General features: G+C 47.9%; 14 protein-coding genes across 23 annotated transcripts; 9 read left to right on the forward strand and 5 right to left on the reverse strand.

Moving 5' to 3' along the window:
• Window positions 1–21,562: 21,562 nt before the first annotated feature.
• On the forward strand, window positions 21,563–33,885 carry ADRA1B (adrenoceptor alpha 1B). The gene is made up of 2 exons (XM_033073618.1): window positions 21,563–22,624; window positions 33,074–33,885. Exons 1-2 carry the CDS (start codon window positions 21,658–21,660, stop codon window positions 33,565–33,567), a joined length of 1,461 nt encoding a protein of 486 aa, XP_032929509.1. The 5' UTR covers window positions 21,563–21,657; the 3' UTR covers window positions 33,568–33,885.
• A 5,323-nt stretch (window positions 33,886–39,208) lies between these two features.
• Window positions 39,209–58,551, forward strand: TTC1 (tetratricopeptide repeat domain 1). 2 transcript variants are annotated; one of them, XM_033072827.2, is made up of 8 exons: window positions 39,209–39,285; window positions 40,035–40,355; window positions 48,266–48,326; window positions 49,420–49,532; window positions 49,711–49,747; window positions 51,722–51,870; window positions 53,619–53,673; window positions 57,979–58,551. In XM_033072827.2, exons 2-8 carry the CDS (start codon window positions 40,044–40,046, stop codon window positions 58,110–58,112), a joined length of 861 nt encoding a protein of 286 aa, XP_032928718.1. In that variant the 5' UTR covers window positions 39,209–39,285; window positions 40,035–40,043; the 3' UTR covers window positions 58,113–58,551. The 2 variants fall into 2 exon arrangements, with proteins under 2 accessions (XP_032928718.1, XP_032928719.1); XM_033072828.2 differs by lacking the exon at window positions 39,209–39,285 and adding an exon at window positions 39,481–39,505.
• Window positions 48,335–88,593, reverse strand: PWWP2A (PWWP domain containing 2A). Of its 7 annotated transcripts, XR_004419476.2 has the most exons (7): window positions 87,914–88,015; window positions 76,776–77,743; window positions 60,403–60,483; window positions 59,616–59,772; window positions 57,879–58,022; window positions 52,867–53,088; window positions 48,335–49,140 (listed from the first exon to the last, which is right to left on the reverse strand). XR_004419476.2 is itself a non-coding variant. In XM_033072823.1 (3 exons), exons 1-2 carry the CDS (start codon window positions 88,564–88,566, stop codon window positions 76,048–76,050), a joined length of 2,349 nt encoding a protein of 782 aa, XP_032928714.1. In that variant the 5' UTR covers window positions 88,567–88,593; the 3' UTR covers window positions 60,430–60,483; window positions 76,034–76,047. The 7 variants fall into 7 exon arrangements, 5 of the variants coding, with proteins under 5 accessions (XP_032928714.1, XP_032928713.1, XP_032928717.1 ...); XR_004419477.2 differs by lacking the exons at window positions 48,335–49,140; window positions 52,867–53,088 and having other exon boundaries at window positions 57,801–58,022; XM_033072823.1 differs by lacking the exons at window positions 48,335–49,140; window positions 52,867–53,088; window positions 57,879–58,022; window positions 59,616–59,772 and having other exon boundaries at window positions 60,430–60,483; window positions 76,034–77,743; window positions 87,914–88,593.
• Window positions 88,594–94,247: 5,654 nt separating this feature from the next.
• FABP6 (fatty acid binding protein 6) lies at window positions 94,248–106,031 on the forward strand. The gene is made up of 5 exons (XM_033073268.1): window positions 94,248–94,252; window positions 104,181–104,265; window positions 105,073–105,248; window positions 105,653–105,742; window positions 105,921–106,031. The coding sequence occupies exons 2-5, from the start codon at window positions 104,199–104,201 to the stop codon at window positions 105,972–105,974; spliced, it is 387 nt and encodes a 128-aa protein (XP_032929159.1). The 5' UTR covers window positions 94,248–94,252; window positions 104,181–104,198; the 3' UTR covers window positions 105,975–106,031.
• Window positions 106,032–106,156: 125 nt separating this feature from the next.
• On the reverse strand, window positions 106,157–112,256 carry C1QTNF2 (C1q and TNF related 2). Its single transcript, XM_033073267.2, has 3 exons — window positions 111,616–112,256; window positions 108,585–108,888; window positions 106,157–107,381 (listed from the first exon to the last, which is right to left on the reverse strand). The coding sequence occupies exons 2-3, from the start codon at window positions 108,823–108,825 to the stop codon at window positions 106,768–106,770; spliced, it is 855 nt and encodes a 284-aa protein (XP_032929158.1). The 5' UTR covers window positions 108,826–108,888; window positions 111,616–112,256; the 3' UTR covers window positions 106,157–106,767.
• Window positions 112,257–116,091: 3,835 nt separating this feature from the next.
• On the forward strand, window positions 116,092–118,373 carry GDF9 (growth differentiation factor 9). The gene is made up of 2 exons (XM_033073622.1): window positions 116,092–116,469; window positions 117,466–118,373. The coding sequence occupies exons 1-2, from the start codon at window positions 116,109–116,111 to the stop codon at window positions 118,371–118,373; spliced, it is 1,269 nt and encodes a 422-aa protein (XP_032929513.1). The 5' UTR covers window positions 116,092–116,108.
• A 2,893-nt stretch (window positions 118,374–121,266) lies between these two features.
• Window positions 121,267–122,723, forward strand: LOC117003613 (cytochrome b-c1 complex subunit 8). The gene is made up of 2 exons (XM_033073623.2): window positions 121,267–121,497; window positions 122,491–122,723. The coding sequence occupies exons 1-2, from the start codon at window positions 121,344–121,346 to the stop codon at window positions 122,583–122,585; spliced, it is 249 nt and encodes an 82-aa protein (XP_032929514.1). The 5' UTR covers window positions 121,267–121,343; the 3' UTR covers window positions 122,586–122,723.
• A 2,226-nt stretch (window positions 122,724–124,949) lies between these two features.
• LEAP2 (liver enriched antimicrobial peptide 2) lies at window positions 124,950–128,904 on the forward strand. Its single transcript, XM_033072948.1, has 3 exons — window positions 124,950–127,197; window positions 127,619–127,758; window positions 128,707–128,904. The coding sequence occupies exons 1-3, from the start codon at window positions 127,141–127,143 to the stop codon at window positions 128,741–128,743; spliced, it is 234 nt and encodes a 77-aa protein (XP_032928839.1). The 5' UTR covers window positions 124,950–127,140; the 3' UTR covers window positions 128,744–128,904.
• Window positions 128,905–131,958: 3,054 nt separating this feature from the next.
• On the reverse strand, window positions 131,959–175,295 carry AFF4 (AF4/FMR2 family member 4). The gene is made up of 22 exons (XM_033072947.2): window positions 175,182–175,295; window positions 159,144–159,270; window positions 156,641–157,426; window positions 155,308–155,352; window positions 154,373–154,459; window positions 149,813–149,849; window positions 148,333–148,381; window positions 147,251–147,271; window positions 146,662–146,716; window positions 145,732–145,769; window positions 145,217–145,379; window positions 143,856–144,773; window positions 141,812–141,900; window positions 140,087–140,324; window positions 139,050–139,147; window positions 138,470–138,533; window positions 138,211–138,347; window positions 137,746–137,817; window positions 136,932–137,025; window positions 136,200–136,243; window positions 135,184–135,404; window positions 131,959–134,645 (listed from the first exon to the last, which is right to left on the reverse strand). The coding sequence occupies exons 2-22, from the start codon at window positions 159,264–159,266 to the stop codon at window positions 134,527–134,529; spliced, it is 3,498 nt and encodes a 1,165-aa protein (XP_032928838.1). The 5' UTR covers window positions 159,267–159,270; window positions 175,182–175,295; the 3' UTR covers window positions 131,959–134,526.
• Window positions 175,296–176,969: 1,674 nt separating this feature from the next.
• Window positions 176,970–187,291, reverse strand: ZCCHC10 (zinc finger CCHC-type containing 10). The gene is made up of 4 exons (XM_033073466.2): window positions 187,189–187,291; window positions 184,673–184,834; window positions 181,925–181,966; window positions 176,970–178,647 (listed from the first exon to the last, which is right to left on the reverse strand). The coding sequence occupies exons 1-4, from the start codon at window positions 187,227–187,229 to the stop codon at window positions 178,377–178,379; spliced, it is 516 nt and encodes a 171-aa protein (XP_032929357.1). The 5' UTR covers window positions 187,230–187,291; the 3' UTR covers window positions 176,970–178,376.
• Window positions 187,292–190,368: 3,077 nt separating this feature from the next.
• HSPA4 (heat shock protein family A (Hsp70) member 4) lies at window positions 190,369–206,049 on the forward strand. Its single transcript, XM_033072830.2, has 19 exons — window positions 190,369–190,554; window positions 194,478–194,535; window positions 196,132–196,272; window positions 196,473–196,595; window positions 197,041–197,140; window positions 197,515–197,648; window positions 198,924–199,168; window positions 199,550–199,626; window positions 199,896–200,047; window positions 200,168–200,274; window positions 200,609–200,742; window positions 201,162–201,343; window positions 201,699–201,785; window positions 202,262–202,414; window positions 202,836–202,961; window positions 203,665–203,772; window positions 204,059–204,178; window positions 204,528–204,689; window positions 204,871–206,049. Exons 1-19 carry the CDS (start codon window positions 190,448–190,450, stop codon window positions 205,066–205,068), a joined length of 2,514 nt encoding a protein of 837 aa, XP_032928721.1. The 5' UTR covers window positions 190,369–190,447; the 3' UTR covers window positions 205,069–206,049.
• An 863-nt stretch (window positions 206,050–206,912) lies between these two features.
• On the forward strand, window positions 206,913–213,745 carry RNF14 (ring finger protein 14). Of its 3 annotated transcripts, XM_033072832.2 has the most exons (9): window positions 206,913–207,030; window positions 207,449–207,629; window positions 208,124–208,275; window positions 208,567–209,094; window positions 209,739–209,967; window positions 210,536–210,708; window positions 211,195–211,325; window positions 211,917–211,999; window positions 212,696–213,745. In XM_033072832.2, the coding sequence occupies exons 2-8, from the start codon at window positions 207,476–207,478 to the stop codon at window positions 211,978–211,980; spliced, it is 1,431 nt and encodes a 476-aa protein (XP_032928723.1). In that variant the 5' UTR covers window positions 206,913–207,030; window positions 207,449–207,475; the 3' UTR covers window positions 211,981–211,999; window positions 212,696–213,745. The 3 variants fall into 3 exon arrangements, with proteins under 3 accessions (XP_032928723.1, XP_032928722.1, XP_032928725.1); XM_033072831.2 differs by lacking the exon at window positions 212,696–213,745 and having other exon boundaries at window positions 211,917–212,211; XM_033072834.2 differs by lacking the exons at window positions 206,913–207,030; window positions 212,696–213,745 and having other exon boundaries at window positions 207,553–207,629; window positions 208,128–208,275; window positions 211,917–212,211.
• Window positions 213,648–218,044, reverse strand: GNPDA1 (glucosamine-6-phosphate deaminase 1). Its single transcript, XM_033072835.1, has 5 exons — window positions 217,724–218,044; window positions 216,563–216,745; window positions 215,851–216,035; window positions 215,110–215,284; window positions 213,648–214,849 (listed from the first exon to the last, which is right to left on the reverse strand). Exons 1-5 carry the CDS (start codon window positions 217,947–217,949, stop codon window positions 214,752–214,754), a joined length of 867 nt encoding a protein of 288 aa, XP_032928726.1. The 5' UTR covers window positions 217,950–218,044; the 3' UTR covers window positions 213,648–214,751.
• A 5,899-nt stretch (window positions 218,045–223,943) lies between these two features.
• NDFIP1 (Nedd4 family interacting protein 1) lies at window positions 223,944–239,032 on the forward strand. Its single transcript, XM_033073340.1, has 8 exons — window positions 223,944–224,079; window positions 232,664–232,751; window positions 233,461–233,591; window positions 234,399–234,486; window positions 234,656–234,780; window positions 236,267–236,333; window positions 236,855–236,960; window positions 238,885–239,032. The coding sequence occupies exons 1-7, from the start codon at window positions 224,035–224,037 to the stop codon at window positions 236,956–236,958; spliced, it is 648 nt and encodes a 215-aa protein (XP_032929231.1). The 5' UTR covers window positions 223,944–224,034; the 3' UTR covers window positions 236,959–236,960; window positions 238,885–239,032.
• Window positions 239,033–261,014: the final 21,982 nt, after the last annotated feature.

Genomic DNA, 261,014 nt, shown 5'->3' on the forward strand with positions numbered 1-261,014 from the left:
GGAAGCAAAAAAAAACAAAAATAAAAAAACAGAATTGCGCTCTGGTGTTACTGACACAGCCAGTCCTGGGATTAATGGGGGGTCAGGGATCATAATTAATGGGGAATCATTAATAGGGGATCACAGAACTGGGATTAATGAATCATAATTAATGGGGGATCACAGAACCATAATTAATGGGGGATCATAGAATTGGGATTAATGAATCATAATTAATGGGAGGTTATGGGATCATAATTAATGAGAGATCACAGAACCATAATTAATGGGAGATCTGGGATCATAATTAATGGGGGATCACGGAATTGGGATTAATTAATCATAATTAATGGGGGATCACAGAATCATAATTAATGGGGGACCACAGAATTGGGATTAATGAACCACAATTAATGGGGGATCACAGAATTGGGATTAATGAGGGATCACAAGATCATAATTAATGGGAGGTCATGGGATCATAATTAATGGGAGTCACAGAATTGGGATTAATGAATCATAATTAGTGAGGGATCAGAAAATCATAATTAATGGGGTGTCACAGAATCATAATTAATGGGGGATCACAATTGGGATTATTGAGGGCACACAGAATTGTAATTAATGGGGGATCACAGAATCAGAATTATTGAGGGGTCACAGAATCATAATTAATTTGGGATTATGGGATCATAATTAATGGAAGATCACAGAATTGGGATTAATGAGGGATCACAGGGTCATAATTACTGAGGGATCACAAAATCATAATTAATGGGGGATCACAGGATCATAATTAATGGAGGATCACAGAATTGGGATAAATTAGGGATCACAACATCCCAATAATGGGGGATCACAGAATTTGGATTAATGGGGGATCACTGAATCATAATTAATGAGGGATTATGGGATCACAATTAATGAGGGATACAGAACTGGGATTACAGAGGGACATTCCCATCCCAGTCACTCCTCACAAATCCCAGAGTTCCTGAAACCCCCCTTGGGTGAGGCCACCCAAAAAACATCCCCCACTGGTTTTTGGGTTTTTTGTTTCATGCCTTAATTTCATTTTGTGAATTTTCTGGGTTCTGAACTCATTTCTCAGTGTGTTTGGTGTTGATGTAAATACTCAGTAATTAGCACAAAGTATCCCTAGATTTTGGGAGCCACTCAGTTCTGAGAGGATTTTCCCCCTGTGCAAACCTTCTGTGTTATCCCTAAATTCTGCATCAGTGCTCTCAAACAAGATCAATCTCACCAATTTCCATTCAAGGCAGGATATTAAAATAATGAAATAAAGCCAGATAATGTTTAAAGATCCATCATGCCAAGAGTTGTTTCAAACCCCTAGGAACTACTGCCTCGTCCCTGGCCAGATTTTGTTGTTATATTGCATTAATAAGGAGAGAAATTGCAGTTCACGTTGCCATGTAATTGTAATTCTGAGATGGGAACTGCTTTTCCTTGCAGACTGAGCTGAAATAATTGAGCTGATTCCACCTAGGCTGGGCTTTTGAAAGCTAGAATAGGGTTTAGGTTTTTAACTTTAGTGAAAACTGCTACTCAGTGGTAGCAAACAAGAGAAACCTCTCCATTTACACCCCACTTTATCTGCATTATCCCTTCTGGATTTCATCTGGAAAATGAGAAATCAACATTTCCAAGAGTACATAATTCTGTGGATTTGAGGAAAAAAAACCAAAACAAACCCTCTGTGCATCTCTGGGTCTGGAAGTTTCCATCTGGGGGCACTGGGAATGCAGCAGCTCCCAAATGTGGCTCAGTTTTGTTCCTGGTGCCCCTCCAGGGTCTCTGAGCTCCATGGAAAATTCCAGTTCTGAGCTGAGTCAAGCCCAGAGCTTCACCCAGCTGCTGGGACACCCAGGGAGCACGAGGCGCTGATAAATTCATTTTATTCATTTTTATTGTTGTGAATGAATTTATATTTACAAATTCACTCACACAGCACCCAGGACAAAAATCCCCCAGCTAAACAGATGTTCACCTCCATTTTAAATTTACACAAATGTCCTTGCTGGGTGCTCCCTAAAAAAGCTGAGCCTCTGCCAGCCCCAGGGAATTCCAGGGCAGGAATTGCTGGGATGGAAAAGAAGAGGCTGCTGCTGGTTTTTGGGGGTTTTTTGCACAGTGTGAGGTGACAGCAGCTTCCAAAGCAATTTGCATCACTTAAAAAAAAACAATTTGTGCTGTAAACAGAGCCTGGCAGGAGGGGCTGGGGCTCAGGGGCTCAGGCAGCTCCTCTGCAGTTGTTCACTCAAAGAAATCTTGTCTCTGTGACACCAAAATATTCCCAAAATATTCCCTCCCTCCTTCCCCATGTCCAGCTGTCACTCACTCCCAATTACTGTTACTGAACTTGTCAAGGATTTACAAGGGCAAGACCAAAAAAGGGATTTGGGCTGGAAAAATATGTGATGTGTTCTTGGAACTGCATGTGGGTGCTGACCTCATGGCTTCAAACACAAACTGAATGCTCAGGGTTTAGTGCAGAAATCAGGAGATTTCACTCACTTTTGGGTAATCCTGCTCATCCTGAGGGGCTTGAGGACATTGCTGGGTTTGTTGCTGGTTTTAGGGTTTGTTTGTCTGGAGGCAGCAGCCAAGGGGCAGAGGGGGCTCTGCCCCAGCTCTGGGCAACTCTGTGACCCCAAATCCCTGTCCTGACCCCAAACCCCTGCCCTGATCCCAAACCTCTGCCCCTGCCCTGACCCCAAACCTCTGCCCTGACCCCAAACCCCTGCCCTGATCCCAAACCTCTGCCCTGATCCCAAACCTCTGCCCTGATCCCAAACCTCTGCCCTGATCCCAAACCTCTTCCCTCACCCCAAACCTCTGCCCTGATCCCAAACCTCTCCCCCTGACCCCAAATCCCTGCCCTGACCCCAAACCTCTGCTCCTGACCCCAACCCTTCCCCCTGCCCCTGGGATGTGTCCAGGGCCCCAGAGCAGCCCTGCACAGGGGATTTTTCCCCAGCCCTGCACAGGGGATTTTTCCCCAGGGCCTGGCCATAATGAGTGAGATGAGAGCATCTCCCAGCAGCAGCCTGTGGCTCGTGCTGGGAAGGGGAATGTCAGGAGCAGGGAGAGGAAAACTCTTCCCAGCCCCAGGAGCGCTGTCAGCACAGCTGTAGTTCCTGCACAGCTCCACAGTTCCTTATTGCCACAAATTCTCAGTGCAAATCAGACCACAAGCAAATAGGGAGAGGGCACCTGTTAAAAAAATCCAAATAATCCCCTCAAACAATCAAAAAAAATCCCAAAGACTAGAAAAAAAGAATTGCAAAGTGTCCCTGGAGAAGCTGGGGGAGAGGAGCAGGGAGAGATCCGCTGGCTCTGAATGACTGAGCTGGGGAGGTTTTCTTGTCTCACCAGGCTGAAATGAATCCCTGCAGCTCCCACCCCAAACCCAAACCCAAACCCAACCCCAAACCCAGACCCAGACCCAAACCCAAACCCAAACCCAGACCCAAACCCAGACCCAAACCTAAACCCAAAACCAGACCCAAACCCAAACCCAACCCCAACCCCAACCCCAAGCCCAACCCCAACCCCAAACCCAAACCCAAACTCAGACCCAACCCCAAACCCAAACCCAAACCCAGACCCAAACCCAAACCCAAACCCAGACCCAAACCCAAACCCAAACCCAGACCCAGACCCAAACCCAAACCCAGACCCAGACCCAAACCCAAACCCAAATCCAGACCCAAACCCAAACCCAAACCCAAACCCAGACCCAGACCCAGACCCAAACCCAAACCCAAACCCAGACCCCAACCCAAACCCAAACCCAGACCCAAACCCAAACCCAGACCCAAACCCAAACCCAAACCCAAACCCATCCCTCAGGCTCCTGCTGCTGCCTCTGTGTGCTTTACCTGGCAGAGTTTCACAGCTCCCTGTGGTCCCTGACTGCAATATTCTCTTTTTTCAGTCTGCATTGCTCAGGAAGTGTGAAATGCTCCTCTAAAACTCTGGCTGCTCACAGACAATCTGTACTCAGACACCTTTTTTTACAATTGATTCTTTTGGTCTTGTTGTTTGTTTATTTGTTTGTTTGTTTGTTTGTTTGAACTCATAATTTCATTTCCTGCCTCTTGTTGCTTAGGGCTGAGTCCCTGAGCTGTGCTTTTGCCTTTTGATGAAAATTCCCTCTGGAAAAACCAGGGGGACACCAGGCCAGGAGCCACTGTCCCCTGATTCCAGACAGATTCCTGCATTGGAAGCAGAGCCACTCTTTGACTGTAATTAACTTTTGTGGTTTAAAGAATATACCACTGAGTGATCCACAGTGTGCAGCTGGTGATTAAATCCCAAAAAATTCTTTTCACTGAGACATTTTGTTCTGTTTGGTTCTCCTGGGATGGTCACATGGCCATTCAAAAATTGTTGCTTTGCACCATTCTGTCACTGAAAGGAGCAGAGAAAGCTCCTGGTGCAGAGACCCAGAGAGTTTCTTTTGAAGCAGGCATTGTGAAAATAGCTGGGGAGAAAACAGCAGTGTCTGACCAGCCAAAAAAAAGTCAGATAAACCCAACTGAGGAGCAAAAACAACACATGCCAAAAAAGAATCCAAGCCATTGCCTCAAACAATCCAAAAAACCAATCAAAGAGTGGAAAAAAGAATTGCAAAGTGTCACTGGAGACACTTGGGAGGGCTGGGGAAGGCAGGAGAGCACAACAACATGAGCAGAACAGAGGAATTCAGTTCAGTGCAAATCTTTGTTTTGTCTCTGTGCCTCTGAGATTGTCACTTCTTTCACAGGAAAAAAAATTAAAATCTCCCTGAGCTAAAGAACCCTCTGAGTCTCCTTCATCCACGCTAGATTTGTGTGTGTTGGAGATAGAGATTTACAAAAATACTGAGTTATTCTAAATCCTCATTCCAGCTGGGGGCGTATTCCCTGTTTCAGCTCATCATCAATTCATTACCTGGCTCACTGCAATTAAATCCTGCAGGATTTTGGAAGCCCCAACCTATAGCCAAAGGTGTGGGGAAGCTTTGTGGAATGCTTGTTTGGTTGGGGGAAAGAGCAGAGAAGCCAACAGAAAAATTCTACCCGTTGGTAAGAGGGAAAATAAAAGACCTGGTTGCCTTAAAACAAGCAAATAAATTCCCTGCTACCCCAAACCCTGCCTAAACCTCCAAAATATTCATTTCCTCCACGTCAGGAGGGTTATTTATGAAACTGCATCCTTGTCAGCACTGCAGGACATTCCATCCCTTTGCTCAAACACTGTAAATTCATGAATGATGAGAAAAATCTCAATTTGGCCAAAATATCTATATTTATCTGAAAAAGCAAATGATCAGCTTGCTTCAGTGCTGAGATGGCCTTTGAGTGACTGCAGGGTGCAATTCCAGCACTGCCCTGTGCCAGGCTCCAGTCTGGAGCTCAGAACAGGATTTCAGTGTGCCTGGAACTGATTTTCTTCTTCAACAGCTTGGAATTTCTGTTCTGCTGTTACATCTTGTGCTGGTGATTGTGTTGTGGAGAGCTGCTGCTGGAAGCCCTGGCTCCCTCTGAGATGGAGGAAATGTGCTGCTCTGGGGATTTGCAGTGTACCAGGAGGGTTTGTGCCAAATTTCTGTCTGTGCCTGAGCCACAGGAGCCTGGGAGGAGGCAGAGGTGTGAACAGGCTGCACAAACCCTTCCCTCAAATAAAACATCCCACAGAGGCTTTCACCAGCCCAGAGTGTGCTCTGCTTCCTCCTCAGGGCTGGGAATCAGGGATTTACTGCTCAGAGCTGGGAATCAGGGATTTCAATCAGGGATTTCATTGTTCAGAGCAGCAAATCAGGGATTTTATTGTTCAGAGCAGCAAATCAGGGATTTTATTGTTCAGAGCTGTAAATCAGGGATTTTATTGTTCAGAGCTGGGAATCAGGGATTTACTGCTCAGAACTGGAAATCAGGGATTTCAATCAGGGATTTCATTGTTCAGAGCTGGGAATCAGGGATTTTATTGTTCAGATCTCTCAATCAGGGATTTGATTGTTCAGAGCTGGAAATTAGGGATTTCAATCAGAGATTTCACTGCTCAGATCTGTAAATCAGGGATTTCAATCAGGGATTTCACTGCTCAGAGCTGGAAATCAGGGATTTCACTTTCAGAGCTGTAATCCAGGGATTTCAATCAGGGATTTACTGATCAGAGCTGTCAATCAGGGATTTCAATCAGGGATTTCAAGCAGGGATTTCACTGTTCAGATCTGTCAGTCAGAGATTTCACTGTTCAGAGCTGTCAATCAGGGATTTCACTGCTCAGATCTGTCAGTCAGGGGTTTCACTGTTCAGAGCCATCAATCAGGGATTTCAATCAGGGATTTCACTGCTCAGAGCTGTCAATCAGGGATTTCAATGTTCAGAGCTGTCAATCAGGGATTTCAATCAGGGATTTCACTGCTCAGAGCTGCAGCAGGAGGAGCTCCTGTGGCCAGTGCTGGGCTGGAGGTCACATTCCAGGATCCAGTTGTGCATCTGCCCAGTGGAGCTGCAAATGTCTGAGCACGAGATGTTTACAGAGAGAGAGGGAACAGCATCTCCCCAGGGGCAGGACAGCACCCAGGGGAGGGCTGGGGCTGGGCTTGGGGTGCATTTTTGGGAAAGGTTCTTCCCCCAGGCTCCCCAGGGAATGCCCAGGGTGGGATTTTGGGGCTGAGCAGGGCCAGGACTGCACTGGATGTTCCTGTGGGTCCCTCCCAGCTCAGGAGATTTTGGGATTCTCTGGAGCAGCCTCTGCTGCTGTGGGATCTCAGATCGAACAGGGGGGACAAGAGGAACCTCCTGGAATGCAGGAACCTTGGATGCTGCATCCCAGACACTCCTGAGGGGAGAACCCAGAGCCACCCCTCCCACTGCAGACACCCCAGAGCTGGAATCTCCTTTTCTCCATTTCTGCTTTAACCCAGAGCGTTCATAACATTGAACTGTTTTCACAAAATTGGGATTTGCTGCTCCCAAAACTGGAATTGCAGCAAGCTCCAGCATGTCACCCTGAAGGGCAGAGGATCAGAACCATCCCAGCAGGGATGCAGCTCCAGCTCTGCCTGTCCCAGAAAGTGGAATCCAGGCAGGGATGGGCAGCTCCTCCCTGAAAACTCTCATCACCAAGCACTTGAGAATGGAATGGGAAAAGCTGCTGTCACTGGGTTTCCACGAGTGGAATGTTCACCTCCCTGCTCATCACATGGATCATGGCTGTATAAATGCATATCTGTAATTCTAATCAGCATGTTTTGTAAGGGACAACAATCCTGGCTGGAAATTTCCACGTCAACCTGAAACCCATTGAGTGCAGAATGTGACCCAACAGATGTTGAATCAATACTTGCATGCAGGAAATCAGATATAAATTTGGGTAATGCTTTCAAGTAGTCATTTACCAGCAATTAAAAAAATATTTTAAAAACTAGAGGGAATAAAAGAGCATTTCCTGGGACTGACCACAATTCCAGCTCATTAAATTCTTCCCTTTTTTTTTTGTTTTTATGCAATGTTTGTCCTCATTATTTATCTCCTCTTCATAACAGAACACTTGTTCTCATGAAAACATAACCTTGTTCTCACACCCTTTCACTGCATGTGCCAAACTCGGTTTCAGACAGATTTTATTGGTATTCCACTAAAACTTGGAAAAACTGGAGAGTGCCTGACAAGAGGGAGCCATAAACTCCAGCACAGGATGCCAACAAGTTCTCTGTGGGATCTGGAGCACTCAGCTGAGCTCCTGAGTGGCTGAAAAACATCTGGGGGAACTCTGCAGGGTGAATATTTATTGTTGTTAGAAAGTCTTCACTGTAGACAAGGAAATAAATTCAGATTTATAAAACATTGTCTTGTAGCACGGATTTTACCTTTTTACAAAGCCGGGTCTAACTTAGGCCAGGTCTATTTGCAGCCACAGTTTGCATTAATCAGAGCAACTCTTTGTTCATGGAACCATTAAACACTAAAGTGCTTTGGGAGAGGGGGATCAAACCTCCCTCTCAATTTCCCAAAAGAAAAACCTGCAGCTCTGATAACCCACCCTGCTTCTGCAGGCAGGATTAGAGCACCTTCTTCACCATTCCCACATCAAATCCTGGGCAGGGATCTCTGAGAAGCTCAGTTTTCACTGCCCTTCCCAGCTTTGCTCTTTCTCTTTTTGCAGTTTGACAAATTTTGCCTCTTTTCTCCTTTTTTTCTGTCTTTTCAGCAACCCAAGCTTCACCCAGGAGACAGAACTGAGCCTGGGGACTGAATAAGCAAATCCACCCAATGGATTCCATTAAAACAGAACAAATAAAACCCCCACACACCAGAACAAATTCCAGGGGCTGCCACAGCCTCACTTGGCCATTCCAGAGCTCTTTGTAAATACATTTTTAGGTCACCTCAAAGCACCAAGAGCAAAGCAGCAAAAGGCACCTCAAGAATTATCCTAAGTGGATTTAATGCACCTGTGAGCACCAAAACCTTTGCTGTGCTGCCCTGATTTTATAGCAGAGGTGCAGAGCAGTTGTGCAGCTGGAGAAACATCAATTATTGCTTCTATTCACAAATAAACACCGGGGGCCTGAGCCAAGCTCCTCCTGCCAATGCTGCTCCAGCTCCAGCTCCTCCCTGCCCTGCTCCTCCCCCTCTTTATCTGAACCCAGAAGATGAATTGGAACTCCTCGTTCCCTCCAATTTAATATGTTTAAAATTCAAGGCTCATTCTTGTGTCTCAGCCCATTTCTAATTAATTTCTGGGTTCCTGTTTTCATGTTTTCCATTTCACTGAGCAAAACAGACTCCTGAGCTGTCCATCTCCCGCTGCAGCAGAGATGGAGCTGGAGAACAACATGAACTTCTCATTTCTTCAATCACCTGAAAAATGATGGCTCTGCAACCCAGCTTTAAGCTATCACTGGAACATTTGAATAATAAGAGGTATTGAGATTCTTATAACCAGTGAATATTCATTAATGCAAAACCACATAGCAATCCTGTGTAATTATATGAAGTGTCCAAAGCATTGACCATTGCAGAGAATTATAATTAAAGTTATTGAAATTAATTAGAAAAGGAGATAGTAATTAAATTCCTGTTGCTGGGCTGTAAAACTGCTCTGAAATTAAATACAATGGATGGCTCCTCCAAAAGGGGGATGTTGTTGGCATTTCTTTCCTCATGCCAGACAAAATTCAAGGTAATTTTTATGGTGAGATTTCTTTAGTAAAAATACTCAAATAAAATTCTTTGCACAGTGAAGTTCTGCTGAGATGATTTTCCTGCTCAAATCAAAAGAAATAAAGAGCACAATGAGGTTCTCACTCCACACCCATGTCAGGGATGCTGTGGCTGTGAAAATCCTGATATCCACAAAACTGGAGCAGGGAGAAATGTGGGGATTTCCATCACAGCTGCAAACAACTTCACTGGGCTCCAGGTTTGCTCCCAGGGCTGACTCCAAGTCCCAATTAGTAACCTGGTTTTCCTCAGTTTAACATGGAATACTTGGAAATTGAAGGAGAAAAAGGTTTGTGCTAAAAGGAAATATAATTATGACAGAGTGCAAAGTGCCACCGTGGCTGCTGGAGCTGCAGATGAGACACAGACCCCTCACAGGGAAAGCTCATCCCACCTGGAAAATGAACCCCCACTTCTGGCTGTGTCTGTCACCCTGCCAATATTCTCCTGTTCATTTTCAGTGAAATTGGAGGGAATTTGTGAGGTTTTACTGATAATGACAGACCAGAACTGCCTGGGAGGTGGAAAGGTGCAAGGGTTTTTCATCCTGTTCATGTCAAATCAGGGAGGTGGGAGAAAACCTTTTTAAAATACATCCATTTGCAGGAAAGCTTCTCTAATCCAGGCTGGAGACATTTGGATGCCAAGCCCATGCTCAGAAAGATAAATATCCCCCTCCCCAAAGTGCAGTCCTGCATCCCCAGTAAATGGGATGTGGGGTTTTATTTGTGGAATTTGCTGAAAGCTTGGGAACTTTTCCACTTGTCTCAGACACTGTCTTGGCACCAGCACAGGATTTCATCGTGCTGAAATTCCACTGATCAACAGCAGAAACCAAATGTTTTTCCTCACAATCATGCACTCATTCTCACTTGTAGAAAAGCATTTAGCAGCACATGTGTCCCTCTGGCCTCATGGTGCTGAGAAGGAAGATCCTGCTCTAGGAACAGGAAATTTGCCACGAGCCTGAAGCTTTCCTGACCACAGATTTGTAGGCAGTTACTGCTCCACACAGCCACAAAACACTAACTAAGTTTATTTTAATAAAATACTCATTAAATTGCTATCAGATGTAACCCAGAGCATCCATCCCTCTGTCAAAATGTGTGCTGGAAGTCTGCTGAGAGCTCCTCTCAGGAAAAACCCAGCGTGCCCATTACTCAACCCATAAATGTCGGAATAAGAAGTGAGGAGGGCGATGAATCAGAAGCAGAAATCTGCAGGAATAGCAGTGCTCAAGCTGAGAGCTGCAACCTCAGTGTCCTCATCAAACATAAATCACAGCAGGGTTAAAGCAGCCAGGGCCTGACTGAAGTCATAGAAAGAAACCAGGAGTCACCCAAGCACAGAGTGGGGAAAAAACACCCAGTGAAACAATGTCTGGAGAACTCCAACCTCAGGAGGGTCAGAAACCTGCACTGAGTTCATTAAGCTGAGTTGGAAAGGAAAGGAAGATCCAGTTATCCATCCATCATCCATCCATTATCCTTCCATCCATCATCCATCCATCCATCATCCATCATCCATCCATCATCCATCCATCATCCATCATCCATCCATCATCCATCATCCATCATCCATCCATCCATCATCCATCCATCCATCATCCATCATCCATCCATCATCCATCATCCATCCATCCATCATCCATCATCCATCATCCATCATCCATCCATCATCCATCCATCCATCCATCATCCATCCATCCATCCATCCATCCATCATCCATCCATCCATCCATCATCCATCCATCATCCATCCATCCATCATCCATCCATCCATCCATCCATCCATCCATCCATCCATCCATCCATCATCCATCCATCATCCATCCATCCATCCATCATCCATCCATCCATCCTTCATCCATCCATCAACCATCCATCAACCATCATCCATCCATCCATCCATCCGTCATCCATCCATCCATCATCCATCCATCCATCCATCATCCATCCATCCATTATCCATCCATCATCCATCCATCCATCCTTCATCCATCATCCATCTATCCATCATCCATCATCCATCCATCCATCCATCCATCCATCCATCCATCATCCATCCATCCATCATCCATCCATCCATCCTTCATCCATCATCCATCCATCCATCCATCCTCCATCCATCCATCCATCCATCCATCCATCCATCCATCCATCCATCCATCCATCATCCATCCATCCATCATCCATCCATCCATCATCCATCCATCATCCATCCATCCATCATCCATCATCAATCCATCATCCATCCATCCATCCATTGCAATTGGGAACACTTTGTGTCCCTGAATATATTCCATATATAAATATATTTCCTTTATGGCAATACCACACCCTTAATCCTGACACAAGGATGAGATGCAGACCATGGTCATTCCCAGATCTGCAGTTGTTTCTATTCTAGACATCTACTAGAGGTGGCCACGAAATGAAACCTTTACTCTGACGTGTATTCCAAAAAGTCTTTCAGGGCTCCACAGAGGTAAAACTGTCTGAGCTCTTTTGCAGATTTACTACCATGATGTGCTCACTTAATTTGTGATGGAAAGAGCCTGATGGATTTATCATTCCTCATTACTTCAGCCTCTCCTACACTTCCATTTGTCCTCCTGCAGCTCTGTGGAGTTTGCCCAGGCTATAAATAAAGGTCTCAGGGGATGCTGGATATTGCACTCTGAACAAAAATTTCAGTGACTCATTCTCATACATATTTACTCCCATTATCTTCATCACGGGCAAATGTTCCTGCTCATTCCAGAGGGTCGTGAGTGGAGCTGGGACTGGACTCCTGGCAGATGTAGGTCAGGAAAATCTTGCCTCAGATGCCCTGAAAGGTGAAATCTTTTTTTACCCAACTACTGCAGCAATTTCTGGTTACAACCAAACATCCTCAATGCCCAGAGCTGCTGGGTGGTTCCTACCCAAAAAGGGCAAATTTCTGGTCAGGAGAGTGGTGCCAGAGTGACTGACAAGTGCAATGACTTCATCTGGCATCAGTGCCTTGGGAGCAGCCCCTGCTGCTGCTCCTGATGGAAATGTGTGCTGCTGGAGCCACCAGTGCCACTCTTAATTACAGCAACTATCAACCTAATGGGCTTGGAATGGACAAATCCTGCCTGCTGGGGACACAAATCATCCAAACAGAGCTCAGCTCATCCACAGATTATTCCTAAAGGACAATCTCCTGTTTGCTTGAAAATGTGTTTTGTATAATAAAAAAACACAGGGACAGAAATCATTGGCAGTATCTCAAACCATGAGGGGCTGCTGAGTGTCCCCTCCCTGACAGACTGCAGTGACCACATCCATTGGTGCCCCCAGCTGTTCCAAAAAGGGAAAAGGACACCATGGATTGTTGGATTGTCCCTCAATTCCCCTGACAGATCCGTGCACGGCTGCACTCAGAGCTCTCAGGTTTTTCTCTGCCATTCTCCTGGGCACAGTTCTCATCATTCAGCTCTTTGCACCCCAGATGAGGAAGATGATGTGATTTCATCCAGGACAGGTGCCCTGGGCTGGCCAGGAACAGCTCCTGGAATGATCCTGCAAACACTCCCTGAAAATGAAACAATTCCTGGCAGATCAGAGCTGCTGCCTTCAGCTCACTTGGATTTCTGACTCACGGTGACTTCTGACACTTTCAAGAATATCTCTTGTAGAGTAAAAAAAACTAAATTCCAACAAAATTCATTGTCTGAGTGAGGAAAAGGCCTGGGGCAGCTGCAGCAGCGCTGGGCTCTGTTCTTGGAAAACACTTCCAGGGTGGACACTGGGGAGGTTCCAGGAAACCTTTTCAGAAAAAGGTTCAGTGATGTGCCTGGATGCCAGCCCTGGGGGAAATGCCAAATCCAGAGCTGGGCTGGATGGACCCAGCCCTGGAGCACTGGAGGTGCTGCTGACCCCCAAGCTCAGGGGCCAGCTCAGCCCAGACCCCTCTGAACTCCTCAATTCCAAACCTGAATTCCAAACCCAGAGCAGTCAAACCATCCCAGCCAGACCTCTCTGCATTTTCTTCTCCTCTCCTTTGCCACTTTCCTGGCTCAGGTGATTTCCCTGGATGATTCCATCCCAGCCAGACCTCTCTGCATTTTCTTCCTCCCCTTCTTTGCCACATTCCTGGCTCAGGTGATTTCCCTGGATGATTCCTGCACTCCCCCATGGAAAAGCAGCAGCCAAATCTCCCCATCCCCTTTGGAAAGCTCAGGAATGTGGGGAGCAGTGGGATCAGTTCAGTTCCACCAAATAAAAATTCCCATTGTTCCCCTACACTGCCCTCCACCATCACAAAGCACTTGGCTTTCCTGCCTAATGCACATTTAATCAGAATTAAATAGAATTAGGTCTTTCCCAGTTGCTTGAATAGTTGATATAATTATTGCAAATCTTGACAGGAAAAAGAGAGAAACAGATGTTTTCTCTCACCTAATTTTCCTCTGGAGAAATAAAGGCTGCTTATAGATTTTTATGGCTTCTCACAAGAACAAAATATGGGAAAAATAACAGGCTCATGAATATTTAACATCAATTCAAAGAAGTTCATTTAACAGAAAATACAAGCCAAACTCTTAATTCTTTCCTTCAAAGCTCTCACAGTTCCACCTGTAGTTTGTGTTCTGGCTACTGAGAGTTCAAATGATGCACTGGATAACACTGAAAAATTCATTTAAATTTTGAATTTAAAAGGAAAAAAATCCTTAATTTCTCTTTCACTCATCTTTAAAAAGATGGAGTAGCATGTGCTTCTTTAATTTGCTCTGGGGAGTGTGAAACCACTAATGCATAATTTAAAGTGTGAGGTGTTTGTGCATTCAAACTCTGCTGTGAAGGAGAAGCAGCAGCACTCCAACCCCTGCCTCACAAGCTGAGTGCTAAAAACAAGAAAAGGAAATTTTTTGGTTCACTCCTTAACAGGAGAAGAGACAGACACGAAAGAGGCATTTTCTCCCAACAAATTCCAGATTTTGGGGCTGTGCAAAATCCCCTCTCCAGCTGGATTTACAGCTTTAAGGACTGGCACATCTGAAGATGTGACAGAAGTCACTGTCCTGGTTCTTTCTGCTTTATTCTCCCAAAAGTTCTTCCTTTCATTCCCTTCCTGTAGAGCAAAGAGCTCCTCTTTGTCCTTCACTTCCTTATTACCCTGATGTTTTCAGCCCTGCACCAAAAGCAGCTTTCTGGCCATTTGCAATCCTTCTCCAAGGAATTCTGCCCTTTAGCATTATTATTTTTACTGCAATGAGTTCAGCAAAGGAATGACTGGGTAATTATTGAGCTAGGGAGGAGGAATACAAATTTCCAGCTTCTCTGGGAGCAGGGAAACAGCAAGACAGGGAGTTCAGACTTCTCCTCCTCAGAAATAGCCAGATTTGAACAAAACTAATGTCAAAAATGCTTTGAGGTTAGAAAAACTGCTTAATTCCAATAAAGATACCCTGCAGTACATCTAAATCCAGATTTGTTGAAAGGAACAGATAAATTATTTATTATTTATTTATTTATTTATTTATTTATTAGTATAGATTGACCCCAATCTCACTGAACTAAGATCTTGGCCCAGATTTGAAGGTCTGTATAAATGCAAATATAAAAGTCCCTGCCTGTCCCAGGCATTTTCATCAAGGCAGAATGTCAGACTGGGGCTGAGCATCCCCCCTGGAAGATGAATTTCAAATTTCAGTGCTCACCAGCAGTGAGGCTCAGCCACTCACTGCCAGGAAGATATTTGTGCTGCAATTGTGAGTTCTAAATGGCATAAATCTGAAATTAAGAACTGTGCACACCATGATCAGAGCTTAGTGATGTGGAGAGAGGTGGAAAATGTTGGGTTTTGTTTGGGGTTTTTTGGATTTTTTTTTTTTTTTTTTTTTTTTTTTTTTTGGTGATCTTTCACACAAATGTCCAACCTGGAAAATGAAAGTTGAAATTTAAAAGTCCCAGCACCCTGAGCACCAAATTGCAGTGACCTCTTACAAGCAGAATAAACTCTCTGGGTATTTAAAAACACAGAGAGGGCTGTCATTGGTACAGAAAATATCCTGGAGCACAACCAGGAGGAGTTTCCAGAAGTTTCTAAGGACTTGTGGTGTTTAAGGATGAAGTGAAAACTCTCAGTGCAGTGAAACTCCTGCTCAGCCCAGATATCTGTGAAAAAATCTCTTTCCCAGCCACTCCTGTTGTGTCACAAATATTCCTCTGGGCTGGGCACTCATTCTCACGGTGAGGAAATCACTGGGAAGGAGGCAGAGGAGTGAGATGAATTTCTGGTGACAGCATGAGAAGCTTTATCCAGCCTGAATTCCCCTCCAGGCTCAATTCCTGAGCTCTGGACATTTCTGGCACTGTGGTCACCAGGGCTGGAGCCACAAAAACTTCTGAGCTGCTCCTGATCCTGCTCAGCCCTGTGAGTAACAGGAGCTTTGTGCTGTGGTTTGAAATTGTTTTATTTTTTTTCAGCATTTAATCCCTGCCCTTTTAATCTCTGGTTAAATATTTTCAATGAAGTTTAATTTATTTAATGTAAATAAATATATTCAGCCTAAAAAATAAAAAAAAGACTGGGCAATCTGTGTAAATTTGAATTTCTCAGATCTAGAACAGAGAGATTAAAACCTCAGGTTTATTCCATCATAATTCTATCCCAAAAGGTAAGTTCTGAAACAGCTAAAATGTGAAGCAAAGGAAAGGATCCTTCCAGGAGACTCTGGTGTCCTCTCCACCATAATTCCATTGTTTTCCCTCTCTGGTTCCTCTCAATGCCCTAAAATTTTCTCCAAACACTGATTTTCCTACCCCTAAATTACTGATCATTTTTGGAGTTTCCAGCACAGTTCTGACAGAAATGTACAGTGAGAAAAAGCCATGGTTTAGTGTGGGCAGTGGGGCTGCAAAACCTGAGTCTGGCAGGGGATTTAAGAGCCAGTGACAGCATGAGAATAATTGTATTTTAGTTAATTTTACCAGAAAATGCTCTTGAATCCTATTTACATAAAAATGACAAGCACTGAATAACTACAGAAAAAAAAGATTATTTCACATTGCAGGTGTGTGCAATCCTCTTTTGGCAAGTTCCAGCTCATAACCTTGGCTGTTAATACAAACCTCAGAGATATTTCCCTTACTCTGAAAATAAACCCACAAGGCTTTAAATATCACCATTGGACACCTGCAAATTAGCAATTTAAATGTATTTTTTTGCTCTTCTCATCATGGAAATTCCCTTTCCTGGGGTTCAGGGTTTGTGTGATCCAAGGAAATGTGTTCCTAGTTAATCACAAAATGCAAGGACACCATAATCCAGTGTATTGCCAGTCTGAGGGAAGGTTTTCTAATTCTGGCTGTGCCAAAGAGGTTTTCCATGAAGGACCAAATTCTGCCCATCAGAAAGAATGGAAATTAAGGAAAAAACATTTTGTGGGTGATTCTGGCTGTGATTTTGAGTGATTTCCAGAAGAAACACTTCAGGAAGGAGCCTTGCACCAACATTATCCATTGTAATTAATAAAACAAGAATAATTCAGTGCAGTTCTGTAGCTAACACTGAAGTTTCTATCAGAAGCAGACAAATTTCATCTTTTTTATCAGGGGAGTTTTAAGGATCTCCCTACAGAGAAGCTGATTTGAACATCACCTAAAGCCCAACTCTCACACAATTCTGCATCACAGGAACCCAAACACCCACCCACAACCCCACCAACACCTCCCCCAGCCCAGCTCCTCACTCCACCTCCTGGGAATGCTTTAACACCACAGGAAACAGCAGAGAAGGGAGATGCAGATGCTCAAGAGGGAGAATATAAAATTCTGTGGAGATATTCTCATTTAAATCCTGGATCAGCTCGTCCCCCCATGCCCAATTCAGAGCAGGGCTGCACAAGTGCTCTGGGAGTGTCTCAGAACCGGTTCCAAATGCCAGCACATATTGTAATTTCCTTTTGAAAGGAGGAGAAGGAGCACAGCCCCTCACAGAGCTGAGCCATCCTAAATAAAGGCTCCTCTTTCAATGCAGGAGTCATTGAAAAACGACTCTGGGAGCATTACTGAAGTATTGACTGGAATCATTAGGCTATTAAATTCGCTTTTTCATTGAAAACTGTGATTCATCTGAGTGAAAGGAGCCTTGCCATGATTCCTATCTGCACTTGTCTGAGCAGGTGTCTTTGGCTGGCTCCAAACCCCACCCTAAACCTGGCAGAAAAAGCAAAGTTCCCCTTTTCTCCCAGTGCTGCTCCATCCCTCACCCCCAGGCAGGCACAGAGCTAATGCTCATCTCTGAGTTTCAGCACATTTGGTTCTCTTACAGCACCTGCTGCTGAAGATCTCAGAGCAATTTGTGAACATTCATCAGCTCTGGCTCGTGATTCTGCAGCCAGTTTGTTTGTGCACAGCCTGGTGAGCAGGGCTGTGAGAACACACCCAGCTCCTCTGGTCTTCCCTTTGTCCCTGGAATGGGATTTTTCTGACTTTCCTTGTTCTTTCCTTCAGAGGGCACAGAAACAGCACCAGAAGGGAAGCAGAGGGATCCCCAAACAAATGTTTTAGCCCAAGCATGAGCAGTCAGGGTCTGCTCCCCTTCCCCTGCTCTGGGCACCGTGTCCTGGAAGCTGCTGGAGGTGCCATCTCAGAGATCTGGTTCCTTGGGACTGCAAAGCCTGGTTGGAGTGTGCCCAGGGCCAGGCAGCAGTTTCAGGGCACTCTGTCCCCCTTGGCAGGCTGGGCATGTCCCACACGGTGCCAGCTGAAAAGCAGAGCAGTTCACATCCTCACAGGGCTTTTCTTCTCCAGCCTCTCAGCATTCTGAGGGAGCAAACACTCCTACGTGCCAAGGGCTGTCACAGGGTTATGTCTGCACCTGGTGGTCTGATCAAACTGTTTTTAATCAGTGTGGCTCAGCCCCCAGGAGAGGGAATGGTACAACAGACCTGGTTAGGGGTAGAGATGAGCCAGGACACAAACTCTCATTCAACAACAAGAAAAGGCTCCTGGTTAATTCTCCTTCACAGCTCAGCCACCCTGACTGACAACAGCAAACTCCTGCTGCAGGATCAGCTGCAGCTCTGACTGGGACTGCAAGGTTTGGTTTGCAGGCTCTGAATGCAGCTCTCACCCAGCCCAGCTCTGACTGCAGCTGAGTCCAGCAGACCCAGACTGACCTCACAGCACATCTTCACTGCAGCAACTCCTTTCTGTGTTTTCTTCTTCTCTGGATCTTTCCTTATTCCTCAGAGCTTCTCCAGGTCAAGCTCCTCCAAGCCCTCTTCCCCCAAAATCCCCCTGAGCAGCCACCCCTTTTATCACACTCAATTTATCAGAACTGTGACCCATTAAGGGCATGGCTGTTCCTCTTCTGTGGTGATTTGTACAGCTGGGACTTATCAGGGTCGAGGTCACCTGTGATTTCTTGTACACCTGCCAAGGAGGATGCAGTGACTCCTTTGTGCCACCACAGACAGGATGCAGTGACTCTGTGCCCCCTGTGCCATCACAGGCAGGATGCAGTGACTCTTCTGTGCCCCCAGTGCCACCACAGCGAGGATTCAGTGACTCTGTGCCCTCTGTGTCACCACAAGGAGGATGAAGTGACTCCTTTGTGTCCCCTGTGCCACCCTGACTGCACTGAGGGTGGCACCAGGGCAGAGCTGTGGCCCCAGGACAGAGGCTGAGGAATTCACAGACCAGGCAGAGAAACAGGGTCAGAAATGACAAACAGAACCCAGAGTGGAGCCCAGCAGGAGCTGGAAGTGTGAAGGATGAATGCCCCAGGTCCCAGCTGCCTTCAGCACACTCAAAACTCTGCTGTGGAAAGCTGAGGTGAAGCTCATAAATCCCGAGTTTGTTCCTCTTCCCTTCAGTGACTCCATGACATAATCCTGTCATTCTTGTCAACGTTTCAAAGGGAAGTTCTGAACAACAAAACTCTGCCACAGCCCTGCTGCTGGGAAGGGCCACACCAACATCTGCCATGCACAGACCAAAATTCAACTTTTGTTTACACTGTTTGTCCTCCAAACCAGCACTCAGCTGCAACTCAGCCATAGCTGCCTTATTAAAGATGAAGTTTTTATTTCAAACAGTACATTTTGTATCAGGAAAATCAATACAGAGTAAGGCAGAGCACAGCAGACAACAGCTGGGGGACGTAATCTGATGACAGCGAGTTGAGAACAGGATTTTGGCAGTTCTATGTTCTCAAATCTCTCACTTGTTGTTTTTCATGGCACTGAGTTCTAAAGATCTGAAATTTCTCCCCAAAGCTTCACAAGATGAAGAAACCGAGAAACCACTGCTTTCGACAGTAAAGGCTGTGAGCTACAAAATAAATCAGATGTTACTTATATTTTGCTTTATAGGCTACTGTAAGAGGATGACTCTTCCCAGAGCTACAAGGAGTTATCAACATCAGTGGCCTCAGAGCCCTGAGCAAAGACTCAGGAAGATATTTCAGCATCAGGAGCACTAAAGGTGAAGTATTTCCTAAAGTAAATCCTTGTCTCTGCTCAGGGCTGGGGTTCCCAATAAACTCTGCCTGGAAAAGTTACAGAGGTGGAAAAGAGGAGGTGAAGGCACAAATGTGCCCAGTATAGGAGCACAGAACAGCATCGAGATTTTGCTGATCTGTTACAATTTTATTTTATCATCAGATTCTTAATTAGAAACAAACTCCGTGCCATAATTGAATATTGAACAGTAATACTGAATAATGAATAGTGCAAATAAATCAGGGATTTTTGGAACCAAGCTATTCGTCCTTAGGAGATGATTAGCTCTCTAAAATGAAATGTGACTCACAAAATAAACTCCAATAAATTTCCTTAACAGGCAAAAGGGTAACAGATCACTTTGTCCCAAAACTGCTTTTCTCACCACGTCGCACCAAGGATATTTTCTCTCAGATAATGCCACTGGATTTTCACAGGTCGGCACTGCAGGTCCTGTGGCAAACGCCGAGTTAAGATCGTGATGTCCCCCCGGTGTCACCTGGCCGGCATTGCCCTCTAGTGCTGTCCCCAGTGCTGTCCCCACCTCACTGCTGTCCCCACTGCTGTCCCCTCTCTCACCGCTGTCCCCACTGCTGTCCCCACTGCTGTCCCCACTGCTGTCCCCTCTCTCACCGCTGTCCCCGCACCGCCACCGCAGGGTCCCCGCACTGTCACAGCCGGTCCCTGCATCGCCACCGCACAGTCACCAAGAGCCACTGACAGTCCCCGCGCTGTCCCCGCACTGTCACAGCACTGTCACAGCACTGTCACAGCACAGCCCCTGACAGTCCCCGCACAGACAACTCGCAGTCCCCGCACAGCCACCGCACTGCCCCTCTGTCCCTCTGTCCCCCTGTCCCCGTGTCCCTCTGTCCCCGTGTCCCCCTGTTCCTCTGTCCCCCTGTCCCCCTGTCCCCCTGTCCCTGCTGTCCCTCTGTCCCTCTGTCTCCGTGTCCCTCTGTCCTTGCTGTCCCTGTCCCCCTGTGTCCCCCTGTCCCCCTGTCCCCCTGTCCCCGTGTCCCCCTGTCCCCCGTCCCTGTGTCCCCGTGTCCCTGCTGTCCCTCTGTCCCTGCTGTCCCTCTGTCCCTGCTGTCCCCGTGTCCCCCTGTCCCCCTGTTCCCCTATCCCCCTGTCCCCGTGTCCCTCTGCCCCTGTGTCCCCCTGTCCCTGTGTCCCCCTGGTCCCTGTATCCCTCTGTCCCTCTGTCCCCCTGTCCCTCTGTCCCTGTGTCCCCGTGTCCCTGCTGTCCCCGTGTCCCTGCTGTCCCCCTGTCCCCTTGTCCCCCTGTCCCCGTGTCCCCCTGTCCCTGTCCCCCTGTCCCTCTGTCCCCCTGTCTCTGTGTCCCCCTGTCCCTGTGTCCCCCTGGTCCCTGTATCCCTCTGTCCCCGTGTCCCCCTGTCCCCCGTCCCTGTGTCCCCCTGTCCCTGCTGTCCCTCTGTCCCTGCTGTCCCCGTGTCCCCCTGTCCCCGTGTCCCCCTGTCCCCCTGTCCCTGTGTCCCTGTGTCCCCCTGTCTCTCTGTCCCTGTGTCCCCCTGTCCCCCTGTCCCCCTGTCCCCGTGTCCCTCTGTCCCTCCGCCTCCAGCGCGGCCGCTCCGGGGCTGTCTCTGATCCCGCCCCGTGTCAGGCACGGCAGCAGCGCAGCTCCCCGGGCTCCGGGCAGGATTCACGACTGAGGATTGAGCATTGAGCATTGAGGATCGTGCCGCTGCCGCTCCCAGCGCTCCGCATGGCCGATGCCGGGGCCCGGAGCCCTGCTCGGTGCCTGGGGCTACCCCGGGACCGGGGCTCGCCGTGCCGGGGCTGCGGCTCCGCGGGGCCGTGAGCGCTCCTGCCCCGCTGCCCCCGGCCCCGCTGCCCCGGCCCGGCTGCTCCTGCCCCGCTGCCCCTGCCCCGCCGCCTCCGGACATGGCTCTGAGCTGACTCGCCGAGGGACACAACCCCAGCTTGCTATGGAGGATGAATTTTAAGATGAATACCTACCTTAGTGATTTATCCAATACATCGATACCGGGATATTTCAAAGGCTCTGCACTAAATTATGGCAATTTTTCTGCAAACAGCTCCAACGAGACGGAAAGCAACCTGGATTCACCTGCCTTGGCCACCAGCAGGGCCATCATTGTGGGGCTGGTCCTCGGTGCCTTTATCCTCTTTGCTATCATAGGTAATATCCTGGTAATTCTCTCAGTGGCTTGCAACAGACATTTAAGAATCCCTACGAACTATTTCATCATTAACCTGGCCATAGCAGACCTGCTGCTGAGTTTCACTGTGCTGCCGTTCTCTGCCACGCTGGAAGTGTTGGGTTACTGGGCTCTGGGCAGGATATTCTGTGACATCTGGGCAGCGGTGGATGTGCTGTGCTGCACAGCGTCCATCCTGAGCCTGTGTGCCATCTCCATAGACAGGTACATCGGGGTGCGCTACTCGCTGCAGTACCCCACGCTGGTCACCAGGAGAAGGGCGATCCTGGCTCTGCTGGGGGTTTGGGTCCTGTCCATGGTGATTTCCATCGGGCCCCTGCTGGGCTGGAAGGAGCCGGCGCCGCCGGACGACCGCGAGTGCCGCATCACCGAGGAGCCTTTCTACGCCCTCTTCTCCTCGCTGGGCTCCTTTTACATCCCCCTGATCGTCATCCTCGTCATGTACTGCCGCGTCTACATCGTGGCCAAAAGGACTACCAGGAACCTGGAGGCGGGGGTGATGAAGGAAATGTCCAACTCCAAGGAGCTGACCTTGCGGATCCATTACAAGCACGAGGACACCTTGAACAACACCAGATCCAAGGGTCACAATCCCAGGAACTCCTTGGCTTTCAAACTTTTAAAGTTCTCCAGAGAAAAGAAGGCGGCCAAGACGTTGGGGATTGTGGTGGGCATGTTCATCCTGTGCTGGCTGCCCTTCTTCATCGTCCTGCCCCTGGGTGAGTTGGGAGCAGGGGCTGCCAGGGCAGGCTCGGGTGGGATTGTTGGATCCTGCAGAAATCCCAAGGAGAGGAATCAGCTGGATGAGAAGGAGATACTGAGGGGAGAGCTGCATGAAAGGAAGGGAATGAAAGGAAGGGAGCTCCTGATGTGCAGAGTCCCAGTGGAACTTTGGGAAGTGTGCAGCTGCTCACCTGGAGCCCTGTGTCACCCCACAGGACAATATCCAGGGTTCATGCCTTAAATCCCCTTTGTGTTGTTCATTTGAATTGAATTAAGTGTCAGAAACGTGACCAAAATGCTGTACCCCAAATCCTAGACAGGAGCAGAGCTGCAGCACTGCCATGCTGGGGGTTCAGGGTTTGGGATATAACACAGCAGCATTTTGGCATTTTAATGAACTGGAAATGAACTTAATTAATTGTGAGGGGCAGAACTCTGAGCTTTGGGAAGCTGAAAAGTTTTAGATGTGAATTCAAACATTGCTGTTCAAATCCCCAAACCAAAGGAGACCCCACAGGTCCCCAAGGAAAGTGCTCATTCATGTCAGTAGTTCTTCGTTCAGGTGTTTTGGACACCACCATGGGAGCTTTTGGCAGCCCCTTGGTTCACTTCCAACTTTAAAATATTGTCCAAGCACTGACACAGCCTTAACACCCTGCTCAGTGTCCCCAGAGCTGTGTGTGCTTGAATTGTTTTTAATGTTAGCCCTACCTCTGAAAGGGAGGATCTCAAGATACTCAATTACTGAGCCCTCAGAAATATCTGTCCAAAATTCATCTCTCTGAGACAATTTGGCAGGCTAATTATGGAAAGAGGTGGGTGAAGAAAAGGGAGAAAAGCCTTTATTAATGTTCTGTGTTTGTGTTTACTTAGTTACCCAACCAAAACATTTCTGATTGAGTGGTAAGCGAATATTTTTAGCGCTAGTTGTAGAAAACTAAACTGAGTTCAGCAGCCTGGTCCTGGTGAAGTGTTGTAAAACTGAAATTTCTGTGCAATAAAATTTAGGATTTTTACTGCTTCAGCTACTGCAGGGCAACTTCATCATCTCTAGCTTATTATAGTGAATTTTAAAATCTGACTCAAGACTTTCTTAAAGGTCACGTTAAGGATGTGAAAAAATGCAAAGAGAAGGAAAACTGTGTAAAGTTCTCTTTGGCTGCTGAAGTTGAAGTCCTTGTGCTGGCTCTTAAAGGAAGTTTATAACATAAAACAAGCAAAACCACCCAGCTGTGGCCAGAAATGGATTCCACCATGTGTGGCAGTACTAGATGTGCAGCCAGTAGGTCACAATCCCCTGATAGAGCAGATTCCCTCCTTGATTTTGAATCACTGGAGGGAGAAAGGCAGCTGTGAACAGCAGCTCGTGTGTGAGAGGCAGGACTGACACCCTCACCCAGCTGAGATGTGCAGCAGCCCAGAAAAACACGGACAGGGCAGGAGCAGAGGGACACACCAGGTTCCATTACAGTGTCACTTTTCCCGTGGAGTTTTCTCACATCTCCTGGGCTCTCCTGGGAGGTTTAGTGAGTGCTGTTAAACCACCTGAGGGAGAATTTATTGCATGCCAGGATATGATTTTAGCTCCTGTATTAGCTGTGCCAAGGGAGCAGTGGGTGACAGGCTGGAGCAGGGGCTGGCACAGGGGATGGGGACAAACCAGGGCTGGGGACAGACCAGGGCTGGGGACAAACCAGGGCTGGGGATAAATCAGTGCTGGGGACAGACCAGGGCTGGGGACAAACCTGTGCTGGGGACAAACCAGTGCTGGGGACCAAACCTGTGCTGGGGACAAATCCTGTGCTGGGGACAGACCCAGGACTAGGGGAAAAACCAGTGCTGGGGACAAATCCAGTGCTGGAGACAAATCCAGGGCTGGGTGACAAACCTGTGCTGGGGACAGAGCCATAAAACTGCTGGAATCCCCTTTCTGTCACAATCCCTCTGGCTAAAAAGGGAACCAGAGGTTTTCCATGGCAGCCCACACAGGATCCATTTTCAGAGGGTATTTTCCCTTTATTTTGCTGTCTGGAACAGGCTGGGTTTATTCCCTGTCCCTGTTTTTTCAGTGTGTGATCCAGCGCTGTCCAAGCCCCTGTATTTTTGTCTCTCTGTATCAGTGTAGAGTCAATTAAGGATGTCAGGCATGACTCGAGCATTGCTCACTAGGACAGGTGGGAAAAGTTCTTTTCCTGACAGTGCAGCTGCTCTCAACTGCAGCAGAGGGGAAAGAATTCCTAAGGAGCTGCAATTCCATAGCAGGAATCTTTGGCTTTGTGTCTTCAAGACACAAAATTCAGTGAAATGTTAATAAAAACCCCTTAAAGAGCACCCAGTGGTACGAAATCAGTCCCTGGGATGGGCAGGCTGTAGAATCCACAAGGTGCTGATGTTTTCCAAGCTCTCCATTGGCTCCTGGGCTGTCCAGCTCAGACACCTCCCCTCCCTGCCAGGACTGGTCCTTCCTCAGCCTCTCCTTCTCCCACCTTCTGTCTGCCCCAGTGACCCAAATCACACCCTCACAGCTCCATGCCTGCTATTTCTACTCCTCTGCTCCCTGTCTCCCTCAGTAATTCCATGGCTCTGCAGGAGGTGTTGGCAAAGCAGCTCTGGATTTCTGTGGATCCAGCACATCCAAGCAGAAATGTGATTTCTGCAGCACTGCAGCCCCGCTCTGAACAAATCTCCTTGGATGTAGCAGAATTTCCTTGGTATTCTCAGCAGTTCTGTGAATTTCCCAGGCAAAATTCTTCTTCTTCCAGTCTGGCATTTCAATTTATTCCACAGCTCCCCAGTTGCTATTCCAGCCCAGAGTTATTCCATCAGGTGGCAGCTGTGCTGCTGAAAGCAGGCAGATTGCTTGGAAAAATGAAAAGAAATTATATCAACACTTCCAGAGAGTTTTCCAAGCAAAAATCCCGAGGACAGCTCTGTATCAGATTGGAATTCCAGCCTTGACAGCTCAGCATTAAATCCTCAGCACTGAATTATCCCAGTGAGTTCTGGAGCACTGAGCTGTGCTGTCCTCAGCACCTGGGGATGCAGAACTGGCACCAGGGAGAATCATGTGAGAAATTGGGGTTATTCCTGTGCTGGATATTCCTTCCAGACTGCAGTGGAGCTCCAGAACATCCTGGCTGCACATTTATAAAAGCCTGTGCAGTCACCCTGCCACTCAAAATTATTTGTGATTCAAGATGAAAAATAAACTAAAGACATTTGTGTCTTTGAGACAACTTCTTGGACCATAAATTCAGTGACTCAGCTTTGAGGAGTAAATATCTTGTTTTTCTAATATAAATGTTCCTTTTCATCCCTTTCCTACAAATTCCTCCTTAGGCAGCAGGACTACATTAAATATTCATTGCTGATAAATGATGAGTAAAAGAGATTCTTTTTATTTAAAGGCCAGAGCCCTGCAGAACTAAGGTAACACTCATTAAAGCTCCTTCCTTTAAACAATGGTGTGTCCAATTTTATGGCAATACCTTTGTTTAAAAAATGAATACAAAATGAAAGATTGGGTCAGGAGAGGTTTAGTGTCACTCCTGGAAATTGAGATATCAGAGAAGACTTCCCAGTCTTCTCCCAGACATTCCCAGAAGGAAAAGTCCCCAGGCACTCAGCCAGGGCACTCCCCCAGCCTGCTGCAGAATCCCAGAGCAGAGCAGAGCAGGATCCAGAGCCCCAAACCCAGAGCCTAAATCCCCCTGCTCCCACAAATCCTGGCCTCCACCCACTGAATTAAAATAAAACTTTGAACCAGCAGTGGGAGAGGGTCCCAGGAGCCCCAGGGTGAAGATGCCTGGTGGGTCTATCACTATGGATCAGGCTGTTGTAATCGCTCTATAAGTAATTTAAAAATAATATTAAATATTCTGCACATTGTAGGTGTGAAGATACCTGCTGGGTCTATCACTATGGATCAGGCTTTTGTAATCTCTGCATAAATAATAAAAAATAATATTAAATATTCTGCACATTGTAGGTGTGAAGATACCTGCTGGGTCTATCACTATGGATCAGGCTTTTGTAATCTCTGCATAAATAATAAAAAATAATATTAAATATTCTGTACGTTGCAGGTCAGCCAACACAAAATTATTCTTAAAATAAAATGTAATTTAAGCACAGAATGTAGATTTATGTTACATCAGGCCCAACCTCTGAGAATACCAAAGAATTCCATGGAAAACCCCTCCAGGCTTTAGGTCTGGTGCTGTCAGTGCCTGCTCTCTGCAGGGCTTTAGGCCTGGCTTATCTTCACCTCATTTGCTCCTTTCCCCTCCCTGACCAGTCCAGCTCTCTCCAATTGATGACCTCGAGTTAATAGTTACAGAACTCAAATAAATTAATGGATGTGGCAATCTGGCAGGTCAATCCTTGTGCAAAGTTCAGTTGACAGGGGACAGCAGGAACGGGACAATTAAACACCCTGAGGGCATTCACTGAGCAGCAGCAGTGTTCTGGCACGTGGGGAGCCCCAGATTATTTGGGGATGATTCATTTTCCTGCTGAAATAGCCTCCCTTAAGCCTGGTTTAAGCCTCTGCTTTGCACAGGGTATCAATTACCAGCCACTTAGAGATGTCTGGGGTTTAGGACAGAGCTGTTATCAAAGCAGAGGAAACTCCACAAATTCCTGGGTAATTCCTCTGTGGGCTTTGGATTTGTTTGTGAAGGGAAATCCTACAGTGGTCATGGCACAGAAATAAATACACAAAGCAATGCAGGAAAAAATCACAAAAAATCAACCAGTGTTGATTCTTCAGCCCCAGGGATGGCAGCAGCTCCTGGGTCAGCTCAGAGAGATCCCAGGGAAAAAATCCAGGGCTGAGCCCCTGGGCAGTGAGAGGAAATCTCACAACTCCTGAAATCCAAGAAGGAGGGAAGGGAGAGTCAGAGAGGAAATGTTTTTGGCAGGGTGGTTGGACAGGAGGGGTTTCAAACCCCAGGGAAGGAGCACACTGAGTGAGCACAGGGACAGCACAGAGAGGTGACAAAACCCAGGTGTTCCTCAGAGAGCTCAGGGCCTCAGGTGAAACACTGCCAGCACCAAGGAGCCAGGAGGATTTTCACACCTTCACTAAAACAAACCCACTGCAGGATTTGGAGCTGTTCGATTCCAGGTGAGCCCTAGGGCTGGGAAGCAAGAACCATCCATCTCTGGGGGATGAGAGAGAAAAGCTGCCCTGGAAATTGCTGCAGCACCTCTGGAACAGTGCTCAGGTCCCTGCTGGAGCCATTTCCTACCTGCCAGATTGGCTCAGCTGTCAGGCAAGGGGCAGAGAAAACACCAGGGCATGTTCAGTAACTGCAGATATAAAAGTGCAATAAATGAAATGTCAGCAGACTCAGATTAGCTTTCCTAGACTCCCCTAATCAGCTAAGCCTTTGCACAACAAGGATAATCCTGGCTCCTGTGCTGTCTAGTCAGGAGCTGCTGGAGTCTGTAACTCTTGTGGACTCAATAATGACAACAATAATTCTGTGTTTGTGTCCCTGGGCACTGTCACTTCAGAGACCCAAAACTGATCTTGGTTTTATCATATTTGTCTGAGGGCAGCACAGTTTAAACACAGGTGAGTTCTCTCCGTGGTGTAAGCCCCAAAGCTGGGCTGGGCTGAGAGGTGGTGCCCAGGGCAGAAATTGTGTGTTTAAACACAAGGCACTGTCCCTTCAGAAATCAAATGTAGCTGCTGTGCCTTGCAAGTGCTTGTAATGCAGGAGGTGTAGCAGCTCTGGGGTTAGGAAAAGATCTCATGCCTATCTCTACTCCTTGAAGTCCTGCTTTTATTTTGGCCACTCCAGATAAGCTTCTATTTTCAGAGCCTTTCAAAAGCCTCTCAAATTGGAGTCACTGTGAGTGAAGCTCATGCTGTTCTCATTGCAGTGATTTGTTCAGCTGAAATATGAGGTGTCTGCTGCAGGTTTGCAGTGCTAGGACATAAACTGCTCACAGCCAGGACAGTTTGGAGCTCTGAGCAACCTGGGATGCTGGAAGGGGTCCCTGCCCATGGACTGGATGAGCTTCAGGGTCCCTTTAAACAAAACATTCCAGGAATTTCCTGAAGTACCTGTCACTCCACTGGAGAATGGCAATTGCCAGACTTGGAACCCCATCAGATTTCTGTGTTACCCAGTGCTGCTTGTAATTTATCCAGTTTTCCTTTCATTTTCCTTGTTGAATTTGATTCTGTTTATTTTGGGTGCTCTCCCTGTTTCTCAAGATCACTTTTCACTGTTTTCCAGCTGTTTTCTCTGTTATCCAGCAGTGCCTCCCAGCTTGACCAACCTTTGGTTTTATAACCATCCACTCCATCATCTACTGTTTGTAAACATCTACTGTTCAGGGTTTTTTTCCTATGTTAAATAAATCCAGGGGAATGTACACAAACACTGGATGCTGGAAGGGAAGAATTCAGGAGCTTTAGAAATCCAATTAGCTCCAAAACCTTGGCACGCTGGCTTGGCTGAGCCCCTGGTGAGAAGGGCTGCAGAAAGCTCAAACAAAAAGCAACCACATCCTTTCAGCACATCCTAAACTCACAGCAGCTCTGCTCAGGGGCAGATGATTGCTCCTGCAGGGAGGATTTTCCTGGCTGTGCACACAGGGGATGTAACTCAGGCACCAGCAGCTTCCAGGAGCTGTGGCTCCTGCAGGAATCCCAGCAGGACAGCCTGGTCACACACAGATCTGATCAATCCCTTTTCCCAGGGTGAAGTTCCATCAGAAATCAGATTTCAGGCTCATTTCTGCACAGGCTGGCTCCTGGGGGACAGATGGAGATGGGGGTTGGTGCTGGTGAAGTTTCCTGTTTTCCCTGTCTCAGAACTCAGCTGTTATCATTTGGTGTTTTGCAGCCCTTTCCCTCACCAGAGCAGATTTTAAAACCTTGGAATTTTCTCTTGAAAAGCTCAGATTGAACTCCAGTCAGAATGGCTCCAATCTGCACCAAAATGGAATCTCTGAAAGGAGATTGGCCCTGGGATTTCCTTCCCAGGGTACCTTCACCTGCCTCCAAACTTCCAATCACTAATTACCAATTCTGTATTTTATAGTGTGTTTTAAAACACCTCATTTTCAGCCTGTTATCCATAGAGAGAAGCAGTTTCCTGTTTTGTGGCTCTCAAATCTTCCAGCAATGCCCAAGGCATGCAGTGAGCTCCAATTTCCCAGCTGGAACACCCATGGCACACAGCAGAGCCTTGCAGGATCTGTTGTATTGTATTGCAATAAATCCAGGTGTTGGATGTGTTCCAGGGGAAGGAACTCAGCACACTCCTCCCTAGGTGTGTTTTCATCTCAGCAAAACTGGATTTAGAAGATTTTGAACTGCAGTTCCTTTGTAAGGCACAGAAAACAGCACTTGACAGCCCCAAATTCATCCCTAGTGACTTGTCCTTAAATCCAGGGAATTCACAGTACTCCTCCCCAATTATTATCTAATCTAAATATCAAACCCTGAGCAGAGCTGATCATTTTATGAGTAATTTATTTCACTTAATTGATATCAAACCCACAATGCATTAAAAATGAATGTTTAATTAAAACCTCTCTCAGTGAAGAGCTTTCCTTAATTAAGATACAACAATTAAACCACCCCAGAAGATTTTTCTGCTGCCCACCCTGATATTTTAAGGACTCTTCCCAGGTCCATGAAGTCCTCATGAGCCTTTTCAAAGGGTTTCAAGGACTTCCCTGACTCCAGTGGACTCTGAATTTCAATGTCTCAGTGATGCTCTGCCTCCATGTTCTGCAGAATATGTGAGGAGAATTAATATTGCAAATTGTTTCCCACAGTGTTCCCTAATTTCATTGAGGAGACTTGACTGACTTTCTCTGCAATAAAGTGTTCATTATAAAGAACCAGTCAGAGCCTAAATGAAATTAGTTCTTCCTAAATAAAATACTTCTTAATTCCTTTTTATGATGCTTGTTCTTGCTCAGTTTATCTCCAAGCTCGACAGCTCCATCAAGCCTGAGGACTGTGGGCAAAAAACTGATCCCTGCCAACTGATCCAGCTGATTTTCTGAAGATTTTCTGAATAGTTCCTCTTCTCCACTTGTGCTTTGCAAAAATCTTGTTGGTGTCTGTGGTGCAGTGAGAGGGAAATTGTGGTGCTGTGATTAATAAATCACAGGGTTAGTGCTGAGAAATAAAAGTGAGCAGCAAATACACATCCCTTGGAGTGAGGCTGTTAAACAGGGAACAGGAGAGCAATCACTTGGAGTAGGGAAATCCCTCTGGCCCCCCACCAGGAATAAATCACTGAGGACAGAACCACATGCAAATTCTGCAGGCACTTTAAAGAGCAATTTAAATCAGCACAGGGCAATATTTAATCTCTTTATCAGGCTGCAGTGGGGAAGTGATTGGAGATTAGAGCAAGAAATATCAGTCTGGTGCTCCAGTGTGTCCAGCAGGCTTTGCTTCAGCATTTTATCAAAGCTTCTAAACAGCCCACACTTGTTTGCTCCTGATAGGTTAATGCAGCTGAGTAAAAGGTATTGTAGTTAATTAAAAATAAATAAATAAAATTAAAGATGAGCTTTTAGATATAATAACAGAAAGGTTTTGAAACTGAGAAAATCAGGAGTAAGTTCTTGTGTATATAGATTAAAGCACAGCTCATTTATCTGCATTGGCTCCCAGGTTTCATCTCTAGACTTTCATTTTATCTGCCCTGTAAGTTTTATCCTCTCCTGTCCATCAGGAGCTGCAGGACCTGCAGCAGCTGCACAGAAAAGGCTCTGCCCAAACCCCACTGACCACTGCCAGCAGCACAGCCCTGGGGACAGGGCTCACCCTACAGAGTCCTGCAGAGCCCTGGAGTCAGGAAATCCCTTCAAACTCTCCCCTGAACCCTGAGCTCCTCAGCTCCAGGGCAGAGCCAGAGCTGGCACCATTCCCAAACTGTGCCAGGAGCAAATCTGGGGTCAGGAGCCACAGGCAGGGAGTGCAGCCCAGCCCTGGCACCATTCCCAAACTGCCAGGATAAAAATCTGGGGTCTGGAGCCACAGGCAGGGAGTGCAGCCCAGCCTTGGCACCATTCCCAAACCTGTACCAGGAGAAAATCTGGGATTTGGAGCCACAGGCAGGGAGTGCAGCCCAGCCCTGGCACCGTTCCCAAACTGTGCCAGGAGAAAAATCTGGGGTCTGGAGCTACAGGCAGGGAGTGCAGCCCAGCCCTGGCACCATTCCCAAACTGTGCCAGGATAAAAATCTGGGGTGAGGAGTCACAGGCAGGGAGTGCAGCCCTGCCCTGGCACTGTTCCCAAACCTGTACCAGGATAAAAATCTGGGATTCTGGCTCTAGAGGACCCCTCCTGCAGGGAGTGCAGCCCAGCCTGGCCCCACACATGCTGTGCTGCCTGTGCTGGCTGTGCTGGCTGTGCTGGCACCCCAGAGCTGTTGCCCAGGAGCAGAGGAAATGCTCTTGCATAGTTTGGAGGCCCCAGGCACGACCTCAGTGTTGCAGTGAGATGGGAACAGTGCCCAGAATCACATCCCGCCCCTCCCCTGGCATCCTGACAGCCACCACTGACTCAGCTGCTCTCACAGCCCAGCAAATCCAAAACCACTCCAGAGGAAAAGGTTCTTTCCCAGCCAGGCTGGGGTGTCACCTTCCATTTGAAACGCTCTGCAAATCCAACTCCAGTTCTTGACAGAGGAATTCTGTCCTTGGTCACTAGAGCCAAACACAGAGGTGTTTTCCCAGATGGATATCAGCTCTGTTTGCCATAAAAAGCTCATGCATTCCTTTCTCCAGCCCCATGTGCTAAATTTAGCTGATCAATTACCACTGGAAGCAGAGGAAGTGGATTCCCCAGGGCTTTTCATTCGGGCAGCCTCGTTAGGGAAATGGTTTGGTTGTGAAGTGAAGGGGAAGTATTCACAGAATAACTCCTTGGTTTGGGTGACACCATTTTTATGAATGCCTGAGATACGGGAAGTTCCCCAATTAACTTCGGGTTTTGGGAGGTTTGTACTCTCACAGTGATCTGGAGAAATGGAGGGGCAATCAGGAGCTGCCAGAGGATGTGTTAGAAGTTTAAGGTTTATCTGGAAATGCTCTTTTTGAGGGGCCTGGGAACACCTTTCTTTAAAAATGACCTTTGAAAGGTCTTTGAAGAAGGCACAGCCTGGACAAGAAAGGTTTGATCTCTGCCTGGGATCAGATGTTCCTGCAGCAGATGTGGACCTATAAACACAAGGACTGCTGCTTATTTTTTAATCCTTCATCAGTGATGTGCTCCTTTAGCTTTCAGATGGGAAACATTTCCATATTAGCTTTAAAAATAACATGTTAGTACCAGAACACCAACATGCATGAAAGAGTTTCAAAACCCAGATCCCACCAGTGATCTGATGAACGTGTTCCCTTCCTGAAGACACACAAACCCCTCATCTCAGGTATTCTCTGCTTGTTTCTCCTGGCAGGATCCCTGTTCTCGGCTCTGAAGCCCCCTGAAACGATCTTCAAGGTGATTTTTTGGCTTGGCTACTTCAACAGCTGCTTGAATCCCATCATCTACCCCTGCTCCAGCAAGGAGTTCAAGAGGGCTTTTATCCAGATCCTGAGGTGCCAGTGCCACCGGCGCAAGCAGCTGGGCTGGTGGCACTACAGCTACAGAAACTGGAACCGCTGCTCCCTGGAGCACGGCAGGAGAGATTCCCTGGAAGACAGCGGCAGCTTCCTGAGCGGCAGCCAGAGGACTCTGTCCTCAGCCTCCCCCAGCCCCGGCTACGTGAGCAGGATCAGCCGGCCGCAGCTGGAGCTGTGCGCGCTGCAGGACTGCAGCAACTGCGGCTCCCTGCTCAGCCCGGCGCGCCAGCCCGGCGGGCAGCAGGGCCACTGCCAGTTCTTCACCTTCCTGCCCGAGCACAACGGGCACAGCCAGGGCTCTGGGGGGGACCCCACGGGCACGGCCTGAAGGCAGCAGTGCCTGCAGGGCAGCTCAGGATGGAACAGCCATCCCCAGCGCTCTGTGCCTGCTGGACACCACCCTGCTGGCTGGGCCAGGCCCCAGGGAAGGCATGGAGCCGTGCTCGGGTCCTCAGGAGGGAGCAGGGAGGGACAGCAGGGGTCATGTCACAGCAGGGACTGCCCACATTCCCAAATAATTCCCAGAGAAACTACTGAGGCGTGAGCAGAGGGCAGGGAGGGTGGCAGGGAAGGGTACAGGGAATTCCTCAGGTGTCCTGGCAGAGCTGGACAGCAACACACCTGTGTGGGGTGGGCAGGGGGTGCCCAGCTGTGCCAGGGTGGGGAGGGAGGGATGATGGATGATGGATGGATGATGGATGGATGGATGGATGGATGATGGATGGATGATGGATGGATGGATGGATGGATGGATGATGGATGATGGATGGATGGATGGATGATGGATGGATGATGGATGGATGGATGATGGATGGATGGATGGATGGATGGATGGATGGATGGATGATGGATGGATGGATGGATGATGGATGGATGATGGATGGATGGATGGATGGATGGATGATGGATGATGGATTGATGGATGATGGATGGATGGATGGATGGATGATGGATGATGGATTGATGGATGGATGGATGATGGATGATGGATGGATGATGGATGGATGATGGATGATGGATGATGGATGGATGGATGGATGGATGATGGATGGATGGATGGATGGATGGATGGATGATGGATGGATGATGGATGGATGATGGATGGATGGATGATGGATGGATGATGGATGGATGGATGATGGATGGATGGATGGATGGATGATGGATGGATGATGGATGGATGGATGATGGATGGATGATGGATGGATGGATGATGGATGGATGGATGATGGATGGATGGATGGATGGATGGATGGATGGATGATGGATGGATGGATGGATGATGGATGGATGGATGGATGGATGATGGATGGGTGGATGGATGGGTGGATGGATGATGGATGGATGGATGGATGATGGATGGGTGGATGGATGGGTGGATGGATGATGGATGGATGATGGATGGGTGGATGGATGATGGATGGATGGATGGATGATGGATGGATGATAGATGAATGATGGATGGATGATGGATGATGGATGATGGATGATGGATGATGGATGATGGATGATGGATGGATGGATGATGGATGGATGATGGATGATGGATGGATGATGGATGGATGGATGATGGATGGATGGATGATGGATGATGGATGATGGATGGATGATGGATGGATGGATGGATGATGGATGGATGATGGATGATGGATGATGGATGGATGATGGATGGATGGATGGATGGATGGATGGATGATGGATGGATGATGGATGGATGATGGATGATGGAGCAATGAGGAATGCACTGAAGTTGTTCCTCTCCAGGTTGTTGCTGGCTCTGCCCATAATTCCGGATTGTTCCGTACATCGCTGTACACTCGCACTTTAGAGATGGCAAACAATGATTAAAGTCATTTCTCAACAATTGAAACACTGGCTCCTGTTACTGTAGGGCTGGAATTCAGACAAGATCCCTCATCAGGATTCTCACTACAAAATAAAACTGCAAAATAAAACAATCCTGGCCACTGCATTTGCCATTGTGGCCCCTGGATGCCGTTTCTTCCCTCATCACCAACACACGTAATTCCTCCATCAGGAAGTAGTTAAAGGAGTTCCTTCACCAGCATCTCTTTGAAACTTTGAAAATGCCAGCAGTGGTGAGAGCTCAGAATCTCCATTTCAGCTCTGCAGTGAGTGTCCTGCACACATCCAGGCCACCAGAGAATCTGATTTCCAAAAGCACCACTCCTATATCACTCCAAATACCTCCCAAAACAGCAGTGACCACTGGAGAGCCAAACCCCAGCCCTGCTTCCCTGAGCCCTCTTTGGAGTGCTCTGCATGTTTGGAGGCTTTTCCTTTGCCTCTTGGATAAGGAGTCAAACAACACCAGCTTCACCTCCAGTCACAGCCTCAACACAGGCAGAGGCTATAAAAATTCCATAGAATGGGAACAAACACACTTGGATCTGAAGGAGGGACTACAGAGATTAGAGAGGAGAAAGTCTGATATGCCACCTTAAATTATAAAACTTTTGCAAGGCCACCTGACTTGTCCACATGAGATCTATTCCAAATATCTTCATTTTTCCCACTGGACTCTTTTACAACCTCCACCAGGCAAAGCCAGCCCAAAGAGGGGTTGTACAAACCACCCTCTTCCTTTTGCTAGTCCTCCATTTGATGCAATGTTTTCCTTTAAAGGAAAAACTATTTGGGCCAGGGCACAATCATAAAGCCTTGTGGGACAAGCCCATTTTTTAGTGCAGCCAGAATGAATTTGCCAAGCAGAACATGCAGTGGCAGTGGCACTGGTGGGGTCTTTTTTGTGCTCAGTCACAGACTTCCTGATGAACCCACTCTGTGGGCAAACAGATTGTCCTCTCCAAATGAATTGCTGCCATTTAGCACCGAAGCTGTTCACAAAACACTGAATTTCTCCAGGTGTGTGGAGCTCCATCCCTGAGGAGGGGCTGCTCCAGAGCCCTGAGTGGAGAGGCACAGCTGGAATGGCTCAGGGAGCTTTGTCACAGCCCAGCTGTACAGAAATTAAACCCAGTAGGCTTCAGTGCACTCAGCTGTCACAAAAAGTGCTGCTTATTTGTGAGAAGAGTTATGGGGAAATCAATCCAGCTGAATGAGGCTGGAGAGCATCCTGCATCCTTTGCTCTTTGGAAATGCAGCTTCCCATTATCTTTACAAATGTGATGGGGAGAGGAGAGGACATTGGGATTACAAAGTACAGTTCCAGGCTGCAAAATGTCAAAATAGAAACTTTCCATTCAGCATCTGAGCTCAGTGCTCTCAGCTTGTGTGCTTGACTTTCACCTCAGACAAGTGAGCAGAAAATTGCCCTTCACAGGAAATAATCCCAGCAGTTATGGGATGGAATGATGGCTGTGCTCACAGGAAATAATCCCACTATTTATGGGATGGAATTATGAGTGTGCTCACAGGAAATAATCCCAGCAGTTATGGGATGGAATGATGGCTGTGCTCACAGGAGATAATCCCAGCAGTTATGGGATGGAATGATGGGTGAGCTCACAGGAGATAATCCCAGCAGTTATGGGATGGAATGGTGGGTGTGCTCACAGAAAATAATCCCAGCAGTTATGGGATGGAATGATGGGTAAACTCACAGAAAATTATCCCAGCAGTTATGGGATGGAATGGTGGGTGTGCTCACAGAAAATAATCCCAGCAGTTATGGGATGGAATGATGGGTAAACTCACAGAAAATAATCCCAGTAGTTATGGGATGGAATGATGGGTAAGCTCACAGAAAATAATCCCAGCAGTTACAGGATGGAATTATAAATGTGCTCACACCCAGTGTTCCTTATCCCACACACAAACCAGCTCATCCCCATGGGAATACACTGAATTCTGCTGGAATTGCCTGCACAAGAGTTGCTCCCCTTCCTCCCAGCTCCTCTCTGGTCACACATTCTGGAGGGCAGGACATGGAGCACGGGGCTGGTGCCTCACACAAACACCTGGGGAGGTCACAGAGAAACACTGCAGAACATGGAACACATCACACTGGCTTTATGTCAATGAACCCAAAAATGTTTCCACCCACTGAGATTTTTTGGGGACTGAAAGGTTGCAATTCCATCATTAGATTTAAGGATCCCAGGAAAACCTGTTTGTCTGTTTGGGCTGGAGCTGAACCAAGGGGATAAACCAAGTGTCCCTGGGGAGAAAAGCAGGGTTATGATGTCAGTTTATGTCAGGATGACAGGGACAGGAACCCCTGCACCCCTCTGCTCTCCTGCCTGGGTGAAAGCAGAAAATTACATTACATTTTTACTCAGTTGTAATCCATGGCCTGGCTTTTTCCCAGAATAGCCAAAATTCCACTTCCACATAAGTGGAAGGAGGCAGGGAAAGGAAATCTGGGAATTTCTGATGACAAAATACAAATTTCTTATGACAAAATACAAAGTGACAAAATACATGAAGACCATGCTCCCTGTCTAACAATTCCCATAATCTTCATAGCACTCCAGCCAAAACATAGAGAAAAAGAGAATGGAAATTCAAAATTAATAAGAATCAGTCACCGTTTCTCTAATAAGTCAGTCTAAAACGCAGATGTAGTAGAACTTTAATTTACAGCAGTGATTAAAAAGCCTTTAATTGCCTATTTCACAATTTCCTTTCAAAATGTACTTTGGGAAGCACAATCATTTGATTCCACTGAGACTTGTGTGCAAACGTTTCATTCTGGTGAAGAAGCTGAACTTTCTTTGACCTCCAGAAAACAGTAATTATTTTTCCTTTGCTTGTTGAGCTTTAGTTTCTTCACTGTGAAGATCAAAACGCTGTCCCGAGAAGTAAATTTGACATATGGCCTGGAGCCTGAGGTGTTGTGCAACACTTGTCCCTCTCCTGAGAGTCCAATCCTGCTCTGCTGGAACACGGGGCAGCTCCAGCCCCGATTTCACTAAAACCAGTTTCACACAAAAAGACCGGGACCTGCCTTGGAAAATCCAACATCGCCACCTATGGGATTTCTGTGGTGGGGAGTCACAAATCCTCCAAGCCGCTGCAGTCCCTGGGTTTTACATAAATCAGCCTTTTATGTCCCTTAGGGCAGCGGGAGAACTGGGATATCCTGCCTTCAATAATTGGAATAAACAGTGAGAAGGTGTTTTCCAGATTTCAGATTGTCCCCTGCCTTGTGGGCATCGTGTTGAATCTGTAAGCAGCAGTGTTTAGGAATTTCTAAAGAACAGCTCAAGTGTAAAACCTCCCAAGTCTCTGGCTTTGAATCCAAGGGTGCTGTTCCATCCTCTGCATAATTCAAACTTCCTTTTGGGCTCGGATTGGAAATACCTTAACACCTTTAATGTTGTAGGAAAGCAGAACGGGCTGTGAGGCTGGACAAGAGGAGGATCATCCCAAAGTCCCAGGGAAAACCCACATATTTCTGAGCTGTGTAAACATGAAATGCTCATCGGGGAGAAGCAAGTCCCGGGAATCTCATGGGGTTTGCCGCAGCCAAGAGCTGCTTCTGCACCTGGATCGGGGCAAATTCCTGGGGTCAGCCCGGGCTGGGGATGCACAGATGGAGAGTGGTGGTGGGGAGAGCTGGGCATGGAAAAATGAACCCCAGGGCCTGGGCTGATCCCAGAGTGGGCAGCAGGAACTGGGACTGTGCCCCTCAGGTGAGAGACACGGAACAGAGGGACCTGGGGCAGCACAGCAAGGCCCTGGAGCTGCTGGAGCCAGGCCGGGATGGGCAGGAGATGGAGCAGCTCTGCTGGAGAGAAGCTTTGGGGTCACCTCAGTGTGGCTTTGCAGGGCCTGAAGGATCCAACATGGACAGAAATGATTTACACCACTGAGAGAAAGTGACCACGGGCAGGACGAGGCATCTGCCCTCACCTGTCCTCCCCTCGTCTCGCCTGTTCTCACCTGCTTCCCTCCGCCCTCCCTCACCTGCCCCCACGTGCACTCCCTGATGTCACAGGACAGAACTACAGTTCCCAGCATGCCCCACGCGCGCCCCTCGCCCATTGGCTGGCGGTACCGGAAGCGGTGCCCGTGCAGGGGGCGTGGCGGAAGCCGGAAGCCGGAAGTGCGGCTGGTGCAGGTGAGTGCGGGCTCGGGGGGTGCGGGCCGGGCCCGGCGGGACAGGGGGCGATGGCCCCGCTCTGCACCATCCCCTCAGCTGCGGGCCCTGCGAGCCGGGCACGGCGGCTCGGGGATCGCGGGAGGGCTGCAGGGTCCGCGCCGGGCGAGCTGTGCCGGGGGCGGTGTTTGGGGTCGGTCCCTCCGGGCTGTGCCGGGCGGGTCCCGGGGATCTGAGCTCGGTAATTCCCGTTCTCACGGGCGCACTGGCCCGGCCCCGTGTCCCTGCACCGGGCGTGGAATGAGGGGAAGCTGCCCCAGCCCCGAGAGATGCGAGTTTCCCTTAGGGATGTCAGGAGTACTTTGGAGCACTTTAAAGATTTGTGAACGTGGATGCGCGGAATGAAATACTGGATACATTTAGATGTGTGTAAATATGCAAGGGGAAGGCAGAGCAGGGCAGCACTGCCCCGGGACCCAGCAGTGGCACCAGAGGAACGGGCAGGGGTTGAGCCCAGCGATTCCCCTGCACAGGAGGCAGAGCTGCCCTGGGCAGTGCCCAGCCCTGAGCAGAGGGGCTGGAGTCTCTCCCTGGGGTGTTCGGAGCTGTCTGGACACAGCCCTGGGCCCTGTGTTTGGGAATGCAGGAGGTGGCACCTCCTGAGGTCACTTCCAGCCTCACCCACCCTGAGATGCTGGGATTTGTTTGCTGGCAAGTGTTTGAAATGATGATTACTGAGTGTCACTCTCCTTTCCACATCCCCCTCCCAGGAGCCCAGCATGGAAGAATTTAAAGATGCAAGTGCACCTGAGGAGCTGCTGAATCACCTGAAGCTGTCAGATGAGAAGTCTGCAGAGCCTGGCCCCAGAGATGCCCAGCACCCCCAGAGCTGTGGCAGTGGCAGTGCCCCATGCCAGGATCCCACAGAGGAATGTTTCCATGACTGTCAGGACTCCTTTGAGGCCAAAGGAGCTGTGCTGGATGATGAAGGGAATGTTCAGGATGACGGGAGTAGCTCAAAGAAGCAGACAGAACTAGATGAAGAGTACTTGCTAGAACTAGAGAAAGATATGCCAGAGGAGGAGAAGCAGGTAATGCAAAGCACCAGTGGTGGGTGTGGAATGATCTGTGTGCCCTCAGTGTTTGCAGTGGGCTGGGGCTGACACAAAGGCACCTCTAGAACCCTCGTGTGGCTGGTTTTACTGTGTTAAATCCCTTCTTTTAGGTAACAAATGTTTGTGGCTTTCCTTGCTGCTCTTAATCCTGACATTCCAGGGCAGATTTTGTGTGCCTTGAGCAGTGAGGTGGCTGTGACTTAGAGATTACAGGCAGCAGAACTCTCCCTGTTCCCTTCTGTTTGCTGTCTGTGCATGCATTGGTTTCCCCTGAGTGCCTGCAAGGTGCTTCTCCAAAACTCAGCAGATTTCAGGATCTCTTTCCTGAAAGGTTGGTTTAGGGAATCCAGAGAGTTAGGATTCAATCTGAATAGATCCCTGTGGATTGTTTGGGTTTTAATCAAACAAAAACAGATTAAGTGTGTAGGAGAGTTTGCTTTCAGTGCTTTCACATTGGGCATTGTGTCACACCTTGCAGCAGGGAAGAGAAAAATGCAGTTTTTCATCTGTAGAACGGATCTTTGTGTTAATACAGAAGCTCCTTGAGGTGGAAAAGCAATAGTGGGGAAGGACAACATGGGAGAGAGTCTGCTTGAAGTAGGAGTGAGACTGAAAGTAATCCTGGACTGGTGGGAGTCCCTTTGGCTCTCTGTCTCACTTTGGGCTCTGCATGGGCAGAAGATGCTGCCAGCTGTAATTTAATAATGCAGAGTAGAGGGGTGGGAATGCCAGGAGCTGCTCTGGTGCATCCTTTGGAGGATTTTACTCCAAGCACTTACCCAGAGCCAGGGAAATCTCTGGCACAGCCCCTCTGGTTCCCTGTGCTGCTGTTTAACTGTCCTGCTGTTAAACCTTTGTCCTATATTTAATTAATATTTCCTTTATTGCAGAGCCCTGAGCATCCTGGGGGCCTCCCCTGGACTCCCTCTGGGAACTCAGTGTTTTGTTGCTGTTGTAGGAGGGAGTTTGTTTGATTTGGGGGTTTTGCCATTTGGCATTCTCCAATTGCATCTCCCAGGTGTTGAGCAGAGGGCAGAAATCACCTTCCTTGACCTCCTCACACACAAAAATCATTTCATTGCCCTTGGGTTTTTTCCAGTCTGAGTGAACAGTCCCTTTTTTCTCCTTGTGTTTATTCCTGTGCAATAAGGAGCACTGTCATCATGAGTCACACTGGGGCTGCAGCACCAGCCTGGGACTTGAGAGCCTCAGAGAAAAACTGCTACAAACTGAGGGGAAATTGTTCCAGAACTCTAAAAAGAGCAGCAGGGCTGGCAATTGGCTGTGTTAAATTTCGTGCTGTTCTTGGTTTGGGTGTATTTTTAGATAATCATCTCATTTTGCACATGGATCTTTGCCTGCTGTCAAATGACCAAAATAATTGGGAAAGTTGAATCTTGGCACTCAGCTTTGTGGAACTCCACTGAAAGGGGCTATGGGAGTGCAGAACAACAACTGCTTCAAACTGGGAAGGTTTCCTCAGAGGAAGGCTGGAGGCAGCTGCAGCTCTCATCTTCCTGCAGGTTTATTCCCAGGGGTGTTGAGCAATTCTGCCCTTCAGAGTGGTTTGTGATTTCAGCTACCCAAACTGAGGGGTTCTGTCTCTCACCAGCACCACAAGAACTGATCAGCAGCTTTTTATGTTCCATGGAGAGATTTCTGAATGTTGCAGGTTTTCAAGTGTAGGTTTGGGGTTTTTTTCTCATACAAGCAGAGCTGCAGAACTCTGAATGCAGAGCAGAATGAGGAGCTCAGACACTTGTTCCAACCATCTCCCCCTGGCCAGGTCACTCCTCAATTGCTGCTCCAGCTCTCCTCTTTATACTTGCTACTGATGGCCATTAATTTATTTTTTAAAATGAAACATTCTGTATATTCTGATTGGAAAAGATTCTGTTAAATGCTGCAGCTTTTAAGAAAAAGTCTTGCAGTCCCAATCTGAAAACAATGCTGTACATTCATTACTCAGAGCTTTTTAAACCTTCCAATGTGTCAAAAGGGTTTGTTTTGTTTTGGTTTTTTTCTTTGAGAAGGGCAACGTGATTTTTAAATGTATTTTTATTGCAGCTGCAGGAAATGAGACAGAAATACTCAGAAGTGTTTTTTGGCTGCTGGGGTGGGGAGCAGCCTCTCAGCAGTCCTTGCTGGGTTGTTGTGAGCCTGTGCTGGCACACCTCAGGGTGAGTGATTCACAGGGAAATCAAGCTGTGCTTTCAGATCCAGGGCAGCTCAAAGCAGACATCACACAGCAGCCTGGGGAGATGGATTTGATTTGTCTAAATAACAAAACTCCCCAGGAACTGGTGCTGCAGCACCAACCATAAACTGTGGGCTCAGGGCACGAGGAGAGCTGGATGTGAGCCCTGCTCCAGTCAAATTTGTGGAGCTTCACCTTCCCAGGTTGGGTTTTTGTAAGCAGAGCCCATTGTTGTGTTCAGCTCTGTGCTGTGATTTCTCCAGTAATGGGCTGGAGGAAAAGGCTCTCATTTATTCTGGAGATGCAAAGGCAGATTCTGCTCCTGGCTCTGGGCATTTCTGTGCAGGCTGCAGCAGCTCAGAGTGGAAACTCTCACCTGTGCAGAGGCTGCTGCAGAGCTCAGAGTGATTGTGTGTTTTCTCTAATTACATTTCAAGAGCCCCATACAGTGAGATTTCTAATGTTAAACAGCAGGAATTCTTCCAGGGAGACAGCAGGGATGCCCTAAGAAATCTTCTCTGCACAGAGAAGCAAAATGAGAACTTGCAGGGATATTAAGACACAAACCTGTGAGAATTGTTCTTAAAACTGAGCCTGGCTCCTTGGCTGGGCTTTCACTCTGAGCTTTGGAGGGACTGAAATTCACCTTTACAGGGTCTGGGTGTTGTTCCACAAGGCTGCTGCTGCTGCCTCAGCAGAGGCACTGAGCAGCAAATTGCTTTTGATGCATTCCAAGCAGATTTTTCTGGCTGGCTGTCAGTGGCAGTGATGGCTTTGACGTGGGGCTGCTCTGCAGAATGAATCCAAGGACACCCAGCAGCTGTTGCAGGGTCATTGTTCAGTCCTGCTGAGGGACAGCCTTTAATGAGGAGCTGATCCAGGGCAGGACTCCCAGTCCCTCAGCTCCTCCATCGTGTCCTGTTCTGTAGCAGGGACCTCAGCACCTGGCCTGGGAAGCTCTGGTTTTGAAACCCTGTGTTGTGTAGCCAATACTCCAATAAATACCTATCAATTCCAATAAATACCCAGTATTCCTCCTGAGCAGTTCATTCTCTGGCCTGTCCATGTGCCCTCCAGCTGGCTGGAATCACAATTCCTGTCCTGGCTGCAGGAGTTGTGTCAGCAAGGCACGAGGAGATTCTTGAGGAGTGTCCTGTGAGCAGCTCTGTACAAATGTGGTAGAACTGAAATAGGATTTTTGAGTGATACCTGAGATTCTTGCTGGGCTAAACAGTAAAATTTCCTTTTTAACCCCCCTGTTCTCTGCAGGCTCTAGGATATGTTAGAGAACATTTCCTTAGTGAAGACATTTCCTTTAAGCTGCACCTTCCTCACCCTTCCTTTCTTCCCCGTGCCTTTGGGTTGATCCCATTGTTTTCCATAAAGGGAAGCTTCTGTGTAGAATAAAACATCCTGTTCCATTTTCTGAGTTAAAGCCTGGAGAAGAACATTTGAGCAGTAAATCTGTATCTGCTGGAGTCATTAATTGAAGAGCTGGTGAGAAGAATTTGAATAAAAGCTGGAATTATAATCTCCCTGCGTGATTTATAATTCTTTGAGTTTTAAACAAACAAAACTCTGTTGCTGAGTGGCAGTTTAATAGGAAGGGGGAAAAAAATCTCCCTTCATGTCCCTTTGAGTGCTGCTGTCTGGTTTGAGTCTTGTGTTCAGTTGTGCATTTCTGTGGCAGAGGCTGCTCCTGTCACATGGAGGCCTGATGTGCTGCTGCATTTCTGGGCAGCTCCCTGTCCCTGTTCCTCAGGAGCAGGCAGGGTGGTGGCACTGCTGTCCCTCAGGAGTAGGCAGGGTGGTGGCACTGCTGTCCCTCAGGAACTGGCACACTTAGGCTGGGCTTCACTGGCCAGGCAGAGCTGTCACCTCCTTCCCTGTCTGCCAGTGCTGCTTCCAGGTTGGTGGGATTTGGTGATTTGGTAGGAGAAAGAGTGGAGTTTTTTTTCCATGGGATCCCAGGGAGCAGGGACAGGCCAGGTCTATCCCTGCCCTTGCCCTGGAACCTCCCAAGTGCAGCTTTGGGTGTTTTCAAGATTTAAAAAAGAGGATTTTGGGGTGACTCCAACCTTAAACTGAAATCCAAACCCTTGGATTGAGGATAGAGCAGTAGCTTCCCAAAACTGCAGGGGGAAGCAGACAGCTGCTAATGAGTGAGAAGTGGCACTGGGAGGTGAGAAATCCATTCCTGAGCTGGTTAAAATTCCTGTTTCCCCTCTGGCTGCAGGAGTTTGGATTTCCCTGGTTTTGGTGACCTTCCCAAGGGCCTGTGAGGGGCAGGGTCACTGTGGATGTCTCCAGAACTGGAGCCAGGAGCAGCTCCCAGCAGAAGGAAATCAAGGGCTCAGTCCAAGGCCAGGCAGTGCCAGAGGAAAGGCTGAGGCAGGGTCACAAAGTGAGGCTGTTGTTCCCTCAGCTCCCACTGGCTGCTCCAGGATTTCACTGCCAGCCCTTCCATTGCATTGCTCCCTTCCCAAGGGAGCAGGGAATGTTTAGGTTGCTGTTTTCTCTAACAGCACACTAATGCTTTATATTATAAAAATTACATTTAATATCCAAATAAGATTTATTTCTAATTCTATAGTTATAAATAAATTCTATCAAATTCTATTTTATATCATGCTTTTCTTGTTAACCCTGAGGTGCAGGAGCTGTCTGTGATTTAGGTTTGTTCTTTATTGTCATGAGGCCAGGCTGTCCCTTGTCATGACTTGAGATCATCTCCAGCAGCCCTGGCTTTGCCAGGCAGGTTTGGGTTAAATTCTGATTTTTTTCTGAGGATGGGATTGGAATTCAGTAACCAGATCCTGTAAGAATCAGCACCAGTTACTTAAAAAAAATATTTAAAAAATACTTAAACCACATCACAATCAGTGCTTGCCATGGAATTTGTCATCTTTGCATTATTAAAATTCACAAAAAAACCCCAAACATTTCAGATTTTGCTGCCATTGAAGAGCAGCAAGCCCTGAGCTGGGGAGCTGTGCTGTGTGTGACAGCCCCAGGGCAGGATGGCTCCTCCTGGGCACAGTATCCCAGGATCCAGGCTGACCTAATTCCCTGGGAGGGAGGGAGGAAAGGAACTCCCTGGCTGTTCTGGACCAAATCTGTGCAAATCCCTTCAGGTGTCACTTGGGATTTTTCCCTGGGGTCCCTGAGAGCTGCTGGGAATTCTCCATCCTCAAGGCAGAGCTGTCTCTTGTCAGTGCTCTGGATTTTCCCTGGGTTTGAGCAGCTTCTCCCAGCCCCCCTGGAGCAGGCCAGCTGAAATGGAAATTCTGAGAGTTGCCTTTCCCCTGTTGTGTGAAAGGAATGTCTGGATGGAGGGATAAATAATGGATTTATTTCACAGCCAGCCTGCTTTGCAGGGCAGTGCCTTTAGCATGAGAGGGGCTCATCCATTTTTCATGCTTTTACATTTGGTGGAAAAGTCAGAGGAATTGGCTTTTAGATGTTGCTTCTTGGCCAGTCATACCTGAAATACAAACCCATTGATGTAGGAGGTACCCTGCAGACTGCACCTTTTAAAAAATACTTTGGACACTCAGTGTGGAAGTGAGACCAGGGATGTGCTGAAAATGTTGGTCAGGCTCTCACAGCAGTGCAAGTTCTGAAGCAGTGCTGCTTTGCAGGGAGCTGAATAAATTACAAAATCATACACAGAGCTCTTCAAAGTGCTGCTTTGTTGCTTTGTTGTTTTTCCTTTTACTCTTTTTTTTAATATAAAGCTTATTCTTCTGAAGCTGTCTTGCTGCAAACCATTTTTATATTAGCATTTAATGCATGACATAATATTTTTTTAATGATTTGGATTAAATGAAACAAAATATTGATAATGCAGGTGAAACTTTTCATCCAGCATCCCTTGATTCCAGGGCTCTGCCTCAGCACTGGTGTGAGCATGCTGTAGTTGTGTTCATGACAGAAATCCTTTCATTCTTGTGGGGCTGTAACTGAACCCTGTGCAGCACAGAGTGCTCGTGGCACTGAAAGGCCACTTTAAATAGGTCATGAGCAATGAAGTCAGTGGGGTTTGTGTTTCAGGCAGCCCTGCCCTCACTGAGGGCTGTGTGTGGAGATCTCCCCTGCAGGATCCTCCTCTCAGGCCTGCCCTGTGCTGAGATGGGGCTGCTTTGTTCAGGGCCACAAAATGCTGGGATCATTTTCACCCTTTTTTCACCTTTCAGAATATTTAAAAATTCCTTTTTGTGGGGTCCAGGCAGGAATTTCTGTCTGCTCCCTTGAAAATTGAGGTGCAGCAGTTCCACAGTCCCTGTGCTGAACAGCAGAGTTCTGCATTTCACAGAGGATTTGGGATTTCTGAAGGGTGGAATTTCTGTGTTCATGTGAGAAAGCACCAAGTGTGTCCCTTGGGGTGTTGTGGGAGGACTTGGGGGGTTTGTCAGCCCTGCCTGAGCAAAGACACTTCCTGAATAATTGGGCATGGTTTGTCTGCCCTGTGTTCTGTGGGGTTTCTTTGAAATGTGAGCAGTAAGGGTCTGGGAGAAGCTGTTGGATAGGCAGCAGGAACATTGGTAGGGCTGGGCATGTATCAGAGGGGTCAGATGAGATTTTGCTGTGGAATTTTGTGTCCTGGCTCAGTGTCCTCCCCCTGAGGCTGAGCTGTTCCCGAGGTGGTGCCAGTGGTCAGGTGAATCAATTCCCAAAGCCAATAAAGGCAGGAGGAAGAGCCTGGGATTTGGAGCTGTTTGTCAGCTCCTTGGCAGAGCTGGGAGCTGCTGCAGTGCTCCACACTCTGTACTATATTTAGCTGTTTCCAAGGAGATGTTCTGTGTGATATTGATAATTGCATTAATCCTTGATTCACACAATCTGCAGGAAAGGAAACTGCTCCTTTTCCTACTGTTGGCTTTTTAATTGCTCAGTGATCTGTCATTTCCAGACACCTCCACTGAAGTCCTTTGTGTGCTGGGAGAACAATCAGTGCTCCAGGATGGTTTCTGGAGCACAGAATGACTCCTGAGCTCGGGGATGTTGCTGCCTTGCCCTGCTTTGTTTCAGGGCTGTCTGCACTGCCAGGTTGAAGGGATGGCTCGGTGACATCCTGAGTTTTGTGTGTCACAGGCTGAGAGCCTGAGCCTGGCCTCCCCTTGTGCCAAGATGTTCATGGTTGAACACACAGCTCTGCTCACATGTTCAGTTCTCACTGGACAAAGAACCTGCTCCTGGGGGTTCACTTACTTCTCCTAAGAAATCTTTCAGGGTTGAAATCTTTCTCAGCCTGGACCTTTTCCTTGTGCATCTCTGAAAATAACTGGAATTGCTGAGGTGGAATTATTTCAAGCAAAACTTTGGAGACTTTACATTTCAAATATATTCTGCACAGTTGACCTGCAGTGAGTGAATTAAATGGAGTTGGAAAGGAGAAGCAAACAGGCAGCTAAAAGCTCCTGTGTTGGTTTAAAGCATGGAATTCTCCATGGATGCTCTCCCTGCTTCCTGGTGGCTGTGAAGTGGAGCTTTTTAATTGCCTTGCTGTTCCACTCCAGTGTTTCATGGATATCTAAAGGATTTCATGTCACAGGGTCTACAAGCAGATCTTGGCAGAGTTAAAACTCTTCAGGTTATGTTTTGTTCTTCCACACTTTATTTGGAAGTGCAGCTGACCTAGTTGTTCATTTCAGTGAAATGCTCTGAGACATTGTCTTCTCTTTTGTAGAAAAGAAGAAAGGAGAGCACGGGGCTGAAGGAGAAAGGAAATGAGCACTTCAAGAAAGGAGGTGGGTTAATCATCTCTGAGCACCCTGGGCATGTTAGAGAATCTCACATCAGTGCTGAGCCACCGTGGTGCTGCAGAAAACCCTGGGGGAGATCTCACACTGTCCTTGTTGGGTTTTATCACCTCTTCCATTTTTCATCCAGCTCTAGAGAAGAGACAGAGATACCAGACCTCCTTTAGAGTTTAAATCCCAAAGATTTGGATACTAAAGCAGGGTTTCCATGAAAGCTGAGTGTTTACATACAAACCCATGGATTTTGGACTGCCCTCCAAGAGCCAGGGTTTCCTTTTACTGATCAAAAAAAGCTTCCCTGGGGCTCAGAGTTGGACTGATGGTTGTGCTCAGAATTGATGAAAGAATTGAAGCTCTGTAGCTGTCTTGTACCTTTACACATTGATTTTAATGAACAAACAGAAGGGGGGGAGTAGTTTGTGTCAAACCTTTGATTTAATCTGCTGGTGGGTGCAGGATTCCCAGAGAAAGCAGGAAATGCAGGTTCCTGCTTCCCTCAGTCAGCAGGACACAGGCAAGGAATCTGTGCCCTGAGGAGCCTCCTTGTGTCCCAAGGGAACAATCCTGGAATGATCTGCAGCTCTGGAAGGATCAGAGAGGGCAGGAGAGACCTGCTGGGCCCAGGAGAGCCCCAGGGCTGGAGTGTGGCTGGAGTTTCACCCCTGGCCTCTCCTTGGTAACCCCTCTGATGGTTAAGACAAGTGAAGATGATGTGGCCACGGAAGCTCCCTGCAGCTGTGTCAGTGCTCAGTGCAGTGACAGCTTCCAGCACTTCTTCACTTCATCCAAAGGGATTCCACCCCTGCTCAAAGAGGAAACAATTTCAGGGATGGGAATTGCATCCACATCCTGCTGCACTGGTTGCATTCATCTCAGGAGTGTAGTCCTGCTTTTATAGGCAGAATTAAGTCAATTTTAAAATAATTGATTGTATTTATGTGATTAGTGGTGTTCTTTGAGAGCAGCTGATTCTGGTATCATACCAGCTGATACTGAGAATTGTTTCCAAAGGAATCTCAGCCATAGAGTTCAGTGGTTGGAAATAAATGGTTTGGTTTGGTTTTTTCCTGTTGCTCTGCAGACTATGGAGAGGCAGAAGAGTCCTACACCAAGGCTCTGCAGATCTGCCCAGCCTGCTTCCAGAAGGACAGGGCTGTTCTGTTCTCAAACAGAGCTGCAGCCAAAATGAAACAGGTGAGTGTTGCTTTTATTCTGTGGCACAAATGCAGTTATGAAATGATCAGAGTCCCCCAGGACCATGCAGCCCAAGCTGTGCCCCCATCCCCACCCTGCCCAGAGCCCTGAGTGCCACCAGGGCTGGGGACATGAACAAATATGACTTCAGTCTAACTAAAACTGGTTTGTGTTCTAGGACAAGACAGAGGCTGCCCTGAGTGACTGCACCAAAGGTACTTTTTTCTCTCTGTGCTGCTCTTGTGGCAGATTTTTATACATAAATTGTGTCAATCAGTGCCTTCACTGCAGAGCTGTAATTTTGAGCATGAGTCTTTAAAGAATGGAACAGAAAACACCTGATTTGTATTACTTATTTTGTAAAATGTCTGTCAAACCTTTCCTGTCTGCAGTAATTTGCTTTCTGTTCTCTTGTACCATAAGGCTGCAGTCTGTGCTTGTTTTTAATAGGAAAGCCTTTCCTGTGGAAACTGTTTCCCACACCTGTGATTTCAACCCCACTTCCAGCTGCCATCCTCCCCAAATCCTGGTTTAATCCCAGACTCCAACCAACTCTGAGCCTTTACAGAGTTAAAAGCACGCTCAAGTCCCTTTCCTGCACAGCTTTTGCTTTGTCACCAGGGCTTATGTTCCCCTGTTCCTGCCCTGCAGAGTTCTCTCTCTGCACCTTCTGGTGGAATCAGTTCAGCTGTGCTTTGCTTTATTGCTTCCACCCACTCACCCACCCTCGAGTGTTTGTTAAACTCCCTGTGACAGCTGGGGAAAAAAATCCAAATTACCAATCAGAGAACTAATCCAGTGGCTGTGTGCCAGCAGTGCCTGCTCAGAAATGGGAGCTGTGCTTGCTCCAAGGGCTCCTGCAGGTACCAGATCCCCCCTGGCCTCTCTCTCTGGGGTTTGCCTGATCTGGAGCTGCTGCTTTCTGAAAAACACCTTGAATTTTGCAGTGGCTCACAGGGAATCAATGTGCTTTGAGCAGGGAGATTTCAGCTGCCAGGGCCTGCCACTCCCCAGGGACTGAGCACAGCAGAGCAATTCAGGCACCTGCAGCTGCTGGCTGTGCCACTGCCTTTGTCCAACAGAGGAAATCAACGGCAATATTTACCTGGATAATCTGAGATTTAATTGTCCCCAGAACCATTTTAATGGTTTTAATGGGCTGGGGATTGTAAAATGGACAGACCTCTTTCTGTGATGAAAAATCCCTCATAGTCCCTATTTCTGAGGTGAAATCTTTCACATTTCCTCTTTCTGTGATGAAAAATCCTTCATATTCCCTGTTTCTGAGGTGAAATCTTTGACATTCCCTGTTTCTGAGGTGAAATCTTTCATATTCCCTGCTTCTGAGGTGAAATTTTTCATATTCCAAGTTTCTGTGATGAAATTTTTCCTTGTTTCTGTGATGAAATCTTTCCCAGTTTCTGAGGTGAAATCTTTCACATTCCCTGTTTCTGAGGTGAAATTTTTCATATTCCCAGTTTCTGTGATGAAATTTTTCCTTGTTTCTGTGATGAAATCTTTCCCATTCCCAGTTTCTGAGGTGAAAAATGGCTGAAGGAATTCTTGAGGAATTACCATGTGGAGGTTATGCTGGGTTTAACATTCAGTCTGAGCTGCCAAGGGGGTGAGGGGAGGAAAAGCTGAGCTTCTCTCAGGATACTCCTGTGCAGCTCACAGAGCTGAAATCACTGTTTGTGCATTCCCAGCACAGCCTGCACTGTTTAATATTAAATTCAGAGGAGCTCCAGAAATTCTCCTGGAGTTTGTCTCCACTTGAACCGAGATAAGCGTGGCAAGGCTGATTTTCCCTGCTGTGTGTCTGGAGGGATATTTAACTTTAGCTGCAATCTAATAATAGCCACTTGCCAAACACACAAAACCTGCAATATCTTGCAGGTCCTGAACGTTTCTGTGGCATCACTTAGGATCCCTGCATGGATAGGATTGCACATTTTAAAGCTTTGTGATCATAAATCACTTCCATCTGTGAGAGATTGTGGACATTAAATGAAATATGAGCATGAGACTGTCCCAAGCAGCTGTTTCTGAATTCTGACTTAGCTTTAAGTTGGGCCTCTGCTGATCCTGACTTACATTCTGAGGACACCTTACAAATGTAATACACACTTCAGAATTCATTTCAGGGGTGGAGAAATGTTTCAGTCCTGAGCTTTGCTTTTGTTTTCCAGCTGTGGAATTAGACCCTCACTATATCAGAGCTTTGCTGAGGAGAGCAGAACTCTATGAAAAAACAGAAAAATTAGATGAAGCTCTGGAAGATTATAAGGCAGTCCTAGAAAAAGACCCATCAGTTCATCAAGCCAGAGAAGCTTGCATGGTAAGCTTAAGCCTTGCAGTGAACTTTGGCCTGACTTATTTATCATTATTTTAGTTCAGCTTCACACCAGTGAACCTGCAATGGATTCTGCCTCAGAAGGGAAAAAACCTCATGAGCATCACCTGAAAATCTGTCTCCAAACCTTGAATATGTTGTTACAAAAATCTTTTTGAAAGGCTTAATTGTTTTAAGTCTCCATTTGGGAAAATAAATCATTAGCAGTGATTGTGCCCCCCTTTTCCCCACACTGTGGTGTTGTAAGTGACAGATTAGGAACAGCTTTTATGGCATATTAGGCAAGAAACCTTGCCTGGAATGATTTCCTGGGGGACTGGATCAGTTGCACTGATGGCAGAAAATATTCTGCTTAACTGTGTGAGTGCTGCTGGTGGTGAGGGGTGATCCCATCAGGCAGCTGAGCTCCCATAAAGGACCTGCTGCCTCTGGAGCTGGGCTGGGAGCAGCTCCCCAGGGAATGGGCACAGCCCAAAGCTGCCAGGGGGGTTGGATCTGCTCCCAGGGATGCTCTGGGGTCTGTGCAGGGCCAGGAGCTGCACTGCATCCTCCTGGTGGTGATTTCCCACTCAGGATAATCCAGGATTCTGAGTCAGCCCTTCAGGGGTGGCTGGTTCTGTCCAGTTCAGAGTGATCAGTGTTTATTGCTGATTTCTGGGCCTGGGCAGTGCAGAGGGTGGGGGTTCCACCCCTGCTGCTCCCTGACCTCCCTTGGGCAGGCACAGCCTTTGGCTGCAGAGCCCTTTGGAGAAAATGCCCTCAAATGACCCTGCCCTGGCATTTGCTCTGTTCTGCCTTGAGCTGGTCCTTGTCAGATTTGAGGGGAGAAGCCAATTATTGAGACTGAAGCTTAAAACTCCCTTCTTGAAAACCTGGTAAGGAAATCCTGACAGCTATAATTCTACACTTTTCAAATATTCATCATAAATCTCTAAATTTCACAATAAACCCCCCCAAGTTTCAGCTGTTGACTCCACATACCTGGTTACATCTCTGACCTGGAGGAGGCTGAGAAGCTTTGCTCTGTTTAAGGTGAAAGTGTCTCTGCTTTGCAGGAATATCACAGGATCCTTCCCCCCTCACTGGCAATGAAAATGATGCCTCAAGAAAATCTGCAAATTGGCTTCATTCACAGTTAGAGCAAATCTTCCTCCTCCCTGCCCACAGGAATGATCTCACACTGCTCCAGGGAATGTCATGACCCTGTTAAATGACAGATTAAAATACAAAATGCACAATAGTTCTTTGATTCCTGATTTGGTTTGTATTTCAGGAGTGCAGAGCTGGGCTTCTGATCTCAATCCTCAGTTATTTTTGACTTTTTCAGTGCCAGACTAAACAGTTTGGAATTATCATGGTTTGTGGTCAGATCATCCCATTGCTGCTTTCCCAGAAAGTTTCATTATATGGAGGCAATATTAGCTTTGGGTTTTCACAGGTGTGTAACTGTGAAATTCAGGAATTCAGCTTCCACACAGGTTTTGAAGGATTTTAGGGCAGATGAAGTGATTTCCCAGCAGCAGCTGTACTTTGGGATGAGTATCACAGACTCCAGATAAAAATGGGTGTCCATGAGGACCTTGCTGGAGTGGGAAATGCTGAGTCCCTGGGTTAGCAATGTCCTGGAGCAGGAACTGCACCTCAGGATTTGTGTCTCTGTCACTGCTCATGTCCAAAATGGAGCATTACTCAAAGCAGGGATCTCATTCCAGTTTTTCTCTCTCTCTCCACAGAGATTACCACAGCAAATTGAGGAGAGGAATGAAAAATTAAAGAAAGAAATGTTGGGTGAGTAGTATGTGCTTCCATAAAAACCTTCATGATCTACTAGAAAAAAATGCATGAATAGAATCTCTTGTATAAAATTTAAAGGAGGTAAATCTGAAAGGAAATATTTGTTCAGTGTTAAAACTCCTGATTTCTTTGTAGTTCTCAGTTGCTTGGTTTCACCTACAGCAAATTGAAGACAAGGAATTCTCCCATGCAGAAAAAGCCATGAGTTCCATTTAGAAAAAGAAAATTAAAAACCTTCTAAAACAATTTTATATTGATATATGTAAGACCCAACCCAACTGCAAATAAACCCTCAGAACAAACATTCCCCTGAAAGGGCTAAACCAGGGCTCTCACTAAACCTGCACCTAAAGGAACTCTCCCAGCTGGAATAACTGGGGATGTTTGATCTGGGGGCTGAAGAAATAAATGTGATTCTTTCTGTAGCACCTCCAGCCCAGAGAGCTCCAAGTGTTCATGTTTGCTTTGATTTATTCAGCATTTCATTGCTGTTTGGTTGGAGGCTGAACTGGACCTAGCCAGGGTTAGCACCAGGAGTGGAATTCCAATTCCTAGGGCAGTGCTTGGCAGTTCTGCAGAAAATCAGGTTAAACAAACTCAGCCTGTCTTTCACACTGATTCCTGATAAATTTGGGAAGAAGAGACTCTCAGGTTATGCTGATGTTTTCCTGTAATTTCTTTTCTGCAGCCTCTGATCTGCTGTGGCTTTGTTCTGCTCTGACCTAGCAGTGTCAGGGAGGCTTTGCAGAGCTTTACAGGATCAGAGTCTGCTTCCCCCATTGTGCTGAGAGCAAGCCCCAAATAAAGCAGGTTAAGGGTGATGGGGCTATAAATAAATGACAAATGCAGAAAATCTCCAGAAGGATCAGGCCCATGGGTAGGACATGGGATGGGTTTCAGCACAAAGTAATATGAAAATAATTCTGATCTTTGCTGAACTCTGAAGGGCCTCACTAATCACAAGGGATTTGACTGGAATAGTAAATCCAACCCCAGTTCTGCACTGTTGGTTTTTTCCTGGATGTCAGACTAGGTGGGATCTCTTTTAACAGTGGTAATACTTTCAAAGTGGCTGTTGAGATTTCAAAACTGAACTGGGCTTTTGGGAACCACTTCAGACTTTCTGTTGGGATTCTGGAGCAAGAAATGCCTTCTCAGTGATGTCACACAGGGAGTTCAGACAGCTGGAGGGGCAGCCTGAGAGCAGGGTGGGACAGCACAGGACCTGTGCTATCCCCAGCTTCATGTGGGACAGGATTGTCACAGCTCAGGTTAAATCACAGGGGGTCGAGCTCAGCTCTGCCTGAGCTCTCTGCTGCCACACAAACTGAGGGGTTTCCATAAAACATTCTCTTGAAATGAGGTCAGGAATGTGGGCAGCTCCTCCTGAGAGTGCCAGGATTCCCTGTGTGCTGTTGAGGGAGGCAGTGGTGATGCCATGGAGGAAGGAAACACTTCCCAAGGTTTGCAAACTGCTGCAGCTCTGTCTGGGGTCAGGGGAAAGCCCTGGAGGGGGCTTAGATGGGAGTTCTGGAAGGAGTGGGAGAAGAGAAATGTGGTTGTTCAGAGATTCCTTTGTAATGTTCTCTTGTACAGTGAATTTACTTGAAGCTCTTCCCACCTTCCCACCCTTTCTGATGGCATTTCCCAGTGCCAGCATGGAGCTGGCTGGTGGCACTGGCCTGGAGCTGGGGGACAGGGCTTAGGCAGAGCCAGGGGGACATTTCTGCCTTCCCACGGGGCAGCTCAGGTGCCTGGCTTGGATTCCAGACCTGAGACATCCTGATAGTTCCAGGAGCACTGACACCGAGCTGAAATTAGGAACAATGTCCCAGTTTGTGCTCTGCCTCCCTGGGACATGGAGCTGCTCCTCAGGCAGGGAATTGGCCTGTCCTGGTTTTGCTGAGCTTTTATTCTTTCTACTCAAACAAGCCCTGGGTTGCCCAACCACCTCCCAGTGCCGTGGAGCTGGAGCTGTGTACAAACAAACCCAGATAAATGGAGTGCATCCTCCTCCTTCCCAAGTGTGCTTCCTGTTTCCCAGGGCTGCAGCTCATTTCTGTCACAGGCTGAGCCCCTTGTGCAGTGTGGTGTGTAAATAACCCAGAGCACATTCCTGGCTGGATTTGCCTTGTGGCCCATGTGACTGCTGAGGTTGATGTCACCAGAAAAATCCTGTTGTGTGGCCAAGCTGAGCCCACTGGTGCTGTGTGTCCCTTTCCCAAGGCTGGCATTTATATTTCAGTTATTTCCATGTTTTGATCAGCTCTGCTGCCACTGAAGTTTGCTCAGGATGAAGTGACCCCTGGGTTCTCATCAAAGAGAGCTGGGCTTGGAGCAGCCTTGGGAAGGAGCTTTCAAATCCCAGTGACTTTTCCCTCTGTGCTTCCATGAGCATTCCCTGCCTCTGTGAGAGGATGTGAACATTTTCTGGGGAGTTTTGTATTTCTCTCCTTAAAGCCAATGATTTCCAGTCTTGTTTAGAGACTTTTATAATCACTGTGATATCTGGGACCACTCCTTTGGGGAGAGGGTGTGAGGAGAGGGGAGCTTTGGAATGGTTTCAGCAGTTTGGGGCCCAGAGCATCTCACCTGGGCCTTCCTGCCAAAAAGAGATTTTTCCACCTACTTGAGATCAGCAAAGGTATTTATTAGGCTCTGTGCCTAAAGAATCATGGGGTTTCTTTGGGTTTTTTTCTATTGACAGTTGTGTTGTGTTTGCACCTGAACCCCAACCCTGCACAAGGTGATTTTAAGTTAAACCAGAACCAAATTACAGCTACAGTTCAGTCCTCATTTACCATTTAGGGAAGGGAGAAGGAATTGCCCTTGCTCTTTTAATTGCTTAAAAATGTTGGTAATACAAGAAGTTACACAAAGAGGAGACCTCATCAGGAAATTTGTCTTTTCTCCAAAAGAATTCTTTACACAAGCAAGATGGAGCTTTTCAACTTCCAAACCCCACATTAACACCAGCAACTAAGCCAGAATTATTGCCAGAGAGACTGAATAGCAATTAATTTTGGCTGTTACATCTTAATGTAAATTGTGAGTAATCTTTTCCTGCATCTGCCTCTTTCAATAGGGTGTTGAATTGCAGTTTAGGTGAGTAATGAATCACAGACTTCTGAGCCCTAAATTGATTTTTTACAGTTCTGTTTTCTTGTTAACCTCCATAATATTTGCTTTGGTGAAGAACCTGAACGTGCTGGAGTTGCAGGTGGAAAATAAACGGGGTGTGTTAGAAAGAAAAAAGAGCAAAATGTGTGAGAAAAAGGGCAGAGGGAGGAGAGGGTGACCCTGCTTGGGGACAGGGAATGTTGGAGGCTGGGCAGCCTCTGCAGCTGAGCCCCAGCTCCACGTGGTGCCTTTTCCTTCCTCCCAGCACAGGCTCTGAGGGAGCTTTTCTTTAGGAGGGGGTTGCAGTTCACTCCAGCCCTTAATTTAGGGCTGAAAGGAGCTGTGGGAGGAGGAGACAGAGCTTCCCCACAATGCTGGCTCTGTGTGTGCCAGGACAGCAGCAGCAGCTCCGGGCTGCAGTGCCCGGAAAAGCCGAGGCTTTCTTCTGCCTCATTAACAATTAATTCAGTGTGGCTGCCCCAGAGGCTGCAGGGGAGGGGGAGAGCAGGAAGGTGAGCTGGGATGTGCTGCTGGAATTGTCATAAAGCCCCAAATCTGTGCTGGGCTGGGCAGCAGGGGGTGTTCATGGAAAAACCATCCAGCTCCCTGCAACTGGAAAAGGCTTTCCCAGTTCCTGCCAGGCAGACAGGGCAGGTGGGAGCTCTGGGGAAGGTGGGGGTGCAGCCTGGGGAGGCAAACCTTGAGAAGGCTTCAGCTTGTCCAAACTTCTGCTTTTCCTTTGGGAAATCTACAGTTCTGCATTGGAAGCAGGAGGGAAAGAATGGTTTTCTTTGAAAACTGGCCCTGTCCTTCCTTTGTGGTTGTTTCAGCCAGCAGTGGAGGTGTTACCTCTGCTTCCTGTTTCACTTCATCTATTCTGTGATTTCTATACAGGATTTTGTTAAAAGATGTGCTTTAGTTGTGTGACAAGATCCATTTCCCAGAGTCAGCAATCAGTGTGATCCTTATACTGACAGGACTTTATTAACTCTCATACTCTGTGCATATTTAACAGTGATTTTTAATTCCTGCTAAGAGCCTAAGTATGAACAAAATGCAGAGATTTCCTCAGCATTTACCTGTGGTGGATAAATCAGCAGGGCTGGCTGCAGCTGGGTGTCATTCCATGGAGTTTTCCCTCTGCTCAGCTCTCAGTGTTCCCTTGGAATGTCATTGCAGGCAAACTGAAGGATCTGGGCAATCTGGTGCTGCGGCCCTTTGGCCTGTCAACAGAGAACTTCCAGATCAAACAGGATTCATCAACTGGCTCCTACTCCATCAATTTTGTTCAAAACCCCAACAACAACAGATAACATGGATTCAGTGTGGCTCTGCTCATCCCATGCCAGGATCCAGCCAACCAACACCCTCCACTCCCAGGGGAAGAGGAGACTCAGCAAACTCATTTCCCAGCTTGTGAAATTATTTGCAATGTGGATGTAAAGCAACTCATTCAACTTCTCATAGTGCTAACTGTGTCCACTGTGTGATTTATTCTTTTTTTTTAATATATTTTTTCCCTTCCCTTGTGGTGTTTGGCTTTTCCAAGAGGCAGTTCCTTGGTTTGGCCCACTCAGTGCTGGCAGCAGCAGTTCAGGGAATTGCAGAGGCTGGAACAGGGGCTGGTGGTGTCCTGGGAATGGGGAAATGTAGCACCAGCACTGCCCCTCCTCAGCTGGGTGGGTCTGGCAGCCCTGGACACAGCTCTGCCCTGGAATCATGGATCTTGTAATAAAGGCTTGGTACTTCTGCTCTTTGGGTTGTGAGCTCCTTGCCTGGGTGGGTTTGTGGTTAAAGGTCCCACCAATAACCCCTTGCAGGACATTCATGGATTTTTTGGCCCTGCTTGCAGCAGTCATTTAACTTCCTGCCACCCTTCCAGCAGTTTATTTACTGGGTATTAATTTTTCTGAAGGTAACAGTGACATTTTGTGCCTTCCTCTCTACCTGCACACCCTGTAAAGTTAACTTCAAATTAATTGTGCTTGTCTGAGATCCATTCATGTTGCAGGGATCCACAGGAGTTGATTACAGAAGGTCTCCACAGCAACTGGACCTTGAGGACTTGGAATTGTTTCTAGAATGAGATGATCTCTGAGATCCCTTCTAGCCCAAACCAGGCCTTTATATAAATATAAATATATGGATATATATATTTATATGTTCTGTTGTGCTGGTTCATTCAGGTTTTGGAGAGGTGCCTTTTGTAATTCCTGCTGTCCTGGGTTTTATCAGTGCTGAAGTGTTTAATTGGAGGCACAGTCTGCAGTGGTCTCCATGCAGATTTCAGTACATGATTTAATTAAATAATTAGCAGTGGCTGCCTTGGCTATTGGGTGTCATCTCCAATTCATTTCAGGAAGTCTCTGTGTGTCTGAAATTCAGGAGTTCCAGCCTTTCACTGAAAGGAAAAGCCTTTCCAGGCACAGCAGGTTTGGTGTTTTAATGTCATTTTTGTCCCTGCAGCTGTGCAGGTTTTTTTTTATTGCTGCATTTTTAGTTTAGTTTTAGTTTAGAGCTGGGCCTGAGGTTGGATGAGCTGTGAAACCTGTGCTGCCAGAGCTGAGCTCTGCAGGGAAGGCTTGGGATTAGCAGAAATGTTAATGATCTTCCCCAAAACCTGAGCACTGCAGAGCAGAGGTGGCCCTGGTTCCACTCACCTGCAGCATCCCAGCACAGCCCTGGCATGGACAAAACTGGAACCACTTTGGAACCACCCTGGATGCTTTAATATTTAAATTTTCCAAATGATTTAAAATGTCCTTGCTCTGTCCAGTGGGTGCCTGTCCCTGGCCACACTGTGCAGTGTCACTCACCCATGGGTGCCTCTTGTGCCCAGTTACACCAGTGACCTGTTCCTGCTTCAGGGCTTCAAGGACAGCAGTTCTGCTCCTTCCACTCTGCTCCTGCTTCACCCCTTTGAAGGCCTGGGGAGCTGCAAATATTCCTTCTCAGCTGGAGACTGGGGAATTTCTGAGAAATAGAAGCAAAACAAAGCTTTTGAATTTCCTACCTGCTGTGCAAACACATCATCAAATCATTGTGCAAGTCCCCTGCAGGATGCCTGATGTGCACCTGGAGTTTTCCAATGAAGGGAAGGGCAGAGGAAGCAGGACTGCAGCTGATCAGTGTTTGTCATTTAATTGGATTGTGTGAAAGTCACTGGGAGCTGGGCATGCTGGTACTGAGGACTCAACCCCCCAGGTCATCCCTCCCTCCTCAGTGCCACTCTCCAGCTGGAGCAGAAACCTCTGGCAGGTGTTGTCTGCCACCACAGCAGTTCCCCTCTAGGCAAAACTCCAGTTAATTGCCTGAAAGTCCTTTTGAATTGTCCAAATCCTGAACAAGTGCATGGATCTTGCTTTTGATTTTTAAGTGGTTTTTTATGTCTAAACTAGTCCTCACAGCTGCCACCAGTAAAATAACTGGTGCCTCCTCCTGGTGCCATGGCCACAACTCAGGGAGTGCCAGGGAGTTTTGAGTCACACTTCTTGGATTTACAACCTCTAATGGGAAAAATCTGTTTTATGAAACACAATCTTTTAAATATAAGTGCTCTTAAACCCAACAGCTCCTTGCTCAAGTGTTCCAGCAGTTACTCACCCTCCTGGTAAGCAGCATGTGCCTCTTTTCCAGCTGGAGTGATCCATCCTCAGCTCTCCCCTTTGTTCCTCCTTCCTTTGCCTGCCAAACACAAAACCTTTCAGTACCTGACCTTTCCCCTGAGGTGTTTGCACAGAAATAAAGGGAATGTTGGTCTTGTCCATGAGCTGGGCTAAGCCTCTCCCTACAAAGAACTTCCTCCAGGATCTCCAGAACACTTGTGGCTCACACCTTCCATTTTTTGACACCAGAACTGACTCTGGGATTTGTCTCTGTTTTATGCAGAGGTTCTCACTTCTCTGTTTGTCCCCTCAGACACTTTAATCCTTTTGGCTGCAGATGGATGGAGGTTTAGAATCATGGATTGCCAGGATGGTTTGGGCTGAAAGGGATGTTAAAGCTCATCCAGTCCCACTCCCTGAAATGGGCAGAGACACATTCCATAGACCAGAGACACCTTCTATAGACCAGGAACACCTTCCACAGACCAGGGACACTTTCCATAGACCAGGGACACCTTCTATAGACCAGAAACACCTTCCACAGATGAGTTTGCTCCATCCAACCTGGCCTCATTCCAGAGCCTGCTCATGAGTCCCAAGGCCTGGCCCTCAGAGGAGCTGAACACCTGCAGTTCCCTCCATCCCATCAAAGATTTGGAGCATTTAACTTCTCTTAAAAGATAAAAAAGCAGCTCCCTATTCACATTTTCAGTTCTTTCTCCCAAAACCCCAGCCCCAAGGGAGGCAGCCAGAGGCCACACTCCAGGGCAGGGTCAGTGGGACTGACACAGGCCCAGCACAGCCCAGCAGGATCCAAAATCCCCCCCAGCTCATCCCTTGGGATATTCAGGATTTGACAAAGCACCAAGCTTTGAAGCCCAATCCTTCCCTCCCTGATTAGCACAAAACTTCCTGGGATCTCCCTGCCCCTGATTAGCACAGCCCCAGCCAGGGAGAGAGGAGAAGCTGCTGGTCACCAGTTCCTAGGCTTTAATTAGCTGTGCTATTCCCAAGGGATTACTGCAGCAGCCAAGAACCAATTATATCCCAGTGCCTCCTCTCCAACACGGGCAAAGATGCGCTGGGGCACATTTAATGTGCAGCATTCATACATTGCTCATTCACAAGCTTCCCCTGTTTGGATGGATCCCAACATTTTCTTGCTCAGCAACTTCATTTTTCCCACCCTGGGCAGGGCTGGGACTGCTGGGGGGGCTCTGGGCAGCCTTTGGCACAGGAATTGTGGCACTAAGCCAGAGGCATCACTGCCTATCCTGACAAAGATTAAAGGCTCTAAATCAACTGAAAATTAAAATAAACCCCCTTTTTCCTGATTCTGCACATTCAGTGGGAATTTCCCAATTGGAAACCATCTGCAGCTGCAGCCTGGAGTCCCCAGAACTGCACGTTTCTCTTCCATTGTTTCTCAAGGAGACAATTTACAAACCTTGCACTCCCTAAATGGATGCAGCAGGATTAGGTTTGCCTGTCCTGGCCTGGCTGGGCCCAGTGCTCTCTCCTGGCTCCCAGGACTCCCTGTCTGGTGCTCATGGGCTCTGGGAGCAGCTGCTGACCAGGACTGACCCCCTGGGAAGGATCTGGGAGGGAGCTGTGCCTGCTCTAGGACAGGCACACCCTGCCCAGTGGGTTTTTGTTCTGCCTCTGGTGAGTGAGCTGCAGCACCCCCCTCCCTGCAGACTCCAGGGAGCAGGGATGGCAGGAACAGGGATGGCAGGAAGAAGGGGAAATGCTGTTATCTCGTCTGGGCGGTGGCTGCTGGAAGAGCTTCCTAAGTGTATTCCTGAGTGGTGCTGGCGAGTGCCCAGCAGGTCCCTGGAGAGGCAGCAGGGCCAGGGCTTTTCTAATTGCATTTGTCCTATTTCCCTGAGCTCCTTTGGCTGTGACCCTCCATCCTGGGGCATTTCTCTGTCTGAGGGAGGAAGAATTGCAGTATTTGGAACTTAGGGAAAGGAGGAGGCTGCGAGCTCACCGATTTCCTGCCCACGGCTCCAGCCCTGAGCTGCCCTTGGAGAGACAGCTCTCGCTGTGCCCCAGCACATTTGTGTCCCTGCTCCCAGCTGGAATGCAGCTGAGGCCCTGGATCCTGGAGCCAGCAGCTTTTCCAAGGCAAGATGCAGCTGCTGGCTCCTGACAGGATCCTGCAGTGTTAATGCAGACGGGTGTGAAGTCCAACCCCCCCAGTTCTGCTCTCACAGCTCATGCCCAATGCTGCCTTTTTAAAGGCAGCCACAGCTGAGTGACAGAATCACAGAAGCATCATCCACATCCATCTGAGCAGTGTCAGTGTTCCTGAGCATGGTCCAGTATCCATCCCTGAACACTCTGCAGCCCCCAGCCCCTTCCCCTGACAGCTCAGAGCCTTCGTTCAGTGTTTGGATGAACCCTCCAGCAGGAACAACCTCACTTAATATTTAATGACCAAGATAACCACAGGCAGAAATTCCAGTCCCCAAGCTCTTAAGATGTGGAGCTCAGCTGAAAATCTGGATTTCGAAATTAGAACTACCCCTCCTGGGCTTGGAATATTTACCCCAAATACAGAACGTGACAAAAAACCTCTGCAGGGGTGTCCAGTCTGGCAAGCGTGGAGCACCCATGGTTTGTGCTGCAAAGCCAGCAAGGAAGGCAAAACAAAGAGCACAGAGACACTCAAGGGAAAAGCAGGAGCAGAACCATAAAAGCCGGATATGGAATGTGAATAAACCCCTGTATGACCCAGCAAACAACAGGAGCCTTTTCCTGGCTCCCTGCTCTGCCTGTGGAACACAACAGGGAGAACAAATCCCAAAACAACAGGAGCAAGGACAGGGGAGGAGGACACGAGGCCAGGGCAGCGAGGGGGAGTTTTTGCCAAGGGTTTGGTTTTGTCTGAGGGGCTCAGCTCGGGCACTGCTGCTCTTGGAGCAGAGATGGGCCCTGCCCAAAGTGCCAAAGGCTCTGAGGGCCAAAAACACTCCTCAGTTCCACAAATCCTCCCAGCCCAGCTTTCCACAAACCCTCCAGCACACAAGGGCCCCTCCGTGCAAAGCTGACACTGTCCATGAGGCACAGGAGCCCTCAGGCCCAGCCAGGCCTCAGGCAGGGCCTCACCCAAAACGCTCCCAAATACCCAGAGAGTGACACTGTGAGTTCAGCCACTGTCACCGAGCCACCATTCCCTTCAGCAATGCCCCTGTTGGTCTCACCCTGCAAGATCTAAACTCTGGTCCCTCACACTTTGGATGGAATCTCTCCAAAGCCCTCGTGCCAGAGCTGCACTTTTGCCCGCATTAAGCGTCGCCCTTTTGATGCTGGGGGCAGCAGCAAACGCCATTCGAGGGGCTTTGTGTGGGCCTTGGGTCACCTTTGTCCCTTTGCCAAGCACTGGAGTGAGGATTAATCCATGGAGTAATTGCAGAGCTCTGAAATCTGCCCGGCCAACCTCTCCCATGGCTGCGTCCCCACAGCGCCTGCCAAGGCGTGGCACAAAGGAAAAGCCATTAGCGGGCAATTACATTTCAGCAGGATTTCCCAGCCTAATGAGCATCGCCAATTCAAGAGGAGCTGCTGCAAGGCTGAAGGAATAATGAGAGAAAGGGGATGGGAGTTTCTGTAATCCCGACAGAATGAGAAACAACCATGAAGGAAAAGAAAACCATCTGCTGGAGCTGTGCTGGGGCCACAGCCACATGTGGGTGTTTGTCACAGCGATCCCAGGCTGGGCCAACAGCAGCACTCCACACTTAGCTCCATGTGGGGGAAAAACTCCTTTTTATCTAAAACAGGTCACTGCAACAAGCCCTTCCCAGCAGGGTTAGTACCCTTGGGTGAGCCACCAGCTCCTGGCATCTCTGTGCTGTAAAAACACCCCGTGCCACAAAACCACCAATGCTTCCTGGAAATCAAAACTTTCTAGAGGTCAAGTTTACTCAGGCAGCTTATTTTTAGTTTACAATTCAATTTAGGGAATGTTTCTTTACAGTACCAAAAATGCAAGTGGAAAAAACATGTATAAATGCTGCCTTCCATTTATTTGATGGCAAAGCCATTCCATAGAATCATGGAACCACCAAGACTAAAAATGAACCTTTCAAATCATCAAGTCCAAGCACCAACCCAACACCAGATATTTTGGAAAAATACCTGCTGGCATGGCCCTCCTTTGAGCACAGTGGGATGGAGCTCTGGAACAGAAATTTCCTCTCCAGCACCACCTGATTCCTGCTCCAGGGAAGGAAACCCAGCTCAGGACAAGGCAATTCCTCCCTGGATGGAGAAATTCCCTGTACACTTACCTGTGAAACTGTGAGAACTCCATGAAAACCAGCCCCAGGACTGTGTGTGCCCTTCCATGGACTGTGGCACAGCCACCAGGGCTTCCTTGGATCTGTCTCTACCACACCATCTTTTCTCACTAATTCCATTTTTTTCTACTGCTTTTCTCCAGCTGGCTGAGCATGGCTTGGGATCTTTCAGCCACTGTGGTGAAAGGTGAGGTTAGGTAGAGACTTGTCCACATGATGGAATTGCAGCAGTGGACCAGCAACCTCAGTTTAATCTTTGTTTAATCCAGAAAAACCACTTCTGACATAAATCAAAGGCTTTGGGGTCAAGGACTAATAAAGCAAGAAAGTTAAAGACATCAAAACATTATTTCCCTTTAAAAGAGCACTGAAAAAAATCAAGGCTTTATTTGAATAAATGTTACACAACATTCTTTATCATTTTTACTTCTCAGCAAACCTTAAAGGGTGAATCAGATTTTCCTCATTCAAGTCTACAAAATGAAAGAGGCATAGTGACCATTCAATATACAGACAAGAAGGTAGCACGGAGCAAAGCTTAAATATTAAGCAACTAAAGCAAAAAAGTGAAAAGCAATACATTACTGTCACTCTCTCTCATTAGAATATCCCTGACAAATTCATTTCCAAATGAAAATGTGGTTTCCAACGCAATGCTGGGAAAAGCAAGGCAGACATGAGCTCCCTTGGATGCTATTTGCTCTATACCCATATTCTCCAGTGCACACCTGCATCCCTTGGGTTAATCCCTCCTGCTTCAGCTGCTGTGCTCAGGGAGGGAGGGGAGGAGAGCCCTGGGGGATCCGGGGGCACAGCCAGGCACTACCGGCTTCCAAAACAACAGCAGGCACTCCTCAGTGCCATGTGCAACAACCCTGCCACCACAGCCCCGGGCCTTTTCCTGAGCAGAAACATTTGTGCCATGTGGTTTGGTGGCTTTTCTGTTTGGTTTTTAGGGGGAGTGGGGGGGAATGTACCTGATCAGGCCAAGCCCCCATCCACTGTCAATCCAAGCGGAGGTGAAAGGCTGGCACGGACCCGGCACCAAGTCACCCCTTGCCTCATTCACAGGTCTCAAGCTTTCAGTTCTAGTCACATCCCAGGCCTTGAGCAGGACCAGACTGCTGGGCCTCTGCCACTGGTGAAAAGGAAAAGCACTGTAGAACAAATATTCATCCAAATTTTTAAAGAAGTTTGTAGTTTATGATGAAATCCTTATGGCCAACGGTACAATTTGAATGCACTGCACAGCACTGTACAGCCTGCTCTTAAAAAGTAGGTAGTGAATATTCAATTTCTGCCATTTACAACTCAAGAATTTAGCTTTGAAAAGCAGACACTGAACCAGCACAAAGCACGAGCTGCCACACACTCGGTGTGTGAATCCCTGATGGGCCTGGCTGGGGTTTGGGGGCCTGTCCCAGCCTGTCACTTCCCCCTCTCCAATTGTTTAACAAGTATAAACCTGTTGCCAATAACAGAGTTGTCCTAACTTCAGATTTTATGTGGTTCATTCAGGCTCCAGACACGAAGAAATTGTCTCTGTGCTGACCCAGAGGCCCCTTGGAAAAGTCCCTCTGGTTTTAAACGATCCAGACAAAGACATTCTATTTTCTCCAATTGAATCAGGATATCAGTAAGGAGGAAAAGAGTTTCCTACAAGTCCTTTAATCTCTATAGAAACAGAAATTTGACTTTTAGTAGATTATGTGCACATTTTCATCTCTTCAAAACAAATATTTATTTTCCCGGGTTACACAATAAATCCCCTGCTAAGAACTTTAAAGAAATGGTTCTGCCGAGACAGTGTGCACACAATGGAAATAATTAGTGACAAATAAATTAATATTTAATAACTCAAGATTTCAGCAGCGTGTCCAGCATTCCCAAGCTCCACTGAAGTCAGTCTTACCCAAGACCTTTGTGGGAGGGGAATAAAATGGATAAAACCCAGTGGGTTTCTTTTTTTACTTTTTTGATTTACAGCTTTTCAAAGAAGTCAACTCAGATCAACAACCATCAGAAACTCTAATAAAACCTTTGCTCTCTACTAGTTACCTATCTGAAAAATATTTATGTCAAAAGGAAAAAATAACCCATGATTTGAAATAGAAATGCCATCCCATTGAATCACTCTCCACTCATGATTCCCATCCTGTTATAGGATTAGAAGCACAACGCTGCTCTCTGCCTTGTAGCCCCTCTCAAGCTTATTTCACAACCCTCAATTCCCTAAGTGTTACAATAGCATAAATAAAATGCAACCATATTCACACAGAAGGAGCTTTCCCATAAAACAGAGATCCATGGAGTTTGTGGTCACTGTCCTTTCCATCACCTCTATGGGAAATGTTGGTCTCAATAGCAGGACTGTTCATATTTCACAATACAACTGGGTTTGGACATGCTTTGATCACAGATCACAGCTCTGCTAACACCTGCACTAAATACTAACTAAGCCTCAGAGAATGGAAAATTGCAATGCTAAAGTCAAGAATTAAAAGAAAAGTTCAAAAGTTACAGTCAACTTCCCAGGCAAATTGGCTCCATCACTGGCACCTCTCAAAACATACAAAGTGACTGTCACATTACAAAAACCCCAGTTTTATCTGCAGTGAGTCTTCATCCTAAGAATTCAAGTGGTTCCTTGCATGTAAGTGTCATAGAGTCTTTCGTCATTTCATGCGTCATTTATTGCAAAAAAGTTTTATAAAATATTTCCTAACATCTTTTGAAATTTTAAGGAAAATGTACATTAGGTACAGGCGCCCTAATGGTGCGAGGGGGAGCTTTAACATCTTTTACCCCCTTTCCCCTTCAAAAAAAATGTTTACTACTTGGTGAAGATTTCAGAGGAAAAATAGGACAAGTCAGTCTCAGATTTCTCTCAGTCCTGATGAGCTGGTGCTCTTCGTGGCAGTGTAGTGAGGTTCCATAAAAACAGCGGGTCATTAGTGTCTCTGAGCTGAAAAGGGGAGAGAAAGGGAACATGGTTAAATGTCTTCCAGTACATATTGCAAAAGTAGGTAAAGCAAAAGCTGAGGTGGCCAGGAAAGTTACTGGCTCGCCTGCTTTGTGCATCGTGTGCAGAAGACAAAAAATAGATTGACATTATCACAAGACAGACACAAGTGAGCAAACTCCTCCGGGGCTGGGCTTTGAGGAGGAGCCACAGAACCAATCTGTTACATCTCACCCCATTTCAGCATCCAGAGAGAATTCCAATTGTAAAGACAATAAAAGACAGCTCAGGAAGCAGGGAGATTAATTCACAAAATCTATACATTGATGGCAGTTCACAACACAAAGCTGAATCTGACCCTGCAGTGCCCTCCCACACGAGAGCCTGAGGGAGCACAGAACTCTAAACCTGCTAATGGGGCTCCTTCCCCATGGCTGCCTCTGTTTTCCCATTTACTCCACAGAATGGGAATAAATTATGATAAAGCAGACAGGAACAGCCCAAGTACTGAGCCCTGCAGGAACCATCACCAGTCAGCCACCAGTTCTTACTGGGAGGAGGGAGAGGCCCTGGCACAGATTGTCCAGAGAAGCTGTGGCTGCCCCAGGGTCAGGCTGGACAGGACCTGAGGCAACCTGGGCTAGTGGAAGGTGTCCCACCCATGGCAGGGGTGACACTGGATGAGCTTTAAAGTCCCTCCCAGCCCAAACCTGTCTGGGATTCTATGGAGAGAGTGACTGAAAAGCTGAGTGACAGCTCAATGTCTGTGCCACTGAACCCCCTGAGCTTCCTGAGTGCCATTGTCTGTTTGTCACCATCCCATGGGGTCACTCACTCCATGTGGGATCTGTGGGTCACTCACTCCATGTGGGATCTGTGCTCTGTGGGATCTCCAGTGAGCTCACAGGTTCCAGTGAGCTCCATCCAACTGCTGCAGGCAGAATCCCACACAATCCCAGGATCACACAGACCCCAGACCCTTCCAGATCACTGAGTCCCACCTGTGCCTGACCCCACCCTGTCCCCAGCCCAGAGCACTCAGTGTCACCTCCAGCCCTTTCTTGGACACTCCAGGGATGGGGATCCAAACCTCCCTGGGCAGTTCCAATCCCTGAGCCCCCTTTCCATGGAGAAATTCCTGCTGTGTCCACCCTGAGCCTGCCCTGGCCCAGCCTGAGGCCGTTCCCTCTCATCCTGGATGCCTCCCTGGCTGTCCCCTCCTGTCAGGGAGTTGTGCAGAGCCACAAGGTCCCCCTGAGCCTCCTTTTCTCCTTCTGAGCCCCTTCCCAGCTCCCTCAGCCCCTTCCCTGTGAGCCATCCCAAGGGACTGCCCCAGGAACAAGGTACAAATGTGTGTCAGGACAGGCCCTGACACGAGCCAGGCCTTTCCTGCCTGCCCCACTGAACTCAGCTCACACAGCCTTTTCCTGGCAGCCTGCACTGCCTTGGGGATTCTGATTTTTCAATGTGAACATTTTCTCAATCCCTTTATTCACTGCTGTCCAAAGAGAAGCTCTGCCTTTGAAAGTCCTGGCTTTTATCTCCAAAGGAAAAGCAGAAGGACACCAGGCAGCCATGGAGGGGGAGAAAAGGCACCCCAGAAGGACAAGGGAAACAAAAATAGCAGCACATCCCATCAGGGATTAAACCTCAAGGCCAGGAGCCCAAATTTAAATAGCTACAGTAACATTTATGCACCTTCCTGGGGGATAAAACTGTGGAACAGGAGACACAAAACTCTATTTCCCTGCTACAGATTCCATTTGTAACCAGTGGAGAAGAGGGAAAGGAGGCTGCTCTTCCAGATGATGAACTAAAAGCAAGAACTGTTTCTTTTACAGCCTTCAGCAGCCACCAGGAAAACAAAGAGCAGCAACACATTCTTCCCTTTAAGTGCCTAATTGCCTGAAATACATGACACAGTATCAAGAATTCCTAAAATGTGGTCAAACCCAGATTTTTCCAAATAAATGTATCAGAAGAGATTATTCCTAAATCCCTCAACACTTGAAATACCTCAAAGAAAGACTTTTCTTTTTCATTAACTAAACTCCTAACTAAACTGACTACAATTCTTTCAAAAATAGTTTTTGTGGCTTTAGTTCCTTTTCACCAGAGCTGTTAAATACCCAAACTGGCACCATGTGCTTTAAAATCCTGAAGCACTGCAGAGGTGCAATTAAACCCCAACATTTCCTAAAGCCAAACAAAAATCCTACATATTACTAAATAAAAAATGATGCTAAATTAGCATTTAAGCAAATATTTGGTTGGAATTGTATCTGCTTATTTTACTGACAAAGCAAGATCCCTTTGTGCACCTGTTAAAGGAGGACAAGGACAATTCTGGCACCTGAATTTGCTGTGATTCTGTTACAGAACCTCAGCGCAAGCACTTGCCTCCCAAAGCACATTCCCAGCACATGCCTGGAGTGTAGGAGAATATTCCTTACTCATCCTGCATATTTGGCATCCAAAACATCTGTAAACAAACATGAAAACTGACCTAGATGTGTTTTTTTCTAAAGAACAACCTGATTTCAAGTTGCACAAATGACATCAGCCAAGCAGGAGGCTGCACACAGAGGGGGCAGTGCAGATTTCCTCAGATCAAACTTGGATTATTCCAAGTGTGATTCCTGCAGGTGTGAGCAGGACACAGAGGGCACAATCCTCTGTTACAGACATATTTTTGCAAAGATTCTGTTTTTCCAGAATCAGCCTTGCTAATGACAAAGTGACAGGACAGATCCATCATCCATTGCTTTTCAAACCCTGCCATGACACAAACAGCACCCAGGGTTTCACTGTCACAAATGCAATCAATATTGCAGTGCTTGATTTCAGCTCCCTGCCTCGGTTTCTGTATCATTTCCTGTCCCAGCTGCAACAGAGCTGAGCCTCCCCTGTGCCTCTGCCCCATCCCACAGGGAGTCACACACCTGGAATTTCCTCAGCTCACAGTCTTCTCTTCCTCCTCTGCACTCAGGGATGGAATCACTGGCATGGAAACAGAATTCCAGCTGTTCAAAATGTGCCTGGTCCTGATTTGGGAATAACTTATCCAAAGAGCTCAAATAAACCCCACAGATCCATTTCTTCTCACACTGAAGGAGCAAAGCCTGGATTTAAACTTGCTCCAGGGGATCCTGATTTGCTCCCTGAGCAATTGCTGCCTGCAGGCTGCTGCTGAGCTCTCCCCTCAGGCCATGGGCAGGCAGCAAGAGGAGATCAAAGGTGCCACATCCCAGGCACGAGCACAGGGAGTCACCTTTCCCAGGTTATTCCTCCTTTTTTTTTAATTTCCTTTGGCTCCCACGTGTCTCCCTGCTGGAGGTGCAAGGTGGCTCAGGTTTTCTGAAGCCTGCAAGCCCTGCTCTGTCAGCTCCTGCTCTGTCAGCTCCTGCTGCTCCCACCTCCTGCCAGGAACACCAGTGGTTTTTTCCTGTGGAAAACACGGAGCCCTGGATGTGAGCACTAAGGTGCTGCTCCAGGGGCTTATCCCAAACTGGAAAAAGCAGGATGGCAAACCAGTCACCAACTCCCTGGCACCACAGCCCTGCCTGGGAACTGCTGCTCTGCCTTGTGCTCACACAAGGGCACTTGTGTCACTGTTAAATTTATGAAAAAAAATCATAAATTAACTTAAATGACAGTCTGGAATGTATCCACATCCCAGGTAACACAGAAGATTGAAATGTATGAGTAAATCATAGAGAATCACAAGCTGCTATTAGGATCCAACAATTAAACCCCAATAATTAGAGATATTTCTGGAAGGAATTGCTGCTGTTTGGTAAAACCCATCCAAGTGTCCACAAACAGTTCTCACCACAGAGACAGATAGGTCAGACTAGACCAGGGGCCTAAAAATGCCAGGAGGGTGAGCAGAGGAGAGAAGGGAAAAGCCACCATGCAAGGAGATGTTATTTACCTAAACAGCCACCCTATGAACACCCTGCCAGGTTTGTAACTAAAATCCAAAGGTGTCCCAGAGCAGCAGCTGGGGGGGCTCAGTGCTGGCTGGGAGCTGCCAGGGATCACAACAGGATCCTTCCATCAGGGATTCAGGGGAATTTGGGGCTGGATTTTCTCATCCCCATCTCTCCAACCTGATCTCATGGATCTCATGTCAGCTACACAAGTTTTCAGTGTTGTATGTGGGTGATCACTCCATGGTCAGAAGCTTTGTTAGTTATGGAAAATTCCCTTTTTAAACAATCCTGGTCATTTTACCCACTGGATTAAGCCACCACACACTGCCATCCATCCCTTTAGGCTCCAGCTCAGCCTTCAGCTGCAGATCAGTGAGGGACCCCCTGCACTGCCTGAATTTGCTGTTCCTGCAGGAATTCACTGGAACACAATTATAAAGCAAAGATGGACTGAAATAGCCTTTCCCTGCTGATCAGTCTGCTCCTTCCCACAGCTCCTCAGCCAAGAAAGCTGCTCTGTGCTCTCACTGGCTTCACAGAACAGGCAGGACAGATGATGATGCTGAGAATGAGCTGGTGACATTTATTTTCCAAAATTCACTTTCCTATTCTACTGTGACAGTTTTAGCAGACATGAAAGAAAATCAATTCCAGGACTTAAGAGAGTTAAACAGAACCAGAGCTAAGGGCCAGCAATGCAAAATCAACTCTTGCACTTCCTCACCTGTGCTACTCTGAGCCTAACCACAGTTAGAAATTATGTTTGAAAAACGCAAAACAAAATCTTTTCAGCCTTGCACACACCTAAATCACCCCACAAACCCCACCCCAGGGTAGTTCTGTAGCTCCAAACCAAACACAGCAGTGTCTGAAAGAGAAACCAACTCATCAGAGATGATTATCTCACTGAGGTGTTGACACAAAGTTACAACTCTAATTAGAGCACTAACGAGTACCAGCCCCATTTCCTGCACTCCACACACACACACAAACACATCTCCCACTGCTTCCAGCTTTGCTCCTGCAGCCTCACACTTCAATCACCTCTGGGGAAAGAGCTCCAAGTTGTGGAATCACTGCTCTCTCTGCCAGGGAATTTTAATGGAAGCTGAAGATGTCCAGAGGAACAGAACCCTGTACCAGGAGCTCATCATGCCCTGCCCCATCCTCCCCTAAAGTGAGGTCATAAATACCCAACAACCACACCGAGGCATTGCATTAACTACAAAAGGCACATTTGCAATTTATCCCATTAAATGATGGGAAAATGAACAATCAGCCTCTCTGCTGCTGCTCTGAAGGCAGCCACAGAAGGATTGAGGTTGGAAAACACCTCCAAGTCCATTCTGTGCCTGATCCCCACCCTGTCCCCAGCCCAGAGCTCTCAGTGCCACCTCCAGGAATTCCCTGGGCACCTCCAGGGATGGGGATCCAACCTCCCTGGGCAGTTCCAATGCCCAACCACCCTTTCCAAGAAGAAATCCTTCCTGGTTCCCCCAGCACAGCTGAGGCTGTGGCACCCAGCCCTGGCACAGGGTGCTCCTGGGGGCAGCAGGGATAAATCAGGGATTTAGCAGTGATGGGAAGTGCCATGGGAGCTGTGGCACAGCAATCTGGGGTTTTAGTTTAACTAAACCAGCCCCAAGCCTCATCCCAGCCCTCAAGGCTCTGTGCCTGCCTGAAGCCCCTGGAGCTGCAGAACCCACACCAGCAGCTCCTTTGGAGTTAAAGGAGAATCAGGGATGGGAACGAAGAGATTTTCAACTCACTGTAACATGGTGCTGTACAAGGTCAATTTACCAGAATAAATCACTTGTTTGGAGCCCTGTCCAGCCTGCAGAACACAGCACAGTCACTAGGAAACTGAGGAAAGACTCAAAACTCATCAGCTACAACTCCAAACTGGCTTTAAACGCCTTCCACAAACAGTTCTTTTGAACATAAAACCACCCAAAAAACACCTCCCATACCTGCTGCTCCCCAGCAAACATCTGAGCAGACTCTGCCTGTGCCAACTGCAGTGCTATTCTAATTTTGTATGAATTAAGAGAACAAAGCTTCCAGGTCTTCTAAAGAAAAAACAACAATGTTAATACTGATTTTGCCACTGCTTGGCTTCGAGCAACTAACTCAGAACCAGTTCACTTGAGCTCTAAACCTCAAGGAAGTGGTGCAGGCACCTGACCCACCTCCCATGGGCTCCTGACTCCAAGAGCAGCTGGTTTTAGTAACAAAATACAGCTTATCTACTTAAAGAAACTGTTTCTGTTTGCAGGAGAGAATACAGAGAAGTGAAACAGATTTTTTTTCCAAATTTTTTCTTTTTTTTTTTTTTTTTTTACAAAATTTATTGTGTGTTTATCACATTCAAAAAGCATTGACCAGTGGGGCTTTTTGGGAACTGTTAAGCTGGTATATTTGGAAGCTTAATTAGCAATTAATGACTGTCAGCTTGAGGAAAATTTGAACTGCCATGGGTTTGACACTTGAGATTTCAAATACTTCTGTGGGCACAACAGAATCATTTTAAAAGGTAAAAAGAAACTGAATCCTTTGGCAAGACCAGACAGTATCATGAATATACGAAATTCAATCTTAAAACAAAAATATTTTCAGGGTTTGATGATTAAATCCTTGCCCTCATTTTCATGTCTGTTTAAATTCAGTCTGAGCTTAAATTTTGACATCTGTCACGATTGCCTATGTGGGCAATTCTGGAAAAACCAGGATGAAAACTGCTTTGGGATGAGCAGCAGGAGACTCTTCACAAGGCATTGCAAGGCTGAAGCAGGAATGGGCTGGAGGACACAGGAATTCACATGGTCAGGTAAGGACCAAAAGGCACAGCAAAAAAAAAAAAGTCAAGTGCATTGCATGAAAATGCCCCAATAGTGAGCAAAAACCATGCAAGGAAAGCTGGAATGGCAGTGGAGAGCAGCCCTGAGTGGCTCTGAGATGGAAACTGAAAACTTTCCCCACTGCTCCAGTGACATTATCCATACTCAAATATATGGCCCAAAAGGTAATTTAGGGAGAAATTTAATCAACTTTCCAGAAAGCCCTCTACAGAGCTGGTTCTGAAACAAAAGGGACAGATAAATAATCATCTCCAAATTAAGAAGTATACCAGTAGTATTTACATCAAGCACTTCATCTTTAAGAATGCATGGAAAAGGACAATTTACTTTTTAAGGGTGTCCTCTAAATCCGGCATACAGATAAAATACTCTGACATCCTGGATTTGTTTCAAAGCTTTTTGAGAAACACACACAAATAATTCAGATTTAGTCAATTTTATTTACAGTTTGTTTTTTTACATTTCAGAGCATTACACAATTACATATCTCATTTTTCTGACCTGCAAACAGATACCTTAAACGGAAATATTAAAAAAAAAAAAAGAAAAAAAAAAAGAAAAAAAAAGTTAGATACATCCAAAATGCAACAATTACACATCTGACAATTCACAAAGTGTAATTTTACTAGGACGTATCCTAAGAATTTAGGAACAACCAGTCAGGAGAAAATCTGACCAATTTCAGCAATTGATTATTTACACATTCAAAACAAAGCCTCTCTTAAGCTAAACCTCCAGGCAAATGGCCTGAAAGATTTCTTCAGGAAGAAAGACCAGAAAGATTCACACCTATGCAGCATTAACAGCCCTTGATCCCAAACACTGAGGCCTCCTCAGCTTTGTCTTAGAGCTACAGGCATCCCTCAACTTCTCCGACCCTGAAGTGATTTACTTGTGCCCCCATGTGCATAGAAAGGTTGAGTGTTTAAGTGGTCACTACGATAAAACCCCATTTAATCTGGTCTTTAAGTCACTCAAATTCTTCTTCCTTTCACAACTCCAATGCCATGGAACCCGGCCTGCCCAGAGAGCAGAGCTGAACCCACCGGGGCTGGCCACACTAAATCCATTAGAGACTGGGTTAAAAATTATCTTTTAAAGACCATTTAGACAAGGCTTACATTTCTACACTTCCCTGATGGGCCACCTAATAAAACAAAAAAAGTCACAGCTACTACTTTCATCCCTCGTGTCAACCCTTGGCCACACAGAACTAGTTATATACTGGGTAGAAACTACTAAAAAATTCCCTGCAAATCAGCTGCCTTCCAGCTGAGGCTATGGCTCCTATGCATCGGGTGGTTGAGGAGGTTTGGTTTGTATTTTTTTTTTCATTTTTTTTTTATCTTTCTCTTTAAAAAAAAAAAAAAATTCTCACTTGAAAAATCCCGCAGTCCTCACTTTTAGGCTAATTTTGCTTGGTTTGGAACCGTCACGAAGCGCTAGGCACGGCACGAGCCCCGTGGGAAAAGAGCAGTCAACCGAGTGCAACTTGTGCCCCTGCCTGGTCCTGGGGCAGGTCTCTCTAACCTGGCTGGGGTTTGGTGGAGCCTCCAGGTTTCTTGCCTACCTTACTCGCCACGTTCACGTCTCAAACTGCGTCAGCAGGGCCCGCACCTCGGGCGTGAGCTGCTTGGCAGCCTTGGCTGCCTCAGTGACGGCCTTGCGGTACAGACCCTTTCTCTTCTTATTAAAGCGCACCTGGAAGCTTTCTAAAAAGGGGGAGAGCTGTGCAAGAGCAAGGAAAGACGTGGTGGTGGAGCCAAACCATGAGATACGAGCCTCCTGGCGCACCAGCAGCCCGCTATCCTTGCGGCTCACAGTTATGGTAAGGATACGGGCCGGCCACCAAGGGAAGCCATAAATCTTGGCCCAGACAATGTCCCCTACACATACGGTCCTGCCATCTGGTGTGACACATTTAGAGACGTTTTTGGAAAAGACTTCTGTTTTCAAGGAATTACTGAGCTTTTTCTCTTCCTTCGAAGAGGAGGAGGAGGAGGAGGAGGAGGAGGAGGAAGGTGCATGCATGCTGCCTGGAGGAAAATCAAAGCTTTCAGTAGAGCTACACTCAGAGTTGGTGGATTTCAAATCATCTGTGCTATCACTACTACAAACTGACGCACTGGAAGAGTCAGATTTCTTTTGATTAAGGGTCATGTAAACCGTTATATTGCTTTTGCTGCCTCTCTTGCCCAGTGTCTGCTGTTCATCCTGATCAACAGTTACATGCACTTCACTCGTGTCCTGAACCTCACTGCTGGCCTCTTCGGGGCCTTCTGAGGGGCTCTGGCTTTCTGAAGGGGCCTCACCTGCTGAGCGGGTGGAGGAGCAGCGAGACTGGGGCTTAGTTGCCATCTTGCCGCTCCGAATTTTCTCAAGTCCTGTCTTGAGGGAAGAGTCATTCTCTTCGTTGCGGTACCGCTGGGGCTTGAGGCGCAATCGGGGCGGGAGGGACCCTGAGCTGGTGTTCTGCAGCCGCCGCGTGAAGTGGACCTTCGAATGTGCATTTTTGGAAGAGGAGGTTGCACTCTGCTTCTTTTGTGCCTTTTCTTTGGCCATTTTCAAGACTTCCCGAGCTTTCGCATGATCCATGTTTTTGCTCTGGAGAACTTTTTTTGTGTTTAACTGCGCTTTCGAAGTGTTCGCTTGTGCGGAAACTTTAACCACTCTGCTTCTGCTGTGGGCAATATTTGAAACCTTGACCACAGCGTTCCTTTTCTGGCTTTCGTTTTGGCTTTTTCCATCCACCTTATGGTCAGTCTTAAGTTTTTTATTCACAGTAGTCACGCTCTCGTTTCTTCTCTTTTTACTATCCTCATATTTGGAAGAGTCACTTGCATTGCCACCTTTCTTGATCTCCTTTTTCTCTGCCACCACGCTGTTTTTGCACTTGTCACACAGGACCTGCCGGGGCCGTAGTTTGATGGCGTTCATGATGGAAGTGGGTTCCTCCCTGTACATTTTCCGCTTGGGCCGCTTGATTTTCCGGGGTGGAGGCTGAGGTATTGACTGGTTATAGGTGTCCCTGATAAACAAAGGAGGAGGGTATGGTGCTCCCTCGTGAAAGAGAGGAGGTGGTTTAGAAGTCCAAAGGCTTTTAGCTATGCTGGGCTCTGATGGCTGCGTGAGGGAGGAGTCGTCAGGGACGGCAGCGTCGGCCTCGCACTTCACCTGCGCCTCCTCTTGGAATGGTTTGCTTTGGAGCTGCATGGCTTCAGGTTTGTCCTTGTACTCCCTTTTAGGAAATATGGTCACAGGGATTCCATGGGGGCCAAACCTTAAAGAGAGAGGGGAAAAAAAAAAAAAAAAATTTCAGTGTTTTGAGGGAATTATTGCAGCGTTTGAAAAGTTGTCTGCATTGGGCAGCCAGCATTTGAAAACCATGAATCCCAGAGAAATTAAAGCTTCATATCTGGCCTTATGGGAAGCTTTGAAAATGCAAGACACCAAAATGAAGTCAATAGAGAACAAAAAACACACAACTTCACTTATTATCAGTTTCTCTTGTATCAAACAAAAATATCCCCGAGACAGCAGCAAAAGAATTAACTTCACGCTTCTGGAAAATGTTTATAAACATCCAAACTCACCCCAGCAACTCCCAAACCACCCAAGCTCATTTTCCACACTAAGCCAACTTCCTGCAAAGGCATCCTCAGGAACTTTTCATCCATTTTTAGCACAGCAGAAAAGGATGAATGGTCCAGATTGAACAGAGACAAATCTGGGCTGCCTAAATCCTTCAGTGAACAGGGAGTGCCTCCATCCACACAAGCTCAGCACCTGATCCTTTATAGCCCAAAAACTCCCCAGCCCAGACTGAATCTCTCCCAGCAAAACTCCCCTCATTTCAAACTCAGTACAAACTATTCCTCCCTGTTCCACAAGGAAACTGGATTTTAAACCTTTCACTCCTTTTCTCCAGACTGGAACTGCTCTGGATCAGGACAAGGGAGCAGCTCCCCAAGATCTGTCCTCAGGTTTGTGTTACATTGTGGCTGCTCAACAGCAACTTTCTCTCAGCTAATTAAAGTTTGTTAAAGTTTGTTTACTTTTTTTTTTTGTATAAGTGCCTACATGTTGCCTTTATTTCCTCAAAATTGGATTTGGAAAAAAGCCATCATAGTTGGTTCTTTACAGTGTCCCCAGTAAAAGCCATTGCTTGTTTGTCCTTTTGCTTATCACAAGCTTCTTTCTACATCTAAAGTTGTAATTGAAGCAAATAACCCACCCAAGGTTAAATTATCCACCCAGTTTGCATTTCAGCAGCTTGTACAGACATTTTTCCAGCCTATGGTCTGGCACTAAACCACAAGGGACTCGCTCATAACCAAGTTTTACATTCCCTAAAGGCCCACAGGCCCATCAAGGGTAAAGAAGTTGCTTTTCCACAAATGCTTTTCCCTCCACAAAGGATTGCAAGCCAGTCACTCAATTCCAAGCAGGGTTTAAAAGAAACTATCAGCTGACAGTAATTCAATTAGCAATATTTTCAGCACTTTTTGCATCAAGACCTTCAGCTTCTAAAAGAAAATAAGATCCAGATCCTATCATTCACCACCTGATAAAGATTAGAGGATTTGGTAAAAAGTTAATCTATGGTAAGAGCTGAAAACAAGACAGGGCAAGATCTCTGCTGTGCAAACTCCAATCCCAAAGAGCACAAGAGCAGAATTAGCCAGGAGTGGGATTTCAAACCCCACACAGACAAACACCCCTCACACCTGCTCTGTGCTCAGAACTGCATCTCCAGGCCATTCCCAGGGGGCATTTCTGGGACTCTGGGGTAGGAAATGAGGAATAATCAGCTGTCAGTAGGAAGAGGTGGATGAAGAGGACTGCAAGGGTTTCCAGAAGGATCCCATGCAAGTATTTCATCTCTTTTCTCAGCTTTTCACTCCATTGCCTCACCAGCAAAGTGTGCACCATTTGCACTCCAAAGGCACACAGCAACTGATGGAAAGCTCAGCACAGGAAATCAAAGATTCCTTCTGCACCTTCCACTCTCCTTCCCTTCAAGCACAAAACACAGGCCAGAACTGAAGAACAGGAAGCCACAAAAGGTAATTTTTATCCAAGATACAAATCTGCCTTAATAAGAAACAAAACCAACCCAGAGTGAAGCCCTGAAGTCAGAGAATCCCTCACAAAAGGAGGGAAAATAAAAAAAATTTTAAAATAAACCAGGCTCTCCCACCCCTGTCCACCTACAAATTAATGAACCTGGGGAATAAAGAACATTCATGGACATTGTGCCAGTTATGTACAGCACCATTCCTGTGAATGATGTGTTAATACCAAACACAGAATTAGTCAGGACAATCCACCTGCAGGACAAAGTGTCTCTGGTCAGCCAACAGACTGATGATTTCAGAGCTCAGGGTGTTGTGTCTTCTCCTGGCCTCACCCACAGCACACTGATCTATAAACAGTTTTTGATTATCTCTGTTTCCTCCCTGGCTAATCAAGTTCTCCAGCAGCTCTGAAGAATGACAAGAAAACAAGAGAAAACAGCTGCAGAAAAACTTGTAAATGAAACAGTAAAGGTTCAGGAAAGAATAAAGACAAAGAACAAGGTAAGAGAAAAGGGATTTATTTTTCCTAAGAGAAGCAGTAGAATGAAGATGTGAGCTTAAACCTCTTCAGGACAAGGCATGACACAGCATCTAATTAGTCCTGCAGCAAGCACCAAGGTTTATTGCATGGACCAGAATTTCAAACTCTATTTTCACACACCTGGCTGGTGGACCTTGAAGATAAATACTTCTCACACAACCTCAGTCATTTTTATCACTGCAAGGCTGAACTGGTTACTTGTGTTTGTAGTCAGACAGAAAAGCTGCAAAAGCATTTGGCTCATGAAGGATGATGAAGGAAGACTAAAAGGCATCTACAGAAAACAAAATTTAAAAACTCCAAGGCACACAGCTCAGTTGTAGCATGACATTTACTGGTCCCCCAGTCAGTCACTGGCTGGCACCAGATCAGCTCTGAAGAGAAACCATTTCAGTTTCCCCACAGGGAGACTCCCAACACCCTCCTTTTGTCACACATTAAATTCTACAAGGAATTGCCTTGTCTTTATTCCAACAACAATTTTTTCTTATAGATATATATATACTGAACCCAAATATCACCTTACCCCATAAGATCTCAAGAATAGGCTTTTCTGGATGAAAGTAAAGATATACTGCAATTACTGTTGGCTTAAAATAAGAATTTCCAGCTGCTCCCTGCCCTGCCACTCCTGACTGTAACACTGCAAGGAATGGCACCATTCACTGACAGGGATCTGAAAGTGAAGAGTTAACAAAATCCAAACTCAGAAATAAACATTTCACCCTCAATCCAAGGCAGTGCTGGGCAGCAGAGCCCTGCTGCTTCCCACCCATGGAAATCAGAATTTTCCATGGTGCTGCAAAGGTGTCCCAGCCCTTATTTGCCTTGAAAATGCACCTGTCAGAGAGGAGGGGTGCCATGCTGTACAAATTCATTTCTCAGAGGTTTTTCAAGTAACCAGGGCAATCAGCAGGAGCTGGCTGCACTTCTGCTGCAGATGCTGCAATGAACATTTTCACTGGAGACAGTAACAGGACATCAGGACCTGCCCTGCACTGAGAGCCTGAGCAGTTCTGGCCCTGCAATGATATTTACAGAGAGGAGCTTCCAATGGACCAGGGTGTGCAGAGACACAAAAAGGATAAAAACAAGGAGGCTTCATCTCCAGTTTGCCAGCTGCAAGTTAATTAATAGGCACCATGACATCCAAAAACCAGTTTGGTACCAAACCCAAAACTGTCATTTAAAGCCAGAGGGTTTTTTACATTACAGACATATAAAAGCAAGTACTTAAGGAAACTAAAGCCACTTTTTTCAAATCTAAATCCTGCAGCAGAATTACTACAATGAATGCATATTACTGTTCAATTTATATGCAAAACAGAACAGTTAAAGAGTATTTTTTTCAGAAATAACCATGAGAGATAAGGAACAAATCCCACTTTAACTCATGACTGTATGTACATAAACAAAGCACATAAACAACACGCCCTGGAGCAAAGTGTTCCACATTAGTACCTAAAGTTTTAAGTTCTCATCTTTAGCCTGCAATGTCTGACTTCTCTGCTAAAAGGGAGAGAAATGAAAAGCCCCTTGTTCTGCCAAAGGAGTGAGCAGAACTGGGCAGGTTCAGAAGTGTTTCCCATTTGTCTTTGAACACACTGAACTGACATCAACAAAGCAGAGGAACTTGTGCTCAAAGTGTTGAGCCTGTGGTAAGTTTTGATGACTGATCAAAAGCCATCTTCACCACCAAGGCAGGGCAGAAATCTCCTGTTCCCTTCTCTGCTCTGCAGCCAGGATCATCCTTGGTGCTCTGCAACAACTGAAGCCATTTTTATTGGAAGTTCCAGGAGTGTAATAACATGCTGAAAGAACTATGGATATGTATTTCATGCATAAACTGAGCATGCAAATGATAACTTTCTGTGTAATACACAGTTAGATCACAGCTATTTGAACACAAAGTTTTGCAGAACTCCTCAAAATAACTGGCATTGAAAACACAGATTATGCAACAACCTATTTTTAATGAAGGATTTACTTGGTGTGATAAAACACAGGATGGAAGATATTGCTTTAAGTGCAGGCACCTTCCTGAAAAAAGCATTCCCAGAAGCCAAACAATCAGCTCTGTGGTTTATTCAGCTCCTGAGCAATGGAACACCAGGCTGAACAGCCCAGAAAATGCACATTTCCCTGAGAGCTCTGAAGGCATGGCAAAGGACTGCAGTGTGAGTGACTCTTTGGAACAGCTTTGGAACATTAAGGTGCTTTGAGTTTAGGCTTTCCATTAACTACCATCACTTTACTGGCACATCTGTAAAGCTGAAGGTTGGTTTAAACTGAAATATCTTTTTAATTTTTACAGCTGTTGCCAGATTTCTGACTGAAAATTTCACCCTGCCCTGCCTCAACACCTTGAAAAAAGCCAAGCAGCCCTTGGAAAGGCAGGACAAGCCATGCTGCTGGAATAAGAGAATTCCGTAAGGGAGGACAGCTCAACCATCATCTGTCACATCCCAGACCAGCAGAGAACAGCTGAACCCCACAGATTCCTTCAGGAAAGGAGAGTGTGAGAACAAATCCACACCCCAGTTCTAACCCCACCCTCCAAGTGAGGCTACATCTGACACCTCCAATAAAACCTCTTGCAGTCACAAACAAGACACGAGTTACTCTCTTAACCACAACCTCACCACACCTGAGCTTCCCACCTTCTGGGGATAATAAAAACAAAATGTCAAAGAAGTGTTGAGGCTGCTCCTTAAACACCAGGACTTCACCAAGCTCCTCTTGAAACTCCCAAGAGGGTGCTGAGGTGTGGGGACACCTTGGGAACTGAGTGCCAGTTTTAAAGTAAAATAAAGTAAATTAACACACAGCCCTGAGCCACAGACACTTCTGTACCGTTGAGAATGTGCATCACAGAACATCAGGCCTCCTACAAAACCCAGACAAGGATGAGCACATGCTGTCCCTGCTTATTAAATGAGAGAGGCAGAAATGTAACACATTTTTTTTCCAAGTGAGGCTTCTGCTGTTTCCTTCTCACATCATCCTTTTGCAGTAGAAGCTGAATTAACAAACTGGGAAAAGCACAGGATTCAAGAGTCAGTGCTGTACCTGAAAACTGCTTCTGGGATTGTAGAATTGCAAATTGCCTATAAAAGTTCATTTTCATCACACAGCTCATGCACACCTTGGTGCAGGAAGTCCTTCCTTACCTTCCATAACAAAAGCCCAATAAAGATGTAATTTCAAACATATGGCTACTAGGAATACACTGGGCATCTTCTGGGTCTAACCAAGGCTCTTAGGTCACAAAACAACTTTTTACTCTCTCTCCCTCAAGAACTATTATGTACACACACAAGTCAGAAGGGAACTGGTTTAGAGAAGACAAGACACATCCTTCACAAATGCAGGATTAGAAGGAACATTTCAGTTAAATGATAAAGCAATAAAAAAGGCCGAGTCTTGACTGTTGGCAGCACATAAATTTAATCCTCACTCCTCCCCTAATCTTTGGGAAGGAAATAAAACCCACACACAGAAATAATTATCCTTTCCCCAGAAGAACAAACTAAAAAAACACAACTTCTTAATCCTGTACTTTGAGATTTACAAATGCCACATTTCTGAGGTATATTCTGCACCTCCAGGTGCAGAGTAGGATTTACCCTGAGCCAGCAGCTGGGATGGACAGATGGACACCTCCAGACCCCTGAGCAAAGTGGGAGTGAGCAATGCCAGGTACAGGCAGCTCACAGGGATTGAAACCCCACAGAACCAGCATGGGCTGGGCTGGAAGGGACCTTAAATCCCACCCAGTGCCACCCATCCATGGCAGGGACACTCCCACTGCCCCAGGCTGCTCCTGCCCCAGTGTCCAGCCTGGCCTTGGGCACTGCAGGGATCCAGGGGCAGCCCCAGCTGCTCTGGGCACCCAGGAGAATTCCTGCCCAAAATCCCATCCATTCCCTGTGTCCTGCCACTCCAGTTCCCTCCCTGCAGCCCCCTCAGATGCTGGGAGGTGCTGTGAGGTCTCCACACAACCTTCTCCTCTCCAAATGAGCATTCCCAGCTCTCCCAGCCCATCTCCACAGGGAGGCTGCTCCTTCCAGCCCCCTCAGCAGCCTGGAGCCCCTCTGGGCTCTCTCCAGCAGCTGCAGGTCCTGCTGTGCTGGCCCAGGGCTGCAGCAGCTCTGCAGGTGAGGTCTCACCTGAGCAGGGGAGAGAGAATATTCCCCTTTCCTGTGGATTTTGAGTTTTTCCCAACCACTTCTCCCCCCTGTGTGAGGCATTCCCTGTCTCTCTTTTTAGGACTCCAGCAGGCACATCCACCCCGAGGAACCCCACAGACCCTCACCCTGCAGCAGCAGAGCACTTAAAAGGGAATTTCAGTAGCACAAATGGAATTTAAGAGCAGGAGCACATCCTTAAATTGTGCAATGAAACCTCAGAGTAACCAAAGAGGGGACACGCTCCTCTCCAGATGAGGATTTGCTGCACAACAAATGGGTTTGGCAATCAGGACATGTGGGTTCCTATTTTCTGCTGATTTTCAAAACTTCCTGGGCAGCAGGTACAGGAGATTGCCACTGGTACAGGTAGGGAAGGGCTTCCTCACCCCAAATAAATGCAGGAATAAAGGAGCTTGTGCTACAAACTCCTAAAGGGACAGCCCACTTCCAGGGGGTGGGAGAGGGAATCAAGCCCTTCACACAAAAATCACTGACTTCATACCAAAGCCACCAAGAATAAAACACAAAGTCAGGGCATCAGCTCAACAATAGAAAAAGCAATAAGATAAAACAGCCAAAACCCCCTTTAAAATCACAAATAATGGGGATATTTTGGCTTTACTTTCATTGTGAAGTTCAAGCAATTCAGAACATGGCTTGAGAAGACAAAAAAGAACACAGTGAACAGGTTTTTAAGACAGTCACTTAAACTTAGTACTAACTTCTTAGTACTGTATGGAAGTAGCACCTTCACTGCTCTGGAGGATGCAGAAGGGAAAGAGAAATTTAGACCCAGAAAGAAATAGGAATTATTTCCCTCTGATCATACAATGAACACAGCATTAGCATGTGCAGTGAACACAGCCACTTCTGGAAGCTGCTGAATGAGTAAATTCTAATACAAATTGCCACTTTTACTTAGTAACAACTGCCAGTCTTAAAATATTGATCCCTCTGGCATTAGGGAAGTTTGTGAGATTATTCTCATGCATTTGAATGAGACAGATTTCAGCAACCACCCATCTCCCATGCTGGAAATCCCAGTGTTGTCATGTAAATGTATGGAATTTAGGTGGTTTTCATTTAACCCTGCCCTTCTTTTTTTCTTTTTGGTCCAGTGGAAAAACTTAAGACAAGAATTCCAGGGCCTGCCACAGATACAGAAGGAAGTTCATGAAAAATATTCATGTTCTGCAAGTCTAGGTGCTGCTACACCAAGCAAAAATAAACAGAAATAAGGAAAAGCTGTCACCTAGATAATACCACCTGTTAGTCACCAAAGAAGTGGTAAAATGGAATTGCTGGACATACAGGTAACGCTTTTTTAAATAATGTTTCCACTTCTTAGAGGTAGGAAGTTCTTGGACTATTTCTAGAGCTTGTTTTCTACTGCATTTCCTGCCCTGAGACATCTGATAAGAGACTCCTGTTATCTACCAACGTTTTGCTGTCACCAGCCAAATCTTACAGACCTTATGTCTCAAAACTCAGTTCTTGTACAGACCCTCTGCAGAGCTTGGCCTGGACAATTTAAATTTCCCCTCCTGGACTCCCACGTGAAAGCACCTCTGAAGGAATAAACGACTCCAGTGCCAAGAGAACCTGGGAGGGCCAGCCCCAGCCTCTCTCCCCGTTTGGCTTTTCCACAGTTCCCACTGCAAAGCTTTGTCCCAGGAGCTGGGCTCAGACCCAGGGAGGCTGGAGATGCTTCCACCAAGGCTCAGCAGCTGCAGCCAGCCTGCAAAGTGACTTTTGCTGCAAAGGGCTGCAGATCTGCTGCATGCCAGAGGCTCCCCAGTGCACAAGAACCTGGGAAAACACGGGATGTTTGTGGCCAGGGTGTGTTTGGGAGGACAGGATCCCTTTCAGGAGAAAAGGAGAAGTTGGTATTTCCCTGCACTCCTGGAAGCTGAGGTTTTGTCACCCTCCTGCTATGAGGAACTGTGGTATTCTGCAAACCTACAAAAGAATTGGTGTTACCCAGGATCACACCCGGGTTTGTGTCACCTCCTGCCCTGCTCTGGATGCTGTTTCACCCTACAAGTGGCTGGAGCTCTGCTCAGCATTTCACACCTCACCAAGTGACAGACTGAAAATGTCATTCCATGGCATTCCCCAAACCCTGGGTCCAGACAAGGCTTTTGTGTCAAACCCCAACCAGGCACTGAGTCCCAAGCCAGACTCCCCACAATTTTCGTTTTAGGAACCACTGGCAATATTAATATTGCAGGAAGTTGCTGAACAGCTGCTAACAGCATAAAAGGAGTGTAAAAGACATATATCCACATACAGCTTAAATCTGGGGGGTAAAAGTGCTGCATATTTTGCATACCGATTATTTTAAATAATAACCTTGCTTAAATTTCACTTTTCTCTGATGAACTTGCAGGGTCCTTACATGTCTAGAAAAAAACCACTAAAACGGAGAAGTATTTTCACCTGCTGATAGAACCTAGACTGTTTGTAAGATACCACGATTTCTGGTCTCCCAAGAGCTTCTCACTCCTGAAAGGCAGCGAAAAAAAGCAAACCCCAAACCCTGTTGTCTGATAAGTTATTCAGAGATACACAAAAATTCCCCAAACCACAAGGATCTTCAAGAACCACAAAACTTCACCCCATCATCGCACACAAGCAGCAATCAGTACTAATTAACAACTGCAACAGTCCAGCTGGACTCTGGAAAATAGCATGTACTGCAAAAGAAGGTTACCTAGGCAATGCAAGCCCGGAGGAACAGGGCAATGACATCTCTGGGCTGTTCTGTACAAAGAGGGAATGAACGCCAAGCTCTGCTCCGGTGCTGCCCCCGGCACACGGGGTTGCTGCTGCAGGCTGGGAACCCCGGCCAAGCCCAAAGGCTGTGCCCATGTGCTCGCCCCTCTCCCGGCTCTCCCGTTTTCCCATTTCCCACCCCGCCTGGAAGGATGGAGGAGGAGGAAGAGGAGCAAGAGGATGCCCGGGAGCTGCTGCTCCGCTCCCTGGGGAGGACGCGGGGGCAGGAGCGGCTTGGTCTGGGGCGGACTGGAGGGATGGGATGGGATGGGACGGGATCGGATCCATGGGATGTGATCCATAGGATGGGGATGAGATCCATGGGATGGGGATGGGATGGGATCCCTGGGATGGGGATGGGATCGGATCCATGGGATGTGATCCATAGGATGGGGATGAGATCCATGGGATGGGGATGGGATGGGATCCCTGGGATGGGGATGGGATCGGATCCATGGGATGGGATGGGGATGGGATCCATGGGATGGGATCCATGGGATGGGATCCATGGGATGGGATCCATGGGATGGGATCCATGGGATGGGATCCATGGGATGGGGATGGGATCGGATCCATGGGATGGGGTGGGGATGGGATCCATGGCATGGAATCCATGGGATGGGATCCATGGGATGGGATCCATGGGATGGGATCCCCGGGATGGGGATGGGATCCATGGGATGGGGATGGGATCCATGGGATGGGGATAGGATGGGATCCATGGCATGGAATCCATGGGATGGGAGCTGCAGATCCCACGAGGGTCCCGGCGGGGCCGCCCCCATCCCGCCCCCGGCGGCTCCGGGAGCGCTCCCGGGCTCGGCGCTGGGTGGGGGCTCGGGCTCGGCTCCCCCCCGAGCTCTCACCTTTTCGAGAGGTCCATGAGGACCCCGGAGAAAAGCTTCTCTCCCAGCCGGAACGAGACCACCAGCGCGTCCTCGATGATGTGGTCCAGGGTGACCCGCACCTCGGAGCCGGGCAGCAGCGCCGGCGCCTCCGCCTCCCCTCCGCCCGGGGCCGCGGGCACGGCCGGCTCGGGCTCCACCGCGGCGGCAGCATCCGGCTCCTCCTCCTCCGGCCGGGGCGGCTCCTCCCCGGGCCCCGCGGAGCCCCCGGCAGCCGGCGGGCAGGGCTGCGGCGGCTCCCGGGCCGGCTCGGGCGGCGGGCAGGGCTGCGGCGGCTCCGAGCACCCCGGGCTGGGCGCTGCGCGGGGCTCGGCCCGCGGCGATTCCACCCCCGGGCTGCGCGGTGGCGGCGGCTCCTCCGTCCTCCCCGCGTCCGGCTCGCGAGTCCCGCCGGGGCTCCGGGCGCGCTGCACCGGCGGCGGCTCCTCGGCCTTGCCGCCGTCGGCCTCCTCGCCATCCGGCACCGCTGACTCCACGGCCTCGCTGACGGCGGGTAGAGGGTCCGCGCCGGCCTCGCTGCCCGGGATCGGCTCCATCTCGGGCTCGGCCTCGCCGGCCCCGCCGTCCCCCGGCACCGCCGCAGTCGCCGCCGCCTCCGCAGCCATGGCCGCCATTTTCTCCGCCGCCTCCCTCCAGCAGCGGGAGCGACGGCCACGGCCCGCGGGGAGGGAGGGCCCGCCCCCCGCGCCCGGAGGCGGCGCCCTATTGGCGCGCACGCCGCAATGCTGCACTCCTATTGGGCAGCGCACCTGTCCATCCAGCCCCGCGGGAACTTCTCATTGGCCAACGAGCGCTTCATTCAGTCCAGAGCCGGGAAGGGGAAGAGGGGGCGTGGTTTGACGCTTTATAGGCCGCCGGGGACGAGAGGGGTGGGGCTGCTGGGGCTGCTCCGCCATCTGATTGGTGGAGAGAAGGTGTCGCTCCCGAACGAGGCCGCTGATTGGCGGAGCCAAGTGTCTGTCGCGGGGCGGGAAGCGGGGCCGGGAGCGCGCGGGGGAAGATGGCGAGGGCGGCCATGGAGGGGACGGGTCCCCTGTCTGAGGGAGCGCAGAGGGATCAGCGTGGTCGGGTCGCCCCTTGTGGGAGCGCCCTGGAGCGGCTCCCCCGCGGGGCACAGCTCGGCGCTGCCTCCTCCGTTGTACAGCGGGCTGGAGAGCTGCTGGTGCCCGTGCTGGGGGTGACACTGAGGGGAGGGAAGATCACAGAACACGCTGAGCTGGAATGGACCCACAGCATCATCCAGTGCAGCCTCTGGTCCTGCACAGACCTCCCAGGAATCCTACCCTGGGCATCCCTGCAGCAGTGTCCAAACTCTCCTGGAGCTCTGGCATTCCCTGGGCAGTGCCCAGCACCTCTGAGGGAAGAACCTTTCCCAAAATCCACCCTGACCCTCCCTGGCAGCTCCAGCCCTTCCCTGGCTGCTGTCCCTGCTCTCCACACATCCGTGCCCGACCCTCACCTGCTGTGGGGAAGGCAGAGGGACTGGTGCCTTTTATGAGCTAAGCCGGCATTTCGAAGTGTTACACACCATGAATTAGGCACATCTGGCAAAGGTGGAAAACGTCGAGTCGAAAGGGGAGAAAAGGAAATTATGAATTCCTTTTATGCAGCGGGTCTAGCCCGGCTTTGGACACCCCGGGCTGGGGCAGCCGCTCTGATTCTGCCCCTCAGGAGATCCACGGACACTCAGAAATTCGCCAAAGCCAAGTTCAGCCACCTCTCAGGCCAGAAGGCTTCTCTACAAAGCACAGAGGTTTTATCTTGTTCCTCGATATTTCCATACCGCTCTATGTGCTCGGGACACTCAGCCCCTGCTCCCTTCCCTGTGCTTGCTGAGCAGAGAACGGGCCCTGAACCCTGAGCCTACAAAAAATTCCCATCTGACACAGAAAGAAGCTGAAACTACTCATTCCTGGAGCTGATGGGATGCTCAGATCCAGCAGCTCAGCCCAGCAGGCTCTTTGTTATGTTAAGCTCGGATTTATGTAAAGGATGGGCACAGAATCGAAGATTTCCTCTTGCAAGTCTTCTGCTGGAACACCTTTTCAGCAGGTGTTGCTGGTGGAAGACATTCAAATGCAAATGGTTGTGTTTTCATCCCCTGGAGTCCCCAGCAGTTCCTGTGCTCTGTAGGGAACAGAGTGGGTGTGTGGCTTGTTCTCTGCTTCACTGCAGTAACTGCGGATTATGTGCCTGACCCTACTGAGGGATCGAAATAAAACATAAACGGCTCCTTTCAGTGTTGGAAGAGGTACATAAGGACATTTACATCCCATAGATACCACACCATAGTACTCTTACACTCAACCTCACCAACAGGCATGTGGATGCAGGATGGAGCTCATAAATTTAACAAAAAAGCCCTCACAATATAATTTTTTTTCCATCCCAAATACCTTTGATCACCATTTAATTTCTATTTATTTCAAATCTAACCTGTAATCTCCTTAAGACAGGATTTGCCTTACAGTGGCTGGTCTGCAGAGTGCTTGCATAGTTGGAGTCTTTTTTTTTTCTATCCTGGAACCTTTAGAAACTGCCAAAATAAAACTAATTAAGTTAATGAAACAGATTGCACTACCACACTCCCTGTAAATTAAAACAAGTCTCTCTGTGTTCAGCAAGTGGCAGGAAGGACAGAAGTGGGGAGAAGAAACTATAAATTACAGAGTGGAACAGAGAGAATTAGAGGGAATAAAACAATTAAAATGAAGGCAGGAAAAATGCTGAGCTCCATGAAGATGTGTTGCAGTAAATTGTTGGGATGGGCAGCTGAGGAAGCTGAGCTTGGGTGGGGAGTGGGGGGATGTGGGGAAGCAGCAGATCCCACTGGAGCTCCCACAGGGAAGGAATTGTTGGCCTGGGCAGGCTGGGACACGAGGCAGATCTGGGCAGAGGAATCTTTAAACTCAGCACTGGTGATATTGATTTGTGCTGTCATGAAACTCTGCAGAGGCGTGAGCAGTCCCAGCAGCTCTGAGTACTTCAGGTAATAACCCATGGGGTGATGGGGTGGAGTTTTGAGGTGCTGGACAATGGGAACATCACAGCCTGACCATCAAGTTCCCTGGAAATGCACTGCCATGGAGGAGCCAGCAGCCAGGGCAAGGCTTCAAGGAGCAACATTCACAAATTGGGAGTACCAGGGTTCCAGTGAAGGGATCCAAACCTGTGACTGCAGCTCCTCTCAGCTTCCTTGGAGTGAGGCTGCACAAGGAGCTGCCCCTGGGAACTGCCAGGCTGGGACTTGTGGTGCTGCAGGTACCCAGGGAGCTGCAGAGTGCCCTGAGCTGTCCTTGCAGGTACCCAGGGAGCTGCAGAGTGCCCTGAGCTGTCCTTGCAGGTACCCAGGGAGCTGCAGAGTGCCCTGAGCTGTCCTTGCAGGTACCCAGGGAGCTGCAGAGTGCCCTGAGCTGTCCTTGCAGGTACCCAGGGAGCTGCAGAGTGCCCTGAGCTGTCCTTGCAGGTACCCAGGGAGCTGCAGAGTGCCCTGAGCTGTCCTTGCAGGTACCCAGGGAGCTGCAGAGTGCCCTGAGCTGTCCTTGCTGACCTCAGCGTGGGCACACAGCTCTGGAGTGTGGATTTACAGGGACAGTGGCACAGCAGCTCTCCCAGTACCTGCACTGGGGTGGAGGAACTTTGGAGAGGATGTTCTGATCTGGAGCCAGCCCCACTGAGGCTCTGGGACTCCCCACATTCCCAGGTGGGGTTTGGATCCTCACTGCAGCCTCTGCAGCTCCCTGCTCAATCCCAGCTGCAGTGACAGTGGCTTCCTGTGCCTGCCACGGTGACAGTGGCTTCCTGTGACCCTGGGCAGGGCCACCAAAGCCTCCCCGAGGCAGGTTTAGTGTTCACAGCTTTACACAGAGCTAATAAATCCACCAGTCAGCGTTTTCAAGGCATGGTCTGCTGGTGGGGAATGTTCAAGGCTTTCAAAGTTAAAAAGTGTAACCAGTGGAAACCACTGTACATGAGCAGTGCAGAGGAAATAAACTGAAAGTAAATCTGCGTCTTGGTTGTGTGCTGCAAACTCACTGCTCCTCTAACAGATTGGAAAAGTAATGTTCTTACAACAGTTGTTAATTGTATTTAAGATGTGTTGAAATTTGTTGGTGAATTATTACAGAAAGTTAGTTTGGGGTGAGAAAATCATCCTGTAACATTGGTAACTGATTTCTGTGGCCCTATGGACACAGAGCTTGTTTTGTTGGATTTAGGAATGAGCATTAAAGGATTTGGGAAACCTCACTGCAGGCACAGTGCCCCAGAATTCTGCCCTGCAATCTGAAAAGTCAATTATGTGCTACACTTCTTGTGAACAAGACATGAAGTCAATGAGTGGGGCTTTACCTAACATCCACATGGAGAGCTGATGGAAATGGATTTCTATAGTTGGGGTTTTTAATTACCATTAAAAATGGTAATTGTGGGCCCTTGGGGTGAAGGACTGGCCCTGTCTCACTGCTGACATCTCACTTTGTAATGGTAAGGAAATGGAGTCTGAAGGTGCTTCCTGCCTTATCTGTAATCTGTCTGATTTCTGCTTCTTCTGAAGCCTGAGCAGCTGCAGGTGCTGCTGGCATCCACTCTGTGTCTCCATGGACTTCTCCATTCTGAGAAAATGGACACCAGCACTGGAGCCAAACTCAACTGCAGGTAAAGAAGCTTGGTAATCAATAGAGAATTCCTCATAAAAGTCTTGTGAGAAATTACAGAAGTCTCTTCAGCCATAAAGATGTCAGAGGAACTTTTTTGTTCCTTGTGGTGTTTCTGAGGTTTTTCTACATCTGCAGCCAAGCTCTGTTCACATCAAGAGTGTCCAGCTGCTGAGGTGTGGCTTTTCCTCACCTCTGCTGAGTCCTGTTTCAAGCAGGAGTAGCAGGGAGGGTAAAACACCAAATTAGAGGAGTGGGAATCCTCCCCAGGCTGTTCTCCTCGAGGTTTGGTGCTGACAGAGCTCAAGGAGACAGGACAATAGAGGAAATGGAATTGCCTGGTAATCATTTGGATCCTTTGTACTTGTGAGCTGAAGGAGCAGCTGCCAACTGCCTGTGACACTGTGTCCTTCTCTTTGGCACTCACGTGGAGCCTCAGCCCTGCTGGCTGTGAAAATGGACAATAACATTTCATTCACACAAGAGTGATGTGGTTTAATTATAGTGAAGGTTTAAAAACAACTTGAGGATGAAATGTTGTGTAAGTGCTGAATGTTATCCTTGACAATGACACGGGGACCAGAAAATTGGTCTTTCAGATGCATCAAGTTATTCCATAAATTACAAACTAATTTCTCTCCTTAAATGAAGAGTTACTGAGACATTCAGCTTTCTTGCTAATTGTTTGACTTCAAAAATTGAATGGATTTCAGCAAATTGACTGGTGGAGACAAATGTGTTTTCCAGCCTGACTTTGTCTGACATACAACAATTAGAAATGGACTGGTGCAGCCCAGAGCCAAGCACTGCAGGTGGTCCCCAAAAGAGAAGAGATTTGCAGTGGGATTTTCTAGGGAGGTTTCAGAAGGGCCTGAACAGGCTGTCCCTGCTGGAGCCAGCTTGCCCTCATGGCTTACCTGAGTAAAACCAAGGAACTCTTGTGTCACATCCTCCATGTCACTCAGCACTTGCAGCTTTTGTACCTGCACCTTCCTGGGAGCTCAGAGTCTGTGATGGTGACACTGCAGAGCCTGGGGTCCCACCCTCCCCTGGCTCCCTCTGCTCTCCTGGGATACTTTTGAAGCTGTTCCAAAGGCAGGGGCAGGACACAAATGACAATGCAGTCAAGTTTTTAAAGTCATGCTTAAAAAGCAAAAGTATTGAAAGCTCAACTTCGCCATGCAGTTTGTCTTTCAGTCAGAACTCAAACAAACCAACCCAAAAAATAAGTCCCAGCTCTTCCTGAGGTCTGCAGCTCTCCTGGGAGAGGTGGGAGCAAAGAAGTGCTGTAATCACTTTTCAAGTATTTTCAGCTTTCTGATTTTGAAAGTAGACCTTGGACTGTGTGTCCCTGAATGCTTTGTGTATTTTTGCTTTCTGGATAAAAATAATGAAGGGACCCTGGTGCTGAATAAAAATGACAAGTTTGTTATTACTTTAAAATATCACAGGGACTGAGGGGGAATAGGTGAGGAAATTATCTCCCAGATTGCTCTGAGTCAGTGTTTCACCTTGTGCTCTCTCACAGACCTTTGTTCTTGTCACTGTCTCATGTTCTGGTTTCTTGTGGCCTTTCAGTTGTGGAACCTCTTGACACAAGTGTATTTCAAGCAAGAGATGTATCCCTGTATTTTATGGATATCTGGTAAACATCTTCTCTTACCCTTTCCTAACTAATTCCAAGCAGGATCAATTTATGGAGTGCCCAGGCTCAGCCTGAATTCCTGTCAGAGCTCACCTGCAAATCCTTTGCAAGTCCCTTCCTTTGGTGAAGTCAGGTCAATTTTTAATTTCTCTTCCCAGGTAATCTAAGTTCTGACCCTGAGCAGCACCATTTGCAAGGGGCTTGCACATCAAGATAAAGAATTCTTCGCACCAAGAGCTTGCTCTGTTACCTTTCAGGGATTGTCAGTGGCTGGGAAATTGTGTTGCCCTCATTGAGAGACTCTCTTTAACTCAGGCCATGGAAAAAAACATCCCATCACCTCCATAACAAAACAGGCTGTGGCTCTGGAGCTGGAATCAATAAAGCCCTGGGATTTGTGATGGCAGGGGGAGTGATTGGCAGCTGCTCCACAAACCCAGGGCAGAGATGATTGACATGAGAGGTTTGATAAGGACGTGGTGATCTGTGCAAAAAAGACAGTAAATGTTGCTTGTCCAAGAGTTTTGGGGGGTGTAGAGTTGGAGTGATGCAATCACAATGGGAACTCTAAAAATCCTTTTCCTTGGTTGTGTCACAGACAAGTCCATAAAGTGCCAAAGGGCAGGAATGAGAACATCTCTGTCAGGGTCACTCAGCCTGACTCCTGCACATCTGTCTGTTAGCAGCTCCAAAGGCACAAGAGGAATGGAATTAGAGCCAATCCTGATGATTTGCAAAGCACTGTTTGTGCTTTTAACTGCACTCCCTGGGATCAGGGCTGGATCCTGCCTGTGACCCTCTTGCCAGAGCTGGCCCAGTGAAACTCTCCCCACTCACCCTTCAGCAAATAATAAAAGTGCAAACCTTCAACAACTGTGTCACCACCCTGGTGAGGAAATGTGCTGGTTGCATTTCTCTATGCTGCCCTAATCTAATCCAATCCCCCATGTGGGTTTATCACAGAGCAGGCCCAAGCTGCAGTGCCCAGGAGCTGCTGCTGGAGCTGGATAATAATTTCTTTTTAACTGTTCTTTCCCCACTGCTGCTGAAACCACCGTGCTGAGCAGCACAAACTCTGCTGGGGAAAGATACCTTGGCCTGCTTAAATTTATTTCTGTTCACTGGAACAACTGCTTGGGAGTGTGTGGCTGTTTCTCTTGGTAGTAGGCAAGGTTAGGCTTCCAAAACATGGAGAGGTGCTCTAAAAAATGCATTTCCCAGGCACAGTTCATACTGGTTTAGAAACACAGAAATGAAACCACAACAGAGGTACTTGATGCTGAGAAGGAAGCACCCAGTAATGCTCTGTGCAGGACTGTGGGCTTCCCTAGGCTCAGCCTAACTCCTGGAATAAAGAGATGGAAGACTGTAAGGGAAACAGATGAACTGTACCATGCCATGGTGTTTGTTCTGAGGAAAAAGCTGAGAATTACAGCTGCTGCTGGCAAGCAATCTGCCCTTCACACAGGGGTCACCCCTCGTGTTTTGGGACCTGCACTCTGGATAATTCCTGTCAGAGCTGCCCTGGCAGTGGCATGGCTGTGCTGGCAGTGCAGTTGGTGTTTGCTCCGTGTTCCTTCCCCACCTCGTGTGCCTCAGCCCAGGACATGGCTGAGGTGCTCTGTTTGTTCTGCTCTGGCATCCCTGGGAATGACAAAAAAATGTTCTGGAGTCTGGAATTTCATGCTGCAGCCCTCAAGGGACACATTTCTGTAGGAAACTCCCTCACAATGCAAGGTGAGGGACTGGGTCCCAAAAGAATTACCAGGATTAAATCAAGTTATTCCTTAATGAGAAAGGAGAAGTCTCAGTCAGGATTCTGGATAAAAGCAGCCAGACACCTCCCCAGTGCAGGAAGGAGAAAATCTCTTGTCCTCTCTGAGATGAAGAATGAAAGATGTAAAAATCAGCCCTGTTTAAAATTTGGTAAATGGAATATAATCAGTCCTCACAAAGCATCCTCTGTTCTCTGTGCTTGCAGGCACAGAGCAGACTTGGCAACTGTCTCCTGCATGAAATAGGAAAGGTTGAAATGCTTGTGCAAGCTCTTCAAAGGGAACAGCTCTGCAGTTCAGACGCTGTTCTCTGGGACACTGTGTCTGGGGAGTGTCAAACTGTTTCTGTGGGTGTTCACCGAGGGGGTCACAGCCGGGGCTGAGTGGGTTTGGAAATCTTTGTGCTACCGGGAATTTTTACCATTGCAAAGGGTTTTCCTCTAGGGGATAAATTTAATATAAAAGGGATTCCTGATATTCATGATTTTTTTCCCTCAGAATCAAATGAAATTGGCTGGTGGATGCAGGCTTGGACCACGACAGGCAGATAAATCCTCTGCCTGCAGACTGCAGGCAGGATTACTTTGTCACATCAGCAGTTACAATTTGACTTTAGTTTTGCTTTTTCTCCACCAATCTCAATTAGATTCGCATTTCTGAAGTCACCCAGGGTGAGTCAGATGTGGTCAGGCCAGAGGAAGCTCTTGAATCATTCCCAAAAGAGGGAAAACATGAGTCAGTTCCGAGGGGGAGATCCAGAGCAGCACAGACCCACAGATCTCTGCAGGTTCGGTGGGAGGGAAGGAGCCCAGGCTGGAGGTGTTGATTGCAGGGCTCTGGTGTGTGCAGGGCTGAGGCTGGGATGTGTTTTCCACAGGCAGGACACAATTGCTGCCATTCCTGAGCATTCCTGCTGCAGCTGCATCAGCCTGGGTGCAGGGATTGCAGTTAATGGCAGCGCTTCCCCCAGCCCTGGCAGATCTGTGCTCACAGGGCACACAGGGAGCACTCACAGGGAAAAGCTGTCCTGCAGAGAGCCCAGGAGCAGCAGGACTCCATCCACAGTGACACAGCAAAGTCCTGCTCAGTGGCTCTGCTTTTGGATGGTGCTTCCTGCCCATCAGCACAGCAGAACTCGGGACATTGCTGAGTCAAGAGGAGCTGCTGCAGTGCAGAGCAGCCTCTGCCACTGGGGCTGCAAAATCGGGTGAAAGTTCCTCACATAAAGGCAGGACCTCAGTGATAATTTGAATTTACAGCCAGGCAGGAATGTGCCAAGGCAGATCCCTTTTCTGAGCTCCTTTCTCCTGATTCGTAGCCCATTGCTGCTGCCTCATTACCCCCCTGGCCTCTGCTGGGGCAGTAAATCTGGATTCCTGATGGTGCTCAGGGCCCTGGGAGGACAGCCCTGCCTTTTCAAATATTCATTTCTATGCGGATCAGGGATGTCCCAGTCTGGCTGTAATCAGGGGAAGAGGGAAGGAGACAAATAATCACTGAACATGACTGTTTGGGGAGCAATTCCTGTCAAAAAAACAATCAGCAGCAGAGGTGGATGGGAGCTGGCCTTGCAGCCCCAAGCACAAGGAGTGATGGGGGCTTGTTTGATCCCTGTAAACTCTAATTTGCTTCTTCCTTCACCCCCAGCCAGCTGCTTCCCTTGTCTGGAGCAGGGAAGGGTGCCAGGCTGGGGGAGCTGCCCTCCTCTGTGCAGGGACAGGGACAGGACCCTGCAGGGCACCTCTGTCCCTGGGATTTTCCTGTTTCTCCAGCTGTGGCAGGGATTGCAGGGGCTGGGGCAGCAGCACAGCTCTCCTTCAGCTCAGAGCTTGGGTTATTCCAGGTGGAACAGCCCTTGGGGCTGTGAAATCAGTTTGCAGCCCCTGGGAGTTGAGCTGATCCCAGACTGATGTCACCCAGCTTAATGAGCAGGCAGCAGGAGTCATGGTCCCACTAATCCTGATTTAAACGTGACTTAGAGCAGGGCTTGGATTCCACATCTCCAGAGGAATTTATTGTGCCATCCAGACCTCATCAAAGTGTCCTGGGGGAAATGATTTTAACCCAGTTGTTGTGCTGTGTGCTGGCACAGGAGCCTGGGGATCAGGGTGGCTGAGGTGTCAGCTCCAGAATCTCACCCTGTGCTCAGTCCTGGCTTTTATTCACAGGCACAGCTCCAGGCTGGGTTTTTCTTTATATTATCAGGATAACAGCACAAGCAAGGGTGTGTCCTTCCCTTCACCCTCAGTGGGAAAACTCTACATTTTTCCTTGAAGAGGGATATTTAAACATTCATATGATAATGAAGAAAAGAACCCAACCATACAAAATTTGTATAAACTCCTATCTGACCCTGTGTGAAAAAATAATCCAGAGGCCACAGAACTGCAGGGCTGGCTCAGCCAGGCAGTGTCACAGAGAGCTCTTTCTCTTTAATTTTTTATTTGGATCCTCTCTGTATGTAGGTCACAATGACTTAAAAGAGCAGGCACTGACCAGACAAAACTGAACCTCTCAGAACAAAGCCATTGTTGCAGGAGGAGGATTTTTTTCCTCAAACAAGACCCTGAATTAGCACTGAAGGATTGCAGCATTCCCTGTGTCTTGCTCTGCTGGGATTCCCATTCCCTGGAGCCTGAGAGCTGTGCTGGCCCCAGGAGTCAATCCTGGCTGGGTCCTCCTTCCTCAGGACCAGAGGAGGGGTGGGAAGCCTCTCCCTGCAGCTCCCATCCCTGTGTGCTCCTTTTTCCTAGTCCCTGACAGACCTCAGGGCTGGACAAACCCCAGGACTGGACAAACCCCAGGGCTGGACAAACCCCAGGACTGGACAAACCCCTCCTGCTGCTGCCAGCCCTGGGAGCATCACTCCATGGCCAATAGTCCCTGCTGGGATTCATTCCCTGCTTCCCTGGGGGAATTCCTCCTTCCTGCAGGGACACAAAGCTCATTCACCTTCCCTGAGCTGCTTTCCAGCTTTGAGGAAGGGAGAGAAAACAGATCCTGGGTTTGGCCCTGGCTCAGCCTGGGGCCAGCAGAGAACAGTACCAACAACCTGCAAGGTTTTATTTTGGGAGAGGAGGGGGAGGCAGCCAAAGGTGAGGCTCAGGAGGTTCAAATGCCCTGGCCAAAGAGCCTTAGTGAGCCCTGGATGGCAAACAATGCAGATAAAAATCCCCCCCAAGCCAGGGTATAAACAGGCCCTGAGTGCAGATCACAGGTAGAAAAGCTCTGTAAAATGCAGATTAAGACCCAACAGAGTCCCCTTTGGCTTCAAAATCCACATTGTGCCCCCAAACTTTGCATCTGGGGGTTGGAAATGGAGGCTCTTCAGGGTCCTTCCAACCCAAATCAGTCTGTGATGCCCTGATCCTGTGATCCTGAATTTTGTGAAGGTAAAAAAACCCAGTTCTGATGCAGGGAGAGCTGAGGTGTTTTGGTTTCTTTACCTCTCCTGCAGCTTTTCCCCTGCAGTTCCCAGGAGAGGGTTGAGCAGCTGGGAGCTGACACTGGATGGTGCTGTGGCCCAGCACAGGTGAGCTCACCTGGCTGCCACACAAATCCCACAAACCCTGCTGCTCCTGGAGCCACCAGGGGAGCCAGAGGGGCAGCAGGGATCCTGCACTGCTCCTGCAGGCAAATTCTTTTATTCTGCAAGAGCATTTTGTGCCCGAGGAAGCCAAAGTTTGGGAAGTTGGCTCCTACCCAGTCACTGAGGTTTTGAACAACCTGAGAGTGACCTGTGCATGTGACCAGTCTGAGCCACTGGAAAAGACAAGTTTAGGTTAAAAATCAAATTTTAAAAAATAAATTTCCAGCTCACAGAATGTTCTGAGTTGGAAGGATCATCAAGTCCAACACTTAACAAAGCTGGTGTTGTCAGCAGCCTGCTCTGACCAGCTGAGCCAATCTGCCACTTTTTGGGGGCTTTTTGGCCCCTGATGCTTTCCCTCTGTTTAGGAGGGAAGCAGCTGTTGTTTGGTACTCTGGAGTAAAGCAACACTTAAGTACAAGTTCAGATTTTGAAGTGTTTTCCAGATTTTTCTTCTGATTCTGGAGGGAATCATTAAGAGAAATGTGACTTACTCCAGGGTTTGAGGAAATCACAGCTGTTACCAACCCAGTCTCATTTTCCCACTTTCCCATCAATGTTGTTTGATTAGTAAGAGCCAACTTAGTGCTGAGCAACTCAGGAATAAATCAAACTGCAGAAGAGGGACACCAGATGTAATAAAAGAGTTTCTGGAACAAGGAGATGCAAAGATGTGCTTGGTGTGGAGGTGGGGAAGGAATGGCACGTGAAATGTGTGTATTTGCTCTGCCACACAAGTATATTTTCTTCTCCTGATAAATGTATCCAAGGCAATATAAACAATTTCAAAGAGCTGAAAGTATGCACTGAGATGTTTTTGTGAATCACACACATCAAAGCAGAGCTGGGGCCCAGAAGAGGCTTCCTGTGCAAAGAAAACTGGCTTTTCTTGTATTCCAAGGAAAGAAATCCTCCTGTGCCTCTCAGATCTGGCTGTCCCTGCACACTTGACTGGGATCAGTATTTTCAGTGGGGCACTTACTCAACCATGCACTGGCAGAAGAAAAATGCACTGAAATGTTGGTTTCTCCTGCTCACCTTTGAGATGATTTCAGATGAAATCACTCCTTGGTTGGCTCCTGGGGTGGTTTGTCCCAGCTCCAGGCAGGTTCTGCTCCTCCTGAGCCTTGTCCCAGGTGAGCTGCAGGGGAAGGGAGAGCAGGAAAAGCTTCAGAGGGTGACAGAGAGGAGGGGGCTTGGGAACACCAAAAGGTCAGCTGCAAAGCAGATGTGCCCTCAGGGAAAGAGCAGAGCAGTGTTTGATTGGATGTTCCTTGGCCAGAGCTTTGGGAAGCAGAGCTCAGGGAATGTTCTGGAGCTGCAGAGCAGTGTTTGATTGAATATTCCTTGGCCAGAGCTTTGGGAAGCCCAGCTCAGGGAATGTTCTGGAGCTGCAGAGCAGTGTTTGATTGAATATTCCTTGGCCAGAGCTTTGGGAAGCCCAGCTCAGGGAATGTTCTGGAGCTGCAGAGCAGTGTTTGATTGAATATTCCTTGGTCAGAGCTTTGGGAAGCCCAGCTCAGGGAATGTTCTGGAGCTGCAGAGCAGTGTTTGATTGAATATTCCTTGGCCAGAGCTTTGGGAAGCTCAGCTCAGGGAATGTTCTGGAGCTGCAGAGCAGTGTTTGATTGAATATTCCTTGGCCAGAGCTTTGGGAAGCAGAGCTCAGGGAATGTTCTGCAGCAGCAGGAGCTCTCTGGAGCCACAGCCATGTGAGGAAATCCCAGTTAGATTCCCTGGAGGATAAGTTCCATTTGGAGCTCTGTTATCTGATGTGTAGCAAGGACAATCACACAGATATTATCAAGTAATAAAATCTTTACAACCCAGCCCATGAACTGTGCAGATAAAGGGGGTGGCTTTGGGGTTTGCTCAGAAAAGTCCAGAAGAGTTGCAATGATTCCTGTCTTTAGGGCTGTCAGTTATTAACTTAATTACAACTTCATATATTTCTATATAAGAAATCCACAGAGAGAGGAGCTTTAACTCTGATTTCTGACCAGAAGACCCTGCAGATCAAGTTGAATGATATCTTCCTTTTTAACAACCTTTGAAATAATGTCTATATTAGACTAAAACCACTGAAGTTCAAAATATTCCACAGTGGCTCTTAATCCAAGGATGATACTTCAAAGGAATCTGAGCAGTTTTGTGGAAGCCAAATTGAGAGCAGCCAAAATTAGTCTTCTGTGCCTTTTCAGGATACACAAATCCAAACTGACTTAACAAAATTCAAGCCTTCTCTTGTAGTTGGTAAAAATCAAGACAGCTTCCCATTTCTGGTGTGCATCCCCATCCCATTTCACTGGATATCACTGGTAACTCATTAAAGGGAAGAATCCTGGAGAAAGGAGGGAATTAAATTCCCAGCAAGTTGTGGTACCAGGTTTAGTTTAGATTTCAGGTTTTGTTCTCTGTCTCTGTAATTCCCAGCCCAGACCTCAGAGATCAGGAGCACCAGTGGGACCCAAGCCCTGCCCACAGAGGCTCTGCCAGCCTGGATGAATCCTTTGGTTGTCTTGTTTTTCTGGAAATTTCTTTTCTGGAGATCCAGACACACTGAAGGTTCTCCTGATGGAGTGTTGTCACATTAAATAATTGAATTTTCTCCTAGGGAGTCCCCAAAATTTGGGATTTTTGGAAGATCTGTGCCTTCCTCCCCTGCAGGTGTTTCTGTCCCCAGGTGTTTTTCCCGGTTTTGTTGGGCAGATCCACAGCTCTGTGTGTCACCTGTGCAGCCTGGCAGGAGCATTTCTGTGCAATCTTTGAGCTCTGTCCAATAACGGAGCCCCATTCTGGTAATGAATTCTCTGCTCTTTAGGGCCGGAGAGCCGCAGCACCTCGGACCAGACTAAACGGGCACTTAACAAGGCCGAGCTTCCAGGGCTCCCCTGGAATTACCCAGCACATTAACGCCAAATGAGCTCATCCTGAATTCATTAGCAATGATTACTCCGAGTACCAGAGGAATTAATAATCATTAGCATTTCCTAAGGAGGCTGCCACGGCCGGTTCAGGGCTCCCCAGCTCTCCCCAGCAAGTTCCATTCGGAGTCATTAACTGCAGCTCTGCGCTCACTGGAGAGCTCCCGCTGATGTTTTGGATCCGTACTCCCACTCCAGGTTCAATCCAGCTCTAACATCACTTCAAAGCCCGGCACTGCCTGGTTCAGTCACTGCTGGAATTGCCTTCCTCATCCTCGTTTTGTGTCCCAGTGATTCTCCCTGGCTCTCTGAAAGGTTAATAAACCTGGGGGGCTGCTGGGAGCACCCAAGGGCGAAGGGACTCCACAGACAAAAGGAATGCAAAAACGCTGTGTTATTATTTTGTGCAAGCAAATTCTCAAAGTAAAGATTTCCAAGGCTTTGATTTGGCTCCTTAAAGCTCCCTCTGTTCCCAGCAGCATTTGAAGACTCGGCTGTTTTGCATATCAGAGGCAGCTGACTCGGGAGGCAGAGGGAATTCACTGCTCACTTTGGATGACCTTTTCCTTTGGGGATGAGCTTCTACAAGACTTTTACTCCTCTGACAACTTATTCCTGTTCACTGTCTCCAAATGCCACACACTTGGAATTTACATCATCCTGGTACCCCCAAATGCAGCGCTGAGCTTTTCTGCATGCAGCAGAACCACACCATGGCATTGTGGAATATCCCATCCATGTCTGTATGGAGCTGTCAGCATTTCTGTATCTCACCACGGCACAGCTATCAATATATTCTGATCTTTATGGACAGGGAGCATAAAAGCTCAAGTACTGTTCATATAATCTGATTATCTCCTTCCATTCACACAGGACTGGGATTTCCTTATCCAGCCTGATCTCTCTCCCAAGGTCCTGCCAGTGCAATTGTCCCTGCAAATTTTATGTGAGCAGGAGAGTTTATGGCTTGAGTTCATGGACCTCCTTCCCAAGGCTGTGCAGATCCTTCTGGAACAGAGCAGGGATTGAGGCTTCCATGGCTGTGTCACCCCTGCCCAGCTCCCTGTGCTCTTTACAGGTGGGGCCTCAGCACTGGGGTCCAGCTGGGGAAGGAACTTTCCTTCCTTTGAGTTCAACCTTGAGATTAAGCTGAAGGAGCTGTAATTAACAAACTAAGTGTCAAATATGTTTTCAGGATTGTCAGAGTCATTTCACAGCCACTTTTAAATCAAAAGTGCAAAGCAAACCCTGGTGGTGACCCAAGTTTCCCCAGGCCTTTCTCTGCAGAGCTGAGAACTGGTGCACAGTCCATTTTTATTTTACTTTTATTCCATCCTGAAGGCAAAAACAGTGAAATCTTAAAAGTAAAAACACATCATTTTGTTGAAATCTGCACTAAAGGAAAAGGAGCCTTTGGCCTTGATTCCTGCTGATCTCCAGGTTATTGGCAAGGATGACAATTGCCTGATAACCTTGATTCCCAGCCGGGTCGATGGCATCGCTCTGACTCACGGCACCATAAAGTTCTGCTTCCAAGGGGTGTGGGCCAGGTGGGCTGACAGCTTGGGCTGCTTTATAAAGCCAGAGCTCAGCCCAACTGATCCATCCTGCTCTGATCCAGCTGCTGCTCCTCTTCCCAGGCTCATCCCAAGGGAACAATGGCATTCACAGGCAAATACGAGTTCGAGGCTGATGAGAACTACGATGCCTTTGTGCAGAAGATTGGTGAGTCTGGCTGGGGTCAGGCACAGGGCATGGGTTGGATAAAAATCCTGAGGAAAGGCTGGGAGAGCTGGGATTGTTCAGCCTGGAGAGGAGAAACTTGAGGATGACCCAAATGTGGCCTCCCAGTGCCTGAAGGGGCTACAGGGAAGATGGAGAGAGACTTTACAAGGAATGGAGTGACAGGACAGGGGGATGGATTCAGACTTGCAGGTGTAGGTTTAGATGGGATATTAGGAAGAAATCCTTCCCTGGGAGGGTGTGAGGCCCTGGCACAGCCCAGAGCAGCTGTGGCTGCCCCTGATCCCTGCAGTGCCCAAGGCCAGGCTGGATGGGCTTGGAGCCACCTGGGACAGAGGAAGCTGTCCCTGCCATGGCAGGGGTTGGATGATCTTTAATGTCCCTTCCAACCCAAACTGTCCAAAGATTCCATGACTCCATGTGCATCTAGTTAAAGAGGAAGAGCAAATACGAAAGCAGGTATGTGCAGCTAAATAGCAAAGGCCCCAGGTCCCACACATGAAATTCCAAGCATTGCGTGTGTAGGTTAAGGAGAAGGGAATATTTCATGTCCTTTGTAATTTTTTCCTGAGTATTGTTTAGGGAGAAGAATGCAAGATTTATTTTAGCAAATGCATTAATGTACCAATATATTTCTTTACATCAGTAATTTCAACTCAGAGCTTTGCTGTTGTAAAATTAAAAATGAGAAATGAACAAATCAGATGCTCTGGGAACAAACACACCACTTCCATCCTTCAGTTCAAATTCAGCTTAGATTTGATAAACTCTGTGTGTTTATTGTTTAAGGTCTCTCCAGTGAGAAGGTTGAAATGGGAAGGAACTGCAAGATTGTGACTGAGGTGGTGCAGAATGGGAATGACTTCACCTGGACACAGCACTTCCCTGGGGGCCGCACCACCACCAACAGCTTCACCGTGGGCAGCGAGGCAGACATGGAGACCTTCGGGGGCAAGAAGTTCAAGGTGAGCTCAGGGAGCTCTTCAGCTCCCCAGCCTCGGGTGGATTTGGATTTAGAGTGGGAAGCAAACCCAGTGAAGGTGTCCTTCATGGCAGGGGGTGGGACATGAGGGGCTCTAAGGCCCTTTCCAACCCAGACCATCCTGGGATTCCCTGGTTCCATCATCCCTGATCCTGGGCTGCTGCCAGGACCATTCTCAGAGTGTTAAGGAGTGATGTGGAGATCTGGGAGCTGCAGGAACTGGGAGATGAACAAGTGTCTGTTTAAATTGTGAACATTCCAGAACTAAAGCCCACGGGTTTAGCCCTGTGCCACACACACTCATCAGACCAGGTGTGCAGGTGCTTACAGAATCTGGTGACAGAAATCCCAGCAGCCCCAGCCACATGAACCCTTTCTCTCTTACAGGCAACTGTCAAAATGGAAGATGGGAAACTTGTAGCTGATTTCCCCAACTACCGCCACACTGCAGAGATCTCTGGGGGGAAGCTGGTAGAGGTGAGTGCTCAAACACCCAGGGCACTTCATAAAAAACAAAGAAAATGCTAAAATTTGAAGTTTATAAAAAAATCTTAAGTGAAGGACGGGCTCTGAGCCATCCCCAGGCTGTTGCCCTGGGACTCTGGAGCTCTGATTACGCTGCTCAACCTAAGTTTTGGTTTGTTCTTTGTTCCAGATTTCCACTTCTTCTGGTGTAGTCTACAAAAGGACCAGCAAAAAGATTGCCTAAGGCAGCAAGGCCAGTCTGTTCTAGTGCACTGAAAGCCAACAATAAAACAAATAAAATAAAGTTTTGTCTTTGTCTCTTTCTTGGTATTACAAACATCCTCATGTTAATGCTTACCTTGTTCCTAAATATCTGACAGGGGTGGAACAAGATGAGACTTAAACCCTTCTGTGACTCTGACTCTGCTCTGAGGGACTCCATGGTGCTCAGAGCACCACTTTGTGCCCTGAAACTTAAAAACAAGACCTTTTAATCACTTCTTGTGCAAACCAGAAGCCTTTGCTGTTAGAACTGCCTTGATGGGGCTGGGAGGGACTTTTCCAACTCCAGCTGACAAATCCCAGACTCTGAACTGGCTGGCAAAGCCCAATTCCATGAGCAAGGATTGTGCTGGGGTGTAGGGGAGGAGGCCCAGTGACACAACCTCCAGCATCAATGGCACTTCCCAGCTCAGCTTTAGGAAAGGACTGTTGGTTTCCATGCTTTATTATAACATTGCAATAGCCAAAGCATTCTGCACCAGTATTTGAGTCATATGTCCATGTCCATTGGAATAATCATGGAATATATAACAGTGGCTTTGGGATGGAGACATTCATGAGGCTGCTGAAAGCCTGGAAGGTACCCTGTGGGTTTGATGGCACCAAGGAAAAGTCTAGATAGCCCATACAGGGTGAAATCCACTGATAATCCCATAGGAAAATGTGGAATCATCTGATAATCCCAGACATGTCCCATGCAAGGCCACGCTGTTGGACTGAGGCCCATTTCCTATTTTCTCCCATAGTTTCTCATCCTACACTTCATTGAGATAATCTTGGTCAGGATAAATCAAGAATCCAGTAAACAAGCTGTCTGTCCAGTAGGGATCATAGAAGAGCCCGTTTTGCTCTGAGTAAAAGATTTGCAGCCACACCTCATCCTCCTGCTTCAGTGCCAGGATGGTGGAGCCGGAGGCCACGTCGTGGTTCCCAGTGTTGGCATCAAAAGTCTTGATCCTGTACTGGCCATTGTGCACCAGCCCAATGGCCAGGTGCTTGTTGGCCAAGGTGATGTCGTAGGTGAAGTAGTAAATCCCCGGGATGCTGCAGATGAACTTGCCGCTGGAAGCGTTGTAGTGGCCGCCCTCGTTCATCAGGATCCTGTCAAACTTGATGGGCAGCCTCTCCCTGGGGTAGCTCTTGGACACTGCCACAGAAAAGGCAGACTTGGCCCTGCTGCCGCTGCAGCTGCAGGGTCCTGGCAGCCCCGGCTCGCCCTGGCTCCCTTTGGGCCCTTTCTTGCCCGGGGCCCCGATTTTCCCAGGATTTCCCTTTAATCCCTTGGGCCCCCGGGGCCCTGCCTTGCCAAGGTCTCCTGTTTTCCCCTTCGGGCCTGGCTTGCCAGGGTTTCCTGTTTTGCCCTGGGGACCTGGAAGAAAAATGATCTTATCAGTTTTTCTTATCACTTTTGAGGGAAAGAGCTGCTCCAGCAGGGGGAAGGGGGTTAGAGCATTGCAGCAGGGATTTCATTTCAGAGGAAGCTGTTGTGGGGTGAGAATCCCAATGAAATCCCACCGGGGGCTGGACATCTGTCCAGTCTGACCAGCCAGGGCAGGCAGGGAGTGGTGTGGTAACAGTGGAACTCTGTCCTTTCTAAGGACCAAAAGACTGATTCCATTCTCTGGCTTTTCTTGAGAAACAAGAGGAATTAAAGACAAGCTGCAGATATTTGAGTTTTACAGAGTGGGGCAGGTTTGAGAAGTTTTCAGAGCCTCACTTTGAGCACCTTTGATCTCATCTCTTTTTTTTTTTTTCTTTCCTTTTTTTTTTTTACATTTAGCATGAAATTGATTAAAGACAAGGTAAAAGTAAATGTAGATGTGGTAAAAAGCCCAGCCCAGCTGGGAGATGAACCAGCAAACACAGGAGGCAGGGGCTGCCTTGAGATGGGGAGTTGGGCTGGCAGTGACTCTGGCTGATATGAGCAAAACCGAGAGGATTGATGCCGTGTCCCTTGACCTGCTGTAGCAAAAGCAGCTCGAAAAGCAGCTGCGGTTGGAAATGTGCTCTCCGGATTTGGGCAGGGAGGAGGGAGGCAGGCGCAGGTTGGGCTTGCTGGCGTTGCTGAGGCAGGAGTGCTCCCTAGTGTGGCAGAGAGAAATCACTGCTGAGCACAGGGCTGCTGCTCCTGCTGCTGCTCCTTCCCCTGCTGCTCCTGCTGTTCCTGCCCCTGATGCTCCTGCTCCTGCTCCTCCTTCTCCTGCTGCTCCTTCTCCTGCCCCTGTCCCTGCCCCTGCTCCTGCTGACCCCTCCTCAGCTCCATGGTTTGCTCTGGATGAGGTCAGCCTGGCCTGTCCCTGTCCCTTTACACTGCTCCAGCCCATCCTTCCCTTTCTCAGGTTTTCCTGGGAGCAGGAACCAGAGGCCAGCTCCTTGTGTCCTCTAGAGAGCCGTGATCAGCTCAGGGCAAACCTCACGGTGCCACCACACGGAGCTGCCAGGACACGATGCCAGCCCAGACCCCTCAGACGAGCAGGACCATTGGGAATTGCTGGCAGAGTTTCCCCTGAGGTGAAGGGGCTGTTGAGCACACTTCCACCTCCCCACTGTCACCCTGAGCTCCTTCTCTTACCTTCATCGCCGTGCTCGCCCTTGTCACCGTCCTGGCCGTCCTTGCCGTCCTTGCCAGGGAAGCCCATCCTGCCCACGGTGCCCGGGGGGCCCGGCACGCCGGGGGGCCCGGGGGGTCCGGGGGGCCCTGGGAGGCTGCAGGCCAGCTGGGCACCCTCCTGCAGCTCCCTCCTGCCAGAGCCACCCAGGATGTGGTTGGCCACGCAGGGCACCGTCCAGAGGAGCAGCGCGGCCGAGATCATGGCACGGCCTGTGGGACGGGATGGGAGCGGCTGTGGCACCGCTGGCGTGGCTGCTGTGCAAACCTGAATGGAAATGGGAGATGCTTTGGCCCTCTTGCTTTGGTGTGATGTGATCCCAAGGACTTGGCTCACAGAGTTTTCTAGGTCACACCAATATTGTTATCAAACTTACTCATCTCCAGGTCTGTATCTGTGGCCATCCCTGATTTTGCTTTGCTCTTTTCCTCCAAAACCCCAGGAGCAGAGGGGTGCAGAAAGCAGCTGCTTGGGATCAGGGCAGTGGAAGGAGGGGAAGGGGTTTGGTGTGAGCATCCCCATCACCTGCCCATGGTTGGGTTGCTGGGGTTTCTTCGAAGCACAAATCCCACCATGTGAAGACAGGCTGGGCAGGCTCTGGGCCAGGCCTAAGTGCCTTGTTCCTGTCAGTCTGAGCTCAGCCTCATCCCCTTCCCCACTGCAGCTCAGCTTTAGCAGTGTTACGTGCAACTCCTGCACTGGAAGTAAGATGCTCAAAGCACTGGCTGAATTCCACATTGGCCTTAACTCTCATCCTGCTCTCAGCTCCTGAGGGGTGGAAATGCATATTTAGATGCTCCAAATCCAGCCAGCTGATCCTACACATTTATGCTCAGTGGGAGCCCCCAGTTCTGTGATTTTATAATTAAGAACATGCAGAGGAGAGGGAAATGCAAACCAGATTCAGGGCTGGATTTGGCTGCTAAGGCCTTTGGGTCTTCAGCTCTGATTTGCTGCTGCTGAAAGGAGTTGGTTGGACTTGTGAGATGGAAAACATCACCCAGTGTTCATGTGGAAAGCTGAATGGAGGCTTCTGAGCTCATGGAAAGGGAAACAAAATGTGGGAGATCACAAGGAAAGCCACATCCCTGCTCCCCAGGAACCCTCCAGCAGGGCAGAGAAGGGACAGCACCTGGAGGTAGATGTGACTCAAGCTGTGGCAGGGAAAAATGTCATTGTGGAACTGTGCTGTATAACCTGGAGAAAATCTGGGAATGCCTCATGTGGAGAAGAAAGGTGCAAGGAGGAGCAGAGGGTGGGCGGGCAGCTCCTCCTCTGACATTTCTTACCATAATCACTTCTGTTACCTTGAGACCACCCAGCTCCTTGACCTGATGGGATAAAAAGTGGCAAACAAAATCCCCTGAGGCTGGGAGGTCTGTGGGACCAGTTCTTGGATAAATGGGCAGTACCTAAGTTAATTAATGGCTCCATGAGAAGCTTCATCCCATATCCCAGAACGTGTGTGGGATGCAAAGCACCACCACATCCACCAGAGCATCTATAAATAACTTCTTCAAGAAATCTTTTTGAAAGAGAACAAACCTCATGGTGTTCCACCTTAAAAGGAAAATTGCTCCTCGATGTAGAAGGTCTGATGAGCTCCAAAAAGCAAATTGGAAGCAGATCAGCATCTCCATGTCTGTGGTGTGGGCAGCCAGCCCGGCACAGGAGGCTGTGCAGCAGCAGGGCTGATTTTCCAATGACATTTTAACCAATGGCTTTGTCACCAGGGTTAGAGACCTTTGGGCCATGACCAATATCTGTTGTGCATTAAAGAAGTGTTTCTGTAAGAAAAGATCCTGCCTGGAACAGCCAGCATCAGCTGCACTTCCTGCTGCTTCCAGGGCAGCTGGGCTGAAATCCCAGAGGAAATCCCTGAGGGTTGCCAGATGCAGGGTTTGGTGGCATGTGCAGTGTTTGGATGGTGATTTTTTGGCCAGGGAAGCCACCCTGGGCCATGTGGAAATAGGAAACTGGGGGAATTGCTGGTTGGAGGGAGGCAGGAGCAGGATGAGGGGACCCAGCAGTGAGCAAACACCAGGACTTTCTTCTCTATTTCCTTTCAGTATTTGGGGCTTTCTCAAACAATACATCCATCTTTCTGCCTCACAATTTCCTGGTGTACCTCAAGGTGTCTTAATTAATCTTAAAGATAATCATTATCCCCATAAGCTTAATTCTCAGCTCTGGAGGTTGCCCTGCAGCATCCCCAGGGTGGAAGCAAAAGGAGCCCTTGGGTACAAGGCTGATTTAGGTAAAATCAGGTGTGACAGCAGTGACAGAACACCTGAAATGGGTAGATTTAACTGACAGGGACCAGGGAAGTACTTACACCAACAGGGGTTTGATCTGTTCCCTGCTGCTGCACAAAGCAAGGCAAAGGGGGGGAAAATAGAGGATGCACCTTCTGTCCTGAGCCTGCAGTGCTCCCTTGGCTTCAGGCACCGGGAATTGCTGAGCCAAAGCTTCCCTAGGCTGGGGCAGAACACCAGGGATTCCTGTGCCAAAGCTTCCCTAGGCTGGGGCAGAACACCAGGGATTCCTGTGCCAAAGCTTCCCTAGGCTGGGGCAGGAACACCAGGGATTCCTGTGCCAAAGCTTCCCCAGCCCGGGGCAGGAACACCAGGGATTCCTGTGCCAAAGCTTCCCTAGGCTGGGGCAGGAACACCAGGGATTCCTGAGCCAAAGCTTCCCTAGGCTGGGGCAGGAACACCAGGGATTCCTGAGCCAAAGCTTCCCTAGCCCCAGCTCAGAGCTGCCTCGGCAGCTGCCCAGAGCAGGGACAGGCTGAGGGAGGTGGGAGCTCCCAGCAAAGGCTCAGGAATGTTTCCCTCATGGTGTTATTTCTTTAACTGGCAACTGCTGCCTTTATGGATTCCTGTACAGGCTTTGGAAACCTGAGTGCTCAGTGACTTGAACCTTATTTGGGAAGTTTTCAAAGTTAAGGTTAAGAGGAGGGAGAGCAGAAAAAGGAAAAGTTGATCTACTCACCAGCCTGATCTCCCCAGTGAGATCCTGACGGGCGCTGGCAGCCCCCAGGGCTTCAGGCAGATGTTTTGCTGCAGATCCCCAGCCCTGTCCTGCCTCAGCAGGTCCTGGGAGGGCTGTGCAGGATTGACTTTGGTCCTTTTTATCCCTGTTTTACTCCTTCTGGTGCGTAGTTTGAGTTTCCTGCAGCAGCTCCACTTTGGCTCCACGTTGCCAAAGGCATATTTTTATTATTGTGTAATGGATCTGTGCCTCTTCCTCCGTCACGTGGCAGAGAAGAGATTTTTGTGCACATGTGGCTGGAGAGCTCTTGATGCTTGGGGAGCTTTTCCCTTTCTCCCTTTCCTTCACAGCCCTGGAGGGAGGCTCAGGGGCTGCCTGGATCATTTCTGGCTGATGCTGCCCCTCTCTACTGGAGCTGCTTCCCACACGAGCAGGGAATGGGTAACGCTGATCTAACTGCAGAACAACTTGGACACTGCAGAACAACTTGGACACTTCATCCTGGAGCATTAAGAGGAAGAAAATCTCATCCTAGGGGTGGAAACTCACTTGAATCACTCCAGGCTTGCATTTAAGGACAAAGTCATGAAGCAGAAGCTCTGCAAATGCAAATTTGCACCTCAGCACTTCTCCAGGCTGATGTGCACTACAAATCACAACTTTGTCCTAGGAATGGCAGGGCAGGAGTGCTTCTGTCTCGGGAGAGGGTTGGGATTTTGTTTTAAGTTTGGAAAGCAATTACAACCCCCCCAACAATTGCTTCAGGTGAGGCAGGAGCAGCAGCTGAGGCTGGAGCAGATGCTCTGGGATGCTGCCAGGGCTGGTATTGCCCAGACTCATCTCTGGCTGTGGGTTCCTGCTCTGGCCCCTCCAGAACCCCACCCAGGGTGTGGGACAGGCGTGTGCCTGGTGGGAGGGCTCCAAACCCTGCCCTGCAGCCAGAGAATCCTTTCTGCTCAGTGCAGCTGATCAGGGGAATGCTGGAATTGCCATTCCTTGCTCCACCCAAATTCATCCTTCTCAGAGCTGTCCTGGTTTATTTTTAAGCTTTCCCCTGTGCTTGCTTTTGGCACTTGCTGGGAACAGATCTGACATAAAAATGGTCTGTACACAGTTGGCTTTGTGAGCTGGGGCCAGTTTAGATGCTCCTGGGAGGACTGGGAACATTTGGAGGAAGCACAGGGCTGTTTTTGTGCTGTGCTGACAGTCCCACAGAGCTCCTGCAGAGCTCCCTGATTCTGAACAACCTCCAGGAGAACACCCCCCTTCCCAAACCCATGCAATCACCAGCTTTGCATTTCCCTGGGAACAGGCAAAGGGCTGCTTTAGAAAAGCTGGCTCACCTCCGGCACTGGGGTGAGCACAGCTGGGACAGACCCAGACACTGCTCCCAGGGCTGCTCTGGATATTGGTCAGACAGAAATTCTCACTTTTTGCCTGTTCCCATCCAGTTTGTAAGAACCCAGAGCTCATGCTGGGCCCCCCTGCCTGGGTGTGAGCCAAAAGTGAAATAAAAACCAGGTTCAAGCTTCCCTGTGGTGCCAGCTGCATGGGCCTGGGAAGCCACAGACACTGATGGAAAAGGAAAAGCTGATCCTGCTCCTACCCCATGGCACCTGTGCTTTGGGATGGGTGTGGCACAGGATGAGAGGATGCTTGGACACACAGCAATGCTGGCAGGCAGCTCCAGGCAGGAGCAGGGAATTCACAGCTCAGGGGGATTTTGTGCCCAGCTCTGCAGCATGGGGAAGGCAGTGAGAGCCTGACCTAGTTCAGTCAGCAGCATGGGGAGAAACTGCTGTAAGCTCTGCCAGGCAGATGGAAAATCTGTGCTGCACACCCAGGCCTGGCTGCACTGGGGTCCCAGACTGCTCTGCTGAGAACACTTGGCAGCACAGTTTGTTAAATAAACAAACTGCACAGAGAATCAGAGCAGCCTGAGACTCGTGCTCAGTGCTTTTTGTGCCAGTGAGACACTGCAGATGTTGTCCCCTCTGTGCTGTGACTCCCGTGGTGTCCCCAGGGAAGGGGGGCTGGCTCAGGGTGTGGGCTGGGCTGGGGGTGCAGTCCCTGCTCAGGATGCTCTGCCTGGAGTGGGGGTGGAACAATTCAAACAATGCCCTGCTCAAACAGCTGTCAGTGAGTGGAGAAGGGGCTCATATTGCTTGGGGGTGAATAATGCCAAAACCAGCCTGACCCATCAAGTGAGGTGAAAATGTGGCAGACAATACAGTGCCTGATAAAGGAACAAACAAGTGATGGTTCTGACACCTTACCCAAGGGTGAGCTCACACAGACACCGGTGACTGACAGCCCAGGCCCACTGTGTAACAGAGGATTTTACAACACCCCTCTTGGAGAGAGTCTGGAGATTCCTCCCTGGAATGGGGACACCCCTCAAGGTCACTCCTCAGGGCTGAGCCAAAGAGATTTGGTAGGTCTGGATGAGTAACACCATTCTCTAATCAATACTTTTTGCTATCTTTGTTATAATTACCTCAATATAACTGCTTTAATATAAATCTTCAAATTTGTTTCAAAACCACTGCACTGTACTATACTAGTATTCTGGCTACTCATACTAAGCCTGTTTAAGGCCTTTTTAGTCTTATAATAAGCATGATAAATCATTTATTTCTATATAAATATATCTGGTTTGCCATCCTTAATCCTGCAGGACAAAGTCACCTAAAGGTTCAATCACCCTTTGCTGGTGCTGTGCATGTGCTGTGGGAGAAGTGGGAGTGCCTAAATGTGGGTGACCATCAGTTCCCAGCCCAGGACAGGGCTGTGTCCCAGCCTGGAACCTTCTGAGCATTCATTGTTAGGCACTGACCCTGCAGCCACGACTTTGTAACCAAATAAAATGATTCAGCAAATGCCAGAAGAGCTGAAATTCACCCCGAGGCTGGAGGCAGCCTAAACCCCAGCAATAGCAACACAAGTGTGCCTCACCAAAGATGAGTGTCAGTGCTTTGGGCTTTTGGGGAGATACTAATAGCAAGGAAGAAGCATTTTTCCACCCAACAGGCCTCCAGTCTTAGTGTGGGATGGTGATTTGAGTAATTTTTATTGCCCTGCATAAAAGCAGTTTGGAAGTCTGTAAGCAGCCTACAGAGAGTGATTGTCCCTCTCCAAAAGCCCCCATAAAAATGACTCAAAACCCTGTTTAAACTTAAAGGATGCCCTTGAGACCATGAGCTCTGCCTAGGAGCTGCAGCCCTGACCCATTAAGATAAAAATAAATAGAGCTTATTTTGGGAAGACGGAAGTGGGAACCAGTCCAATCACCAGTGAGCCACTGCCAGCACTGAGCAGATGCTGTGAAGCTTGGGGTTGTTGCTTTTGTTCCATGGACCTTCTGAAATTCTGTAATTCAAAGCAAATTCAGCAACCTTTTTGACTCGCCACAATTAGTCCCTGCCTCAATACCAAGTAACACAGTTAGACAAGAAAGGATTTCTGAAAATGCCTTCTATTTCCCAATTACAAAAACCTCCAGCCCTCCTGCTCTAGAGTCTGCAGCACCAGACTTGCACCTTAACCATATCCAATAATAATGTAAAATAAACAAGACACCAAGAAAATAAGAAACAATTTCCCTACCCTTACCTTAAAGCCACAACTGAACCCTATGGCAGGGATCCTACAAGAAGGATCAGAACTGTTATTTTACTTAGGAGCAATAAAAAAATTCTGAACAAATAACTCCTAGCTGGTGTTCAGCAGGCTGCCTCAAACATCACCTCAGGCTGCAAACAGGGCAGGTAACACCAGCAGGCTCTCAATTTTTCACAATTTTTGATTCTTCAGGGCTTTCTTTGCTCTCTAGCTTGTAAACAAGAGCTTGTCAGGCAGGAAAATACACCAGGGAAGCTGAAAGAGAGAGTAACGAGCTTGGCAAACTCAGCTTTCCACTGCAGCACAGCAAGGCAAGAGGGAGAACATCTGCTATAACCCCTCAATTAAGCTACCTGTAAGATGCTCTCAAAGCAGCCTCAAACCTTCTTCCTTAATAAAACCCACAACTTTCTACCCTGTCAGCAGCTGGGGGCTGGGTAGTTCAGCTCAGAGCTGGTGAAAACTACTCTCACATGGAGAGAAGCCAAAGGCTAAGAACAGCAATATTTAGCTTTATATATTCACAAATAAACCAGGATTAATTAGAGCAGGTAACACTAACGCCTCCCCAGCTCCCTCTGCGGGCTGGCACTCGCTCCCAGCCTGTCATTTCCCATGTGAAAAAGGTTAATTCACAATTAGCATCTCTTTATAAAAAGCTTTCAGGGCCAAGTTAGCCCAACTGCAACGAATCTGTGGTTTCAGGGGCCAGCTGCAGATCTTTCTCTTTGCTTTCTAATCACAAAGAAACCTCCCTCACATTCCACAGCGGCAACCTATATAAGGGATGGGGTTCAGGCATTCTTGTTTTTCCTTGAATACTTGAGGGAAGTTTTGTATTTTTTTTCTCTTCACCTGCAGCCCTCGAGAGCATGGCGAGCACTTGGAGGATTTGTGTGTGTTTGTGCTGCTGTTTGTCCTGGCTGTCTGGTGGCTCTGTGGATCCCCCCGGGTTTTTGGCAGCCCCTGAGGATGCTGCCAGCCCGCTGGGCGCGGTGCTGTCCCAAAGCAGGGTCCTGCCTCCCCTGCTCAAGGTGCTGCACGGCTCCCGGGGCTGGCAGGGCGAGGTGCCGCGGCTGCAGCCGGACTCCAGGGCGCTCCGGTACATGAAGAGGCTGTACAGGCTGTCTGCCGGCAGGGACGGCATCCCCAAGGCGCGCCGGGGCCGCCTCTATAACACGGTGCGGCTCTTCAGCCCGGGCTGGGAGTGCGGGCACGGCCACCTGGGGACAGGTACGTCTGGGCTGGGGAGCTCAGGCTTTCTGTGTGCTGGCACAGAGATAAAAATACCGCCTTTCTTTAGAGCTGCTGCTATTTTAGTCCTCGAGGCTCTTCTCCTAAACTGTGGGAGTTTTTTCATAGCCTGCTTCTCCTTGAATGGCATTAGGCACCGACTTCACAGGCTGGGGAACACCGCAAGTGCTATGTACATGCTGATGTTCGGGGCTGACTCATCTCCTCATGAGTCAGAAAAAGCCACAAGCAGATCTAAGCGAAATAAGAAAAGTGTTGAGGTATAATGGGCAGCACATTTCCTTCTACAGCCTATCTTGGTGCTGGTTTTTTTCAAAAAACCACAGCACTGGTACAAGACTTTACCAAACTGCCAGAGACTCCTCTCCTTGCCTGGTGTGCTTGCTAGAGAAGAATCATGAGCAAAACCTGAAGGGAAGAGTAGAATTATTTGGAAATCAGGCTCAGAGCTGGGATGGCGAGGCACCCTGTAACTTATGGTGCTTCCATGGCTTTCTTAAACGTGAGCTGATCATAACCCCACCTAGAAGTCATTGGCTGTTAATCCTGCTGAGGTGACCTGAGTTCACATTTGTCACTAGAAGGACAGATAAACACAAGCATTGCTCTGCTGCACAGGAACAGCCCTTTGAGGTGGAGTTCATGGTTTGTATCCTCTGGAGTGTTCAGTTCCTGTTACTGCATACCAGCACTAAAGAGACAACAGCTAACTTCCTCCTGCGCTGGCTCTTTTAAAGAAATTAATCCTAATAATTGTTAAAATCAGGGAGTTTCTTTGGTTTGTTTTATTTTCTTAATTTTTAACTCTTATGTTCCTGACCAAAGTAGAAATTTCATGTTGTATACGTACGGAAGGGCATCTAAATTGTTTTCTTCTGCTGCTGAATAATTTTTACTAATCTACTGCAACAGTATTTATGTCTACGTGGAGAAATAAGACACACTAACACTTCAGGAATCTGTTTCCTTTCCTAGGAGATGTTCACTCGGTGGATTTACTCTTCAACTTGGATCGTGTTACTGCTCTGGAGCACTTACTCAAGTCTGTCTTGCTCTATTCCTTTGACACATCTGTTCCCATCTCCACTTCCATTACCTGCATATGCCATTTATCCCTTAAGGAACGTGATTCTTCCAGCCAAGTTTGTCCCAGCATTTCCCACTCTCTAGCTTTTAGCCTGCACTTTGACGTTAGGAAACGCAAATGGGTGGAAATGGATGTGACTTCTTTCCTCCAGCCTCTGATTGCTGCGAACAGGAGGAACGTGCACATGGCTCTGAACTTCACTTGTGTGATGGGTGACCCACAAGGGAGCACGACACTGGAGAAGGCTGTCAACGTGACACTGGTTCCCCCTTCCCTTCTGCTGTATCTCAATGACACCAGCGAGCAAGCTTATCACCGGGGGAGCTCGCTGGGGCACGGCAGGAAAAGCGGCAGCAGAGGACAAGGCACCCCCCAGGGTAAAAGGGCCTCTCGCCAGAGAAGGAACGAGAGCCCCAAAGCCACCCCAGCCCCTTCACCCCACAACCTGAGCGAGCACCTGAGGCAGCTCACATTCCCCCAGCACGAGTGCAAGCTGCACAATTTCCGCCTGAGCTTCAGCCAGCTGCGCTGGGACCGCTGGATCATCGCCCCGCACAGGTACAGCCCGCAGTTCTGCCGGGGCGACTGTCCCCGCGCGCTGGGCCAGCGCTACGGCTCGCCGGTGCACACCATGGTGCAGACCCTCATCTACGAGCGCCTGGACCCCGCCGTGCCGCGGCCTTCGTGCGTGCCCGCGGCCTACAGCCCGCTCAGCGTGCTCACCGTCGAGCCCGACGGCTCCATCGCCTACAAGGAGTACGAGGACATGATCGCCACGCGCTGCACCTGCCGCTAGCGCGGACTCTGCGCCCCCACATCTGATTTTTGTATTTGTCGCTACAATCCACTCCAGCAGCACTGCTGTAACTGTGAGGTGGGATTTAAACACAGGGGTTCACATCAGAGCACTGATTTTTGTACTCACTCAGCCTTTCTAGAACGTGTAATTAAATGTAAATAGTGTCTTTTTATCGGGAGGATTTTGCATTTAAAATGGGGGGAAGGTTTCAACTACTAAATGTCTATTTTTAAGCTGCTTTATTACAGATTTAAAAAAGAGAGAAATAAATGGTTATCACACATCCCCTGACATGCAGTGCCTGCTACTCTGCCTCTACAGAAACCTTGGGTGTGGCATCTCCAGCAATGAACTAGGAAGAGAAGCAAATCTTTAATGCTAGAATTATTTCTTCTTTTTCATTCTCTTTCCCTACCACATCCCAGCTCTTCCAAGCAGGATGACAAAACCCTTCCTCACATTTCTGTAGGTTGTTTTTTTACTTTTCTTCTGTTGCACTCTTTGGGCTTTCTCAGCTAAAAGAAGGGTAAGAATTTAAGAGTAATTTGTGAACACTTAAGCACTATTTTGGTAACAATTGGCATCAGGTGAGGCTTCCTTTGATTCAAGAACAAGGAGCAGCTGTCAGTGAGGTGAGGACTGTCCACTGGAGCCACTGTGCTACTGCTTGTAAAGTAGGAAGAATTGTTTAAAAAGTTGAATCCTCAAAAATGGCTTCTAAAAGCTTTAAATGTGTTCATGTAAATGCTGTTCAATATTCTGGAATGTGGGGCCACAGCTCTGTTTCCTCTCACAATGAAACTGTAGGTAACGGTGCCTCTCTCTAAATGCTTTCACACCAAACTTTTACTGCAATTGATTTATTATGATTTATTTTCTCCTCCTAGACTTTTGGGGTTCATACACAACACCTCTCAGCTTTAGTAGGGATTTTTCTTGTTTGTGTGTTTGTTTGTTAATTAAAAGCCGTGCAGCAGCACTATCTTGTAAAACTTGTTCAGAACAACCTTTAACACTGACTTGTAAATGGATTAATAAACCAATGCTGTAACTTTGTGCACTCAGCCACTCACCAGCCCCTACCTCAGATCCTGAGCAGTTTCAGAGGCAGGGGCTGCTCCTGGGGGCTGCTCCTGGGGGCTGCTCTGTGCTGTCACTGTCACTGTGGAGGTGTCCTGGAGGGCTCCTGGAGGTGCAGCAGCCACAGACCTGCCCTAGCAGTGAGGATCCTGCTCCAGGTTTCAGTCTCTGACTGCTGAAATTACAGAGTTTAGCATCAAAAGCTCAAAGCAGAGTCTTGGTGTCACATGGAACCCTCCTGGTGCCAGCACTGAGGCTGGATTGCATCACTGCTGCTCCTCCCTTCAAACTCTGGGAATTTGGCTCTGCTCACCTGCCAGAGAAGGGAATAAAGGGAATTGTTTCCTTAGACAAATCCTTCTAATTGTGGTGAAATGTCTAATGTAGTCCAATAATCCTAATATATTCCAATATTCCATTAATGGGGATTGTCTTTAATATAGTCTAGTAATTCAAATAGCAATATATTAAATATGTGTAATATACTGTAATAATTCCAATAATGTTGAACTTATCTAATATAGTCTAATAATAATGCTGAAGATGTTTAACACATTCAAACAAATCTAATATATTGTAATATTAGTTTAAATAATGGCAAATATGTCTAGTATATAATAATAATCCAGATAAGGTTGAAAGTGTCTAATAACTCTACTATAATTCAAATAATGGTGAAAATGTCTAATGTTCTAACCTTTCTCATCTATTCTAATGATAATTCTAATAATGTTAAATATGCCTAACAATTTTAATATCTTATAATTTCAATTAGTGGAAGATGATTAATTATGGTATAGTAATTCTAATACTTATCCATTAATGTTGAGGCTGATATTAGAATATAATACTGTATCTTCTAACTATAATTGCAATAATGTTGAAGACCTCTAATATATTCTAATAATAATTTGAATAAGTTTGATGTTGAATATATTCTATAATTTGAATAATATGGAATATGTCTAATAGAGTCTAATAGTTATAATACTCTATTAATAATTCCAGTAATATTGAAGCTATCTAATACAGTCTAATAGTAATTTCAGTTATGTGGCAGATGTCCCATATATTCTAATAATAATTCAAATATTGTTTATACTCATTGCAGGAGGGGGTGTGGTGGATATTTAACCTTTAAAAACCTTTTCCAGTGCAAACTCTTCCATAAATCCACAATTCTCTGCTGTAGACACTTCTGCTGTTCATTGCAACCCCACAATCACCACACAAAACTGGGATTTTTTCATTATTTATTTTCATCGGAACACCACAATCACCACACAGAAGTGGGGTTTTTCCTCAGATCATTATTTATTTTTTTCATCAGAACCCCACAATCGCCACACAAAAGTGGATTTTTTCATTATTTATTTTCATCAGAACCCCACAATCACCACACAAAACTGGCATTTTTTTCTCCATTATTTAGTTTCATCGGAACCCCACAATCGCCACACAAAATTGGGACTTTTTCCTCCATTATTTAATTTCATCGGAACCCCACAAAATCAGGATTTTTTTTCTCCATTATTTAATTTCATCGGAACCCACAATCGCCACACAAAAGTGGTTTTTTATTTTTTTTTTCTCCATTATTTATTTTTGTCGCGTTTCCCGCCCTGAGGCGCCGCCCCCCCCATCATGGCGCCCCGCGCCCCCCCCTCCCCTCAGAGCAGGGCCCGTTTATGGCGCACATCGCTAATTACAAACCGCCTGTTAAAACACACTTTAGCATAACTGCAATTTATCACACACACACTTAATTGTATTTACCATTAATTACAAGCGGAAAGCGCCGCTCGCGTGCCCCGGAAGGCGTCGCTGAGGCGGTTCCGGGGCGGGCGGCGGCCATCGCGCGGTGACCGAGGGGACACCGCGGTGACCATGGGCAAGCACTTCGGGAACCTGGCGCGGGTGCGCCATGTCATCAGCTACAGCCTGTCTCCCTTCGAGCAGCAAGCCTTCCCCAACATCGTGTCCCACGGCATCCCCAATGTGGGCCGCCGCTTCGCCTCGCAGGTGCTGAAGGTGGTGCCGCGTGAGTACAGGGGGGAATCCCCTCTTTTTTTGTAGCCTCTTTGTAGCGTGTAGTGTAAGTTTGGGGAGGGGAACATTGCAGGGTGGGTGTGGGTGTTGTTTTGTCGCAGGAGGTTCCTGCTGCTCGCGGTGCAGTGTCCCCTCACTTAGGTGTTCCCATATTGTGAAATCCCCTTCTCCCAGCGTCTCCGTGTTGTGAAATCGCCTTATTCCAGTGTCCCTTCCCTGCAGCGTCCTTCTGTAGGTGTCCCCTCACTGCATCGTGTGCCACTTGATTGTGAATGTGACCTTACTGTGAAAGTCCCGGTGCTGTAATGTCCCCTCACTGCATTATCCCCTTAGAGCAGTGTCCCCTCATTCCACTGTCCCTTTAATGGAGAGTGTCCCTTCATAGCAGTGTCCCCTCGTTCCAGTGTCCCTTTGATGGAGAGTGTCCCTTTCTGGCAGTGTCCCCTCTTTCCCCTGTCCCTTTTAATGGAGGGTGTCCCTTCATAGCAGTGTCCCCTTGTTCCACTGTCCCTTTATTGGAGAGTGTCCCTTTCTGGCAGTGTCCCCTCATTCCACTGTCCCTTTAATGGAGTGTGTCCCTTCATAGTAGTGTCCCCTTGTTCCACTGTCCCTTTAATGGAGAGTGTCCCTTTCTAGCAGTGTCCCCTCTATCTGCTGTCCCTTTAATGGAGAGTGTCCCTTTCTAGAGTGTCCCCTCATTCCAGTGTCCCTTTCTGGCAGTGTCCCCTCTTTCCACTGTCCCTTTAATGGAGAGTGTCCCTTCATAGCACTGTCCCCTCGTTCCCCTGTCCCTTTATTGGAGAGTGTCCCTTTCTAGAGTGTCCCCTCATTCCAGTGTCCCTTTATAGCAGTGTCCTCTCTTTCCACTGTCCCTTTAATGAAGAGTGTCCCTTTCTGGCAGTGTCCCCTCATTCCAGTGTCCCTTTCTGGCAGTGTCCCCTCTACCTGCTGTCCCCTGACCGTGCCTGTTCTCTGTCCCTGCCAGCCTTGGCCATCGGTTACCTCATTTATTCCTGGGGGACGCAGGAGTTCGAGCGGCTCAAGAGGAAAAACCCGGCTGACTACGAGCACGAGCAGTGACCAGGAGCACAGCAGTGACCACAGGCAGTGACCACGAGGCTCTGGAGCTCCCTGGGGCTCTCTGTGCTTGTTCCCATGGCCAGAGGGGATTAGCAGGGAGATAAGCTTTGGATAATAAACTGTAACTTTGCCCCATGACTCTGTGTGAAATCCGTGTCTTGAGCTGTTTGAGGTGAGGAGCATCAAATCCCTTGTCTGGTTCTCTCTGTACAGGCAGATAATCAGGCTGAAGTTCCATGTGCTCGGATGTTTTTATCTTAGAGCACTTCCAGCCTCCATAATTCCTGTTGAAATATTCCTCAATATAAAGCGCAGCAAGCGCTGGTTTGAAATTGTTCCTTGTCCCCTTTATTTTTCCCATCATTGGCTGCTGCTTTTCCTCCAGCCTTGAGATCTGTGAAATACAAACACTCCCTGGTTTGGAATCGATTTCAGCTGGATGGGCTGGCTGGTGGCTTGGGATTTGGGGTGGACCCTGACCCCTGGCCAGAGGCTCGCTCTTCATGGGAGCCCAGGCAGCAGGGGAACAGGTACAGGCTGCACCAGGAGAGGTTTCACCTCTGTGTAACAAAGAAATTTTTTCCACTGAGAACAATCAGTCCCTGGAACAGCCTGGGGGTTTCAGGAGGTGGCTGGACAGGGTGCCAGGTAACCTCCTCTGGGCTCCCTTCCCACAAAATCAACCTGCACCAGCTGATCTGCCAAGGTCCCTTCCAACCTGGGCTGTTCTCTGATCCTGTCATTCTAATTACCTAGTTATACAAATGTTAATTGAGTGATTGCATTCTGATATCTGGAGAGTGGTAAGAGGCTGCATTAGAACCTTCTTGAAAACTGCCAGGATAAGCAAGACTATTTAAGGCCTGAAGATGATTAAAAAATCAGCTGCTGGTAATAAAGTTGCTTAAATATGTGACAAATTCACCCTGTGTCTCTGAGTATAGAAACACCTTCACTGTTGGAAGCTCAGAACACGTGGCTGGTTCCTTTATCCTAATTTTTTCCTCCCAGTGTTCCACTGACTGCCTCCAGCTCCCATCCATGCAGAGCAACACGTTGGTGTTGCTGCTGTGCTATTCCTGGAGCTGTCCTGGGGGTTTATCTTATCTGCAGGGCAGGAATGACGTTTCCCTGTGTGAGTTTCCCTCAGGGTGCTCAGGGCTGGGCTGTCAGGAAGACAATGATGCTCAGGCTCTCACTTCAGGAAGCTGGGCTTATGCAATTTTTATAGCTCAGTGCTGGAGGATTTTGGGGCTCAGAGCACACGAGACTGAGCTCAGCCTCTTGTGTTTCCTCCAAGCCCAGCCTGAGGTTGGAGGCAATGAAAGTGGCAATAAAATCAGTCAGGCAGTGCTCCCAAGTTGTGCCAAAAATATTCTGTGCTTAGCTGCATTTTGGGTCACTGCTATTTTCTAGGCAGCTTAAGCAAGTGGGGAGCTGGATGCTGTGGCTGAGAGCTGGCAGAGATGTATAAAGGGAGATTTATCCAGAAGAGACCTCAAAGCCCACCCAGTGCCACCCTGCCATGGCAGGGACACCGCCCACTGTCCCAGGCTGCTCCAAGCCGAGTCCAGCCTGGCCCTGGACACTGCCAGGGATCCAGGGGCAGCCACAGCTTCTCTGGGAAAGTGTGCCAGGGCCTCAGAGGGAACAATTCCTTCCCAACATCCCATCTAACCCTGCCCTCTGGCAGCTTGAAGCCATTCCCTTGTGTGTCACTGTGTGCCTGCATTCAAGCCCCTCTCCCTGAGATGTTCCATCCAGAACCTGGTGTCCTGCTCACAGGGCAGGCAGGGCAGGGTGGGCTCAGTGACAGCCCCAGGGGACTCTGCCTTGGCAGCTCAGTCCCTGTGTGCTGTCCCTCGTGTCCCGGGGCTCTCACGGTCCCTGCTCCTGCTCAGACAGCTGAACTGTGCCTGGCCCAGGGGCCAGACTAAGGCAAACAGAGGGGCAAACAGAGGGGCAAACAGAGGGGCAAACAGAGGGGCAAACAGAGGGGCAGCGGCACCGCGGCCACGCCGGCCCCGGGCAGGGTCAGCCCTGCGGGGTCAGCACGGAGGGACAGGACAGGAACAGGGACAGGGGCAGTGCTGAGCTGCTCCACCTGCAGCTGTTGCTACCCTGCCCTGCCATCCCAACCCTGCTCTGCCATCCCAAACCTGCCCTACCATCCTGTCACCGTGCTCACCCATCCCAAACCTTCCCTGCCATCCCAACCCTGCCCTGCCATCCTGTGACTGTGCCCATCCATCCCAATCCTTCCCTGCCATCCCAACCCCTGCCCTGCCATCCTGTCACCGTGCCCAGCCATCCCAAACCTTCTCTGCAATCCTGTGACTGTGTTCACCCATCCCAAACCTTCCCTGCCATCCCAACCCTGCCGTGCCAGCCTCCATCTCTGATCCAAGCCCCATTCCAAACTGGGATGGCTGCTGCCTGACCTGTGGCAGTGGCAGTTTGACCCATGGGCATTGCAGAATCTAAACAAGGTGCTTGAAAAGTTTTCACTCGTTTATTTCTGTTCTCCTTTGGGCAATTATTAGAAGCAGCAACAGAGCAACATTTTGTGTTTTTTTCTCACATCCCTGCTGTGGTGTCTTACCAGCCTGTGGGAATTGAGGCCATGGAAAGGACCAGCTCAGTTATACTCTTTTTTTCCCCCCCAGTTTCTTGCACAGAGCAGTTTGCTGCCTGACAGGGACAGTCTAATGCTATTAGTGACCCAGAAGGACAGACAACAATTCTGATATAGATATAAATAAATATAAACCATCACAGAGTACCAGCCTTCCCCAGCCAAATAAACTGAGACAGTGACTTACAGAGGGCTCTGCTGCTCTTCCAAACCTGGTGCTTTATGGAAGAAGTCAGGGCTCCTGCTGCTGCCTTGTCCTCCTTTATGTTCTACACTAGTGCCTGATGGAAATGGCAGAAATCAAAACTCAGATGCATGAAAAGAAAGGAGTCCATGGGAAAAACAACTGACAAATTCCCAGCCAAATATAAATTAACTTTTTAAGTTCAGCTACTTAGCTCCATGATTTCCTGTTCCATTTCCTTCCTTCTTTAAGATTCCCTTCTTAAGATTCAGAGAAGCAAAACAAATAGGGTAGAGGAAGGTATGTAAGAACCATCCTAGGATGGGAATTATCAAAAAGTGGTGGTAGCCTCTGCTGGGAAGGTTTTTCTTTTCATCCCAGTGAAATTTGGGCTAAGGGCTAATCATCTGACATCACAGCATTATCTAAGTCACTTGCACTCCACGCTGGCACTTGTGCCTTCATATTAAGCAATCAAAGAAACAGACCCTGTGACATCCAGATCTGCATTTACAATTTAGCCAAAACACAGTTCTTTATACACTTACTATTTTATAAAGTATTTGCTTGAATTAAAACCTGTTCCAAAACCTGACACAAGCTGCAAGGTCACTGCAATCTCAGATGTCTTGACCTGACAGATGTGGGGCAGATGTGGGAGGCAGAGAGCAGCACAGCATGATTTGGGTTGGAAAGGCCCTTAAAGCTCCTGCAGTTCCCCCCACCTTCACCAGCCCAGGCTGCTCCAAGCCCCATCCAAGGAGATCCACAGGGTCCCACAGGTGAGGAGCCATGAGACACAAACATGGGACAAGCACACTGTGTAAGCAGAGGGCAGAGATGAGAGGCACCAGCTCTGCTCACACTCCTCTGCTGCTGCAATCTCACTCCACAATGGAAAAACTGAAACTTCCTCTCAATGACAGAGCCTCTCCACCCCCACGGGAGCTGCTGGCATTTTTGGGAGCCTGATGGTGAGTGACACAGTTTGGGGGCAGAGATGGCTCATCCAGAGAAACCACAGTCTGCACAAGGAGCAGCTCCAGACAAGCCCTGAGCAGCCTCTTCCATTATTGACCTCGAGATGATTATCTTTGACACCTTTGGCTTGCTGGGGGAAGAGCTCTGTGAGTTATCACACATTGTACATTCCCAAACCCAGCTGGAAAGTGTTACACCTGCTTTTTGAGCACTGTGTGCCTGGAAATAAAGGTTAAGCAACTTCCTTACGGTTCTTTCATTACCAAGAGCGAGAAACAAATCAAAAGCACAATTGTCTGCTCCGAATCAGCTTGGCAAGACAACCCTTACCCCTGCTTGGCAAACTCAGCCACTGAAGCTAAATTAAGCTTTTGATCTTGACCATAATAACTTGGGCCAGCCCCACTTTTGCTTACAAATAGACCATGGAGTTCTGGTAACATCTTAGGAGGGCTTTAAAAAAACGGAACAGTTGGCACAAGGGGTCAGCACAACTGACCAGACAAAGTACAAGTGGAAGGGGAGTAAATCATTAGCTTGAGATAGGCCTTGAACCAGATCACTGCAGCACATGTAGACTTAGCAATTCTCTCTTGCTCCAAAGCGAACTTTGGCCCTGTAATAACTGGCAGCTGATGCAATGATAAGAGAATGAAGTCTATAAAAATGTAGCTGCAAGCCTGGGAAGTCCTGACTGGAACTCTTTGTGCCTCCTCCGCCCACGGCTGCTCCAGGTGACAGCTCCTGCTGGGAAGATGCACTGGTGGAAAGTGATGGCAGCCCTTCTGCTCTGCTCACTGCTGCTCAGCCAGGTAAACTGAGACCATACTGCAAAACTATTTACAGGGCTGATTCAAAGGACAGGCAGTGCAGAAAAGCTGTTATGATTTGGATGGACAACTGGCAGGAGTTAAGAGGTGACAGCAGGGCTTTTTAGAGGATTCAGCACCATAAAAATGTAGAGTTACTGCTGAATGAATACTGAGCTATTCTGAGCCACAGCTCAGCCAGCAATTCTGCCTTCCCTCCCAAGAAGATTAAAACCATCACTAATTTTGGGAGCTATTTCTTTGGGGTTGGGCTGCAAGCAAAGCTTTACCCAGAGGGTGCTGCGATCTGAAAAGCAGAAAGATTTCCAGCGCTTCCCTTCGAATGAAGACTGCTGAGCTCAGCAGCACAAGGAGGAAGTGCTGCACTGCCACGTGTGCTGATGGTCACCCTGCTGTGTTGCAGAGCCACGGCGTGTCCCTGTCCCTGTCCCCAGCCCGCAGCCCCCGGCAGCGGCGCATGACGCCCTTCTGGAGAGGAGTGTCCCTGAGACCCATCGGAGCCTCGTGCAGGGACAACAGCGAGTGCCTCACCATGCTCTGCAGGTAACACAGCATTCCCACCTGGCCTCGTCCAAATGGCATCCAGAGGTCACTCTGTGCATAAAAAAAGATACCAGGAATAGGGATGGGGTAACAGAGTCAGGCTTTAGTAAGCAGAACAAACAGAGCAGAGTCCAGGTGTGCAGGGTGCCAGCCCCAGTCCTTTCACTGCAACCCCAAATAACCTGGCTGGCCAAAGGGAACACAGGGCTCCAGACAGCTTTAGGTGACTTACAGACCTTCCCATCAATCCTTTCCTTTAAAGCATGTACTAATGAAAAGTGAAAAAGCCTGTATTAATTAATAACTTACCCTAAATTAATTTTGGGTGATTATTTTAGGTCATAGTTCAAAAAGCAGCTATGATATCAAAATTTAGTTCTGCAACAATATCAAACTATTTAGTTCTCACTAGGCATGAGCAAATTGTCCAACTACATATAAATTGATTAGTTATAATTATTACTTAATGACTGAAAGGTGATTTTGTATGGCACCTGTTGTACACTTACACCAGCACTCAGACAGGATAGAAAAGTCATTTTCTACTGTATATAAATAGCAGTAATGGATAAATATATCCTTTTATTAATGAATATAGTATATCTTATTATTAATGAATATTGTTATAAATAAGCTTATTTTATATTATAAATTATTAGGACAAGTAAGTTAATGCTATGTTTAGAATTGTGATGGAAAGCAAAGACCAAAAAATGAATCAAGAAATGAACAGCTGAGGGGAGCTGAGCTGAGTGCTGAACCCAGCACTGCTGACAAAGATGTACCTGGGAGCCCTGGCTGAGCCCTCAGAGCCTCAGGCTGGTTTTGTTTTTATTTTCCTCGTGATGGCTTTGTTTTTATTTTCCTTGTGATAGCTTTGTTTTTATTTTCCTTGTGATAGCTTTGTTTCTATTTTCCCCATGATGGTTTTGGTTTTATTTTCCCCAGGAAAAACCGCTGCCTGCTCTCCACAGCCTCAGCGTGAGCTGGCACCAAGCACAGCCTGCACTGTTACTGCTGAACATGCTCCACACACTTGGGATGTATTTATTGACTGCTCAGGAGCTGCAAGGGCCTCCAGCAATCAGAGTATTTAATATTTCTGTCACATGTGCTGATAAAAGGACTTCAAAGAGCTCGAGAGCATCTCCTGCCACAGCCATGCCTCTGGAGGCCTCTGGCCAAGCTCAATAAAAGGGCTCTGCATCTCCTGCTCGTTTGGTTTTTTTGTAATGCTTTCTATTATTTATTTGAAGGTGTGAATTAAAGTATATATTCAGCAAAGCAGCTTGGTTTTCCTTGTATCTCGAGCAAAGTGGGTGGTGAGCACAGAGCTGGGGCTCAGCTCCAGCCAGACTTTGGACATTTATCCTGGCCCCTGGAGAGGGCACAAAGTAGATCAGGCCCCATCTCCCCCCAGCCCAGCTCTTATCAGCCCTCAGATAAAGGCCTGTTGGAAAGAGGGAACCAAACTGATAATACTGATAATACAATTCCAATATCCCAAATATATCCAGAGATAAGTGGAATGAGAACTATTTACTTTTAATTACTTCTAATCAAATTTACTTAAATACATGTCCTAGACTGACTTTTGCCACTGACCTTATATCCTGTCTTAAAATGAATTGATCAAAATGATGTTTTGATGTGTTGGATGTTGACTTGGAGGCTGAAAGACAAAAAAGAAAATATATCAACACATGGACTGGATGCTACTTTTGTTTCACAGAAGGCCCCACAAAACAGATACAAGCACAAGGGATTGGAAGTTTAATACAGAAAATCTATTTGATATTTATTAAACTTAGTTTCTCCAGTTACAGTTTTGCATTGTACAAAGCATTTTAATGACACAGTAGTTAAAAAGATCTTTACAAATTGAAATGTGATACCCTTTTCTCCAAATATTTTAATTGCCATAAATTTGTTTAAAAATACACATTAAACGCATGTTTCAGACACTAAACTTTCTATAATCTCAATACCACAAAATACATAGAATATACTATACAGATGTGGAAAAAATCTAGTTAGTATATAATACTTTGCTCACCATTAACAGCTTTATTACGTGAAATGCACATACTGACTTAGAAATCCTAATTTTGAGCCCCAAAGTACCCTTTGAAATTTCAAATGTATTGCAACAAATAAAATCACAGTTTGTTTCTTTTTTTTTCTGGTTTTGGTTGAAGACAGATGCCCAAATCTTTTGATAGAAAACAAAATGTAACACATGGACTTGTCATGTACAAAGCATAAAACAGAGACATCCCATTAGTTACTAATAGTACCTTCCTGTAGGATTAATCAGGGCTTCATTTATAAGTGACAGGTTAAAAGTTACCTCCCCTCCCCAGCCCTCCCCCAAAAGAAAAACCCCTTCTTCACCAAATAATAATTTCAAATAAGATAAAGGATTTTTAATAAATATATAAGCACTTTATCCTCCATATACAAAATTTTTTTTTAAAACAATTTAAAAGGGGGACCAGATACAAATGTCAGGAACTGTGCTTGGAAAGTCATGCCTGGTCCTTGGAGTAGAGTTTGGGATGTGGAATGCCAAGGCAGCGCCAGGAGCCGTGCCCTGGGCCAGGGATGGAGTCTGGGATGGGCACAGTGAGAATTCAGCTCCCAGGTGGAACAAAAGCAGGGGAGGCAGAGCCCCACAACAGCCCAGCCCCAAAACAGCCCAGATCTCACAACAGCCCAGCCCCAAAAGAGCCCAGATCTCACAAAAACCCAGATCTCACAACAGCCCAGATCTCACAACAGCCCAGCTCCCTGGGGATGGGCACAGCCCCCAAGAGCCCCCAGCAGCTGGAATTGCTGCCAGAGCACACCCAGGGCTGAGCCTGGCCCGGGAGCAGCGCTGCCCTCCCCTCCCCAGGGCCACCACGGACCCCCAGGATCCCCAGGGACACCTCGTGCCTGGGAAGCCCTCCTGGAACACTCAGCATCTCTGGGGGGTGGCAGCAAGGCTGGGGCTCCTCTCTGTCCCTCGGGATGGCCAGCACTGACCTCGTTGCTCACTGGAACAGGGGTTTTCCAGAACACTGACACATGGCAGGGAGAAGTTTCGACCCTGACCCAAGGATTTGTCGGGAAAGGAAGAATTTGGAAGTTGTTTACTCCCCAATGGGTAATTCAAACTTGACTTGCTCAGGCCCTTGTGGATCTGCCTCAATGGAAACACTGCAGTGACAGCAAAGATCTGTTCAGAAAATGACATTAAATACAGCAAAGGTAGTTTCTCTCACTTTTCAGCAGTTTGCCTTTTGGGCAAACTCCATAATTCTCTGCCTACGGCTTTATTTTACTTGCCCCAGGCAAGTGCTACATCATTCCCATAAATTCTGACTCTCTGTGTGTTGGGGCCATTCATAAATACATTTCAGGGCATTTTTTTGTTACCACAGCAATCAAGCCTCAGCAATCTAAAGGAATATACATTGCACTCCTGGATAATATGCAATATTTATCACCAATAAGATGGTGACTCAGCACTCAATAAATAATATATCAATATAGTCAGTTGCACCATAATCTAAAAACAAGTATAACATATACTTTGGACAGACTGAGTCATATATATATACATATATATTAAAAGACACATACAATACAAATTGCATACTGCCATCGAAGCCAAGGAGAGCCGTCCGTCTGCTCTGCTTTATGGCTGAGATTCAAATCAAAACAAAACTCTTGGGCTGGTTTACTCTGGTGTCCTGAAGATTTGTTTGGAATTATAAATGGTTTGCACCTTTATCACCTGGAACCTGCAAGTCTGAGAGCAAAGTCAAACAGCACAGATAGCTGAGCAAGCCTAGTCTGATTGAGCCATTTGTAAGATTCACCAACTGGGGCCATGATCAGCAAGGGAATTAAAATTACAGCCTTGATATGCATTGATACACATTCCCTATCCAGGGAATCATTTGGGAAGCCAGGACTGGGGAGCCCCTCCTCAGTCACTCCTGTGACCTGCACTCCCCCTGTGGTGCTGGGAGCTGCCAAGGACAGGGACAGAGCCCTCCTACTTTTGGCAGAGGGATGGAAGCCTAGGACGTATTTGCTTTTTTTTCTTTTTTTCTTTTTTGGCTATAAAATCTGCTCAAGTACAGAACTTTCCTCTTGGAAACAAGGGTCAATCCCAAATTAAGATATGCTTTTGGAATTGTGAGGTTTGAACTGACCTGTTTGCACCAGCCCCAGCTGCACAAGGCATTTCCTGCCCATCCCCGAGCCCCCTGCGGATCCCCCGCACGGACACAACACCTGGGACACTCCACAGGATCTGCCCCCATGGAGCTTACCCTTCAGCTGGGACACTTCCAACCAGCTCAGGTCCACATTTTGACACGATGCAAAAAAAGCCTTCTGGTTGTTTGAAGCCAATTTCTAGGATCCACTGCTCTAGGGATAAGCGATGCGTTTAGAGGCCGATTTCGCGTGACACCAAAAGGTATTTGTGGGACTCTAGTTAAGGAAAAAAAATTCCCCGAGATGACACCATTCCTGCTGACAGCAATGGTGACTGTGCACAAAGGAGCAAGCCAAGAACAGCCACGCTGGCTAGTGCAGCACTACACACAAACCCACCCACGAATGCAACTTCTACCAAGGGATTTCTCAGCGTCAGAGGTGTGCGAGGCACTTCAGAGGAGGAAAGGAAACACAGCTGACAGTGTCCCATGCCCACGGCGGGGAGTTTGAGGGTACAGAGTTCTGTCTCCAACAGCACAGACTAACAGAAAGGTGACCTTGCACAGTGATTCCATAAAAAGGATGCTCCGACAGACCTGGAGATGGAGTCAGGGAGAGCCCCAGGTCTGTTCCCCGTTAGCAATCCGGACGTAGCAAAGCTTTTCTGGAAGTACAAAACACGCTGGGACGCAAAGGAAGCTCTACGAAGATGCAGCTACCTTGTAGTAGGTTACTAATTTGCAAAACTTCTAAACTCTTAAAGCCCATAGGACATACTGCAGTACTAAGGAGCGTAGAATTCTATTCCTTCTCTCGAGGTTGCCGTGATTTTGGCACTTAACTACACCTACACAAAAAATTTAGTGCAATAATTTTCCTGAACATGCACGTTCATATCTGGTACAGAATAAAGGGTTCAATGGGAGAGAAAACAAAGCAGCATTCCACAATCTCACTCCAAAGGATTCAGAGTTGGACTCTGGGGAAGGAGACCACCACGATGAGTCAGTTTGTGTGACAGACACCGGGACTTTGAAAAAGGAAATGGAATTTTACCCAAGTACTGCAGAAGACCACTGCATACAGTATACCTGGTCCTGCTGTAAAACATCTTGTAAACAGTTCATAAAATCTTCATCTAAAAGTAAGGCATAAGGCACACCAGACATGTTGGGGGCACTAAGCAATACTGAAAGCAGTAGCATTTGAAACCTTTAACTCAGACAAGCACCTCACGTGGAAAGGTACTTTGGTTTGCACTCAGAGAGGGCCACTGCAGCTCCAGCTCCGTGGCACCCAGCAGCCCCCTCGGGAGCGGACGTTTCGTGACATGAACGGGACCTTCGTTAGCAGGGGGTAAAGCCAAGTTTGCCATCCATGCTGCACAGAACAGAGCTCCCTGCAGCAGCAGCTCTGCTCCCACCCCACGCTGGCTGCTGCACTGCCAGCCTGTAGTGTCCATCACCCAGCAGACCCTAAGAGGACAAAATGGACCTAGAGTTCTACTCGAGATTCCTGGTTTCTCAGTCAATGGAAAAGATGCAAATGACGGTTCTGGTAGGAACTGAGCTACTCTTGGGTTTGGAACCAGCAAGTTCCCCAATTTCATAACTGTCAAAAAGTGACAAGCACGGAAACAGAAGGGATTTGAAATGAAGAGATGCAAAAAAAGCAGGAGATTGTCCTTTTCCAAAGCCTTTCCTGTTTGCATCGCACCCATCGCACTGAAGGTCATTCCTACACCATCGCCTGGACGTTACATTAAATGCAAATTACTGTAATGTTTTGTGATTGTTATAGTGTTAATCCATGGCTTGAAGCTGCCTTGGAAACAATCCAAGGCAGATCCAGCTAAATATTTTTCCATATAAATTTCTTTATAATTCATTTAAATGAAGTATCTCAATACGTAGAAGAATATCTGGAACTTTTCTATTTAGTACAAATTCTGCAATAATAAATCTGTAGTTGTCATTTATTAGTCGACTCATAGGCATTAGGCATGAGAAATATGGTGTCCCTACTCGTTAGAACCTATCAACCCTAGTTCCTTTTACAGGCTCTACCACCACAAGACATTACAGAGTAACAAAGCTCACAAAGTACTTAAATAAAGTGTCTAGGTTTAATTTCTAAGTACTCAAAAGGGGAAATTCAGGGAAGAAGAAATAGCTAAAACCAGCCCCAAAAGGGGCTTTTCAAAATTAAAATTAAAAAAATTAAAATAAATAGGATTTAGACTGACTATTCATGTATTGTGACTGGAATTCCAATGATCTATCCATGACAGATCAGCAAAACTACAACTTTTATGTAGCAAATTGTCAAATATTTAAATAACTTAAACCGGGAACACTGGAGAAGTCCATGAACCAGCTGATTTGGGGGGGTTAAACACAAAACACAAATGAGGATGGGAGACATGGGAAAGCATTCCTTGCTCTTAGTGTCAACTAAGCAATGTGTTATGGCAGTCTTCCTTATTGACATGACACAGTGTTGTGGAGAGGAATCAGAGGCAGCTGAAGAATGGGCTGGGCTGGGCCGGGCTCCTCACTTGGCGTCCAGGCGCAGCCAGTGCAGGCCCTGCCGGGTGTAACGCACCAGCTCCGTCATGATGCTCGTGTTAAACACCAGGGGCCCCATCACCTTGTCCAGTTCAGCAAAGAACTCTAAAACAGCACAAACACAGGTTAAAGGAGCACATCTGACAAGCACATCCAGCTCCCAGCATCAGCGCTGGGATGGGGAGAAAGGGAAGGAGGAGAGGTGGGGGAATGGGGGAGTCAAGGAGAAAGCTCCTTCCTGCACAAGTCTGCTTGGAAACAACCAAACCATGCCCAGACTTCCTGGTTTTCCTCTAAAACTTGCATTTCATTGGTTGAAAATAACTAAACTACTGCCAAAAGTTAACTACTGCCACAAGGAAGTAACTAAAGAACTTCCTTAAGGAGTCGTCACTAAAGACTTTCAGAAAGGGAAGTGCACCAAGTTCCTCCTCCTACACTCAACATTTTACAGGAAACACAACAAAGATTTTATGTCACAACTCCAACATCACCTTGACAACCGCAACACCCAGCCTGGGGTATCCCTGCAACCCCAAGTGTCACTTCCTGCCTGATTTTACAGAATCCAACACCCATCAACAAAATCAAAGCCTGGGAGTGTTGCAGGTTTCAGTGAGGGAGGTTTCAGAGCAGCCCTTACCTTTCTGCTCTCTGGAGAGCTGTTCTGCTTGTTCCCAGATTTCAGTGGCATAGAGGAAGTTGGAGGTGACCTGGACGTAGCTGGCAGCCATCTGATGGATGCGCTGCGGGATCGTCACCGAGGACCCGCTCCCTGAAGGGTTGGCTGCCCCGGAAGAGTAATTTCCTGAATTCCCTGGAGACAGCTTTGGAGACACTGGAGATGGCATCCCAACAGGTTTGCTGCTCACACAGAGGGGGAGATGGAATTGGAAAGGCAGAAATGCACCAGCTTTAGACACATCATGCTCTGAGGTGTCCCCTAAGATGTGCCCACACTGGGGGTGTGGGATGGGAAAACATTTCCACTTCGCACACCAAAAATCAGGATTTGCCCTACAGCAAATGAAAATCTCGAGCTGGGAACTGCTGAGGATCCTCCAATAATTACTTCTAGCTTACAAAGCCTAATCACCAAACCTGAGCATCTCAGCATTAATAAAATCCTAAATTCACTGTTTAAATGAACTCCAAAGAGTAAGAACAAAAAAATTACAGCTACCTGGTAACTCCAGTGCCAGAATATTGCATTGTATAACATTACTGCAGATAACACAATGGAAATTTGAAATGCCTCCCCTTAAACTCATTGAATAATTTATCAAAGCTCCATTATTGGGTTGAAAAGAGCAGAAGTGATTGCTGAACTATGGAACAGAGAATCCTGCAAGTGCTTGCAACCTCTGGCCTTGCAGCACTAATAAAGCTCTTGTCTGGGGAAAATGCATTCAATTAAACACCAAAACGCCCTGGGATAAATGACTTGTGGGTTAGTGGCACACTGCCCCTTTTTTAGCCAGACAAACCCTGCAGAGCTGCAGCACCTCCCTCTACCATGAAAATTACACAAAAAATGGATTAAAGTCCACACCCTTCCAATAACCACCCCAAAAGCTGCTCCTGAGCCCCCCAGCACACAGGATATAGAGAAAACATCCTAAAAATTGAGAAATAGAGGTAACAGCTTTCACCACTCACCTTCCCATGCCAGGTGACGGTGCTTGAGAATTATTGTAGCAGTTCTGTGTGGGGAAAAAGACATTTCACCTGATTTGTGATTATTCTTTCACTAGTTGTATTTTATCTGGTTGTTTAATTGGTTCTTTTAAAACAAGTCTATTTTTCTTGTACTTTCAAGTAATGTTCTCAATAACATATCACAGAAAACTGAAATTTAGAGAAATATCCTTTTTTACTGATGGCTCTGACACAAATTAAGGGGTTATTTTAGCAAAACAAACAAGTATTAGAGTAGTCCATTGTCTCTTACGGGAACATTTTTGTTTTTTCAGTTCTTTAATAGAAATAATCTGTTATCACTGGCATTGAACAATTAAAGATATCCTGAATCTGAGAGACTGGGCATGTGATGAACCTGTTTCCTCTCAGCATTGAGAGCTTCAGAATCAGCTGCACAGAAATTCAGATAAATTCATGGGCAATTTACCCAAACCCAGCCAACATCCCAGTGCAAACAACCTTCTCCTTGAAGCCTACTACATTTATTAAAGGAGATCGAATTAACAGTTGTCATGCCAGGACCAGCAGGGTTTGGTTATTAAAGTTCTGCCCAGCTTTAACACACTTCAAGTCCAGTTCTCAACAGGTGTTCACATGCAGCAGTCTGAAATTGGATTTGAAAACTTTGAGTGATGTAGAGCTTCCATACCATCAGGTTTTAATGTTTTAAGAAAATCCAGATGCAATTACCTTCAGATGTTCAGTCAGAGTTTTTGAGTATTTCAATGCACTTTCCTTTTTCAGTTTGAAGAGCCTCAGGTAGAGCAGAGCTTGGCACCGAAGGCTGCCCAAAGACAGGACAATTAAATCAGTCACAATTAAAGGCAGGTTTATCTCAACCCAGTGAATTTCAAAAATCTAATAGCTGTGGTCTTGATGTTCTCTCTCTCAATTGTAACTCAACCAGAAAATCCACAACCACCTTGAAATTCTGCAGGGAACTGGAAGAGCTCTGTGTGCCTCAAGTTGGAACTGGAACTGGGTTTGGGAGACACCACCCAGTGCCTTCCTAGACAAGGGGTTCATTTATTGTTCACCTGTGCCAGGACACCCTGAGCCCCTGCCAGGGGACAGCTTTCCCTTTGCTCTGCCCTGAACCAAAGAGTTCTGCTCCTCTACACCTTCTGCAGCCTCTCCCTCAGCCTCAGGGCTCCTGCCAGTGCCCACAGCCAGCCCAAATTCCCACTGAGAGTCCCCACAGCCAGCCCAAATCCCCACTGAGAGTCCCCACAGCCAGCCCAAGTCCCCACAGCCAGCCCAAGTGGGATTTATCCCTGGCTCAGAGTTCAGGGGGCACCTTCTCCTCTCACTCTTCAATGTTCCAAAGCCTTGGTCCTTGCTGGCAACATCCCCATTTACAGCAATCAGACACAGCTCAGCAAGTGTTTGGTTCAGGAGCACCCAAGAGCTCAGGGTAAAGCAGCATTTTGTGTAATTACAGATTTTGTGTAGATTACAGATGAGGAATGCACAAGGGCACTGCAGGAAGCCCCAGCACACTCACCAAAGCACTGCCAGCCTTTTGTCTGCAGCCGTGGCATCTGGGGCCAAGTAATTCTTCAGTTTCATAGTGTATCTGCAGAGAAAGCAGCAAATCAGCCCCAGAACAAAAACTACTTCCATTTATCTTCCACAAAATACTCAAGTTCTCATGAATTTCCAGTTTCAGCTGGCTCCCCTGTTCTAGGAACATCTCTCAGCCCCAAATAAAGCATGGACTGAGCAGTAACCAGAATAATTCTGCTCCTTGTGGGTCACTCATTGTGGAGGGATTTGAAGCCTCAGCAGAAACCACCTCACCCTTCCTGGAAATCCTTTAAACCCCAGCAACTGGAACGAACTGGTCACTGCTCCAGTGATACTGGGAATGACAACACATCTCAAAATCTGGGGGCAAAACCTCTGTACACCTCCAAGCTCTGAACCCAGAGCTCCCCCCACCCACCTGCAGGAGCTCTGCAAAGCTTACTTGATTAATTCCACAGTTTCTGAATACATAGGGAACGGGGACTTGGATTCCTGAGCATTTTTCTCCAATGCATTCCCACACTCAATGAAGGACACCACAGCATCCAGGTAGTACACGGCCTTCTCGAACCTGTCCGACTGCAGGGAGGGAGAAGAGCTCAGCAGCAGCACTGCCAGCAAATCCCACACACAGGGCCAGGGGAGAGGGGCAAAGGCAGCAAAGCAAGCCCAGGATCAGGGATCACTGGAGATGCACTCACCAAAGCATCTGCATTATGTTTCAGCTTCTTTGCTTCCTGCAAATAATGATCAGCTGAGTAAGTCCTGCAAGAGAGGACATGGATTTAGGGACAGCCTTTTGTAACTGGAGCTAAATATTGCCACATTGCAGGGCTTTTTCTGTTCTAACTCAAGCCATGCTAAAAGTGTTTAAAGGAATCTGATTGTTAGAGTTAACTACTATGTTAAAATTGTTAAAAGTAGTTTCAAGTTAATTCTCTAGTTTCAGGTAATTCCAACAGTATTTATACCAAGTTCTAAAGCAGAAAGTTATTTTACATTTATGCAAACATAATTTAATCTGTAAAGTGAATTTAAAGAAGTGCTTTCAGAGCAAGCTGACATCTGAATTGGCCCAACTGAAACCTCAACTCTGCACAAGATGGTGAAATATTTCTTTAATTTTAATTTTTGTTTAATTTTCTTTTCAAGGTACTTTCTGTGACACAGAGCTTGTGTGTTCCATTTCTTGTGGAGCAAAACACCAACTCTCCTCCATGGGAGCTGCCTGTGCTCCAGATCCAGAGCTCCCCAGAGGGAAAGGGAATTTCCTGTCCTTACCTATCATCAAAAACCAGTTTTGCTCTCCTCGACTTCGCACTTTCCGTGGCCTGAGCAGAGGCAGGAGGGCAGCTGGAGGAATTGTTCAGGACCTTTTCCTGGAAGGGAAATCCATGCCATGATTACAAGAAGAGCATTTATTGTACAAATTCCATTCCATTCCAAGGACAGTCTGCAGGAGCACTGGGAATAACTCAGCTCCCCCAGGGAGAGGGGAGGGAGCAGCCAAAGCTCCCCAGACACACCCAGGGCCAGGAAATCCCTCCCTCCATCTCCCCTGCCACTGTTCCTAAATCCTGATTTTCTGCTCTAACAGAGATGGGGAGGATTTTGAGGATTTCTATCAACAACACTCTGAATGCTTTTGCCTTGAAATACCCTCACAGGAGTAGTTACTCCTCAGAGAAAAACATGAGTAAGCACACCTGAATTATAAAACAAGCACATCACAAATGAACAGCTGGTTTGGGGACATTTATATTTTTAAATTCCATCACATCCATCTTCCCAACCTAAATCTCTTCCAAACCCTTTTCTGCACCACCTCTATAACCACATTTTCTCTCCTCCAGCCATGGAGAGCTCTGCAAATTGCTGAGCTGGAGCTGAAATAATCTTTGTACAATGTGATAAAATGAGAGCCAGAGCTTCCCATCCCAGCACTGAGCAGGGATGGCTCCTGCTGTCCTTTGAAACCAGGACAAGTGCTGTGTCTGCTCTGAGGAGACAGTTCCATGTCCAGAGTGCACACAGCTTTCCAGGGATGTTCTCATTAATCACTTCAACAATGAACAGGCAGCAGCAGCCACCAGGGGATGGCTAAACCCACTCCTCTATTAACACAGCAATTTGGCAGGATAACATTCACATCCCATGATCTCTCCAAGCTGTCCTCTCATTTATGGCCTTCCAAGGCACTTGGGCTCTATGGCAGGAATGCACATCTCAAATTAATGATGTTTTAAACTGACCTGGAGATGTTTGTTTAGATCAAACTAAAATAAATACAAGAGGCAGGGACAGAACCAGCCCTTCACCTTGGCTTCCTTGGCACTGCTGGACCCCTTCCCCTCTGTCTTCTTCTGCTTGGAAGAGGAGCTGCTCTTGCTGCCACTGCTGCCCTCCTTGCCTGGGTTGCTGCTGGATTTTAGGGATGAGGATTGGCTGACTGTTCTCTTCCTGGAGCCATGTTCCTGCTTGGAATCCTTCTGCAGGGCTGGGGCAGCAGGGGAGGGCAGCAAATCCTTCTCTTTAACAGCACTTGGCTTTGAAGACCTGGAAAAGAGGAACAAATTCAGGGTTTGGGGTTCTTGCCTTAACAAACAAAACCAAAACCAACAAAAACAACCCCAAGAACACAACACACAAAAGTTCAATTTTTCAACCTTAAACTAAACACCTTTTACCCCCCCCCAAGATTTTTCCTGTCAGACCCAGCTTTGGAGAAAAGCAGAATAATCCTCTCAGTGAGTAGGTTTCTCCAAAGCCAGACTGAACTTGTTTTCACCATTTTATTTGTTCTGACCTGAAAACACAGGCAAAACCAGACAAGTTGTAACCATAAAACCACACCCCTGCACCAGCTGTGTACAAAAACCACCCCAAACCCTCCCAATTTCAGCAGTGGGAGCCAATGCCAGCGCCAGGCTGTCTGTGCACAGCAGGCAGCCAACAGCTCCAGGGAAAGATGCTCCAGATAAAGCTCTGCAAGCAGGGAATGGGAAACTTCCCCAGCACAGCCTTGCAGGACACTCTCACCTGGCTGCTGAGGGATGCTGGTGGCTATTCCTGCCTTCCCACCATTATTATTTCTACAAAATCATAGTTCCATTTAATTAAATGTCCTTCAGAGAACTGCACTGGTAATCAAGCAAACACCAGGAAAAAAATCAAATATCAGGTAAAAAAAATCAAGCTAGAAATGTATCCATTCATTCTACAGCTGTTCCCTCACAAACAGTAAGACACTGTTTAATTCAGAAGGGGAAAACAAAAGTTGTAGCATCCAGAGTGCTGCAGCTTCTCACATCTTTGCAATTTGGCAAATTACTCACTGGACAGGAATATTTTCCATGACACAACCATAACAGTTTTCAGTTGCTTGAACTGAAACAGAAGTTTCAAAATGCAGTGGAAAAAACCCTTCATCTCTCCTGTGGATTAACACTGAGCAAGAAATCAATCAAATAAAGGCAAAACAGGTGCTGCAAAAAGCATGTGGAATCCAGAAATAACACACTTAAACAATGGCACTGATCTCCTCATTCTGTATTATTTGCTTTGGTATCACTCACACTTTTCTTGAACTAACAAATCAAGGCTAAATCCATGGATCCCAAGCTCAATGCCATCAGCTTCCCAAAGAAAGCCACTCCAGGAGTTTATTCCAGTTTAAAACTTACTGAACAGAGAATTACCAGATGGGGTTAATTTAAAAGCACAGATTTTGATTTCTAGACCAAACCCAAGCCCCACTGTGTATCAGAGAAAACCAGGAAGGAAATATTCCCTTCACAGGAGGGGTCAGCTCACTTTGTTAAGGAGCACAATTGTCCTCAGCCAGTGGTTTTGGGGATGGAAATTCATTTCCACCAATTGCTTGTAGAAGCTCTGAAGTAAATTTGTTTGAAGGGTAAGAAAAAATGAAGTTTTACCAATTATTTGAGGAAAACTTGGGGTGGGAGAGAGGAGAAAGGGGGAAGATGAGCACCATTCTCCCCATGGGCACCCTGACCTCAGTGCAGGGCAGAGCAGATACTCACTCCCTGCTGCTGGAATTCTTGTGTCCTGAGGGAGCTTTTTCTTCCAGTTTCGTTTTCTTGCTTTCACTGGCTCTGTTTTCATCCTCGTTCTGAGCAAAGCAAATGAGAGAAACATCCAGCAAAGATCCACATGGACACATCACTGAGAGTGGCAGCATTTCACACAGACACATCATTCAGCAGTTCCACACTTAAATACAGACCCCAAAACCATCCTCAGAAATTCCTTACCACACCCTGATATTGGAACAACATGAAAATCCCAGTCTGGCTACTAAATTACAACCTGATAAAAGCAGCAACAGCCAAGCTGTTCATCTCAGCACAGATAAATTATAACCATGAAATCTCAGGAAAATCTGCCAAAGGCTTTGGCAGGACCAGGAGACAGATTTGATGTTGTGGGGTCTAAAGAGGTGTCTGATGAATGCCAGGAAAGGATAAAAATCTAATCAGCCTATTAAAGTCAGCCCAGAGATGTTGAAGAATAGGTATTTATATCAATTCAATCCTCAAGTCACAGGAGGGATCAATACAGGGAGTAAGAGGGAAAATGGGACCTCACAGAAGAAATCATCTGGTAACAAACCCCAGGTTGAAACCCCAAAGGTTTTGGTTTTGTTACTGATGCTGCAACCTGAGAACTGTGATCAAGGAAACCCAGGAAATGCAGAAAATCAAGTGGTGCCACCTGGGTTTGGAGCACAAACTGGAAACTGCAGGGGTGGGCAAAGGGGGTCCTGTCCTTGCCTCACACAGGTTTCCATCCTCTCAGGAAGCACCAGAGAGATCTGAGTTAACATTAAACCACCACTGTATCCTGGGATAAAGCCTAAATTTAACTGGTCTCACCAAAGCTCTGTGGTTTGGATGTGAGAGCACAGATCTTTAATACTGTAATTCCAAATGTGTGGTTAAATGCAAAAGAGAGAGAAGCCAGGGAATTCAGACCCACTGGAACATGTGAATGCATTCCCAGGAACACCTGCACAGAGAATTGTTCACTGCACTGGGCAGTTATTCCCTTTTTATAACAGCACCTCATTTCCTCAGCCAGAGGGAAGAGGAATCTCAGGGACAGCACAGGATAAATCTGCAGTTGCATGTCAGGGCTCCTGCATGACACTGACTGCAGCAGGTGACCAAGTTTACTTTGGTGTAACTGGAATGATCCAGCTCCTCAAATGACTCTGGGAATGATCTCCCACAATCCTGGGATTGCAGATTCCAAGTCTCCAACCCCTGTCAGAACCCCTTGAGGTGGTAAAATGAAGTGTTCAGAGTGACAGCCAGAGCAGGACAGGGATTTCTGAATCCCTGCCCCAGGGCCTCAGAGCCCTGCACTCCTGGAAACCAGACTCCAGGGATCCCATCTGACAGCCCCAGGTTTGCCCTTTGTACAGAGTGTCCCTGTGCTGAGCTCTCAAAAAGCAGTTTAAAATTACACCAGCATTGACTTCTCACATTCCCCCCTCCACGAGGATCCCTTCTGTTCAGTTCCCCACTGACTCCTGCCTATTTGACTGCCCCCAGCCATTCCTTTTACTTCTAGCTGGAAAGATGAAATGCTTTTGGAAAAGATTCAGCATTATCATGGAGAGATCCCCCTGCTCCCAGGAAAGCAGCACCTGAGATGTTTGCTGCTGCTGCCATGCCCCAGGCCCAGTCCTGTCCCATCCCTTCTCCTGGCAATGGCAATTCCATGGCTCAGGGAGCTCACCCAGCTGCAAAATGACTTTTGGGGATCTTCCCTCAGGTGGATTTCCCACTGCATCAGCTGCCTGAGCTGGCCTGCAGAGCACCAGGGAGGCAGGAGAGGATGCAGAGCTCAGAGGCCCAGGATCTGTGACCTCCCTGAGCTCTGGCTCCAGGGCTGACACTCCTCCAGGTGTTCCTGTCAGAAAACCTCAGCCCTTTCCTGTAACAGCACAGGGACGATCCAGGAGCTCTACAAAGCCACTGCTGCACTGCTCAGTCCCTCCCCTGAGGCATCACCTGGATTCTGGGGGCTGAGAGAACAGGGGAGCCTGCCCTGAGTGCTCACCTGTTTGTGTTTCCTTTTGCCTTTGGTGGAGCTCTTGTCCGAGGGCTGCTTCTGGGATTCCCGCGCGTGTTTCTCCGGAGCGCTCTTCTTCTCCGCCTTGGCAGCATCTGCATCCTTGTAAGGCTTCCCTGGTATCCTGGATAAGAGGCTCAGGTCAATCTTCACAATGAGTGGGTACCTTTCATCAGGATCACTCAGTGGGGACAGAAGCTCTTTCTCTTCCATAGGAGAGAACATTCTTTGCCGAAAAAAGCTGTCATCCTCCTCCATGGAAGATTTAACAGGAGTCCTATTGCTCTCAGAGTATTTGGGTGTTTGTGAGGAAGGAGGCAGACTCTCATTTTCATCTGAATCAGAGGATGAGGTATCTGTTTCGATGAATTCCCTGGATTTCTGGGCAGATTTGCTTGAAGCCTTGTATTTCTTTTTCTCTGTTGTAGGTCGAGGGGAAGACTTGGGCTCCTTCTTTATATTGGGTTTCCTGGAGCCTTTGGTGGCTGCCTTGTGCCTGTTTGAAGGGATATTTGTTGCCATGTCTACTGGGGTTTCACTTTCTATTTTAAGACCTCCTCTGGGCTCTTCCACAGATGTCTTTTCTGCTTTCTTGGGCTGTTTTTTCCCTACAGTCCTCCTCTGAGTCGAGCTGTCGCTCTGGGCAGGTGATTTCTGCCTCCCACGACTGCTCTCTGAGCCCTTCTGGGTGGGTTTGGAATCTCTCCCTGGTGTAGAAGAAATGGAGTCCTTGGATCCACCTTGCTCAGTGTACCCACTCCCTGCACCCTGATCCCGTCCCTCTTTCTTGTAGCCTTGGGAAGAAGGGATATTGCTGTCCACGGAAGAAGCTGGTGACACTTTATGGGAATTCACTTTGTTCAACCAGTTATCCAGCTGCCACTTGTTTGTGGGTGGTGGCTCTGGCTAAAAACAAAGTGAAAAAACAGAGTTAGATAAAATATTTCCCATTTCTTCCATCTTTTCCATGTGGCAGCTGTATGATGCTGCACACCAAAGCACGAGGTACACCCAAAAACTTGAGATAAATAAATGAAATACAGGCCCAAATAACACAAATATTCCCTTTGTCTGCTACCAACAGGCAATATTCGATGTCATGGCTTTTCAGGGTTCTGATACCACACCTAACTCTGCTCTCCAACAGACAACTGGTGGTAAAAACCTCAAATCAAACATCAAATGTGCAGCTAGAGAAGCGTCACATCCACCACAGGAACTGCAGCCTGACAGCGCGCCCACGCTGCTCAGTCTTTTCTTTAACAGGGTGAGAACTGATTGAACTTTTTTGTGCTGTCAGAAGTGAGGATGAGAGGCAAGCTGCTGCAGGGCAGCCCTGGCAGCCCTACCTCGGGGGATGCACTCTGGGAGGGCTCGTTGGCCTCGCTGTCACTGGAGCTGCTCTCGCTCTCCGAGTCGGAGCCCGAGCTGCTCTCGGAGCCGCTGTGGCTGCTCGAGTCATCCCTGGAGTTATCTGCTCCTTCACTGTTGTGCTGGGAAGGCTCAGAATTGCTGCAGCAAAAAGGAGGGAAAGCAAGAATTACACCAGGCACAAGTATAGCCTTCAAATCTTTGCATTAGAAGTAATAAAATAGAACATTTGAATCAACATTCACAGAAAATTCAGCAGAAGTGAACACAGCTCAGCCTGGAAACAAAGGGTGCTGTCCCTTCCCAAAGTGCTCAGTCACATTTGCAGGAAATATTTAATATTATATTTACTACTATTTAATCACTGTTTCCATTCTCATCACCTCTTTTTCTACAAGGCAAAGGACAAAGATGGATTTTGGGAACCAGCCCAAGGCAGGAGTGCTGACTGGGCTGAACATCCCCTGTGCTGCAATCCCCCAGGAATTCCTACCTTCCAGGTGTGCTCCTTGGCACTGTCTTATCACAGTCCTGCAATTAAAAAAAAAACAGCATGAAGCTTCTAGAAGTTATTTTAGGCTTGTATACACAATTAAGTTGCAAAACATCAGTTTAGGGTCTTTAATTTTTAAAAAATTCATTATTTGCATTAGTTTATCTGCATTTTCCCTATACAGAAAGAGAAGCAGAGGTATTTTCTCCAAGTTTTCAGCACAAATCTCTATATTCTGACTGTAGTTGTGAGAGTTCCCATTTCTACCACCAATTAATATCCTTTCCACCTTTTTGAATCAGATGATTCAGCATTTCACACAGAGATGCCCAGGGTAAGGGGAGTTCACCAACTCCAACTTTCCCACTTGAAAAAATCAGGTACCAGAACTTGGAAGGAGCAAAAGAAACCCCAGAGCAGTGGGGATTGCTGGGCAGCACAGACACACATTTTATTTTTATTTAGCATTTTAAGTGCCAATCAGAAGCTGCACAAAGTTAATCCTGAAAAGAGTAAAAAAAGAAACTTTTGGATAAACATAAAGGTGCAGCTGTACCCCAGGGACAGACACAGCCCCTTGGCACCCCAGACAATGCACACAGATGTTCACACCAAGAACTCTGTAGCTGAGATGGCAGAACATAAAGGGGTTTATCTTTAATTAAGGAGCCATTATATAAATTTTAAAGTGCACTATTGTCATTTGATGTTCACAGAAGGCCCACATGAAATCAGCTAATAAGAATTTCCACAAAACACAACATTTCAATTTGTTTGCACAAAATTTTCCCTAAGATGACATTTAGGAATACCTGAGCTTGCTCTAAAAACATCCCATGAGATTTTAGTTTCACTGCTCTGCTGCTGGGCCACTGATCCCTGCCCAGGGCAGCCCCAGGGATTTTTTTGGAAGCCATGGAAGGAACATACCTGCTCTCCATCGCTGTCTTCACTACTGCTAAGTTTTAAGTCATCTTTCAACATACTAAGGGAAAAGGGAGAAAGTGAGACAAGTTTTTCCAAGTACTTTAATTACTGCCAAAGCATGCTGCTAGATTTCAACATGGCACTGTTTATCCTGCAGAGCTGTGTGGGTGAGACACCAGACAGCACTCACACATTTCAGGGTAAGAATGGTGAGTTGAGTCATTCTTCAGAGAAGAATGAGGATTCAGGTACTTGGGCTCCTGAGTCCATTCTGTTAAATTTAGAAAGGAAATCTGACACAATTTACTGGTGTGGGAGGAGGTAACTTGTGTATGTTCAAGTTCTCACACACAATTGTAAGAATTGTGTTTGAAATGGAGGAAAGAGAGGCAGCCCCAGTGGCTGTTCCTGTCTCATGGCACAGAGAACTGTCCTAAGCCATCATTAATTACTGTTATTCCAGGCCATAATTACTGCTGGTACTCACACACACAGAGTTCCACACACTGAGAATACATGAGCACAATGAAAACACACAGCAGGGCCTTTGTGATTACTGGAAACATTTGATTATAAAAATAAAACATCTTACTCTGTCTGGTTCGATTCACATCTGTGGAGAGAAAATGAGAAAGAATTAAAAGCCTGACTCTCCTGAGCTCCACAGTGATGCTCTGAACAGGAACATCAACCTCTAGGAGCTCACTCCTGCTCATTGCTATCATTTTACAAATGATACATTTATTTCCTTTATAAGGGTTTTCTTTACCAGTTCATAATTTTAAAAAATTAAATATTTAAAGTAGTATTGTCACAGTAAACATCCTTTAAACTTTGCTCCCCTGCATCCCAGCTCAGTAGGTGCCCAGTGCTGCCTCTTGTTCTCTCTCAGCACCTTCCTGAGCTGCCTGATTTGGGACACTGCAGATCTGTATCAGTTGAAGGGGGTTTCTTTTGTTTTATTTCTTTCCCATAGGTCAGGTGCTTTTTCATCTTGCCAATTCTGTGGCAGAAGCACCAGGCTGCATCCTGGGAGTGCATCCCAACAAAAGTTAACTGAGGAATGTTTCTAACCCAGACTCAGCTTGCAGAGTCCACAGCTTTCATTAACACACAATCAGCTGGTAAATATTTATTTTCATGGCCATATTTACTTGGAAATCATCTTTTAACTGCATATCATTGATTTTTAAAGTCTAAGAAAACTGGACTACAGCCATGCAGAACATTCCAGCTGTCTCTGAGTTTCCCTGTGTTTGCTGTGTGTAAAATGTTTGTCAGGGACTCAAAGGCTGAGCAGAACAAACCTCACGAGATCCCAGACTCAGTTTTCTGTCTCCTCCAATCCAAAACCTTTCCTCATCCTGAATTTGTGCAGCCTCCAGCTGCAGCTCTGCAAGGCAGGACCCATCCCACACTGATGCCCTTTCTCATTCCCAAGCCAATTCCAAGGTCCAACCTCCTGCTCCTCAAACACAAAAGCAGAAAGGCAGCTTGGGGTATTTCTTACTCACTCCAGTGAGCAATATTTGGTTTATTTGGGTTATGATCCCCTTTTCCTGCCAGCCAAGGAGAAGGATGCTGGAGTGTCCCTCACACTCTACCAAACACTGTTTCTCAGATCTCTTGAAATCCAACTGTTGTTTGTGCAATGTTTTCTCAGCAGGCACTTACGATTTGGATTGATGACCATTGGATGTTTTGGATGAGGGGTTGTATCGTTCTAGGAGAAGAAAAGAAGAAAAGCACAGCTGAAAACTCAGGCACAGCAGCAGAAGTCACCCCAAAGCTGCCACAAGGATGCAGGGATGGATGAAGCAAGGCCATGTGAGGGGACAGGAGGGAGCAGCACCCAGGGGACACCAGGTACAACCTCCCCCAGGGTGAGGGAGGGAGGAATGCAGAGGCAAAACACCAAATACAAATAATTTAACCAAGAAAATTGAGAAAATCATTTTAATCATTGCTGTGTAAACCAATGCACACTTAATTTGTTATTAATGGTGTGGAAAACTGTTCTGCTCCTGCCAGATCCATCTGCTAAGCTCTGACTGCTCCTGCTGGATGAGAACCTCCACAGCCCAAAATCCACCTCACACCCCAGCTGTGACAGCAGGAACCCCCCCTGAGAAAATCTGCTCCTTAGTTTGGGGTTTCTGCCCTTCCCTTCTCTTTAATTCTGCTACATAACTGAGAGCAGCTCAACAAAAACAAAAAGTGAGGCTGGGAAAAGCTCCCCAGCAAAGCCAAGCAGACAGAGCAAACTGGCTCTGTGTTTAATTAACCTTGGCTCTTCTTTTCCACACCTAAAGATCAGCTGCTCCTATAACGTGAGCCCAGGTTTAGCATTATGGAATTAAGCTTGAATTTGTTTCCTTAATTCCCCACTGTATCAGATGTTCAGATTAAGCTGCTTGTGAATATCTAAGAATAAACCATTCTTCTTTTACTATTTAAGCTGTTTAATCACTTCAAGAGGGAGTGGAAGGACTTTTGGAAGGTAACAGCACAAATTGAATTCAATTTTACCTGGTATTTACCTGAGCTTTGTGTTCATTTCAGTAACATTCAGAATAATGACAGTTAAAAGAAATAAAAACTACTTTTTTTTTTTCCCCAAAAAAGTGCAAGAAACTGATGGATAATAGCATGTGACATAAGTTCTTGACTAGTCCTCTCTTGACTTTAAAATGTCAAAGTAAAAATAAATGGTGAAACTGCCATGTGCTTTTTCTACTGAAATAAAAGCAAAAGCACTCTTTAGGTTTTTAACATGTCCCTAAGCAGGGAGTTGGGTTTTTTGAGATGTTTTGGTTTAGTACTCACTTATTTTCAAATCAATCAAATCAAATCAACCATAGAGGCATTTTGTAAAGAACTGGATCAATTAAAATATATCTTTTTCCTCAAACACACCACCCTTCCACTCAGTGACAACTTCCAAGATCTGAACAAGAAATGCTAAAAGAAAAATCAAACAACTGCTTTAACATCTTCAAACCTGAGAAAGCAGAGAAATTTTGAAGCCAGACTCCATCCTGTGAGCAGTCTGGAAAACCTCATTTCCTAAAAGCCCTGACATCTTAGGAGCTGCTGAGAACTCTGAATGACAACAAAAACATTCAACACATTCCAGGAAGTTTCATGTACTCACTCTGTTCTCCAGTGCCAAAACTGGACTGCTGAGACTCCTGGGGGAATAAAAGACCACAAGTGGGTTTTTTTTTTTAGTGGGAATTTTAAGGTACCAAAAACCAGGCTGTAAGGAAGATATTCTTTCTATCTAATGGTTGATACTAAATCTCTGGAAAAGGGGAAATAAATAACAAGTATAAAAGGGATTCTTCCTCTGGGGCAGCCCAGGTGAGACCTTCACACTCCTCTTCCTCACCCAAGGGCACACCAGGGCTCAAAGTCCCAAATCCCTGTGTGGCTTCCTAAATCCCCTCCTCCTCTGTGTTTAGGAACTGTTCAGGATGTTTGTTAATTCTCTTTACACACACAAACTTTGCTGTTGTTTGAAGAGTTTTCCTTCCAGCTCTTTTCTCCTCATTTTCCTTCTCCAGGCACACACAGCAAAGGGAGCAGGGAAAATCTCTCAGCTGAGGGATTCCTTCCCAATATCCCATAAAACCAGCCAGGAAAAATGAAGCCTCACGAATTTTAGCACCTGTATCATCCTCAGTATTCTCATTTCAGAAGCTCCAATTCTGACTCCCAAGACACAGCAGATTCTGAACTTTTCTGAAATCCTGACCCATTGTTTTAACAAACACACAGAGGCTCCTGAGCCACTGCAAACTCCCTTCCAGGCTCAAGTGCCTTTTTAAAATAGGACCTTCCTGACCTCATTTCAAAATGAGGACAACTGATGGCCCCAGAAAAATAAATCAAGTCAAATACTTTCAATTTCTATTCTATACACACATTTTACTTACATGCTCTGATAATGGCAAAGCAGAACTACAATTGAACAATGAATTCCATTTTTCCTGGCACACCTGTGACCTGGTTTTCCCTCACAACAAGCCAGTGCCAGGCAGTGGTTACAGAGGCAATTCACAGAATGAACTTTTTAAACACACAAAAGCTTTACACAGCAGAGCACCCTTGAGATGTTTTCAATTTCCCCCAGTTTCCTATTTCAAAAATGGAATAATGCATTGAACAAGAATTTTGTGGATGGAGGATTTCATAAGGAGCTTTCCTTGGGAGGTGTTTCAAATACCTCTGCTCTTTACTAACTGAAAGAAGGGAACAATAAAAGCAATAATAAAAAAATCAGAGAGAATTCAAGAGCAAAGCAAAGATGGAGAGAAGTCTTGTGAACAGCCACACTTCCTTCAAAATAAATCCATTTTTGTAATTTGCACAGCAGGACGAGGCAGGTGTGAATCCCTGGTTTGCCACTGGCAGCTCAACCAAGCCAACAAGCAGAGTGGAAAAGGAAATAAAGATCACAAACTCCACATTCCCAAAGCCACAGCACTGGGGAGCACAGGATGGGAACTGCACCCCTTCAGCAGCACAGGGACTGGGAATTCTGCACAACACACCTGCCCAATTCCTCACTGGAGCCAACTTCCCACTGCACAGGCAAAGCACAGCTCCCAGCTAAGTGCACTTTAATGAGGTGTTATGGTCCAATGTGCAACTTTTTCCAACTCCCTTGCCATCTACTGGATACATATTTCTTTAAGAAACTCAGACTAAAAAAAAAAGCTCTACTTTCAACTCCCAGGTTATTTAGAGCAGCAGCTTCTAAAGGTCTGCTTCAGAAAGAAATTGCAAACAACTGAAAGGAAGGAAACCCTTTAAAACAAAATATAATGGACTGAGGTTACACAGGGAAGACACTGGAGCAGGAAACAAAAACTCTGACAAAAAAAACCTGGAGAGAGGAATTCTCCAGCTGGGCTGGATTCCCACCCACAGCCCTGGCTGGGGGGACAGAGCCCATTCCCAGGTAACACCTGAAGCCCAGGTCAGATCTCAGGAGAAGTTTGTGCACCCCAGCAGGGCAGGGATGGCTGCAGGACCCTGCTGGCCCCAGCTGTGCAGCACAGAGCCACCTCTGCAGAGGTACAGCCCCCCTGGCACCCAGCCTGCCCTCCCAGCCAGCAGCTGGGCTGCTCAGTGCACTTCATAAACATTTCTGGGAGCCCATGGATAAAATTATAGACTGTTAGGTCACAGGATAACATTTTTTATCAAGACACAGGAATCTGCATTTTTCCACAGCATCCATAAAACTTTCCCTGACCTATTTTCATGGAGTTTTCTGATGCAAAGACTTCCTGGGAACTATCAGATATATTTATAGTGATCAGAGAGGCCCCAGTCAGCAGGCTGGGCTCCTTGGAGTTACTCACTCTCTACACACAGGGACAGTGATCCCAATCCCAAGAGTCTGACAAATAAAATCAAGTGTTCCACCAAGGGCAGCTTCACTTTATGTGAGCAGGAAGAACACACCAAGCTCTTCCCACAAGGACAATGCTGTGAAACTCTTCAGCAGATGACTGGCATAAATAATAATAAATAATCATAATAAATAATCCTAAATGGAGTACAGTATTAAAGAGAAGGAGCTTTCCTCCAACAGAACTGCTTGATTAAAGTAAACCACTGCTGTGTTTTGTTTGCTGGATTCTGCTCTGGGCCCAGACTGCACAAGCCTATGGCTCACTAACTCCCTGGAATTCTGCAGAGCTGCTGCTGCCAAGAATGACAGAGGGGAGAAGGCAGAGGAAATTATAGGCTTTGGATGCAGGGAGAGAATTTGACAGAGTTCCGTGGCTAAGATGTGCAGCCACAAAATAAAAAAGCTGGCAAAAAGTCAAGAGACTCAGAGCAGCCATAAATGGAATTTTTTGCAAACTGGGTGAAGAGACACAATCCAGGTTGAGAGGTTCAAAAAGCCCCACAAGGAACCTTTTTTGTTCAAACATGACCAGAGCTGAGCAGTGTTACGTGGCCTCTGTGCCACAGCCACATGGATTTCTGCACACCTTCCCTTCCCAAACTCAGGCAAATGCCAGAGGAACTAAAACCAAGCAGCCCCACAGCCAAGTGTGCTCAAAATGCAAAGGGAAAATATCTCCCCTAAAGGTTCAGGAGTGAGTACTCAAAGCAGTGCAATAAGGACCTTTGTTGAAGAGGAAAGGTGTGGAATTTCTTTCCTTGTAAGAAAAGGTAAGAATTATTTCCAGGCTGACAGTTTTATATAACACACAAATAAACCCTGACTGAAAGTAATATTTGCAAGATTAATATTGATCTAATGCTAGGAAAACAGAAAACAGGATTTATTTCTAGGTATGCCTTCCAAAGTAAAGCTGAGAACTGAATGGTAAATTCTGCATTTTTTGATAGTGAAGAGAAGCAGAATGCAGGGAGCCAGGGACAGGTCAGAGCAGGATGAGAACCTGAACTTGGAGCAGTCTGGGGAGGTTTGTGGATGTGCCCTTCCACCAGGGACTGGAACCTTGGGCTGAAGGAAGGTCATGTCAAAGCATTCACATGGAAGGATGGGATTAGAGACATGACAGCAGAAACCTCAGGGAGAAAATCTTCTTAAAATGATTCCCTCAGATGTTCTGTTTTGGGGAGCAATTTGGATCAAACAGGAAATTAAGAGCAATTAAGTGGTGTCTAGCAGCTGGTCAGAGAGAGCATGATCTGAATTATAACACAGGTAACTTTGAAAAGACAAACAGTAAAATTTCTTCACTCTGAAGCTCTGCCAAGGCCGGGGTGGAGCACCCCAATTCACCCCAGAGAGATGTTGAGTCTGGAGAAAAATCCCATTGTTGAGTTGAATCTTTTCCTGGTAATCAGCAGATCCAGGAACCAGAGCATGAATTCCTGGGTGAGTCAGCTCCCCATGCTGGGTTTTACCCACAGCTGCCTCCCCTGGGCTCCCAGGATCCTGCAGAGCTGCTCTTCAAGGCAAACAATTCCCAGTGCCAGTGTGCCCTGGAAGCCTGGAGCTGCCAGGCCAGCCCCAGGGGAGGCAGCAGAATTCCTTCCTCAGAGGTGTCAGCTCCAGCAGCTCCCCTGGACACGTGCCCTGTGCTGCCAACAGCAGCAGAGGTGGATTTCTCTGGAATTAATTGCTTAAACCCTTCAGCAGTACTTAAGAACACAGGAGCTTGGGAAGAGGATCTTTTGGAAGGAGTGATTTCTTCAGCAAAACACGTGATTCTTAAACTGTCTTAATTTTTTGTAATTGAAAATGCAAAAAAAAAAAAATCTCATACAACTATTAATGGACTTCAAACTAAGAGGAAAATTCAGTTTATGCAGAAAAGCCCATCTGAATTTCTCAGCATTTACCACTCAGCCTCTGTTTTGCTACATGGAGGGAAACTCATTTAGTTCTACACAAAATGTTGCAAAGGATTTCTCTGTTAGGGAAAGGGCTCAAAGGCATTGTCAAGTTCCAAAGGCTTCAAAGTTTGAATTTATCCAACAAAAATGCAAAAGGTTAGTAGTATGATAGATAACTTTGCAGACTGTCTGTGCAAAGCAGAGAAAAACCAAGGACATTTTTCATAAGGCCACTGCTGAGAGATGATGTGAAGAAAAACAGAGAGGGACAAAGCACTGCAACAAATCCAGATTATACAGAACTGAATGTAGGAGTTCCAAAATCCTGATCTTTAACAGGAGTGACTTTTTCAACACACCCACTGTTTGATTCAGCACTGACCTTTGTTGGAAAGGGGAATTTGGAGGGTTCAGTTTTGCAGGGGGTGTGGATGGCAGTCAGTGGAGGAGGCCAGGAGTGGGTCATCTCCTAAAACACAATCAAAAGGAAAGTTATGAATAAAATAAATCAGATTTCAACTTCAACAATCTGGATTCTCTCCACTTTCAGTTCATTGTTCACCCTTCACTAAGCTTTGTGTTCAAATCTCGATTTCCCAAATGTGCAACAAAGATTTTGCATGTAAACCTGAATGTTAAATTGTTACCCATGAGAAGAGAGAGTTATGACACAATAACCAGCAGCAAGGCAGAAATCAATCAGCTTGGCCGGCCTGAAGATAAAGTGCAGCGCAAGTCAGAGTCTGATCCTTTCAGAGTGTGTGGGAAGGAGAATCCCAGGAAAGGGAAGCCTGTGGAGTTTGAGGAAAAGGGGGAAATCAAATGTCTGCAGCTGGAGAGTGCCTCCAATTCTCCCAGAGCATCTGCAAGGCCCTGTGCATACTGGAGGTCACAGGAAATAATAAACCAGGGAAATGCTCCAAAGGGACCTGATCCTTTTGTGAGAGCAGACACAGGACAGGGGATCACAGGAGGGGTAAAAGGACTTGGGAAAATATCCCAGGTAGGAGAGAAGCAAAGTGCTGCCATGGGGCAGCAAAGAATTTACCACAATCTAAAATACCAGCACTAAAAAGTGGATTTTGGTGGAAGCAGGGCAGCTCTGGTTATCAGGAGCAGGAATGCAGGGAGGAGCTCCAGGAGATGATGTGCACACCACAACACCAACGCCCAGCTCTGCTCCCAGCCTGGCCCAGGCTCCCTGTGCTGCAGGAGCCCTCCTGTCACCACCTGCACTTGGACACTGCAGAGTCCTTCCCCCTCCTGGGAATGGTTGTGTTTTCAACAAAGCTGGGAACAAGAACAATGAGAACTTACTTTGAGGATTTCATCCACGCAGCTCACCTCACCAGAGGCTGATGCCTACAGAGCAAAACTCAAAATTAACATCTCCCACATTTTCCAGGGGCTACAAACAGTTAAAAACAAACTTCAATCCTTATTGTGACTCATATGGACTCCACATAGACACAAACAGTCCTTGCTAACTCTTTTCATCAATTTTAGTATCAGATAGATCCATGGTTTTATGGCATGAGTCACAGGTACGAAAAGCAAATACAAGACATCCATAAAACTGTGATAATAATCTCTCACTTTTTTCACTTGACAGTTAAAGTGATCACAGGCAGTCAGTGATATTAAAAACTTGTAGAGAGGGGAAAGAGAATCACAGCTCTCAATCTGTTCCTGGAAGCAGCCCCAGGACTGTATCTGAATTCAAGTGCAGGACCAGGAATGACAAACTGCATTCCCAGTAAAACACTCACCACAGAGGGATCCCAGAAACAGCAATAATTACCAAACCATGAATCCTCTGCAACCCTGGCTGCCACAAGCAGAAAGAAGCAAAGCTACGAAAGGATTCACTGCATCAGCATTGATGTGGCAATTGTTCACAAATAAAATCATGTCTGATTTCCTTACCTGTGTGCTGGATCTTACTTTGCTATCTGTTGCAATCCCAGGAACAAGGGCTTTTCTCTGGCTACCATGATTCAAGCAGTCAGACAGGAGATGAAATGAGACTTTATTACTAGGAAAGGCATCTCCTTGTAAGTGAGCTGGAGTCAGAGTCTGTGTCTTAATGATTCGGGAATTACCAAACTCCTCAAAGTTGTTAACCCAATAGTATTTCATGTGCAGCACAACTGATAAAAGTTCTGCACCCTGTTCAATTTGGTGTGAAGGTAAAATAATCACATCTAGTAATTGCTACTCACTTCAAAAGAAAATCTGATACAGGCAGGTTGTATCAACAACTCTAAGTCAATTCAGCTCCAAGGAACAACAATGGATTTACCCAGCTTGTCAAAATATTTGTGGATATCCTACAGTTTCCTTAGCTCCTGACTAGAGAAATACTCTGTGAAAATTGGCCTCTTGGGGTTAAGTAAACCCTTCTGAATGTCTCAGTCTTTATTTAATAAAAATCCCAGTATCCACACTGAAGAAGCAGAAGACAAAAATATTTACCTCTGCATACTCCCCATTGAAAACAGAGCTCAGGTGAAAGCGCTTTGAGTAACAAAAACACAGTGTTTACTAAAAACCCCACTTGGGTTAGGCAAATTGGGATTCTGGAGACGCTGGAAAATCCCAGCCCAAGCAGATTTACATTAAAGAAGGCAGGACACAGGCAGCAACTTACATCCAGTGGCTGAGAAGGAATTTTCAGCTTGGTCAGGTGTGCTTTGCTGCTGGGTTTGAGCTCGTTGACGCCGCCGCTGTGGCTCTGGCCGCTGTAGTGTTCCGAGGATAGCTTTGGTTCCATGGACTCCTGCCCGTCCATCGGCCTGACGTAGGCAGTGGGTTTCTGCAGCATGGAGCTGGACTTGGACATGAGCGAGGGAGGGAAGGACTGGGTCGGGTGCTGCCCGCTGGCGAACGAGGGCACGCGCGAGGGAGAGTCCCAGCTGGGCTCGGGATCCCGGGGCGACTTGGAGCGCTGGTGCTCCTTGTGGTGGTCGCTACCGTGGGCTCTGGAGTGGCCAGAGCCCAGCGAGGACACGGCTGGAGGTTTCCCAGGGCTGCCAGAGCGGCCCTTGGAGTGCTCAGAGCCGTGTTGACCCTTCTTACGGCCCCCACCGCCGCTGTAGGCGTCGCGTTCATGTCGGGCCCCGGTTCCGGTTGTGCCGCCCCCGGAGCGCTGCCCGTGACCCCCCAGCCCTGCTGAGCGCTTCTGGGACTGGGCTGAGGTGCTGGGGGCCGGCCCCACCGGGGTCCATTTGCTGCTCTGGTGGGAGCCCGAGCCGTGGCGCTGCTCCCCGAAGAAGCCGGGCGCGGGTTTGTCATCGGCGGCGGCGCCCACGGGGACCGAGGGCTTGGGAATGGCCACGATCTTCTGCAGCGGCCGCTCCCCGATCAGATCCGTCATCTCGTCATAGTTCCCCAGCATGCTCTGGATGCGGCTGGACAGCTTGTCCTCTTTGCTGGTCTGACATCAGAAACCACAAAAATCGAGATTTAGAACCAATCACAACTCGGTGTGCAGTGAAGTGATCTGGTAACTGCAGCGCTGCACCTGAACTTAGCTGGAATACACATTGCTGTGCCAGCCTTCCAATTCGGAATTTTAGTTCTTAAAACAGCAATTTGACCCCTTAAAACATACTAAAAATGTGTAATAATACCTACTTAAATCCCTAAAACATACTAAAAATGTGTAAAAATACCTATTTAGCTCCCTAAAGCATACTAAAAAGATGTAGTAATACCTACTTAGCTCCTTAAAACGTACTAAAAATGTGTAATAATACCTGTTTAACTCCCTAAAACATACTAAAAACATGGAATACCTATTTAGTTCCCCAAAACATGCAATAATACATATTTAACCCCCTAAAACATACTAAAACCATGGAACAATACCTATTTAGCTCCCTAAAATGTACTAAGAAGATGTAACACCTATTTAACTCCCTAAAGCATACTAAAAACATGCAATAATACCTATTTAGTTCCCTAAAACATACTACAACCATGCAATAATACCTATTTAACTCCCTAAAACATACTAAAAAATTCAGCAGCAGGAAAGCTGAACCAGAATAAACAAATAATGCACTGCTGAGCTGGATGCAAGTTCCAAAGCTGCAGATGCCTCCTGTCACCTTCCAGATTGTAATTTCTTTAATGCAGAATGCATCAGCCCTAAAAGGTTTTAATTAGCAGTGAAATAAAATCAACTTCACCTCACCCCCGTAAGTCATTTTTAATTGGTATTTATACTGGCACAATGTTCACTGCACACAGTTAAAAGGGTTCTTTCTTCTAGAACCATTTTGTTTTCCAGATCTGGGGTCCTGGATCATTCCCCCATGCATCCCAAGCAGCTCCAGTTCCCTTCACACATGTGCAATGTGGTAATCAAGCACAAGAACCTGATGGGAGGACAGGAATAAAAAACCACCAGGTATTTCTCAACCTTCCTCCTGCAGGAAGTCACTTTGCAGCCATGTTTTACTTCTCCCAACCAGCTGAAACTGCACCAAGGGAAGGGTTCCCTTTCAAAGTGAGTTCTGAACTACGTCATTAACATAGTAAATAATATTTTATTAGTTATTCTAGAATTAGGTTATTTTTTCCAGTTCTGTTCAGCAAAGCAGCCTGGAAAGAAACCCAGCACAGGCTGAAAGATCACAAACAGAATCAACTCCTTCCAAACAAACCAAAACATCAGATACAAACTGGAACACTAGTTAGAGCTGATAATTCTGTCATATCACACATCCCAGCATTCAAAATTACCCTCCTATTTAAACATTCTCTTCCTGAACTTCCTCAGGTCTGGATGATGCTGATGAAAGGTTAGAGTTTGCTAAAGCACCCCAAAAATGGCAATTTGGCATCACACAATGGATACTTTCATTGTTTTGAGTTATTGTATAGAAGGCAAAGGGAGGAAAAGATGTTGATGGTTTTATTTTGTTTTTTCTCACTCCCTATAAAGGTTCCTCCCCTTCCCAAGCATTATAAATCTGCCAGTGGAGCTGGGACTGTCCAGCTTTATTTCCAAGCCCTGCTTAAACAATTGGTTGCCGTAAGAGTTTTCAATCTAACAAAAAAAAAAAACAGATAAAAATTTTAATTTGCACATGATTTCTGTTATAAAACCTGCATTTTTCATTTTTTTCTGAGGTGCAGGAACTCACCACTTTGTATGGTTCAGCAAAGAGAGGAGAGTTGGGTGGGAAGGCTTCGTCACCCTGCTGAATTTCTTGATTTCGCCTTTCCCTTTCTTTCATACGCAGCACATTCCGGTCTTCACGGTTCATGTTGCTACGAGCAAAAAGATCAGTCCTGATCACAGAGGGAAGCAGGAGGGATGAGAGGGCCCAGGGGAGGGATGAGAGAGCCCAAAGCAGGGATCTAAGTGCCCCCAAGCATCCTCTGGCCCTTTTTGGCCATGGAAAGATCTCTGTTAAGAAGCCTCTGAGGGCCACAATTCCTCAAATCTGCCCAATTCCAGCCCCCTCCAAAGGGCTGTGACCCCCATCCCACAGCTGGTTTCCAACAGGGAAACTTTATGCAGCAATAAAAAAAATTATATTGAAAAAAATCCACCAAGTCCTCAGGCAAGTAACTATTTCAAACCACTTCACCCGCTGGGATCATCTCGGTTCAGCCCACGCCAAACATCTCCCATTCATTTCTAAAATCCCTTTTCTCCCCCACATCCCCCAGATGTTCTGCCACCCCCCACCCATGCAGTGCCTGACTTCTCCTGTAGATTAGGGCTATTTTTGGTGCTGACATACCTTTTTTTGGCACCCATTCTCCAACTTATTCTAACCTCAAGCTTTGATGTGGTTTCCAGGTCTCTCTCCCTCCCTGATTCCCAAAAGGCATTTCAACTCAAAGCAGTAATTTCAGGGCAATAATGCACCTTTGGATCATATCCTCCTACTGCAAAAATGCAGATTAAAAACCTGCCAATCCCCCTTCTTAACCAACTTTCCTTTGCAGTTTGGTTTTGCTGCTTGAGTTAACAGAAATGCACCAAATTCCTGCAAGACACACACAGAAGTTGGAAAAGATTCCCTCTGAGCTTGACAGAGCATTGGGACATAAATTTAAAAAATGAGATGATAAAGAAGGTGACACTAACTCAGTGTCCAGAATGGTTTGGATTGGAAGGGACCTCAAAGTCCCCCCAGTGCCACCCCTGCCATGCAGGGACACTTTTCACTGTCCCAGGCTGCTCCAAACCCATCCAGCCTGGCCCTGGGCACTGCCAGGGATGCAGGGACAGCCACAACCTGTGCTAAACCCTGCAGCAAGAGATTCAGAAAGTACACAAAGAGATTCATAAAGTACAATAGGTGCATCCAGGAAAGAAAGTGATGTTCCACCACATAATTTGCAGTCTGAAATGAAAATGTTGGCTGCTTAGAAAATCATTGTTTCATGTCTTCAGACAGCTGTCTGATTATTAAAAATAATAAATGACTTGTTAGAGCATGACTCTGGAAGCTGTGCAAACCCACCTATTGCATTCCCAACAAGAAAACTTCAACCCAGCACTCTGTTTTTAAAACATTTTCACCTCAGTAACATTTTAGCCTCTTGCACTTCTTGCCCATTTGGCTCCAGTTTGTCTGAAAGCAGTGAGATCTCAGAGGCTGCCCAAAGCTCACCAAACCCAGGGTGTAAATTGAGATTTCTGATGCTTTCTAAGGCACCAGGTTTGTTGGATTTCCCTGCCTTGCACTGGCAAAAGCACTGGCATAACCCAACTCTGTGCTGATACCAAACCCATGGATGCAGTTCACATTTTATGTGAAAAAATCACTTTTTTCTTCAGTTCTGCAACCTGCTGAACTCATGTAACCACAGGCTGAGAGGAACCTGTGCTCTGGAATGTGACCAGCAAACTCCTGGCATCATTTTGGCATTGATGACAAATTTGTTTTACAAGTCTGAGGCTTAAAAAGCTCATTCTTGAGACTGCAGCCCAATTTGTTACATATGTAGGATTTCAACACAGATAAATATCAGATTTAATTATAGACACTGATCAGTTAAAGCCAACTGGAACAGTCTCAGTCCATGGCATTCACTGTTAAAAGCAAATTTTGAGGCAGGGAACAGGAATGCTCTGGGTGGAGATCAGGAATTATATACAGCTATATATACAGAATATTATAAGCTTAACAAAGATTTTTACATCTCTGTTTTCCAAACAGAGGGTTAAATATTTACAGAGACCCTCGTTATTTTTTACAGAGACAAGGATCATCTTTTAAAATTGCACCAACATTTCATACAACTCTTAGAGCTGAAGAAACCCCATCATTTGTACCAACACTGCCACACAAAAGGAACATTACAGCAAAGATTCACTTGAGATCTGAGCTGGGGCAAACCCAGAGCTGATCTGGCTGTGCCTGCCTGGGTCAGTGTAAAATTACTCATCAGAAAGACACCAGTTAATGGCACTTCTAACCACTCCTCTGCAGCCTTTTGTAATGCAGTAAATGATAAATAGCCTCATGGCAGTCACCTTGATTGGATGGGGATTTAGTTTAGGTTTTTTTAACTCTTTTACATTTTTTTATTAGAGCAAATAGTTTGACTGTGATACAAGTTATACCAGTTGGTATCTCATCATCCCATCTCCACTCAGAGCTATTTTAAGTGCCTGCAATGTGTACAAGGCCATTAAAATCACACCAGCATTTCAAGTGTAAATAGAGGAAGTTCATGGGGCTTCCTGAGCTCTGTACTTCAGACAACTTCCCACTCAAAGCCACATCTTCCACAGCCACGAGCCTGCAGGAGGGAAATGTTCCCATGCTCAGAAGCAAGGAGAGGCTCTTGGAAAGGCAGCCCAGGCCTGGCTGCTGATCAGCACTGCTGCCAATTCACTCCAGCAGGGAAAACTGCAGCACTTCAGTTTCCAGACCACCTTTAATAGCCACTAAAAGGTGGTCTGCTCCCACCCTCCTAGCCCATCCTCTGGGAACAAGGACAGCACCTCTGCTCCCTCCCTGCACAGGCTGCAAGTGGAAGATGAAGAAGCTGTTGCTTTGTACCAGGATGATCCTGCTAAAATTCCCCTTTTCCCAGGTGGCCTGAGCTAAAGTGTGAAGGAGGAGCAGAGCCAGGAGAGAGCCACAACAATGTCCCTGCAGCAAGGGCCAAAGTCATCTTAGTTTCCACATTTGGGAAAACAGAAGTTCAAAAATTAAAAAAAAAATCAGAAAACAGGCCTAAAGCAGAGCAGAGTATTTCCATTTTTAGGAACTTGAACTCTACGTGGTTTGAGTCACTCTTCCTGCAGTGTGTCCCACTGCACTTTGAACAGTCCCTGTGTTTGAGATTTCTCTGCACAACCAACCAACAAACAACATCTCATGCCTCTGCTCCAGCTCAACAGGAAGAGTTGAAAGCAAGCAGGAAATGCAGCAGGGAATTCACAGAAACTCCTGAGCCAGCCTCCCCCTGTGTGGATTCCTGAGCCACCATTCCCTGCAGCTCCAGGCACACTGAGCACCTCAGTGCCAGCATCACCCAGACCAGACACAGCTTTCATTTCATTCCTCCTTCCAACCTCTTCCTAAATCCCATCTGGTATTTCTGTTCATCCCTAATCCAACAAGGGCATGGCTTTGGTTCACCTTGGATGTGTAACCTGTGGTGTGAAATGGCAGTACTGGTGCTGCCTTCTCTGCTTCCCACCTCCCACTCCCTCATCCCAGCTCTGGGACTTTTGGACCACAGCTCCAGACTAAAGATAAACCCCAACCAGCACACCCACACTGCCTGAATTTCCTGGCAAAGCTGTTAAAAGAAAAGAGGATCTTGGCCAAACCCTTCTCACCCCCCTGAACCACATCAGGCACCCAAGCCCTCGTTCCAGCTCAGCACCAGCAGCATCTCTTCATCTTCCCAGGCACTGTGAGGCAAAACCATCAAAGGTTGGCCCAAGGAACCCTCCAGACACAGCCCATCCGAAGGGATCCCACCCCAGCACACCTCACTGCCAGCAGTGCACCTTCAAAGCTGCTCACAACACCTCCACTTCCTCCCAGACACCCTCACTTAACTCCAGGGCTTCTTCAGTCCCAATTGGTTTCATGAGCAAGAGGAATCAAACAGTTAATTGGTTAATTGGCTACGATGAAACCCCAATTTTGTTTGACAACATTTGGCCACGGAGGATAAACAGGCTGAGAGGGAACGTGCAGGATCCCAGCTCTGCAGGGCACACCCAGCTCCCATTTCATCCCTTTCCCTTCAAGGAAGGGGCAAAGAGCTGGAGAGCCTGCCTGTAACAAGGAATGATGTTTTCAGAAGGCATTTAAAAATACCTGAAGCTGCCTTAATGCTGTATCCAATGATGCCTGTTGATTATTTCAAATGTTCTTTTTACCACAGGCAAGGGGCATCTCAGGAGCTGGCACAGGACACTTTTCCCAGCTTGGGCATCACCACAAACCTGCCCTGAATTCATGTACGAGCCTAAAATGTTACTCTGTCAGCTTTTAATACAAATACACTCCCAGAGGAGTGGTTTGAAAAGTGAGACATTGAAAAATCACTGCCCTGCAACAACAAAATTAACACAAAAACACTGACACACAGAGAGGAACGTGCCCTGGTGTCACCAAGAGCTACTTATAGAAGGGTACATATAATATTCCATGTTCTATGTGATGGTGAAGAAGAAAAACACAGAAAAAAAATCACACTTCCTACTAAAACAATTCAGCTTTGCCCAAAAAAGCACAAACAGGACGATTCTCCTGTGATGGTGCAAACACAGAAGCAGCAGAGTCATCTTCAGAGTCTGGTAACTGAAATAAGGAACACAACTAAAAACAAGAGTTTACACAGAATTCAAACAGTTTTTGTACATATCCAGACAGAGAAAAAACCAACTTCTCAAAAGCATGAAGCTGTTCCTGTCCCTCACCTCTGACACAAAGGCTCCATGCCACAGAGGGGGATTTGGTTTGAGATGGCTCCTGGTGCACAGAGGAAAGGTTGTGACAGCACCAGTACCCAAAATTCTATCCCACAACTCGGTACCACAGGGTGAGGCTGCACAGCTGAGCACAGGAAACCCTGAGCCATCATCCTGCTCAGTTATTTTGATGAGAATGAACTTTTCCACAGCTCCATCTCCCTCTTTCCAAGGTTTCATTCCAGCTCTTGGGAATACAGTTCAAATACAATTGTACTGGTAATATGATACAAAGATAAATCAGATTCACCACTAACTGAATCATAAATGTTTCTCATTCCTACAATACAAACACAAATGCTTCTATCCCATCCTTCACATCAGGAATTCCTACTGCACATTCAACAGGGAGAACATAAAGTGCCCCAAGAGCTGCCTGGGAACACCTTTGTACATACTGAGGGTGGGAGAGCTTTAAATAAAAATAAAAAAAAAGTGAGTTGGCCTAGGTCTGGTTAATGTTTGACAAGAACTCCCAGGGAGGGCAGAGCCAGCAGTTTGCTGCAGGCACTTCTCCTTCCCACTCAGCTCTGGAGCACCCAGAAATCCCCACCAAGCTCGATGTGCCTGGACTTGTGCAGCTCCCCAGACAAAGCAGCACAAATCCTTCACCACCGTTAGCTGAGAGAAATTCCTCAGCACCTTCTGTGGGAGCACAGCCTTCATTCCAGCCTCTCACTCAAGTGATGGTGCAGTAATTACATCCTGCTTTGGAGTTTTAGCTGCCAGAGTCCCCCTCATCCCTCAAATATCAGGTTACCTGAGGATCAGTCAGCATCTTCCACCTGAGAAGCCAACACAGAGTGAAGGTGGATAAAAGAATTACAGTGATCATTTGTAACTCAACACTAACCCCTGGAAAAGGACCTGGGGATCCTTTTGAAAGAGGCTCTGTAAGTGTAACATTTCATTTAACAAGTCCAGATGAGAACTGGGTGCATCATTCATCATACATGAGATTCAGCACACAGAAGAAAGGGGGAAATGGAGTTTGGGTTGGATGAGACTTTAAAAATCATCCAGTTCCACTCCTCCTGCCAAGGTAAGGTAAAAAAAAAACCAAGGTAAAAGTGAACCCCCAGCAACTGGATTTTAGAAGCCAAGTCAAGAGGGACATTTCTAAATTCAGCACTTGCAGTGCAGCTCACTTAAAACCATTTTAAAGTCCATTTTTAAATCATACTACTAAAACAGCTTAAAATTGTTTATATCCAAGAATTTGCAAGACTGGTTTGATGTAATTCCCTCAAGGGACCTTAAAAATGCACAACCACACATCTTAAATGCCTCATTTTTGTGCAGAAGTACTACCCAGGAGAGAAAATGTCTGGTCCCCCCTCCCAGAAGAACACAGAAATTAATTCCCAACTCTTCCTTCACAGGGAGCAGAGCTGCTCAGAGGACTTCAGTCCCTCCTTTCTGTCCTGTCTCTTCAGGAAGAGCAGAGGAACAGGAAAGCCCAGCAAGTGAGAGCACAGATCCCTGGCCAGGGAGCAGAGGGAGGGTCCCTCCTCCATCCCCCTCTCCCCAGGCTCCATCTTGGGGGACACCTCAGACACCTCAGAGCCATCCCAGACTCAGACTCCTCTGGGACTGCCACCATCAGAGCACAAAGGCACTAAAATTGTCATTTCCTGCACCCACCCCAGAGCCAGGTCAGGATTCCAGGCCAGACAGGGCACAGGAGCCTCAATGAACTCCTGCCCCAGCCAGGACAGGGAAGTGAAGCTGCTGCTGCTCAGCAAAGCTCAATTTCAACTTTGCCTTCCCAAGCCTTTGCATTTCTATTTGCTTCATCCTGCAACATCTGCTCTGAGGAGCAGGGGATTTTCTTCTCCAGGCAGTGAAATTCCTTGCCCTGGGACACCCCAGCTGGGATCACCAAACCAGCACTGACCTCAAGCTCAGCCATCCACCAGAACACTTTTCTTTCTCAGTTAAATCCCTTCCCAGCCAGCTTCAGCCCAGTTCCATCTCCCACTCAGCCAAGGGCATCCTCCCCATCCTTTGCACTCTCCATCACTGGGAGAGTCTTTCATTCCCCCTGTGCAAAGATGGACCATCACAAAAATCCAGCATTTTTAGATGCAGTCCTTTCATGTCCACACAGGCTAGCCAAAGCATATTCCAACACAGTTTCCCAACAAATTTCTGCCCTTTAATTGGGCAGAAACTTAATAACCCAATTCCTGTGCCTACATGTTCATCTGCTTAAACTTTGAAGCCAAGACAATTGGCATTTAGATTTTATTAAGCAATAGTTATTCAGACATCTAACATTAATCTGGCTATTATCATTCTGACTTCCTCCCAATAATTTACTTTCATAAAAGACATCATTACATTTGAGTACTGTGAACTCTGTGGCATTAGGATTAAGAAAGGATTCACTTGACAGAAATTCTCTGATAAATCTGCTCTGTGTAAGATTTGAAACAGCAGACAAGGTTTTAATGAGGTGCCATCCAAGCCAGGAGTGAAAAGGCAAAAGGGAAAATCGCATTCGAGGTTCACACCCTTCTCCCATCTCAGTAACAGAAAAAGAAAGGAGAGGAAAAGTTGATCAGACACTTCACCCTGGTTTAACTGTCACTTCCTCAGTGTAAGATATCTGTGTGCAATCTCACAAGACATTTATCTCGGACTTCCCATGGTGACCAGGGCTCAGCCCCTGAGCTGCATCCCCCACAGAACCAACACTTGAGATAACCATCCTGTGAGGGATGGAGGGGAGCAGGGCAGCACAGCCACCAGGATAAAAACTCTTTGTTCCATGACTGAACTGTCCCCAGGACCAGGGGACACCACTCGGGGTGAGCCACACAACAACTGAGAGCCTGAAGGGAAATTTGTGTCCAGGTTGTTCCCAGAACTGCAGGGGAAGCACCACAACCACCAGGTTGGATCAATGGCTCACCAAAGTATTTTCTAAATCACCATCCATGTATTTCTATCAATATCTTTTCAAAAAAAGTGGCTTGAACACTCACAGGGCCAGTGCTCCCCACTGGCAGCTGCAGCAGTTCTAGGATTGCTTTACAGCTCGAAGATTTCACAAAATCCACAATTCTGAGTAGCACAAAAGTGAGAATGTGAGTTTTCCCTCCCAGTTCTCACCCCTAATGCAAAGGGTTTATCAGATTCAGCATCATTTCCTACCTGACAAAAATCTGCAGTCAGAACATGACAGCTTTGAGACCTGGGATGCTTCCTGGTACCTTCAAACTTTCTTTTTTAAATTTAAACACGCTGAAGATGAGAGCACAGAGGAGCTAAAACTCTGGAAAAACCCAGCAAAGAGGAGCATGTAAGATTTGCAGGCAGAGCAAAAAAATTTGGAAGCGAGAGGAAGGGCCCAGAATTATCTACAGAGGGAAAGTGAAATGCAGCAGGAAAGGCACAGCTTTGATGTGCTCTGCTTCCAAACAAACACTGCTCAAAAAGTTGGAAAGTTTTCACTTTTCAGCCTACCTACTCAATGCCACCTGGACTTTATAACCCCCCTGGGCAGACTGAGAAAAACATTCATATTTCTGCCCCCACTGAGTAACTTAGTGCAGTATCTTTTACCTCAGGAAAAGTTGATAAATGTTAATTTAGCTGTACAAACTCATTTAATATAAATGACATCATATTTTCCCATAATAATGATGTTTGGGGTTTTTTTCCCCCCAAAGTTCTTACAACTTCTTGCACTTTTCTGGATGTGGCTTTAAACCAAAGGACATGAAACTACAAAACACAGAATTTTACCAACACATTTCACTCCCAGCCAGTGAGACTCTGAGTTTTGCCACCAGAAAGAGGAGTTCAGCTTTTTGTGGCACCAAGTTAAAGACAAACACAAGAACCATTGCAAAAGCTGTGTCAAAATTCAGTTGGGTTTCAAAACCCTCCGTGCAAGAGGCTTCACACCGAGCTGGGTCAGAGCTGGAGCCTGGAAATGTCTCTGGGAGAGCCAAAACTGCTCCCAAGTGCCCCAGAAATTCCATGGAGAGAGCTGCTAAAGCAGAGCAGGCACCAGGCCCTGATGGACACCCCTAGCTGGGGCTCAATTCATGCAATTCTTCTAAGCACAAGTTCCAATTAATTTTTTTTTAAGGTATGATTCACTCTTTATAGTGAGAGTCACACATAATAATTTTTTTTAGAATTGGATAATGCATTGAAATAAATTGTATAGCAAGGAATGAGCCCATTAGAGCAGTTAATGAGATCCAAATTTCATACTCTAAAAAACCAATAGAGATGAAACCACACCCATTTCTGACCATCCGGAGCTTCAAATCATGACTGGACAGATTTGAACATTCCTCTGAAAAAATAAGACAAAAACAAACAAAAAACCAAGGGCTTTTTTTGACTGCCAATTCAGCATGGACCTTGATTCACGTGGCCAGGAAATAATCCCACTTTTTCCACTTAAAAAAAAAAAGAAGAGAAAGTTGAAGGAAAAAAAACTGAAGAAAGTAATTTTTAGGAGGTTATTAGTGATTAACAAATTTAAGCTGAAGACTACTTGTTAAAACTCTCCTATTAAAACATATTTCTGGTAATTATTGGCTAAGAATGTGTCACAGAGTAAAGTCCTTCCTTGTGTTTTTTGCTCATTAAATATAATTAGTGGAGCTCTTTCAGCACGAGCAATTGCCCCAGGAAAAACCTTTTCACCCTTTATCTTTTTTGGCTGCTTTACACCAAACACCAGTTTCCACCATGGCAAATCAATGCTGTAATATCATGCTAATTTATCCTATCAGCATCAGAAGGTTAAATTAAATCTAAATTAATTCATTTAAAAATAAAATAATTAACTAGACATCCCAAAGTTCACCAGGCAATTTAGACCAATATTCCATGTGGCCACAGAGCTTTTCACCCACTGGGGATTCCAGCAGCTCCACACCAGTAAGGCAGAGGTGAACTGGAAGGTTTAATGGGAAATGCCAAACAAACACAGCACCTCACTCCAAAATACAAAACCCTCCTCAAAACACACAAACAAACTCTCAGGAAGCTCTGTTCCATAAAAGATAACTCAGAACATAAAAAAACCCCAGGAGATAGGAAAAATATCAGTACATCAATGCATTTAACCTCCTCTTGGTCAATCTTTGTGCTTCAAGCCTCCTGAAGTTACAAAAGTGGAAAAATATTGGAGATCTCTGTAAAATTCAGCATTTTTCACTCAGCAGCTTCCATCAGGTTCATTTTATTGATGCCACAGCACAGGACAACTTGCTGAAGTTACAACATGGTCCTTTAAGTTCTTCAACCTGTTTCCCATATTTAGTTTTTGGAAATTTCCATCTTAATGTTTTCAAATCTGGATTTTGACCAAACCATTTAAAAAGCATCTTTAAATAAGGAAATGCTTATGTTAATTGCAATGCAACACTGGAAAGTTATGTTGGCAGATCTCTCAAATTTTATTTTTATTTTCCACAGAAACTCAGGCTATTCCTCTGCCCACGAAATGCACGGCACCACACAAACTAAATTCCCATTTTGATGAAGCTTTTTTTTGCTTTGCTGTGGGAAAAACAGAATTACAGAATTGTTTAGGCTGGAAAAACCCTCCAAGTTCCTCGAGTCCCCACCTCCACACCTGAAAGGCAGGCAGGGATGGGGACTCTGCCCTGGGCAGCCTGTGCAAGGCTGGACAATCCTTTCCATGAAGGAATTTTCCCAAAATGCAGCCTGGAGCTCCCCTGGCACAGCCTGAGGTTGTTTTCCCTTGTCCTGTGCTGCTCCTGTGCCTTTGGGATTTCCTGGACACTCCTCCTGTGAGTTCCTCTGCAGCCAAACCATACAAAGGGAATTGTGGGCTCTGATCTCTTCATCCTCCTCGCTTTAATGATTTGTGCACATCAAAGCCTGATTAAAACCATTTAAGCACTTCCATCACTGAAATCTCTTTAACGTCTTTTGGAAATTAAATTAAATGCAGAAACAAAAAAAAACCTCCATGTGAATGCACAAAGCTGGACAATTATGGTCAGGTTTGAGCTTTTATAGCCATGTCAGCAGGAATGGGGAAATTTGTGGGAGTACACAGTTCTTGAAGTCTAATTTATATAAAAACATAATAGATAACCAATATAAATATCCAATACTCATTTAAAATCAGACACCTTCAGCAGGATCACACCAAGGAAAGTGAACTTTAGGAATTTCAAAGGAAAATGAAGTGAAAAACTGAATGACTGCTCAATGGCATGAAATTTCCACAGGAACCAACTGTTGAGGGAAATATCTGCTCTGGAACAATTTACCTCGGTGAAATCTTAGAATCCCAGCTAAGGACAAGTGGAAACAGTTTGCTCTGCCTGAGGAGTTTAACTTGTCACTGATCACAAACACTGTTTTCCCAGTGTCTGGTTCTGCAAATTAAACATTCTTTATTTTCTTCTTAAACTGGAAAAAGTCTGTCAAGAAAGGGATGCATCACCCCCCTCCAGTGAGACACCAGGAGATGACAAAGTGACACCAAAACCTGGCTGCCCTCTCCTTTAAACACCACACACAGCAAAGGTTACAGAGTTGGAAAAGCTGCAAGTTTTGGGTTTGAGATCTTTTGTGACACTTCCCAAGCCTCAGCCACCCCAGGGGCTGCAGGAGGAACAGAACCATCCCAGGGCTCATTTCTGCCCCTCCACCAGGAACCCACTGAGCTGAAAAACTGAGGGAAGCTTCCAGCCCAAAGCACAAACAGCTTAAAGCTCCTCTTGGAAACTGCAAATAATGTGGGAACATCAATCCTTCAGAAACAAACACCCTGAAGAGCAGCACAGCATTATCCTGCCTCTGCTCTCCTACCTCTTCATGCTCCCAGTGCAGTACTGGGAATAGTGAGAAGCTGCTGGGGGGCTGCAGAGGAGCACACCTATCCACAGGGAGACATAGGGAGTGATAAAACAGCCTCTCCTGGAAAACATCAGCACTACAGGAGTGCACATTTGTAAAAGTACACTCTATTTGTTTAATTATGAAACATGAAAGCAGCACGTTCAAGCAATTTATCCATAAATGTTGTGATGTGAATAAAAACCAAGATGAACTTAAAAAAATAACAGTCAGTAAAAAAGGGCTCTGAGCTGCCTCATGAGGTGTTGTTTTCCATAAAAAGATGAGCAGGAAGATTTCTCTTAATGACCTGTTAACAGAAGAAAATTAGTTCAAGACTTCAGGGCAAGAACTTCCCTTATTCCAGGTTTGTACAGTATGGAGTAGATTTTTTTTTTCCTGCTGGTACCTGGTGCTACTGGCAGTTAATAACCCAGGTTTTACAACCACCACCAAGAATTAATGAACCAAGTGACAGCAAGGGACAAGACAAACTGAGGAGAAAAGACAGAGTTAGGGAAAAGAGCTGAAGAAAGAAACTTGGGAAGTAGTAAAAAATCTGAGAGCCTGGGGAGATGGCAGACACCGAATGAGACACGAGTGCATGAGGCAAAGCAGCTCCAGCTCCAGGGAATTTTGGCCAGGACATCCAAGGCTGGCCCAGCCCCAAGGAGCTGAGCCATGGCACTGGGTCACCTCAGAGAGCACCAGCACTGCTCCAAACTGGGAAGTGTTAATTCAGCTGGAACACAGACATCCAGTGCAAGCAGCTGGAAAGAGAATAAAGCTGGATTGCTGCAAGAGAGAGGCACAGGCAGAGAGGAGCAGAGCTGCAGCACCTGGGGCTGCCTGTGCTCAGAGAGGCTCAGTGACAGCAAGGAGCAGGGGCTGTGCTTGCATTTCCTAAGCCCTGACAGCAGCCCTGTCATTTCACAAGCTGCAGAGCATCTCCTTACTCATTAGTGACTGCAGAGAAGGAACCATCCTGCAAGAGAAGAATAACTGCCACACAAGTTCTTTCATCTTGAGTTTTGCAATTCTATGAACTTGATTGCTTATTTTCTTAGTTTAACACAGTTAGCGAGACATTTTACATACATCTAACCCTGCTCTAGCTAAATGCAATCTGTTCAAGTCTCTTGACTCGTTTCCAGACTCTTCATCCTGCAGCCTCTCCATCTCCCCACAGCTTGGGGTGCTCTGTTCTCTCAGTTTAGAGAAGGTGACACCAACCCCGTTTTGGTTTTGGTTCACACTCTGAGGGAGACACTGAAGGAGAAGGACAGGGGGTCTCGGTGGGAAGGGACTTAAAGCTCACCCAGTGTCACCTCTGCCATGGCAGGGACACTTCCACTGTTCCAGGCTGCTCCAAGTCCTGTCCAGCCTGGTCCTGGGCACTGTCAGAGATCCAGGGGCAGCCACAGTTGCTCTGGGCACCCTGTGCCAAGGCCTCACACCCTCACAGGGAAGGATTCCTTCTGTGGATCTAATCTAAACTGAATTTTAGGTATCTAATGTCCAATTTAGTTATTTCTGAGCCTCTGCTGAGGATAACTGTGACACCATAGTAATGAGAGAAAGGAAATAGGCCTGCAGAACAAACCACAGGTGAGTAACAAACTGAAATTATGTGGCCAGGAACAATTATTGCCACAGAAAAGAAACCTCAGTCACCAAAAACTCCAGACTAGTCCTACATCCTGACACAGGGGGACTCCAAACACGACACTGCAACTCACATTCCTCCCAGCTCAGCACACACATTGCTGTGGCCTCTTGGAAGTTGCTCAAGCTCTCTCCACGTGCCCAAATCTGCCCATGGCAGAAGTGCTGCTTTCCTGGCTCAGCTCTCAAGACTCAACTCTCAGTATTTCCACCCTCAGCACTGCAAACTTGTGATGATCTGGAGCAAAGAGTAAGAGCAGTGATGATACAAAACTCCCAAAGCAAGAGGATGAGCAGGAAGGGAAGGGAAGGGAGGGAGGCATCAACAACAGCCACCAGCAGCTTTGGCACCTGTCCTAAGCACTGGAAAAGCAGTGAGGGACACAATGCCAGCAGCTCCAGCAGCACCTGGCGACAGAGTCCCTGGTGCCAGGCACCAGGAGGTGCCAAGAGCTGCTCTCAGTCAGCGAGGCAGAGTCACACACGTCCTTAGTCACATCCGACACGGAGCACCCACGCTGGAAAACACCGGGGCACGCACAGCACACCTGCCAGCAGCCACAGCAACACTGGGCTGCAAATGCCACCCTGCCACGGGCCAGCTGCCACCTCAGGACACACCTCTGCTGCAGCTCTCTATCTACAAAGCCCCCAAGAAGCAAACTCTGTGGTTTGTGCACAGAAATGTGGAATCTTCTCATTAAAGAACTGGGTCGTAACCACGCAAAAGCATCTGCACATTCCAGCTCCCTAAAAAGAAACATCCCAGAAATCCCAAGTCATATTTCACTGGGGTTTTATCATGTTTTATCAAGTTCAGGTCACTAGAACTGGCAAGAATGCTAAACACATAAATATGAATTATTTTTCTGGGTTGCTGTGTGGCTTCTCACACAAAAACTGACCCCAGGGGCTCAGTCTCACTCGCTCAGTGTTTGAGACAAGGAGAAAAGTCATAAAATAAGAACTGCAAAGATGTTTAGAGGAAATATCAGGGACCTGAGACAGCTTTTGAGAGCAGAGTTGAAATTCCCTGTTTTCATTCATTGCTGTTAAACTATACTGGAGTCCTGGGGGCACTTTTGGGCCACAGTATAAAAAAGATAAAAAGTTGATAGCATCTAAAGAAAGGACATGGGGGTGGGGAAGGACCATGAAGGAGCTGCTGAGGGCACTGGGATTGTTCTGCTGGAGAAGAGGAGCCTGAGGTCAGAGCTCATTGGGGTCTCAATCCTCACACAGAGCTGCAAACACACTACACAGGAGACAGCAAATGACAAAAACTGACATTGACACATTAATAAAGCCCAGATAGTAATAATGCCAAAAACCAAATTTCCCCTTTTGTTCCTGACCAACAAGAGCTGCCCCAGTCCCAGCACAAGCACTGAGTAACTCCAGTGTGACACTGGGACTGTCTCACACCTCGAGGCAGACACACAGCAGCAGCTTGGGGACTTTAATCACGTTTCTCTCATTAGAGGAGACCATGAAATGACCAATCAGGTGCACAACCACTCCTGCAAAGCACTTCACTAAACCCTGTTTTGCAATAACCCCCCCAGGCTGCAAATCCCCATTTGCCAAGGATCTGAGAGAAGAATTCACTAGTTTTAAAGGAATGTCAGGAACTAGAAATCCACCTGAGAGATCAGCAGCTGGAAGGGAGCCCAGGTGACAAATAAACACACAGACCTGAGCAGAACCAGCTCATTCCCAAGAAGGACACTGAGAAAGGGACACTTAGGGGCAGCCAGGGCCTGGCTGCCATTACTGGAAACTTGGGAATGTTTAAAACCACCAGAATTCCTGAGAAAATGATCAAACAGGGCTGTAACAAGGCCAGAGATGAGCTGGGGGGACAGCAGGTCCCACACTTGCCCCTTTTCAGGCTCCTTGCCCATTGTACAGCATCTGCCCACAGATCTGGGTACAAGCACTCGGCTCTCCCCCAAAATTCAGTCAAACTCCTGTTCATTTCCAGAAGAGCACCACAGACACAGCACTGAACGCACCAATACCTGGGTCACACATCCCAGCACCTTCATGCTTTGTTTTGTTCATTGGAAAAGGGGAAAAGAGGAAAAAAAGTCAGCCCAGAGCACAGGAATATTAAGTGGCTGCTCTTTTACAAAGTCCAACAGAATCCCCCAGCAGGGATGAGGCTTTACATAACAGCCACCCACTCACACGGGGCCGGGATTGTGTCCGGAACTCCGACCTGCGGCAGCACCTGCCCGAACCAACTCCGTGAGCAGCCCCGGACCCTCCCGGCCCCGGGACCCCCGAGCCCCGCAGCCCGTGCCGCTCCTGCCGCCCCATCCCGGAGCGGCTCCGGCCCTGAACCGCCGAGAGCAAAGGGGAAGGAACAAAGCCCTGACGTCAATTACCGGAACAGGATTAAATCCATCACCGGGGAGGGCAGCGCAGCGGCCCCGGAGCACCGAGCGCCCCCCAAATTCCCGTTCCAGGGAATTTGTGCTTCCCGGGGAGGGACCCCCGCCCTCCGCAGGGTGTCACCCGGGGCACAGCGCGGGGAGATCCGCGGCTCCCGGCGGGAGATGCGCCTGGAGCGGCCGATCCCGCTCTCGGTCCCGCCGGTCCCGCCGCGGGGAAGCGGCCGGGATGTCCCGGGAGGGGCCGGGGCGGGGGCGGCGCTGCCCCGGTGCCGCCCCGGTGCCGGCGGGAGGCCCAGCCCGGCCGCGCTCACCTGCGCTGGCCGCTCCGCTAGGCCCGGACCATCTCCTGGCTGCCGCCACCGGCGAACGATGAGGCCCGAGGAGCCGCCGGCGAGTCACGGAGCGCCGGGGGGCGCGGGGCGGGCCCGGCCCGGGTGAAGGGGGGGGCGGCTCACAAGCGGGCGGCCGCTCCGCAGGGGTCCCGGCGGTCCATGGCGGGCCGGCGCCGGGCTGGCGGCTCGCAGGACTCGGGCAGGACCGCGGCTCGGCCGGGGCTGCGCTGGGCCCGGTCCCGGTCCCGATCCCGATCCCGGCCCGGTCCCGCCTGGCGTTTCCCGGCGGCCCCCGCGCGCCGCCGCCGCCCCGATCACGTGACGCGCGGGGGACACCACGTGACCCCGGCGGAGCGCGCGCGTTGGGGCGTGGCCTGAGCGCGGCCCCGCCTCCCTCGCGGGGCGGTGGGAGAGTCACGTGAGCAGCGCGCGGGGAGCGCTCCCGCGGCACGGCGCCCCCTGGCGGCGCGGAACGGCCGGGCCTGTCCCGATCCTGGGCCTGTCCCGATCCCGGGCCTATCCCGGAGCACATCCTAATTCCGGGCCTATCCCCTTCCCGGGCCTATCCCGATCCCGGGCCTATCCCGATCCCGGGCCCATCCCGGGGCCCACGGCATTTCCATCTCCCGGGACAGGCGGGCAGAGCGGGCAGTGTTGGGCCTGTGTGAGGAGAAGCTCCGGGGTCACCCAGTTGCGGCCTCCCAGTGCCTGAAGGAGCCGCAGGAAAAGATGGAAAGGAGTTCCAAGGGATGGAGGTTCAGGGCACAGGGAAGGGATTCCCACTGCCAGAGGGGATTCCTGGCTGTGAGGGTGGCATCCCTGGCAGTGCCCAAGGCCAGGCTGGAGCAGTGGGACAGTGGGAGGTGTCCCTGCCATGGATCTGATACTTTAAGGTCCTTCCATCCCAGACCATCCTGGGATTCTCTGCTGTTCTGCTGTCAAGGTTTGCAGCCCCCAGGCCTGGGAACAAAGGAGGCTGTGGAGATGCACCTCAGGCAGGACCCATTGTCCCAGGGAGGCACAGCTGGGACAAACAGAATCTCACAAAGCAAATCCATTCACTGGAGAAGCTCCTGTTTATTACGGACTCCTCCCTAAGAAAATAAAGCAATGCTCTAATCCACAGAGGCTGTACAATACCCTTGCAGCCAGAGCACCCCAAAGCCGTTTCTGAGTGGCAGCTGGCTGTGTTCATACAGCCCTGCACTCAGAAATGGGGCTGTCTCTCCCTTTTCCTGCTCTCCCCTCTATTCCCAGCCTTTCTCCTTCAAAGGTGACTGCTTTTCCTGAGGCTGTTTTCCTGCCAGGCTGCATCAGTTGCTTCCCCCCCAACGAGCAGTGGCAGCTTGGCCTGGAGTGGGAGGGATCAAACGGGGCAGTCCCTGGAACAATTCCTGGTTAGCAGGGGTTTTATGAAATTACCCAATCCAGCAGGAGAGCAGGAAGTGAGGCAGTTAGTTTGTAAAATAAGAACATGCAGAGACAAAGTAACCACAAAAGGCAAGGGAAAAAAAAAAGGAAACCGATATAAACATTGTATTTGAAATGAAACTTTTTTCCGTTTTTTTTTTAAAATCTGGATACACAGGGACTGATGGCTGGAGAATTTCCTTGGGAGCAATCCTGCCCCTCTGGAGGCAACTCCAGCTGAAACCTGCATGCAAACACCACAAATATTTTAGATATTTGCAGTAAGCATCAATTTAGCAATTACTGTTTAATAATTTATTCACTTTCCCACCAAATGATACATTGACTCCACAAGACTTAAACACCTTTCTGGTAGTTTTATTTACAGTCTGCAGCGTGTTCTGGAAAACACAGGAGTGGTCACAGACAGACACACAACATAGGTATTTCCAAACATTTAAATAAGTACAGTTTATTCCAAAGTCAGTCTACACACTACTTTTTCCATAAAAATATAAAAAATAGTTTAGTTACTGTGTTTAACCTAATGCCCCCTCCCCAAAGAGGGCACTCCAACAATAAGAAATTCAGGAGACTGCATCACCAAACAAAATACTAATGGCAACTGCTTCAATCACCACAAAAACAAATCATTCCCACTCTGCACCCAGCAATCCCTGCTCTGCAGAGAGTTTGGATCTGCTCTCGTTGGGTTTGTGGGGTTTTGCACTCCCTTGCTTCTCCAGGACCATTCCCACAAGCAAAGAATGAATTCCTGCAGACAACACAATCCTGCATTTCACACATTCCTTGGGGAACACTTTCCTCTGAGATCTTTATTTCAGGGAGTCTCTTTTACTGAGCATCCAAAGTGCCCAGTTCTGTTTGTTGTTATTTCTCTGCTTTTGCTGACCTCATTACAGATGGGAGTGTTGATGGAGCTGTGCAGAACACCCACTCCAGCCCTTGTCTCACTGGGTAACACTGAATTTACAAAAAAAAGGCACCAAGATGAAACTCCTAAAGCAGCAGCAGCCCCATTCACCGAGCTGCTGCTCTCCAACACCAACACTGAATCCCAGCAAACACCTCCAACACAGAGCCAAGGACACAGGGGAGTGAAAAGCCCCGAGGCTGTGGGCAGGACAAGCACTACACTGATCAGTAACAAATCAACACAGCTCAACTGGATGGTGCAGTTAAGACTGGACCTGGAAGCATCAGGAAAAGCCATTGGAACACAAGCTCAGCAGCACAGAATCCATTTGTCACCAGCCAGATGGGAGACTCTGTGTGGGGCACGTCGTGCATTCAGGTTCAACAATGGCAGAGCTCCACAGCAGCACTGAAAAACTTCTGCTTTGAACAGTTTAGAGGATTTCTCTCAATGGAAGTGAAGCTGTCATTAACAGAGGAACAGCACATGATGCACAGCATAATCTGCAACAAAAAGCTTTTGCTTCCCAGCATGTAAACATCCAGGTTACTGGACTTCAGCTCATATAAACAAATCTGAGGATAGATTTATTTTTTTTTTTTGGGAACTAAAAAAGTAAAATCTTCCATAAAAGGATAAACCACAAAAATACTCTCTCAGTTAGTCTCACGTGCCATTTAATACCTCCCATGTCCTATGAACAACTATGCAAAACACTTAGAAATCTGAGCAGTAGAAATGTTTGACCACTGAATGCTTGGCAGGGGCTGCTCCAGCCCCCAGCAGGGCAGTGTCACTCACTCCACAGCAGTCCTTCCCCTCCCCAGCTATTTCTTCTTCTTCTTCTTTGGGGGCTCATCCTCAGAGCTGCTGTCTGTGCTGCTGCTGCTGCTGCTGCTGGAGGAGCTGGAATCTGACTCGAAGTCAGAGGAGGAGGAAGAGCTGCTGGAGGAGGGGGAGGAGGAGGAGGAGGAGTTGCTGTCCTCGCTGTCACTGTCCGAGGAGGAGGAGGAGGTAGAGGAGTCCTCGCTGTCGGAGGAGGAGTCGCTGCCTGAGCTGTCACTGCTGCTGCTGCTGGAACTGGTCACACTCTTGGACCTGAGAGAGAACAAAGAGCTGAGCACAGCCCTGCCAGAGCCCATCACACACACACTGTTCCCTCTGCTCTGTCGTAATAACCCAGAGCAATTATTTGCCTTGAAAATTTCCGTGCCTCATCACCGAAATTTCCAGGCCTCACCATCCAAGATGAATTCCTGTGCCCTCCCCTCCCTTCTCCACTCCTGGCTGAGTGGATTTTGGCCATCTGAGCAATGGCAGAGTGGCCCCAGGGCATGACATAACCCAGCAGGGCTGCAGAGAGAGGTAGGGAGGGGAAGCTGGCCAGGATCTCGGTGCTAGCCCTGAGCAGGGGCTCTGCTGCCCTGCTCCAGCCCTGGGGACAGTGACACACGTTCAGTCCCTGCCTCACCACTGTGACAGTGAAATTCTGCCACTGCAGGAGTCAGGGGAGGTTTCAGCACTGATTTCACCAAGGTCAGAGCTGTTCCCAGCAAAAACTGTTCTTAGATTACTCCTGGCAAATGAACCCAAAGCACCTGCCACTACAGGATGCTTGTGTTTTCCAGGTGGAGAACAAGGGTGGAAACAATCCAGCATTGAGACAGAATGATGAACACAGCAAAGAGGATTTCTGTCTGCTCTGCACTTTTTTGCATGTTCAGCCCTTCCTGCAGCCATTGTTCTCAAGATCAACATCTCTGATTAGTAATACAAATTCCAAGAAAGTACAATTCAATTCTCCCAGAGATCTTTACTGAAAGTACAAGATACTGATTCACTTCCCTTCCCACCAAAGTCAATCAAAGAGCATCCAAAAATGTAAATTATGATGCTGCAGATTCTTGTTTCCATTAGAAAATTAATGCAACATTTTTTTATCAGAGGGCTTGGTTAAATGTAAGAACACAGGAAGTGCCTGTGTTAAGGTTATGAAGAGTGTGAGGTTTTTTCATGCTATCAGCCCTCTCAGCTGACAGAAGTGGCTGTGGATTAAGCCAAAAAGCACTGAAGTTTTTATAATATCTATAATCTGCTATCTCACACAACTACTGTTCATTACAGATAAATCCATAAGGGCTGCTTAAACACTGACTTTCCTGGGGAAAAAAATCAGCATTAAGACAAGGAAAATAAAAAATATGAGAGTAGCAGTTTCAATCTGAGCAGTCCCATGAGATGGGCAGGAATCAGAGGATCCCTGAGTAACTCTGAACTTGCTTTTCCTGATCCCCTTCCACAGAATCCATAGCAACAATCCATGGACACCCAGTGTGTAGGTTTATTCCAAAACCCACTCCCAGAGCCATCAGGATACTGCACTAAAAGCTGCCTCTCCCAGAGGGAAGCAGAGCTGGGGCTGGGAGAGGAAACAGGCAGGAACTTGTTCTCAGGAGAGGCAACACGTGGGCTGCAGCTTCTGACAGCAGGAGGATGGAGATGGGGACAGGTAAAACTGCAGCACAAAACACAATTTGGGAACCTACAGCCTGGTAACCCAAGATTTTAGGGTTTATCACACCTCTGTAAAAACACAGAATTTTTAAAGTAGTAAATTTTAAAATTTAAATTCATCCTCCTCAGTTTCCAAGAGTTCAGTTGTGATTCTGTGTCTCAGTGTGAGCCAAGTGCTGATGGAGCCCAGGCTGGCACCCCCAGGGGCTTCCAAAGTGCCACTGAATCCAAGGCACACCTGTGGGGCTGAGGAGGGAAGAGGGGAAGGGGCAGCAAGACACTGCCCTGCCCTTGAGCCAGGCAGATTTCCCTGTGCTGCAGTACCAGGGGGGCTCTCAGTGGGTAACTCAGACATCCCAGCTGGGACACTGAGGCCAAGCAGCACCTGGAAGGTGGCTCTGTCACCTGAGGTCACAGCAGCTGCCCTGCCTCAGCCTGTTTTTCTGGTTAGGCCTGAGCTCCCTTATTAGTGTTTATATCAAAACAAACACACTCTGTGGAAAAGGTTCCTGCTCCTCCTGCCAGAACTCAAACTTTGAGAGTTTTAATTGAAATCTGGAACTTAGAAATTTGCTGGACTCTCCACATTTAATTCTTCCCATATTACAATAAAAATCTAAATAGCAAACTGACTGGAAAAGAATTTATATTGAAGGATTCTGTGCTTGCACACAAGCAGGAGAATAATTAAAATTCCCAAGAGTTTTAAATTTCAAGGAAAAAGTGCCCAAACTTCCCTTCCCCATGAACTCTTTTGCTGTCTCCATTTTTGCACTGGTTTGGAGCTCTGTAATTAATTATGCCAGCAAAGGCTGAGGGAGTTGAGGCAGGAAGAGGCCTGAGCTGCCCAGCTCCAAACCAGTTAATTCATGATCTCACCAGTCCTGAGCAACCCCAGCAATAAATTGGCACTTCTGGGAAAGCAGCCTTTGCTAAAACACACTGAGACAGCCCAGCATTCCAATAAACCACATTCCACAGGACAGCCTGGAATAAAGGGACACTTTAGAGATCTGCTCTGCCTTACTGACTGCCTGCCACACACAGCAAAGGGCTGGGCCCTGAACACCTCCTGAAAACTGCGTTAGATCAGCCAGAGACAGAAGTGACAATGGAGGGGAAGAGATGCTGGGGCTGGGGCTGCACAGACATTCCCTGGTGCAAAATTCCCAACAGGGTTCCAGGAGTGTTACAGCCACAGCTCTGGCTGTTCCTCCTTTCCCTTTGCTAAGAAAGCAAATTCCCAACAAACATTACTGCAAAGTAAAGTACAATGTCAAAAGAGTTCTTGGCTCCAACCAGGGCTTGGAGAGGGGCAGGGTCATTTCCTGAATTTTGGTTTAGTTTGGGATCAAGGGGGTTTTGTTTGATTTTGGGGTTGGGTTTGATGTTTGAGACAGAGAGAACTGGCAGGAGAAGGGAATGGAAACAGCAGAAATCAGAGCAGGATGGGCAGGTGGAGCAATGAGCACAGAAACCCCTGTGCCAGCCTTGTTTCAGAGACTCCTGATGGACTCTGAGGCAGAAATAAGAAAACTTTTATTACTACAGCAAGAGCATGCAGGGGGAGGAAAATCAGCAGGGAGAAAAACAGAATAAAATGTTGAAGAGATTTTGAACAGGGAGGAGTAGAAATTCTCCAGATGTCTGTCAGACAAAAGCTGGTAACAGCCTCAAAGCAGCAAAACCAAAACTTAATTACAAAGCTGATTTGTCACCCCCTCCCAAAGTCCTGCTGGAACAGTCCAGGACCAGTCCAGGACCAGTCCCCATCAATCCAGGACCAGTCCCCACCAGTCCAGGACCAGCCCAGGACCAGTCCCCACCAGTCCAGGACCAGTCCCCACCAGTCCCCACATACCTTTTTTTCTTGGTCTTCTTTTCTGCAGCACTTTCTCCAGTGCTAATTAAGGGGGAAAAAGAATGGCTTTGGTTAATGCAATAGGAAAATTTAATAAACAGCAGCACACTGAGGTTGAGTTCAATATTCAAAGGGCATTGGGCAGCTCAGTCCTGTGCAAAGCAGGGCAAACCCCACCTGTGAGCCAGGGGAGGAACACCCAGCAATTCACCCCAAATTTTCTGTGCTGTTTGTGTTCTACTCTCCCCTCTGCCTCATTTTGTATGGACAGCAGCAGCTGGGATGTGAAAGGCCCAGGAGAAGAGGACACAAAGCAGTTGTGTGTAACTATATTTAGCAGTAAGTGAATTGATTGAAATCAAGGGTAAAAGCTTGACTCAGCCTGTAGCTTTCACATTTCTTTCAAGTGGAATAAGAAACAGAAAAATCCATTTCTATTGATGCTTTCCAGCTATGTGTCTTTCAGAATCCCAAATGTTCATCCCCTCACACAGTTTCAGTGGTGCCACAGAAGAAAATTCTTTATATGCCACCAGAAAAATTAGATTTCTCCAATTTTTTTGAGAAATAATAAGGCATGACAACATTTTCACCACACAAGTTTTCCACACTCTGCTGTGGCAAGGGGAAGATTCACTGATACTCACATTCCAATCCCTCCCATCCATATTTCCATTCCTAAGGCCTCAGACCCTCTGCAGGTACCCAGGGTGTGTCCAGGTGAGAGGAGTCACTGGGAGAACAGAATCAAACCCCAAAGCACCTTTGAGGAGACAGGACCCAACTCAGGGAGAGCCTCTCTCTCTCTCCTGTAAGGTGTGGGTTACTCAGGAGTTCCTGCTCTGGACACTGCCTCACCCTCAGAGCTATAAACCCAGCTCAGGGCTGGGCTCAGGGCTGCAGAACCCCCAGGAATGAGCACTCCCTGAGCTCCCAGCCCTGCTCCAGGCACTCAGGGGTCACTGGCACCTCCAGAGTGGCCACCAGAACCTGGGGCTGACACCAGGCAAGCACAGGGAGCCTGGAACAGCTGGGAAAGGAGTTCATGCTGCAAACATGGCTGAGGTTGTCAGAGGTAAATATTGACCTGGTCAGGCTGGCTTTGCCTCCTGGTTAATGATTCCTGTGCCCTTTCAAGGTGGGACACAGGCTCTCCAAAGCAGAGCTGGGGCAGACCCAACCTCCCAAAGGAAGGGACACAAACAGTGTCACACAAGTGTGAGGTAGGAAGTTGTTTCTCCATGAAGAAAAAGCTTCATCCTTGGAAGTGCAGCACTGGCAGCAAAGGAACAGGATCCTCCTGGCACAGCTAAGGAGCTTAGGATTACACAAACCCTGGGATCCCAGCCCCATTTCCCAGGATTAAACACTGCTCCCACCTGGGGATTACTCAGCCTTCCTCCCACAAGATGATTTTTCCCAGCACAAGCCCTTCACTGTAAAAGCTCCAAATCTTTTGTGCCAGACTGGCCAGTCCTGAACTCCCACATAAAATAATCCCACACTCAGACTCAAGCCCAAGGACAGGACAAGGAATTTCACCTTCAGTTCCCCATCCTCCAGTGATGACCTGCAGAATCCACCAGAGAAGGGACAGAAAAGCAACAAGGAAATAATCTGAGCCTTAAACTCAAACTTAGCCTAAAAATCTTGAGTCTCTGAAGAGATTTTGCCTCTAAATGGAGCCAAGTGTCAGAGTCCAAGCATTCCTGATTCATCCCCAACACTGGGTGACTCTAATTGCTTCTCAATTACTCACTGGACCAAAATTAATTTCAAAATCAATCACTTTACATCACTCTCCTCACAAGCTCCTGAGTCTCCACTCAAGGCAGGGTTTCAGGGCTGTGACTCAGAGCTGCTGCTGAGCTGGAGCAGCTGAGGAGGCCAAAGAGCCCTGGCTGAGCTCCCACCCTTCTCTGTCCCATCAGGAGCTGGGAATGCTCTCCCTGCCTGCCAGGGGGATGAGCTGGCAGTGGCTGAGGAGCCCTCAGGAATTCCAGGTGCAAGGAGTGGCACTGGGAGTCACCCTGTCCCTCTGCAGCTCCTGAAACCAACCCTGACCCTCAGGAATTCCATGGAAAACTGAGGTGCTGCATTACTGCTGCCTCTGGATCTGCTTGGGGACAAGAATTAAAATGTTCTCCCAGGGCAAAGTGGAAAGGAAATCAGGTGCCACTGCAGAGCTCTGTCCAGGTTTCTCTGTTCCTTCCACTTCCTGGCCTGTCACAAGAGGAAATAACTGTGCAATTCAGTGAGATAACTCTTGAGATAACCCAAGTCTCCCTCACCTGCCTGACCCCTGCAGCTCCAGGGAGCAGCAGAGCAGGGCTGGGCCAGCTCTGAACAGCAAAGCTGACATGGGGCAAGATTTGCTATAAATACATTTACAGCTTTCACACCCATCTGCTTGGACAGCACAGAAACAACAAATTAAGCAAGCAAGGAATTCAGGAAACTACTCCACTACCAAAAAGGCTCCAACTGACTTAACTCTGGCTCAGTGCCTGGTTTTTGTTTCAGGCAGGCCTAAACCTGTAAATGTATTTCAGATGAGCAGGTGTGAATGAAATTTAAATGTTGATTTTAATTCTCTGAGACCTGAGTGTACATATTTCACCCAGCACAAGATCAGTTCTAACATTAAACACACATCCCACAATCTGGAGGAAAAGATGACAGAAAATGGTCTGGGACAACATCTTTTATTTCAGTCATAAACCAGAGATTTCATCCTGCCACTCTTACCTCTGTTGCAGCAGGAGTTGCTTTTCCTTCTCCTTCAGGATTTTGGCCAGCTGAGCTGTCCTTGAAGGCCTGTGCAGGTATTTCCTCTTCCCTTTGCATTCATATGTCCAGTGGCCAAACTCTAAACACTTCTGACACCTCACATGCTGCTTGTTGGCCTCCCTAGAAAAACACAGAATTGCTTAAGTGACTCATTCCAGGTCTGTTCTACCCAGTGAAAAAATATTTAGTTTTTTATCATGCAGCTTTAACCAGGCTATGATTAAAGCAGATGTACCCAGTGCTTCAGATTTTCTCTTGAACGGGCAGTAGCACCAAGCAGACACAGAATTCAGGCAAACAGATTCATTAAACAGATTCATTAAAGCACTTTCACATGGGCACAATCACAGTGCTCAATTTGCTGCTACCCAACAGCTGCAGGTGGTTCTGGCTTCAGAGAAATCCCTGAAATTTTCTTTTAGCACAAAGAGCAGCAGCTTCATTTCCAGTTCCTGAAATTAAACACTCAAGTCCAAAACTGCTCAGTCCTCCCTCACAGTCCAGGATTCTCTGAGAGGCTCCCAGCAAATCCAAATAAGCTGCAGCCAGGAGCAAAAGGAGTAAAGCCTGGCCCAAGGTTTATCTTTGGGACAACCTGTGCAAAGTGAATCGAGCCAGACCTCCCCAAACCCTGCAGCAGCAGGGACAGCTCACCCTCAATTTCAGTTCTCGCTCTGGTAAAATCCCCTGGGCATTTTTAGCAATCAGGGAAGGGAAAACACTCCTATGTTCATGCTGGAGCTCTTAAGCTGCTCTTCTGAAGCCCTGCAAAGCTGTTTTGCCTCCTGTCCCAGCTGCTCTCCTTTACCAACAGGGGAACTCACCAGCCCAGGCACTGCTCAAGGTCACAACCAAAATTAGTCCTGAGCTCAGGGCTGTGCCACTTCAGTTCCCTACCACTGCTGTCTCTTCCTGCCACCTTCAGTTCTTGTTCCAAGCACCAAAACATGAATTTTTCAGCCCATCTAAGCTCTCTGAAAGTGCAGCCTGGCTGATCCAGGCAGCTGCCAGACCCATGGCTGAGGATGAAGTGACAGACCAGCACTGAGCATTTTTCCCTCTCCCACCCAACCTGTGAACTGCTTCTCCCTCAGCTGCAGCCACCACTTTTTGTGCCAGTTCCTCGAGGGAATCTTGTGCTGAACATCCATCACTTTTTCAATGCAGAGCATTTGGCTTCATCCTCAGGCCTTAAAATACTCACAAAGAGTAACAAGCACAAAGAACTGATGGAGCTCCCAGCACAATGAACTTGGACAGGAACCAGAATATCTGGGAATGAACAGAACCCAACAGCTCCGAGGGCTTTGCTGTGCCTTTGTCTCGTTGGCACAGTGGCACCAAACCCCAAAATCAGAGTTTGTCTCCCTCAGACCCTCCCTGCTCAAACACCACCCCCATAACCCAGGGCTGCAGAGCTGCTCTCACCAGCAGACAATGCCATGGAAGCTGAAAGGGGGAAGGATTAAACCCTAAAGCCAAGATAATTAACAGGAGAGCAGGAGCCCTGCTCAGCAGCTGCAGATCCACAATCAGCACTAACGAGTGTGGCACTAATGAAAAGGGAACTTTGAGCAGGGATCAGCGACCCCAAGCCTGCAGCAAAGGCTGACAGAGGCACAGCTCAGCACAGACCCAGCAAATCTAAAAACTGAGTCCTTAGCTCACATAAAACAGCAACTCAAAAGCACAGGCATTCCAGGGGTACTTTGAAATCCCCAAGTTACTTTCCACTGGAAAACAGAAAAGAAATTATTGCTAAATCACCAAGAAATTCGTGACCACATCCTGTACATTGTCATTGGGCAAAAACCCCAGGGTTCAAAAACTAAACGAAGAGAAATAAATTATTTAAGGAAAAAATAAACATCCAAACCAACAAAGATCTGAAAAAACAATGCCAGCACTCCACGGGAGTGAGACACACATTTGCTACACTTCCCAAACAAGAAAAAATGTGGTTTCCTCGTCTCAGGGAGGGAATTACTCGATTGCAACATCCCGGCTGAGCAAGAGCCGCTCGCTTGGTTTTTCTTTGCCTTTTCGACAGCTCCCAAACCTCTCCCAGTAACACATCCCTGAAGGTCCCTTTTCCACACGCGAACTGCTGGGGTTACGGTGAGGAGCCCGAAGTGACCCCGAGAGCTCCTCTCGCTCCCCGGGCCCGCTCCCAGCGCAGCGCCGAGCGCCAGGGGCCGGCAGCTCCCTCGGTCTCCGCACAACCGGTGCCGCGGGCCGCCCTGGGCAGCAAAGGCCGCGCCGCCACCTCCAGGCCAAGCCCCGGCCGCGCACGGGACTCCCGAGGCCGCCATCGCTTCGCCCCAGCCGTGTTTTGGGGCGGCTTCCCCTCGGGACACAGCGCAGCGGCGCGGAGGGCTCAGAGCGCCGGGAAAACGCCGAGCGCCGCGGCCTCACCAGCGCCCGCCGCTCCTCAGCCCGTGCCCGCCCTGCGCGGCCCCCCCAGCCCCACTCACGCCTGTCTGCGGGCAATCAGCCGGTGCATGGGCGTCGCCATCTTAACGCCTGGGCCGGAAGTGAGGCTGCTGCGTGGAACGGCGGAAGTGGCGGCGGCTGCGGGGCATGCCGGGACGTGCGGCCTGTGGGCAGGGTGCGGCCGCCATAGAGAGTGAGTCCTCCGGGACAATAGGGGAGAGTCCTCCAGGACCGTAGAGAGTGAGTCCTCCAGCGTCATAGAGATGAAGTCCACCAGGGTCATAGAGAGTGAGGTCCTCCAGAGCCATAGAGAGTGAAATCCTCCAGTGTCATAGAGACAAAGTCCTCCAGGGTCATAGAGAGTGAGGTCCGCCAAGGTCATAGAGACGGAGTCCTCCAGGGTCATAGAAAGTGAGTCCTCTGGTGGCCAGAGCAGCAGCGCCCTCAGGCCCGCGCTCTCTATCGCCGCTGCCATCCCCGCCTCATCATTGCCGCGCCCGGGCCGGGTCCCTGTTCCTGTCTCTGTTCCTGTCTCTGTTCCTGCCTTTGTTCCTGCCTTGGGTACTTTGCGGTTTGTTTGGTTGGGCAATCATCCAGCTTTCATGGTTTAATTTGTAAACCCATGGTATTTAATTATCTTTCATGTTTGATGGAAAGCTATGCAACCAGAAGAAAAGGAAATTTATAATTTTAATATTTATTTCCCTGCAAATTTTTGAGCTAGCACAACTGGTGGAAGCGGCTCCCGGGTGACTTTGGCAGCACGGGCAGGTGGGATTTTGCAGAGCTGTGGTGTGATTTATGTCAGGGCTCGGGGCAGCCTGACTGCCAGATCCCTCACAGAGGGGATCACAAAGCCCTTTCCTATCGAATATCCCAGAATAGCCCGGTGAACCCTCCGTCGGTGACGTGTGAGGGCTATTTCCAGCAGCCCAAGGAAGAGCCTGTCACACACTGCAGCCAGGGATTATTTTAAGCCCACGTTTGTGGTTGTGTTTGGCTGGCGTTAATGAATTCCCAGACTGAGCTGGGATTGCAATGAGCTGTAAAATGAGGCTGGAGCTTCTGGGAGGACACTGGGACGCACAGTGCTGGTGGGATTCTGTGAAATCACAGATGTTTCTTGTGAAGATCACAGGAAAAGGAGGGTGCTGCGTGTGCCAGGCAGGGATTGTTATGTGAGTGAGTTTTGGGAGTGTCTGGGGGCTGCAGGGGATCAGGAGTGTCCATGGAATGAAGCACAGGGCTGATGCCTGGAGAGGCTGACCTGGAACAGAGCTAGACAGTATTAAAGGAATAAAGGAGGGATTTATTAAAAACCCTTCAAAGGATTCACCTTGGGTAGTGCAAGAGCTCAGCTGTGCCTCCACCATCCCACCCAAGATGGACCCAGAGTCAGGAGTTTTCCCACTTTTATCAGTTTTGTTCTAATTCCATATTGGGGTTCCAGCCTCAGGTTCTGCAGTCCCAGATTCTCTCCTCCATTCCCTGTTTGCACTTTTGGGGGCTGGAGCTGCAGCGTGTCCTTGGTTCTGGGCTGGAAAAGGATTGTTTTGTGTGCCTGGGCTGGGAGGAGAACCTGGAGCACTTTGTGTGGAGTTCAGAGTCACACACCAATACAGAACCTGGAACACTTTGTGTGGAGTTCAGAGTCACACACCAATACAGAGCCTGGAACACTTTGTGTGGAGTTCAGAGTCACACACCAATACAGAGCCTGGAACACTTTGTGTGGAGTTCAGAGTCACACACCAATACAGAGCCTGGAACACTTTGTGTGGAGTTCAGAGTTATATCCTAACGCAGGGCGGAGTCTGGGAAATATAAAAACTAAAACTTGAGGCATCAGGGTGGATACTCTGAGGAACAGAGAGAAGCCAAGTGAAAAACCTAAAATGCATCTGTGTTCCCAGGGCTGTGCAATATTCTCATCCAGAGCAGCTTCCTCAAGGACCTCAAGGTCAAACACCTCGTTAATATTCCGTCATTAGCGATGCAATTCCCAGGCAGTGCCTCTGGGGCAGGAGTCTTTGCTGTCACTGAAACAAGGAGCAGCCAGAACACGCCGTGTGTGACACACAGCACTGCCACACGTGTTTCCTCGTGGAATTAAAAGTGTTCCTAATTGTTCAGTTTCACAAAACGTATACAGGGAAGTATCAGGATTAGGTTGGTGTTGGGATGAATCCGATCCCTCGTGCTTTCATCCCAAAATTTCCTTGGCAGAACCTTTCACACTGCTGAGGGGAGCAGCTCCAGTGTCCACTGCCCTCTCCACTGCTGGGACCATGGAACATCCCAGGAACTTTTAGGGTTTTTTAAAAAAAAATTGTTTAGCTCTTTAGTAGTTCCTGTTCCTTAAAAGAATTTTTTCTCTCACATGCCTACAAAGCACTTGGTGGCCAAACGCTGCCCTGGAAAACACAATGTGTCTGCTCATTCAAACTGCAGCAAGAGGGCCCCAGTGAGGTATAATAACATTAAAATATTCTGTGATGATTATAGACCAAGTGTGCTGTAAATCCTGCTGGACATAAAGCAATCACATGCTGAATTTTATTGGGAGCACGGTGGCTATAAAATTATCCTTTAACACAATCTCAGATTTATGACACCTTGTATTTCCAACCTGGGATCAATCAAACCCAGCCCTATTTCTGCTGTAAATCAGAACATGGAATTCCAGAGCGGTTTGGGTTGAAAGGACCTTAAATCCCCTCCATTCCTCTGCTGTAAATCAGAATATGGAATTCCAGACCGGTTTGGGTTGAAAGGACTTTAAATCCCCTCCATTCCTCCCCCTTCCCCAGGCTGCTCTGAGCCCTGTCCAGCCTGGCCTTGGGCATCTTCAGGGACGTCTGAATCGCAAAATAGAAATTCTAGGGAGGCGTTTAAGTCCTTTTCTGAAAAAACTTTGTTTCCAGAAACTGTGCTTTTATTATCATTAAATCTCCCGTGTGTGCGCTGCTTCCACCCACCACACCTGTCACATCACGGACAAGGAAAAAGTTCCACTAAATAGCATTTCCGCAGCACGAATCGCCTCAGACTGAGGGCAATAACTCAGCAACCTTTACAGCGCTGCCAAGCTGTGACTTTATCTCCTTTTTCTGCCATTCCGCGAAGCTTAGGAAGGAAATAAATCCCTTTGGCCGAGGGGCAGGGCGGGGAGCGCGGGACGCCCTCAGCGCTCCCGCCCCCCGCGCGCTCTCGCGAGATCTCGGCCGCCCTCGGCGCGGCCCGGCCCGACGGGATCTTTCGAGAATTGCCGGTGCCGCGCTCCCCCTCAGCGCCGCCGCCATGTCCGTGGTGGGCATCGACCTGGGCTTCCAGAGCTGCTACGTGGCCGTGGCCCGCGCCGGCGGCATCGAGACTGTCGCCAACGAGTACAGCGATCGCAGCACGCCGTGAGTGAAGCCGGGAGCCGCGCTGAGGCGGCGGCAAGGCACCCGCGGGGCCCGGCGTGGCGGGGCCGGGGAGGGAGTGGAGCGGCGGGACCGGGAGGAGCGGAGGTGTAAAGTGCTTAAAGAGAAGCCGTAAAGCGCGGCAGACACGGAGGGGGCCTCGGGACCTGCTCAGCTGCCTTTCGTAGAATCACAGAGGCATAGGGTGTTAAGGGGTTGGAAGGGACCTTAAAGCTCATCCAGTTGTACCCCTCTGCCATGGGCAGGGACACCTGCCGCTATCCCAGGTTGCTCCAAACCCAGGGATGGGGCATTCACAGTTTCTGTGAGCAGTCTGTGCCGGTGCCTGCTCACCCTCACAGGAAAGCATTTCTACCCTATATCTAACTTAAATTTCCCTTCTTTCAGTCTGAAGCCGTTCCCCCTTGTGCTGTCAGCCCAGTTCCTGATGCAGAGCCCCTCTCCGGTTTCCTTGCAGCCCTTTCAGACGCTGGAAGACTCTGAGGTGTCCGCACAGCCTCCTCATTCCAGGCTGAGCAGCCCCAGCTCCCTCAGCCCTTGGGGGCAGCACGGCCGGTTTGTCCCCCCCGGGCGGGGCTGTGCTCTTGGCATTGGAAGGACGGGGGCTGCTGGAAGTGCCAGCCCTTAATTCCCTGTGTGTTCATGGCCGTGTTCTGGTACCGCGGCTGTCACTGCCCTGCGGTCCAGGGAGGGGAGGGCTGAGCTGGGGCCGGGCTCTGTGGGAGCCCCATGGCTTGTCCTGCTGTCGGAGTTTGGAGAGCTGCTCAGCAGCCTGCAGTGCCAGGACGAGGAGAACGGCTTCAAAACTGACAGGAGGTTTTGGTTGGATCTTGGGCAGGAATTGTTCCCTGGCAGGGTGGGCAGGCCCTGGCACAGGGTGCCCACAGCAGCTGTGGCTGCCCCTGGATCCCTGACAGTGCCCAAGGCCAGGCTGGACAGGGCTTGGAGCAGCCTGGGACAGTGAAAAGTGTCCCTGCCGTGGCAGGGGTGACACTGGATGGGCTTTAAGGTCTTTCCCAACCCAAATAATTCCATAATTCCATGATACAATGTGATCAGTATATTCTAGCCCTGTTCATGTCATGATCCCTCCAACCACATACTCAGGAGGGTGCGTTGCCTTCATTAATTAAAGAACTTCCTGAGGAGAGAGAGGACTGGGATAAAACTCAATGAATGAGTTGCGAAATCAAAGTGGAAAAAGAATTTGAATCAAGAATTGGGCATCAGGCCTGGAGAGGAGCTATGGGGAAAGCTGTTCTAAAAGTGTTTCTGGAGCTTCCCCTCCATTGCAGTATGGCTTTATTTAAGCAGACCCTGAAGTAACTGTCTTGGTGAGACAGTTGTATAATCTTCACTGTTTGGGTTTTTTTAGATCCCTCTCATCGCTTCAGAAAGCCCAGAGTGACCTTGCTTCTCGTTAGACAATACATCACTGTTTCCTTGCTCCTGTCTCTAAGCAATGAATAAATGGAGGAGGAAATTTTGAATTCAGCTTGTGTGCTCGAGTATCTGGAGATCTCTTAAGTGTTCTCAATAACGTGGAAGTTTAAAGGTTAGATGTGCTGGGAAAATATTGAATGTGGAGAATATCAGAGCTGTGCTCTAAGAGCTGTAGGTATTTGGCCTTCATGAAGTTCTGCTAATAAATATATCTGTATATTTGAGATGTGAGCACAAATCTCCCTTGTTGAAGGAGATGAGCTAAATAAAATACCTGACACAGTGCATCTCTTGGGAAGTGATTCAGTTATGGGAGCCTGAAGTGAAATTGTGAAAAATGAGCGTAATGAAAATGAGGGGGTTTTAACAGGACTTAATCTCCAGGTACTGTTCTGAGGGAATGCAGAAAACCATTCTGCAAGCAGACCCTTCTATTAAAACAACTTCTACATGGTTTTTAAGTGACTTGGAATCAGAAGCTTGGTTCAAAAAGTCAGTGCTGAGCAGTTGTTAGAGTGGGGAAGCCATGCAAGGGTTGTGACAGTTTCCTCAGGCTCCTGGTCAGGTTAAACACTGGGGTTTGTGTGTGTTATTGGAATAATTTGTGTTATTAGAATAAACCCCACTGAGTGCTTGGACTGAGTTCAGTGGCACAGTGACACTCCCACAGAATCTGGTACTTGCATTCTTCTGGAATGCTGTAAAATCTGAACGTGCACATCCCAAAGCTGTGCAAACTGTGTTTGTGCATGGAAAAGGGCAGAGAGAGGTAGTGGAGTCTGAGAGGAAAAAGATAGATAGTTAATTATTTCTGTAGGGATGAAGGGCCTTGAGTTCAATGGGATCATTGTGATGGAGCTGGTGATCAGAGCACAGGACAAGAACTGTCAGGGGACAGGGATCTTCCCAGGCAGCAGCAGTGGTGGGAGGGTGAGGAGGTGTCTCCAGGCATGTGAAGCAGAGATTTGAACTTTCTAAACTTGTTTCATGAGTCCTCTGATGACCTTCTGAATGTTTCTACTTAAAATGCACTGGTTAGTTATTCAGCTTCCAGAAATTGTGTAATAGTGTCATTTGTATTTCATGAGTTTACTGCTTCTTGTGAGCTGATTTGGGGAATGAGACTGGTGGAAAATTCTTCCTTCTCTCCTTCCTGGTTCCACTCACCTCTGTGCTGGGTCCCTGCCAAGGCTCTCCTCTAGATCAGTGCATTTGTGTTGGTGAGGGGATCTTGGTTTGTGGATTCAGCAGTGAAAGTAGCTGGGTTTTTGGGTTTTTTTGTCAGAGAGGGGCAACAATCGATGTCTTAATTCCTTGCAGGAGACCCGAATAAATTAGTAACCAATTCCCTATCCTGGGCTCTTTAGATTTTTACCTCCTTTTCCACTGGTGTGGGCCTGAGGATCTGCAAAGCACAATTTATCTTTTTTTTTTCTAACTTGTCTCATGAAAAGTTGTTACAAACAACTGCAGATTCGTTCAGGAATGTTAATTCTGTTGTAGCACATTCTTTAGACCTTGTTGCATTTGTGAAGTTGTTAATGATTGGAAGAAGATACAAACCCAGTGCAATTCTATCACCCCATCCTTCAGGTCTGGTTTTGACAGTTTGTGCTTGGAACACCCAATTCCAAACCTCAGGCTGGGCTGGAATGTTTCCTGTGGCATCACCCTGCTCTAAAGCACATTCTTAATCTGCTGCACGGAGAGCAGCTTAATTAGACTTTGGGTATGTTGTGTGAGCAGTAGGGATCTGCTTGCCTAATGGCAGGGTTCCCCCCACCCAGTTTACCTCAGTGGCATGAGCAGCTTGGATTAGAGGGCTGCATTTGTTTTGTTAGGGCTCCTACAGTTTGTTAAATATGTAAATCAAGAGGCTTAATCAGCCAAGGAATTTCTCCAAAAAGGAGGAATTCTCTATTCAGAACTGCAGGCTGTCCCAAAGCAGAGGGGAGTAAAACATAATTTCTCTTTTTGTGCTCCATGTTGTTTCAGTGGGTTCAGATGGACCTCTGAAAAACCAATGTTTCTCTGCAGGTAGTTTCTTCCTGCCCTGGAAGGGTTTGCCTTCAAACTGGCAGCTTAGTTAGCATCTGCTGCAGACGTGTAGGAACGATTTCCTTGGCTGACCTGGTGTTTGTCTGCTGAACAGTGCCATGTTCCCATGTTAATAGCAACCAGCTTTTCTGAGTGCATCACACACCGTGCAGTCACTGAGGCTGCCCAGGCAGGGCTGGGGTGGGGAGCTTGGAGGAGCATGGATGAGTTTGGGGTTGGTGCTGGGTAAATGCAATTACAGTTTTTCCTGCTTTTCCCAGAATCCACACACACTGCAGCGAGTGACCAGCTTTTTAATGCACCAAATCATATTAATTACAGTGACCTTCTAGCCAGTATCAGTACTTTTTACCCCAGAGATGTGCAGCTGCAGAGTCACTGACTGAACTCTCTTTTCCTTGCAGAGCCTGTATATCCTTTGGGCCCAAGAACCGCTCCATTGGTGCTGCAGCGAAGAGCCAGGTGAGCGTGGCTTTGGGTGGAGCAGCTCCAGAGCAGCAGAGTGGCACTGCCCATAACAGATGGCCCTGAGCTGCTGCCCTGCTGTCTCCTGAGCTGATGGACAGCTGAGCTGCCTCAGCTGTTCACCATGGGCTGCTGCTTTTGTCATCTGGCAGAGAAATCTCAGGGTTGATCCTTCCTTGCACATAATGAATTGTACAAAATAAAGCTGTGCCTCTTAAGGAATTCTCGTAACTGCTAATTATTTTTTTCAAGTTGCAGACATAAATTCTAAAGCTAAGCAGTGGTGCTTCACCCTGCCTTAGCTTGTTCCACTTCCTGTGCTTTATGGTGGCTTTTAATTACGTGACTCTGTTCTATAGAATTCCAATAAGTGCACAATTTTGGCAGAAAGGGGGCATATTTGAGTGTAAATACATAGAGGTTTCTTGACCCTCTGTATCTGAATTACAACCTAAATATCTCTCTTGGGTGTTCTTGCCCATAGTCTGAGTTTCTGTTGCTGTAGGCAGGTAAATGTGATTTAAGGACTGAGAAGAAGTTAAGCTGATTTGCCCTACTCGTGGTATTTGGGTCCTGCTATATCAGATTTTATGTTGCTGTGTAAGTAACCCCTACAAAAGATGATTTATTTTCTTCAAGCCTTCCACAGGAAGTGACTAGTCAAACAGTTGGTTTTTCTTAGCCTAAAAAGCCTAGAGGTGCATGGAGATTCTTTATCTAAAATCCAGAAATGCCTGGACACAGCCATGTTATTCAAGAACAGCACAACTGTGCTAGAGCCAAACACAGCTGTGTTTTCTGGAATTGGGTGGCTGCTTAGCTTAACGAAATCCATTGGTGCAGAGCCCTGTAGAGATGAGTATGTCCTGCACAGACTAAGCTTAGAGAACAGCCAGCCCAAGTTACTTAGGAGTAGCCACCTGCCTGAGCCCAGCTCCCAGGTAATGCTCTGTGGAGCAGTGTCTGCTCTCAGTGCTGTGGTTTCAGTGTGTGCTCAGTGATGACTGGGATGGGCTTTGGGGCTTTCACTTCTCTGTGCTGATCTCTGCTGCTCATCAAAGTCAGCCTACCTTTTGTCACTTAATCAAGGTGACAAGATCATCTATGGGGACCTCCTGACCTTTTTAAAGCTCTGTGAGCAGGTCCTTGAGCTGTTTTGTGAGAATATCTGTGTGTTTAGTGTCATGTGCATGTGATGAACCTGAGCTGGAGTTCACATCCATGTGCTTGTTCTGTTTGGGCAATCACTGATTGTAGAAAGGTAGGGAGTAGAGAACAGGTAGGTGGGAAGGAGGTTTTGCTAACAGTTCTGAAGAGTTTCCTGCACGAACACTATGAAATTTGAGTGCTGTTGTAATCAATATTTTATAGACTTGGCTCAGTTTTTAGTGTACATTTTATTTTCCATCTCAAATTCCTGTAGGTTCCCTGAGCAACCAGAGGGAAGTTGCCTCCCAGCACCTGCCCAGATACTGTTAAGATACAAATGACAAAATTACTCTGGCTGGAGAAGCATGAGAACAAAACTCTGTCTTCTGTTTGAAATTCAGATGTTGCCCTGCCACGTTGTATTAAAGATTTCTTTTCCTCTAGGTTATTTCAAATGCAAAGAATACAGTACAAAGTTTTAAAAGATTTCATGGTCGTGCATTCTCAGATCCCTTTGTTCAAGCTGAAAAAGCAAGCCTTGCCTATGAACTTGTCCAGCTGCCAACAGGCTCAACTGGCATCAAGGTAAGTCTGGCATGTTTGAGAAAGAGCCAGAGGAGGAAACTGATAAAGTTTCTTTTATTTCCCTGTTTTGAATCTGCTCGCTGCAGTTTGTGTTCTCTTTGAATGGAGAGCCTTAATGGGAGGGGAATAAAGGGCTGATAATGGGGCTGGTGCATGGGTTCCACTGCAACATAATGAGTGTGCACAATTTTTATTTGAAGGCCATGTATATGGAAGAAGAAAGAAACTTTACAATTGAGCAGGTGACAGGAATGCTTCTGACCAAATTAAAGGAGACCGCTGAGAATGCGCTTAAGAAGCCTGTGGTTGATTGTGTTGTTTCTGTAAGTATGGAATCCCCCAAAACACACTTAATTACTGCCTGAGCTGGGATGGCTGCAGCATTACATTAAATCTGATTCAATTGGCCAGGAAACTCGAATGTCCAGGTATCAAATTTCTGTTTAAAATGAGTTTTACACCTTTTAGAAAATAGACTTATATCGTTAATGGTCTTAAATTGCTGCTAATTAGCAGCACAAATAATATTTGATACCTGTTTCTGATGATGTGCTCCAAAAATGAGTGGCTTGTGATATGGAATGGAGAAAGCAACTTTGTCTTTATATAAGTTTTTATTTTTTGCTTTTTCTCTCTTGCAACTGAAATGAACCCTTTTGAAGGAGGCCTCAGCTGTGCTCCAGGAGCTCACTGTTTATTTACCCTTGTAGCTGTTTCCTGAAGGTGGCTCCTGTAAATGTTAATATTGGCTCTCTGACCTCCTTGCAGGTTCCTTGTTTCTACACAGATGCAGAAAGGAGGTCTGTGATGGATGCTACCCAGATTGCTGGTCTCAACTGTCTGAAACTAATCAATGAAACAACTGCAGGTAATTCCTTCCTCTCCCTCATCAGTGTTACAGCTCTACTACATCAAAGGGCTTTTATTCTGCCAGTGAGCCTTTCTGGAATTACAGCTGGTTTTATACACCTGAAATAGATGAGTTGATCAGAAAGTTTCTCAAATTCTGTTTTTTATTGCTTTACAAAGGCATAAAGATATCTGTGAATATCTGTTTTCTGCAGCTGAGGGAGGGCTGGTGCTGTTCAATGTTCTTCCATGTTTCTTTAGCATTGGGCATTTTGTTTATTCAGTGTCTGCAGCTTGAGAAGCCCAATGAAATGCTAGTGCTGATTCCTGATTACCACTAATTTCTTGATTATTGCAAACCTCTGTGTCCTAACTATACTTTTATTTCTGTAGTTGCCCTTGCATATGGGATCTATAAGCAAGACCTGCCTGCCTTGGAAGAAAAGCCACGGAACGTTGTTTTTGTGGACATGGGGCATTCTGCATATCAAGTTTCTGTTTGTGCATTCAACAAAGGCAAACTGAAAGTAAACAAGCTGTTACACATCCATTTGAATTATCTGTAGAACATTCATCAGCACATCCATGGCCTGCCTGCCTTCACAGAGGGGAATCCACACAGCTCAGTTCATGTTCTTAAAATTGCACTTTGTCTGGAGCAAAAAGTAGGGCACAGAACTAGAGAGCTTTTGAGCACTGTGTGGAGGAAGCAAACATGTCTTAATCAGCAGACTCTGGCAGAGAATAAAAAACCTGGATTAAATGGTTTATTCAGAAATTATCATATCTGACTGTGCTGCTTTAAAAAAGATACTCCAGTTCATTCATGAGATCTGGTTAAAGCAGGAATTCCTGCAGTGGTGTAAGTGACAGACATTGTTTGTGAACCCTCACTGTGGTGCTCATGTAAAGAGAAGAAACATTCCTGGGTGCTTTAAGCTGCCAGTGGAAGCTCAGCAAATGACAGTGTACTTCTGAGTGCACACTGCCAAAGCATTGCTGTTTGCCAGCAAATATTAACATTTCTTACCAGCACTTTATCATTGTTGTTATTATTATTACCATGTGGACTTGGCAGTTACAATACCTTTGTCATGATTGGCTGGAGAAACAGGTGTTAAATGTAAAGTGTGAGGTAATGAAATGCAGAGAAATGTTCTGACAATCATTTTCTCATGGTTTTATTCAGTGAGGAAATGTAACCTTTGTGTTTCTCTCGGATTTGTTGTTTAAACCAAGCCATGGCAGTGTGGAAGGGATGCCTTGGGGTCCAGAGTGCAGGGCTCTTAGGCAGAGTAGAGGCCACAGCCATCTGAAGGGGAATTGAGGGTAATGATTTCTGTTCCTAAAAAACTGCTGGTGTGTTTACAGAGCAGAATGAGCTGAAGAGGGTGGGCTACAGGTGTTCTTTGCAGATAATTCCTTCATCAAAAGGAGCACCTGTTGTAAGAGTTAATATCATTTATTTTCTTCCTGTTTTATTTTTAGCTTGGTGGAAGCATGTTCCACCCTTTGGAGGCATCAAATATTAGTCTGGGATATGACTCAAACTGGCAGTGGCTAAGCAGAATTTGGAAACAGATCTGCTCCCAGCACAAGCTATGGAACAGATTGTGTTGCTCAGTCCTGCCCTATCTCCCTGCATTCCTTTTAGAGCAGTTGTCACCTCATTCCAGGAAGGCCGCATTTCTTTGACTTAGAGTTGAGCTGTATTTGAAACAAAGCACTGTGATGTTAACTGCTGATTGCTTTCATTGTTCATGGCACATTGTTCTGTAACTGAAGGGTTCCCTTCCTTTAAGGTTCTTGCTACAGCCTTCGATACAACCCTTGGAGGCAGGAAGTTCGATGAGGTGTTGGTGGAATACTTTTGTGAGGAGTTTGGGAAGAAATACAAACTGGACATCAAGTCCAAGATCCGAGCGCTGCTGAGGCTGTACCAGGAGTGTGAGAGGCTGAAGAAGCTGATGAGTGCCAATGCCTCTGACCTGCCCATGAACATAGAGTGCTTCATGAACGATATAGATGTGTCTGGAACCATGAACAGGTAACCTTGGCTGCTCTGCAAGGGGAAACTTGGAGTGCCCTTCAGGCAGTTAAAAACTTGGTGTGAAGTGTCAGCTCTTGGGACTGCAGGGAAGTGAGAAATCAAAGAACAGCATGTGCAGGAATGCTGCTGGAAGTGAGAATGTCTAGAGCCTGATCAGTGGCCTTGAGTCAGGAGGGAGGGCTGGGAATGTTGCAAGGATGCCAGGGTTACTGGAACCAGCTTTTGTCTGGGAGAATGTAGTAAAGTATAAAGCTATGTCTGGGGGAGAGAAAACCCTGCAGTACACAGTGAAAGGGGCATTCCTTCAGTTTGGGCATCCTGTTGTTTGCAGTGTTGCTTATGGTGTGCTCAAGCTTTGTTTATGGCTTTTTCCAACAGAAGCAAATTTTTAGAGATGTGTGAAGGACTCCTGGCCAGAGTGGAGCCGCCCCTTCGCAGCGTGCTGGACCAGGCCAGTAAGTGGGGGGTGTGGATGCTCTGAGTGCACACAGCAACCAGCCACAGTGCAGGCTTCCTTTGCATGTTGGGCACAAGGGTTTACCACAAACAGCAATTTCTTGCTTAGCTGTTACAAGATCAAAAAGCTTTCTCACTCAAGCTAAGGGCTGAATTTTTTATGCTTAGAAACTTAGCCTGAAGTTGGTCTATTAAAACTTCTGGTTTATGATGTTGGTGTATTCATGTGAAAGAGAAACATTTCATCTATTGTCTGACTCCTTTCTAGGGTTGAGGAAGGAGGAGATTTATGCAGTAGAAATAGTTGGTGGTACTACAAGAATCCCTGCTGTAAAAGAGAAGATCAGTAAATTTTTTGGCAAAGAAGTCAGTACAACCCTGAATGCAGATGAGGCTGTGGCACGAGGCTGTGCACTGCAGGTAAATACTGCTGTTTGTTTTAGCTCTGAGAATATTAAGCAGCATCAATAACTGTTTGCTGAATGAAATGCTTGTTCAGCTCAAGTCTGAAGGTGTAATGTGGCTTTTGTGCTCTTGCAGTGTGCAATTTTGTCCCCGGCTTTCAAAGTGAGGGAGTTTTCTATCACAGATGTGGTACCATATTCCATCTCCTTGCGATGGAATTCGCCAACAGAGGAAGGCCTGAGGTAAAACCTGTACAATCTTCTTGCATGTCTCAGCTTCAAATGACTGGTGATGATTAGAATAAATAACAAACATCAGTAAATACCCTTAGAACAGGGTGTTTGCAGGGTTCAGTGCCCAGTTAACATTTCTGAAGTTAGTGATGGTAGAAAACAAAACAGAGGTTGAGTGGCAGTTTGGCACTTGCTGCATGGCTGTTGGTGTTACTTAACCTGAAACATCAGGACGGTCTTGTCACTTCTTGAGGAAGCTTTTCCCCTAAGAGTATCTAGAAATGTTTTGTTGCCTTGCCAGCTGTGTTGTCATACTGAGCACAGGCTGTGTTTTCTCTTGCAGTGACTGTGAGGTGTTCCCCAAGAACCACCCTGCTCCCTTCTCCAAGGTCCTCACTTTCTACAGGAAGGAGCCCTTCACTCTGGAGGCCTACTACACTTCCCCCAAGGAGCTGCCTTACCCAGACCCTGCTATAGGTCAGCACCATTCTGTACCTTTAACTAAGAGTCTTTTCTGTCTAATAATGTAGTCTGGACATGCAGCCTGCTGCAGATGATCTCAGGACAACATTTCAAATGGATTTTCAGTAAAATAGCTGGAATAACATGAAGTTTTTGGGCAAAAAGAGAATCCTAATACTGGAGCAAACCTGAAAGGGGCACACTGAGAGTTGTGCAATCTTTTGCTATAATAAAAGTGATGCCAGGTTTTACATAAAGAATTCCCAATAGCTGTGCCCCAGCATTGCTGAGTAAAAAACCTGCATTGTCCAACTTGAGCAGGTTTTAACATTCCCTGAGCACACTGCAGTGAGCTGTGTCAGCAGAAGTTGTGTTTGCTTTGCATTCAGCACTCAGGTTAATCAAAAGTGTTTGGTTTCTTTCTCTGTGTTCAGCTCACTTCTTGGTTCAGAAGGTCACCCCTCAAACAGATGGATCCAGTTCCAAAGTGAAAGTCAAAGTCAGAGTAAATATCCATGGCATCTTCAGTGTTTCAAGTGCATCTCTGGTGGAGGTTCATAAATCTGATGAGAACGAGGAGCCGATGGAGACAGATCAGCACGCCAAGGAGGAAGAGGTAACAGAGTCACTGCCCCCAGCTGCTCAGAATCCCCCTGAGGCACAGCTGGCCAGGGTCTCAGGCTTGTGTAAGGATGTACTAGGCATGCCCACAACTGAAATATGAGATGGAGTAGTCATTGTTGTGTGTTACACCAGTGATAGATGTCTTGAGACCAGGATTTGAGGTATAGATTAAATTCTTAATGATGGAGCTGTGGCTTGCTGGAACACGGACTCCAACTCATAATTTATTCCTTGAGTTTTCATTCTGTTTCTTTTGCCTGAAGAGCATTAGAGGTGTTAAGGGATCAGCCTAGGAACTGAAGCAATGATCTGCATTTGTTTAATGTGTGAATTTCTCTGAATTTCAGAAGATGCAAGTAGACGAGGAGCAACAAAAGACTGAAGAGCAGCAGCAAACCCAGCCTGAAAATAAGGCAGAGTCTGAAGAAATGGAGGTAACAGGAGCATTTGAGATTTTATTTTCATGAGATTCCTGAGAATATGAGGAGTGTGAGCACATCTGCTGCCTTTGTCATAGTTCTGGAACGTGAACTTTTATTTCAGTGCACTGGTGGTTTATTGTGATTAGAGCTTTAGAAAGGACACAAATGGCACTGATAACTGCAGACCTGTCAGGTGACCCAGTACTGGTAAAATGGGGGAACTCTCCTGTTCAGGGAAGAAATAATCATCTAGTTTTCAATAACTTGAATACTAGAACAGTGTTCTGCCATGAGCACCCTCCCCCACGAATGTGGACAGTGCCCAGAAAAGGTCAGTGGCTGCATTCATTATCTCAGGCTTCAGCAGCTGAGGAGTCAGAATGGCAGGGAGTTCTTGCTTCTCTTGCTGGGGTGCTAACTCCACTTTTCTGGTGTAGACCTTGGCTGCTCCCCTTGAACTGAGTGGTGTTTATGTATTTTTAATGCAGACTTGTCAGGCTGACTCAAAGGACAAGAAGGTGGATCAGCCACCTCAGGCCAAGAAGGCCAAAGTGAAGACGACCACCGTGGACCTTCCCATCGAGAACCAGCTGGTGTGGCAGATAGGGAAGGACATGCTCAACCTGTTCATTGAGAACGAGGTAAACTCTTCCTGCCCAAGCTAAAAATGTCACTTGCTGATCTCCAGACATGTTGTTGTTCATTAAACATGGTTAAGGATGGTCAAGGAAAGGACTAAAAGGAATAAAAAATGCAGTTAGAAGTTGAAAGTGAGCAGCAGTGCCCTGTGGAGGCAGAATACATTCACTGTTCTGCAGGTACAAGGTGGAGGTGACCCTCAGGGTGCAGATTCCTCAGCTGGAGGAGGATTCTCCTGTGCTGTATTGGACATCACACCAAAACTGAAATGGGTGTTCAGTCACATGCTGTGTTGGAGCGGTTCTGTAAAGGACAGTTCTGCAAAACCTTGATCTGGTTTGAGCCTTTTCTAAACAAGGTGTCCTGGAAACAAATGTTAAATATTGAGCTTTTTAGCCAATTCATTTGACACTTTGTTCACAGGGTAAGATGATAATGCAGGATAAGCTGGAGAAGGAGAGGAATGATGCCAAGAATGCAGTGGAGGAGTACGTGTATGAAATGAGAGACAAACTCTGCGGTGTTTACGAGAAGTTCGTCAGTGAGGATGTGAGTATTGCTGCTGGCTTGTCCTGAACCACTGTGGTACAATCAGCAGCTGATTCAGTAACTCTTGACCTGTATCACATACTATATTTACATAAATTACATATTCAGACTTTACATTTGAAGAAGTAATTGTAACCTTTCTGGCTCTGATGATAATTACTAAATGTGGGCACCTGTATCTGAACTGGTTGCCTAAAAATCTCTTGGCATTATTATTAATTAGCTTTCCCTGTTGTACTGCAGGAGCTTGGTGTGTAATGAGTTTAACTCATTTTAGAGATGAATTTCTGGACACCTGACTGCACCTCCCTTGACTGCAGTGGAGCTTTGCCAGCCAGGTGTCTGCAGAGCTCAAGCTGGGACATAGCAGGGGACATTTGTGGCACTTTGCTAAAGAAAAGTTTCCCTCTGTTCTCAGGCTTGCTCATGTAGTGACAATGAAAATGTGCAGGGGACAAAAAAGCCTTTGTGTGACAGTATTTGATCTGTCACATATGATTCTTCTTTGGGCCTGGAATCCACCACAAAGCTGTACAGAAAAGTATTTTATTTCTTATTTTTCAGTCAAATAGGATAAAGAGTTCCAGACAGAGTTCATATTCTAAAAATACAACCCTTCCAGAAAGGTTCCAGGTACCATTTAATGCCATTTGTCACCTAATAAATGATGTCACCTGCCTGTTCTGTGTGTGCATTGCTGCAGGATCGCAACAGCTTCACACTGAAGCTGGAAGATACAGAAATTTGGCTTTATGAAGATGGTGAAGACCAGCCCAAACAAATATACATTGATAAATTGGCAGAACTGAAAGTAAGTGGTTCTTACATTCCTGTGGGGATTTATTGAAGCTGGAGAGCTTTGCTCCAGTGAGGAGCTGTCTGGGCTCTGCTAATTCTGAGGTAACAAACAGCCTTCTTTGGATTGTGGTGTGTGAGGCGTCGATATCCAACAGGGCTGAGGGGGGCTCAGTGTCTCCTGAAAGTTGAGGGGAGAGTCAGAGTTCTGAGGGGTTCAGGAAAGTTGTTGTGTCCTGTCAAACCTTGAGGATCCCTCGGTGATGCTCCATGAGTTTTGTATCTGTTGTGCTTTGTTTCAGACTCTGGGTCAGCCTATTCAGGCAAGATTCCAAGAATCAGAGGAAAGACCAAAAGCATTTGAGGACTTGGGGAAGCAAATCCAGCAGTACATGAAAGCTGTTCATGGATTCAAAGCAAAGGTATTTCCATACTTAATTTCTGGAAAATGCAAGGAAATGGTACATATATTTTCTGAATTTTAGGTAACTTGCTTCAGACAAAAATCTGTTGCAACCTCCCAGTTTGAGTTCTTGATGTTTAATAGATTTTCAGAAGCGGATTTTGGGCCTTGCAGCATCTCAGTCTCTAATCAGGTGTTGATTTCCTCATGGAGCAGCAGGACAACTTCAGTCTCTGGTTCCCAAGCTGTGGGTGATCAGTTTGGTTGATTTGCTAACCACAGCAGTGGTGTTCAGTGTTTTGAAGCTGAGCTTTGAGGAATTCAGAGGCAGTTTGTGCTCAAGCACTGACTCCTGCTGGGTGTTGCAGGATGAGCTGTATGAACATCTCGATGAAGCAGACGTGGCAAAGGTGGAGAAGAGCGCCAATGAAGCCATGGAGTGGATGAACAACAACCTCAACCTGCAGAACAAGAGGAGTCTTACTTTGGACCCAGTTATAAAAGCAAAAGACATACAAGCTAAAGCAAAAGTAAGTTTTTCTACAAAGCTTACTGCATTTTGTGAATTCTGGCATTTATTTCTCTATCAGAAATCTCAAAAGTACCAGGGAACATCAACCCTATTCCCAGCAGAGGTTTCCAAAGTTGCAGTTCAGCTGTGGGAGACAGAACCCTTTCTGAGGATGTGTTATTTGTGTGTTTGTTCCCTAGGAACTGGCAGGCATTTGTAACCCCATCGTGAACAAACCCAAACCCAAGGTGGAGCTGCCGAAGGAGGAGCAGAAGCCCACGGAACCCAACGGACCATTGGACGGGCAGGGAGACGCCAGGAGCGGGCCCCAGCCCCCCGAGCAGGGCTCTGCCCCCACAGCCACCGACAAGAAGCTTCCAGAAATGGACATTGACTGAATTTCAGCACTTGTTTATATTATTGCAAATTACAATAAAGCTTTAAGTTGTCAACTTTGTACATTCTGAATACAAACTGAAGCAAGTGAATCCCACAGCACTCTTGGTAACTCTTGGAGAGGTTTGGGCAGGGCAGCAGGTCAGAACGTGGAGGTGGCGAAGGACTCGCTCAGCTCAGCAGTGTTTGCCTTTATTGATTGTATTTAGAAGTTTTGGTAGTCTAACTAGACCTCTAGAACAGCCATAAGCTGCTTCTCCATTTGTAATGTCCAGGCTGAGTCTGAAGGAGGGAGACAGCAGCATCTGAAGTCTGATGTGCACCCTGCTCTTCCCTTTCCCTGCGGATTGCAGCGCTGGCACTCCAGGGAGGGCAGGGAGAGCCAGGGCAGAGTCTTCCATTGCTCTTGGTTGGTGTTAACGCCTGCTCTGGACTCACTCCGATTTGCACTGGAACTGTTGATGGTTACAGGGGATTGCAGAGCAGGGGCTGGCTCATCAGCACCTTGATTCCTTAGCCCAGACTGCAGATCAGACTCAGAATGTGCTCCTGGACAGGGGAGTGAGTTTCTCACCAACTCCCCAGCTGATTAGGCCCTGTAAACTCCTTGTCTCTAGTTAAATTAGCTGCTTGTAGAAAGAGTGAATACTTGTATTTCAGCTGCCTATGCTGATAGTTGATTCTGACTTGTTCCTAACTTTTTCTGGCAGGGGTATGCTTGCTTCCACGAGGCCTTCATTTGGAATGCTTGGTTTTTTGTTTGGGTTTCTTTTTTTTTTCCAGGAAAACCAAGAACTGACGGATTATGTTGGTTTGTTTTGTTTTGTTAGGTTATTTTTTTTCTATGAGCTTTATACAATGATTTGCTTCTAGTACTGATTGTCATTAAACTTGCAAAAAATTAATTTGTATGTGTTAAAATCCAAAGCTGAATAACACCCATTCAGTTATTGCAAGAAATAAATGCACTGGATTCTACTGGATCTCCTGCTGCAGCTGTTGATTCCGAGGCAGAGCGGTGTCGGGGTGGAGGGAAGGGCTGGGTTTTGGGGGCTGCTGTGGGTGGCTGTGAGCTCGAGCTCCCTGGAATGAATCACAACCATTCTTTAGAAGGGACCCCCAGAGCTCGGTGAGTCCAACTCCCGGCCCTGCACAGGCACGGCCGCGCTCCCCGAGGGGCCCGTTCAGTGCCCGGGCACCGCCCGCAGCGCGCTCCGAGCACCCCGGGCTGGGCTGGCCGGGCCCTCCCGGCCGCCGGGGGAGCTGCGGGGCCGGGCCGCCGCCTCCTCCTCCTCCTCCTCCCGCCGGCGCTTCCCGTCCCTTCCCGTGCCTTCCCTTTCCTTCCCGTCCTTCCCCGCCGCCGCTCCGGGAGGGGCAGGGCCGGATCCCCCTCAGTGTCCCCGGTCCGCTTCAGTGTCCCCGGCCCGCTCGGCGCGGCCGCGGCTGCCTCGGTGAGGAGCGGGTGGGGCCGGGCCGGGCTGGGCTTTCTGCCGGGGACCGCCGGGCCGGTCTGGGCTCTGTGCTCGGGCCGGGCTCTCTTTTCGGGCCGGGCCGCTCTGGGGTCTCTGTTCGAGCCGGGCCGCTCCGGGCTCTCTGCTTGGGCCCAGCGGTGGCAGCGGCCGGAGCCGCCCTCGGCACGGTGGAGCCGGGCCTGGAGCCCCGCGGCGGTTCCGGACCCGTCACCGCAGGGTCGGGCCTGGCCCGCCGTGCCCCAGCCCAGCCCAGCCCAGCCCGGCCCGCAGCTCCTGCGGCTGGAAATGAGCCCCACGGCCTGAGCGAGCTGCGGGGCACTTTAACCCCAGGGGACTTTAACCCGAGCCCTGGTGTTGTTGTTGTTTGTCCGCAGCAGCCCCAGGCCGGGGCCAGCGCCGTGTCCGGGAGGGAAGAGCCGGGCCCGGAGCGATGGTCGGGGAATCTCCAGAGCCTGGACCCTCGGTGGCCTCTGCGCGGCTCTGACCCCAAAGGTGACTCACGGACCTGCCTTCATGTCCCCTGAGAGAGCCGAGATGCTCCACGAGTGCCCGTGCCGGACTGGCACCTTGTTCTGATATTTTCAGTCTGTTTCCTTGTTTGCGTTAAAGCACGGGACAAGAGCTACTGTTACTAATTCATTTCTCATGTGGTTTTTGGGGGGTCTGTTTTCTTCCAAACATCAGTGAAATGTCCCTGTGTCACCTGTGCTGTCTCCATATTTCATTATTTCCCCCCTTACAGCTGTCTTTACTTACTAACAGTTTACTTTCTGACTTTTCAATATTCTGTTGGTTTGGGGTTTTTTTAGCTTGTTTGTTTACCTGGGTTTTTCTAAAGCTTACTATGCTACAAAATAGATGCCTGAATTGATAACTGGAATGTGATGCATTAACTTGGTTGATGTTGCAGAGTGGTGGTAACTCTAGAGAAAATTAAATGTCTTCAGAGGACAAGGAGGCTCAGGAGGACGAGCTGCTGGCTCTGGCCAGCATCTACGATGAGGATGAGTTTAAGAGAGCAGAGTCTGCCCAAGGAGGAGAAACAAGAATTTGTCTGGAGCTGCCTCAGGACTTCAAAATTTTTGTGAGGGGTGAGTTGAGATGTTTTGTGTTATCCCAGGGGAGGCTTTACCGAGCTCAGGTGGTTGTTGGGGAGTGACCTGAGCGAACAGTGGCTGGACAAAGCTGTGGCTCACCCTGTGCTGTGCTTGTTTGGGGCTGCTTAATCCTCATGCACAGAACATCTTCAGTAAACTTTAAAATCACAGATGAGTAATAGCACTTCTTCAGAATAATTAAGTTCATTTATTGGGTTTTTATTCCCTCGAGGGTATGGGTTTCCAGGCTCCTGGTTTGTGCAGGATCTGACATTTCATAGTGCTGCTGTTTAACTGCTTTAATCACAGATCTCCAACCCTGTGACATTTCACTGCACTCAGAGTTTTGTTATTTAGGCTGGAACAAATAGTTTTAACCACAGAAATACATCAAATTAACAGACATTGGGTGCTGTCAGAAACAGCAACAGCTGGCTAGTTTTAATTTTCCTGTTATTTCTCCCACTGCCTCGTGGGCCCTGGCTCAGGCAGCTCCACAGAGAACCTCCAGGGCAGTGGGTTCGAGTATTCCGTGTGCTTCCTGCCTCCCCTGGTGCTGAACTTCGAGCTCCCACCCGACTACCCATCGACCTCCCCGCCTGTGTTCACCCTCAGTGGGAAATGGCTCTCCCAGGCCCAGGTTTGCAGAGCACTTTTTACATTTTGGCTGCTGAGTAAATTAATAATTCACAGTTAAGCAAAGTTAAAAACCAATGACAGTGTTGCTCTTCTTTTGTCTCTTGCTGGTTTTCATTTGATTACTGTTCTGAGGAAGGAAAACTTGCATCTGTGAGAACTGTTTTATGTGTATTTTATGGATAAAAACTGCTGAGTCAGAAATCAAAGTTTGCACTAAGGTCTGTGTGAGGGGAGGAGCCCAGTAAGGAATTATTCAAACTTACTGAAACCTGGAATCTTTGTTTTTTCCCAGCTCAGTGCTCTTTGCAAGCACTTGGACAACGTGTGGGAAGAGAACCGAGGCTGTGTGGTCCTGTTTGCATGGATGCAGTTCCTGAAGGAGGAAACATTGAATTACCTGAATATTTCATCACCATATGAGCTGAAAATGTGCCCTCAGGGGAAGGGGCAGAGCTGGACACCTGGGGGGCCCCTCGAGGCTGGGAAGGACTGTGGGGGTGCCACAGGCTCTGCCACAGCTGAGGAGGAAATGATGGATGCCAGGGCTGTGCAGGATGTGGAGTCCTTATCCAGTCTGATCAGGGAGATCTTGGACTTCGACCAGGCCCAGAGGAGGAAGTGCTTTAACAGCAAGATGTACTCGTGCACTATCTGCTTCTGTGAGAAGCTGGGCAGTGAGTGCATGCACTTCACCGAGTGCAGCCACGTGTACTGCAAGGCCTGCCTGAAGGACTACTTTGAAATCCAGATCAGGGATGGACAGGTGCACTGCCTCAACTGCCCCGAGCCCAAGTGTTCTTCTGTCGCCACTCCAGGCCAGGTAATTCCCCTGCACAGGGGCTGGGGAGTCTGGAACCCGAGTTCAGGGCCAGGCTGTGGCTCTGCATGGTGGACATTGGCAATCACAGAGTCATTTAGGTGGGAAAAGACCTCCAGGATCACCAAGTTCAGCCTTTGATCCAATCCCACCATGTCATGTAGTGCCACATCCTTGGGCACCTCCAGGGATGGGGATCCAAATCTCCCTGGGCAGCCCCTGCCAAGGCCTGACCACCCTTTCCATGAGGAAATTCCTCCTGGTGTCCACCCTGAGCTTGCCCTGGCACAGACTGAGGCTGTGTGTCCTGTCCCTTGTTTCCTGGAGCAGATCCTTGACCCCTGTGACCTGTTGGAGAATCTATGGTGGATTCATCCCAGCTGTTGGTGCCTTTTCACTGCCTTGCTGTTTGTTGCTGCAGCAGGTTCAGAATTGTACATGCAAGGAATCAGAGAATCCCAGACTGCTTTGGGTTGGAAGGGACCTTAAAAGTCATGCCATGGCAGGAATACCTCCCCCTGTCCCAGGCTGTTCCAAGCCCATCCAGCCTGGCCTTGGGCACTGCCAGGGATCCAGGGGCAGCTCTGGGCTGTGCCAGGGCCTCAGTGGATGTGGTGAAGGATTTTCTGAGCTGGCTGTGTTGGCAGGTGAAGGAGCTGGTTGGGGAGGAGCTGTTTGCCCGCTATGACCGCCTGCTGCTGCAGTCCAGCCTGGACCTGATGGCTGACGTGGTTTATTGCCCCCGGCCTGGCTGCCAGACCCCCGTGATGCAGGAGCCCGGCTGCACCATGGGCATCTGCTCCTGCTGCAACTACGCCTTCTGCACCCTCTGCAGGATGACCTACCACGGGGTGTCCCCCTGCAAGGTCACTGCAGGTGAGTCCCCTCCCCCTGGGCTCCACAGGCACACCCACACACCTCAGCTTGGCTGGGAAAGTCCGGAGCTGAGCAGGGAAACTCCTCACCCTGAGCTTTCTGAAAGGGGCATTCATTTGGAGCAGGGCTGTTGCTGACTATTAAATATTGCTTTGGTGAGACTTCTCTGCTCAGGAGCTCCCTAAACTGCTGATTGTCAAGTGCACTTTATATTTTCACAGCTTTATATTATCAGTTAACACTGGAATCAGGTGGAGGTTTCTCTCTCCATTCTGGTCTCAAAATCCTGTGACAGAATTTCATTAAATATATAGTCAGGAAAAGAAAAATCCATTTTTAGTTTATTGTGCATTGTTCTAATTTCATCAAGAGACCTCTTTTATAATAAAGCAGTGTAAAACTGCTGAATTTTGGGACAGAGTGGTTTTAATTATTACCATCTTACGTATTTTAATAGTTTTCTTGTTTTTTAATTTATGACATTATTGTTCTTTGAGAATCTATGCTACAATTAGCTGGACTTCTGTATTTAATATCTTACTGATTTGGTTTGATTTTGCCCCCCTAGAGAAATTAATGGATTTGAGGAATGAATATTTAGAAGCAGATGAGACAAATAAAAAATTTTTGGAACAACGCTATGGCAAGAGAGTGATTCAGAAAGCCCTGGAGGAGATGGAGAGTAAGGAATGGCTGGAAAAGAACTCCAAGTCTTGTCCTTGCTGTGGGACCCACATCGAGGTGAGTGAGGAGGGAAAGGCTGGGGATCCAAGGAGCACAAAATAACTCACAGGGAGGAAGTTCTGGGTGTGTTGGAGGCTCTAGGGAGAGGAAATCTCTAGGAAATAGTAAGAGAACTTTGCATTTCTGTGTGACATGGAAAAGGAGGGGAGGTGATGTTGTGGATCCCAGGGACTGGAGTACAAACAGTGCCTGGGGGTCAGGCAGATCCTGGTTCACTCTGGGTCTGTGTGAATCCTTTTGTTCTCCAAGTGTTCCAGGCTACCTCTGGTTCACACTAGAGCCAGGAAATCAATCCAGCTTCAGAAAAATACTAATTCCCAGTATTTTTAGTATTATAACCAATTTCCAGTGCTGGGATTGCAGCTCCCAGTGTGTGGTGGATGGGGGGATGTGTTCACTGACTGCCGTGGTCCTGAGGGCAGAGATGGACTGAAACCTGTCCCAGTAGGGTTCTGTTGTGACCATTTTTGGTTTTCCCCCCAGAAACTGGATGGCTGTAACAAGATGACGTGCACAGGGTGCATGCAGTATTTCTGCTGGCTCTGCATGGGCTCCCTGTCCCGGGCCAACCCCTACCGGCACTTCAACGACCCCTCCTCCCCCTGCTTCAACAGGTCAGTGCTTCAGGGGCCTCCTCCACTGCTGCAGCTCCTCTTTTCTACTTCTCCTTACAGCCTCTGCCACATTCTTACCTGAAATTTGTAGCTCCACTTTAAGACCCAGTTTCTCCTCTCAAATATTTGCACTAACAGTAAAAATCAGGAGTGATGTAGGATGTGGTTTTGCTTTTTGAAAACTTTGGTTTTAAAATTCTGGAGGAGTCTTCTGAGCCTATTCTTGATTTTTTCAGTCAGTTCATGACCTCACCCTTTCTGTGCTGCCACAGCCTGCAGGGGCTTCCCTGCCACTGTTCAGGAGCAGCCCAAGGATTTGGGGAAGAGCTGCTTTAAGATTTGCCTCACATGCCCTTGGAGAAGAGCCGAGGGACAGAGGTGCTGCTGTGGGACAGGGACACACTGTGACAGGCAGGCCACAGGAGGGTGACAATGGCAGCCTCTCCTGCCCTTTCCACAGGGCACAGATGGTGGATTGTGACACTGAAAAGACCAGGGGAACTTGCTGTACTGTTTGCATTTAGGATGATACTTTTTTTAACATACTTGACTTTTTTTATGCCCTGATGTCAGTGGTTTTCTGTCTTGCAGATTGTTTCAAGCCATGCACATCGACGATGGGGAGTTCTGGGAAGTGGAAGATGATGATCAGTAGCTTCCTCCAGCACCAAAAGGTGAAAAATCCAGAGACAGATGATTTTTGTGTGTGCTTTGTTTGCTTTTCACTTCCATTGTGTGACAGAAGAGTGGTAACTGCCCTGCAGAGCAGGACACACACCTCAGAGCCTGTTGCCAAAACCAAAGGAGACTTTTCCCCATCCTGGGATCAGATCATCATGGAATGCCCAAATAAACATTATTAAACAAGTCAGAAATTGGAAAACCATTGGAAAAATACACACCAAGAGGTGCATCTTTTTTAAAAGCCAGCAGACAGTGCTGAAGCCTCAGATCCTGGAAGTGTTTTGGGGGTTTCCTTTAGGGAGAATGACTCTTGGAGACTCTTGGATCATGAATATTGTGGGTTTGGGGTGGTTTGGTGGAGCTGTAGTGCTCTCTCTGCAGCTGCTGGACTGGGGGAGTTTTCTGACACAATACAGAAAATTTCTTCTGTACTCAGCAACAAAGTTTGTTGCTGTTATTAAATTTCTTGGTGTGCTTCTCTGAAAAGCAGCTCCTGTCTCTGTCACTGGTACTTTCTAATGACATTAAAGCTGATTATCCCCAGCCCTTCTTGCTGGCTGCTGTGCCTGAGCCTTTGCATCCCTGAGAGCTTGGGCAGAAATGACCAGCAGCCACTTGCAGGGGTTTCTGTGGGATTTCAGTGTTGCTGTGGGATTCCCTCACGTTGCCTGTCCTTGTTTTGGCAGGGCTGAGTGCCAAGGCAGTGAGCTGAGGATGTGACCAGTGAGAGGGTGAAAAGTATCAGGAAGAGATGAACTTGAATTCTTCAAGATACTGATTATTACCTTGTGTTCTCAGTTGGTGAAGTAATTTATTTTTTATGAACTTGTCATATAAGAAATTTGATTGTTGATATTTTTGCTTCTGGACTAGATCTTTTATTTCCATTGGTTTTGCACTTCAGATTATTTCAGAAACCAAATGGTTTCTCCTGAAATCTCAGCAAGTGGTTTTGAGAGTGTGAAGGTTATTACTGGAGGCAAACGCTGATTTTTGTCAAATTTTTCCACTTGCAGAACAATCTAAAAGTTTATTTGGAAACTAAAGCTGCATGTGCTGTGTCCAAGAGCAGTGGGGCCTGGATGGAAAGCTCTGGAGCTGGGACTCCTCAGGGACTCAGGGTGCTCACAGCTCACTCAGTTCTGACTGAGTTAATAAATTTGTGTGGCCAGAATGAATGGTGCTTCAGTTCCCTCTGCACTGTTGGAACTGGCACAGAGATTTATAAAGGTGAAAGGAGGAGCAAATCTCACCTCAGCTGAAGCTCTAGCTCAGTGTGTAGGAAAAGTGTACGTTGTGTGTGCTTTGAGTTGTATTTCCTGCACCTTTCACATGCACTAAATTCACTTTAAGATGGCAAACACAGTGTCCCTGTTTGTCTTCCTTCTGGCATGGATGGGGCAGCACAGGTGTGCCCAGAGCTCCTGTGCAGCTGGCACAGGATGTGTTCTGCTCATGGCATTTCCATGCATGCAAAGTGCCCTCCCACCCCCAGGGCCCTGCTTCTCCCTCTGAGAAAAACTGGCCAAGGAAGGGGGGAGCAGCAGGAGCTCTTCCCACCAACCTGCCTCCAGGACAGCTTTGGTACCATGAGCACACTGAGACTGAGCACCAGATGCAGTCAAATGTCACCATTAAAAAAAATTAAAGACATTTAGTGAAGAAAGTTACATTACAGATGAACAATTTACAAAATTTCTGTATAAAGAAAATAAATGTTGCCCAGTTTTCTTGCCCCTCTTGTGAGAGCATTGGATAGGAATCCCAGGAATCACATTTCAGAGTTGGTGGGGTCTTGGCTGTTGTCCACCTGTGTGGAGTGTTTGTAATTCAGGAGGGGCTGAAGCCAGCAGGAACAGCGTTTCCTTTGGGGCTGGTTTGGCACTTCCTCAGAGAAGTGGAAAATTCTGGAGAAGAGAAAGCACCAGGCATAGCAAATGACACCTGAACATGAAGAAGGGCTCTGTGTGTGACAGCAGTGACATCTTCAGGTGCCTCATGGATCCTGTGGGGGGGAAGCTGCTGCAGCCTCTTCTGCTGAAGGGTCTCAAGTCCAACATGAGGCTCAGATTAGGGCCCACCCAGGGCTTTATCCAGTCAGGTCTTGGCAACCTCCTGAGGAGAGAGCCTGCACAGCCCTGGGGCTCCTGTCCCACTGCCTGGCTGTTCCCACAGTGGGGTTTCATCCTCTCCAGCCTGAGCATCGTGTCTCCACTCAGGCCCCACTGTCCCTTCTCATCTTTCCCATGGCTCCATCTTGCTGCCCTCTGGGTGCTGCTCTGAGCTTCCCCTTCTCCAGCTGGACAATCCTCTTCTCCAGGATTCTAATGTAAGAGTGTTCCACAGAGGAGGAAGGAATAACACGAGGTACTTGTCCTGATTGCAAGGAATACACCCCAAAGTGATCACCCACTTGTTTCTGCAACGTTGTACTTTCATTTATCCTCACATTTCAGTTCTGCACCCTTCAGTCTGTGATTACAGTCAGTTCATAGATCAAACAACTCATTCTTCATTTCCTTCAGAGAATGAGTTGGTGGCAGAAGTTTGTGGAACACAGAACACTGGATCCCATCCTCCTTTGGTTAATTAAGGCAGGTGTTTGGCATCTCTCTCTTTAATGGAGAGAAGGAACCATATGCTCATTCTGCTAATTTAAAAACAAATATGAGATCAGTTTCTGCAGCAATTCCCTTGTCTCCCAGCTGTTTGCAGCAGCTGGTTCAGCACTGCCCCAGCACATTAATCACTGTATGGCTTCTTGGACTGGCTCCTCTCTGCTTCCATCTCCTTCATGCTGTACAAGGGCTCCACGAGCTTGTTGTGAACCAGCATCAAACCTGATGGAGAGTCAAAAGACAATTAAGTAGACATAATAAAGGAAAGTTCTCCTTCATTGGATGCTAATGGAATTACACATCACTGTTGTCCTTGTGCCTTTGCTCCCACCCAAGCATTAAGCATCACATTTGTACTCCTGTGGTATATTTAAGGAATATACTTCTTTGGGAGTTAATCATACAGCAACACCTCTGCAAAGCATGGCTTGTGGCTCCTAAAAATGTAACAAAACAGCTGCCTGGCCTAGTCAAACATTCACCTTTGAAGTATTTCACAGTTTTGACTTTGAGCTCCAGCGTGGCGTCCTCGTCGCACACGAACACGGTGTTGGGGTGCTGCTGGAAGGCCGACACCGTCCACATGTGGTTCACACCATCCTCGATGGCTTTGTACAGAGCAAAGGCTTTGTGGGCTCCTGTGATCAGGATCATCACCTGCAGCCCCAGGCACAGAGAGGGGCAGTCAGGGCCTGGCTGGGTCAGGGAGAGCCCAACCACACCCTGCCCAGCTGAGAATGGGGACACCCCTGTCACCCTCCCCATAGGCACTGCTCTGTGCTGCTGCTCCTCTGACTGCTTCAGCTCTCAGTGAAATCACAGCCTGCTGGGTCCCTGCAGTGATCCTTTGGGCACCTGTACACTGAGATTTAACAAGTGCAGATCAAGGCACAGATTCCAGTAAGAGTGGTCACACACACTTTTCATGACCAGTGACATCAGCCCAACCTGATTTCTGCAGTTCCTCCCCAGGTGAGATTCCTAACCAAAGACACCCCCCAAACCTTCCTGGCTCCCTGGGGGAACAGCTGCTGCAGGGTTACACAAACACAAGTGCCAGCAGAGACAGCAAGAGCCTCTCCATGGTGCTGGAGGATGCCAGAGGACAGGGGGAGCAGGCACTCTGTGCAGGAATTGCCTGCACCAGAGGACACGTGGCTGCTCCATGACAGGATAACCTTTGCTCCAGAGGGACTGCAGGAAGCCACTTGTTCTTTCCTCACCTCTCTGGCGTCCATGACAGTGCCTACTCCAACTGTCAAAGCCATGGTGGGCACTTTGGAGAGGTCACCATCAAAGAACCTGGCATTGGCCAGGATGGTGTCCATGGCCAAGGTCTTCACTCGTGTCCTGGACACCAGACTGGACCCTGGCTCGTTGAAGGCGATGTGGCCATCAGGGCCAATACCTGGGACAGGGACAGAGCAGAGTCAGCTGTGGGAGCAGAGCCAGCAGCTCTCCCAGAAGGACACTCCCAGGAACCCTGCAGACCCCTGCAATTCCTCTGCTCCAGCTCAGATTTGTGTCTGGCAGAACAACAGCAAGAGCCCCCTCAGAAGCCACCAGACAATTCCCTGATTGTGCTGGGACAACAGAGCAAGGTAGGTGGCAGAACCTTATGGCAAACTGATGGGAAGAGCTTGTGTGGGAAAAGATACTCCCAGCAGTTTCCTGTTGCTACTGACAATTGATAAACACTTCATATTTCAGTTCTAGCCCTTCCCATTTCTCCTGCTAACATTCCCTGAACAATTCACTGACTGCATGTGAGGATACAAAGCTGCCAGGAGACAGCAGTGCCCAGGGCCATGGACTGTGGGGTGGATTTCACTGCAAATGCACTGAAAATGAACAATCCTGACAATAAATGAGAGCTGGGGAGGACAGGCACAGCTTTGGGACAGGGTTTGGAGGCTGCTGCTCTCAGGTTCTCACCTCCAACAAAGAGCTCAATGCCTCCAGCTGCCTTGATTTTCTCCTCAAATGCATCACACTCTGCCTGGAGATCAGGGGCATTCCCATCCAGGATGTGGACGTTTTCTGGTGAGATGTCAATGTGCTTGAAGAAGTTATTCCACATGAAGGAATGGTAACTCTCTGGGTGATCCCTGGGGAGACCTGGGCACAGAACAGGCAGGGCTGAGGACAGCTGGAAGAGAATCACCCACAACAAAGCACTTCCATACCCCTGTGGTGGCAGAGCCCTGCTCTCTGTCCTTTGTCATGCCCTCAGCTCTCAGAGTTGTTTTTATTTCCCTAAATAGCAGAATTAAAATCAGCTCCTGTAAGACATGTGCCCATATTAACATACAACAGATGTGCAAAAAGCAGGTTGTGCTGTGCCTCATCTGTCAGTACCTTTTCAGCCTTTTCCCCACTTCATATTAGTCAGAATTATTTAAAAACTGTGCAGAAGCCTGGGAAATAATAATTATATAATTATTGCACATTTACCTCCTTAACTGCTGTAAACCCACACTGGACTACTTATTCCCTAATGGTGCTTGACTGGGATTATTCACAGAAAAAAACCCTCTTGACCAGGATAAAATTAGCATTAGCAAATATCGAGCCCGTGTGTGTTTTCACCTTTGGATCTATTTTTTGTTTCACCACGACTTCAGAAATGGCAGTCTCAGCAGGAGATACCAGAGGGCACTGAGGGAACACACTGGTCTTTGTAAGGGACCTTTATAATCCCAGAGCAAAGGCTGAAGTTAACGCTACAACTGAGCCTGCAGTGATAAGCTCTTCCTTGCCTGCCCAGTGCCTGGGTGCAGTAACAGCAGGGTCTGTAACTGTGTCTGCAATACTGGGCAACACCCACATCCACTTTTGTCCATACAAAAAATTCCAATTTCTTCCGTAGCTTTTCGATTTGTCCCCCTTTGCTAATTCCCTGGAGGTGTTTAAGGAAACACTCAGTGTTTCACACGGTGGTGTGGGATCACACATTGGTCCCGATGATCTCAGAAGTGTTTTCCATGGCAGCTGCCGCTGTAACTCTGTGCAGTGTTATCCCCTTACCTGCACAGCTGGATTTGGGCACCGCCAGGCTCTGCAGGGCAGGGACAAAAGCGACAGCACAGCACTCACCCACGTACTCGTCCATGTTGAAAGTCTTCACGTACTTGAAGGAGAGGTCCCCGTTGCGGTAATACTCCACCAGTTTGCGGTAGCAGCCCAGGGGGGTGCTGCCCGTGGGCAGCCCCAGCGTGAAGAAGCGCCCGGGGCCCGGCCCGAACTGCACGATGCGGTTGCGGATGTACTTGGCCGCCCACTCGCTGGCCTGGCTGTAATTCTCCAGGATGATCAGCTTCATGCTGGGGCCGCTTCCTCCGGGATCGCCGCTGTGCCAATCCGCGCTTCCTCCCGGCTCGGCCCTGCCCGGGATCACTTCCGAGGGCCGGGAGCGCAGCGGGGCCGCCCCGGGGCGGGGAGAGCCGGGCCCGGCCCCCGGGAGGCGCTGGGACCGGGGAATGGCTGGGTGGAGCGGGGATTGTTTGGGATTGAACTGGGCAGAACGGCTGGATCCACCGGGGATTATTTGGGATTGGACTGCGGGAACGGCTGGGTGGAGAGGGAATGGTCTGGGATTGAACTGGGCAGAACGGCTGGATGTACCGGGAGTGATTTGGGATTGAACTGGGGGAACGGCTGGATGGACCAGGAATGATCCAGTGTGGGTGGGATTGAACTGGGCAGAACGGCTGGATGGACCGGGGATTATTTGGGATTGAACCGGGGGAACAGCTGGGTGGAGCGGGAATGGTCTGGGATTGAACTGGGGGGAACGGCTGGGTGGAGCGGGGATTATTTAGGATTGAACTGGGGGAACGGCTGGGTGGAGCGGGAATGATTTGGCATTGGACTGGGGAACGGCTGGATGGACCAGGAATGATTCTGTGTGGCTGGAATTCAGCTGGATCCACTGGGAATGATCCAGTGTTGGTGGAATTGAGATGAAGGGCTGGATCCACTGGGAATGATCCGGTGTGGCTGGAATTCAGCTGGATCCACCGGGAATGATCCGGTGTGGCTGGAATTTAACTTGGGGTGATTGGCTGGATGGACCAGGAATGATTCTGTGTGGCTGGAATTCAGCTGGATCCACTGGGAATGATCTGGTGTGGCTGGAATTGAACTGGGGGAATGGCTGGATGGACCAGGAATGATCCGGTGTGGATGGAATTGAGATGAAGGGCTGGATCCACCGGGAATGATCTGGTGTGGCTGGAACTGAATTCAGCAGCATGGCTGGATCCACCGGCAACGGATGCTCGGGTGAATCGGTCACCACACTGCCTGTTGTCCAGGCAAAGCTGTTTCCTCCAAATGCATTAAAAAGGCCATAAGTATCTCCATGTGGCTCTGCTGAAGTGTCACCATCACAGCAGGGATCCACCCGACTCTGCCCTTCAGCTTTTCAGCCCTGAAGCCTTGTCCCACCAAAACGAGCTGTTCTCACGCCTGAACTGTTCTGCAGGGACTCACTTTGGGGCGTGTTGGGGTCATTCTGGGGGATGGACAGACCATAATCTCTGTCCTTGCTGCTCCTGGCACAGTGGTATCCCCAAAACACCTTCCTGTTGTTGCTCCAGCTGCCTTCAAGCGCTCATGAGGACGTGCCCCACCTCTCCTTGCACAGGCTTGGTCCGTTGTTGGGATACAAAGCTCTTACTTCAAAGTTAGACCGATTTTCAATTTCGTCAGGAGGAAGAATAAGCTACAAATTGCTTTGCTGGGATCCAGCCCACGTAGTTTGTTCTCATTTTAATAATTTAAATGACCTGGCGAGAAGCAGTGCTCGGTGTTGTCTCATGCTGGAGAGGCTCGGTTGGGATGGGCAGGGATGGGTGTGCCGGCTGTGGGCACACACGGGAAGAGTTTCAGGCCACAGAGACTCCACAAATTCCATGGCCATGTGTTTCCATGAGCAGTGTGAGCTCTCTCCGTGCTGGGCCCACCGGGCTGTCACCGCTGGGATGGAGGGGATGGCGAGGTCTGGATCATTCCCACCCTGGAGCTGCCTCAGTCCTTTCTCCAGGATGCTGCAGGCACCTGGAGTGACTTTCACACACCTGGGAGTTCTCACATCACCCCTGGTGTGAACTGCAGGTCCTGGTGTGCAAAGCCAAAACTCTGCAGGGCTCGGCAGGGAGAGAGCAAAGAAACCTCGTGGGATCGCTCAGAGTTACCCTGGAAACGCGGAAATTTGGGAAAAGCAGATCCTGGAGGCACTGCTCGGGTAGGAATTGATGGCAGGAGACTCCACGGGCTTCCCTCAGCAGTGAGCTCTAGGGGTGACTTGTGGGTTGTGGACAGTGTCACCTCACCCCTGCCTCCCACCTCCCCTGCCCTGGGATGTTTGGAGAGGTCTTTGCACCCCCAGCCGCTCACACAGCTTTTGTGGGGATGGGTTTGGTGAAATCCAAGTGTTGGAGGGCTCTGATGCACAGGGCCTGCCTTTCACCTCCCTGCGAGTGGCAGGGGACAGAGATGCAGGAGGAGCCACAGCTCCCTGTGACACCAAAACATGTTTTGGTGGAAGCAAAACCCGCAGCACAGCAGCACATCCACACGCTCCATCCCCTGCACTCCCCCGAGCTGCTCCGGCCGCGGTGTGCGTGTGACTCGCACGCAGGGTATTTTTAGGTATGATAATTTCTACCCGTTTTTGTTCCTGCGTTTACAGCGAGCTGTTCCCATGCTGAAGAACTTCCTGGTGTCTGAACAGGCTGATTTTCCCTTCCTTGCGAAAGCAGCAGATGGAAGGAAACAAACACTTCTCCTCAGGAGAAGTTGAAGTTTAATGGGGGAGCTCTAACCAACACAGCATTTTCTTTTGCCCCATCTTGAAGGGATCAGAGTCAGTAGTGCTCAGAGACCAGGGCTTTGCTATTGGGAACTGCTTGGGAGCACTGGGATTCTTTCCCTGAAATAGCAACAATTAAAACATTATCTCCATGAAGAATCCTCTCTCCAAATCCTGTAATTAAAGAGTCTTTTTTAATATCCACCATCAGTCACCTCTTCCTGCTTCAGCATGTTCCATTTACCTTCTGACCTCAATTTATAAGAAAATAATAGATCTGGAGGGGAGCTGCTCTTTCCTGCAAGCCCCACTCCTATCTTAGCTCTCCCAGCAGCACCTAAATCCTAGTTAGGATATTTTTGTGATTACAGCAAACACCCAAATTGCAGCTGCCTGCATGTCCAAAATCCCACAGAGCCCACACCTGCAGAACCTGCTGCTCCCAAGGCAGTGGGGCAGCTTCCATGGGCAGGGCTGCTGCAGAGAGAATGGTTTGGGTGGGAAGGGACATTAATATCATCCAGTTTCACCCCCTGCCATGAGCATTCCACCATCCCAGGTGGCTCCAAGGCTGATCCAACCTGGCCCTAGACACTTCCTTTTGGCCTTTTGGCTTTTTTGGGCAACAAGATCAAAGATGATTCAAATACAAGATGGTCCCAAGCACACAAAGTCTTTGTGGCCAAGTGATGTTTTGGGGAGGAGCATCTGTTAGACAGCATTAATTAATCCTTAACAAATCTCTCCAGTTTAATTATACAACTCTAATTTGGGATGCTATCCCACAGTGGGAAATGACACCTATGTATATTCAAACCCTGTGAATCCAATTCTTGCACCTGAAGTGTCTCTGCCTCCAGGGACACAGGAGTACTTCTGAATTGATGATGAAAATGTTTTTGTCATGTGAACATTTTGATTTGTTTTTAATTGGGTAATTTAGTAATAAAAAGTTAGAAGAAAGATCTAGTTTTAATGTTCTGCTTACACACCCTGCTTTTGAGGTTTATTATTTCGCTTTTAGCGTTCAATATTTATTACAAAGTGCAGATTAAAAGTGTTCCCTTTATTGCTCAGTTGTACACAATAATTAAAGGAACACATGTACAGCTCCAAGATTTCAGAGGACTCACTCAACTGCATTTCTGTTACACTTTCAATTGCTTTCAAATACTTTCCCAGCACATCCCGTACGGAAGTCACTAAAATCAATGACTTCAAGCTTCAAGTGTCTCTTGGGAGAAAAGACATTTTGTACTGGAGAAAAAGACAAAAAAAACACAGAGGCATGAAGTGATTTGCCTCGAACCATTTGGGAAATGAAAGCAGAACCAGTCATGTGCTGTAACCACAGCATCATCTTTCTACTGAGCTTCCCCACCTAAGAAAATAAAAATAAATACAGGGAGAGCAGCTGGAAGAAATTGCCCTTACCCCTCTGGAGTCAGTCATGCTCAGACTGGATGGACTAATTAGGCTGTGATTTGCCTCCACTGACCCCAAAATGGCTTTGACACAAATGGTTTCACCATTTCTCCAGGATACGTTCCAGCATCTCCTCTGAGGACATGCACAGGTTGAATCTTATTTTAGTCTCTGTGTTCCCCAAGTCAATCACTGTGCAGCTAATTACCACTGCTGCTACAGCTTTACTTAGGGATGTAATCCCACCTCAGCAGTGAGTAAATCCATGCATGTCATCAGGACAGCTCCTCACTGCGGGGAAATTCTCAGTGCAAATTGTGAATCCTGTGGAAAGGTGAAACCAGAGTCTGTCAGTGCCTGCAGCTCTTGTTCCAGCTCCTTCAAAGGCACCTGTGTTGCAAGAACCCTGCCTTGTCCTTGTGTCTCCAGCATTTCTCAGGAGGCACTCTTTGAGGTTATTCATGGCTGAAATCCTTCACGGTTCCTGCCTCTCCTTCAGCATGGGATGTTCATTCATCTCACCAAGACACCGATGAACTCCCTACCCCTCAAAGGCAAAATGCAGGGAGAAAAGGATCCAGGCTGATTATGGTGCAGAATAATGAGCACTGAGGCCTGTATTTATGACTGAGTGTGTAGCTCAAATCCATGTCCTCGGGCTTCAGTGCTTGCAACTCTCTGAATCTGCAGTTTGGAATCCCAGCGGGGCTGATTCAGCCTTCCTCATCCTAAAGCTGATATATTTAAATCTCATCCACCTCAGGGATTGGTGTGGGTAATTTTGTGCAAGCCTAACTAGAGCTGAACTGTGCATATAGAAAACAAACGTTACACAAGCTGAGAAGTCTTTTAGCCAATGTAACACTGCTCAGCACAAACCAACTTCTCTCACTGCGTGGTTTCCTACACGTGCTCCTTTTGGAAGGAAGGAGCACAGCACCATCTGCTCCCTGTGGATGGGGAAGGGCTGAGCCAACACCTCGTGTTTGGTGCAGCAGTCCATGGGACAGGGATGGGTGGGTCATGTGTGACCCAGGCTTGGTCAGTGTGGCTCAGACAGGGCTGGTTCCTCAGTGCTGGCTCTGCTGTGTCCCTGCTGAGGCAGCACTGTGTGTCAGCGTGGCTTTTCATCCATTTCCTCACTCCCTAAGTTTCGCTAACACATCAGCTGCCACTCTGAAAATGACACTTGAGTTCCACAGTGCACATTTTGTGCAGTGCATGCGGTTTGTGGGGTCACTCCTGCAGCTCTGGTGGTGCCAGGACACGCTGCTGGCTCTCGGCATTCCTGCAGCCAGTGGCACCCGGGTCTCCAGGCAACCAGACTGGCACTGGGCTGCTTCTGGTCACCCTCCAGCCCAGGGGACTGTCCTGCTTGGAAACCAGCCCAGCAGAGAAGGATCTGGGGGTGCTGCTTGACAGCAGCTGAACACGAGCCCAGGTGTGCCCAGGTGTGCCCAGGTGTGCTCAGGTGAGCCCAGGTGTGCCCAGGTGAGCCCAGGAGGGCAGTGGCACCTGGCCTGTCTCTGCAATAGTGGCAGCAGGAGCAGGGCAGGGACTGTCCCCTGTGCTGGCACTGCTGAGGTCACACTGTGAGTGCTGTGTCCAGCTCTGGGACCCTCCATTTGGGAAGGACAAGGAGGGGCTGGAGCGTGTCCAGGGAAGGGAATGGAGCTGGGAAGGGGCTCAGAAGGAGAAAAGGAGGCTCAGAGGGAATTTCTGGCTCTGCACACTCCATGACAGGAGGGGACAGCCAGGAGGATTTGGGATTTCTCCCAGGGAACAGGGATAGGAGAGGGAACGGCCTCAGGCTGGGCCAGGGGAGCTCAGGGTGGACATCTGCAGGAATTTCCCCATGGATTGGAACTGCCCAGGGAGCTTTGAATCCCCATCCCTGGAGGTGTCACCTGGAGGTGGCACCGAGTGGGGACAAGGCCGGGATCAGGCACAGCCTGCCCTCGATGCCGCTCCGCTCCATCCCATCCCCGGTGCCTCTGTGCCTCCGCGGCCCCTCCAGGAACGCGCCCGGGGCGGCTCCGGCGGCGGGCGGGGCGGGGGCGGCGCGGCCGAGCGTGACGGGGAGGGCGGGAGCGAGCGGAGCCCGCAGCGAGCAGCGCCCGGGCCCCGCCGCCTCCCTGCGCAGCGCCCGCACCGAGCCCGCAGCGCCATGGCGGCCGCGGCCGCCGAGCCCAGCACCGGCCGCTACCAGCAGGTGAGAGCGGCGGGGCCGGGAGCGGGGCCGGGGGCTGCCGGGGCGGCGGGGCCGGGAGCGGGGCCTGCGCTGGCGGCAGCGCCCGGGGCGGAGGCCGCGGGTCCCCGGGGGGGTCGGGCCGGGCTGGGCCGCGGAGCCGCTCCCCCGCCGGCTCGGGGCCGGGTGTGTCCGGGGCCGCTGTTTGCTCTGTCCTGGGGCCGCTGTTTGCCCGGTGCCGGGGCCGGGTGTGTCGGGGCCGGTGCTTGCCCAGTCCCGGGGCGACCTTGGCGCAGGGCGCTGACCCCGCCGCTCGTGTCCCCCCCAACGCAGGGAACGGTCCCGTTCGGCATCGAGCCGAGCTCTCCGTTAGTTCCCTTCTGCCTTTGCCGTGCGGGCTCCTCTGAACCCCCCTAGGCCCTAAAGAGCTCCCTCGGGAGTTGGGCTCGTTCTTCTCCTCCTGCCTCCCGTTTGTCCGCAGCACCGGGGCTCGGCTGGGCCCCGCTGTGACCCAGTTCTGGCAGGGCCTTTCTGCCATCAGACACGGAGGATTCTGTACTTGGAGGAATGGAGAAGTCCCTGAAAGCAGCAGACAGCTCGCTCCTGCTGAAGCGAGGTTCTCCCAGGAAATCGCTGTGTTGTGACTTTTCCTGGGGAGCATTCCCAGCGTGGGTAGGCTCTGGCTCGGCAGAGTTCGACATCCACCCTCCCATGGGATGGAGTACTTGTCTCATCTGACAGCTCCGTGTTTTTACAGACTGGAAATGTAGAAGTAAAGCAAAACTTAGGCTTTTTTTTTTTTTTGCTCAGTGCAAAACAGATGTGCTGACTTCCAAAGACAAATCTCTTTGTGTTGTTCTGGGACCGGCTCGGGACAGATAACCAGGTCTGTCACTAATCGCCTTTGCTGGCACAGTCCTGCTGCTGGTGTTGACCCCAACAAGTGACAAGTGTGTTCACCGATGCCTGTTCCCAAGGGATCTGCAGGTGTCCCGTTTCTGGAGCCTGGGGATGGTGACAGTCACTGAGTGTCCTGCTGTCACCTGGCTGATGCACACACTGTGCTCCCCCCGAGGGGTGCAGAGCTGCTGTTTGCCAGCTCACCGTGGTGTCTGCTCACACCTCGGGCAGAGCCAGGGCAGACTCATCTGCAGAGATTAGGGGAGATTTGCACTGCTAAAGACAAGCACATAATGGAGGCCTCTGGAGCCACTGGTTTAACTGGAGTGAGAGGCAGATTCTCACATGTACGTAAATATATTTACTGTCGTGCAGCTGTTTAGAAATTGCTTCTCTTTCCTCTGACAGAACCCAGGTATTCCTGCTGTGAAGTGAGTTATCACTGAACTGGCTCCTTGTGTTCCTTCAAAAACCCTGCAAGCTGTGGAGGTGCAGTTGGGATTTAGATAAAGAGAGGATGAGAGAGTGGGAGAGTCTCTGTAGCATTGAAAATGTCAATTTTTTCCCCATATTTTGAAACTAACTGTGTGTATGAATGTACAGTAATGAATGTACCATGTGCCAAGGAAGAGAGACTGATAGTGGAGTGATAACTGCAAGGGCTGCAGGTGAACACAGGACCCAGTCAGTGGAGAAATTCACAACAAGCTCATTGAATCCTTTAAATTATTGCATTATGATGCAGTGGAGGAATTTTTAAACTTTTTGGGTGATGGGGGGATGCATTAATGGAGTTGGGTGGTTCCTGTGGAGGTAAATATGATTGTTCTGGCATGCCAGGGATGTGACCCTCACTCTGGGATGGGTTCCTGATTATCCATGTGCATGTGGGAGCAGCACTGAGGTGTGGGCACTGTGGAACCTGTACAATATTTGTAGGATTCCTCAAGTATTTTCAGGAAAAAAAGGTGAGAGGTGATGACCATGGTGTGAGCACAACAGAACTTGATACCCGAGTTTGAGACCTGTGTGTTTCCTCTCCCAGCCCTTCCTCAGCCCTGCAGGTGGGATGTGGGAATGTGTAAATGTGGGCTGTGCTCCATCAGCAGCCTCTTTCTTCCCTGCAAACTCAGCCTGTGTCCGTTCACCACTGTGGGCAGTGTGCAAGGGGCGTGCACTGATTTATTTTCCAAAGCCAACTTCCCAGCCCATGGCTTTGTTCAGGCATCCAGCAATCTGATAAAAAGCAGCCTGCAGTGATGCCTTTGGGTGATGTGAGTCTGAGCTCACGCTCTGAGGAAGTGCAGCTCCATGTAAAATAAATCTAAAACTCTGGAGAAGGAGTTTCAGCCTCCCCACCCCCTTCCATGGGCTGGGCCAGGGTCAGGCTGCTGGATTTGGATCCTCCCCTGCAGGCCAGGTGCTGGGGCTCTGCTTGTGGAGGTGGGAGTGGAGAGCTTGGGGAAGAAGGAGAGCTGCAGCTCGCCCTGGTACTGTTATTACTGTTATTACTGTTATTCCAGGCACTGCTGTCCCCAAAAAGGGACACTGAGAGGCTGTTGTCATTTCAATCTCCTTTTGGGAAAGTTATACAGGGATGTTATTGGGATTAGGGGGTTTAAAACCTTTCCAGCATAACCCTGGATTGAGAGTTCAGTTGGCAGAACTGTGTTTCATCCTTGGAATAGAAATTACCATCCACTCTGGAAAAAATAGCCCAGCTTTAACAGGTTTATTTACACTCTGTGTTTTCCAGGCATGCTTTGCACTTGGAGCATTTGAAAATATGTGTGAGGTGTATGAGTAATGTAAACCCACCTGGGAAATGGTGGGAGTGTTAAATAATGAAGATGTATTCATTTTTAAGTGCTGTGTCTTCCTGTTCCACTTGTTGAAGGTTTACATGGATCATGAATCATTCCAGAAGGGAGGTGTCGATGGGAAAAATAAGCAAGAAGGATTTTTCCATTTGTTTGTTTTTGATTCTGTGAAAACTGGAGAAGAAATACATTGCTGGAGATAGAATGGGAATAGAGTTTAAATCCATGATGAAGGACCACAATGCTTCTTTAATATCTGGGGAGGCTGGAGTGGAACAGAGAGGCAGATATCAGTTGCTGCCTTGTGTGTACCTTAAGCTTGTGCTTAATTTTTCAGCTGAAATGGGCACACAGCTTGAAACTAATACATGAGAGCATCCCCAATCTTTTCCTGTCAGCAATTAGAATCAGGAATGGCAGTGACTGTTTCCTCAGTGAGGTCCTTGCAGTGTGCAAGATGTGCTGGCTAAAGATAAGAATGGTAAGAAAAGTTGCAGGCTAGGTTGTTTGCATATTTATTTATATATTTCATTTTATTTGTAAGCAGAATAGGAGATGCCATTGACATAAACCCAGTATATTTAGAAAAATTGCAGAGTAAAATTGTTTGTACAGCCTCTGCTCTGAGGTTGTGCTGAAGCTGCCCCTTGTCCAGCCTTGTCTGTGCTCAGATGACTAAAATCTGATTATTTCCCTCTGAAACATCCACTTCTGTAGGCAACAGTACCTGTCAGGTAAGTTTGCAAGGGTTTAGTGATTCTGTGTGAAAAAGCTTTTATAGAATTTAAATACATTCTGTCCCTAAAACTCAAAGCATGTTCAGGGTCATCTCACAGCTTGTGCAGCAGGAGAAAATAGCTTTGCATGCAAACTTCTAAATGTAACATTATCTCGGGCATCAGGATGGTGTTGAACTCTGAGTTGGGCTTTTTTAGTAACTTTTCTCTCATCACTGAAATTCAGTGGGGCTCAGTAACCCCATTGGGAAGCAGCTGTAGGAACAATCCCTGAGGGCTTTGGGTTGTTAAGGAGATGAGGAACCTTTTGCTGTGGGTTTGGCATCATGACTTAGAAATAACCATACAGAAAGCAAGGAGCTAAAGTTCTGTGTGTGTGTGAATTCTGGTCCTTTGTCATTGGGATGAGTGAGCAAAGTTCAATAATAAGGGGTATCCAATCATTCTGTTCCTGCCTGTTGTGGAATATTCAAATTTGATCTGTGGTGGTACAATCTATGGGATTTTTTTCCCATTGGAGATACTTAACCTTCTTCATATGACCATTTAAAAAATGTACTACTTTAGAATGTTTAGAAGTCTTACTGTAATGCCCTAATGTCCAGAAAAAAACATTAATCTCATTCTAAATATTATGAGAAAGCCTGATGCTCTAAGTGTGGGAAATTTAATTACAGCTGTCCAAGATTAAAACCTACTTTTTCCCTATTAAGACCTTGATCTCTCAAGTCTAAGGCCAGTGTGTGGCACAGGTTTGTGCTGGCCCAAGTGCTTGTTTCCAGTCTGTCCAGACCAGTCTGAGTCCCTGTTTGAACAGAAGCACAGGAATCAGCCCAGCTTGTTTCCCAGGACTGAGGAGCATTTCTGTGGTGTCAGGCCCTTGGCTGCAGTGAGTCACAGGACAACACCCTCATGAGCACAGGTTGTATTTTATGGGCATAAAATAGGTTTTGACTTGTGTTTTTACCTTTTGGTGGCTCATGGGATCTTTGCCATTGCCCCCCTCTGCTGGATGCTGCTGCTGCTCACTGGGTGCTGCTCCAGCTGGGGAAAAACCTGGGTTTGGGGGCTGGACTTTTAATAATTTAAATGAAATTAAAGTTTTCAGTCCTTTGTTGAAAGGGAGGATTATCTCAGAATGTCAAAGTCAGTTTGGAAAATCCCTCCCAGCCCATCCAGTCCCAGCTGTGCCCCATCCCCACCCTGTCCCCAGCTCTGAGTGCCACCCCCAGGGATGAGGATCCAAACCTGCCTGGGCAGCCCCTGCCAAAGCCTGAGCACCTTTCCTTGGGGAAATTCTCAGGTTGGCACATGCAGGGAGGTCACCTGGGGCTCAGCATCTCCCCAGGGAGGGTTGGCTTGGCACAGGCGCCAGCTGTGTCACCTGAGAGGTGCTCAGCACACCTGTGCCAGTGCCAGGGCTGGTGACACTCGGGGTGGCACTGCTCCAGGGAAATGGGCTGGAAGAGCCTGGGGGAGCAAACAGCTGTTTGCTCATCAGGGAGAGGGCTGCAGGGTGTGGGTTGGCTTCTCTGGTAGCTTATCATTATTCCTGCTGATTAATAAGCTATGTTGAGTTATAGGAATTTGCAACAATATTGGGCAAAAGTCAGGATTTTAAATTGGGGTTTGTTTAATTAAGTAAAACAAAATTCAGTAAAAATAACTCTCCTTTTCAGAGCTGGCAGTGACTTTAATTTGCTTCCAAAAGGCTGAAGATATGTAATGATATGTGATCATTGCTAAGGCCAAGCTTGTAGTAATGCTGATTTAGTGTAGTGATGCTGATTTGGTGTAAAGAGTATTTATGTGCACCCTCAGAACTTGGCAAAGGGGAGTTAAAAAATAAAGATTCAAAACTATGTCAGCAGCCCATATGCTGAGTTTAGGAAATTTGGAAGAATGAACCAATATATTTATTGGAAATGCTTACTTCAAAGTTTACATGGAAATATTTCCAAACAGCTTGGTGGATTTCAACTTTTCTGCTGCTGTGCTGTTTGTTTACATGGGACAGGTCTCACTCTGGGCAAGTGGCAACCAGAGGTGATGTCCTGCTCTGTGCCAGGCTTCTGATGCTGGGGCTTTTTTGAAAATAAATATCCCTGGATGTTCTATCAGTCAATTTTCTGTTGGTTTAGCAGTCTGGTGAAAAAATCCCAACCAAGCTGTTGTTTTAGTAACTACATGCATGGCTGTAAAGACTGTCTTATTTTTAATGCCACCAATACCAGAACCTTGCCTGAAAAGCTAAAACCCACCAGTGAATCTAGGAAAGAATTATCCCCCAGCCTCAGCAGAGCAGGCTGAAGTCAGACACTGCTTTTAGCCAGGCTGAATTTGGGTTCTGAAGCCTCAGGTCCATACCTGGAGCTGTGCAGGGCAGGTGGGAGCCAGGGCCAGGCCAGGGCAGCAGTGTGGCACTGCCAGGCCTGATGAGTCATTCTTCCTGTCACATGAACCCTCCCTGCTCTGCTAATAGGCACTTAGTTGAATTTTAGATGCCTGGAATCATTAAAAAGGCTGGAAGGCATTTGTGTACCTTGTCCATTAGGAGAAAAATATATTTTCTATAGCTGTAACCTCCTACAGCCTGGAGCTCGACTTCAGAAAGTGGCTGCATTTTTTGTGTCATTATGCATTACCTGAACTGGGATGTTTGAAGGCAGCAGGGAATTCAGCTGCTTTCTCCCACATGACATTGGTGGAAGAACATGTATTTCTTTTCACTATTGAAAGAAGAGCCAGTGGTAGGAGTTAATATTCCACTCAATATCTGTGTCCTCTTTTGTTTCATTTCTTGCAGCGTTGTCACGTGTGGTGCTTTCCTCCCCCCTCCCTGCTGACTGTGCTCTCAGGCTCTTCTTTCTCACAGGCATCAGGGGTTGAATTTCTGCCACCCCCTCAGCTGGAGAGCAGGTAACAAAGGGCACCAGAGTGTCCCAGCTGTGACAGAGCCTTTCCTCCTGTGAACAGCCCAGGTCCTGCACAGCACAGGGAGAAAAGAAATGCTGAATTTTCATGGATAGACTCACAATAAGCATGGTGGAGCATTTTCTGAGAATTCATAAACTACAGAGCTTGGGGAGTCATGGAATCCCAGAATGGGTTGGCTTGGGATGACCTTAAAGATCATCTTTTTGTGCCCCTGCTGTGTGCAGGGATCAGGGGCAGAGATTGAACCAAGCAGTTTGGCTCTGTATTTTCCTGCCCCTTCCATTGCCCCTCGTGCTTTGTGGGTGGTTTGGGATTTCTGGAGTAATGCTGTCTGTTAAAAAGAAAATAAAGTATATTCTAACAGGCAATTACTTCTTAAGTTAGTTTGCATTTACTTCTAATGCCGAGCTCAGTGATGTTTATAAAATGAAGCATTTTTGTGTCTTGGAAGTGCCTGGCTGTGGTGGGAGCTGCTGCAGCTCCCTGTCCCTGCTCAGTGCCCTGGGGCTCAGGAAAGCTGCAGGTGAGGCAGGTCCTGCCAGCTGCACCCCCAGGGCCTCACACCCTGCCTTTGTTTGCCCTGCTGCACATCTGGCCAGGGCCCAGGCCGGGGGTGTGTCCTGCTGCCAGCTGTGCTGGGAGCTGCTCCTGCTGCAACACGGATTAAATTAAATTTTCATCCGGATCACTGATTCCTGCTCCTTCAAGGAAAGGGCTCAGCGTTGTCATGTGAGGGCTTCTTATCCACAAAGCTTGGGGCTCACCACACCCTTTTTTTCCCTCTCTGCTTGTTCTGGTTAGAAAATGTTCCTGGAGAGCAGAGTGAGCTTCAGCTGATGTGGAGCTGGAGTGCAGGACTGTGGTGCTCTGCTCTGTTGCACCTGGACTGGCAGACAGTGATCCTGATTTTGTTCTGGTCCTTTCCTCCCTTTTCCTCCCTTTCCTCCTCTCAGCTGAGCCCTTGGACCTGCCAGCAGAACCACTCATTGTCATCTGCTGAGCCCAGTCAAGACTTTTATAGAGGCTGTGGATGCAGTGTGATCTGGAACAGGTTATAAATTACAGATTTTCACTGGCACAGAGCAGCTGTGGCTGCCCCTGGATCCTTGGAAATGTCCAAGGCCAGGTTGGATGGGTTTGGAGCAAACTGGGACAGAGGAGATGTCCCTGCCATGGCAGGGTGTGGAATGGGATGGGCTTTAAGAGCCCTTCCAACCCAAACCATGCTGTGTTCTTTGATGTTAAGCAGCTAAAACCACAGAACACTTGGATATCCAAGATCTGCATTTAGAAATAACAGCTGATTTATTTTCCCCTGATAAGAGGTACAAATAAGATAACATCCCCCTATGTCCCCACCCCCTGTGTTAAATACTCAAGGAGAATAGCAACACATCTCTCCAAAGAAAAGAAAGCAAAATATCCTGGGTGGCTTCAGGAGCAAGTGTGTGGGATTGCAGGAGGGAGAGCTGGAGGAGACATTGTTTAGTGGTGTTTGAAATGAGGGCAGTGCTTCAGTCCTGAGGTGCTTGTTGGAGGTGAGCTGTTCTGCAGAACACCTCAGTGCCTTTGCTGCTGAGGTGGTGAGAAATGGAAGGAAGGGAAACATGAGATGGCAGCTGTAACCTCCTTTCTGGCCTGGTACTTCTGCTTCCCTGATCAAAGCTGCCATGGCACACCTGCCTCGTGCTGGAGCTGTGATAGCTCCTGTTATTTATACAGAGCCTGTGGGAAGCACAGTGCACAAAATAAACCAGCTCCTTTTCAGTCATGCAGTGTGAAAGGTTGAAGGGAAATGGCAACATTTATACTTCTGTGCATCATTATGTAAGGTATCCATGGAAAAAGCCTTCCTTAGCAGAGCCACAGGCAGCAATGGAGCCTTTTGTTGGGTATCTCACTGTATTTCTCTGACTAAAACAGATGCAGCTCCTGAGCAGTGTGAGCTGAGCTGGTGCCAGGAAATGGAAAGGTACTGGAAAGCTGTGTGCTGTGCTTTGCTGGAGTCCAGGTGTGTGAGGAGAGCATTTCAAAACAACATCAAAACTGAGCTGGAAGATTGATCATTTCAAGTGGGAATGCTTCAGAGGGAGGCTGAGCAGCTGCTCTGTGTCCCGTGGTGCTGCAGAAGAGTCTGTTGTGTGGAATGGAAGCTGCAGGGGTGCTGTCAGAGCACAGAGAGCCCCCCTAACCCTGGTGTGTGCTTCTGTTCAGCTGCAGAATGAAGAGGAGCCGGGCGAGGCCGTGCCCGTGGTGAACGATGCCCCTCCACCCTACAGCAGCATTTCTGCAGAGACCTCAGGTACTCTCACCTGGGCCAGGGTGGGATTGCTCTGCTGCCTCTGGTTGCTCTCCCCATCCATGGCTGGCACTGCAGCACCTTCCCAGACTGCAGGGATCAGGATTGATCCACACAGCCTGTTGGTACTTGTGGTTTGGGAGATGCAATTTGGCCGCATTCATCTGATGTCATCCCATCAAGGGATGTTCAAGTTACAGTTCACAGTGTTCTCAGTAAATTGAAGGCAGTTAAAAATCAAAGTGCTGGGAGGATTTGTGGTTCCCCTCTCATTATCTGGCATTTGGATGATGCTGTGCCCCTTCCTTAAAGGATTTGTTACTTAAAAGGGTTTAAAGAATTCACTTTCCCTGCACTTTCCAATAACTAAGCACTTGGATGGGACTTTGAACCTTCCTGCTGTCCTGTCACTAATAACTTTAATAACCACTTGGATCTGGGAACGTGACTCTCTGAGGTTCCAAGGCAGCAGAGGCACAGCATGTGGTGTTGTTTGAAGCAGCAGTACAGCCAGACATGTTCAGTGGGAGCTCTGGCTGCAGAGGTGCTCCTGTGCTTTTGGCTTCTGCTTTGGGATGGCAGGAGTGGCTGGGAGGCTGGGGAGGGGACAGCTCTCACAGCCTGGGCAGTGGGGCTCATGGAGGTCACCTGGAGCACTGCTGGGTTCTTGAGGAAGTGCTGAGTGACCTCCTGTGGAACTGTTTTTGTGCAGCTTACTTTGACTACAAGGATGAGTCAGGGTTCCCGAAGCCGCCGTCCTACAACGTGGCCACCACCCTGCCCAGCTACGACGAGGCCGAGAGGAGCAAGGCTGAGGCCACCATTCCCTTGGTGCCTGGCAGGGTGAGTGTCCCTGAGTGCCAGCTTTCACTCCTGCCCAGCCTGTGGCATACCTTCTAAAATTTGTGTTGGGTTTTTTGTGTTTCTGAAGCTTTCTGAGATGATGATGTTCCACGCTCCTGAGAGTCCTGTGGCTATTTAATTTTTTTTTTCTTTTTAATTTTCCTCTGAGCTCTGTGATGATGTCAGACATCTCAGTAATGCCAGCATGTGCTAGCCAGATTAGCTTGGCAAACTGACAGAGGGACTGTACTGTAACCCTGTGCACTGACACTGGGGTTTTTGTTGGGTATTTTTTTCATTTTTGAAAAAGATTTAGGATTAATTCTTCAGCTGTCTGGCATATCTACCCTTGATACTCCTGCTGCTTACTTAGTTGACTTTTCTGGAGGTCAATGTAGCTGATACAAGGACGATAAAACCATTCTGTCAGAATTATTTCTTTTTGTTTTTTCAACATTATCTCTTGTTCAGCCATTCCCTCCACCCCTGCTAGCATCAGAAGCCCACTGCTCATTACACTTCTTCACAGAAGCCAAATTCCTTGCTGAGATGATAATTTTTTGATGAGTTGAAGAATTCTTCACAGTGAGAACAAGAACAGGCTGCATCTTGACTCTGTTAAAAATAAAGATACATTTCCTAGTATATAGATAAGATTTCATGCCCTGCACCATTTCAGGATGAGAAACAGGAATTTTTTCTGCTTGCATTTGTAGCCTTTTGAGATTTAGGATTTCAGGCCTTTTTTTTGAAGAGTCACACCCAGGAGTGAGGTTGCTGTGTGACCTAAATCCCCTTGCTTTGCAGGATGAAGATTTTGTGACACGGGATGACTTTGATGACACTGACCAGCTGAGGATAGGAAATGATGGCATTTTCATGCTGACTTTCTTCAGTAAGTACCTGATGGAAGGAACTTTTTTTTCCCAAGCAATGACCCAAAATAGTTTGGGTCACATTTATATTTATGTAGCACCAGGAAAGACCTGTGTGCAAGGAGTTTATGATTTTTTCCTTGGAATATAAAGGTGTCTTGACCTGCTGCTTTTCTCCTGCTTTCTCAGTGGCATTCCTCTTCAACTGGATTGGATTTTTCCTGTCTTTCTGTCTGACTACTTCAGCTGCAGGACGATATGGGGCCATTTCTGGGTTTGGTCTGTCTCTTATTAAATGGATCCTTATTGTCAGGGTGAGTTGTGTGCTGCAAAAACACCTACACAGACACTGATGCTCTTCTTCCCCAGCAGGATTTTATCTCATACTGAAGTTATGATACATTTAGGGTTGTTTTTTTTAATGCTGAAATAATTTTTGAGCTATTTATTCACTAAGAACAGAGCCTTTTCATTATTATATCCTGAAATTACAATTCTAGTACAAGAAAAGAATGATTGCACACCCAGACATGCTTTGGGGATGCTTCATCCCTGGAAGTGTCCAAGTTTAAGCTGGAATTCCTGGGATAGTGGAAGGTGTCCAAAAGAGAGAAGCTGTAGGATCCTTTCCAACCCAGCCCACTCTGGGATTCTGGATTCATTCTCAGTGTGTCTGACAGAACCTCTGGCCTGATCAGGGTGTGGTTTTGTGCTCTGATCCTGGGAAAACATTAACCCAGGCAGCCTGCTGTGCCTTAGGCTGTCCTCTGGAAATCAGGAAATTCTCTGAGATGTGGGAAGGAGGCTCCTCCTGGGGAGGAGCTTTGGAGCAGCAGTGGGAGAAGGCCGTGGGTGCCCTCTGGTGCAGCCTCCCTGCAGGCACCAGCAGCCATCCTGCTCCAGGGTTTGGGGCTCTTGCAGTTTTTGGAGGGATTGGGAGAAAATATTTCCATCAGGAAGTCTTTATTTGGAAATGATGGCACACAGACATTCCAGGCTGAAAGTTGAATTTCAAGCAGAGCAGCTCACTGGCTGTAAGTGGAAATAGAGAGCATTAATGTCAGAGCTGTCACTTCCTACCCTGTCTTCTGGGGCTGGGAATTCTAATTTGTAAATACAACATCTCTTCACTTTTCTGTAGGCAGTTTTTGTGGTCATCTTGCTACTGAGGTTTTAAGAGCTATTTGCTGGATTAAGAGATGTGACAGAAGGAGGTGACATTATCTGTGGATTTGATTTAAACACAGCAACAAATTTATCTTTTGTTAGGTTTTTAAACTTGAATAGAGCAAAGCCAGAGGAATGATACTGTCTTTATCCTGACACTGTGAACTTCAGTGCTCTCATGGTGTTGGTACCTTTCATTTAATAGCAGTAATTTTCCCAACTGTGAATCTGTCAGTGGGTTCCACAGATGTGGGATTTCTTTTCCAGCTGTCACTCCATCCAGCCTGACAGTGTAATGAATGTGCTGCAGTGCTGCAAGCCTGCCCTACCCTTTCAGAAACTGCAGCTGTGCTTTATAAGCATCCAGGACACAATTTAAAACAGGAATATTTGCCCAGTAGTGTCCTTGTGCCCTACTGATTGCCAGAGTTCATAGTTGGCTGTTGAATCTGAATTCCCCTTGTTAGAGCTGGTGCAGAAAAGCCATAAATAAGTTAGTGGAGGTAACTCATTCCTGGTGAAATGCAGCATTCCATGAGATCTGTGTGCAGCCCTGATCTGAAACTGGGGGGAATAGACTTTGGTTCACAAACTCCACGTGCTCTAAGCTGTATTTTTTTGGCTGTTTTTCAGTTCTCCACCTATTTTCCTGGTTACTTCGATGGCCAGTACTGGCTTTGGTGGGTCTTCCTTGTACTAGGTGAGTGTCTGGGGGGAGAAAGATGCTTAAAAACTCTGAAGTCAGTTGGGACTTTGTGATCATTCCTGGCTGTTAAATCTGTGTGTGTAGATGTACAGATGGAATGTGACCCTCATACTCTGACTGAACAATTTTTAAAGGCACATGTAAACTCAGGTGGCAGCATCCTCATATCATCCAGAAGTTAATTAGAGAATAATGCTTGTAACTGATGTTGGGTCTGCTCTTGCATCTTAAATGGAAGAGTGGATTGTTGCCTTCCTCATTTTATTTTCTTTCTCCTGCTTTGGGAGTGACTGAATCTTGTTTGGAGTCAGAAGTTTTACGATTGCCCAAGGAAAGTTTGTTTTTTGCAATTACCTGAAATGGAAAGATGAGGTGTTATTGCTGCCACAAGTGATGACTGTGTGTGATCAGCTGCTGAGCATGCCAGGGATGAGGTGATGCAGGGAGTTCAGCTGTTCCTCTCCTTGAAGAAGCAGCACCTGTGTTAACTGGACAAATGTGTCTCTCCCCTGCAGGTTTTCTGCTGTTTCTCAGAGGATTTATTAATTATGCAAAGGTCAGGAAGATGCCAGATACGTTTTCCACTCTCCCCAGAACCAGAGTTCTCTTTATTTACTAAAGGTAAATTTTCTGCTTTCCTGAATTTGTTCTGCTTTGATTTTAACTCTATTCAGTGGTTTCTCTAGGCTACACTTTCCATTGCTTGAGTATTTTTAGAACTCAAGGAAGCAGGGAACAGTTGTTTCTTGGTATCCCCTCCCCAGCCTCTGAGCCTGCAGAGCCCAGGCTCAGCTGATGGGAGGCAGAGGAACACTGGACATTCCTCCCTGAATTTTTGCTGTGAGGAGTTGGGTATTCATTTGATTCCATGACCAGAAACTGTGAGAACAAAACCTCTGCCCCTTGGTGTTGCAGTGCATTTGGCACATGGGTCTGTGAGAATAAATCACATGCCTGAAACACGTGGTGTGTCCCAAACCCGAGCAGAGGTCACCAAAGTTGTGAGGGGTGTGCCAGTGCTTTGCCTTTTGTCCCAGAACCAGCAATTTGTCTGAATTGTGCTCTTTGAAATTGCTGCCAGGTTCCTGAGGAAACCCTTGCACACCTTTGCTCTCCTACACACCTGAGCTGTGCTGCCTGAGCATCTTACAAAACCCTGAGAGCCTGGGAGTCTTTTGCTTCAGTGCTGAGCCTCAGCCTGCTGCCTTAATGGGGTTTTAAAGGAGCAGGCTTAAGTAGCTGGAGCCTTGTAGCACAATTTCCTGCTCACAGCAGATAATGGCCTGGCATTAACTGTCCCTCCCCGAGGGGAAGGAAATCCTGGAATAGGTTCCTTCCCAGCTGGGGAATGCAACATGATGCTCCCTTTAGAAATATCATAATAACACTCCATTTCCCCAGACAGAGGCAATTGCAGCTGGGACAGTCAAAGAAACCAAACCAAGCCCAGCTTTAAATTGGGGGTCATTAAATTGTTGAGATTTGAAAACCCAGCCTTGGGTTTCCAAATGCACTTCCCTTTTATTAGAAACTGCAAATTGCCCACGATTCTCCTTCATTTCCAGCCTGTGAGGAGAACCTGCAGCACACAACAGCCTTTGTGCAGTGTTTTCCTCTGGTGATAGTGGGTAAAAATAGTTCAGCCAATTTCTGTCTGTGTTTCAGTTCTGTTTAACAAAGTTCTGGTTTGTGACCTCCTCCAGGATCTGTAATATCCTCCCAGATTCCTGCTGACTCACCAGAGAGTTGATTTCCCCCAGTTTATGGTCACAGAATTGTGAGCATTTAAAGTCAGCTTTATCTCTGTATTTTGTCTGACTGAACAATTTTTTTAAAAATTCTGCTTCTTTACCAAAACTTTGTTTTATTCCCTAAAAGAGCTCCGTGGTTTTTTTCATGCACATTTTTTTCCTATGTTTGAAATTTGAAATTACAGTTTTTGAGACCTGGCTTCACTCCATGTTTGTGGAGGTGTAGAGTGTTTTAATTCTTATTTATGTGTCATTTTAGAGCATTTTCAAAAAGCACTTTCTCTTTCAGATATGCTGAGATAAATATCCAGAATAATTAATAAATGTTACAACTTTGATACTTCCCCTGAAAATAAATCTTTAATCCTGAATTCTGAGTGAGAAAACCACAAAATACTTGGATTTGTAGTGTAGTATTGTCCTTAGATGAGATTTCCTCTCCAGGGCGTGATGCAAAGGACACAGTGAGGAGTTGTTTTTATTTTAGAGCAGGGATAATTTTTAGAAAATTAGGAGGGGAATAATGGGTGCAAACCAGAAAATAGAGCCTGGTGAAATGAATCTGGTGGAAAGCTGGAGTTACTATTCCAGCTGTGTGAGCAGCAATGGACACAGCCCTGGTGTTATCCCATTAACCACACACAGATCCCTGAGCATTTTGCTGGAGTCACAGCATTGTGTGCTGAGACACTTCATGAGCCCTTAGACATCCTGTGCTGTGTGAACGACATCCTCCTGCTATCCAAAATAACCCTCTGACTGCAGTTTCAGTGCTCAATATCCTTCTCCAACAGATGTTTTCTGGCAAATGTCTTCCTGCATTAGTGAAATCCCCCCCAAGAAGCAGCAGGACACCTGCAGGAAGTGAATCAAGGCTCTGGAGCAGAAGAAAAAATAATCACCTGCTTTAAAATAAATAAATAAAAGTACTGTTGGAAAAAGAAAAAAAAAAAAAGGAGAAGCATTTATTTCTATTTGTTTTTAGGTGTAAAGGTTTAATAATTAACGCAGAATTCTGTAATTGTTGCCTCATTAGTGGCTGGTGTTGGGAGCAGCTGTTGCAGTGAGGGATGCAGTGCTGCTGGAGCTGTTCAGGCACTTTGTGCTGCTGGGGCAGCAGCAGCCGGCCCGGGGCCAGCAGGGGCCAGGCTTGTTCAGTTCCTGCTGCAGCCGGGAGCTGCTGGGCTCTGCGGGGTGTGACACTGTGCTGTGTGTGACACTGACAGTGTAGGGTGTGACACTGCAGAGTGTGACACTGTGCTGTGTGTGACACTGACACTGCAGGGTGTGACACTGCGGGGTGTGACACTGTGCTGTGTGTGTGACACTGACACTGCAGGGTGTGACACTGCGGGGTGTGACACTGCCACTGCAGGGTGTGACACTGCGGGGTGTGACACTGTGCTGTGCAGTGTGTGACACTGCAGAGTGTGACACTGCAGAGTGTGACACTGTGCTGAGCAGGGTGTGACACTGTGCTGTGTGTGACACTGACAGTGCGGGGTGTGACACTGCGGGGAGTGACACTGTGCTGTGCAGTGTGTGACACCCTGTGCTGTGCAGTGTGTGACACTGCAGAGTGTGACACTGCAGAGTGTGACACTGTGCTGAGCAGGGTGTGACACTGCAGAGTGTGACACTGTGCTGAGCAGGGTGTGACACTGTCTGTACAGTGTGTGACACTGTGACACTGCAGTGTGTGACACTGTCTGTACAGTGTGTGACACTGTGACACTGCAGTGTGTGACTGTCTGTACAGTGTGTGACACTGCAGAGTGTGACACTGTGACACTGCAGTGTGTGACACTGTCTGTGCTGTGTGTGACACTGCGCAGGGTGTGACACTGCGCAGGGTGTGACACTGTGCTGAGCAGGGTGTGACACTGCAGAGTGTGACACTGCAGTGTGTGACACTGTCTGTACAGTGTGTGACACTGCAGAGTGTGACAGACACCCTGTGCTGTGTGTGTTACACTGCAGGGTGTGACACTGTGCTGTGCAGTGTGTGACACTGCAGTGTGACACTGTCCTGTGCAGAGTGTGGCACCCTGTGCTGTGCAGTGTGTGACACTGTGACACTGCAGAGTGTGACACTGTGCTGTGCAGTGTGTGACACCCTGTGCTGTGTGTGACACTGCAGTGTGACAGACACCCTGTGCAGTGTGTGACCTTGTGCAGAGTGTGACACTGTGCAGTGTGTGACACCCTCTCTGTCCATCCCCTGTACCCCTGTACTTCATGTCCATCCCTGTCCTGTCCCTGTCCCAGTCCATCTCTGTCACTCCATGTCCCATCCAGCTGTGCTGGCAGCACAGGGGTGACTGGAGCAGAGGTGACAGCACAGGGTGACTCTGGAGCTGAGGTGACAGCACAGGGTGGCTGAAGCAGAGGTGACAGCACAGGAGTGGCTGGAGCTGAAGTGGCAGCACAGGGTGTCTGAAGCAGAGGTGACAGCACAGGGTGACTCTGGAGTGAGGTGACAGCACAGGGGTGGCTGCACTGCTGCAGTCCCCCAGCACCTGGGACAAGGGGTGGTGCAGTCCAGACTCTGAGGCAGCACTGGGAACTTAGAGGTGGCACAAATATTAACTTTTAACAGTCTTTATTCTCGGTGTTGTAGTATCCTTTCCTTGCACATCACCAACTTTTTGGGCTCTCCAGGGGTTTTCACAGAACAAGTCTGTAGTGTAAAACTGAGAGATCATGTTGTAACTTTGTATAAAATCCATATTGCAAAACAAAGGCCTTTTTTTTTCTTTGGCTTGGAACTTTGGAGACAATTCCTAACATACCTGTAATTCTTGCTTTTATAAATTGTGTTAGCAGAGACTCTGATGCGTTGGAAATGTAGATTTAATGTGCACTCCTGTGCTTTCTGCCAAGTGGTCATTCACTTTGGAGTTTTACTATGTTCAACCTGTAAATACAGCAGAATGTCAATAAATGTCACTTCTGTAGCAATTGTTGCTGTAGGACAATGTTTAATTGAGTTTTGATGTGTTATTGCACCTGGTTATTGATGACAGACACATCTGGGGCATTCCATCACTTTCCTTGGGAAGTAGAACACAAATCTCTAAGGTGTCCATCTTTTTGTAACCAAGCCTTCAGGAAATGGTGATTCCATTTTTGGGGATTTTTTTTATTTTTTGGTAGTTTCATGACTTACCATGAAACTGTTTTTGGTTCCCAGCTGAACTTCTCAAATGTACAGTTCCCACAAACAAGCAGTTGGGGGCTGACAGGGATGGATGGAGGTTGCACAGATCCCTCTTTAAACAGGAAAAAGTGAACACAGAATTTGGAATTTTATCCCACAAGGCAAAATCTGCAGCCCTGGGGAACTCTCAATCCCATTTGCCCAAACTTGGTCGATCAGCCTCGTGTTTGCTCTCCTGGCATCTGGGCCTTATTTGGGCTTGAATATGCAGAGAACTGGAATATTTGGCATTCCTGTTGCTCCTCCTGTGGTGGCCTGAAGCTGCAGCCACCTCCAGCTCCGAGTTCTGCCCAGGCAGAGCCCTGGGAGCAGGGGCAGGGTGGCAGCTCTGCAGAGCCGAGCTGTGTTTGCTGTGGTTCACACCAACTCCATCCTCTCACACTTGTTTTGGGTCTGTGACAGCTCAGCCACTTCACACCACGGCAGAGGCAGGGCTGTGGTCACCAAGTGACCAAATAAACACCTCTGGCTTTGCTGGCAGGGATGGAGGCTGTGGGAAGGACTGCAGAGCTGCTGTGCTGTGGGAAGAGAGCTCAGAGTGATGGGAGGGGAATGGCTCTGGGATATGGGCAGGAATTGTTCTGGGAGGGTGGGCAGGGCTGGCACAGCTGGGGCTGCCCCTGGATCCTGGCAGTGCCCAGGCCAGGCTGGACATTGGGTTTGGAGCCCCTGGGACAGGGGGAGGTGTCCCTGCCATGGCAGGGGTGGCACTGGGGGGGATTTAAGGCCCTTCCAACTCAAACTGGTAAGAAGGGCATCTTGAGATCTGATTTCCAGTTTCCATGGAAGAAGGAAAAGCAACCCAAGGGGAGAAGGCTCAGCTGAAGGGAGAGGAAGAAATCAGATCTGCCTGTGGAGGAGGTAGGAGCACCATGGAGAGGAGTGGGGTCTGCCCATGGTCTGTGCTCTGCTGCCTGCTCTGGTGGGAGCCCCAGTGAAAATACCGGTGCTAATTGTCCAGGGCACAGTGTGAAATAGAGGATGACACTGAGGAATGAAACCACTCAACTGGAGACCTCCCAGTTCCTTAAACTGGGCATTTCCCCTCTCTTCAGTACATGGACAAGAAATCAATAAATATTGCTGGATTGAGGAATGATTTCTCTGAACCTTTTGGCTTTACTGCAGAAGTCCTTTCTCACCAGAGAAACTTCATTCATGAATTCACTTCAGTGAATTAATCCCTGTGTGCCTTGGCCACACAAAGCCCAGCACTGACTCATTTTGGTGCCTTCGTTAGTGGAGGTGATTCACGGATTGCCCTGACCTCTCCTCGGGGCTGGGGCTCTCAGATCTGTGTGCTGGCCCTGGGGATGGCTGAGATCCTGCAGCAGGGGCTGGCAGGGAGCAGCTGAAAGGGCCAGAAAATGTAACAGGGGCAGAACTCATGCATGCTGTGGTTCCATGTGCCCAGCCTGGTGGGGGCTGAGGAAATCCCTTTTCACATGAAGTTTTCCTAGCACCTACTTTTGTTTTCATTGCCTTGTGTTCAAAAGATGGCACAGCTCCCATGGGAGCAAAAAAGAAACCAGAGTGTTTGAAAACACACACAATACTCCAAACAGGCAGCAGCTGGGTTAAGGATCCTGTTTAAAACCTCCCTGAACGTGGAACATTTACTGTTTCAGTGCTGATCCCTGCTGCTCATCACATAAAACACTTCACAGTGTGGCACTGGCAGGGTTTGTACCCCAGGACCTGGGAATGCCCAAATCCAGCACTGCTCCAGCTGGGCTGTCACCCCATCCCATTCAGCTCAGGGCTGGGTGCTGCTTACAAGGACAATTTCCCCTTGGCTTTTTTTCCTCTGAGATTTTTGGGTAAAATGGACAAAAGCCAGGCAGGGAAGGAAATTATCAGAGCTCAAGGATTAAATCACTTTTTAAAGCAAAAAATCAATCACAAGATGTATCCTAGAAAGTAATTTTAAATCATAGGACTTACATGGACACAAACCCTATTTTGCTAGGTTTAAAATATGTTAATAAAGCCTCATATTAATGAATATAACAACAAAGCAGAAGGCAGAGATCTGTGCCAGGCTCTGGAGCCCAGGAAGGTCTGTGCTGGGTGACAGTGGGTGCCAGGGGATGAAACATGCTCCATGTCCCAGGGCCACGTGGAGCAAAGAAGAGCACTCTGAACTTGCTTCTAAAAAATCTTCACTTCACAGAAGCTCTGCCAGGTAAGAAATGGATGTTTCCAAAATATCCATCAGCCCTCAGTGAGCTCTAACGAGCCCCTGAGCTGTGACCTTGGGTGTTTTTCACTGGAGCCACCTGGGATCACCCCTGGGGTGTCCCCTGGCCATGGGTGTCACCTCCCCATGGGTGTCACCTCCCCATGGGTGTCACCTCTGGGTCTGGAGCAGCTTGGAGGGCCAGAGTGCCCCATGGCACAGTCACAGAGCACAGGGACAATGTAGGTGGCAGCTCAGAGGAGCCATGGGAAGAAAAGCCCATCCCCGAGCAGATTCCCTGTTTGTTTTTGTTGTTGCTTTACCCAAAGTGGCCGGAGCGTGGTAATTAAAGGCTCAGTGCCTCTAATTGGAGTAGGTTTAAACTCGAGGTCAAAATCCCTTCTGGCACTTCCTCTGCCTAATAACCATCAACAGAAATCAAACAAATCCAACGGCTCCAGCCCCTAATCTGAGAGCAGCAAAGGTCGGGGTGCTGATAAGGGAGCTGAGATGGAAACGGAGCCCCACAGTGCTGGGGACAGGGCTGGGGACAGAGGGGACAGTGCTGGGGACAGGGGGGACAGAGCTGGGGACAGAGGGGACAGTGCCACAGCCCCACAGTGCTGGGGACAGGGCTGGGGACAGAGGGGACAGTGCCATGGCCACAGCCCCACAGTGCTGGGGACAGGGCTGGGGACAGAGGGGACAGTGCCACAGCCACAGCCCCACAGAGCTGGGGACAGAGGGGACAGGGCTGGGGACAGAGGGGACAGTGCCACAGCCACTGCTGGGGACAGAGGGGACAGGGCTGGGGACAGAGGGGACAGTGCCACGGCCACTGCTGGGGGCAGAGGGGACAGTGCCATGGCCACAGACAGCCCCACAGTGCTGGGGACAGAGGGGACAGGGCTGGGGACAGAGGGGACAGTGCCACCGCCACTGCTGGGGATGTCCTTGGCCACCGGTGCCGGGCTGTCCCTGTCCCTGGGGACAGAGCAAGGAGGGGACATCGTGTGAGAGCCAGCACAGCCCATGGGGCAGGGCCCAGCAGCACCATGTCACCAAATGCCATTTTGTGCGGGCAGCTGAAGGCTCCCAGGCTGTGCTGGGGATGCAGGATGGGATTTTCCAAGGCAGGGCTGATCCTGGGAGGGTCCCGTGTCCCCCAGGCCACCCACGGCTGCCGCTTCCTGCCACCGCCCAAGGTCACTGCCCTCGCCACTTTAACTGCTCTGCTAATTATCCCTGAGCTGGACCTTTAAAGTGATCTGGGATGGGGAAAAAAAAAGGTAAAAAGGAAAGCAAAGGGGTTGCAGATGTGCAAAGGCAAAGCTCGCAGGGCCAGGATGAGTTTGGGGCCATCCCCCAGATTTACAGATTGTGTCATTTCAATGTTTTTGGGATCTTTGTCCCTGATCCTCTCACTGCCAGCCCCTGCCCAGCTCCAATAAAGGGATCTGAGTGTGCTCCTGTGCCCTGGCTCTCATCTGGAGGGATTTTTGCCATGCCAAGGCAGCCCCCGATGGAAGTCAGTGCCAAACTCTTGGGACGGAGACACAGACACAGCTCCTGGGCTGGGCTGGGGTGAGGTGGTGGCACCTGTGCAGCACCTCCCTGTCCCCAAGCTGTCCCCATCCTGCTGTCAGGGCAGCAAGGAGCTGGGGCCACCCTCTGCTGCTTGCCAGGGAGGTGCTGGGGGCTCCTGGGCAGCTTTGCCAAGGCAAATGAGACTCCTGACACAGCTCTGCCACCTCAGCAGCACAGAGCAGCCAAAAATCAGAGAGTGATTGGGACTGGGAGGGACCTGAGAGCTCATTCCATCACACCCCCTGCACAGGACACCTTCCACTGCCTCGGGGTGCTCTGAGCTCTGTCCAAGCAGGGATGGGGAGAAGGGAGAAGGGAGCAGCTGCAGGCACTGAGCCCTGAGTGCTGCCAGGGCAGCTGAGATGAGTTTGCAATCACTCCCCACTCCCTCCCACAGCTGGCAGTGGGTGCTGCTGCCCAAAACCCCAGCCCTGAGGGAATGTTCCTGTTTTTGGGGCTCCTGTGCCTGCTGCAGGTTGTGGGGGCTTTGTCTGGGGGAAAATCTCTCTCCCCTGCACCCCAACCCTGCTCTGGGACCCCAGATCAGCTGTGCCAGCCCCATCCTTTGCCATGGAATTCTCCTGGGCTGTGTGAGGACTTGCCTGAGTTGCTGCTTGATTTCCCAGCTCCCTGAGGTGAGTGAGAGCAGCACAAAGTCCTGCTGACCTGGAATGCTGGGATTTGTCCCTTTGGGTGGTGAAACCGGGGATGGAGCTGGACAGGCCCCTTCTCAGGGTGACCCTTGGCTTCAGGGTTAGACCTGGGAGGGGAAATCCTGAGCTCCCTCAGGAGGGACATGAGGGGCTGGCTCTTGGCACTGATGAAGTGAAGCTGGGATTGGGAAGCAAAGGCTCTGGTGCTGTTTCCCAGGGTGGTTCCTGGTGCTGTTTCCAGGGTGGTTTGGTGGCTGGGCAGGGGTCCCCCAGCCCTGAAGGGTTACCTGGCCCCACAGGGGCAGCTGCCAGCCTGGGCAGGTGTTTCAGTTTTCAGTGTCTCCTAGGGAGTGGTTTCTTGTGGCATAGGATGCAGAACTCTGTGCTGGGACTGCTGGGTGAGTCCCTTGTGCTCGATTCCTGAGTTGTGAGGGTGTTTGTGTCAGTGTCTTTTGTTGGTTTTTGTCTGTTTGGAGCAAAACAGCTCCTAAAAATCTGGGAGGAATTTTACAGCCCCCTCAATCTGTGTCTCCAAGGACACGAAGTGACCCCAAAGCATTTAGGACAACGGAGCTGGGGTGTGGGGACAGGTGTGAGAGGAGCAGAGCTGCTGTCCCTGGCACTGCAGCACTGCTGGTTTGTGCCAGGCTTTGATCAGAGCCGGATCCATCACCCCAAAGCTCCCAGCTGGAAATAGAGAGGAAGGAGCTCTTTGCAGAGCCCAGCTTCCTGGAGCTGCTGGCAATGACTCATCCATACGTTGGCAGAGCCGGAGCCAGCTGCCAGCAGGGGAGAGCAGGCAGGGCTGTGCAGGGAGCAGGAGGAGGCAGGGAAAGGCTCCTGGCTGCTTTTCCCCTTGGCCATCTCCTCCTGGGTGCAGCGTGTGCCCCCTGCACTGGGACAGGGCTCACATCCCAGCAGGAGATGGGAAAGGAAACAACCAAGGGGTTCTTTCACCCCATCTCACCTAAAGCAGGCTGTGGAAGCTCCAAAATGCCAAGGGATGCAATTAAGGGAGCTGGTTTTTTTATTTTTTATTTTTTTTTGGAGATGCAATGGTTCTATTAAGCAACTGCTCCGGTTATGTCCCTGCTAATTGAAGTAAATTGCTTTCTGCCATCAAATTGGGAAGTTCCCCTTCCGATCCTAATGTGAGTTTAGAACATGATTTCCAGTCTTTAGTCTGCTTTTAGTGCTCTCCCTTTAATTAGTTCCCTGATCCAGCTGATTCCTGCCAGCCTGCAGAGGTGGCATTTGGAGGACTCTGCTTCCTCTCGGCCCCAAAGGGAGCAGGAGGGATTTCTTTGCTGTGTGTTGCTTTTCCTGTGCTGCTGATGCAGAACTTGGAACATTTTGGGGCTGGTTTCATCCAGGCAGTGTCCAGTGCTCCCAGTGTGGGCTGCTGCATCCCCACGGCCACAGGCTCAGCAGGAGGAAAAATAGATTTAATCTGGTCCTGCTATTGCTATTCTAGATTAGAAATGAAGACCATGAAGTGGGCATGAGTCACTCTGTTTGCTGTGGTCGCAGTTTTTCCTCTCATTCATCTTCTGTCCTGTTCTCACTCCGTGTTCTGCATGGGAGGGAGGATGGAGAATGGCAGCGTTGAGGATGTCCATGGCTCCTCAGACCCTGCACAACTGCTGGGATTTTTTAATTTTAATTCTTTCCATTCTGTGGGGTATCTCAGAGTTGTCCCAGGAGTTTTGCAATAGCTGTGTTGAAAACCAAGGCTGTGCTTGCAAGCAAGCATAGACCACTTTAATTTAACCAGTGCAAAGCCACGTTTTGTATTGTGTACAATCCCAGCCTGGTTTGGGTTGGAGGGGACCTTAAACCTCATCCCATTCCATCTCCTCCCGTGGGCAGGGACATTTCCCACTGCCTCAGGGTGATCCAAGCCCTGTCCAGCCTGGCCTTGGACATTTCCAGGGATCCAGGGGCAGCCCCAGCTGCTCTGGGTGCCTGTGCCAGCCCTGCCCACCCTCCCAGGGAAGGATTCCCTCCTAACAACTCACCTAAATCTGCCTCCTTTTCTCTTAGCTTGAGACCATTCCCCTTTATCCTGTCATTATTAAAACTGATTTCTTTTGGTTAAGTTTAACTTGATTTCTAACTGGCATAAAACTTAAGGGGATAAAAAAAGCACAGCTGAAATAACAAACAGCTCAAATGATGCTCAGGTGAGCTCTGGGTGGTGTGAATGAGGAGTTTGGCTTGGTCCTGTTTCAAAGTCTGAAAACAAATCCACCCTGAGAGAAGCCCAGTGCAGGCACTGGTGCTGATCAGGCTCATCCCAGGTTTTCACTTTCGCTTGTGGATGAGCAGATTTGGGTCGCTTGTGGTGGCTGGAATTCCTGAGTCTGTGGCCAAGAGCCAGCAGAGAGGAGCCAGTTGTGCTCTGGACTGCAGCTCTGTGCTGTGATGACATGATCAAAACATTAAGGATCCTGCTTCTTGGGGAGATGCAGGAATCCAAAACATCTGGGCAGTTTGTTTGTGTGTGCTGCCTTCCTTCGTGCCTTTGTTCATCCTTTCCAATTACTGCTGCTAAGTATAAACTTAAAACAGAGATGAGGCTGAGCTTGTGGGGAGCATATGGACAAATGGAAAATAAACAGCATGAGGAATTCCTGCCTAATGAGCTCTTGGATGATAAGATACTACCAAAAAAAAAAAAAAAAAAAGAGCAAAAGAGGTCTGAGCTTTGCTTCTGTTGTAGCATGAGAAGAAAATTTCCCTAATGATGCCCACATCACTTTGATCTGCACTGCAGCACCTCCTGTGTGGGCTGCTGGGGACACCAGGGTCTGTGCCCACTCTGGATCCACTCCTGGGGGTTCAGCCCAGCTCTGCTGGGCTCACAGATGGGTTTGGGCCCTGTCCTGCAGCCACCAGCTCTGGCAGGGCTGGAGTCACTGCCTGTCCCTGCATCTGTCCCCACAGCTGCCTCTCCGTGCCCAGCTCCTGTTTCCCCTCTCCCTCCTCACCCTGGTGATTAATTGCTCCAGATGAACAACAGGAACTGGCTCCTTCCTCCTCAAGTTCAAGGTTTGTGTCTCCTCCTTCCTGGCAGAAGAAGAGATGCTTCCTTGCCCTTGAGGCTTCCTTGGCCCCACCAGCTCTGCAGTTTGGTCGTGGTTTGGTGGTGTGGATGATTTTTGGTGCCAGGATTTGGGATCAGCAGTTGTGCTCTCTGAGAGTCAGGACAAAGCCATGGAATCTCTTAGGCTGGGAACCTCTGAGATCGAGTCCAACCATTCCTCCAGCACTGCCCATGTCCCCAGGTGCCACATCCATGTGGTTTTTGAACATTTTGGATGTTCATCCCTGCTTAGCTTTGTGCCTGCATCTGACACTCAGTGCAGCTGGAACTCCCCTGATGTTCTCAAGGGGAGAGGCAGGAAGGGAGGACCAAGGCAGGGACCAGGATAGGGTGGCACAGCACATGGAAAGGGCAAATCCACTGCAAATTAAGAGTGAATAAAATAAGAAATAGAGATTCCTATAAGTGTTGAAAAGATTGAATGCATAGGAAATCAGAAATGTTTGAGCTGTTCCTGCCCAGGCTGTGCTGGCTCTGGTGGGTGGTGGTTTGGCCTGGGGGTATTTGTGTGACCCCAAACAGCCACATCCAAGAAATGCAGCAGAGTGTTTCCTTCCCGAGGGCAGGAATGCAGCTGGAAATGCCTCTAGCACACTCTGCTCTCTGGCCAAAATGCTATTTAAGCATCAAACCACATGGACTCAAATGAGATGGCAGCTTTCAGTTCAACTTGAAAATAATTAGTTAAAAATCAAAGAAGCAAACACATTGTTTGTTACTGGTTTGTGCTTTCTTTCTTTTTTTTTTTTCTTTTTTTTTCCCCCAGGGAAAATTGGGATTCTCTAATTGGCTCAGCTGGAGCAAAAACCCCAGATCAAACAGTGAGTGAGCTGGAACAACAAAGGAATGTCCTGGTATTTCTTTTTCCAAGTTTAGAAATGGAAGTCAGGGCAGCCTTGGGATTTGTGGAAATTCCTCAGTGCATTGTTGGGAGGTAGAGGAAGTGGTTTCAAGTTGAGCTCCTGGATTGTGCCTGGGGAACGGGGCCGGTTTCCACTCGCCCGACTCCTGTTGTCCCAGCAGCTGCTCCTGGCAGCAAGGTGATCCCAAACCATTCCCCCCTGGCAGCAAGGTGATCCCAAATCATTCCCCCCTTGCAGCAAGGTGATCCCAAATCATTCCCCCCTTGCAGCCAGGGGATCCCAAACCGTTCCCCCCTTGCAGCCAGGGGATCCCAAATCATTCCCCCCTTGCAGCCAGGGGATCCCAAACCGTTCCCCCCTTGCAGCCAGGGGATCCCAAATCATTCCCCCCTTGCAGCAAGGTGATCCCAAACCATTCCCCCCTTGCAGAAAGGTGATCCCAAATCATTCCCCCCTTGCAGCAAGGGGATCCCAAACCATTCCCCCCTGGCACTGCAGGCACCTGGGGGTCCCTGTGCCCCCGGCTCTACCATGGCAGGCAGCCCAGGAAAATACATGCAGACATTTTTCCATTGCTGCTGGTATTTCTTTCTTGCAGCTACTTGGCACAACTGGAGTTGGGAAAGGTTCTTTTCAGTCTGCTATCAGCTTCTGGAAGAGTTGTTCCCATTTCTATACAAGCTGTTCATGTACAGAACAGAAGTTTTGATGCCTGTTCCCCGCAGCCACTGAGGTCATTGGATGACCAAAAAGCTTTCCAGACTCACAGGCAGATCATCAATGTATTGAGAGTGCTCCTGTTCGAGTTCCTGTTGCAGCAGAGGTGTTTTGTTGATGGTTTTTGGGTTTTCCTTGTTTTTTTGGCCAGCACAGCCCTGCAGCTGGCGGGGAGAGCCTGTTCCCCAGCCAGGATGGGATGGGATTGTGCTGTCCCTGGGGGAGATGTCCCCCTGCCGGGCAGGAAGCGAGAGCCCCATGGGCTGCTGCCAACAAAAACCTCTCCAGAACGTCCTCTCAGCCCTGCTGAGCCCGGGGGATTTTCACTCTGCTCTCCCTCACAGGGGTTTTTACATCAGGGGCTGACCCCAGCTTGGGGATGGGCACTGCTGCTGTGCTGGGGGAGCTCCCTGGTGCCTCCTGCTGCTGACCCAGTTGGTTTCCAGGGTCCTGCTGTGGTGGTTTTGAAGGCAGGGATAGATTCTGGATGTGCTGAGCCAGCTGGGGCTGAAACTGCAGGAGATGCCCACATGGAGCAGCCCTGGCCAGTGCCCACTACCCTCCATATATATATATATATTCCCTTTTACATATATATTTTTTCCATATGTGGTTGGTTTTCTTCTTTTTCTGATGTTTTAATGCAGTTTATTTCTACAGTCACTGAAGTGCTTTGGATGTTAATAGGAAACAGTATCACATTTTTGTGTGTTTTGGGTTATTTGTCTCGGCTTTTATTAGGCTTGTCATGCAAGTCATCAGGCAAAAATGTAAAAGAAGAAATTATGTGTGTGTGTGTGTTTGTACTGGGGCCCAAAGCTGAGACCCATCAGCACACGATGCAGGGAATTGTTCTTTGTTTTCCAGGGAAATGGGGTGCCGGTATGAGGAAGCCCTCGGGGCGATGAGTGGTACCTATTGTTTTATTCATGGTCTGTCAGCGCCGCCTTCCCGGTTCTGCCGTGGGGATGAGCAGATGCTGAGCCTGAGAGGGGCTGTGGGACACCAGCACATCCCACAGCAGCGCTTTTCCACTGGGATTTGTAGGAATCTGAGGCTCAGACTGGCGGCTCCTGGCTGGATCAGTGTCTGGGGTGCCCAATCTGGGTGCTGGGGCAGTCCCAGGTACCCACTCAGGACTTGCAGCGCACACAGGAGTGAAAGAGGCTCTCAGGGAGCTGTGCCCTTCATGTCAGCAGTGAAATAAATGGGCCAGGAGAGCAGCTCGTTTGTGAGGCCTTTATTAGAAAATCAGCTTGGGTGGGGAGCCCAAGGGGATGCGCACGTCACTGCTGCTCCCCATGGATGATCTGGAGGAGGAGGAGAGCAGCTTTGTCTGCTCAGGCAGAGCTGGGGCTTCCATCCTCAATGAAAATTCCAAAAAAAGCAATTTTTGCTCATAGTCCAGGGGGTGGTGTTGGTAGGGTGCAGTTTAGGTCATGGTGATGGAGTCAAAGCAGCTCAGGATGATAAATGCGTGTTCTGTACAATTTTCCCAACCTGGGACACTATTCTCAGTTCAGTTGTCATTTGGGCTCATTGTTTTAAGGGGTTGTTATCTCCAAATAGCATCCCAGTGTCCTTTGCACCCCTTTCATTTGCATACGGATCAATGACATCACCCTCCTCACCGGCGCCATTTCAGGGCAGCAGCAACAGCATTACCCAATGGGAGGGAAAGGCACAGAGGTGACAACTGGGGACTGAAACAGAATGGGGCCAATAATTCAACATTAACAATTAACATGGAAACCGAACAAACTTGGGAGCTTGTTCCTAACAAGCAGAGATTGATCCGATCTGAGCAGGAAATCCAGCTCCAGGCCCTCAGCTCATGAGGGCACTCTGCTCTCTTTGGGTTACTCTTGGTGCCCAGGGGATGCTCTGCTGTTTCTGCAGCCACTTGCAGAGGCACAAAATAGCTCTAAACTCCATTTTTGGTCCCATTCTCTCTCTTTTGTAGTTCACAATGCCTTTTTTGTTGGTGTTTTTGGCTTTGTTGGCAGCAGGGTCCCTGCCTGTCCCCCAGCCCGGGGCTGCTCCACAGGGAGATGTTATTAGTGCTGAAAGGGGCTGCTGAGATGTGTCCTGTAGTCAGTGCAAACATCAAATTATAACACTCCCAGCTGGCATTTCAGCGTTTTAAACTCCCTTGTTCCTCCTGAAGGATGCAATTTTGGGGGTAGCCTTTTTATTGTAGCATCATCACTGCTATAATAATTTAATTTCCAGTGCTTGTGGTGCAGAAACCAAGGGATGCAGAGCAGAATTTTCTGAGCTCTCAATTGGGGTTGTGTGCACTGGGCAGGAATGGAAGCAGAGGTGCTGCTGAGCACTCCCAACTCATGGAATTGCTCCAGGCTGAGGGACCTGCTGCTCTGCTCTGTCCTTCCATCAGTGCTTGAGAAACCACTCAACCCATCAGGGGCTGGTGGTGTTCCCTCAGGAAGAGGGCAAGGAAGGAGCTTTGGCAGTAAAGGACAAGATTTCATCTCCCCTGAGCTTTAGGCAGTGTTTGCCATGTCCAGGTGCTGGGTAGTGCTCTGAGCTGCCCTTCCAGTGTTGGGATTTAGCACTGAACCCCTTTTGAGAGCACAGAATCCCAGACTGGTTTGTGTTGAACAGACCTTGAGGATCATCCAGTGCCACCCCTGCCATGTCAGGGACACCTCCACTGTCCCAGGGGCTCCAAACCCCAATGTCCAACCTGCCAGGGATCCAGGGGCAGCCACAGCTCCCCTTCCCAGGGGAGAATTTTTATTTTTTATCCTACAGTCCTGTTTGTATTTTTATCTCCACATGGGAAGTTGGTGCTGCAGGTCCCTAAATGTGCAGCCAGTGCCTGACTGCAACTTGGCTGAGCTGTTCAGGGCTGGCCCTGCTTGGAGTGAGCCTGGGTGGCTTCTCTTGAAGCCATCTGAGATCCTGTTGTGTGAGGTTTTCCTATAAAAATCCCTCCAAACTCGCTGTTCCTGGTTCCATTTGTGTGTTCCAGCTCTGGCTGGGCTGTGTGGGCTGAGCATCCTTCCCTCGGGGTGCAGCAGGGTGTGCAGGCTCTGCCTCACAAGGGGGTGATGTCCTTTCCTCCTGGGAGCGGGACTGGCCCTCCTGCAAACCTCCAGCAGCCTGGAGGGAGGGAAATCCTGGCTCTGAAATGATCACAGCTCAGGGTTAGACAGGATGAGATTGGGTTGGGTTGGGAGGGACCTCAAAGCTCATCCAGTGCCACCCTCTGCCATGGACAGGGACACCTTCCACTGGATGGTTTCCAAATCACTGGGTGATGAGGTGGCCATGGAGGTGTGATGGCCATGGTTGGTGTCCCAGTGTCCTGGCGTGCTGGGGCAGCCCTGGGTGAGGCAGATCAGACACACTGGGAGAGCTCTAAAACTCTCAGATGAAAAAGAATTCGATTTAAGAGAGAAAATCCTCATTTACCGAAGGGTGAAACGAAGGAAGATGGGCAGAAGTTGTTTGTTAGTAATAAAGAATGAGCTTTTACGAAGACCTCGTGTCCAAAGCTCTTTAACTTTTCCTGGCATTTCCCATCCATTCCATTGTTAAGCCCTTTGCTGTCGGAAAGCAGCGCCGGGCCAAGGCGCTCGATGATCTCATCCCCAAGGCTTCTGCACTCGCCTCTGTTTACCCATCCCACAGCATTTGCTCCTCAGATTGGGTTTCCTACTTTGAAGAAAAAAAATAAGAAGGAAGAAGGAAAAAATAAGAGAAAAAAAAATTCTTTCGTTTGTGCAATGTTTCCCCCCGCCCCTGGCTCTGAGGAAAATAGCACCTCGGTGGTTTTCAAGGAGAGGATGGACCACAGAGCATTCCCACAATTTCTGAGAGGAGACAGGAAGGCCTCAGTGACTCATAAACACTAACAGATTCTGTGTATGAGCTTCTCTTTGTTGTTTGTTATCCTTAATTTCATGGTTTTCCTTCTTTTGAGCGTGTTTGTGTATTTTAGACGATGCCATCATTTTGTCAGGACACTTTGTGTGTGGTTCCCACACAGGAGCAACGTTGTCTGCCCGATGGCTGGGCTCACAAAAATAAGGCAGCAGCCAGTGGAAACCCTTGAGGGTTCTGTTTGGTGCCACATCCTGACCTGGGGACCCTGGGAGGGAGGGACTGGTGGGAGAGGGTCAGGAGCTCCTGCATGGGAGCAGCTCCCAGTGCTCAAAGCTCAACCCAGTGACCCTAAATCTGTCCCTCAGGTGGCACTGGGAGGGTCAGGCTGCCGTGGCAGTGTCACCTGGGTGCTGGGCTGCCCTTCTGAGGGTGCCTGTGCCCCACCCTGGCTCTCAGTGCTCCCAACCATCACCCTCTGGACGTTGGGTGCATCTCTGTGCTGGTTGTTCCAGCAGTTTTCCCTGATTTAGCCAAAAACAATCATCTGTCAGAGGGTTGGGTTGAGTTTCCCTGAGTGAGGAAGTTTTTAGTTCTTTGTGCTTCATCTTGTCTTTGTTTTCCTCTTGCCCCCCCACCCAAAGCTCCCCCCTTGCTGTTGCAGAGGGCAGAGTTGGCACCCACTGGTGGAGCTGGTGAAATCCTGGGCAGCCAGCACAGGGCACAGAGACACTTCAGACAAGGCACCTCATTCATGGGAGGGATTTCCCATTAATCATGGAATGGTTTGGGTTGGAAGGGACCTTCAGGATCACCCATTCCCACCTCCCTGCCATGGCAGGGACACCTTCCCCCAGCCCTGGGTGCTCCAGCCTGGATTTTCAGTTTAGTTAAACCATAATCAACTGTTGGGATTGCAGGGCAGTGATGTTGGATGTGCCAGGAGCAACCCTGCTCAGGGATCTCCAAACCCTCTTCCCACTCCCCTCTGGATCTGGGGACAATACCAGTGCAGCTGTTTAAATATGCTCAAAAACTCAGAAACAGAAATAAGCACTAAACTTTCCCAAGGTGGCTGAGTAATCGTGTTTGCTTTAGCGTTTTAGTCCCCCAATTACCCAAGCCAAGGATATTGCCTCTTTAAACAGAGTTCAAAAAGCCCAAGAATTTTTTATAAATAGCTCACATCCTCTTGATAACAACCCTGCTGCTATTTATTGCCCACTTCCCCTCAGACAGACAGGTCAGAGCACTGAAAATCGCACTTCCCATGAAATGCAGAGGAACTGGGGTTTGCAGGTTCCTACAATTGTTTGTCATTCTGGGTTTCCTTTGCAGTTTACAGTGCTCAGCCAGGCTCACCCTGCAAAGGAGGGATTGTTGGGGTGTATTGCTGCCTCTCTGGAGCCCTAAACCCCATTTTCTGCTCCTCTCTTTGGTTTGGGGTGGAAAGGACTTTAAAGACCATCTAGTTCTAGCCCCCAGGACAACTGGAGGTTTCTTAGGAGTGGATAGACATCCATGTAAAGAAAAAAAATGAATTCAGTTGTATTCCTAAGGATGATTTGCAGGAATATCAGGAGAGCTCAGGTTTGTGCCAGCCTTGAAGCTCTTTGTCATGGGGCTGCTGCTGAGGAGAACAGAACTGTAACTCCTCATCCTCATGAAAGGTGATGAAAAATTGGCTCTAAAAATTGGAGGGACTCTAGGTGTGTTATACCATAGACCCTGCAGGGCTGGAAGTGGAGGATCTGTGCTAATGGCTCATCCTCTCCATGAAAAGCAATTAAATATTGTCACAATGAGGATGGAGTATTAATTAATTCATTCTTTAGCATTTCTTTGGACACAGTGACTTCCCTGAAGGGACAGCATGAACTCTTTCCTTGCCAGCTCAGAGCAGGGCATTTCTGGGGGGAGGATTTTCTGCTCCACAGTGTCTGGAGGCTCCAGTGCCACAGCTGGAGAAAGGAATGTGCTGCAGAACGTCCCAGTTTCGTGCTCTGAGAATCTCGAGTTTGTCATTAGGAGCACCCAGTTACATAATGGCATCATAATCACAAACATACCTGGCTCTGAGCAGAACTGGATGGTTTATTCATGAGGGTTTCTCCATGCAGAAGCTTCTGTTTATTCCCTGTTGTAAGGGCAGGAAATGGTCAATGGGAGCTGCAGTGGTGTGGTGCTAATGGGGAGTGCGTGGTTCAGTCTTGCCTCTCTTCAGGAATATTGAAGAATAAAGTTTTATCCTTTTTATGGAGCAATTCCTGTGCCTTTGCAGAACCCAGCTGGCCTGGGAAGGGAGCAGGAGGTGCTGAGATGCTCCTCTCCCTGCCCAGCCCCTCACTGCTGGTGTGATAAAAGCCTGGCAGAGTCAGAAACCTCAGAACCTTGAAATCCTGGCTGGTCTTGGCTTTTTTCTGGGTTTTACAGGCTGTGGTGGGGTTGAACTCTGGTCCTGAGCCCTCATCCAGCCCAGGCTGCTGGATAAATTTCACATTTATTTCTGTGAAATAAATGCAGCTGTTTGCACCAGGGAGACACAAAGGTTTGTGATCTGTTTATTTATTTTTATAAACACCTTTTGACCATCTCCCCCAGTCACACTTTGGCTGGTATTTCTCAGCTTGCTGGTGGCTTTTTACTTTCCATTTACTTACTTTCTGCAGCAGCCTTGTGGTGTCCTGGATGTCTGTCCAGGGCTGTGATGGGCTCTGGTGCCCTGGGCATGGTCAGGAACTTCTCCTCCCCTCTTGTGCCCCAAATCCTGGTGTCAGCTCTGCCCTGGCTCTGCTGGGCTGGCTCTGCCCCAGAGCAGGGAGGGTGCCAGAGGGCTGAGACCCTGCTGGAAGCTTTGCCTTGACCTCTGCAGCCGTTTCCTCCTTCCCCTGAAAAGGGAAATTTGTCCTGTGAGGACATCCCTGAAGTTTTACAGCTCAGCAGGGGCTGAGCAGGAGCTCAGGGGTTCAGAGCTTGTTGAGGTTGTTATGGGGAAGAAATAAAACAGTGCAAAGGTAATTTATCTCTGCCCTGGCCATTTGTCTGCCACTCACAGAGGCCAAACCTCATCTCTGTGTCCTGGAATGGTGCTCTGCCTCCTGGTTCAGCTCCCTCACCCCATTCACACCCCACTAATCCCAGTGAGAAATGATTTATTACTGGGAAATGGTGCTGGCTGCAGCTCACCCCAACAGCACCCCTGGAAAACCAAGAGATAAAAGCTTCTCGATTGCCAGCATGATTTGATGACTATTAATTACTTTTTTGGGTTTTTTTTGGTTGTTAAAGACAGGCCAGCCCTTGAATCCCTTATCCTGTTCCCATGTAAACACAGCAGAGGTGCTCACTAAGGGACACCAAACAATCCCACTCTGCTCGTGCACCTGTGCACGTGGTGGGAAAATGTGTATGATTGCAAAGAATTTCTAACAATCCCTTTCCTGGAGAAGCTCGGGCAGGTTGCTGTTTGGGCATCACTGAGCTGTGTGTGGGGACACCCTGGTGTGGCCCAGGGTTGGAGCTGGGATCCCATCCTGCTGACCCCAGGGCAGGGTGCTGGGGGTCCCTGTGCTGCAGGAGCTGGCTCTGGAGAGGGGCAGTGCTGCCATCCCTGCTGTCCCTGCATCCCTGCAGCTCCCCTGGCTCTGGGGAGGGGCAGTGCTGCCATCCCTGCATCCCTGCAGCTCCCCTGGCTCTGCAGAGGTGTCTCACCAGGCAGGAATGTGCCCTCCTCCCCACCAAACACCCACCTGGGGCTGCCAGGGTGGGGGAAGTTTGGGTTTATTTGATTTGAATGGGTTTAAAATTTATTTTTCATGCAAAGCCCTATTATCACAGTGTTTGCCTTTGAGAGTGGGTGCAGCTTCTGCCCTGTTGTTTGCTCTCCCCATCCCCTCCTCCCCTTGCTGGCAGTGCTGACAAACCTCACATCTCACCCAGGCTGTTTTCAGTGTTGTAACAAGTCACCTGGGACTCCATTTTCTTCAAGCAGAAAAGTCAATTCTTTATTCACATATCTCATTTCACACAGTTTCACAGACCTTGTAATAATAATTTTCTCGCTACTTCATTTATTGGTGACATGGTGATTTGTGTATATGTGCTAAGATTCAGGTGTTTGTATTTTTCCTTTGTGGATTCTCATGGGACAAGATCTATTTTTTGTACCCTAATTTTTCCCCCCAAGAATTGGTTGTCGTGTTAATGAACTTTTGATACCCAAGATTATTTTGAATGGGAACTTGGAAGGAGTGACAGGCTGGCAGAGCAAGGTTGATTTCTTTCAGAACATCTTTTACCTGTCTGCAACACCTACACCTTTGGCAAAATCCCATCATGTTTACTAAATACATATTTTAGAAAGTTAGTTCTTAAAGGAATTACAAATTAGGTTTTTATCTCATTTTGTAGAATCTCACAATGGTTTGGGTTGAAAGGGATCAAGGGATGGAACCTGCTTGATCTGGTCACTCATTTCTGTAAGTTCATCATTTCTGTAAGCTTCAGCCCATTGTCTGAGAATCAATATATTGATTTAGGGTATTTTTAGGGTGCTTTGATTCACAAGAAATTTCCTTTCTGGTATCCAAGAGCTGAGCTTGCTTTGGGGCCTCTGTTGTATTCTTAGCTCTGTGCATTCTTTACCATTCTATAGCCTGTGCTTGTGGATTAGGTTTCCTTTGAGAGTCAGCAACTGAAGATGATGTAAAAAAAGGATAAAAAAAAAAAAGGCTGATAATTCTGGTAGATTTAAAAAATATTGCTTGAACATCTACTGCTCAAATCAAGCAGAGTGCTCTGGTTTGCTTCCAGCAGGGAGACATGAGCGTCGTGCTGGTTATTTTAAAAGCTTTATGTGCAAGACATCAGTTGGTGTTGCCAAACTCTGATTTAAATTTATACATCCTGGCTCAGCCTGTTTGTTAAAAAAAAAAAAAAAAGAAGAAAAACCACCCCCAGCATAACAAATTCAGTATCTTTTCCTTATTGCAAATTTTTTGGCATGGGATGTCGTGATCTGCACAGTGTGGTTATTGTCTCTTTATCTGATGCATTGACTAACTCCACATTATTGTTGCAATAATATTATTTCAGGCCAGGTAACACACTCAGGTTACCTCTGTGATGACACAAAACGTGGCACAGCTTCCAGTGAGTCACAGCTCCACAGAGTGTGCAAATAAATAACAGGAATGGTGAAAAATACCCCGGGTGCTGTATTTTTAGCAGTGCAGCGTGCTGCTGTGACACACTGGGAGCTGGGGGCAGGAAGGGTGGTGGGTGCTGCTGGGTGGGAGCCCCAGGATGTGGCTCAGAGGACGAGCAGGGACTCAGGGAGTTGATTCTCCTTGTCCTTTTCCAGGAGCAGGGAGAGCTGTGGCTGTCCCCATGCCTGGGCTGGGCTGAGGATGCTCTGTGCCCACCCATGGCACTGAGGGGATGTCCTGGAGGGGCAGGGAAGGAGAGGATTGCTCCTGCAAGTTCCCTCCTCACTGAGCTGCTGGCTCTTCCCACCACGGGTAATTTGAGGGATAATTAATTGCTGTGGGGCAGGGCAATCCCAGCATCACCCTGAGTTCCTTGGCAGGGCTGGAGAGCATCAAAAAACCAATTCTGGGCTACTCTCTGCTTGTATTTTTAGAATAATTGCTGTAAACATTCTTGGGATTTTTTTTAAAAAGAACCACAACAGCCATTTATATATTTAACAATATATATTTATATATATATATAATTTCTAGATCAGTACATTCATCAGTACTTGTTTTTCTTCACAAACAGAAGAACTCTTACAATAGTAGACTTTCTAAAATAAATACTATTAAAATAGAGCTTCAAAATAAATATTCTATACAAAGAAAAACCTTCTGTGGTAACTTCTCAGGGTGTACATGTGAGGGGGTGGTAAGAGGAGATGGGGGCAAATATTTCTCAGGGTGTCAGAGTGTGGGAGGGGAAGGGAATACCCAGTGCTGGGAAGGGTGAGGGCTCAGCAGGGTGGCACAGCAGGAGCAGCAAATCTGGGCTCTGCTCCTGGCACCCGTGGGCACAGGGCTGTGGTGATGGTGTTTTTGTCTCTTGGGGACATCCTGCTCCTGCTGGCAGTGTGGTGTGGCACTGCCAGCACCCTCAGGTCCCCCCTTGGTGCTGCTGTGGGAGGGCAGGGGCAAAGCCTGGCAATTAGCAGAGCTGCAGCAATTAGCAGGGCTGCAGCAATTAACAGTGCAGGCGCCCTGCCCTCCTCCTCCAGAGCATGGCACCTGTCCCAGGGCACCTGTCCTGGTCTGTGCCCACCTGTCCTGCCCTGTGCCCATCCCAGCACCGTGCTGTGCTCGTTAGCAGCTGTCCCTTCGTTAGCAGGGGGGTCTGAGCGTGGCAGGACAGCAGAGCTGTGACATGGTGACATCTCTGGGGTGCCAGGCACATCTCTGGGGTGCCAGGCACATCTCTGGGGTGCCAGGAGAGCCAAGTACCTTCAAAGGGAAGGGGGGGGGTGGTGGAATTGTTGGGATGGGAAGGGCAGGAATGCCAACATTCCCTCTGGCTGAGCCCTGCCCCAGCTCAGCACCCTCCTGCCGTGCCTGGGGTGGCAGCCAGGGCAGGAGGGAGGGGAGGGGATGGGAGGGTCACTGTGCCACACTGACCACTGCTCACACACATCCACAAGGCTTGGCAGGCTCCAGGGGCTGAGCCAGCAGAACAAACCTACAGAGAATAGTTTACAGCTATGTACAATGAGAGGAAATGTGC

Source organism: Catharus ustulatus, chromosome 15, assembly GCF_009819885.2.
Source record: "Catharus ustulatus isolate bCatUst1 chromosome 15, bCatUst1.pri.v2, whole genome shotgun sequence".
NCBI classification, from domain to species: domain Eukaryota; kingdom Metazoa; phylum Chordata; class Aves; order Passeriformes; family Turdidae; genus Catharus; species Catharus ustulatus.

Coding starts and splice junctions, on each gene's coding strand:
- LOC117003613 (XM_033073623.2), top strand. CDS start 121,344: ATGGGCAAGCACTTCGGGAACCTGGCGCGGGTGCGCCATGTCATCAGC. Junction 121,498..122,490: donor GGTGCTGAAGGTGGTGCCGC/GTGAGTACAGGG, acceptor TGTCCCTGCCAG/CCTTGGCCATCGGTTACCTC.
- LEAP2 (XM_033072948.1), top strand. CDS start 127,141: ATGCACTGGTGGAAAGTGATGGCAGCCCTTCTGCTCTGCTCACTGCTG. Junction 127,198..127,618: donor GCTCACTGCTGCTCAGCCAG/GTAAACTGAGAC, acceptor GCTGTGTTGCAG/AGCCACGGCGTGTCCCTGTC. Junction 127,759..128,706: donor TGCCTCACCATGCTCTGCAG/GTAACACAGCAT, acceptor TATTTTCCCCAG/GAAAAACCGCTGCCTGCTCT.
- C1QTNF2 (XM_033073267.2), bottom strand. CDS start 108,825: ATGATCTCGGCCGCGCTGCTCCTCTGGACGGTGCCCTGCGTGGCCAAC. Junction 107,382..108,584: donor GGGCGAGCACGGCGATGAAG/GTAAGAGAAGGA, acceptor TTTTTCTTCCAG/GTCCCCAGGGCAAAACAGGA.
- ZCCHC10 (XM_033073466.2), bottom strand. CDS start 187,229: ATGGCGACGCCCATGCACCGGCTGATTGCCCGCAGACAGGC. Junction 181,967..184,672: donor CAACTCCTGCTGCAACAGAG/GTAAGAGTGGCA, acceptor CCCCTTAATTAG/CACTGGAGAAAGTGCTGCAG. Junction 178,648..181,924: donor AAGAAGACCAAGAAAAAAAG/GTATGTGGGGAC, acceptor GTTCTCTCTCAG/GTCCAAGAGTGTGACCAGTT.
- NDFIP1 (XM_033073340.1), top strand. CDS start 224,035: ATGGCGGCCGCGGCCGCCGAGCCCAGCACCGGCCGCTACCAGCAG. Junction 232,752..233,460: donor CATTTCTGCAGAGACCTCAG/GTACTCTCACCT, acceptor GTTTTTGTGCAG/CTTACTTTGACTACAAGGAT. Junction 236,334..236,854: donor GTGGGTCTTCCTTGTACTAG/GTGAGTGTCTGG, acceptor TCTCCCCTGCAG/GTTTTCTGCTGTTTCTCAGA.
- GDF9 (XM_033073622.1), top strand. CDS start 116,109: ATGGCGAGCACTTGGAGGATTTGTGTGTGTTTGTGCTGCTGTTTGTCC. Junction 116,470..117,465: donor GCACGGCCACCTGGGGACAG/GTACGTCTGGGC, acceptor TTCCTTTCCTAG/GAGATGTTCACTCGGTGGAT.
- TTC1 (XM_033072827.2), top strand. CDS start 40,044: ATGGAAGAATTTAAAGATGCAAGTGCACCTGAGGAGCTGCTGAATCAC. Junction 48,327..49,419: donor TGAGCACTTCAAGAAAGGAG/GTGGGTTAATCA, acceptor GTTGCTCTGCAG/ACTATGGAGAGGCAGAAGAG. Junction 49,533..49,710: donor CTGCAGCCAAAATGAAACAG/GTGAGTGTTGCT, acceptor TTTGTGTTCTAG/GACAAGACAGAGGCTGCCCT.
- AFF4 (XM_033072947.2), bottom strand. CDS start 159,266: ATGAACCGTGAAGACCGGAATGTGCTGCGTATGAAAGAAAGGGAAAGG. Junction 155,353..156,640: donor TTCCTTCTCAGCCACTGGAT/GTAAGTTGCTGC, acceptor TTTGCTCTGTAG/GCATCAGCCTCTGGTGAGGT. Junction 139,148..140,086: donor GCAGTGCCAAGGAAGCCAAG/GTGAAGGGCTGG, acceptor TTTCCCTTCCAG/GAAAAGGTCCTGAACAATTC.
- ADRA1B (XM_033073618.1), top strand. CDS start 21,658: ATGAATTTTAAGATGAATACCTACCTTAGTGATTTATCCAATACATCG. Junction 22,625..33,073: donor CTTCATCGTCCTGCCCCTGG/GTGAGTTGGGAG, acceptor TTCTCCTGGCAG/GATCCCTGTTCTCGGCTCTG.
- GNPDA1 (XM_033072835.1), bottom strand. CDS start 217,949: ATGAAGCTGATCATCCTGGAGAATTACAGCCAGGCCAGCGAGTGGGCG. Junction 215,285..215,850: donor CTGTCATGGACGCCAGAGAG/GTGAGGAAAGAA, acceptor CTGGGGCTGCAG/GTGATGATCCTGATCACAGG. Junction 214,850..215,109: donor AACTGTGAAATACTTCAAAG/GTGAATGTTTGA, acceptor ACTCTCCATCAG/GTTTGATGCTGGTTCACAAC.
- FABP6 (XM_033073268.1), top strand. CDS start 104,199: ATGGCATTCACAGGCAAATACGAGTTCGAGGCTGATGAGAACTACGAT. Junction 104,266..105,072: donor TGCCTTTGTGCAGAAGATTG/GTGAGTCTGGCT, acceptor TTATTGTTTAAG/GTCTCTCCAGTGAGAAGGTT. Junction 105,249..105,652: donor TCGGGGGCAAGAAGTTCAAG/GTGAGCTCAGGG, acceptor TCTCTCTTACAG/GCAACTGTCAAAATGGAAGA.
- PWWP2A (XM_033072823.1), bottom strand. CDS start 88,566: ATGGCGGCCATGGCTGCGGAGGCGGCGGCGACTGCGGCGGTGCCGGGG. Junction 77,744..87,913: donor CTCATGGACCTCTCGAAAAG/GTGAGAGCTCGG, acceptor TCTCTCTTTAAG/GTTTGGCCCCCATGGAATCC.
- HSPA4 (XM_033072830.2), top strand. CDS start 190,448: ATGTCCGTGGTGGGCATCGACCTGGGCTTCCAGAGCTGCTACGTGGCC. Junction 197,649..198,923: donor TCAACAAAGGCAAACTGAAA/GTAAACAAGCTG, acceptor CCTTCCTTTAAG/GTTCTTGCTACAGCCTTCGA. Junction 204,179..204,527: donor TTCATGGATTCAAAGCAAAG/GTATTTCCATAC, acceptor TGGGTGTTGCAG/GATGAGCTGTATGAACATCT.
- RNF14 (XM_033072832.2), top strand. CDS start 207,476: ATGTCTTCAGAGGACAAGGAGGCTCAGGAGGACGAGCTGCTGGCTCTG. Junction 208,276..208,566: donor AATGGCTCTCCCAGGCCCAG/GTTTGCAGAGCA, acceptor GTTTTTTCCCAG/CTCAGTGCTCTTTGCAAGCA. Junction 211,326..211,916: donor TCCTCCCCCTGCTTCAACAG/GTCAGTGCTTCA, acceptor TCTGTCTTGCAG/ATTGTTTCAAGCCATGCACA.